The sequence below is a fragment of the Myotis yumanensis genome, unplaced genomic scaffold (assembly GCF_028538775.1).
Source record: "Myotis yumanensis isolate MYYU_CA2020_CCGP unplaced genomic scaffold, mMyoYum1.0.hap1 SCAF_5, whole genome shotgun sequence".
Lineage (NCBI taxonomy): Eukaryota > Metazoa > Chordata > Mammalia > Chiroptera > Vespertilionidae > Myotis > Myotis yumanensis.
The window spans coordinates 96,655,264-96,943,621 of NW_027223756.1; the positions used below are offsets into that span (position 1 = coordinate 96,655,264).

Consider the following 288,358-nt stretch of genomic DNA (forward strand, 5'->3'; position numbering starts at 1 on the left):
TTTAATGGCCCTTTCTTCTTTTTTTGTTAATTCTCACTGGAGGATATTTTTCCATTGATTTGTAGAGAGCATGGAAGCGGGTGGGGAGGGGAGGGTGGGAAGAGAGAGAAACATTGATATGAGAGAGCCACATAGATTGGCCTATGCTCTAACCCAGTGATGGCGAACCTTTTGAGCTCAGCGTGTCAGCATTTTGAAAAACCCTAACTTAACTCTGATGCCGTGTCACATATAGAAATTTTTTGATATTTGCAACCGTAGTAGAACAAAGACATATTTTTGATATTTATTTTATATATTTAAATGCCATTTAACAAAGAAAAATCAACCAAAAAAAATGAGTTCGCGTGTCACCTTTGACACACGTCATAGGTTCGCGCATCACTGCTCTAACCAGCCAGGGCCAATAAGTTAATGAGCTACCTGGTTGGGTAGCTCAGTTGGTTAGAGCGTCATTCCAATACCCCAAGGTTGGGGGTGCCCAGTCAGGGCACATACAAGAATAAATCAGTGAATACATAAATAAGTGGAATGAATAGATGTTTCTCTCTATCTCAAATCAATTAAAAAAACAAAACAAAACAAAACTAGCCCATAGTAAGCGTTATGCTGTATTTCTTTTTCCACCCAGACCCTCAGGTTAGTCATCAATACATACTGAAGAAATATGAGCAAAAATTAGGAAGTGTTGCTATTCAAAAGCCAGACAAGGAACTCCTTTCAACATTTCACATTGTTTATTAATGCCGTATACATCAGACCCGAACTCTGTAGTTCCTAAGACTATCATGTTTCATCTTTCAGATTCTTCTGCACTGTCAGGTTATGTCTACAGAGGTACCCTTAAGTAGATGAACCACATTTTCTATAATTGTTGAAAATATACTACAGAGTGAAATGGTTTAAATATAATTTAGGCACATATTGATTATGAAAATAGATATCTCTCAATACAATACTTCTCTGTCTTGGTAAAAATAATAAAGCAAAGAAAATAATTCATTTCTGAAGTTGCTTTCCTTTACCTGTAAAGGCCTGATTTCCTCCCACTATGTGTATATCCTTTACTGTAAGGAAAGCTTTGCATATGTATATATAGAAGAATAAGCTACGTAAATATTCAAGACATGTCATCCTCCCAAAGGATACAAAGTGGGTTTTAATAATTCATTGCCTCAACTGATGAGTCTGGAGAATTCGGAATCCATTTGGATACAGCACTATTCCTGCTCTTGGGGCAGATGTAAGGACACCGTTTACTGGTGAGGAAGTACAGGCCCCGTCTCTGCTGCTGCAGAGAGATAATGACTCAAGAAAACGAGGCTAAAATTATTAAAACAAAACCAAACGAGAAAATATAAGTTAAAGAACCACAGGTGCTGACTGACTGGTATTACATTTTGGACCAGCCAAATGTTTTTAAGTTTTTTTGGTGGCTATAATCGAACAGTCAGTTTAAAATCCCCCATTCTCCACTGTATGGTTTTAGCTGCAATTCTAGCTATCTAAAAGATGACTTTGCAATACCCATTCATATTTTACAGCGTTTGATTGCAGTGGACTGAGACTTAGTATCTAGTTCTAAGCTGGCCCTGTTTAAACTATTTGGCCACTGAATTAAATATTAGTAACACACCTTGGTTTTTTGGTTTTGAAGTATCTTCCTATGTTTGTTTTGACTGTACAGGAGGAAACTAGGCTGGTAGTGTAAATAAAAGATTGCCTGATCTGCATTGAGTGGAACTTGCTTAGATTGAAATTCTGAAGAGTGCTCCTTTAGAAGTTGTTCCTATAGGTTGTTACTACAGAGTTCCACTGTGACTTCAGCTGACAATGATGTACAATGATGTCTTTCTTTCAACTCTTATCTCACCCAGTAAGAATGGAGGATTTCTTTAATTCAGCTACTATTTTGTTCTAAAAAAATAACCATTATTAAAATGAACCTTAAAAGAGAGCCTTTGGGAGTCTGATCTCACCATATTCACACGGTGTGACAGGTAAAGGGAGGCAGTCCTAAAGCTTTTTATAACCTGAACAACCTCTTGCAATTTTCATGAAGTTTAACAATTTAAATATCCATATGCATCTAGAGACTCAATAAATAACATTTCATAGGTTGTGCTTCTCATAAATGAAAATCCTCAAATGCATTTCAAACCAAGATGGTAATTCCACATCATGCCTATTTAAAGCAAATATGATAGATACCATTCCCGGTCATAAAGCCAGGCGAACCCCCCACTCCACTCTAAAGGCAGCAATCTAACCTAGCCTCCCTACAGCTGGTAAATGAGTGCTTCTCTGGTGAAACCAGAATGTGGGGAAAAGCCACTTTTCCCCTTATGCGCCACTGAGAACAAGCATAATCCTCTAAATGGTTTTGTCTTTTTAATTTCCTTACAGTGTTATGTCTTCTAGACAACTGAGTGGAGAAATAAAAGTGATAATGAAAACATTTTCATTTTGAGCATCTTCCTCCAGCCCTAAATTCTCATCTGACACTTTGTGACATATGGAGTGGTGTCAGCATCTCTTCAAATATAGCTCCCTTAACGTTGGAACCTCTCAGGTTGGCTTCTTGAAGGTCACACCCAGACAAGTCGCAGTTCTGTAAGACAAAAACAATACCTGTGTAACTAATACAGAGATTTAAGGTTTTACCTATTCCTGCCCAAAAATGATTCCTAGGCATGTTAGGAAAAGGTTGCTATATAATAAAACTTAGTTATTTCTGGAAAATTGTGGTTTTAAAAGTCAGATGTTCTGATATTTCCATTTTTCCTCTCTAGTTGATGCTCCGGCTCACTCCCCCCCCCTCCCCCCCCACAGACGTTAACAAGGAAACGTCCCATGTGATCATGTATTTTACAATCAGTCATTTAAAATCATTTAAAATTGGACTCAAATGTAGTAAATATTATCTAAACAATTTTACCACAATCTAAGAACAACAACAATGAAAGGGGGTGGGGGGAGAATTGAGACACTATTTTGAAAAATCTGAGAGAAACAGATTTTACTTAATAATTAAATTCCATTCCTCAACCCTAATATTTTTATAGCAAGGAACTGCGTTTTTTAACCCCAAAATTATGTGCACAATTCAATTAGTTTTAATAAACCTATACAACAGTGTAACTACTACCATCATTGCAAACTGCTTTTAAATTTCTCTTGTGATAATAGTGTGACAGATGAGACAAGAGATTCTGAATAAGTCCCTGGGGACGGTGGGGACCATAGTTAGAGAAGGGTGACGGCACAGAACCTTTTAGGACAGAATGTCAGCTGCTGACCCCCAGGAGTCAACCCTTAATCTTTACAATCACTTGGGACAGAAGGCGGCTTTTGCTGTTTAACCATTGACTACATGGCATCTAAAATCAAGGAAAAAAGTCATCATCTTAGGTGATGGTAACAAATAATAAAAAATTAAGTAATGGTGCTTAACTAATTTATATCTTCAGCTGTAGGCTGGCACTTTTGCCTTTAAGTTTAATAGGATCTGCTATTCTGCTGCTTAGTATTAAGAGAACAAGGCAAAACATTTAAAAAAAATCAACAGCAAATTTTGATGTACTGTTCTCTACAATCCAATCTATGCCAGATTTTCTTGTATAAGGCTGTCTAATATGATGGCAGCAGCCAAATGTGCCCCTTTACATTGAAATGAATTGAAATTAAACTTAAGAATTCATTTCCCACTTACACTTCCCACATTTGCAGTGTTCAACAGCCATGTGGGCTGATGGCTACTGCACTGAACAGACACAGAGCATGCCCAGCACTGCAGGAAGTGCTACTGGACAGCGCCAAGGCAGGCCTATCCACAGCTACTGAGCCAGCTGGCAAAACTGGCAAATCAAGACAAAATATAGAAAACAGTGCTCATGAGAAAGCTGAATTAAAATCTCACGCTGAGAATTAAAAAGAATATGATGCCAATTTAGAATAGGCTTTCCCCAACCTGATTTCAAACCTGGATATTGTTTAAATTTCTCAAGTAGTTCAAGGAATAATCTGGCTCCATTTAATTGTTTGGAATTGAAACAAGAAAAACGATAAATCAGGTCAATAAAGCACTCATCAAACTTATCTACATGAGAAAAACTCAAGGAAAAGCGAGAAATGAAATGAACTTAGAATGTCAAATGAATCTTCCCATCTGAAACTGGCATCTCTGACTTAGGCACTGATCCGGCTCTGGAATTCAGGTTTGTTTTAATAAGCACTTGAAAGGAAACACATCCCTCCAGCTGTTCTGGCTGTTACCCCAAAGTTCTTACCAGCCAACTACTTTATTGATTGATTGATGTTAGAGAGAGAGAGGAAGGGGGAGGGGGAGAAAGGGAGAAAGGGAGAGAGAGAGAGAGAGAGAGAGAGAGAGAGACAGAGAGAGAGAGAGAGAGAGATCTTGTATGTGCCCTGGGAATCAAACCTGCAACCCTGGTGTATCGAATGCTCTAACCAACTGAGGTATCCCACCAGGGCCAGGCAACTACTTTATGATTTCAATAAATTTTGTATGAGGTACTCAGTGATTTTAGATTAACAAAAACTCCCCCCCCACCCCCCCCCCAATCCTCACCTGAGGATATTCTTACTGATTTTTAGAGAGAAAGGAAGGGGGAGACAGAGAGAGAGAGAGAGAAACATCAACATGAGAGAGAAATATCGAATGGTTGCCTCCCTTAAGTATCTGAATAGGAATCGAACCTATAACCTAGGAATGTGGTATGTGCCCTGACTGGGAATGGAATATGCAACCTTTTAGTGTATGGGAGGAAGCTCCAAGCAGCTGAGCCACCTGGCCAATGCTAACAGAAACTCTTTAAAAATTGGTGACTCACCTCTAAATCAGTTCCTGCCAGAGTTGCTCCTCTGAGGTTACAATTCTTCAACTTTGCATTTTTTAAGGTAGCGACTCTCAGGTTAATGCCTGTCATTTGACTTCCTTCCATATCCACACCTTTTAGATTAGCACCTAGAGTGAACATATTTGGGGATTAGTTGAACTTGAAAATATTTATAGTCACCCACCTTCAATGAAACCACTTTAAGACTTAAATGGAGAAGAATGATGACAAGGTCCTCTAACTTTTGAAAATGATTCTGAACTATAAATCTCAGTGCCTCAATCAACTTACATATATAGAGTTCACTGTTAATGATGTGTTAGCTCATACTATGACTTAAGAATGTTTTAGTCTATATTTTTGAGGGAGCAATTCAATTCGGTCTTAGGATAATTAGCACTTTTATAATATGCCTCCGTAAGTTTCTGACAAGGGAGAAGAGTACTATGCTTTCTAAATACACAAGTAAACAAAGTGACCAGTGCACAGATACAAGAGAGCAATAAGAAATTCATAAACAAAAAATTAAATTTAAAAAATGACAAAAACTGCCTGGCTTTGTGCAAACTGAAATTCTTAATTTTGGTCAGCATAAGAATACGCTGCTCTGTTTGAAAGTTTAAGGTGTTGATATGTAATTCTCCGACTGAGGCCTCATTAAATGTCAGAGAATGGATCTCCCAGAGTTCTCAATGTTGGTTAGCCTACGACTCAGACCAAGATATGACTGATTCCTGTGCAAATTCTCCAAGCACGGTGACAGAGGAAATCTACCCAGCTATGGTTATGATTTACCTGTAACAATTACTTTGCTGGGCTTTTTACTTAATGGTATGTTTTCCCCGTAGAAAAGGTAATTATAGACAGAATCTCACCTTCTAAATTGGCTTTAATACCAGAAGGATCTTCAAAATTACACAGTTTCAGGGATGCGCCTTCTGCATTAGAACAGAGCATCTTGACTCCCTGGAGATTTGCACACTGGCAAAGAAAAGATTAAGATTCAGAATTTTGTTTGGAAAAGAAAAAATTGGCTCAAACAGTTGTTAAACAAAAAATATTTAACTTCCATGGCTTAAAGTCTTTTAATTTTATTATTATAATTTTTATTGATTTAAAGAGAGGAAGGGAGAGAGAGAGGAAAAAAACCATTGATGTGAGAAAGAAACATCAAATCGGTGACCCTGCACATGGCAACCAGGGATCAAAACCACCACCTCCTAGTGAACAGGATGACATTCCCACCAATTAAGTCACACTGGCCAGGGCCTGAAAGTCTTTTTTTTTTTTTTAAGGGTATATTAGGCCATTACTAAAAAAACCCAAACAAACAAAAACCAAACCAAAACAAAAAAAACCCCCAAGAGACTAATCTTGGGGCATAGAGTCTACTAAACCACTAATAGCAAGGTTACGTAGGAAAGACAGGACTGTGCATTGTCCTGGAGTTTTGCAAGTCTTTTTATTTATTTTTAAAATTTATTTTTTATATATATTTTTATTGATTTCAGAGAGGAAGGGAGAGGTAGAAACATCAATGATGAGAGAGAATCATTGATTGGCTGTTTCTTGCACGCCCACTACTGGAGATCAAGCCTGCAATCCGGGCATGTGCCCTTGACCGGAATCGAACCCGGGACCCCTCAGTCCACAGGCTGATGATTTATCCATTGAGCCAAATCGGCTAGGGCTTGCAAGTGTTTTTATACATAAAGTAAGGGGAGGAGGGCGGGGGAGCAAGGAAGGGGGATATAAGCCTTTCTGAAAGGATTTACATTAGCAACAGACAAAGGGGGTGGGAGGAGGTGAAGCAGGGCTAGTTCTGGGATAGGCAGCAGAGTGGAAAAAAAAAGTCTGCTCCTATAGATTAGCAGTGGGGAGTAGATTAGAGAGTTCATGTGTAAATAAACAGGGGAGGCCCCTGGGGTTCTATGGTGCCTGGCTATTCTCTCTTTTGGATAATCTCAGAAATAGCCACTGGAAATTAATCCTAAATTCTAACAGATATACAGGAATGTAAGCAGTCTTTCACCAGAGCTATTAATAGCTATCAACAGGCTAATTGCTCTGTCTCTTTCTCTCACTCTCCAGTCACTATGATTTTAATTTAGAATGTCTCAAAATTTTTATCTTGGCACAGTAAAAGAAAAAACAGAAAAAGGGGAAGAAAAGCTCACTTTATACTAACAATTATTTTCTGTTCACAATAAAGACTTTTCTAATTGAAATTAATACAAACTGAGAACTGTGTTAAAAATAATTATTAACAAAAGTCAAGTTAACAACAGCATGGCCACCTTCCATGAAACTTAAGAGTTTAGATGAAGTTGGGGAGTAAGAACTCTGATATACCTATTTCTATTTTTATAAACAGCCCTGGGAATGACAAATGACAGTAAAAATGTATGGATAAGGAAAGCATAAACTTATTAGGGGTATGGATTTTTTTCTTCCTTATTACAGTAGCAATTAATCAATGATATTCTAGATGTTCAATCATGCTATTACTAATATCATTTCAAAGGTCAGAATACTAAAATCAGTAACAAGTTGTAAATTGGGTCTTTTTTAACCAACCTTGCTACACAACATTGCCAAGCATAAACACTCAAAGCACAGTGTAAAATACAGAGTAAAAAGCTAGAAAATGGATGTTAGAATTTTAAATTATGTCAATTTATTTCAAAGGGTTCAGTGCCATCAGATCTGAACTTTGACAACTACTAGGTAAGTTAGTAAGCTGTTTATAAGGGTGACATTAACATTAGACCTTCACAAAATTATGACCATCAAAGTAGAATTTTAAAATTTTTAAAATTGGTTAAGGAAAACAGGAGACATCTGTAATACTGTCAACAATAAAATACCTAAATATATTTAATAAGGTACTATATCAATGATAATTGTAGTTGTTATAGGTAGAACAGTGAAGAAATCTAAAACCCTAAGACTGATCAAGTTATGTTATAGCCATTCCTAACAAGAAAAATCCTAGTTTCATAAGTGCAATTTTATTTACCCTATAGTCAGTTCTAGTAAAAGTATGATAAGCTACAGATTACTTAAAACCATAGATAATTGATAAATGTATGCACATTCCCATCTACACCTGCACATTAATACAAGGTAATACAGAGCTCAAACTGACTGATAATGTAATGAGCACCTAGAAGGGCCAAAATAACTAAAGCATAAGTGGATTTTTTGGTACTTAAAAATATAACAAGACGGGAAGCTGATACCTGAAAATAAATGTGTCTGGTTCTCTATGTAATGTTCCCAGGTAAAACAGACTGTAAATATGTAAGAATCGCTCCATACTCAAGCTGTACTATGAAATCTCACAAAGAAACAAATACATAAGAAATTCAGTGAAGTTTTCTGTCTTCAACCACAGAAAGTATTTCACCCTCTGTTCATCAAATGGTAAAGTAAGTCACCAACACAGGTACTTAGGTGCTATGTAAACCAGCACTTCATCTGTAAGAGTTGTACTGCCTTACTACAGCAAGGGGCAATGGCTTTTGAGGAAAGAAGTTAGGTTATTACAGTTGTTTTTAAAAGTATGAAAATGGTATTAAATTATGTTTTAAAATGGTCCTTAACTATAAGAGAGATAAATATTGAGAGGTGAAATAATGAATTGCTTTAAAATAATCTGTGGACAGGATATATGCAGGAGGTTCAAGATGGTGGCGAAGTAGGTGGATCTTGCTCAAAATGCCTCCCAGAACCAAACTTGAAGTGAATGCAAAATTGGGGAACATTCACCCTGAATTACTAACTGGAGACTATTGGAAGAGGAAACTTTTAATCAAGGACCACAGAAGCCACATCAAGATTGCACCTGTCCAACAGCTTGCATAACATGGTCCAAGTTGAGCTTCAAGGTCAGCCAGCCTGAGTTGATCCCACCCATGAATGGGCCAACAGCAATCAAGACCCAATTACAATAGGAGGGCCCACATAACCCACACCAGGGCATTGCTAGAGCATGCAGCACAGGACATCAAGGAGACTGTGCCACTGAGTCCCAGAGGACACCTACTAAAATAAGGCCACTCCACAAAGACTGAGAATCACAGCAGATCTATATAATACATAGAAACAAACAATATGAGATAGCCAAAATGGGGAAACAAAGAAACAGAACCCAAATGAAAAGAACAGGAAAAAACTACAGAAAAAGAGCTAAATGAAATGGAGGTAAGTACTTTATGAGACATAGAGTACAAAGTAACGTTTATAAGGATGCTCAAGGAACTTAGTAAGAATTACAAGGAACTTAGTGGGAACTACAAGACATGAAACAAGGAATACAAACCATGAATATAAACCAGTTAGATATGAAGAATAGCATATCTGACATAGAGAATATACTGGGAGGAATCAAAAGTAGATTGAATGAGGCAGAAGATCGAATCGGTGATTTAGAAGACAAGGTAGAAAAAACATACACAATTAGAGCAGCAAAAAGGCAAAACGATGAAAAAGCAGGAGTATAGTTTAAGAGAACTTTGGGACAACATAAAAGATAACAACATCCACATCACAGGGGTACCAGGAGGAGAAGAAAGTGAGCAAGGAACAGAGAACCTATTTAAAGAAATAATGACAGAAAACTTTCTTAACCTGGTTAACGAAAAAGTCACACAAGTTCAGGAAGCACAGAGAGTTCCAATCAAGATGAACCCAAGGAGACTCACTCCAAGACACATAATAATCAAAATGACAAACATTAAAGACAAAGAAAGAATCTCAAAGGCAGCAAGACAGAGACAGAAAGTTACCTATCAGGGAGTACCCATTAGAATGTAAGGTGATTTCTGAACAGAAACACTTCAGGCCAAAGGGATTGACATGAAGCATTCAAAGTAATGAAAAGCACTTGAAATCAAGACTACTCTATCCAACAAGGCTATCATTTAAAATTGAAGGCAAATAAAGAGCTTTCCAAATCTCCCCCCCCCCCCCCCCCAAAAAAAGAATAAAGGAGTACATTACCACCAATCCAGCATTGAAAAAAATGTTAAAGGGAGTTAAGAAGAAAACGAAATAGAAAGAAGAATATAGATAAAAAGAAAAAAAAATGGCAATGAATAAGTACCTGTCAATAATAACCTAGGGAGGAACCAAGATGGCGGCATGGGTAAATGCCTGTATTCGCCGCCTCTCACAACCACATCAAAATTACAACTAAAATACAGAACAATCCATCATTCAGAACCACCTGAAAGCTGGCTGAATGGAAGTCCTACAACTAGAGAAGTAAAGAAATAAGTACATTCAGACTGATAGGAGGGGCAGAGGCATGGACTGGGCTGGTCCGACATCCATGTGTGCCATTTTATTAACTGGGAGGGAGATCATCTCTGCGGAGGCTGCCCGTGATGAGCAAGGGGTCCCAGCTCCACCCCAGCTCCCCAGCCCAAGGGTCCAGTGAAGTTCCGCAACTAGGGGCTGTAAAATGAGTGGGTATTGTGGCTGAGTGACAAAGAGGCTGTTGGAGACCCAGGTGTTCCATTTAAAGGGCCGATGCACAAAGTTACTCAGACTTCCAGCAACAGTGGCTATTGGAAACTCAGACACATATGGGGAGAAACTAGATTGTTTGGCATCAGGGTAGGAACTCGGGGGCGGCTATCTCCCACACAGGGGTGCTCACAGGGGTCATTATTCCTGTGCTGGGACCTCCCTTGTTGCAGGGCTGACTGGCAGCTATAGCTGAGTCTCCATCAGTCTGGAGCACACTGTTTGCCCCACCCTGCAAATAAATCCCCTGGGGATTCCTTAAGACTCCACCCCATCCAATTTGAAGCCCCATCCCAGCTATTTGCAGCAGCTTTTCCATATGAATGACTTATCCTGGCTCAGGTTTCAGACTTTGCTAAAATCTCTCAAATAAGCTGCAGCTGGTGACAACATGCCACAAACCTATCAATAAAAGGCCCAAGACCCAGCACTAGCACCACCTTCCCTTGCTTCACAGCTGGGGCTTGCCTAGGCACTTCCAAGCCCAATACAAATAGAAAAATAGCAGCCATGTGCAGATCCTTCTATAGCTCCTGCAGGGTGGCCCCAGGCAGTGGTTGACTTTGCACCCCCCTGGAGGCAGAGCCAGTGCAGTCAGTGGACAGCTTTAGATCATAGCAGATTACAACTCTACATATCTCCAAGTGACACACTCAAGAGGCAGACTCAATGAGAACCAAAGCCCCACTGAAGCAAGTCCTGCTCCATAGGGGTGTTTCCACAGCAGCTCTCCCACTGTAGTTGCAACTGGTCCTCAAAGCACACTGGCCTGGAGGTCAACCCCTTCCACTGACACCAACAGCAATTGAGGCTCAACTATAAGACTGCACACAGACCACACAGAGGCACACCTAGAGTTCCAACCTCAGGTGACTGAGGAGGCTGAGCCACTGGTCCCTACACGACACCTATAATACAAGGCCACTCTACCAATTCTAGGAAACGTAGCAGCTCTTCCTAATACATAGAAACAAACACAGGGAAGGAGCCAAAATGTGGAGACAAAAAAAAACATGTCACAAATAAAAGAAATGGAAAAAAGCAAACTACTGGATACAAAATTCAAAACTATGGTTAAAAGTTTACTCAAGGATCTTCACAAGACTTTCAAGGATCTTAGTGAGAATGTCAAAGACACGAAAGAGGACCAGGCAGAAATTAATCATACACCGACTGAAAAAAATAATAATTTATAGAAATTCATTAGTAGAGGAGAGTATTCCAAGAATCAAATAAACAATTTGGATTGTGAGAAAGCAAAAACCACCCAATCAGAAGAGCAAAAAGTAAAAGGAATCCAAAAATATGAAGATAGTGTAAGGAACCTCTGGGTGAACTTCAAGGGTACTAACATTTACATTATGAGGGTGCCAGAAGAAGAAGAGATAAGGCAAGATATTGAAAACCTATTTGAAGAAATAATGACAAAAACCTTCCCTTACCTGGTGAAAGAAATAGACTTACAAATCCAGGAATCACAAAGAGTCCCAAACAAGAATAACCCAAAGAGGTCCACACCAAGACACATCATAATTAAAATGCCAAGAGCAAAAGACAAAGAGAGAATCTTAAAAGCAGCAAGAGAAAAGCAGTTACCTACAAGGGAGCACCCATACGACTGTCAGCTGATTTCTTAACAGAAACTATGCAGGCCAGAAGGGAGTGGCAAGAAATATTCAAAGTGATGAATAGCAAGAACCTACAACCAAGATTACTCTACCCAGCAAAGCTCTCATTTAGAATTGTGGGTTAGATAAATAGCTTCACAATCAAGGAAAAGCTAAAGGAGTTCATCACCAACAAACCAGTATTACATGAAATGTTTAAGGAAATTCTTTAATAATAATCTATATCTACACGAATAAAAGAGAAACATGGTAATTAGCGTACGACCGCTACCCTTCCCATTGGCTAATCAGCATATCCTTATGCAAATTAACTGTCAGCCAAGATGGCGGCCGGCAGCCATGCACTGAAGCGAATAGGGAGGCTTGCTTGCTCCAGTGACTGCGAACTCCAACGTTCCCCGCCTGTCTGCCGGCCTCTCAGCTGCAACTCTAAGCAACTATGTTGCAAATATAGAAGCTAAACAAAACCCTAGAAACTGGCTTTCAGTCAGCCGGGCTTCAGCCAGCCGGACTGCAACATTGTATCAAATACAGAAGGTAAAGGCCAGAAACCTGCTTTCAGAGGCCTCAGAGCTAAAGCTGGTTCAGAATAGAAAAAAAAAAAGGAAAAAAGGAGCAGTTGGGAGCTTCAGTCACCCGCCAGCCTGAAAACGGCCCTCAGCCCCTCACCCAGACTGGCCAGGCACCCCAGTGGGGACCCCCAACCTGATCCAGGACACACTTCAGGGCAAACCAGCCGGCCCCCACCCGTGCACCAGGACTCTATTCTATATAGTAAAAGGGTAATATGCCTCCTGACACCGGGATCAGCGTGACAGGGGGCAGCGACCAAACCCCCTGATCGCCCTGCAGCTCTGTGAGTGACAGGGTGCGGGGCCACAACCTCCCTATCTGACCTGCTCTGTTCGTGACAGGGGAAGGTGCCCCAACCCCCTGATCAGCCCTGCTCTGTGCCTGATAGGGGGGAGCTCCCCAACCCCCTGATCGCCCTGCGGCTCTGTGTGTGACAGGGTGCGGCCCCCTAACCCCCCTTCCCCCACGGGCCCTGCTCTTTGTGTGACGGGGTAGAGCCATAACCTCCCCATCAGCCCTGCCCTGAGTGTGAGAGTGGTGGCGCCCCAACCCCCTGATTGGCCCTACTCTGTGGGTGATAGAGGGCGGCGCCCCAACCCCCTGATCTGCCCTGCTCTGTGTGTGACAGGGGGCGGTGCCCCAATTCCCCTATCGGCCCTACTCTGTGCGTGACAGGGGGGAGCTCCCCAACCCCCTGATAGGCCCTCCTCTGTGCATGACAGGGGGGAGCTCCCCAACCCCCCTGATGGGTCCTGCTCTGTGCGTGACAGGGGGGAGCTCCCCAACCCCCTGATCGACCCTGCTCTGCGCGTGACAGGGTACGGAGCTCCAACTTCCCTGATGGGCCCTGCTCTGTGCGTGACAGGGGGCAGCGCCCCAACCCCGATTGGCCCTGCTCTGTGCGTGACGGGGGTGGCGCCGCAACCTCCCCATCGACCCTGCCTTGAGTATGACAGGGGGCGGTGCCCCAACCCCCAAATCGGCCCTACTCTGAGCGTGACTGAGGGTGGCATAGCAACCTCCCAATCTGCCCTGCTCTGTGCATGACAGGGGGCGGTGCCCCAACTCCCCAATCGGCCCTGCTCTGAGCCCAACCAGGGGCTGCACCTAGGGATTGGGCCTGCCCTCTGCCACCCGGGAGCAGGCCTAAGCCAGCAGGTCGTTATTTCCCGAGGGGTCCCAGACTGAGAGAGGGCACAGGCTGGGCTGAGGGACTCCCCCTCCCCCCCGAGTGCACAAATTTTTGTGCACCGGGCCTCTAGTATATATATAAAAAGCCAGCGACCGTAATGGCCATAATGACCGTAACAATCGGTCGCTATGATGCCCACTGGGGCCAGTGAACCAGCCAGATCAACCTCACAGCCAACCGCGCAGCCCCTCCCCCCTACTGGCCTGCCCCTGATTGGACTCTCCCACTCCGATCAAGAGTGGGGTTGACAGGCCAAATGCCGCCCCCACCCTGGTCAGCCCCACCCCTGATCAGCCCACCACACCATGATAGGCCCGCAGCCTCTCCCCGCACCAGCCAGCCCATGATCGTACCCCCTGCCCCAATAGGGGGCAGGGCTGGCCAGCCAACCTCCTGCAACCCCTCTCCCTGGCCAGCTACGCCCCCAATGGGCCCCCACCACCCTGATCGCCCCCCAACCTCAACAGGGGGCGGGGCCATCTGGCCAACCTCCCACACCCCCTCCCCCCATCAGGGCCAGGGCCAGCTAGCCAACCACCCATGGCTCTTCCCCCAGGCTGCTGGTCCCCGGTCAACACCCCCCACCCTATTCGAGGGCGCAGCTGACTGGCCCACTGCCCACAGCCCCTCCCCATGGCCGGCCCAACCCCAAATTGGCCCCCTAACCCCAATCGGGGGCAAGACCCACTGGCCACTCACCTGCGGCCCCTCCCCTCAACCAGCCTGGCCCTTATTGGGCAGGCAGGCCGGCCAGCCAACCTCCCACCATCTCCTCCTCCCAACAGGCCCAGCCCTGATCTGCCCCGATTGGGGACGGGCCGGCCGGTCCCCACCCATGCACAAATTTGTGCACTGGCCCTCTAGTAATAATAATAATAAGAAGAAGAGATAAAAAATATGAAAAATAAAATGGCAACAAATACATATCTATCAACAATTGAATCTAAAAATCAAAATAATGAACAAGAAACCTAATGAACAAGATAAACTGGTGAATAAAATAGAGTAGGCATGGAAACATGAAACAGACTGATGAATTTCAGAGGGAAGGAGGGTGTGGGGGGGGCAAAAGAGATTAACCAAAGAGCTTACCTATGGGCACAGACAGTAGGGTGGTAAAGGCCTGGGGTGGGGCAGGAACCAAGTGGAGAGGGGCAATGGGGGAAAAAGAGGGATATCTGTAATACTCCCAATAATAAAGATATTAAAAAATAATGATAACCTTAAATGTAAATGGATTAAGTGCTCCAATCAAAAAACATATGACAGCTAAATGGATAAGAAAACATTACATATATAAACGCTGTCCTCAAGAGACCCACCTCATAAAAAGATTCAAACAGACTAACAGTGAAGAGATGAAAAAAATATTCCATGCAAATGGAAACAAACAAAAAACAAAAAAGCTGCGTTAACAATATTATATTTGACAAAATAGATTTTAAGACAAAGGTCACTACATAATACTAAAGGGATTGATCAGACAGGAGAACATAACACTGGTAAAAATATATGCACCCAATATAGGAGCACCATAAAAAAACAACAACAAAAACTCTTGGTGTATTATGAGGAAGAGAATGAAGGCAAAGCAGTCATAGTAGGGGAATTGAATAGCCCACTGTTAACATTGGATACATCTTCCAAACAAAAAATAAACAAGGAAATAGCGACCTGAAATGACATACTAGATCATATGAATTTAATTGATATTTACAGGACATTTCATCCCAAAGCTGTAGAATATACATTCTTTTCAAGTGCACCTGGAACATTCTCAAAGATAGATCGCATATTAGGACACAAAATGAGTCTTAATAAATTCAAGGAAGATTGAAATCACATCAAGCATTTTCTCAGATCACAATGGCATGAAACTAGAAATCAACTACAATATAAACACTCAAAAATATTCAAACACATGGAGGCTAAATAGCATGTTATTAAACACAGAATGGGTTACCAATGAGATCAAGAAAGAAATAAAAGAACTTCCTAGAAACAAACGAAAATGAACACAAAACAATCCAAAATCTATGGGACATAGTAAAAGCAGTCCTGAGAAGGATATTCACAGCATTACAGGCCTACCTCAAGAAGCAAGAAAAACCTCAAACTATCTAACCCTGCACCTAAACTAACTAGAAAAAGAATAACAAAGCCCAGAGTAAATAGAAGAAAGGAAATAATAAAGATCAGAGCAGAAATAAAGGACACGGAGGCAAAAAAAAGAAAAAAAAGAAAGAAAGATCAATGAAACCAACAGCTGGTTTTTTTGAAAAGATAAACACGATTGATAAACCTGCCCTAGCCAGTTTGGCTTAGTGGATAGAGCGTTGGCCTGGGACCAAAGGGTCCCGCGTTTGATATTGGTCAAGGCTTGTACTTCAGTTGCAGGATACTCCCTGGCCTGAGCCCTGGTCAGGGTACATGCAGGAGGCAACCAATAGTGTGTTTCTCTCACATCGATATTTCTCTCTGTCTTTCCCTCTCTCTTCCACTCTCTCTAAAAAAATCAATGGGAAAATATCCTTGGGTGAGGATTAAAAAAAAGAAAAAGAAAAAGATTGATGGACCGTTAGCCAGACTCATCAAGGAACAGAGAGAGGACAGAAACAAAATCAGAAATGAAAAAGGAGACGTAACAACTGACATCACAGAAATACAAAGGATAGGAAGAAAATACTATGAACAACTATATGTGAACAAATTGGACAAATTCCCAGAAACATACGATCTTCCGAAACTCAATCAGAAAGAATCAGAAAACACTGAAAGGCCGGTAACAACTAATGAAATCGAAGTAGTAATTTAAAAAACTCCCAGCAAACAAAAGTCCTGGACCAGATGGCTTCACAGGCAAATTTTACCCAACATTCAAAGAAAAACCAACACTTACCCTCCTCAAGCTATTCTAAAAAGTTCAAGAGGAGGGAAAACTTCCAAAACTTTTCATGAGGCCAGCATTACCCTACTTCCAAAGCCAGATAAAGACACTACAAAGAAAGAAAATTATAGGCCAATATCCCTGATAAGCAAAGATGTTAAGATCCTCAACAAAATATTAGCAAATCAAATCCAGCAATACATTATACGGATCATACACCATGACCAAACGGGTTTTATTCCGGGATAAAAAGGTTGGTACAATATTCACAAATCAATAAATGTGACATATAACAAACAAAATGAACGATAAAAATCATATGATTATATTAATAGATACAGAAAATGCATTAGATAAAATCCAGTACCCATATATGATAAAACTCTCAATAAGGTGGGAATAGAGGGATCATACCTCAAAGTAAGAAAGGCATATATGACAAATCTATAGCCAACATCAGACTCAGTGGGAAAAAACTAAAAGCGTTTCCCTTCACCACTCTATTCAACATAGTACTGGAAATTCTAGTCTCAGTGATCAGACCTGAGGAAGAAATAAAAGGCATCCAAATTGGAAAGGAGGCAGTAAAGCTCCATTATTCGCAGATGACATGATATTGTACACAGAAAACTCTAAAGACTCCACCAAAAAACTACTAGATTTAATATATGAATTCGGCAAGGTAGCAGGTTACAAAATTAACACCCAGAAATCTATGGCATTTTTATACACCAATAATGAGTTCTCAGAAAGAGAAACTACACAAACAATCCCATTTACCATTGCAACAAAAAAATAAGATACTTAGGAAAAAACTTAACCAAGGAGGTAAAAGACCTGTACTCAGAAAACTACAGAACATCAAAAAAGAGGTAGAGGAAGGTATAAACAAGAGGAAGACTATACTGTGGTTCATGGGTTGGAAGAATTAACATCATGCTTTTGAGTCTACTTCCAAAATTATAAAATTTGAGACACATTTATTCAATGATTACAAAAAGCAAGTACTATATTAGGTGCTGTTAATTCAAAAGACATATAGACATATGCAGACATGGGTTTTGGTATTAAGAAACTTAAAAGCTAGAAGTTAGTAAATTTCACTATTGGTTCTACATGTACTATCTAACCTCAAATTAACACAGGTAATTTTTCTATACATACATGCATATATACATATGTGCGCACACACACAAATCTACTCGTACTACATGTAAACACATATACAAATATATGTAGAGAGAGAGAGAGAGCCAAAGTTACAAAACCAACCCATTTCACTTTCAAAGCCTTCAGTTTTATCAGTTTAAGTAAATGTTCCAGTAAGAGACAGATGTAATTTCTGCTTTTTGAGCATGCTCAATAGACTAACAATTTAATTTTCTCTTGTAACCAAAAATGATTCTTACGTCAAGCACTGATCCAGAGAGATCAGCTCGTTCAAGATTTGCACAGCAGAGATTAGCATGTGCAAGATTGCAGCGGCTTAAATTGGCCATCTTGAAGTTAATGTATCGAAGGTCCAAACGAGAAAGATCAGCACCACTAAAGTTTAAACCCTGAAATTAAAAAACACAAATTGTCACCATATTGAAACCATTTGTTGCATTACATTTAATTACTATACCTAACCACCAAGTTTTTTAGAAGCAATTGGTGGTTCAATCATTTGGAATTTATTACAAAACACAATCAAATGGAAGTTAGATATATAAAATCAGTGTCCTGACTGGGTTCTAGTAAAATAAACTGTTTACAATTAACATTAGAATGCAGTCTGGCTATACCGCAGTTATGTGCAGAATTTTCTAAAGAGAGATCTCTGTTAGCCACTACCTGCTGACTAGTATTATTTTTGTTAAATCTAATTATATTTAAACTAGAGGCCTGGTGCATGGATTCATGCACCGGTGGGGTCCCTCAGCCTGGCCTGCACCCTCTTGCAATCCGGGACCCCTTGGGGGATGTCATAATGCCAGTTTCTGCCTGGCCTGCAGGGATTGGGCAGAAACCAGCAGTCCGACATCCTAACGGATGTAGTAGTGCGTGAAGCAGCAGGCAGCCAGGGAGGAGCTTGAGCCGCACCGCTCCTGCTCATCCTAGCCCCATTGTGCCTGCTGCTGCTGCTCAGTAGTGTTGCCATGGAGAGGGGAGAGGCTTGCGCTGCTGTAGCAGTGCTCACCAGCCATGAGCCCAATGTCTGGCGCCTGCATTGAGCGTCATAGTGACCAGTCAAATGGTCGACCGGTTGAACGGTCGACCGATTGCTTAGGGTTTTATATATATAGATAATTTTTTAATTAAACAATTCAAGATAGTTTCTTTTTGAAAAGCAAATATTGTGGTTTTCAAAAACTTTAATGCTATACACATAAATGTAAAAGTATCTGCCACTGACTAGTCATGCATAACTGTACAAACAATTGATGTTTTATTTTAATTGCTGAAATTTCTATGCACTACTCAAAGACTTCTATGTGAAGTATAACTGGAATAACTGGACAATAAAAGAAGTTATTACATATCTCTTTTTTTGCTAACCATTTTGGGATTACATCAATGCTATGATCCATAATTACATTATATCTTGCATAAAAAAAGAAAATGAAGCAAAAAAAAAATCCTACAAGAACGTAAAACATTACTCACAGGTTTGCTGACATTACTCATGTAAATGTCTGTTTTAATTACCTGGCAACGCAATTCTGATTTGGTTGGCGTGGCTAGCAGAAATCGGACAAATTCCTTTCGCGATATTGGTGAATGATCCTCTGGTGGTTGAGAATTCTTGAAAAGAGATATTAAGAAATTACTGAAGCATTTTGGGAGATAGACACCACAAATGTAATATTGGCTAGTGTAGAAAGAGCCTTACCTTTATTGCCACTTCTAGGTGTTCAATCAATGAATCAATACCAAAAAATCTGGCTTCTTCCAACACCCCTATGATAATAAAAACGATGTGACTTTTACAGAAAACTTCATTTTAATATTTATATAATTCTTTATGTAAAATTCTCACAAAAGAAGTGAAATTCAACAGGCAGATTATCAATCAATATTGAAGAAAAATAACTCTTGTTTAGAACAAAATAGAATATTTTAAAATATTTGTAAAACAAAGTAGGTAATTTACATTTATCAAAAGAAAAAATGTGAAAAACTAGTGAAATAGAATGAAAGGCTTCCATATTTCAAAATCACTTATAAAAATTACTATAAAGAAGCTATAAGCAAAAAATCCTAATACCACACATTCCTCAAATAATTGATATAGTGGTTTGATTGTGAATCCAATAAAAATAGTTTATCTAATCTTAACATTTCATTGACCCTTTCCAGTGGAACAGATCTAAATAGGTTTGTCCCAAATATTTTAGTCTTACTGAATTAGGAAATTATAGAAATAAATAAAAGTAAAACTTCAAAGCAAAAGTCAAAAGTATAATTTAGAAACCATTTTTATAAAAGAATCAATTTAAAAAAATATTTCTAAAAGATAAAAGGGGTTTGAATCTATCATTTACTTTTCTTAGTTTGGTAAAGAAAATCTGTGCATTGTCTTGGTGACTTATTACATATACATTCTCACATCTGTCAATAAACATTTTCATTAGAGTATCCTATATAATAAAAGCCTAATATGTTAAGTGTCCGGTCATCCAGTTGGCCATTCAACCAATCAAAGCATAATATGCTAATGATATGCTAAGGCCGCTCAACCACTTGCTATGACGTGCACTGACCACCAGGAGGCAGACACTCCAACTGGTAGGTTAACTTGCTGCTGGGGTCTGGCTGATCAGGACTGAGCGAGATGGGTTGGACAGGCCTTGGAGCCCTCCAACGGTCCCTCCCTGGCTGGCCAACCTCCCACACTCCTCCCTGGCCCCAATTGTGCACCAGTGGGGTCCCTCGACCTGGCCTGCACCCTCTTGCAATCGAGGGTGAGGTACCCCCCGCCCGAGTGCATGAATTTCGTACACTGGGTCTCTAGTCTACACTAATAAAAGACAAAGATGCTAATTGACCGTACCTTCGCTACGCCCATCAGCCAATCAGAAGAGTATGCAAATTAACCCAACAAAGATGGCCGTTAAATTTGCATGCTGCAGGCGGGGCGGCACAGCGCGAGCCACCACCCGCCCGGATGGGCCTCCCGTGTGTGGCCTGGGGCGGCAGGGCGGGACAGCGCAATCCGCCGCCAGCCCCGCTGCCATCCGGGCCTGCCATCTGCAACCCAGCGCAGGATCCGGGCCTGCCATCTGCGACTCGGGGAGGTGGGGCAGGCACCGCGGGATCAGGCCTGCCATCTGCCACCCGGGGGAGTGGGCCTAAGCCAGCAGATGGTTATCTCCCGAGGGGTCCCAGACTGTGAGAGGGCACAGGTTGGGCTGAGGGAGCCCCCCCACAGCCAGTGCACAAATTTTTGTGTACCGGGCCTCTAGTCTATAATAATAGAAGTGTAATATGCAAATAGACCGAATGGCTGTCCGGATGTCCTTCCTGACAACCTTCCGTTTAAAGCCGGGGCTGCAGCCACAGGATCGAGGTAGCCGCCGCAGCTGCGAGGGAGGGATCAAGGCAGCTGCAGCAGCTGCGAAGGACTACTCTTGCACGAATTTCATGCATCGGGCCTCTAGTGTGGGAATAAATTGGGATCCATTTTCTTTAAAATGAAGACTTCAGTTATTCAGTAGACTGAGTTTACTCTTTTAAAAAGGACTGAGAAATTACAAAAATAGTAAAAGGTGTAATCTCTCCCTTCAAATGTTTCCAAGATAAGGGTAACTATAATTAGATATAGAAAACCACAGCAGTTATCTGGGAAAAAGATTACAATCTTTTCTGGGGAAACCCAATGCCACCTCCAATACTCCAATTGCAAAACAAAGGCCATCTAAGGACCAGCACACCACTCAGGTAGCCGCTCTGGGATAACATCTTCTGTCCACACCAGAGTGGCTTCCTATCTGGATTTCTCAGGAAGGGGCAGCCACACTGAGTATCTGTCCCTGGTAGAAACCCAGCAAAACAAGATTCTGGGGGCCTCACTCTCAGTTTGCCAAGTTTTTATGAGTAAATCAGAACCTCCCAGGGAGTGTGGTAAGAATGTTTGTCCAATTCTAGGCTCAGGCCGAAACTGGTTTGGCTCAGTGGATAGAGCGTCGGCCTGCAGACTGAAGGGTCCTGGGTTCGATTCCGGTCAAGGGCATGTACCTGGGTTGCAGGCACATCCCCAGTGGGAGATGTGCAGGAGGCAGCTGATCGATGTTTCTCTCTCATCGATGTTTCTAGCTCTCTATCTCTCTCCCTTCCTCTCTGTAAAAAATCAATAAAATATATTTTTTAAAAAAATTCTAGGCTCAGAACTAAACCTTAAAAACTTCCAGGAAAGCCTTATAAATGCAACTGCCCACTGAGGGACAGTTTAGGAAAGGATGTGATATTCAGTGTATTTTCTGTTAGCACCAGTAAGATCTGGATTTGATCCCAGCTCGGATTTTGACTTGAAGAAGCTACGATCTTTCTCTTAACTAAAGCCTCCACATTTGTGAAATGGGGACATTTTTACCATGCAAACAAAGTTGTCAGAAATATTAAAAGAGATAATGCGTATTTATTATCTGGTATAATATTTGGCACCTACTTGGTAGGTCCTCCATAAATCATTAATATTAAATTATATGTTTTAAATTACAGGTTTTCTAATATTTAAGACCATTCTTTTTTTTCTGTATCAAACTGGGTTTCAGAAAATTCATGTTAGCTTCAGGGAAATAGGTACTGAAATACTAGAAAAGTTCTCAAGGTAGTAGACTAATTGAATTGAGGTGAGATTAAGCTGAAAAATATAGAAAAGATTATTTAAGTCAAAGAAAGAATGTTTTGAAGACAAATGAAAGCAAGAGAAAGGAAGACATGACTCACTGGAAAAAGTGAAGGCCATTAAAGGCAGGAACAGAAGGAAATGATGAGGGTAAACAAAAAAAAACATACTGATGAGGGCACAAATTAAGAGCAAGAACCAAGGTTATTTAAGTACGTGGGAAGAAGATAAATAAATCACTGTAGACTATTTTAAAACATGTAATTACGTGGGGCAATTTATAGCCAATGTAAAGAGTTTGGACAGAAACTGTACTCATTCAAAACAACACTACATAAAGTGAAACAGGAGAGAGCTCTGTTTGCTGAAAAACTAAATGTAAAAGAGCAATGGCAGAGAAACATGAACAGCTTGTTAATAGCCTGCATTGCTGAAGTCAGAGATAGCAGGAGGGATATGAAATGCTATCAACGACAGGAGAAATGAAAAGGGGAAGCCTAAAAAGAGCCCATAGAACGCCTATAGCTGAGTCTTAAAATGTAATCAGGAGAGGGTGGCCATTAGAGGTTCAATTGCTGAAGGGAAAAGGTTCTATAAAAAAGTGGATCACTGGTTATTTTTATAATAATATTTGTAGACGGCTAAAATAAAAACATTTTACAACACAAATTATAAGCTCGCACCCCTCCCCACCCTAAGCTGATTCTGATGGGTTTTCAAAATCAGATTTCAAATAAAATTTTAGATTTCCAGGTTTTCTTTAAAAAAAATCAAGTCTCTGGCACCCTAGGCCCACACACATGGCCGTAATTTGGCAGATGAGTAGGCATGTACACTCCAGATCACCACGCTCCCCACCACTCCTTAAGTCAAACCAAATTCAGTCACTTGGAGGCCTATAAACTCTGACTGTGCAACCACAGCTGTGTGGGAGAGGGCTGGAAAAAGGACAATGGCATCTGCCTGAACTTCTGTCCGGGAGAGAGCTGGCCAGATATCATAGTGGCATCTCTTCCCTTGCTCCTCAGGAGGACCTTGGTAGGACAGATATCCCTACCAATTCTAACTGCCACACATGGTGTGGGAAGAGACCATTTCACATGTCCTCTCCTCCTACCAGTCTTGACATGATTTCTTCTTCATATCATAGTCACAGACATTCTGTTCAGCAAGTCTTCAAGTGGTTTCAAGGGTGGTTATTCTATAATTGACTTGTAATTTTGATGTGGTTGTGTTAGGGGCAGAAATAGAATATTGGGGACCAGCTACAATAAGAAATATTAATCATGCTCTGTTAACCATGCTTGTTTTGTTCTGATTAAAGAAAGGACATTCTAACCTGCCTGGGAGTTGTACGCCCTGGGACGTGGGAGCTAACATCAGAATGCAGTCCATCCTCCTATCCCAAGAACTGCCTATCATTTGGAAAGATTTACAACCTCTTGGCTGAAACAATCTAGTCCCAGAGGCACCTGCTCTTTACAACCCTGCTCTTTGTAATCTGGTCCCAGCATGCCCGCCTGGAGGCATCCGCCCTCTGCCACACTCCCCAGCACCCACGGCTTGTAACCTGTAATGATTTTACCTTGCCTACTTTCCCTTGCCTTTACATGTAATCTTTGTCCTTCTACCCAATATAAGCAGTTTGCTCATGGGGAGAAGCAGAGCAGATTGTTGTGGATGACCTGCTGCTCTCCCACACTGCCAGCATTATTGGAATAAATGCTCATATATAATTCAACCCTGTCTCTGCTTAATTGGCTCAAGCAGTGACAGGCAGCACAGACCCCTTGGTTGTCTAGTTACAGTTGTGAGAGGAGGTGACCACAGCATTTACCTACTCCTCAATCTTGACTGGAAGTTTCAATGAGTGTTATTTTTAACACTCAAAGGGGACTTGGAGAGACTTTCCACAAGACTATCTACCTGTGCCTATGTCCATTTCTATACCAATTTATCAGTGATTTTCAACCCGTGTGCTGTGTCATCCAGGTGTTCCACAAGAGGCACACTGGTATGCTGCTAGAAATTTAAAACATGCACTACCTGACTTCTTTTCTCTTAGATTGTCAAATAAAAAATATGACATCAGCCAACACAACAATAGCTGCCAGGTGTGAATGAATCAAAATTATACCTACTTTTTTTCAGATTGGCAAAAAACATTTTTTTGGTGTGCTGCAGAATTTTAGTAATTAGTTTATGTGTATCATGAGATGAAAAGATTGAAAATTGCTGCTATATACACTCATATACAGTTGAGCTTTGAACAATGGAGATTAGGGATGTCAACTCCCATACAGTCAAAAATCTGCATATAATTTTAGACTCCCCCATAAGTTCAGTTGTTCTTGGTATCTGTGGGAAACTGGTTTCAGGACCCCAACAAATAGCAAAATCTATTGATGCTCAAGTCCCTTATAAAAAATGGCACAGAACAATACATCCAGTTGGCCTTCTGCATCTGGGTATTCTCAACTGCACATCAAAGATATTGTTGATGCCCTGGCAGTGTGCTCACTGGTTAGAGCATCGGCCAGCACACCAAACGGTGATGGGCTTGATTCCCAGCCAAGGGCAGGTACCTGGACTGTGGGTTCGTTCTTCAGTCCATTTGGGGTGTGTACTGGAGGCAACCAATTGATGTGCCTCTCTTACATCAATGTTTCTCTCTCTCTTCTCCTCTCCCCTTCCACTCTCTCCTTCCCATTCTATCTAAAAGCAATGGAAAAAATATCCTCAGGTGAGATTTAGAAAAAAAAATGTTGATGTAAAACCTGCAGATAGGGAGGGCTAACTGTATGCTATTTATTAAAAAAAAAAGAATCCATGTATAAGAGGAGCAGGCGGCTCAAACAATTGTTATTTAAGGGTCAATTGCACAAGTAAAACTTAGATATACCTTCACTTTATGAAAATATACTAACTTACTAAGAGAGTGAAAACAATAAAAATTAATAAACTTACAAAAGAGTGAAGAATTATACTGAAAACTCACCCAGTAAATTAATGCCATCATTTACAATGAGTTGTCCATGACGCAAGTAGTTCAAAATAGGTTCAAAGTACTCAGGACTTCGGTCAATTAAGAAAGCTCCTCTGTGATCTTGCTTATTACCCCAGACACCTGTGTCACCATTAAAATGAAGGAAGTCCCCCATAATGAAAAACACAGTTAGAAATTTATGGAAGAAAAATTGTGGAACATAACAGTAAGTTTTTTCTTGTGTAAAAATATTGCTATTATTAAAAAGTAAAGAAGGACAAAAGATATAAAGTCAATACAAATAGATCACACAAAATGTAAAAATCCTATGTTGCACTCACCTTTGTCCTTAAACATGTGGGCCAGCATACTGTCGGGTTCTTTGTTCACTAAAGTGCTCCTAAGAATTCAGGGAAAAAAATTGATTTCTCCATTTGTCTTTATAAACAAACATATTTAAGTCAAGAGTTTACTCGATCCCAGCTGTTCTCTCAAAAAGATGCATGCTATACCTGGGAGGAGTGATGCTGGGAAACAAAAACGTGCAGTAAGTTGCCATTTATTAAAATCTCTTCTACTCTGGCACTTCCTTTGACTTATATATTGTTTTAGTTTCCTTTTTTTAAAAAAATGATTCTATCCATCTTGCAAACTATTATATCACAATATTCTTGATCTAAACTTATATTTTTCTATGCCTTTAATATAAGCACTTGTAGTCTCTATGAATTTTAGTATTATTAATTTTTACTTGCAATGCATATGTATTACTGAATCTCTAAAAAGCATGTTCTACAATACTAATCATGTTTTCTCTGGAATGATCTGTGAATCATTTTTCTTCTCTTTTCTTTAAAATAAGCTTTCTAAAAAATAGTTTCCAATAACACAGTATATTTAAGCAGCATTTCAATATCTTCTAAGGAAATCAGTGAACTGAAGAACAAATGATACATAGTGCCCCCCCTGACACACAGCTACACACATGCACACGCACCTACCGTGTAGTTGTAAAGTACCGCCCTCCAACATTTAATGTAAGCCAGTCTGTGTGAGATCCTGACAACCCTTCTGGTAGTTTAGAATCTGTCTGAGGATCTAGAGAGAACAAGTAGAAAATAATAAATTTAATTGGTATTTGGGGAGATGGCAATAGCATGATTTTTAAAACTAAAAACACACATAAAAGTGTACCAGAGCTATCAGGACAACAAAACCCATACCTATAGACAACATCTAAATCAAAACTAGATAATAAGGTATTCCCATCAACACTGATAGGAAGAGAGCAGCATGTTATTAGCATCTGTGCTGGAAGAAGCTGAGAGAAACAACAGAGTACCCGATGAATGTAAGAATCCAAAGGAATCTACAAATATTCACTTCAAAGCTCAGCAAGTCCGTTTAAGAAATACAGACTGAAAGTGGGAGAGGTATGCCCACTCCTACCATCAGTGATACAAGTAGTTTGCAGTAAGATCTGAAGAGGCTGGAATGAACTCTCAGAACCTACTGGCCAAAACTCCCTTTCAGGACGAAGTCCCATACTGCAGATGAGATGTTGGGAAAAGCATCCAAGTTGAATGGAATAGAGGCAAAAAAAAAAAAAAAGGATTACAGATAAAAGTCATAGAGGTTCTACATTCTAAAGAACCAGAACATATAAGAAGGTGAGTTCCATTTTTTTAACACTTCACACAGAAACACAGAAAAGGGAACTCTAGAGCCATGAAATGAGAAAAACTTTCCTAAGTCAGCCCTCCCTTCACAAGTTAAAGAAAACTAACTTCACATAAAACTGAGCAACAAAAAAGAACTGAGCTAAAATTCCATATAAAATTTTTAAGAGAATAAGAATTACATTCTTATAGACAATGAAAGTGTCAGAAAGAAATGCTTACAAAACAGATTAAAAACTATAACCTAACATTCCAAAACATGCTAAAAGAAGTGAATAATACAAGATATAAAATAATAACATAAATCAGAATTATAAAATTCAGAAATGAAGTGTGAGAACTCAGAAGACAAGTGGAAATAAAAAGAAAAATTTTGGAAATGAAGATTAAACTAGAAGACACACAGGGGTAAATAAACACAAAAGACAATGTCTTAAGGGAAATAAAAGATACAAAAGGGAAAAGCTTTAGAAATAAAAAAGAAATAAAGAAATGAAAAGGACTTAATAGAAAATTTCAAATATATTAGATAAATGTTCAAGATGCAACATACATACAATAGGAGTCCTGGAAGATTAGGCAGGGAATAAAATAAATATGTAATATAAACTTCAAAAAAATGTTATGAAATTAAAAAGATTTGAAACTACATATTAAAAGGGCTCACCATGTATCTGAAAGAATCAATCCAGAACAACCCAGAACATCCACAAAAAGTCTACTATAATCAATGTAATTTAAAGGAAGAGACTAAACATTCGAGTGACTTAGGAAAAATAATCACTTATGAAAGATCAGATTTTTTTTTTGACACAAATATTTTAAGCCAGAATAAAATGGAGTAACATATTTCAGATATTTAAAGGAAGAAAATGTGTGGACCAAGTATTTTTTACCTGCTTCACTGAGTTATAATCGATATACAATAAACTACCCATTATTAAAATTTACCATTTAACTTTTGACATATGATAATATATCCAGTCAAACTAAATTTGAAAATTTTATTTATTTATTGACTTTTAGAGAGAGATAGAAATAGGGGAGAGAGAGAGAAACAAAAACATCCACTTGTTGTTCCATTTATTTATGCATTCATTAGTTGATTCTTGTATGTGCCCGACCGGAGATTGAACCTGCAACCTTGGTGTATCAAGATGACACTCTAACAAACTGAGTTACTGGCCAGGGCCCAACTGACTTGAAAGTGTAGAAGCCAAAATACTTACTATCATGCAAGATGTCATAGAACATTGTTCTCACAATTTGTTTGTAAGGAATTTACTGGAGAATAAGTTTCAGACAACCATTGGAGGCATCAACATAAGGAATGGAGGTAAAAATTAAATACACTTGAGGAGTAAAACTAAGAGATAGTTTGAAAGGAGAGCATATAGTATATAATAGCTATATATTTTGACAATGTAGAAAAAATAATTATTTTTTAAGTACGGGGAGAAAGGAATGAATATTTGCAAAAAATGTTTAACTGTCTTTAGAATTCATATTGGTAATGAAAGTATTGGGATTTTTACTGACACTTTTATGTGTTTTATGTGGGATGAAGTAAATGAGTGACATTATTATTCTACTAGAGGCCCGGTGCATGAAAATTCATGCACTGGAAGGGAGAATCCCTCAGCCTGGCCTGCCCCCTCTCACAGTCTGGGAGCCCTCATGGGTGGGAGGCGACCTGGTGATCAGGGGAAGGCGATGCCCCATCACACCTCTGCTGCTGCCACTGCCAGCAGTGCAAGCCTCGGCCGGGCCTGATTACCTGTGCCTCGGGCCAGCCCTGGGTGGCTGGGGGGCTGAGGGAACTGGGGGGCTCTGGAGGCAGGCTCACAGAGCAGCTGGGCCCGCCTGGGTGGGCCTGGTCTTGCCACGCGCCTGCTGCCCTGGCAGGGCTGAGGGGACTGGGCGCTGCCATCTTTGAGGGCGGGCAGTCAATGAGTATATTCCCTCCTTATTGGCTGTGGGTGCCACCATCTTTGCAACAGCATGAGGGTCAATTAGCATATTCCCTCTTTATTAGATAGGATCACTCCCAATGTCCCTGAAAAATCAAGATTACTGATATGGAAGAAAGGAGATATAAAAGTTAAATAAAAATCTTATTATCCTGATTATAAACTGGAAGTATTAGCATAAATCCATGAGGTAACCTCTCTATATGTTATGTTATATGTAAAGCTTTATATCATAAAAGGTACTGTATATTATATATAAATTTTATCTCTGGTTAGCTATGTATTTCCAACTCTGTCTACCAAAAACCCTAGTAACAGTGATTAACCCAATAACAATGAGCCTCCCTAGTACCCAGATTGTGTCTTGAGATGATATTTCTCACTAAAAGAAATCAAGGCCCTAGCTGGTTTGGCTCGGTGTATAGAGCGTCGGCCTGTGGACTAAAGGGTCCCGGGTTTGATTCTGGTCAAGGGCGCATGTCGGGTTGTAGGCTCCATCCCAAGTACAGGTGTGTAGGAGGCAGCCCATCAATCATTTTCTCTCATCATTAATGTTTCTATCTCTCTCTCCCTCTCCTTTCTTCTCTGAAACCTATATATATATATATATATATATATATATATATATATATATATATGGCTAATATGCAAAGTGTCCCCTTGGGAGTTCAATGGGGAGAACGGGAGTTCAATCACTCCCTATGATGTACGCTCACCATCAGGGGGCAGTGTGGAATATGGCAGGTGACCAGCAGTGGTGGTGGGGCACTGAGGGAGCGAGGGAAGGAGGACCAAGGAGGTGGGGAAACTGCGCAGTGGCGGTGTACGGGAGGCAAGGGAAGGAGGAGGCGGGGAACCTGATCAGCCCTGATCTTGGGCCAGGCCTAGGGACCCTACCTGTGCATGAATTTTGTGCACTGGGCCTCTAGTATTAAAAAGAAAAGAAAAGAAAAGGAAAGAAAAGAAAAGACATCAAGGCTTCTGAGAAAAAACATTGATCAGGATCTAGGACAGGAGAAGTGTAAGATGAACACCTTGTTATTCCAGATAGTAAGGAGCTATAAAAGACTAATGAGGTTGCATTAAAAGGATTTGAAGAGGTATCCACTGGCCCAAAGTAGGATAATCCAGATATTAATTAATGCAGAGGATGAAAATAAATATACCAAATATTTTTAAATCCAACGATTCATAAGGATGAAATAAAAATAAAGACTAATTGATCACTTTTTATTTTGTTTGTATGTATGCAATGAACCAATTACATGATGCTTGCCTGCCAATCACTCTGTTAGGCTAATGGATAATAGAAGATCAGAAAAAATTTTTTGCTGCCAAGTGGAGACGGAGAAGAGTATACACTTACTTCTAAGTGGGCAACTACCAGTACCATGATCCTGAGATCTACCTCCACTCACCAAGTACAATTACTGTGATGGCTTAAAAAACATACTTAAATTTTCAGGGTTTAATTGAGTGGAGCTAAATATATCAACTATTTGCTAAGAACATTTACTGTATTTAAGCCTTATACAACTGTAGAAGCTTTCTTCTGAATCAAAGGGTAATGTGTACATGTGCAAGTGTATGACACCAAGCAATTTTTGACTGATCTTATTTGACCACTATGAAGGATTGTCAAACATTAATTATGCAGCAATACATGCTTAAAAATATGTAATATAAAACTTATAGAAATTGTAACAACTACTATGAAAGAGAAAATTTCAAGACAATTATAATTTCTAAAATCAAAAGTACCCTATAATGTCATATTTAATGAATGTGTACACATCCAGAGCATTTTAAAGGCACGTAAAAGATAAGGTACCTATACTAAATATGATCATACAATTCAAATTAAACATTTACTTAACACACATACCCAATGCAGAATCAAAACAGGTATGAAGATTTGAATCCTACCACAAAATATTTTTTAATGTTAAGCCATGTTAAACATGTAATTTCATCTTTTTTATTTTGACAGACAAAATTGGCTTTTAAGGAAGTCACTTACCAATGAATGGCTCTCCTTCACACACAAACAAAACATCATCATCCCTAAGGGAAATAAAAATTTGAAAAGGTACCATCAAAATCCAGAAATCACATGAATTACCTGTTTAATACAGGAACTGTTCCTTAGAATTATGTAGAAGACAGGTTTGCAAATTGGACTATGTAAATTTTCAGTGCTTTCTTTGTTAAACACCCTCTACACACACACTTAACTATTCTTGGATTTAAACTCAAGTAAGATCCAGCACATGAAAGTACTTTTGAAATGGAAAACAAGTTAACAAAACAAAACTCACTACATAGATTATTAAAATTAAGTTTTCTTATCAATTGAAGAATGTACTGTTATGTTCAAAGGATATGATTAAAGCCCTTGCCAATTCTTCTTTTTTTACTTTAATTCTGTAATACTAAATAAATTACTGGGGTTTTCACCCATATCATCAGCTGCTTTGTGCTTTGGAAAGGAAAATAAATTTTTGTATTAAATTTAGGAAGAATATATGAAAGTAACTGCTGTAAACACTCACCTACTATACACCCACCACACCCCCAAATGTAAATGACTGCACATAATCTGAAGTCCTGGATTATCAGTGATATCCTCCTCTCCTGCCCCAACCCATCCCACCATTACTATAATAAGTAAGTTACCAGATTGTTCTGTGACCCACAAATTATTAAACAGGTATATCTTTTAAAGTTCGGAAGGCTTATGACCCTCTATGTTGCAGAAATTTTTATTTTCTATAAAACATCACAGGAACACACTGAATTTTTCTTATAAATGAAGTCTTTTTAAGAAATCATTCAACAGTTTGACTCATTTATGCATAAAAACGGAAAGAATATGGAAGATAGATATTGAAAAACTAAAAAATTCTCCTATTTTATTTGGATTTTAAATACATATCTTTTAAATTTATAATTATTTCTACTTGTCACAAGGCCAGTTAACTTTTTAAGACTAGTATGAAAATTTGTTTTCTTCTCTTAACAAAAATCAGCTATCAACTGCATGGCCTGGATAGTTATTTTCTCAGATGTTTAGTTTTTTAATTTATAAAATGAAGGGACTAGAAGTTATGAACTTCAAAGGCAGTATATTATATTGAAAAGTCATTATGACCTAAATTTAAATGAAAATTAAGCCTTGTATACTATTATAATGTAGAGCATATTCTTTTAACTCCATCAATTTTCTTTGAATCTTCACCCACGGATATGAGGATATGCTTACTGACTTTAGAGAAACGGGAAGAGAGAGAGAGAGAGAGAGAGAGAGACATCAATGTGACAGAGAACATCAATTGGGTGCCTTCCATATGTGCCCTGGCTGGGGATTAAACCCAAAACCTAGGTATGTGCCCAGACCAGGAATTGAACCCGCAACCTTTTAGTGTCTGGGACAATGCTCCACACTGGCCGGGGCTCACTCCATCAATTTTTTTAAAAAACCCCATGCTTTGCCAGTGAAATGAGATAAAGTGGGCAAAGCAAATACAACATAAACGGCACATTGTCAGTAATCTGTGTTCCCTTTCCGTATTTGTTAAGCCTCAAAATTCTATGATCCTATGAGGATGGATGAGGTAAACTAGATACTTGTTTTAAAGAGATAATTCTGCCTGGGATATTTAAAAAACTGAACCAAGCCCTAGCTGGTTTGGCTCAGTGGATAGAGCATCGGTCTGTGGACTGAAGGGTCCCAGGTTTGATTCTGTCAAGGGCACATGCCTGGGTTGCAGACTCGATCCCCAGTGTGGGGTGTGCAGAAGGCAGCCGATCAATGATTCTCTCTCATCATTGATGTTTCTCTCCCCCAGCCTTTCTCCCTTCCTCTCTGAAATCAATAAAAATATATTTAATAAAAAGAAAAAAAACCTGAACCCCAAAACAAACCACTATTGTGACAGATCATTGATGAGTTAACTCTGCTTAGCAAGTTTCCACCAAAGTAGTGAGTATTTATAATCCTATATAATAAAAGCCTAATATGCTAAGTGTCTGGTTGTCTGGTCATCCATTCAACCAATCAAAGCGTAATATGCTAATGATATGCTAATGATATGCTAAGGTCGGTTAAATGCTCACTATGATGTGCACTGACCATCAGGGGGCAGACAGTCAACCGGTCGACCAGTCGCTATGATGTGCACTGACCACCAGGGGGCAGACACTCTGACCAGTAGGTTAGCTTGCTTCTGGGGTCCGGCCAATCGGGACTGAGCAAGATGGGCTGGACACACCCTGGAGCCCTTCCTCGATCCCTCTCTGGCCCTGATCATGCACCAGTGGGGTCCCTTGGCCTGCAATCCTGGACCCCTCAGGGGATGTCGGAGAGCCAGTTTTGGCCCAATCCCACAGGCCAGGCCAAGGAACCCCACTGGTGCACGAATTCATACACCAGGCTTCTAGTTTATAAATATTTGTAATATTTATGAAATTCAAAGCATTCTTAGGAAATCAATTGAACAATAAGCAGAGGCACATAAAATTAAAGAGATCAATTAGATTTCTTTTTTACTTTAATATGTTTTTTTATTGATTATAAAGAGGAAGAGAGTGGGATAAAAACATCAATGATGAGAATCATTGATTGGCTGCCACCTGCATGCCTCCTACTGGGGATGGAGCCTGCAATCCAGGCATGTGACCATGACTGGAATCGAACCCTGGACCCTTCAGACCGCAGGCTGATACTCTATCCACTAAGCCAAACCAGCTAGGGCAGATTTCTAACATTAAAAAATACATGTCTTATTGAGTCATTTCTAGAAATAAAGAAATTCCTCATAACCATATATGAACTATGCAGAGAGACTATTAATATATTGGAATGTACTGAGGATTTTCTATCTGATCAATACACCTTAAGTTCAAATGATTTAAATTCCAAAGAGCAAATAGTAGGCAATCACTTGCCAAAATCATACTCTTTAACAGTGATTAAACCATTGTGTCAGGGAACTAGCATAGCACCAAGAAGCGAAGAGCTCAGAGTGGAAAGTTTATGAAAAGTGAAATTTACCTGATCAAAGCAATATCATCAATCAGTCCACCTTTCCCATTATACACACTAGTGGCTTTTATGCCAAGTTTACTGCTGGCCACAGAGAGTAAATCAGATAAAGTTCCATATACAGCAACCACCTGTAAAACACACCAGATTAATTTGAACAATTTGCATAATGAATTTCATCACTCATAAATCATAAATTATCACACCATAAACTGGACTAAAATGAGATTATCATGTAAAAGAAGATTTTGAAAGGTTCTTGAGTGTTCCTTTTTCTTCTATGACAAATATTTACTGAGTGCCTAATATGGCTGAAATCTAAAACTAGAGAATCAGAAACTGTCTGACTAAAAGCAAACTACAATCTTAAGGTACATTAAATAGTGCTCCAGTTATGCTGCTTGTCGACTTGAGACAAATTATTTAACCTCTTTATGCTTCTGTTGCTTTACCTAGAAAAGAAAATTGTCGCACCTACATCAGAAGGTTGAAATGAGCTAATGCACAGTTAAGAGCTCAGAAAAGTGCTTAGACCTATTAAATCTTTATAGTGTTTTTACATTATTCTTTTGCTATAGGAATGGTTTATTTAAAAAACTAGAGGCCCAATGCACGAAATTTGTGCAAGGGGCTCTGAGGGCCCAGGCGGCTGCCGCCTCGCCCCAGAGCCCTCGCAGCCCTGGCTTTGTCCAGAAGATTGTCAGGAATGTCATCCAGAATGTTGTTCAGCCATCTGGTCTAATTAGCATATTACCCTTTTATTATTATAGATAGGAATGATTTATTGCTGTTTATTATAACATTTATTACATCAATTACCATATGAAAGGTAACAACTTCCCACCTCATTTAATTCCTCAATAACTACTTATTTTATAAAAGCCAGACTTTAGCGAACATTCTAAATACAGCAAGCAGCTGGGTTTGATCTATCCAGCTGAACTGATCTGTCCTGTGTTCAATCAGGCAGTCTGATGTATGTGTGAGGTATATGCAATTGCTTAGGTAGGGGGTTGAAAATCTCTACATGAAGTGAATTTCTTGCTCCAGTCCTAATTGTAACTATGGATTCCCAACAGCTGAGTTGTACAGTTGTACCCTTATCAGTTAGGATTTCTGAATGGTATGAATAAAAAGTAGGCAAGGAGCTGAACATGAAGCATTTATAGCCAATTGACTTCCCACAGGATGTTGGCTAAACATGCCATATGAAATGAGAACTGGGCTGGGCCTTTGCTCGCCAGTGACTGGAGTATAGTAGACACCGAATTTTTAGTTAAATAAGTGAAGTTAATAGCTGGGTATGGAGGGAGTTGTTTGCTAATCTAGCAGCATGCAATCTTTCAATAGCAGAGTACTCAGATTCCAACTGTTTCCTCTTGTATCATAAGGATAAAAAACCAGATAATTGTTCCAAGTATTTGGGGGAAGGGTTGTAGGCAAGCACAATTTAAAGGGGACTAAGTGAATTATTAAAATAATGCACAACCCAAGTGTCCATAAACAGGTGAATGGATAAATAGCATGTGGTATATACATACAGTGGAGTATTATTCAGCCATACAAATAATACTACAACATGGGTGAATCTGCAAACATTATGCTAAGTGAAATAAACCAGACAATAAAAGGACAAACATTGTGTGATTCCACTTATATGAGGTAATTAGAACAGGCAAATTCATAGAGACAAAGTAGAATAAAGGTTACCAGGGCAGAGTGGGAAATGGAGAGTCACTGCTTAATCAATACAGAGTTTCTGTTTGGGATGATGAAAAAGATTTGGAAATATAGAGTGGCGAGGTTACATACATTGTGAATGTACATAATACTAATGAATTGTACACTTAAAAATGGCCAAAATGTTAACTTTAGTATTCTACTTTTTCCACAATAAAAAATAATAATCCAAAACACTTGCACAGAGCAGACACACCATAAATGAAAGCTTGAATAAAATGTGTCCCTCACATTTCCTATAATTTTTCACATCTGTAACAGAGCCTAGAAATCTCACCTTTATGGCAGATACATGTTCCTGGGAGAAAAGGAAGAGAAATAAACTGCATAAGGCATGTGTACAGGGTGTGAAGAGAGAAAACAGAAAAAAGAATTTAAAAATGCAAAGGAGCAAGAGATTGACCAAAGGAAATGCAAACCAACTTTTACAGTATGGAAAGTGCTATGGGTGGCAAGTAAGAAAACCCTCCTTTTCAACATTAACATCCTTGTCTCGCTGCTATACTAAGAATTTTCTAGATAGGTCTTTCTCCTTTTCCACTTTTTACCACTGCTTCTTGTACATCTCTACATGGCTTTATTTAGCCTGACACTATCCCCTCCTAACCCTAACATCAACTTTCTCTTCAAGCATTTCTTTTCCCTTCTCTCTCAATTGGTCATATCATAAAGTGGATGCAAATTTCATGCATCTGTGTATATAAAGCACTGTATTTAATTTAAATAGAACCTACATTTTATATGACTTTTTAAAAAATACAAAATTAAATTGTTTTCTACTTCCATATGATTTATTTATTTTTTTCCTGTGGGTCAGTTGTCTCCTAATGAAAATAAAGGCCACCCACCTGCTCTAAAAATTTAGAAGCCACTAGTTACAAGAAGCTATTTAAATTTCAACCTATTAAAATTAATTAAAAGTTAAAAGTCAGTTCATCTGTCACACTAGCCCTTCCTTCCCAAGAAACTCCAATTCCTTTCCCTCTCTCGCCTCTCCTCACCCGATTCCTTTTGGTTTTTAATATTTAAATGTTTTCATTCATTTCTGTATTTCTGTGATCAAAAGCCACATTAGCTAGTGGTTACCATGTTGAATAGCATGGGTATGGAATATTTCCACCATCACAGTTGGATAGTGCTGTTCCAAAGAGCAGAGGAAAATTAAGAACAAAGAAATATCTATTTTAATTCTGTTAGGCTTGACCATGCCATAGCAATGCATAGCAACAAAGTGATAGAACCTGTTTATATTGGAGGGCTGAGGAGCTGCCTTCTTTCCTTTCTTCCCCATTGAAGTCAAATTTGATTATAAGACAGGAAAAAACCATGTATAGAGTTATGCAATTCTCGGGGCAATCAAAGCACAATAGGAGTTTCCTTGTAGGTTGCAAAAATAATATACTACAACATGGGTGAATCTGGAAAACATTATGCTAAGTGAAATAAACCAGACAATAAAAGGACAAACATTGTATGATTTCAATCCAGTTTAACTTTTACTTCATTATCACTTAAATCAACCCTCAGATACTTTAAACACAATTTATCATTTGACTAACATATTTTCTGATCTGACTTTCTAGACTGTCAAGGTTTGACTAAAAAGTTTTTATGCATTCTTTGAATACAGGTAACCAACTATCCCCTGCTGATGAGCAGCACTCAAGTTTAGCCAAAGTGCTACCCTCCTCTTTGAAGCCAGAAAAATAACCACAGCCAGTTTAAAAAGAAGGATCCACTAGATTAAATGTTACACTACCAGGCCTATAGTAAGCCTTTGACATATACTTAAATGGTGGATGAAGTTTTCATTGCTTTCAGAGTGTTGAACTGGGACATGCCTGTTTTGTGTCAGTTATATCCATTTGTCTTTTCCACTGACATTAAATTGAAACACAAAGTATATAGTATAAATGCAATTTTAAAGTGATATTCATAAAATTACTGAAAGTGGCTGTCTTTGGATAATGGAATTATGGTAGACTTATTTTCTTATGAACTTTTGCTTTGTTTTCTAGATTTGTTACAATGAACTTGTGTTACTGATTTAATAAAGGGCAAAAGTTATAATTTATTTGAGGTTGCCATTGCTCTAGATCAGGGGTGGGGGACCTTTTTTCTGCCAAGGGCTATGTGGATATTTATAACATCATTCTTGGGCCATACAAAATTATTAACTTAAATATTAGCCTGCTATATTTGGTCAAACATTTAATTAACTCACCCCTAATGCCTTGGCTGGATCAGATCAAATGATTTCGAGGGACCTGAGGGCCAGACGTTCCCTACCTTGCACTTGCTTTAGAAATAAAAATTATTTTTTGCAGTTGACAATCTAGCAATTGACAATTTCCTTTAAATAAAATTTAATTTTATGCATATTAATATTCTTTATTATATTCTTTTATATAATGCAAATAATAATTCTGTAAATTTGAAAATGCCCCTTAAATTGGACTAATATACCTGTTTTTCACTTGGAGGGGATTTTGGGCTTTTTTTTTTTTTTTTAACTAGTTCACTTTAGTTTGACTTTTTTTTTTCTAATACTTTTATTGATTTCAGAGAGGAAGGGAGCGGAATAGAAAGATAAAAACTTCAATGATGAGAATCATTGATTGGCTGCCTCCTGCACGCCCCCATTGGGGATTGAGCCTGCAACCTGGCATGTGCCTTGACCAGGAATCAAACTGTGACCTCCTGTTTTATAGGTCGGTGCTCAAACCACTGAGCCATGCTGGCTGGGCTAGTGTGACTCTTGAGCATACTAACACTAACAAATTATATTGAATTTTATAAAACTAATATTCTAAAGCTCTTTTATATAAACGAATCAGAATATCAGATTTAAAAATAGTCTGTTTAAAAAAGACTCAAACAGACTAGTACATCTTTCTTTATATAACAACTGTGTTAGAAAAAAGCAGCAATGGAAATCTTGTATATATCATGGATATGTGTTCTAATTGTTATATACTAAGTTTACTTTGGTCCTCATACAGCGGCTGAGCATTTGTAAAATGGTCATGATCATAATGGTTATTTGCTTCATGTGCATTATACTCCCCAGTGTGGACCTGAAATTTCCACGTCACTTTACTAACTTAGGCACTATACTATACCTAGAATGAAAGCACTCTATGGAGTAAATTGAGAAACACATCTGTTAAAGTTTATGACCACTATAATATACTGCTATTTAACTTAATCGCTTCTAAATTTCAGGTCCTATGATAAGTGAAAGCAATCTATCAATTGAGAAAATAAATGGTGTATTATGTACAGCAGGACTTTTCAGTTTAATGTAAGTTTTAAATTTGCCTTTAAATACCATTTTCAAATTGTAACCTATATTAGTAAAATTCAAAAATTAAAACCTGCACATGTATTTAAAACATTTTTTATATCCCCCACAATATCTATTACATAATACACAATCGATAAATACTTGTTTAATTTATGCAGGCCAATTTAAATTACTGCAAATAATCAATTACAAAGACTAACTTAATGTAGAACTCAACTTACTCTACTTACACTTTTAGTTGAATACATTTAAAAAATTAAAATGAATTTATTCCTAAAAAAGATGACATTAATTCTAGACCAAAAAGGCAAATACTAAAATATTAAAAATTAAAAAGTCTGAAAACACCAAGTGTTGAGAGGATGTGGATCAATGGGAAGGTTTATTCAATGCTGGTGGGACATAAATTAATGCAATGACATTGAAAAATAATTTGGCACTATTTTGTAAAATTAAAACATTCACACACCCTAACACCCAATAATTACAACTTAAATATATAGAAGCCATGGTTCTCAAATGTATAGACAGGCAGCTGGAACTAAGGGAATATGTTAACAACTCAAATCCTAGTCCCACCCCAGACCTACTAACACTGAAACTTTGGGGGTGGGATCCAGCAATGTGTTTTCTCAATTGCTCCAGGTAATTCCAATGCATGCTATAAAGTCTGTGAACCATGGCCCTAGAAAAATGCTTGCATGTGTATCAAGATACATACATATGTGTGCATATATATATATATATATATATATATATATATAAATATATATATATATGCATATTCATGGAGCACTGTTAATTTAATAACAAACTATAAAGAAAATAAACAATTCAAATGTCCATTGATAGGATAATGGATAAACTGTGGTAGTATATTTAAATATTTATATTTATACAAAGAAGTAAGAATGAATAAACTACCACTATGTGGGACACTATTGATGGAATCTTAGAAATATTATATTAATAGCCAAGTCCAAAAAGACTACATGCAATGAGATACCAAATTCGGATATATTTCACAAAAATGACAAAGAATATATAGTTTAGTTATATATACATAAGTGACAAAACTACTATTAAAAAAGCATGGAAAAGAGAAATACAAAATTCATGAAAATGGGATAGGCAGGGGGAAAGGAAAGTGGATGAACACATTAAGTTATTGGTAATAAGCTATTTCTTGGTTGTGTGGCAAGCTTACTGAAATTTCTTATACTAATGGCTTTTTAATTTTATGCATATTAATATTATTATATTCTTTTGTATGTACCAAGTATATTTTAAAACTGTTTAACTTGAAGAGCAAGCCCTCACAAGGTTCTTATTAGATATTCAGATTTCAATAAGCAAAAGTTCACGTAGATTTTCACCTGCCTTCAACTCTAACAATATAATGGGTTCAAATCTGGATATATAATATCAACAACATATTTCTGACTAATAGCAAAGCCAGAAGAAAACAGTTACTTCCTGGACCAAGACTATAAACATCAATAGAGAATTAAGTTTTATTTCATATCCCACTAAGTCTGCAGCCTGGCAAGGTGCCTCAATACAAAGACGGCACTCTTTAGTGTCGGCTGAATGAATAAGGTATCCAAAAGGCCTATGCTTTGCACAGCTCATGACTGAATATTCTGAACTTATGTTCAAGAGATACAGAAACTGAATTGACACCAGGTTGCTCAGAAGGCACTTGCTATGCTCAGGTATCTGAGTCCTCATTTCAATTTTCTTAACGACAGCTGTTAGATGGAATAATAAAAAGAGAACAATGGGAATTCTGAGCATATGGAGAAAAGATGAAAGGCAAATTTAAAAAATTCAAATTCAAAGAATATGATTTTCTAAACAACATGAGGACTTTTATTGACTGCAGTAAATATCTCCTAAATATTTATCAATAAATTTAGTGAAATATTGCCAAATACCAAATTGACTTTAAACATGAAAAAAAGAAGTTAAAGAAAAAAATTCTGAAATGGTTTATTTTCATGTCCTGGCAAATATTTTTAAATGTCTTGCTAATTGGGATGATCTCATCCTATCATTGGCTAACATTTCAAAGAAAAATCGTACAAATTAAGGAAGCACTTATTGTTAATAGCAGTTATTAAATAAAATTTCAAACAGACTTCTTTAAAATTTGGCACTTTTTGACTTCTCAGATCCAAAGAGATCCACCATTAAAAAAATCTCATAATTTATATTAGGAGAAGGGGCAGCACTACCATTTTCTCATTATTTGTTCTTGCAGGATTATACTGTCTTCAACCCGCCGATTCTTTGAAGAAATCTTTTAAAGCCACTTGGCATTGTGGTGAGGGTTAATTTAGAGACAAAAATGGATAACATGAATCTTAACCTGGTACTTGGTAGCTTCCATACATCACAACATGCCAAAGAGAACCAACCCAGTGAAGAAGCTGCCCACCTGGACATACTCCCTTCTCTCAGAAGACTTGGGATCAACAGATACATTGGGTGGTGGAAAGCATCTGTGTCTTTCCAGAATGGGAAAAAAAAAGTTGTAACATTATTTTATGTTTTTAAGTAAAAACCATAAATCTTAAACTCTACTGGATCCTCTTGTGCAGCCTGTGGTGCGGCATCTCACTGCGGAAAGCACTGTTTTAGAGAATACACAGTCCACCCTTCCACATCAAAATGTTCACTAGTTACACTTTATTGTTTATTCACTAACTAGAGGCCCGATGCACGAAATTCGTGCAAGGGACTCGGCCCTCGCAGCCGTGGCTTCCTCCGGAAGGTCATCCGGAAGGATGTTGGGAACTGTCTGGTCTAATTAGCATATTATGCTTTTATTATTATAGATTACACAGAAAAGTCATGATGACCATATTTTGTCCCCTGCAGTGACTCTATACCTTCCAACCCCAGGCTTCATAGCCCTGTCTGGCAAATGCTGAATAAGCTTCATAGGATATTAATTTATTTGAAAAAACAGCAACACTGACATTCTGATGAGCAGGAAACAAAAATACAAGCTACAAATAAAAAGATAATGGAAGTGACACAGATGTTCCAACTGGTGGATGGGAAAATCAAACTCTATTTTGTAGTAATGTTTTTTCCCCCAGCATGTTCTTTATGAACATCATGTCATTATTATACCATCCTGGCTAAATACAGTCACTTTATATATGCAAAAATGCAGGCTGTTATGTATTATTCTGCTCTTTTGTCAAATAAAAGAATTCTAATACATTTATTTTTAATCAGCTGAAGGGAGACGAGAGGAAACACTGACAACTTTGGCATAGAATGTTTCCCAGTTGAGTAGTAAGGATTATGGCATGACATTTTAAATATTGACTCATACTAGTATTTTTCAATTTGTTTTTTTATGATCTTTTTAAACATAAACATTGATCTTTAGTTATTTGAGATGTGTTTTTCCAATCTTCTGAGATTCTCTAGCAAAATATTTTTAAAGCAAATAAAATTTAAATCCAAAAATCTAACAGAGTCAAATCTGGACAGCTTAAAAAATGTATTAAAGGTAATATGGCAAGACTAACACAAGAAATTTACAGCGTAAATACTTGTGCTTGGTCTAAACATCTTGTCTTTCACAGACTAACACAGCAGAGAGACTGGATGAAAAGGTGCATCAGAGGCCGTTTTGAGGACATATTACGATTGTAACTTTGGAAATACTAAAGCCTCCTTCTAGTAATATAAGTTTTAGATTGTGAATGTAGTTAACAACAGACAAAACAGGTTGAGAAAAAAGTTAATAATGGTCAGTAATAATGTAAATCTTGGGAAGCATCTTTTAAGGCAGCATTTATGAAAATTCAGAAACTTGAATTTATGCCAGTTCTGCTGTATATGGGTATTAAATCTCTAAGACCAGAACACAAAATCACAGTCAACAAACTACAATGTGGTTCACATTTTTAGAGCATGTTTGAAACTGCAGAATAAGTTGGAAAATCATTTTTTTTTTTGACACCGTGGCACAATTACACTAATTAGAAATTTACAATGTCTCCAAATGATGCAGGAGACAAAGTGTTCTGGCCAGGAATACAGTGAGGCCAATTTACGTTTACCTTCGACTCTCAGGCTTAGTTAGTTCTAAATGTCATTTAGCCGCACCATAATGTCTGACTTGAACAGTCACATTTTCCAAAGCAGCCGGACAACTTTCCTGGGTGGGGCAAGAGCTGAGAAGGAAAAGGCTTCATTTTGGATTGCTCTGGCGCTGGAAAATATTTAGCACCACACCCTCCACAGAGGCCTAACCCAGAAAGGAGTGGCTAAAGTCAGTCCCTGGGGCCTGGCACAGCCCCCAACCCAAACACGGTGGGATCAGAGCACACAAGTTTGGCGGCGGCGGGGCTTGGGGCCCCTGAGAGTGAAGGAACCGTCAGGAAAATGTCCCTCCTTTTCGAGCCTTTATTAGACCTAGAATGCGAGAGCATCTCATGCATTCACTGATGGAGCTTTATTTTTTTACCCGATCAAGCCCGCATGCCACCACCGGGGCGGACCATTAGTCAGCACCAAGGTGGAAACGAGCGCCCGCGGGCCGGGTGCGGGCAGCGGGGTCTTCCGGGAGGAGGTGGGAAGGGGAGCATCGGCGCCCAGCGCCTGGGTGACAGCAGCCTCCGCGCCCTCGGCCCTCCCCGCCGCACACCGGGACGTGGGAACGATTAGGCACCGGCTGACCTGCGCGGGTCCCTAGGGCGGCAGGGGAGCCGAAGGGCAGGCTCGAGGTAGGAATCTGGGGGCTGGGAGGAGGCTGCGGGGACCCGATCTTCACCGCCCAGACACCCGCCGCCCCGCTCACGCCCACCTCCCAGCCTCTCTCCCCAACTTCAGCCCTCTGCCCCGCGAGCCCGCGCCGCGCTCTGCCGCCCTGGCCCCCCGCAGCCCGGCGCGCCTCGCCGCCTCCGACTCCCTTACCTTTCCATTCCTGGGGCTGCCGTTAAGGAACAGGGTCACCCGCCTCATCGCGCTGACCCCGCTGGGTCCTGAGTGAGTCGCCACCCTCCCACCTGGCTCTCTCCCCACCTTTTTCTTCTCCCGCCCTTCCCCACCCTCCACCCACTCGGACTCTCCCCCCTTCGCCACTTTCCTTCTCTTATAGACACACACGCACGCACTCTCCGTCCCACACCCCCGGGTTGGCGGGTCCTCCTGCCCACCCCGCCTCTGGGCGCTTCAGCCAGCCTGGGGCCCTTCCCCCAACCTTCCCCAGAGTGACTCTAAGCTCGACCAATCAACCGGCGGCGCCAGTCAGAACTCCGCCAATCATCACCTTGTACTGGGTGGGCTCATACTAACTCCGCCCCGGTGGAGGGAAGAGAGCGCGGCTGCGGTCTGGCAGGGAAGGGCTCCCAGCCAATCAGAGCAGAACTTGGAGCCGGACGGCGGCTCCAAGCGTTAAGGAGCAGGCGCAAACCCAACACCAGGTAGACCTCATCTGCATACGGAGGTGGGGTTTGAGGGAAGTGGAGCGCTAAGAAGTGACTCGCAGGCACCGACGCCGGCGGCTGTAACCCCGCCCTTCGCTCAACCCGCGGAGGAAACGGCTGCCGTCGGAGCTGGCTGATTGGGTTAGAACCACCCCATCGTTCTGTCAGGATTGGTCCAATGATTCTTTTCGAAGTTTGCAGCATCCAATCGATAGAGAGGAGGGGCGGACCGAAGAGCTAACCGTAGGGTTCCTCCGCGAGACTCTCACGGTAAGTAGTCCCCACGGACACGGGGTAACAGGTGTTCCTTCTGCTCAGTGAGTCCCCCGCAGCTAGCGGTCGCTTCTCCCCGAAATCACGAACCCCCTCGTGTTCCCGGGACGGGGAAGTAGAGGCCAGGGAGGTTTCGGGGCGCGCGCGGACACTGCGGGTGGCGGCGGCGCAGAGGTTCCTGGAGTAACGTCGGTGAGCCGCGGGGGCGGGGCGGGCGATTTGAATCCGGAGGCGGGCGGTGGCCGCGCGGAGCTGAAGGCTAGATTCCGCGGGCGACGGGTCGCGGTGATCGGTGGCCCGGGACGCGGCAGTCGTCCAGGCTGCTGGCTCTTGAGCGAGCCCTGCAGGACGGAAGAGCCGAGGTTTAGAAGGCAAGGCCGCCACGTCCCTCTCGTGCTGCGGCGCGTCCACGGTAACCCCGGACGAGAGGACGGCCCGGCTGCGGGGCCAGAGGTAGGGTCTGGCTTTCAGGTGTCTCACACGGCGGTGCTGTGTCTCAGGAGTGTCTTCTCCTTACCCTGCCCCACGGAGACAGTGGTTCTCCTGCGACCGGGGCTGGTTCAACCCGCGTGCTTTTCAAAATGCAGATTTCTGGGGCCCAGCCCGACCCCCTGAATTAGAATTTCCGGGATTCCACGAAGCTGGGCCCTTAGCAGGGGACGCAGATGACTCAGATGTTCTCTAAGATCGAGAAGCCAGGGCCTATAGCAGCGATTGTCAAGATTTTTTTTTTTTAATCTCATGGCACACATAAACTAATCACCAAAATTCTGTTGCATACAAAAAATATGTATTTTTTGCCAATCTGACAAAATAATAGGTGTGATTTGGATTCATTCACACCAGACGGCTATTGTGTTGACTGTTGTCCCTTTTTAAATTCACAATCCGATTGTGGTTCTCAACCTTCTGGCCCTTTAAATACAGTTCCTCATGTTGTGGTGACCCCCAACCATAAAATTATTTTCGTTGCTATTTCATAACTGTAATGTTGCTACTGTTATGAATTGTAATGTAAATATCTGATATACAAGATGTCTTAGGCGACCCCCGTGAAAGGGTCGTTCGACAGAAAAAGGGGTTGCGACCCACAGGTTGAGAACCGCTGAAAGGGAAAAAGAGGTCAGGGCCCCTGACGAAACAGCCAGGTAGTGCAGGTTTTTAAACATTCTTGCAGCACATTGGTTGGAAATTGCTGGCTTATAGTTTGGGGCTTGCTTTTTTCTTTTTCCAAACAGCAGTTTCCTCCATTTCCCTCTAATTTGTGTTCCAAAAGTACTCTCCACATTTAATTTTATGCCAATGTAGATTGTATTCGAGTTCAGTCTTGAATGAGGATCTTCATTAAATCACATTAATCTGAGGAATGGGGTTCTTTTTTCTCTTCTCTTTTTTTAGATGGACACCAATTCAAAAGACAGCGAGCCCTTTGAAACCAAGGAGCCTGCTGTTAATGCTGGTATGTAGTGATCCGTGGCCTCCTTGTGAAATTTAAGATTCAGATATTTTCCTTGGTAATGATGCTTAATTAGCCCCCTCAACATCTTGTCTGTTTCAGAAAAGGCCTCTTTCCCTTTGGGAAATGGAAATCTTGTAACATCCCAGAAGCCTGCAGCTGAAGTGATTCCTAATCCTGGCACACCAGATAATTTCAAATCCCCTTTGGACTTCTCCACAGTAACTATACAGCAATTGGGAATTACGCCTGAAAGCTTTGTAAAGAACTCTGCAGGTAAGAAGAGTATTTCAGTGCTTTTGAAGTTTAAAAATAACTGCAATGTAACTCAATTTGTTCCCCTATCCTGTGTACCTTACTACTTTACGTATCTAAATTGATTGACTCTGAAAACTTGTTTGATCAGAAAGACTTCTGTGGACATGCACAGTTCGTCCAGCTTAGCAGGAGACCAGGGTCTGGGCCACCCAGCATGATTATGTTCCTAAGTCAGAGTTGTCCTTCCTGCGCAAACTGGAAAAGATTGTGTGTGTAAGTCGTGTTTTGACCCAACACATGTGATAGAGGAGTGTGTATACTATAAATAGTAAGACATTTTATGGTCACATATGACAAAAATAAGAAATTTGAAGAGCAAGTAAGAAAATATTACATTGAATGATTGGAGTTTGCTTCTTTCAAAATCACAAACAGACAATTGGCTCAAACTAATCTTCAAGGAGTAGAAGGAAAATTCCACTGTGAAGTCTGACTTAGATGAAGGAGAAATATGGGAGAGGAATTAGATTTGAGAATAGCATTTAGAAATGGAAGGTAATGGGGGAGTTGAAAGTCAAAGGGCACTAGACTAATACCTGCTTGAGACAAGACTGAAGTGGCAATCCATTCCTTGCTTGCTTCTCAAGAACATCACTCTTAGACCTGTAAAAATCTACATTTATTTTCTGTGCTTATGCATATGGCCAGAATTCAGGGTAGTGTGCCAAAAGAAGATAGATAGCTAAGAGAAACACCTTACCTTGAAGATTTGAGAACAGGAAAGTGCATGTGCCTAGGTGGAGATTGTTCCTTTCAGTCCATGGGGATTAGACTGGCTAATTCAGAAAGAGAGTTTTGGTCCAAAGCAAGTCATTACTGTGTGCTAAAATATGAAACAAAAGTGAGAACTATTAATTATAAATATAGTCATACATTCGTTCCACACAACTCTGTGTGTGTGTGTGTGTGTGTGTGTGTATGTGTATCCTATATAATAAAAGGCTAATATGCAAATTGACTGAACGACAGAATGACCTGTTGCTATGATGCGTACTGACCACCAGGGGGCAGACAGTCGATGCAGCAGCTGCCCCGTGGTGGTCAGTGCACTTCCACAGGGGGAGCGCTGCTCAGCCACAAGCCGGGCTGACTGGCTGGCAAGGGCAGCGGTGGTGGCGGGGGCTTCTCCCACCTCTGCGGCATAGCTAAGGATGTCCGACTGGGGAGCGGGCCTAAGTCATCAGTCGGACATCCCCCGAGGGCTCCTGGACTGCTAAAGGGTGCAGGGCGCATGCCAGGCTGAGGGGACACCCCCCCTTCCCCTCCCCAGTGCAGGAATTCATGCACAGGTGGGGTCCCTTGGGGTAGCCTGTGGGGATTGGGCCAAAACCGGCAGTTCAACACCGCCTGCCGCATCCATCCCATTGACGTTCATACTGGTTGTTGGGAGCCACCTGGCGGCCGCTTTTATATCGTTTCTTCCTTGTGGAGCATCTAGGGAGGGGAAGTGGCCGCAGTGCCCAAGGCCAACTTCCAGGAGGCTGGTGGCACTGCTGGGTTCATGCTGGTGCCACCGGTCCGTCGGTGCCTGGCCTGTTCTCCGGAGATTGGACCTGCAGGACTACTGAGGGAGTGAGTGGCTGCTGTCGGGCTGGTGTGCCACCGGGACGGGTCGGTCAGCTGAGTGGCGCTCTCGCTGTGGGAGCGCACTGACCACCAGGGGGCAGCTCCTGCATTGAGCGTCTGCCCCCTGGTGGTCAATGCGCGTCATAGCGACTGGTTGACTGGTCGTTCAGTCACTTAGGCTTTTATATATATAGATATGCATACATAATTTTTCTTTTTTTAAATTGTCACCCGAGGATATTTTTCCATTAATTTTTAGAGAGAGAGTGGAAGTGAAGGGGAGAGACAGAGAGAAAAACATCCATGTGAGAGAGACACATGGATTGGTTGCTTTTCGCACATGTCCAGATATGGGGCCAGGGATTGAGCCTGCAACTGTGGTACGTGACTGGAATCCAATCTGGGACTCTTCAATCCATGGGCTGGCGCTCTATCCACTGAACCAAACTGACTAGGGATCCATCCAACTATATTTAATAAATACCTCTGTGTACCTGGCAGTGTTCCAGGAACATGGAATAAATCAGAAGTCCTTAAACTTTTTAAACAGGGGGTCAGTTCCCTGTCCCTCAGACCGTTGGAGGGCCAGACTATATAGTTTAAAAAAAAAACTATGAACAAATTCCTATGCACACTGCACATATCTTATTTTGAAGTAAAAAAACAAAACGGAAACAAATACAATATTTGTATTTGCATGTGGCCCGCGGGCCGTAGTTTGAGGACCCCTGGAATAAATCAATGGACAAAGCTTTTTATCCATTTGATCATTTGTGAACAATTTTGCCTATACTCTATTTAGATTTCTGTACCACTTGTTTATCATGTTGTCTCTCAGACTGGTATATCACAGATCTTCAGGACATGAATACTGAGGATTGCTTTGTTTTGTTTCAATTTAAAAGAGTTTTCGTTGTAGGAAAGTCATCATCCTGCCTTAAAAAATCCAGACGACGTTCTACAGTTGGTGTTCGGGGCTCTCCTGAAACAAACAATCTGATTCGTTTCATTGCTCAGCAGCGGAATTTAAAGAATGCAGAGAAGTCTCCTTTGACACAGGATTTCCCTTTTCTGGTATGATTTTCTTTAATTTCTGTCATGAATTCTAGGGAGAATGTTTTGCTTTTGTAAAGTGTTTCTACCTTCCTGTTTTGGATCTGGAGAGATGATAATCCTCTGTCTTATTGGAAGTGTGCATTTAATGTAAATGATGTTGAGCATGTAAATAGGTTTACAGTTGTTCATGTGGAAAATAATACAGTAATATAAATAATAAAAGAATAAATTGTTTTGCAACTATAAACTTACTTTTGCCAACCCCTATATTAAATGTTACAAGATTCTGGATAGAAATGGCTTTCTAGAGGAGTTTTCTTTTGCAAATTTTTTTCTAGTTAATATCTTTTTCTATAGTGAGGTGAAGCATTGTTTTCCAACCTTTTTCTTTAGATATCTTATCTCTTAACTGTGTAACTTTTTTGTGACTACTATATGTTGGCATATAGGGCAAGAGTTTTTAGGACAAAATGTATTTGGGATAACCTGTGGAAGGGAGCAAATTATTTGCCTGCTGATGGGGAACTATTGAGATATTTTTACAGGTTTTTAGTAGAATAACCAAAGTCAAATAGTAGTACAAGTCTTCCTATGAATGACACAGTCCCCAGTTTATCCTTCTTAAAGGACAATTGCTTTTGCCTCTTGTGCTATTGGCCTTCCTATTTTAAAATGTACTTACATTGCCCACTTCTTTATTTTTAGACAGTATGTGTGCGTAGGCCATGTAGTGCAGTGCAGTAGTTCTCAAAGTTTATCTGCAGATCCCTGGGGATCCTGGAGTTCCCTTCAAGATGTCAGAACTATTTTTTGTATATGTCCTAAGATGCTATTTGCCTTTTTCACTGTGTTGATGTTTACAACCATGCTGCAAAAGCAGTGCCGAGTAAAACTGATGGCACCAAGTTGTTATTTTATTCATCACTGACAAGCATTCACAAGAAATAGTAATAATGTCAGTTTCACTTAATATCCTGATGAAGCAATAAAAATTACACATTTTATTCATTCTCGGCCCTTGAATATTAGGTGTGATGAAATGGGAAGCACGCATCAAGTACTTCCAAAGTACATACAGAAGTGTGGATGTTTTGAGGAAAATTAAGTTATTTGAGCTCTGAGCTGGACTAAACACTTTTTTCATGGAACATAATTTTTACCTTAACGAATGACTGATAGACATCATGGTCAGTCAGACTTGGGGATGTGGCTGACATTTTCTCAAAAATGTATGTGCCATTTAAAGGAAAAACTGAGATACTTCTTACCAATGAAAAAATTTTAAGTTTTCAAGAGGAAATTGGAATCTTGGAAAAAATTCACCACCATTAGCTTGATAACTTCCCAGTAGTTAGAGTTTTCTGATAGATCAGTGGGTTTATTGAGTGTGATGTTTTGATATTGCATAGTAAAATGTGTCAACATTGGAAATCTGCATAGATGAGTGAAGCCATATTTTCCAAATGACAGTGTATGCAAAATATACCCTCAAATTGCAAGATAGACCCATAGATTATTTTTTAAAAATTTTCATTTTTAGAAAGAGAGGAAGGGGGGGAGACAGAGAGAGAGTGGGAGAGAAATGAAAATTTTGCTTTCTCACATCTAGCCATAGTTTTCCCAGCACTCTCCCTTTCTCATTTCTTCCAATACCGTCTATCAATTCTTTTCCTTTTTCCTAGTGCCTTCTGTCTTCTTCCTGTTGGCTTGGTTGTCACTAGTTTTGTTGGATAGCTGTTATTTTGTGACTTTTTTTCACCATCCATGGTAATTCTCTTTTCCTCTCCAATTTGAATTCCCTATTTCCTTGATTGAATATCTTTCTCTTGTCTTGCTTTACTACCTTATTTTTCTGGAATTTCTGCACAGCTGACAAAGATTATTCTACCAGCATATTGAGTTATAGGTTGTTTTAGTATAACAGAAATCTGGGTTGGACATATATTTTCCATCAATATTTTGAAGACATTGTTCCATTGTATTTTAGCTTACAGAACTAAAGAATCCTGTTCATTTATTCAGTCAACACATTTTTATTTCCTATCCTTTAAATGGCCTGCTTTTTAAAAAATTTAAAAAATAGTTAAAATAAGTACTATATTTATTTCAGGTTTACAACCTAGTTAATCAATTTTTATTTACCTACGGATGTAATAGTCTAACACCATACAAAATTATTGTGTTGTTATTGACTACTAGAGGCCCAGTGCATGAAATTCGTACACTGGTAGGGTCCCTAGCAGCTGCTGGCTGCCAGCCAGGGCCTCCCTCCCTCCCCATGCTGGCCTGCCCCCTGGTCGAACTCCCGGACAAACTCCCAGTCGAGCGGACAATTTGCATACTATGCTTTTATTATATAGGATATCCCCTATTCTGTACATTAAATCTCTGTGACTTAGAACTGGAAATTTGGAACTCTTAACTCTTCTTTACCTTTTTTGCTCGTCCCCCAAACTCCTTCCCCTCTGGCAGCCATCAGTTTGATCTCTGTTTCCATGAGTCTGTTTTGTTTGTTTGCTTTGTTTTTTTAATTCTACATATAAGTGAAATCATATGGTATTTGTTCTTCTCCATCTTACTTCATTTAGTATAATACTCCCTAGGTCAGTGATGGCGAACCTTTTGAGCTTGGTGTGTCAGCATTTTGAAAAACCCTAACTTAACTCTGGTGCTGTGTCACATAGAAATTTTTTGATATTTGCAACCATAGTAAAACAAAGACTTTTATTTTTGATATTTATTTTTTATATTTAAATGCCATTTAACAAAGAAAAATCAACCAAAAAAATAAGTTTGTGTGTCATAGATTCGCCATCACTGCCCTAGGTCCATCCATGTTGTCCCAAATGGCAAGGTTTCATTCTTATGGCTGAGTAACATTCCACTGTGTGTGTGTGTGTGTAGGCTGTTTCCATATTCGGCTATCTATCCTATATAATAAAAGCCTAATATGCAAATCAACCAAATGGCAGAATGACCGGTCAGTAGGGGGCGGCAGCGCCAGGTCAGCCAAGGCAGGTGCCAGAGGGCAGAGGGAGGGGGTGGCAGTGACCAAGCCTCTAGTTGAATTTAATAAAAGAGAAACATGCAAATTGACCATACCTCCACTATACCCACCAGCCAATCAGGAGCGAATATGCAAATAAACCCAGCTAAGATGGTGGCAGCCACGGGGCTGGAGCCAGCAGGAGGCTTGGGTTGCCCCTGGCAATGGAGGAAGCCAAGCTTCCTGCCTGCCCTGCCGGCCCTGAGCTCCACTCAAGGCTACAAAGTTTCAATTATAGGAGATAAATAAATCCTAGATATCTGCTTCCAGCCGCCATGGCCTCTGCTCAAGGAGGGGCTGCTTCCAGCCCGACCAAGGCTACAAAGTTTCAATTATAGAAGATAAATAAATCCCAGATACTTGCTTCCAGCCTGTGGCCATGGCCAGCCTGCAAACAGCCATCAGCCCCTCACCTGGGCTGGCCAGGCACCCCAGCAGGGACCTCCACCCTGAAGGGGGTGTGGCCAGCCAGAAAACAGCCGTCAGCCTCTCACCCAGGCTGGCGGGGCACCCCAGTGGGGACCCCTAGCCTGAAGGGGCTGTGGCCAGCCTGCAAACCGCCATCATCCCCTCACCCAGGCTGGCCAGGCACCCCAGCAGGACCCCCACCCTGATCCGGGACACCCTTCAGGGCAAACCAGCTGGCCCCCACCCGTGCACCAGGCCTTTATCCTATATAATAAAAGGGTATATAATATGCAAATTGACCCTAACAGCAGAACGACTGGGAATGACTGGTCACTATGATACATACTGACCACCAGGGGGCAGATGCTCAATGCAGGAGCTGCCCCTGGTGGTCATTGCGCTCCCACAGGGGCAGCTCTGCTCAGCCACAAGCCAGGCTGGTGGCTGCCAGTACAGCAGTGGTGGCGAGAGCCTCTCGCCTCCTCAGCAGCGCTAAGGATGTTCGACTGCAGCCTAGGCCTGCTCCCCGCTGGCAAGTGGGCATCCCCCGAGAGCTCCCGGGCTGCCTGAGGGATGTCTGACTGCCAGCCTAGGCCTGTTCCCCCAGGGAGCGGGCCTAAGCTAGCAGGTGGTCATCCCCTGAGGGGTCCCAGACTGCGAGAGGGCACAGGCTGGGCTGAGGGACTCCCCCGAGTGCACAGATTTTTGTGCACTGGGCCTCTAGTCTATATATTAAAGCCTAAGTGATCGGCCAACCGTCCAACGTGCTGGTAGCTATGATGTGCAATGACCACTAGGGGGTAAACGCTCAGTGCAGGAGCTGCCGAGATGCGGTGTCTTGGCAGCTGCGGTTCTTGGGTGATGCACCCGGAACCAGAGAGGAGGGAGCCCGATTCTGGGGTGCGTCACCCAAGAACTGCCCTCTTGCAATCTGGGACCTCTCGGAGGATGTCAGAGAGCCAGTTTTGGCCCAATCCCTGCAAGCCAGGCCAAGGGACCCCACCAGTGCACAAATCCATGCACCTGGCCTCTAGTTGTAAATAATGCTGCAGTGAACATGGGGTATATTTATCTTTTTGAGTAAGTGTTTTTGTTTTCTTTGTATAAACCCAAATGTGACTTGCTGGGTCATATGGTAGCTCTGTTTTTAATTTTTTGAGGAAACTCCATAGTTTTTCCATAATGGCTGTACCAATATACCTTTTCACCAATAGTACATGATGATTATTCCCTTTTCTCTACATTCTTGCCAACACTTATTGTCTTTGATGATAGACTGATAGGTGTGAGATGATATCTCATTGTGTTTTTGATTGGCATTTCCCTGATGATGAGTGATGTTGAGCACCGTTTTGTGTATCTGTTTATTTGGAAAAACATGTATTGAGATCTTCTGCCTATTTTTTAATTGTATTGTTTATTCTTTTCCAATTGAGTTGTATGAGTTCTTTATATATTTTGGATCTTACCTCCTTATCACATATAGAATTTGCAAATATTTCCTCCTATTTGGTAGGTTGCCTTTTCATTTCATTCTTTTGAGATTTTTTTTTTTTTGCTATGTGAATCCTTTTTAGTTTGATGTAGTCCCACTTGTTTACTTTTTATGTTGTTGCCAAATCAGAAAGTCTGCCAAGACTAATGTCAAGGAGCTCATTGTCTATATTTTCTTCTAGGAGTTTAATGGTTTCAGATTTTACTTGCAAGTCTTTAATCCATTTTGAGTTAATTTTTGTGTATGGTGGAAATTAGTGGTCCATTTTCATTCTTTTGTATGTGGCTGTTCATTTTTCCCAGCATCATTTATTGAAGAGACCCTTTGTTCTTTGTATATTCTTTGCTTCATTGTCATAAATAGACCATCGATAGGTAGGTTTGGTTCTGGGCTCTCTATTCTTGTTTCATTGATTTTGTGTCTTTTTATGCCAATATCATACTGTTTAATTACTATAGTTTTGTAATATAGTTTGAAGTCAGAGAGTATGATGCCTCCAGCTTTGTTCTCTCTCAAGATTACTTTGACTATTTGGGGTCTTTTGTAGTTTCATACAAATTTTATGATTGCTCTATTGCTATAGTGAATGTAATTGGAATATTTATGGGGATTATATTGAATCTATAGATTGCTTTGGATACTATGGACATTTTAGTAGTACTAATTCTTTCAATCCATGGGCACAAAATATCTTTCCACTTATTTGTGTTTTCATTAATATCTTAAAATTTTCAGTATACAGATCTTTCACGTCCTTGGTTAAATTTGTTCCTAGGTATTTTTTTTAATGCAAATGCAATTGTTAATTTCTCTTTCAGATTGTTATATAGAAGTGCAACAGATTTTTGTATGTTAATTTTGTATTCTGCAGATTTACTGAATTCTGTTAATTCCAACAGTTTTTTGGTGTGGAGTCTTTGGTTTTTATATATATATATATATATATATATATATATATACACACACACACACACACACACACACACACACATATATAAAATATACAAATAGTGACAGTTTTATTTCTTCCTTTCCAATTGGGATGCCTTTTATTTCTCTTTCTTGCCTAATTGCTACTTCTTAATCTTTCAGTGTTGAGGTTTTAGCTATTGATCCTTCCCACTACCAATGATGGAAATCTAGCCCTCTTTCTTCCTCATACCTATTATCATACATACTAGAGGCCCAGTGCACAAAATTGTGCATGGGTACGGTCCCTAGGCCTAGACTGTGATCAGGGCCATTTTCCCCAGCAGCCTGCCCTGACCCCTGCCTCCACCCACCCGGGTTCCCTGTTCGCCATCCAGCGATGGGGGCCTGACGGCTGGGGGAGGGACCAAGAGTTCGGATGTTCCCACCCACTTGCCAGCCCCACCACTGCTCTGTGTGTGGGGCGACCTACTGGCGGGAGGGGGGGGGGGCGGCCTTGGCCTGGCGCCACCTTCATCCCCTGCCACCCAACCCGGGTCCCTGTTCGCCATTGGTGGCAATTGGAACCTGTGGGCCAGGGGTAGGGACCAAGAGATTGGCCCATTTGCCGCCCGCTCACCAGTCCCGCCCCCCGCTGCCACTCTCCCGGGTTCTGGTTCCCCATCCGGAGATGGGAGCCTGATAGCAGGGGGAGGGATCGAGAGGTCAGCTGTTAACGCCTGCTCACCGCCCCACCCCTGCCGCAGGTCACTCTCTGGGTGTGGGACGACCAAGCAGGACAGGGGCCTTGGTCTGGCGATGCCCACATCCCCCGCCACCCACCCCAGATCCCCGTTTGCCATCAACCATCAATCGGAGCCTGCCGGGCCGGGGAAAGAGACCAAAAGGCGGTCACTGCACCTCATAGTGACTCGTCAAGCAGTCGTTCTGTTTGTTCTGCTGTTATGGTCACTGGGTTTTTATTATATAGGGTATTCCTGTCCTCTACAACTTCCCAATAGATTGGTTACATCAGTATTCAAATGTTTACTTTCTTCTTTCCTATTCTCTCCACTACTTCTAGCTACTCCAATTAGACCACTCCATTGAGAATACTTTCATCATCATTCATCCCAAATGACCAAGACAAAGATAAAATCTAAATTTGCATCTTACTCAACCATCCTTTTTTTTTTCTTTCCTCAGTTTTTGATATGTTCGACCACTGCCTCTTTGAAAAGCTTTCTTCACTTGGTTTCTGGACTGCCACCTGGTTTTCTTCCTGTGTCACTGTCGTTCTTTCTGTGCTTAATTTGCTGATTCCACGCTTTTATTATTTTTCCCCTGTAAAAATATTAATTGTCCCAGGGTTTTCCTCTGCCCCCTTTTCTTTGCTTTCCTTATGCAGTCTAATTTTTTTTCCATGAGCAACTGGATATCCAGTTGCTATTCAACATCTCTATTTGGGTTTTATAAATAAGCATTTCAAGCATTGTATGGTCCCAACCAAATTATAGATTTCTTTTATCAGATCCTCTAATCACATCCCCATGTCACTACATCCATCATTATCCAGTTGCTCAGTACAATTATCTATCAGTATTTCTTCCTCATCTTTCATATCCAACCCATCACATATCAAAACCTATCTAGTTCCTCATGTCCCCACAGTTCACTTGCTAATGTGATTCCTGCCTACATCTCCAACTACTTGCCTAATTGCTAATTTCACTCCAACTGATCTTTCTACTTCCCTCTTTCCTTAATTCATTCACCATTTCACAGACTAATCAAAGAGATACATTTAAAGTATAAATCAAATCATTCCCTCTGCTACTTTAAAACCTTCCCATGGCTTTCTGTTATGACTTGACTTAAAAACCAAACACCTCCTGAAGCTTTCATCACATCACACCTCGCTCATCTGAGCCTTGTCTACCACAAGCCTCATCTCCCCATCTCCTTTCATCCCTGGGCACTCTTGGCCTTTCTGCTACATCTTATTTCCATCAAGGCCTCTGCTTTTGTTCTACCTTGTTCTTGTAGAATGTCTCTCCTTAACTACCCCTTTCTCATTGTTTTGGTTTCAACTCAAATATTTTTAGATCGAATATTGTTCGATACAAGCTAGGAAGCCCTTTTCGTTACTGAATCACCATTCCTTTTTCATCTTCCTAATAGCACCTCTTGTACCTAAAACTGTATAAATGTGTTTTCAGAATTTCACTCTAGAACATAATTTCCTCCCTTCATTCTAAGTCCGTGGAACAGTTTCTGGCACATGGAAGAATGTTGTTGACTGACACAGTTCATAAGACAAAAGCATCAAAAAAAGCAGTACATTTTAAGTGTTTTATTTACTTTGTATATTGTTATTCCTCATCAGAAATAAACAGTTTTGACTCAGAGAACCTAAAATTTGTTTTAAGCAGCATTTCAAAGTGCTCAAATTCCTAGGATACTGAACTTACCTCTGCCATGCTCAAATATGAGTACCAAAAAAGAATATTCGAGGTAAATTTGGGATAACCCCTTTCTTTCTCTATATCTCATATACATTAGAGTTGATCACCAGCTTTTAATGAATGTTATATGCTGTTTATGTCATAAAAGTTTACATCATTAATCATATTGGAATTTTTAAATGTTCTGTTATTATGCAACAGTTTGCTTTCTGAATGTATTTAACTGGGAATAGAATCAAGTGCATGAGCAGATTCACCATCAAACATGGCTTCAAGATTTTAACTGATTTTCCTCCATACAATATCTTAAAGGGAGGTATTTTTTTACTTTAACTTTTGCCACTTTGTGTAATTTTGTTAATTGCCACAAACTCCAAAGCAATGGAAATATGTTGGTAGTCTAAATAATAAAGGGGTAGGGGAGGAGATCCTGGATAGAGAATGTAGTCAGTAGTTTGTTTTATGGGTAAACAGAACTCAAACTGTGCATTGCTTGCATTTATCGGGCATTTCTATCCCTGCTTGTATCAGTTCCATTTTGTGCATCTTTGGCTGAAACCCTGTTAGAGTTTGCAGAGAGCTCCTGTGCTTATACCATCTTACTACTTGGTTCCGTATTTCAAGTGAATGGCTGGCTTTCAGCTCTAAGGAGGTAGGGTCCCATGAAATGAAGAAAAGTTAGCTGGAGAAGCCAAAGAAGAGGGTAAATGTGAGAGTGGGTATCTGAGCTACTAGGGAACATCTATGTGTTCTGGCCTCCTAGAGAGAGGGTGTGTATGAAGGAACATGAGTAATGAGACTAGCTTGGTTTGAACCAGGTACCCTGAGACTTGCATGAAGCAAAGGCATCATGCAGATGATTTTCTGTGAATATTTTAAAGAGTTATTTAGCCCTCAAATAATTGGGGGTATGTTTTGTCTGGGTGCCTCTTTAAAGTGTTTTCCACCTACTCCAGATTTTTCTTGTCTAGTCTATAGACTTACTAATGTCATTATTGACCAACCCATAGCTACACATGTATATTACATATCACACAGCTAAACACTGGAGGAGGAGCAGAGGGAGAAGCTAAGATGTTGGCAGCACACTGAATATTCAAACTGAAAATGTGTGATTTAAGGGAGAAGAGGCTTTGCTACACTAATTTATTATCGCTGGTCTTCCAAAAACCTTTGTATTTAGTTTTAGATTCAATAGTTTTAGGCCAAGAATATAGAAACTATGTTTGACTTGATTTATAATACCCTTTATGTCTCTGTATTTTAACAGGGCAGCCCTGTATTATATCGAAATGTTACTTCTTTAAAAGAGCGCATATCTGCCTTCCAGTCGGCTTTTCACTCCGTACAGGAAAAGGAAAAAATTACTGACTGTCCTGAGTTCTCAGAGGCAGAGGGGTTCCAAACAACAGGCTTGAGTGAGTAGAAAAAATTTCAGTCAGTTTGGACTTCTGTGGAATTCAGACAAGCCTCTGAGATATAAAAAAAGATTTAGTTCACAGTGCAAGAGCAGTCTTTCTGAGCAGAGTTGTATTTTTAAATGGAGTCTAACATTCAAGATTTGGGACATTTCATGTAAAAACCTTGATTTCTGGTTCTCTTGGGAAAAAAAACCGAATGTCAAGCATTTCTGAGCCTCCACTTCCACATGGTCACAGTTAAGTTTTAGATGTAAAACTGTCAGAGCTGATTAGCTCATTTCATCTTTATAATAGCCCATGTGACAAATTTGAGTGTGCAAACTTGATTTTTAGAGGATTATTAAGTTTGGCAAGCATTTACATGAATACCAAACACCCATCCCCGATATTATAAACTGATCTATCCAATCTGACATCTTTATAGCCTGCCATATTCTTTATAATAACTTTTAGATTATAATTCATTTGGTTATTTTTTTTGTCACCTTTGATTTTCCAATCACAAAACATTTCAATTACTAGAATTAGATGAATCTTGGCCTTATCCATAATCGTCAAAATCATACCTCTACTGCTCTGCACCCTAAGTAAGGTTCCACATGATTTTGTTTTGGTGTCTTGAACCATCTTCAAGTAATTTCAACACCTCCTTGTGTGCAGTGCACTTCAACTCAAGACAAGTTTAATTCATCTGCCTGTTAGTGCGTGACCACTCTCATGTACTCATTTTTATTTGTAGTTTGTAACTTACCTATTTTTCTTTTACCTGGGTTTTAAAATATGTTATTAACATGATTATTATAATTCTGCAAAGAATAACATTCTTTTTTGTAGCTAAGAACTGGGGCACATTGTGGCTGTATTTTCATAAACTCATACACAAAGCAGAACCAATATTAGAACATAACCACATCCTTTGAAATGTTCAAAAGAATAAGTTTCAATATAAATGTAAAAACAGAATGAGATACTGTATCACCAATGCCAATGTATTTTAGCATATCTTTCTGCATTTTATAGTCTGAAAAAACTTAATTATAATTAAATATGTTTTTCTAAGTAAATTTGTGTTAATCTTTTTAGTAGTCATGTTCACTTGTCTTTCCATTATATTTCCTTTTTTGAATTAAAAATTTTACTAGATTTTCCTATTCATTTCTGAAGTCTTTAGACTCAAGCATTAAATCATACTAAAATTATGATGTACAAAATTGTAAAAGAAAATACTCATGCCTATTTTGTTTTTATTTTGTTTTGTGTTTACAGCCAAAAAGGAAAGTCTTGGTGAATGTCAGCAGTCTGCGTTCCTTGCACAGTTATCCAAACGTCGGAGAATATCTTCTCAGAGCAATTCTGATGAAAATCTAACTAATGCAGTTGGTCCCCAGATGTTTGTTGTTGCTATTCCTCCCAGTACAGACAGAACATGCGCTTTTCAAACTTCTCTTGTAGATCTTTCTGAGGTAACTCACTTATTGGAAACATAGGAAAATAAAGCTTTGCTTTCCTGGAGAGGTAGTTTTTTTAAAAAAAAATATATTTTATTGATTTTTTACAGAGAGGAAGGGAGAAGGATAGAGAGTTAGAAACATTGATGAGAGAGAAACATCGATCAGCTGCCTCCTGCACACCCCCTACTGGGGATGTGCCCTCAACTAAGGTACATGCCCTTGACTGGAATCGAACCTGGGACCCTTCAGTCCGCAGGCTGACGCTCTGTCCACTGAGCCAAACCGGTTAGGGCCTGGCGAGGTAGTTTTAAAGATCCTTTTTTCAGTTAGAGTACCTTGTACTGCTATATTGTAGCTGGGTTTCAGATTACATGAGTGTGTGTATTTCCTACTAATTAATTTTTATTGTTAGTTGGCTTATTGGTTTTTAGAGACAGTTTTGATTAAACGCTGTCTGAAAAAGTTTTTATGAAAAGATTAAGCAGTTTGAGGTATTGTTGCAATAAATGCTGATGGTACAACAGAAAGTCACAGTCCTGTCCTGGAGTAGCTTTTTGTCTGCCAAAGGAGGCTGACATGAGTATTTTATTTACACATTACTGGTAAATTAGAAAATTATACTGTACTCCTCAGGCCTGTGCGTCTTGGCACTTCTGCCTTGGTACCTCTATGTTTGTTTTGCAAGGATTGATTTTATTTATTTTTAAATTGAATTTATTGGGGTGATATTGGTGTTACCAGAAATGGGACCTGACCCTGAGCGGGTCTGCCTAGGACCTGTGGGTAGTATGTGGGTTCTTGACCTTGTGCAGGGAAGATTTCACAGTACCAGTCCAGGGGATTTTGAGAGGACGTTTATTAAAGCTGGGTTCAGAGAAACAAGGAAGGGACTAGGACAGAAGCAGCAACAGGTGAGAGACTAGGTGGGGAAATGAGCCCAGGCTGGGCTGCTTTGGCTCACTAAGGCGTCAGAGAAAAGGGGGCCTTGGTCACAGGGTCAGGGGGTTAGTCCTGGATGCTGCCCATTGCTCCCTGGTTGCAAGTTGCTTGGAGTCCCTTAGAGTTTAGGAATGAGTGCTCGTGGGGGAAGAAGAGGCTGAAGGGAAAGGTGCAGGGCGTGCTCCTGGCAGGGAGAGTACACGCTCTGATTGGTTTAATAATTGCTATTTAGCAATTGCTCCTTTGCTCTGCTCACTTGCCTCAAGGAACTAAGGATTTTTGTTGCTGATAACTTAAGCCTGTCAAGATTATCAAAAGACCAACCTGAATGAAATATTATTGATCTTTACTCAAATGTAAACAGGGAGCTAGTTCTCTCATGCCTTCCTTTTTCATACTGTTACTTTTGGTTTGAACAGCAGGTTCCCATTTCTTCAGTGAGAAGAGACACCTAACCATTAGAATTGAAACCTTTTTTCTGTACCTTCTCTGTCACATTGATATAGTACATGTCCTAATGATTTTGTTTAGACTGGTCTAAGTTTTTGATAGTCAGTTAAAGATTCTTCAGGGTCCAATAGGTTTCGTTTAGAGTTGCTTAGAATCTCTACTCCCTCTACCTTATTCTAGCTAATAAGAAATCATCATTTGACAGAATGGATAATAATTGTTTCTTATCAAAACTTTGATTGTTTGGACATATACCATGATTAAGAAATGGTTTCCACATTAATATGTTTTCTATCCTAGCCATTAATGCTTTTCCTATCATAGCTATTGATACTTTTTTTGTTTGATTAGTAATTATATAACATTTTCTGTTGTTTGGAGAATTTCTTCTTTAATGAATTTAGTTAGCATAATTTCTAGACTTCGAATAAGGTAACAAAATGCCTAGGGAATACATTTAGAATGAATATTCTGTTTTTAGTTAGATTCTCCTTCCTATAGTTTTGAGATCAGATAATGAAGGTGATAAAATTGCCTCATTGATTGGTTTGACATTATATTTCTAGGTAATCTGCAATGCTTACTCAAACCTTTAAAAAGATACCAGTAATTCTGTAATTAATAAGATTTGGTACTTTTTTTGTGTGCACTTTTTTTCCCCCAAAGAAACTTTCTGAACGTGGTTTAACACAGTCTGGATGTTTAGTTGAAGAATCTATTTCACTTCCTGAGCTCACAGAGGCTTCAGCTGGTAAGTATTTAATTTTTCCTTAGTATGTGTGCCAGTTCACCCATTGAAATATCTGTTCAGTAGACATCTATACTTGGTGTACCTACGTGCTGAAATTTGGGAAAACTAAAACAGTTCCCTACATTTTAATGTTTCTTGATCTATTAGAAATGTTTCAGAATTCTTCTTACTTGAGAGAGGGAATTGTTTTCTTTGAATAAGAATTAAGTGAAATATTTCCAACCTGATAAAATGTATTGTAAAGACTAGGATCTCTGAACATATTAACGGGTACGTTTTGTTAGAAAAAACACTACACATGATTTTGTTTTGTTTTGTTTTGTTTAAGGTTGTGGGAAAAGGGACCAGGATTCAAATTTCAGTCTTTTCCAAAATCAGTGTACTTATATTGAATGAAAGTCACCAGTAAAGTATTAGGTTTATTTTCAACGTACCTGTGTCTCTCTTTAAAGTAAAACTCTTGTATTGTGTTTTCTTTAATCCATCTGAGATTCTTCTTTTAATTGGATTATTTCGTTCATTAACCTTTCAAGTCAGTAGTGATATGGTTTGATTTAAATCTACCATTTTAGCATACATTTTCTGTTTATTCTCTTAATCTTTTTTCCCTTTGTTTCCCTCTTTGTGTCTTTTTTATGTTTATTTGAAAAAAAATTTTTAAGTAAATTATTGTTACCTTTTATTTATTTTTTATTATTATTTTTAAAAATATATATTTTATTGATTTTTACAGAGAAGAAGAAAGAGGGATAGAGAGTTAGAAACATCGATGAGAGAGAAACATCGATCAGCTGCCTCCTCCACACTCCCTACTGGGTATGTGCCCACAACCAAGGTACATGCCCTTGACCAGAATCGAACCTGGGACGCTTGAGTCTGCAGGCCGACGCTCTATCCACTGAGCCAAACTGGTTAGGGCTATTTTTTATTTTTTTGAATGTAAATTTTTTTATTGTTTTTTTTTTTTAAATTAAATTTTTATTGTTCAGATTACATTTGTTCCTCTTTCCCCCCCCATAACTCCCCTCCTTCCAGTTCCCGCCCCACCCTCCGCCCTCACTCCCCACCCACTGTCCTCATCCATAGGTGCACGATTTTTGTCCAGTCTCTTCCCGAATCTCCCATTCCCCTTTCCCCCCCAAGAATAGTCAGTCCATTCCCTTTCTATGTCCCTGATTCATTATAATCACCAGTTCATTCTGTACATCAGATTATTTATTCACTTGATTCTTAGATTCACTTGTTGATAGATGCATGTTTGTTGTTCACAGTTTGTATCTTTACCTTTTTCTTCTTCCTCTTCTTAAAGGATACCTTTCAGTCTTTCGTGTAATACTGGTTTGGTGGTGATGAACTCCTTTAGCTTTTCCTTATCTGTGAAGCTCTTTATCTGACCTTCAATTCTGAATGATAGCTTTGCTGGATAAAGTAATCTTGGTTGTAGGTTCTTGGTATTCAGCACTTTGAATATTTCTTGCCATTCCCTTCTGGCCTGCAAAGTTTCTGTTGAGAAATCAGCTGACAGTCGTATGGGTATTCCCTTGTAGGTAATTGAGTCTCTTTCTCTTGCTGCTCTTTGTCTTTTGCTCTTGGCATTTTAATGATGATGTGTCTTGGTGTGGTCCTCTTTGGATTCCTTTTGTTTGGGGTTCTCTGCGCTTCTTGGACCTGTAAGTCCATTTCTTTCACCAGGTGGGGGAAGTTTTCTGCCATTATTTCTTCAAATAGGTTTTCAATATCTTGCTGTCTCTCATCTTCTGGCACCCCAATAATTCTGATATTATTCCGCTTGAAACTGTCCCAGAGGCTCCTTACACTATCTTCACACTTTCGGATTCTTTTTTCATTTTGCTTTTCCAGTTGGGTGTTTTTTGTCAAATCTTTGGTTTGATTCTTGTGCTCCTCTGGTCTGCTATTGGGTATAATATTCTTTATTTCAGTCCGTGTATGCTTACTTTCTAATTTCTTTATCGTAGCATCGAGGGTCTCATTAGTTTTCATGAGGCTCTGCTCAAGTTTATAGCAAGCCCTCAAAATTGCGATTTTTAGCTCCATATCCTCCATCTCTGTCATGTTTTTTTGTCTCCGCATCTTTTATGCTTTCTTGGTGCACCCCCTTGTGGTCTTTGTGCGCACTCTTGTTCTAGCCAAGCCTTAATTGTTGTAGTTAACACTAGAGGGATTTGACCACCAGGCCGACTGGCTGTAGGAATCAGCTGTGTGGAAAACTTCAGTCCTCTGGGGAGGCGCTAATCCAGCCTTTGCCTGAGGCGATCGGCAAATGGCTCTGCGCAGGGCTTGGGCGGGGCGGGATCAACAGGGCGCAGGGAGGGAGCAGCTATGCCTGCTCTCAGTCCGTCCCCATGGGCTCTGCCTCTCTGTCCCGGCAACCGCTGCAAACCTTGGAGGGACCGTAGCCAGACAGTCCCGCTTCTCCTGTTTGAGTCTGGGTCCCTAGAGACTCGCCCGGATCTGTAGCCCAGAGTCTGAGACTCCCTCCGGATTGAAAACGACAACCGCGCCCTCAGCCACTAGCCCGCTTTGCGCGCGCACCACCGTACCTTTAAATTTTCCACACTGCGCCTCTTCTGAGCCTCGTAATGCTGTTGTTTTTCCTTCTAGTTGAAGAGTCTCTCCTCAGCCAGCCTTCCTGTGGTTCTGGTTGATGTCCGTTCTGTCTTTTAGTTGTATTTTTGAAGTGGTTGTTTATGGCGGCAGTCTCCGGTGTTTACCTATGCCGCCATCTTCGATTCTCCCAATTTTTTTATTGTTGATAGTATTATAGATATCTCCCATTCCCCCCCTTTACTCCTCCCCTCCCAGTCCCTACCTCTCCTCCCCCACCCCCACCCCCGGGGTCTTCACTATCCTATTGCCTGGTCCATGGGCTATGCATATCCTATATAATAAAGAGCTAATATGCCAGTTAGACCGGATGGCGGAATGACCTTCTGGAAGGACCAGTGGGTGTTGGGGTCAGCGAGCCTGCGCCACCAGGCTTCTGGTTGAGCGGTGCTCCCCACCTTCGCTCAGCCAGAAGCGCTAAGAATGTCCGACTGCCGGCTTAGGCCGCCCCAGCCTAAGCTGGCAGTTGGACATCCCCTGAGGGCTCCTGGACTGCGAGAGGGTGCAGGCTGGGCTGAGGGACCCCCCTCCCCCAAGTGTATGAATTTCGTGCACCGGGCCTCTAGTAAGTATAAAAGTTCTTTGGTTTATCCCTTCTTCATCCCCCACCCCCCCCCGCCCCGCCCCACACACACACACACACACACACATCGAGGTATGTCAGTTTGTTCCATGTCTCCAGCTTCAAGTCTTATTTTGTTGGTCAGTTCATTAGATTCCACAAATAAGTGAGATCATGTGATATTTCTTTCTCAGATGAACTTATTTCACTTACATAATAGTCTCCATGTCCATCCATGCTGTCCCAAAGGGTAAGAGATCCTTCTTTTTTACAGCTGCATTGTATTCCATTGTGTAAATGTCCACAGCTGGTTTATTCATTCATCTATTGATGGGCACTTGGGCTGTTTCTAAATCTTAGCTATTATAAACAATGCTGCTATGAACATAGGGGTGCATATATTCTTTCTGATTGGTGTTTTGGGGTTTTTGGGTTATATTCCAAGAAGTGCAATCTCTGGGTCAAACAGAAGTTCCATTTTTAAGTTTTTGAGGAAATTCCCTACTATTTTTCATAGTGGCTGCACCATCTGCATTCCCACCAGCAGTGAACTAGTGTTCTTTTCTCCATGTCCTCACCAGCATTTGTTGTTACTGATTTTTTTATTATAGCCATTTTGACCAGGTGTGAGGTGATATCTCATTGTGGTTTTAATTTGCATGTGTCTGTTAATTAGTGACTTTGAGCATCTTTTCATATGTTGCTTGGCCATTTGTATGTCTTTGGAGAAATGTCTATTCAGGTCCTCTGCCCGTTTTTTAATGGGATTGTTTGTCTTCTTTTTTGGGGGGTTGTATGAGTACTTCATGTGTTTAGGATATTGACCCCTTATTAGATGTATCTTTGGCAAATATGTTCTCCCATACGATGGGTTCCCTTTTCATTTTTATTTTCTTTTGCTGTGCAGAAGCTTTTTATTTTGGTGTAGTCCCATTTGTTTATTTTTTCCTTTGTTTCTCTTGCCCTAGGAGATGTATTGGCAAAAATTCTGTTATGTGAGATGTCTGAGATTTTACTGCCTGTTTTTTTTTCTAATATTTTTATGGTTTCATGCCTTACATTTAAGTCTTTTACCCATTTTGGTTTTGGAATTAGGGTAATACTGGCTTTATAAAAAGAGCTTGGAAGTATTCAAGCTTGAATTTTTTGGAATAGTTTGAGGAGGATAGGTATTAGTTATTCATTGAATGTTTGGTAAAATTCTCCTGTAAATCCATCCGGGCCAGGACTTTTGTTTGTTGCGAGTTTTTTTTTTTAAATATATTTTATTGATTTTTTTACAGAGAGGAAGGGAGAGAGATAGAGAGTTAGAAACATCGATCAGCTGCCTCCTGCACACCTCCTACTGGGGATGTGCCCGCAATCCAGGTACATGCCCCTGACCGGAATCGAACCTGGGACCTTTTAGTCTGCAGGCCGACACTCTATCCACTGAGCCAAACCGGTTCCGGCTGTTGCGAGTTTTTTAATGACTGCTTCAATTTCATCAGTTGTTATTGGCCTACTCAGATTTTCTGATTCTTCCCGGTTGAGTTTTGGAAGATTGTATGTTTCTAGGAATTTGTCCATTTTGCCCAGGTTGTCCCGTTTGTTGGCATATAGTTGTTCATAGTATTTGCTTACAATCTTTTGTATTTCTGTGGTGTCTGTTTTTATATTGCCTCTCTCATTTCTGATTTTATTTTGTTTCTTGATTTTATTTTGATTCTTGATGAGTCTGGATTCATCAATCCTGTTTATCTTTTCAAAGAACCAGCACTTGGATTCATTGATCTTTTGTATTGTTCTTTTTAGTTTCTATATCATTTCTTCTCTGATCATTCTTCTGCTTCCTCTGGGCTTTTCTTGCTGTTGTCTTTCTAATTCATTTAGTTGTAGGGTTAGATAGCTTATTTGTGCTTTTTCTTATTTCTTGAGGTAGGTCTGTAATGCTATGAACTTCCCTCTTATGACTGGTTTCACTGTGTTCCATCGTATTGGTTGGTTGGTTGTTCATTTTCATTTGTTTCCAGGAAGTTTATTTTTTTAAAAATATATTTTATTGATTTTTTTTACAGAGAGGAAGGGAGAGGGATAGAGCGTTAGAAACATCAATGAGAGAGAAACATCAATCAGCTGCCTCCTACACACCCCCTACTGAGGATGTGCCCACAACCAAGGTATATGCCCTTGACCGGAATTGAACCTGGGACTCTTCAGTCCACAGGCCGACGCTCTATCCACTGAACCAAACCGGTTACGGCTCCAGGAAGTTTTTAATTTTTTGCTTGATCTCATTGGTAACCCATTCATTGTTTAGTAACATGCTCTTTGGTCTCTATGTATTTCTGTGTTTTTGAGTTGTTGTTTTTAATATAGTTGATTTCTAACTTCATGCCATTGTGATCTGAGAAGATGCTTGGTACTGTGTCAATCTTCTTGAATTTGTATAGTCTTGTTTTGTATCCTTACATGTAGTCTGTTTTTTGAGAATGTTCCATGTGTACTTGAGAAGAATGTATATCCTCTTGCTTTAGAATGAAATGTTCTGTAAATATCAGTTAGATCCATCTGATGTAGGGTGCCTCTGTTTCCTTGTTGATTTTTTTGTCTGGGAGATCTATCCAGTGATGTCAATGGGGTGTTAAAGTCCCCTACTATCACTGCATTGCTGTCCATCTCTCCCTTAAAGTCCATCAAGAAGTTGTTTTTTTAAAAAATATATTTTGGTGCTCCTATATTGGGTATGTTTGTGTTTACAAGGGTTATATTTTCTTGGTGAATCATTTCCTTTAATGTTATGTAGTTATGGCCTTTGTTTTGAAGTCTATTTTGTCTGATACGAGTACCTCAGCTTTTTTTCCTTTGCCATTTGCATGGAATATTTTTGTCCATCCCTTCACTCTTAGTCTGTATCTTTTGTTCTGAGGTGGGTCTCTTGTAGGCAGCATATATGTGGGTCATGTTTTCTTATCTGTTCAGTCAGCCTATGTCTTTTGACTGGAGCATTTAATCCACTTACATTTAAGGTTATTGTTGATAGGTATTTATTGCCATTTTTATTTTCTTTATGCCTAGATCCCTTCTCTCTCTCCTTTTCTTCTTAAAGCAGTCCTTTTTAAAAAAAAAAAAAATATTTCTTGCATTGCTGGTTTGGTGGTAAAGTACTTCTTAAACCAATTTTTTGTTTCAAAAGCTTTTTATTTCACCTTCAATTTTGCTGGATACAGTATTCTTAGATTTAGGCCCTTGCTTTTCATTACTTTGAATACTTCATATCACCCCCTTCTATTGAGAAGTAAGCTGACATTCTAATGGGAACTCCTTTGTAGGTAATTTTCTGTCTCTCTCTTGCTGTCTATAAGATTCTTTCTTTGTCTTTAACATTTGCCATTTTAATTACAATGTGTCTAGGTGTGGGTCTCTTTGGCTTCATCTTGATTGGGACTCTGTGCCTCCTGAACTTTTCCCTTTACCAGGTTGGGGAAATTTTCTGTCATTATTTCTTGAAACATGTTCTCTGTTCTTTGCTCATCTTCTCCCCCTTCTGGTATTCCTGTAATAGATATTCCTCTAATTTGGTATTTATTTCTACCTTGTCTTCCAAATTACTGATTGGATCTTTGGCTTCATCCAATCTTCTTTTAATTCCTTTCAGTATATCCATGATGCCAGATATGTTATTCTCCATTTCTGTCTGGTTCTGGTTTATAGTTTCTACTAGAGGCCCGGTGCACGAAATTTGTGAACTGGAGGGGGTGTGTGTCCCTCAGCCCAGCCTGCATCCTCTCCAATCTGGGACCCCTGTGGAATCGGGCCTAAACCGGCAGTTGGACATCCCTCTCACAATCCGGGACTGCTGGCTCCCAACTGCTCGCCTGCCTGCCTGCCTGCCTGAATGCCCCTAATCGCTTCTGCTTGCCAGTCTGATCACCCCCGAACCACTCCCCTGCCAGCCTGATCGATGCCTTACTGCTCCCCTGCCGGCCTGATTGCCCCCAACTGCCCTCTTCTGCTGGCCCGATCACCTCCAACTGCTCTCCCCTGCCGGCCTGGTCGCCCCCAGCTGCCCTCCCCTGCTGGCCCGGTTGTCCTTAACTGCCCTCCCCTGCTGGCCTGGTACCCCCCAACTGCCCTCTCCTGCAGCCCGGTCGCCCCTAACTGCCCTCCCCTGCAGGCCTGGTCACCCCCAACTGCCCTCCCCTGCAGGCCTGGTCGCCCACAACTGCCCTCCCCTGCCGGCCATCTTGTGGTGGCCATCTTGTGACCACACAGGGGCGGCCATCTCATGCGAGGGTGTGATGGTCCATTTGCATATTACCTCTTTATTATATAGGATTTCCTCTTTCATGCTGCTATAGTTCCCACCAAGTTCCTTGTAATTTGCACTAAGCTCCTTAAGCATCTTTATAACCATTATTTTGAACTCTCTGTTTGCTTGCCTAAATTTTTTTTAGTTCTTTTTCTGGAGATTCCTTCTTTTTCTTCATTTGGGGGTTGTTTCTTTGCCTTCCCATTTTATCTGTCTCTTTGTATTCGTTTCTATGTATTAGGTAGAACTGTTATGTGTCCCAGTCATTGTGGGATGGCCTCATGTAGAAAGTGTTTTAAGGGGTCCAATGGTGCAGTCTCTTTGTTGTCCTGAGACGGATGCTCTAGGAATGCCCCTTTGTGTGCATTATTTTGGGCTCTCCTGTTATAATTGGGACTTATCTGTTGATGTCCCATTCATTGGAGGGATCTCCCCTCCGACTTGCTGACAGGCCCAACCCCAACCTTGTTGTGCCAGCAGTTATACCTGCTGACAGAACAGAACAAGACACAACAGGACCAAACCAAAAACACCATGAAAATTAAGGTATGCAAAGTAACAATTAACAGGAAAGACTAAGAAGGAAAAATAAGAGAAAGCAAAGAAAAAATAAAAAGAATACTAGAAGACATGTGGCCAAAGGCTTAGAGGGGATATAAAGAAAAAGGGAGAAAGAAGAAGGTAAAAAAAAATGGCTATATGGGAGCAAGGAGGAAGCTAAAAGAAGGAGTATAGGAGGCAAAAAGAAAAGGAAACAGAAAAGAAATGAAATAATAATGAATTTAAAATGTAGTAATAATGGATATATTAAGGTATAGATAGAAAAAGTAAAATGGAAAAAAAGGATAAAACATAAAATGAAAAATTAATAAGAAGAGACAAAAGGAGAACAGAATCAAAGAAAAGAGAAATTAGAGATATGCAAGAAAAAAAGAAGAAAGATAAAAGGGAAAAAGAAAAGCACAAAAAGCCACTCGTGCACACATACGCATACACACACACCAAAAAACAAAGCCACATACACTCAAAAATCTTTAGGTCCATTATTTGTGGAGCTTGCTGGATTTTGCTCTGATGTTGAATCTGGTCCCTTGGTGTGTCTATCCTGGACCTCCTGGGAGTTCTCTGGTGCAGCCCAATGTGATTCACTGTCCCTTTCTGGCCCTGGGCAACCTGTCCGATAGGTTGAAGCCACTGGTAGTCCAGCGGGCGGGAACTCCTTAGCTCAGAGGCTGGTCTGCCTCGAGTCTTATGCCTTGATTGTCCCTGTTCTGAGCTGTTCACCCTTTCCCCACACAGCTGGGCTCTGTGGGAGTATCCTGATCTTGGCTGGGATAGTTTGATCATCTTGTGTTGGGGGTAGTGCCAGTAGCTTGTAGGAGAGGTGGCTGAGTCCTTCTTCTAATGCCTCATCAGCTCTTCCTGGTTTGCTGGCACCTCCTCTCTGCCACCTGGATGGGAACACATTTTCTGCCCCTTGCCTCAGGTCACTGCAGGTTGGGTCAGAAGCAGCTGTTTTGCTGGGAAAGGGAACCTCCCCTGTGTTCCAGGTGGACAGGGCTGATCTCCTTCCTGGACCTACTGTCCAGCCCCCTTTCTGCTCACCAGCACAAATTCCTCCAAGAAATAGACAGCTCTCCTAGATCCAATGTTGGGTGTGTCCTTCAGACCCCTCCAGTGTAGGCTGGCCCTAAGCTCTACTGCATGGCCCTTCTCGGGTCATGGCCCTTCTCGGGTCACGGATGAGGAGGAGCTTCCCAGGCTGCACTGTGGTGGGGTGCTAGCACTACTCTATCCAGGGACTTCAGCCCCAGGCTTCCACTGCTGCACCCACTCCACAGTCTCCACAGCCAGTGCCCTCAGGGCCTCTTCTCAGTCCCAGCACTCCCTTCTCACCTACAGATCTGCAGCCTCTTCATTCTCCTTAGGACTCAGCGGTTCTCAACCTGTGGGTCGTGACCCCTTTGGCAGTCGAACGACCCTTTCACAGGGGTCGCCTAAGACCGTCCTGCATATCAGATATTTACATTACGATTCATAACAGTAGCAACATTACAGTTATGAAGTAGCAACGAAAATAATTTTATGGTTGGGTCACAACTTGAGGAACTGTATTTAAAGGGCCAGAAGGTCGAGAACCACTGCCTTAGGTCCTCAGTTCTAATAGGTCCAAGTCAGGGGCGGCTTCACCCACCTTCCAGCCTTCAGCACAGTTCTGTCCCCTAGCCCTGATGGTGGAGCCGAGCAGCTGGACTCTTGGGTGGTGATGTCAGCACAGTAGAGGTGGCGGTGGGTGAATGCACAGCAGGGGCGAGAGTCCTGCAGGGTTAGTGGCAGTCGCACAGTGGTGGCATAGAGTCCAGATTGTGTAGCTGTCAGGTGCTCGAGGTCTGGCTGGTTGTATGCCAGGAGCGCTGATGTCCACCAGTTTCCATTGCAGGTCCAGGGGTCCTACCGTTGTCCGCTGTATGCACGCAGAGTCTGGGTTGTGACCTCACCTGGGTCCTGGGCAGGGTGCACGTGCATTCAGGCCCAGGATGCTGTGAGTGTGGGTGATGGCGATCCTTGGTGCCTAGCCACTGCCGCTTCCCGCAGCCTCACAAGGGGGACTTTGGAAACCCTTCAAGATGGAGCTCTTTCCAAGCTGGAGCTGTGCCCAGGGAGTGGCTGTGGCAATATCAGAGGCTCCTTGTGGTGGTAATGCAGGGAGTGCTGTAGGTTTCCTCTGAAGGCGCGCTGGGCCTCGCCGCTGTCCGCTTAGTCTGGGGTGGGGTACTTGGGTTCCGCCTGGGTGGGGGCCAGACTGGGCGCCTAGCTGGTGCCGCTCCCTGCAGCCGCCTTTCAAGGAGAACCTTGGAAACCCTTCAAGGTGGCATGGTCTCCACGCCGAAGTCGCGTCTGGGAGTGGCTGTGATGGTAGCAGGGGCTCCTTGAAGGAGAGCCCAAACAGCCCGCCCTTGAGACTCCCTGCGCGCTCCCCCACACCCACAACCACACCCACCCACCCACACATGCGAGCACACACCGGCACACTCACCCTTACTCACACTCTCTCTCACTTAGGTCATGCCGGCCACCATGTTGAAATCTCCTCTTGTTACCTTTTAAACTATACTTTATTGCATCTTTTTTATAACTTTACTCTAGGGATTGCGACATACATCCTTAACTTTCCACAACATCCTTGGAGTTAATACACAATTTGATGAAATATAGAAATTTTGCAAACTGCATAGATCTATTTTCTGTGTACCTGCTCATGTTTTTTTTTATGGTCCTTTACACTGTTGATGTCATTTGTATTACATTTCTATTCATTTTAAACCCCACAAGATATTTTTTTTTCCTTCAAGCAATCGTGTATTTGGGGGGGAAATAGTCTTTTATAGTTAGCCACCCGGACACAATTTCTGGTACTCTTCATTCCTTCCTGAACTTCTAAGTTTCCTTCTAATACTGTTTCCCTTCAGCCTGAAAAAGAACTTTCTTTAGCATTTTTTATAGCACACATCTGCTCTAACTTCTTTTTTTAAAAAATTAATTAATTAACTAATTAATTAATTTTTATTAAATCTTTATTGTTCAGATTACATTTGTTCCTTCCCCCCCCCCATAACTCCCCTCCTCCCAGTTCCCACCCCACCCTCCGCCCTCACTCCCCACCCACTGTCCTCATCCTGCTCTAACTTCTTAATTTTAATCATATGATGGATGGGTGAGACATAGAGCTGGGTTATATGTGCTTGTTAACTTGGTGAAATAAGATGCTGTTGCCTTCAGCATTTCATACCAATATTCTTGCTTTACTCTCATAGGACTTTGTCTTAGGATAAAATGTAAGAGGTGTGGGTGGTCATTAAAAACCGTCATCATACCAGATATCTCCCTGTACAACAGGAGCCAACATATCCCATTTTAACACCTCACTAGGCCCTAAACAGAAATATTGTACAAGACAGAGAAAGAAATCAACCACAGATGTGGGGCCTCGATTAAAAGAGCTTACTGCTGATGGCAGTGTTTTAAACTGGTTATTTGGTGGCACCCAAGAGGTTATTATATTTCAGACAATACAGCTTTAGGAAGAGTAAAGAGATCTTGTAAAGTGAGTTAAAATATACTTAGTTCAGGGAGAGGTCGAAGAGGAGAGAGCCCTCAAGATACCTCCATTATCTCCCTTGCCCTTTTTACCTTGTCCTTTTTACCCCTCTAGCCAGAAGTCCAGCCTGCCTACTCTGTTCCTCACAGATAGATCTGTGCAAGTTAAATCACAGGCCATTTTCCATAAAAGGAGTTGACCAGTGGTCTACCAGTTTGATTTGCACAAAGCACACTGGGGCTAGAAAAAAAGACCCTGGCCAGCAGGTAGCTCAGTTGGTTAGAGTGTGGTCCCAGTACGTCAAGGTAGTGGGTTTGATGGGTCAGGGTACATACAAGAAACAGCCAATGAATGCATACATAAGTGGAACAACGAAGTAATGTTTCTCTCTCTCTAAAAAATCAATCAATAAAAATTTTGTTTAAAAAAAAAAATGAAGTGGCTTTTGGTTCCGTAATCAGCTCCTTGACCAAGAATGCCTCGATCTTTGGTGTGGATAGATGAAGGACCACTGTGTGCAGATTATCTTCTGACTACATTCAACCAAATGCCAGAATCCAAGGCAGAGGGAGGTTTTTATAAAGTACAAAGCAAATGAAAGCAGCCTCACTGCTTTCTGTAGACAAGAGGTAATTCTACATTGTGACTCTAGTGCAGCAAGAAGTTATAACAAAGGAAAATGAGGGGTGATGAGACAGATGCACCTTACAGTATTTTGGGGGTAAAACCATTCATTTGGTTGCAGCATTGGTTAGGTGATGTCAGCTTCTAATACATCTGAAGACATCAGTCAGAGTCACATATATTGGCAACATAAAAGCCAGGAAGCCATGTAAAAATAGAAAGAATGATAAAGTTGTGAGACCTCAGGATTCATCCAGTTGAGCAAACCAGAACTATATGAACAAGTGTCAGTTCCACAATCTAGCTCCTGAGTGGAAGAGCTGGGTAGCTCATAAATTCCTTTCTTTTTGATGTGCTTTGACCCTTAATCTATTTTTACCCTCTGGCCACTGGCTTTGGTAAGACCCATTACAATTATATGGTGTTTTAGCACTTCCAGTTAAGTGTTCAGAGCCAATGATTTACTTAGTCCTAAATAATAATATCTTCATGTAGAATTGTTTATTCAGAAACCAGTGATGCTCACCAGTCCATGGGTGAAGCAATCCTATATAATAAAAGCGTAGTATGCAAATTATCCCCTTGACTGGGAGTTCATCCGGGAGTTTGACCAGGGGGTGGGGCTGGCTGGGGGAAGGGAGGGAGGCCCCAGTGGTGGCAGGTGGCCGGGGGGGAAAGGAGGGTACCTGGCTGGCAGCTGCTAGGGACCCTACCACTGCATGAATTTTGTGCACTGGGCCTCTAGTATTTGAATTAATGGTCTATGTAGTATCCACAGATAAAGATAAAATGATAGATTTTTTAAAATGTAGTGAATCAGTATCTGCCCACTGAGACATTTAACTTCTTGATATTGTCGACACAAGGAACATCCAAACCATTTAAGTTTAGGAATCTCCTTATTCATGTTGCTGTATAAGCTCTATCGGAAGAATATGCCTGTCTTCCTACCGGTCAGCTTCTAGCACAGTGCCTCTGGAGCCTTCAACAGTGCATCTGTGGTTAACATTCCCCTTCCTTTTGCTCCTGTGACAATGATGTCCTCTGTTGTTTTTTTCACTCATGACTAATTGGGTTTTTCCCCCCAGTTTAATTCCATTTTCTTTATTTCATAAAAATTTGGTTTTAGATCACCAGGTTATTATAAAAGGATATAAGTCAGGAACAGCATACGGAGAAGGGCTTGGAGCTTCCATGACCTCTCCAAGTGCTCCACTCTTTCTCAGTCTCCACTGTTCACCAACCCAAAGCTCCTCATCCCATTCTTTCTTGATCCAGCTCCAAACAGAACTTTGTAACCAATAGCCTTCTCATTGCTATCCCAGATGTCATTCTCAATATACTCCTTTCCTTGAGGTCTCACAGGCATTACAGGCAGAGCTGGCCTGCCCTCCCGTGAGAAGTGGTTCCTTCATTGGGCATTAAGACATCATCCTCTCGTGTTTTCCACTATTTTGCGGATCATTTCTTTATGTATTTTTCTTGTTTCTCCTCTTTCATTTAAATGCCAGTGCTTGGATTTTTTTCTCTCTAAACTCACTCCTTAGGTGATTGCAGACATTCTCATAACATTAAATGCATTTAGGCTGCTCCTTCAAAATTTAACTATCTGTCCTTGGTCTCTTCCCATAACACTAAAGTTAAGTGCCCAACTGCCTTACCTGATCTCTACATGGATGTCTAATAAACATCTCAGACTTAATGTACTTAAATAGGTCTTGATTGTTTTTTCTTCCTCCAGCCTGCTCATCTCTATTTTCTTCATCTCAGTAAACAATACTACCATTCACCCAATTGCTTGTGCCAAAAACTTTGACATTTCCCTTTTTCAAGTTCAACTTCCAGCCCCACTAACAAATGCTGTTTGACCTTCAACATATTTGTAATGTCTAGCCACTTCTCACCTCCTAACTGCTATTATTTCATATCAAGCTACCATCTCCTCTTGCCTGGAAATCTTAATTTCCTTGTTTCTATCATCGTCCCATCCTTTTCTTAGAGTCTTCTACACAGTAGCCAGGGTGCTCCTTTTAAAATGCAAGCCACACTAAGTCATTCCCATTTCTTAAAATCTTTAATTGGCTTCCCAACATACTTAGAATAGTTTCTAGTATCCTTTCTCTTAAAACTTACCTGACCTAGTCCTTAGCTTCACTCTGAGCTTATTTCTTAGCTCTTCTTGTTCACTCTGTTCCAGTCATACTGGGCTTGCCCCTCCCTGTAATGTGCCAAATACATTCCTATCTCAGGTCTTTGCACTTGGCTTTGAGCATGTATTGCTTCTCCCTAGGTCTGTGCAGGGCTCACTTTCACTTTATTCACATGCCTGCCCAGGAAGCTGTCCCTGAACACCCCAAAACAGCAACACCCTCCTCCCACCTTATCACACCCTATCCCATATCTCAACATTATTTTCCTTAATGCATGTGTTACTACTTATTATATATACTCTTTAACTTTTTCCTTTGAGGTAACTATAGAGTCACATGCACTTACAAGAAATAATCTAAAGATATACATTCTCATAACATTAAATGCGTTTAGGCTGCTCTTTCAAAATTTAACTGTCCTTGGCCTCTTCCCAGAACACTAAAGTTAAGTGCCCAACTGCCTTACCTGATCTCCACATGGATGCCTCTTACCCTTACCCTCCCTTACCCTCCCTCCCCCCCAGAAGCACATCTACATAGCTGTGATGCAATGGCACAAACAAGAAATTGACACTGATACAATTCACTGATTTTTTTTTCAGATTTCACCAGTTTTACATGCATTCCTTTGTATGTATATTCAGTTCCATGTAATTTTGTCATGTGTAGACTCATGACCATACTACAGTCAGTATATAAAACAGATTAATCACAGGGATCCCTCATGTTACACTTTATAGGCATGGCTACCTGCTTCCTTCCACCCCTCTGTTATTGTATTTTATTTTTGTCCGTTTGACCTTTGAAGGTATGGGGGCATTGTATGTTTTGTTCTTCACTGCCTCTAGAGTGTCTGTCCTATCAGAAATGCATAATACGTATTTGTTAAATGTTGATCATAAGGCAGTGCTTTCTTGTGAGAAAGAATTTGCAGTGGTGAGCTTTGCTTTGTTTGAGGGCACATATAGTATGTTAGTTGTTTTTACTTTATAATCTTTCTCCTCAGCATTCCGTCCTCTCCCTCCTACCAGACTTACATGCTGAAATGCCTCTGGCTTCAGCAGTAAAATTGTCTATTATTCATGGTTTAGCTCAGGTTAGTTTTATGGTACAGGACATAGGTGTCATGAGTAGAGGCACTAACAGTTAATAGCTGGTTCGTGGATACCTGCTTAGATTTCCATGGGAGCCAAAACTCCTTATTACCTTTACCCTCAATAGTTAGATTGGAATTAAAAGCTGTGACTAGTGCCACTTCTCTGTCTTCTTTTTCTGTTTTCAAATGATATCCCAGATATTAATCCCTAAGCAGGATCTATTGGAGTTAAATTTTTTCATAGCATGCAAAATGCATATTTTTGGTGTAGAACAAAAAGGACCCAGGTATCTTCCACCTCTCATGCTTACATGTTTACTTTGAAGGAATCAAGGTTGCTGACCGAATGGAGGACCAAGGATCAGGTGATGCTGTTTCACTTGACAAATTAACAGGCACAGCTCCCGAAGTGGGGCCACTGGTTACTCCACTGTGCAAGAGGGACATCCCGCCCTCCGAGACTTCTGCACTCCGTTCTGTGCTGAAGAAACCTTCTGTGAAGCTGTGTGTAGAAAGCCTGCAGGTGAGTGTAGAGCTGCATTTCCTAAAGCAAATGGAATGAAAAGTCATTTAGGTCAAAGCAATACCTCTGAAATGCTAACTGTTATACTGGTTGAAGGGAAAGGTCTTGCCCTGTTTACCCCCCTCCTTTTAATCACTTAGAGCACTGGGCAGTTTATTTGTTTTTGTTCTTAAAAGGACTCATATGGAATATAGCATATAGAATTTAATATAGGTAGACTGTATTTTATAAGAGTTTCATAGTTCTTAATGTGGGAGTTTATTATTTCCATCCAAACTATTTGGTCTTAGAGATACCTCTTTTACAGGCATGCACCTTTCTCAGCCCAGTATGCGCGAGAAAAGAATAGGTTGAAGGGAACTAGCTGGCATTTATTGAGTACTTTCTAGACTTCTGGCATGTATCATGTACATGTAACCTCAGTCCTCTAAGAAAAGTTTTAGCCCCATTTTACATAAACTGAGGCTTGAGGTTAAATGAACCCAGATGAACGTGCTGTTGGCATCCATGATGGACTGTCCGTGCTGTGAGAGGATGAGAGGATTGGTCTGGAGTCAAAGTGTCTCATGTCAAATCCAGACTCGGGGGTTTCAGAGCTGGGTAAATTACTTAGCCTTTTTGTACTCAGGTGTTTTACCTATAAAAAGGATAATATTAGAAACTACCTTACAGGATAAACTGAGCATTAAGTGGGATAATAATGTAAAATTAGCACTAGTGCCTGGCAAATGAGAGGTACAGTTTTGTGTTATTTTTCCAACCTGTAGGCATTTTAACATACAGTTATGTCTACAAACTGTTTCTATAGCTAAAATGAACTAGATTACCTTCTATCTACATGGATAGATGTTCAATAATCATTTAAAATGTTTTAACAATTTTCCTGGTTAAGAGCTGATTTAGGTCTCTGTATAGCACTGCTCATTCATATTTTGTTTGTTGTATCCTCAAAGAGACTTACTATCTTAATTGTTTGTATAACTTTTATTGGTTAACAGTGTTACATAGCAAACATCAAGCTGCCCAAAATTGGGAGGTTTCTACAGTTGAAGTTTTTTGCTAACTTTTATGGTTTTAGTGAAAAGTAAGTCTAAAAGTTAACATGAACTTTGTTTTATGAGTTCCCTTAATTCACAAATATTGATCTGGGCATTTTCCTGGTTAGAAAATGAAATGACTTAGGAGACAGTGGTCAAGGAGGCTTGTTTGGGGCAGGATCGTTTTTTAGAGGTGGTGCTGCTGTTGGAACGGGTGTGCTGGAGAAAAAGACTAGTTGCAGAGGACAAGGGCTGGTCGGGTTTGGGTGAGACTGGACAAGCAGATGGTGATTTGGATGACGATTACCCAGCCCCCAGCTCTGGCTCTCCTGCTCTGCTCCAGGGCCCTCCCTGTGCTTAGACTTGTCCCGTCTTGTTCTTTAGCATTCATACTGTCCTGTCCTCACCCACTTGCCTGCTCTATAATCTTCCTTTGGAAAAGCACATTGGGACAAATACTGTCCTCTTTCCTTATTTCTAACTCAAGAAGATACTAATGCAGATAGGAGATTTATACACTTACAGAAGGTGTGGATCCCATGTTTAAAAGACAGAATACCCTAGTATATCACTTACCATTCCTTCTTTTCCTGATTTAGTGCAATTCTTATACCTCAGGCCATTAAGTCTGCCTCATCTGATACACTGTCAAATCTGGTCACTCACAGTTTGCTTAACTTCGCTTGCCAGATCAAAAATGAAGGAATGAATTTAGTCCAAGTTACAGATTTCCATTCTTTGATTTTGGCCTAAAATACTATTTACTAAAGTTATATCTAGGCAACCTATTTTTTCTTTGTGGCTAATATTATGATGGGTTAGCCAGAACAATTACGAAAGTAAAGGTGGTCTGCAATACTATAGTTTCTACTCTTGGCAGCAAAAAATTCAGTTGTTATTTTGAATGACTGTGTGTATGTAAAACTGATGTTCATTTGTTTAGGAACACTGTGACAACCTCTGTGATAATGGGACTCATCCAAACTTAATCTCAACTCTTGCAAACTGTTTCAAAGAACAAAAAGCAGGTAAGAAATTTATGTTTATTTTGAAGCCCAAGGATATCATTGTCTGTTATAAAAAATCTGATAGAAGGTATGGTATTATGAAGGACCTGCTAATGCGCCTTGTTGCTTCTGAAATGATATGGAACTGAAGGACAGTTGGGAGAGATGGAATCTCTTTGGAGGGTCTAAGAATTGATCCATCCATTTCATCGATCCATTTTTGCTTGATGGTGAAACTTGATATTCCAATTTTGTAAAGTCCTAAGATATTCATGCAAAATTTACTTTAAAATCTATTTCTGTAATTTAATTAGAAATACTGCTTATCTTTTTCATTTTGAAATTTTTCTCTACAAATTGTTATACAAAGAATAACAGAATCTAAGATTATAGGATACACCTTTTAGATAAGAAAATAAACTTACTTTTTTAATACATTTCTATTTATTATTTATAGAAGGTCAAGAAAACTATAAGGTACCAGCCTCTATAAATATGAGGAAGAGGAAGAGAGTTACTTTTGGAGAGGACCTAAGCCCTGAAGTATTTGACGAATCTTTGCCAGCAAATACTCCATTGCGTAAAGGCGAAACACCTGTTCGTAAAAAGGATTTAAGTACTGTCAGTCCCTTGCCACTTGAGCAATCATCAGTTCCCTCGCAGTTGCCTCAACCAAATTTTGATGACAAAGGGGAAAATCTTGTAAGTGTGAAAAATGTGGAACAAAGTTGTTTATATTTTCATCAGGCCTCACCTATTTTGCATGAGCAGTAATTATGCTTTGAAATCATGAAATGGACTAAATGATGTGTCATAGTATAAATTAATATATTTTTCTAGGTAGGTTATTACCAGATTTTTCCTATTAAAGGCAGTACTTCTGTGACTCATTGTACATTGCATATTTAATAGAACCTAAGTACTATGGATTATATGATATTTTATGTGTCATTAAGAAAAAATGCTGAAAGTTAAACTGTGACACACCATCATCTGTATGATGTGCAGTGGTCCCCTACCCCCAAACTGTGGTTTCAGTAACCCATGGGCAACTACAGTCTGAAATGTTAAATGGAAAATTCCAGATTTCAACAATTCATAAGTTTAAATTGCATGCCATTCTGAGTACCTCATTTCATCTCATCACATAGGCATTGCATCATCTCTCATCATTACGGGAAGAGAGAGGGGTGAGTACAGTACAGTAAGATATTTTGAGAGAGACCACATTTATGTAACTTTTATTGCAGTGTATTATAGCTGTCATATTATTAGTTATTATTATTAATCTCTCACTATGCCTAATTTATAAATTAAACTTTAACATAGTATATATAGTGTTCAGTATTACCCTGTGGTTTCAGGCATCCAGTGGGGGTCTTTGAACCTATTCCTCTGTGGACAAGAGGGACTATTATACTCACATTTCAGAGGTGTTAAAATGTGAAAGAGCAACAGACTTAGAATTGGTATATTGTAAAGATAAGCTATTCTTCTCCTAAGGTGAATATTTACAGGTGGAATTACTGGACTAAAGAAAATGAATGTTTGCACAGCTGGCATGGCTCAGTGGTTGAGCGTCAACCTATGAACCAGGAGTTCATGGTTTGATTCCCAATCAGGGCACATGACCGGGTTGCGGGCTTGATCCCCAGTGTGGAAGTGCAGGAGGCAGCCAATCGATGATTATCTCTCATTGATGTTTCTATCTCTCCCTCTCCCTTTCTCTCTGAAACCAATAAAAATATTTTTTTTAAAACATGAATGTTTATGAACTTTTTGATGAATATTGATAAATTTCCATCAGAAAGTATGTACAAATTTGGATTCATTGCAAGATAAATACATACCTTTGTAAATCCTGAATATTAATTATACTTATGTAAAACAGCTTAATAGGAAAAAAAGTTGACTTGAAATTTTTAGTTTATTAGTGAGATTGTAACATTTTTCACATGTGTATAGGCACTTTGAATTTTTTCTCTGAGAACTGCCTATTAATCTTCCTTACCTATGTTTTTATTTTTAAAAATTTATTTTAACTTTATTGATTTTTTTTTTTTTTTAGAGGAAGGAAGGGACAGAGACAGAGAGAAACATTGATGTAAGAGATACGTTGATCCATTGCTTTCTTTTCACGCCTGACCAGGGATCCAACCTGCAGTCTTCTGGTGCATGGTGTGATGCTCCAACCAACTGAGCCACACCAGCCAGGGCTCCTTACCTATTTTTATATTGGGACTATCATTCATTCTTTCTCCTGCTATTAATACCTTGGTATATTTTGCTTTTACCTAGGAGTAGAGGGACCTAATTTTACTTCCATGAGAAACAACTAAAAAACTGGAGACAATACAGCTGGCATGGCTCAGTGGTTGAGCGTCAACTTATGAACCAGGAGTTCATGGTTCAGTGGTTCTCAGAAATTTAACATCAGGCAGCACAGGATGGTGATCTCTGAGAGGGGAGTAACAAAGGAGATGAGCTTATGAGAAGCCCAACTCCTGCCTGGACTGAATTTCTAAGCAGCATCATAGGGTGGGTTTGCCTCACTGGGACCTGGCTGTCTCATGACTTGAGAAGGTGGAGTTGGGGCCTGGGAAAGTGAAGGAAGCTGGAGTTCACAGGGCAAAGTAGCAGAGCCGAGAGAGTGGCGTAGAGAGCTCTGGAGATCTGCAAATGATCCCATTTGAGTCTTCTGCTCAGTGGTGGTCAACACATGCTGTGAGAAAACTGCTAGAGGCCAGGAAAGAACTACCCAAATGGCTGGAGCTCACACACACAGAGACAGGAACAGTGTTCCCACCAACCTGGGTAGAAACGTCTTGTAATTCAAGAGGGTTATGGCCACTCCAGAGAGTGGCACGTTATTAGTGGAGCAGAGTTAGACTAAAAATCAGACAACACTTAAAAGCACGCCATGAAAAGATCCAACATGTATCCAAGTACTTAACTGCATTGAATAACAAAGCTCAAGAATAACATGCAAAAAAATGGAACTAGACCACCAACTTAGATCCATACACAAAAATAAACTCAAAATGGATAAAGGACTCAAACGTAAGACAGGAAACCCTAAAAATCTTAGAAGAATCCATAGGCAGCAAAATATCAGACATGTAGCAATAGCTTTATGGATATATCTCCTAGGGCAATACAAACTAAGGAGAAAATAAACAAATGTGACTACATCAAAATAAAAAGCTGCACAGCAAAAGAAACCATCAACAAAACAACAAGAAAGCCCACTGCATGGGAGAACATACTTGCCAATGTTATATCCGATAAGGTTCTAATCTCCAAAATTTATAGGGAACTCATACATCTTAACAAACGGAAGATAAACAATCCAATAAAAAACTGGGCAAAGGACTTACATAGACACTTTTTGAAAGAGGACATACAGAAGGCCAAGAGACATGAAAACATGCTGAAAGTCACTAATCATCTGAGAGACGCAAATCAAAATGACAATGAGAAACCATCTCACACCTGTCAGAATGGTTATCATCAACAAATCAACAAAGGACAAGTGCTGAAGAGGATGTGGAGGAAAAGGAACCGTCGTGCACTGTTGGTGGGAGTGCAGACTGGTGTGGCCACTGTGGAGAACAGTATGGAATTGCCTCAAAAAATTAAAAATGGAACTCCCATTTGACCCAGTGATCCCACTTCTAGGACTATATTCCAAGAAATTAGAAACACCAATCAAAAGTGACATATGCACCCCTATGTTCATAGCAGCACAATTTACAATAGCTAAGATTTTTCTGTTCCTGCTGATCTCTCCTCTCCATTGGGGTGTCTGATTGCACACATATGCCACCTGAAGTTTTCCCAGCTCACAAGCTCACAAATTGCCTGCTCCTTGTTCAGTCTTTTTTTTTCTGTTTCATTGTGAATAATTTCTATGGCTATGTCTTCAATTTCACTAATCTTTTATTTATTTATTTATTTATTTTTAAAAATATATTTTTATTGATTTTTTTTACAGAGAGGAAGGGAGAGAGATAGAGTTAGAAACATCGATGAGAGAGAAACATTGATCAGCTGCAACCCAGGTACATGCCCTTGACCGGAATCGAACCTGGGACCTTTCAGTCCGCAGGCCGACACTCTATCCGACACTCTATCCACTGAGCCAAACCGGTTTCGGCAGTTTCACTAATCTTTTAAACAGCCCAAGTGCTCATCAGTAGATGAGTGGATTAGAAAACTGTGGTACATCTACACAATGGAGTACTACGCTGTAAAAAAGAAGGAACTCTTACCATTCGAAACAGCATGGATGGACATAGCGAGCATTATGTTAAGCAAAATAAGCCAGTCAGAGAAATATCACATGATCTCACTCATCTGTGGAATATAATGAACAACATAAACTGATGAACAAAAATAGATGGAGAGACAGAGAAGCATTGAACAGACCATCCAACTTCAGAGGGAAGGTAAGGGAGAGGTGAGGGGAGTAAGAGATCAACCAAAGGACTTGTATGCATGCATATAAGCATAACCAATGGACACTGACACTAGGGGGGTGAGGGCATGTGCTTGAGGTGGGGGTGGCCGGGGAGAGGTCAATGAGGGAAAAAAGAGACATATGTAAAACTTTAAGCAATAAAGAATTTTAACAAATTTAAAAAAAACGCAACAATGCTATGCAGTATCAAATGACATTAAATTCAAAGTGTCTGACATTCATTTACAAATTGATAGATATGTAGGAAAAGATGCTCCATAATGAGGAGAAAAGATTAGTGAAATTGAAGATATAGCCATAGAAATTATTCACACTGAAACAGAAAAAAAAAAAAAAACTGAACAAGGAGCAGGCAATCTGCGAGCTGGGAAAACTTTAGGTGGCATAATATGTGTGCAATTAGACACCCCAAAGGAGAGGAGAGATCAGCAGGAACAGAAAAATATATTTGAAAGATAATGGCTGGAAAACTTCCCAATGTGATAAAATGATAAACCTATAAAGTTCAACCAATTTTCAGCATGTGAAATATAAAGTACACCATGGCTTAAGATCAGCATAAATGGCCTAAAAAATAGTTTGGGAAAACAGACACATGACATAAAGAAGAACAAATGGAAAACATTGCAACGTGTGTACTCAGAAGAGGAAAAAAAAAATCCTGTCACCTAGAATCTATATCCAGTGAAACTTATCTTTCATCAATACAAAGGTGAATTACCTTTTGCCGATTTCTCAGTGGTTAGAGCATCATCCTGTGCACCAAAGGGTTGTGGGTTCAATTCCCAGTCAGGCCACATAACCAGTTAGGGTATTCGATCCTTCATTAGGGTGCAAGCATGAGGCAACTGATTGATCTTTCTCTTTCTCCCTTCCCTTTATCCCTCTCTCAAATGAATGAAAAACATCCTTGGGTGAGAATTTTAAAAAAGCAAAAAAAAGTAAAGGCTTTTTCAGACATGTGGAGGCTGTAATAATTTATTACTATAGCATGTTAGCATTGTAAGAAATATTCAAGGAGGTCACTTAGTCAAAAGGAAACCGGTTCCAGATGGAAATCTGCACTTATCAAAGCAGTGAAGAGCACTGAGAATGCTAAATATGTAGGCAACAGACTGTTGCCTCTTCTTAATCTCTAAAAGGTAATCATTCAGATTAAGAGTAACAACAGTCTATTGTTTGCTTTATAACCTATGTAAATAAAATATACAATAAAAATAACATGGCATAAAGACTGGAAGGAGTTCTTAGGCTATGCACAAAGTGGTGTAAGTTAAAGATGCATACTATAAATCATAAACTACTTTTAAAGGACAGCACAAATGTGTGGAATGCTGCTAAAGCAGTGCTTAGAAGAAATTTTTAAAAATTAAACCTGTAAAAAAAAAATTAAACCTGTATTTCAAAATAAGAGATGTCTCATTAATCTCAACTTTTTTTTTAAGAAATTAGAAAAAGAAAAATCGAAATGAGAAGAAAGGCAATGCAGAAATTAGTGGAATAGAAAATACAAACAATAGAGAAAAATTATAGCAATCAAAAGATAGTGCTTTAAAAAAAGAGTGTTAGTAAACTTCTAATCAGACTCTTCAGGGAAAAGAGAGACTACTCAAATTACCAGTGTAAGGAATGTGAGAGGTATTATAACTATATATGCTAACATATTAAAAGGATAATAACGGATATTCCGGACAACTTTATGCCAATAAATTCAACAACTAAGATAAACTAGACACATTTCTTGAAAAACACTGTATCAACTAAAGACATTTAAGTTATAGTTAAACCTCACAAAGAAAACTATGTCCAGATGATTTTACTAATGAATTCTATCAAACATATATGGAAAATATAGTACTAATTCTACATATACTCTTCCAAACACCTTCAGGAGGTGGAAATACTTCCCAATTCATTAATGTCAGCATTATGAGATACCATAATCAGACATTATAAGAAAAATATAGTCTGATATCTTCATAAACATAAGAATATATAAAAAGAATACATGATTAAATGAGATGTAACCTACGATAGAAGATGGTTTAATATTTTAAAAACAGTGTAATTCACCATTTTAACACAGTAAGACTGAAAAGTCTTATGTTCATCTCAGTAGAAAAACCATTTGACAATATCCAGGGTTCATTTCTGATAAGACCTCTGAGCAAACTAGTGAAAATAAATTTTTTTCAACCTGACAAATTTTATCTGAAAAATCAAATTTACTATTAAAATGGCAATTACATTGGAAAGAAAAGATTTGACTATTACATTGCCATTTTACCTGAAGTTCCCCTGAGTAATACTGTAATGTTAGGTTGTGTTTATTGATCAATTATATATTTTAAAGGAATTAGGACATAAGATTTTAAATAAACCAAAAAGTAACTTATTAGTGGATCATTATGATCACTTCCACTTAAAGGGTTTTTGTTTTGTTTTTTGGTGGATTGTAGTTAGTAAACATGGTTTCATTCAAGATAATTGGTAAATATTATAAAATATATTTTATTTTTATATGCAATATCTTTTGTTTTGCCTTGACTTTTTTTTCAACCTTTTATTGATTTCCCATCTTTATGCAGACTATAATTTCACCTACAAAAATAAATTCATTATTTGGGGGGCCTATTGCTTACATGTCCACTGAATTTAAGGATGTCTAATTTCTACTTTTTTTTCTTTGTTTAGGAAAACATAGAACCTCTTCAGGTATCATTTGCTGTTTCGAGCCCTCTTAGTAAGTCTTCAATCTCTGAGACTCTCTCAGGTAGTAAAATTTGTTTATCTTATATTCATAAATGTTATTTGCAATGTCTGTGTATATGAAATTTAATTTCCTTATTTTCTTTTTAAAATTTCATTTTTATTAGAACAATGCATACTTGGCATAAAAAAACAAATAGTGTAGAAAAGCTTATAAGAAGCCTCTTACCCATCCATTTTGATTGCAAGTCCCACTTCATAATCATCCACATTTAACTTCCTTTGATGGGAGCTACTTTTCCCAGTTAGCAAAGTGGAAATGACATGAATTGTAAGGGTCATTCTGAAATATCCAAAATTGTTCATCAATATTAACATGGCATGTTGGGCACATGTACTTTCCAAGGTCTCTGGCTTTTTTATGATTGTGACAAGGTGACAAGGCAACAAATATCGCTGCCCTTTCCTGACAGACCGGAACTTGGCTGGCAAGCATGTCATGGGAAAAAACACCTAGGATGGGAATCATTATTCATCTTTTAATGGCTTTTCGTTTGCTATGGGACACGAACAGAGCTCATTAGCACAGAATCCAACACGTGCATTGTCAAAGTAGCTAAAATTTGAAGCATTAGTCTATCAGGTTCAAAAGCATATGCTCTTCATACTGCCTTTCATTTATATCATGAAAAGTAATCAAAATTTTCCTGAACTTTGTAAAATCAGATATTTTTATTATCATCTTAATGCCCTTTATTACAATTTCATTGTACAAAATGTAGCTTGGAATAAATGGAATGAGTGAAAACATGAATATTTATAATATGATTTAATCTGTTATCTGAACAAGATAGCACGCATTTTCCATGGAAAGTGTTAAAAGTTTCTGAGTATTCAGTAAACTTAAAGTTTTAATATTTTTGAGTCTCAAAATGTATTCCTAATGATAATTATGTTTAGATACGATAATATAGTTAAAGCAAAGGTGGGTATTCAAAAACATATGCAGTATCTGAGAAATGGTGGATCTTAAACTGTTTTGTTAACTACCCTAATTTTGCTTGTGTTATGTTCTTCAGGCATGGATACATCTGCAAATAACCACGAGAAAATACCTTCCTGTAAAGACGGTAGGAGAACACGGACCTCTAACAGAAGAAGCGTAAGTGTTTGTATTTGGTACAATATATTTTTTTATTTTTTTATTTTGCATTAGATTTTTTCTTTTTTCGTGAGTAAGTGATGATGGGTAAAATCTTGGCTTGAATGGTATTATTAAGAGCTAATACATTATCCTACCTAGCATGTCACCCAGGTAAAGATATTTCCTGTTTTGGTTTTAATTAATTCTATTAGAAGAAAAATCCAGTAAAACAAGAAGCTTTCAGAGTTTGTGTTAATGTGGAAGATAATCTTTTTGAAAAGCTTTTTTGAAATCTACGTTGTTTTATGGAATTTGTTGAGGTACAAGGTGGAGGAGAGTAGCATATAATAAGCAGAGCCAGAAAATGGCATAAATATGATCTTTTTTTAAAACTATACTTTGTTTTGTGTTGTTTTTTAACACAGGGTTTCAATTATTTTCAGTATGAGCCTAATTTTCATTGAGTGCATATCTTTTGGTATTTTATTAAATTACATAAAATTGGATTTTTGTCGATAGCATCATAGTGCATAAATAAATGCACTATGTTATATGTACAGGGTTTTTAGCTGATATTGTTAGATGATATACCCAGAATTCAAACTTAGATAATCTAATAGTTCATGGTTGTTTTTCATATAGCTCAACTGCAAGCAGTTAAGTGCTAACTTCTGGATGTTCAGTAAATATTTGGTGAATGACTAAATTAACTAATACTTAAAGTTTTTTTTCTTCCTTATAATAATTGGGCAAAGTGCGTATGCTTCTGAGTCCATGTTTGATAGATCAGAAATTAGTAATTACTTTTTCCCTCAGGTGAGGTTAAGTTGGTTAAAATATATCTAATGGAATTTGTGAATTTAGAGGAAAATATAAGAATAGTAGAAGAGAATGGGAAAGAAAATAAATGTGAGAGAACATGCATTAAAATGTAACTTCTTGCATTGTATGGTATGCCTACTTTAAATTTTCTTTATAGCAATTGATCAGTTTTGCAGGAGATAGTGTTTGCAACTTACTTAATACAGAAGCTCAGCCTTGCCAAGAAAAGAAAATCAAGAGGAGGAAATCTCAAGAAAGCAAGTGCACAGACAGAGTACGTCCGAAAAAGAATCCGGTGAGTGTGTGTCCGAGATTTATTACAGAGCAGAAGTGGTGCATTTCTTTGTTGTGTGGTTGGGGAAATATGGAAACAAAATTTTTGGTTTTTTAGTTAACATCAGACCAAGAGTATTAAAATCATCTTATCGTAGAATAGTAAGGGCCATAAGAGATTATATACTCAATTCTTTATTACCCGAGGGCCTCTTTGAACCTTCTTTTTTGTGTTGGGTAAATCCAGCACAGTAAGTCATTGCCCTCAAATGTTACGTCAGTTCTTATCTCTGAATCTAATCTAACCTGATCCTATTTGGGGAGTCCTCTAACGTTCTGGACAGGGATGAGTGCACCCTCTGCACTGGTTTGACCTGGTTTCTGCCAGTGGCTGGATCGCTTCCCCACATTTAAGGAAGAGTTTAGAAACTAGCTCTCAGTCAGTGTGTCAAGGCCTATCCTGACTCAGACGCCTTCACCCTCTTCCAGTGGTCGGCAAACTCATTAGTCAACAGAGCCAAATATCAACAGTACAACGGTGGAAATTTCTTTTGAGAGCCAAATTTTTTAAACTTAAAACTATATAGGTAGGTACATTGTTATTAACTTAATTAGAGTACTCCTAAGGCTTAGGAAGAGCCACACTCAAGGGGCCAAAGAGCCGCATGTGGCTCGTGAGCCGCAGTTTGCCGACCACGGGATAACCGATCCTAGCACCTTAACCCAGTTCCTTGTCCCTCTCCCCTTCACTGACCTAGATCTTCCTCTGCCATACCCTCAAGCTTGTTAATACCCAAGCTCCTCTCACCTTTAATAATAGACATTTATATGTCTTACTCTCCAATCCCAGCCTTATATCCATTCTCGTTCAGACTCCCTTACTCATATCCCTCTGCTGGTACTAATAATTTTCTGGCCCCTCTGTTTACTCTTAACCTTTCAGCTGCCCCTTAATTTCCCATGTTACCTTATTTATTCTAAACCATGTGAGCTGTTTTTAACCACTCTTGTTAGTAACTTCAGCTCTGCATCCCTTTCATTCCACGTCCACTCTGGACTAATCTAGCCAGGATCCCCTCTCCCACCTAACATCGCTCCTGGAGAGACACACAGATGCTTCTGCAAATCCAGCCCCACACAGTATCTGACGTTTGGTCTTATTCTCCACCACTTCGCCACTTCACTGTATTTTTCCAGAGTATCCGTTGAGGTCTTGTTCTCACCATCTCAGCAACATTGAACATCATTGAGAACATTCTTACAGTCTATGTTAAAGGTTTATTTTCTTCCACCTATCCTTAGATGTTTCTGTTCCCCGGAGTTCTACTCTTTGCCCTTCCAAATTTTGTATTTTCTGGGTGATTTCATATGCAGCATGGATGGTTGATAACTCCCAAATCTTTCTGATCTATAAACATTAAGTTCAACTGCCTACTGGACATCTCTTCTCTTTTTTTTTTTGGAACGCTTCACGAATTTGCATGTCATCCTTGCGCAGGGGCCATGCTAATCTTCTCTGTATGGTTCCAATTTTAGTATATGTGCTGCCGAAGCAAGCACTGGACATCTCTTCTTAAACCATCCTGCAAACACCTAAAAAAATCAACATTTCAAAACTAATAAATTCTTCAAATTTCACCTCAGCACACACCTACCTAAAACAGTCAGTAAACTTTTATGCTTCATAAAACAAAAACTTCCTCCTTTCTTGGTTTAAACATGGCACAGTCACCCCCAAGTCAGCAAAACCAGAAGAAACTGAATGTTTTCCTGGTTCAGTCCCTTTTTTAGGTCATGAACTCCTTTGAAAGATCCCTTTGCTGAAAAAAAATACACATACTTTTTTTTTTTAATAATATGAGAGAAACACATCGATTGGTTGCCTTCTGCAACCAAGACATGGAGGAGCCTGTAACTGAGGTACATGCCCTTGACCAGAATCGAACCTAGGACCCTTGTGTTCCGCAGGCCTATGCTCTATCCACTGAGCCAAACCGGCTAGGGCAGTGGTCGGCAAACTCATTAGTCAACAGAGCCAAATATCAACAATACTATTTCAAAATAGACTCGCCCAGGCTGAAAACTGACTTCTGCGCATGAGCCACGAAGTTTCAATCGCACTGTACATGCGCGCCCGCACATGGTATTTTGTGGAAGAGCCACGCTCAAGGGGCCAAAGAGCCGCATGTGGCTCTCGAGCTGCAGTTTGCCGACCACTGGCTAGGGCAATACACAAAAGTTTAAAAATAGCATTCATCTTATTGCATTAGATATTAGTATTCCTCATACTCTTTAAAAAAACTGTTTCAAAGAAGGTATACCTATTTCTTTAATAAAATCAATAGCCAGAAAGTTCAGGAAGGGTTGAGCATTAAGTTTTGTTCCAAGGACTCCACTGCATCAAAAAATAATGTAATAGGAGGGATAGGTTTAGAACAACACTGAAAAGAGGAAGGAAATGAGGAGGGGTATTAAGCAACAGATGACAGCCTTCAATGAATTTCTGGAGGACAAAGCAGATGGGAGCATGTTGACAGATAAAAGGTGGAAAGATTTACAGCCCAGAATGTGCTAGGAAGGAGCTAGAGAGGCGCTGGGAATCCCAAGAGACTGGGCCCAGTATTGGCAGGTACAATGGATGGTGAGAAGTGGTAGTGAAAAACAGATTAATTGAAGTCCTTTATGTGAAACAATTTGCACCAGTTGGCACCCCACCCCCATCTCCCACCCTGAAGCTCATAACAGATGTTATCTAGGTTAAAGCCTTCATTCTGACATTTGGAAAAGCCTGTAGTCGACACTCCTCATTCTCCCTGTCCCACACAGAGTTCCTAGTGGAATTACCATACAGGAAAGAGACTGAGCTGGAAAGCAGAGGAAACCCATACCAATTTCCAGTCTTCTCCTATGCAAGAATCAGACAACTAAATAGAACCAAGAATATGAAAGACCAATATTAAAAAACTGAAAACTGACCCCAGAAAGAAATGCTATTCAGAGAATGGAAGGAAATATTATTTAAAAAGTAAATGTTCTAATATACTCACATTTAAGAAAGTATATACTCAAATTTAAGAAAGTATAAAACTATGAAGGGGGATGCTATGAAAAAGGAGCAGAGAAAAAGTATTTGCAGAAATACGAAATTTAGTAGTTGGAGTAGAGAATAAAATTAAGGAAAGTCTCCCAGAAGGTAGAGCAAAGGAGAGATAGACTAGTAATGAGATGGAAGACCAGTCTAGGAGACTTCATGGGAATCTCAGAACAAGAATGTAGCCTGGAAGAAATTGTCAAAATAAAAGAAGAATATTTCTTTAAACTGAAGAAAGGAATGAAAAAAAAAAGGTCAGCACTTCAACAAATCCTTGTGAAATTGAACAATAAAAATAAGAGGAAAGAAAAGTGGACTTTTCCTACCACGAAACAATAATCAGAGTGGTACCAAGTTTCACTGTACTATGAATTCTGAGAAATAATTCAACAGGACATTTAAAGCTGGGAAATAAACTTAATTTCAGCCCAATATTCTAAACCCAGCCAAATTAATTGTGAAAGAAAAAATACATTTGACATTTCAAGGACTTTGGAAGTTTTTCTTTGGGTATTTCTGGAGGTGCTACTTAGTAAAATGAAGTGAGCTTGAAACTTCTGGACTTAGTGGATCTAATAATACAGGAGAGCCATGGAAGGAAAATCTCTGATTTAGCCTTTCAGCCAGCCTAGGAGAGCAGCCAGTCCAAATTTGTGCCAGAGAAAAAGGTGCTTTAGAAAGTAGGTCTCTGGAGGGAAAACAAAGGACCTGTGATTGAGAAAATGGAAAGTGTGCCATATGATAAAAAGAAAGGTAGTTTTATGTCATTTCAAATAAAAGCTTGTGTACAAAAGTTTTGGAGCAAATATGATTTCAATCAATAAGGAAGTGTGAGGAAAAGTATATTTGATAGTGCTTGAAATCATCTACAGGGGGCACCAGAGGAAAGGAATATGATCTCTGTCCTTGGCAGAACAGTGGAAAATGTTTATACAGTCGTAACAATGCAGATGCAGTTTCTTTTCAACTAAGGGCAAAGTTTTAACAACTTGATTGTGTACAAGATGATCTAAGTGTAGGTAAGAGCAGAAGGTGGAAGTAGGTAGAAAGGATGGAGGTGAGGGTATTAACACTAATGGTGTGGTGGTTAATAGTGCAGGTTCTAGACTAGAGCCAGATAACCTGGGTTCTGAATCCTGCCGCTTTCTAGCACTGGCACTGTGGGCAAGATTCTTGATTCCTCTATTGGTTTTAAATGGAGGTATTGTACTTATTTTATAAGCTTACTAGTGGCCTGGTGCTCGAAATTCGTGCGGGGGAGGGGGGTGTCCCTCAGCCCATCTGCACCCTCTCCAGTCTGGGACCTATTGGGGGATCGGGTCTAAACCGGCAGTCAGACATCCCTCTCGCAATCCAGGACCGCTGGCTCTTAACCGCTCACTTGCCTGCCAGCCTGCTTGTCCCCAACTGTCCCCCCCCCCCCACAGCCTGCTTGCCCCCTACTGCCCCCCCTGCTGGCCTGCTTGTCCCCAACTGCCCCCATGCCGGCCTGATTGCTCCCAACTGTCCCCCCTTGCCATCCTGCTTGCCCCCAACTGGCCCCCCCTGCCAGCCTGCTCATCCCCTACTGCCCCCCTCTCCGCCGGCCTGCTTGCCCTCAACTCCCCCCGCCCCGCCAGCCTGCTCGCCCCCAACTGCCCCTCCCCTGCCGGCGTGCTTGCCCCCAGCTGCCCTCCCCCCCCCCTCGCCAGCCTGATCACCCCCAACTGCCCTCCCCTCCTGGGCTGATCACTTCTAACCACCTCTGCCTCAGCCCCGCCACCATGGCTTTGTCTGGAGGGACTTCTGGAAAGTCTCCCGGTCTAATTAGCATATTACCTTTTTATTAGTGTAGATGGTGAATAGTAAATGAGTTAATACATGTAAAACACTTAGCACAATGCCTGGCCATACAAAAGGGTCGTGACCCACAGGTTGAGAACCGCTGTCTTACACACACACACATAAAAGTGGTAACTGCTAACTATGTGAGGGGATGGATGTGTTTATTAACTCAATTGTGGTAATCATGATCTTCAATTTATATCAAACATAAAGGATTAAGATCACTAATATTAAAAAAGCTTCTAAATTGAGTAAAAAATTAGAGAAAAATGTCCAAGATATTCTTTCTTTGACTCCCCATTTTTGCTGTTTCTTTGTAATTGTTTCTATGTATTAGGTCAAACTGTTCGGCAATCCAGATTTTTTAAATTGATCTTATGTAGTAGATGTTTTGTAGGGCCCAGTGGTGCAGTCTCTCAGGTCTTCTGGGCTGGGTGTTCTAGGGACATTTGGGTTCTCCTGATGTAGCTGGGTCTTAAGTGTTATTGTCCTGTTTGTGGATGGAGTCTCCTCTCAGGGTGTCTGATTATGTGGCTTGTGACCTGCCAACCATTGTTAAGGCGCTGACTAAACAGCACAGAATACAACACAACAAGACAGGACACAGGAGAAACAGAACACGAATGTATACAAGACACCTGTAATCACAATAAAAGTGACCGCAAGAATGATAGCAAGAAAAAAAAAAAAAAGAAAGAATGTGGGGAGAAAACACAATAAAACAAACAAATAAACCAAATAGCACAAACAAAAATAGAAAAAGGGGGGGGGGATGGGCAGAATCTATAGATGCAGAGCTTAAATAGAGAAAATAAGGTTAAGGAATTGGATGAATGGGTGAAGGACCATGGTTTAGAATAGAGGAGGGAGAAAAGAAATGAGAAGCAGAAAAAATAAAAAATAATTTTTTGAAAAGGGAATTAGAGGAAAGAGCAGAGAGGCCCAGATTTAGGAAGTGAAACAAGGTAAAAAATTAGGAGAAGAACAAGAGAAGAGAAAAAAAATTGAGTAGTGAAGAAAAAGAAAAGAGAAGGGGAAGTAGAGTAGGAGCAGGGAAGAAGAAATTAGATATATGAATAAACCAACAGACTAAAATAATAACACATTAATAAAGCAGATAAAGAAGATCCATTTTTGAAAAGGGGAAAAAAGAAGGAAAAGAAAAACTAGGACGGAAAGGCAAAGAAAAATGGGAGGAAGAAAAACATGCAAAAAAATAAGTTAAAAAAATTAAAAAATTTAAAATAATAATTAAAAAGTGAATCATCGTTTGCTTCAGCCAAATTGTAATGCCCCATGGGAGCTGGTTTAGGACCCCACTCTTCTGTGCTGTCTGCCAATTCTGGGCTCCCTGTTAGGTACTTAGGTGCTGACCACTGTGAGGTATTGTCCTTTGGCTTTTAGCACCCTGCTTGAAACTCCCAGGGATCCACCAGTCCTCTGCTAATGATTATCTCTGCAGGCCTTCGCAGCAAGCAGGTGGGGCCAATCTGCCCTCTTTGCCTTAATCACTCAAGCGTCTGTTTCTGACAGGGCTTTAGGTGGGTTGGTCCTGTTTTGCTTTCAGGGAATAAGATGGGTGTTTTTTTCCTGACCCAGAGCTACTCCTCCACTAGTGGCCCACAGTATTCTGCCCTTGGTTGGTCAGAGATCCTTGTATGGAGAGCAAGGGGGTTGGCTGGCAACCTGGAGTTTTTATCCCTCTGTTTCCAAGAATTGGATGGCCCCTCTTCCAATCCAGTCACTGAGGGCACTTTACCCGTAAGCTTGGCCTCTGCCTCCATAAAGCTCAAACTGCAGGGTGTGGCAGGCTGTGTCACCTGCCCTGAGGCTACTGGGAGGGGCTAGCTCTTCTGGGGAGAAAGGGCCCCTTTGGTTTGGAAGCTTAAGAACGTCCTAATGCAGGACTCCTGGCCACGTCTCCCTGCCCTGCTTCCTCTCAGCCTCTCCTCAGGCACCTCAAGTCTGTGCCTCTCTCCCTGCGCCAAAGCCTCGGGTGAGTGAGTGCAATTGAAAAGTCATGTGTTCTGGGTTTAGAGAATAAAAGCAAAGACAAAACAAAACAAAAACAATAAGGAAACTGCGGGTTTCTCTCCCCCCAGCTCCGTGCTACTTCTTGCTGGGGCTGCTACTTGGCTGTGGTCTTGAGTCCAGATTCGGCAGCTGGGCAGCCAGCAGCCCTGTGGCTTTTCCTTTTCACAGTTGGATGTTATGCCTGTCACCAAGGGACGAGGCTTCCTCCTCACCCTCTCTGCCCTCTGCTCCTCTCAAGCCCACATCCCTGTTCCTACCACTCTCCAGGTGTCCTCTGCTCTTGTAAATTGTCTCCTCAGCTGTGACTAATTCGTTAATTCCGGGTGGATGTTCTCCGGTTTAGTTGTATTTCCAGTCTGGCCCCAGACTAGGTGCCTATTCGGCTGCTATTTCTTTCTCTCCAAGAGATATTCTTTAAAGTTTACAAAATTGAAATGAAAATGGTCCTTTAACGTGAGAAATATGTTTGGAGTTTTTCACCACAAGGAGAACTACATTGAGATGCCATTTCTTACCAAAGATGAGGGGAACTCCAAATGTTTGACAGCACACTCTGTTGGTAAGGTTAGTTGGTTAAACAGGCACGCTCATACCTTTTCTGGTAATGCATCTCTGTTGAGGGCCATTTGGCAGTATCAAGCCAAATTAAATATTCATTTGCCTTTTGACCCAGTAATCCCATTTCTAGAAATTCATCACAAAGACCCAGTGACAAATAAGCATTGTACAAAGTTATTTATTGCAGCACTCTGTAATGCCAAAGACTGAAAACGAACCAAACATCTGTCAGTATAAGACTGGTGAGGATTCAGTGGTGTGTTCACAAAGTGAGGATTTTGTAAGCTACAGAAAGTAGTGAAGAAAAATTCCAAATACTGCAATGGAATGATGCCAGGAATTATTTACTCTCCAGTGGAATAAGTTGTAAAATGATGGTGTATCGTAAGCTACCTATTAAGGGGTGAACTATGTTCCCTCAGAATTCTTAGGTAGAAGCCCTAACCCCCACTACCTCAGAATGTGACTGTTTGGAAATAGAGCCTTTAAAGGGGTAATTAGGTAAAAATGAAGCCCATAGTATGGTCCCTACTCCATTCTGACTGTTGTCCCTTTAAGAAGACATAAAAGACACCAGGTGCAGGCAGACAGGTAGAAGACCATATGAAGGGATAGCAGGAGGGCAACCATTTGTTCACTAATAAGAGGCCTCAGAGGAAACCAACCCAACCAGCACCTTGATCTTGGACTTTGAGCTTCCAGAACTGTGAGAAATAACATTGGTTAAGCCAGTGGTCACCAACATGGACCACTGTTGGTCCGTGAGGTCCGAAACGTTGGCTACTGCTGGTTTAAGCCACCCAGTCTGGTATTTTGTTATGGTACTTATTATGGCAAACTAATATACTACCTTTTTTTTATCTAAGAGGGAACATTAAAAAATAATATAAGTATGTGTATTACATGAACACATAAAATCTTTTAATTAAAAAAGTTAGAGAATAAGGCAAAAACAACTGGTGACGTATAGGGAGAGGAGACTGGAGGGGGGAATAGGAAGAAATGAGGCTAGATTTCCTTGAATGTTTTACCTTTTGACATTGAACCATGTAAGTGTTATAACTATCAAACAAAATTAAATCAAATTTAGGAAAAAGAACATTGCCTAAAATTTGAAAACAAAATGAAACAAATTAACTGTAAATGTCAAGTTGGTGGCTTAATCTTACAAAGAATTTTTTTAAACTTAGAAATTTGACAAATCCTGTGGGATAGATCCTAAATACAAAAATAACTGCAAAGAAGGCTTAAACAGTAGGAAGCACTCATTTTGACAGGGGAATTAAATCTAGAATAAAAAAAATAAGCAGCTCTTTAACTGTCATTAGGTATCAAGACTTTTCACTATGAGACAAAAACATTTCAAAACCTTGCTAGACAAAATTTGAGTGGGAAATACCAGTATGAACTGATGTATTTTCCTTTAAAATTATGAGAAAATTCTTTTTTTTTTCTTTTTTAATGTATTGGTTTCGGGTATACAGCTTAGTGGTTAGACAGTCATATACTTTACATAGCCTTCCCCTCTATATTTCCAGTACCCCAACTGGCACCATTTTCTTTCTCTATTGATGAAGCTTAGGAGTGAGCATCTCTGGTACCTAGATTGCTATCTCTAAATACCATTTTCACAGAATTCCTTTGTGAAACAACTGCTTTCAGATTTACAACAGCAGATACAGGAAATGAACTCAGCTCTGTCCCAGTGTGCAAGCAAGGAAGCTTAAACTGCTGGGACCTTGTTAGAGGCCACAAAACCAGCAAGAACGGGTGACCACTGACCAAAAGTGGGGCAGTCTGACCATCAGAAATAGTGATTGTAATAGATTGAAACACAAACATCAAATAATGAAAAAATAGTTAAGTTCATAATAATTAAAAATATAACAGAACTTGAAGGCCACTTTAGCTGTCTCAGACATCAACTAATTTTCTAAAAATTAGAAAATAGAGTTTGAGCTCTATTTCAAGTAAATAATTGATGAGGCATTCCCACTAATAAGTAAAAAAGACATACTCATGAAAGCTGTTGGATGTTAGGTGGAAGGTAATAGGGAAGCAGGATGGATGGATGAGACTGAACACCTGAGCCCTGGTTGTTCATCATGCCACAGAAGGAGTAAAAGTGGTCTCCTGTTGCAGTAAGGAAGTATACAGTCATCTCTGAAATGCTCTTTCCAAAAAAAAATAAAAAAGAATTTGGCTTATGCTGAGCATAGATGCCTCAGTTTATTCACCAAATAAATGGCAAGAGGAAAAAAAGTTAAGGAACCAAAGATTTAAAGAGATCTAGCAACCGAATGGAATGTGTGGAGACCTTATTGGTGTCCTGCTTTGAATAATTCTAAAAAGACGTTTATGGACCAATTGGATACTTTGAACTCTGACAAAATATTAGGGAAAGTTGCTGTCATGGTTTTTGTATGGTTAAGTGTTACGTTTTAAGATAATTTTAGAAATGCATGGTGTTGTAAGAAGAATTAGAAAGATCCCAAGTACCCTCTACCTAGTTTTTCCCAATGGTACGGTGTTGACATCTTGCAGAACTGTTGTACAGTATCACAGTAGTACATTATCAAAATACAGTCAAGATAAGGACATTTTGTTGCGCCAAAGCTCTCTTCTTCTTGTCCTTTTGTAGCTATATTCACTTCCCATTTCCAACCCCCTCCCCCAGCAACCACTAATCTGTTATCCATATTTTTTTTTTAATATATTTTATTGATTTTTTACAGAGAGGAAGGGAGAGAGATAGAGAGTTAGAAACATTGATGAGAGAGAAACATCGATCAGCTGCCTCCTGCACATCTCCTACTGGGGATGTGCCCGCAACCCAGGTACATGCCCTTGACCGGAATCGAACCTGGGACCTTTCAGCCCACAGGCCGACGCTCTATCCACTGAGCCAAACCGGTTTCGGCTGTTATCCATATTTTTAATTTTGTCATTTTAAGAAGGTTATGTAGCCCTAACTGGTTTGGCTCAGTGGATAGTGTCGGCCTGTGGACTCAAGGGTCCCAGGTTCGATTCTGGTCAAGGGCATGTACCTTGGTTGTGAGCATATCACTAGTAGCGGGCGTGCAGGAGGCAGCTGATCGATGTTTCTCTCTCATCGATGTTTCTAACTCTCTATCCCTCTTCCTTCCTCTCTGTAAAAAAATCAATAAAATATATTTTTTAAAAGAAGCTTATGTAAATGAAATCACACATTATGTAACCTTTTGGGACTGGCTTTTTTCACTCAGCATAATTCACTGGAAATTGGTCCAGGTTTTTGGGTGTGTTGTTATTTTTAAAAAGAGATATACTAGTGTGTATAGATATAGATATAGATATATCAGTGAAGATATATATAAATAAATGTAAAGATGTGTGTGTGTATATAAATAAAACAAGTGATTACATTGTATGACTTAAACTTACATGATGTTATATGTCATATCAAGAAAACATGGAAAAAATTAAACTTCATAGTAAAAGGAAAAAAAATCAATAGAATACAATGTCAGGTAATAAAATGTTTTATTTTATTGTGAAAAAAGGGAGCCCTTACCTCTTAGAGATATATAGGATTTTCAGATAAAATGATTTGCTTTAAAATAATCGGGGGTGGGGGAGTGTTTATAAATGAATTTTGATTTCTATACATTATAGTGATTGTTGACAATAGTTGATGCCTACATGGGGGTCAATATACTATTCTGTTTTTTGTGTGTTCAACATTTTCCTTTATAAAAAGTTAAAAATGTAACAATATGAGCCCCTTAGTTAAGGGATGGAGCTACCTACAGAACTAAAAATGAACTAGTAAGCAAACAGCAAGGGTAGGGAAGTGTATGCTTTTATCATAAGCTTTCCTATACAATTTGATTTGTTGCCAAATCTTAATGGTGCAAATAAAAGTCTTAATGGTGCAAATAAAAGATAAGCATTTACTTCTGGTGCATGACCTCCTTCACTGTATGAGAAGAAATAGTGGTGATTCTGGAGGAAATAGAATCACTTTAGGGATAATACTTTCGGTTGTCCTTTGCTCCAAGTCATGAACCACTTCTCGATCACATGGCTTCCTTAGGATTCCAATTACAAGTGGCTTTTTGTTTTTCACAGTATAAGCAAGGCTTTTTTGTATTGGCTTTAACTCAAATTTTGTTAAAGTTCTAACCTTTGCAGATGAAACCTCCTTAAGGATAATATAGATGTATTTTCATGGCAGACCACAGTGGCTTTCATCTTTGCTTTTTGGTTGGTGTACTTCTATTAGCCGTGACCATGAAAAAACAGAATACTCGTCTTTCACCATGTTTGGCAAATTTTATGAATGAAACAAAGGTTTTCAAAATTCTGCTGAAAATGGATTTTCTCTCCATATGAATCAGAAACTATTCTAGAAGTTACAACATTGACCATAGTATATTAGCTGAACATGTAGGGATTGTGTCACACAGTAATCCTAAGAGCATGATTTTTAAAAAACATATATTTTTATTGATTTCAGAGAGAAAGGGTGAGGGAGAGAGATAGAAACATCAATGATGAGTGAGACACAAGGATTGGTTGCCTCTTGCACACACCCCGACCAGGGCCAGGGATCCAGCCTGCAACTTAGGTACGTGCCCTTGACTGGAATCGAACCTGGGACCCTTCAGTCCGCAGGTTGATGCTCTATCCACTAAGCCAAACTGGATAGGGCAAGAGCATAGTTTTTGATGTTAAAAATATTTCCCCCATATCAACCTAAGTAAACTTATTTAATACTAGTGCTATTGTGATTTCCATTTTTGCAGATGAGTTCAAAATGAGGTACAGAGAGGTGAGGTAACTAGCCTAAGGTTATAAAGTAGAGTCAGAATTTGAACAGAAGGCTTCTGGCACCAGAGGCCAAATACTTTCTTTTGCAGCTCATCGGTGGAGCCCACATCCATTGACTAAGCCAGTGGTCGGCAAACCACGGCTCGCCAGCCACATGCGGCTCTTTGGTCCCTTGAGTGTGGCTCTTCCACAAAGTACCACGTGCGGGCGCGCACGTACAGTGCGATTGAAACTTCGTGGCCCCTGCGCAGAAGTCGGTTTTCAGCCTGGGCGAGTCTATTTTGAAGAAGTGGCGTTAGAAGAAGTGGGGGTACGTTCGCTGAGGTTGACTCCTCAAATTGAGGACGTTTTTAGCAAAGGCCAGCTTAGGAGTACCCTAATTAAGTTAATAACAGTGTACCTACCTATATAGTTTAAGTTTAAAAAATTTGGCTCTCAAAATAAATTTCAATCGTACTCTTGATATTTGGCTCTGTTGACTAATGAGTTTGCCGACCACTGGACTAAGCTATCATTTCCCCAACTGTCCCATGGAAGTGAACAGAAATTCCCTGAAAATAAAAAGTGTCATAAAAACATATTTAATCCAGCATTTTCCTAATGTATGTAGATGTTATCTATTCTGAGGATTTCTCAGAAAATATAATGTTAAATGTATATTGTAAATCACCAAGAGGAACATTTATCTTCCGTAATTATTTTTCCATGGAATGTTTTGTTTTACAGGCTATCAGTAGATATCTCAAGGAACATACATAAGTTCTTGGCCACTTATGTACTCTTGAAAATCATTCACTATTTCCCAACATTCATTTACATGATCTTTCTTAAATGTAACTTCAGATGTTGTTTACTCCCTGAATCACCATGCAATGAGACCTTGTTGCTCTCAGTGTGAACAAGGGCCCTGCTTGCTTAGCTTCATCTGCCATCTCTACGTGGGCCCACCCACAGTACACTGCTGCTTGCAGCTCTTCATCTGTGCTGCCTCACATGGTGCTCTTGTGAATGCCTTTCTCTTCCCTTTGTTTCTTTTTTTGTTTTTAATCTTTTAAAAAAATACATATTTTTATTGATTTCAGAGAGAGGAAGGGAGAGGGAGGGAGAGGCAGAAACAGCCTCCCATCCACCCCACACTGGGGATCAACCCAAGCATGTGCCCCAGCCGGGAATCAAACCGTGACCCTGGGTCAACACCCAACCATTGAGCCATGCCAGCTGAGTGCCCTTCTCTTCTTTTTGAAAAGTCCTTCTGCACCATTCCCAAAACAATTCTTGCTTAAGATTTAACTTAGACATTACCTTTTCTGGGGAGCCTGCCTCAAACACCTCCCTTAGGCCAGGTACCCATCTTCTTGGCCTATGCAGAGTGTGTCATGATCATACGTATTACTACTACTTGTCGTTAGACCCTGAGCTTCCTAAAGACCACATCCAGCCCAACAGGCATGGCTCAGTGGTTGAGCATCAACCTGTGAACCAGTTTGATTCCTGGTCTGGGTATATACACGGGTTGCAGCCTCTATCCCCAGTGTGGGGCGTGCAGGAGGCAGCCGATCAATGATTCTCTCTCATCATTGATGTTTCTATCTCTCTCTCCCTTCCTCTCTGAAATCAATAATAATCCTATATAATAAAGAGGTAATATGCTAATTGACCATCATGCCCTCACAAGATGGCTGCCTACAACCAGGCTGTCAAGGGGGTTAGTGAGAGACTACCAAACAACTGAACAGCAGGTTGCGTGGGGCAACCAGGCCAGCCGGGGGGTTAGTGAGGGACGACCAAAAGACTGAATAGCAGGCTGCGTGAGGTGACCAGGCCGGCGGGGGGGGTGGGGTGGGGCGTGAGGGGCAATCAGGCTGGCAGGGGGGGCAGTTAGGGGTGACCAGGCTGGCAAGTGGGGGCAGTTAGGAGTGACCAGGCCAGCAGGGAGGGGGCAGTTGGGGGCGACCTGGCTGGCAGTGGGGGGCAGTTAGGGGTGATCAGGCTGGCACAAAGAGGCAGTGAGGGGCGATCAGGCCGACAGGGGGAGGGGGGCAGGTAGGGGCGACCAGGCAGGCAGGCAGGTGAGTGATTAGTAGCCAGCGGTCCAGGATTGTGAGAGGGATGTCTGACTGCCGGTTTAGGCCCGATCCTGGATTGGAGAGGGTGCAGGCTGGGCTGAGGGGACCCCCCATCCCGTGCATGAATTTCGTGCACCGGGCCCCTAGTAATTTTATATATATATATATATTAGAGGCCCGGTGCACAAAAATTTGTGCACTCGGTGGGGGGGGGGGGTCCCCAGCCCGGCCTGTGCCCTCTCGCAGTCTGGGACCCCTCGGGAGATAACGACCTGCTGACTTAGGCCTGCTCCTGGGTGGCAGAGGGCAGGCCCAATCCCTAGGTGCAGCCCCTGGTCGGGCTCAGAGCAGGGCCAATTGGGGAGTTGGAGCGCCGCCCCGTCATGCACAGAGCAGGGTGGATCGGGAGGTTGCGATGCCACCCTCAGTCACGCTCAGGGTAGGGCTGATTGGGGGGTTGGGGCACCGCCCCCTGTCACACTCAAGGCAGGGTCGATGGGGAGGTTGCGGCGCCACCCCCTGTCATGCACAGACCACGGCCGATCAGGGGGTTGGGGCGCTGCCCCCTGTCACTCACAGAGCAGGGCCCATCAGGGGGTTGGGGCGCTGCCCCTGTCACTCACAGAGCAGGGCCCATCAGGGGGGTTGGGGCTCCGTACCCTGTTACACACAGAGCAGGTCGATCAGGGGGTTGGGGAGCTCCCCGCTGTCACTCACAGAGTAGGGCCGATAGGGGAGCTGGGGCACCACCCCCTGTCACACACAGAGCAGGGCGGATCAGGGGGTTGGGGTGCTGTACCCTGACATACTCAGGGCAGGGCCAATGGGGAGGTTATGGCTCTACCCTGTCACACACAGAGCAAGGCCCGTGGAGGGGGGTTGGGGCGCCACCCTCTATCACCCACAGAGCAGGGTTGATCAGGGGGTTGGGGCGCCGCCACTGTCACACTCAGGGCAGGGCCGATGGAGAGGTTATGGCTCTACCCTGTCACACACAGAGCAGGGCCCGTGGGGGAGGGGGGTTGGGGTGCCGCACCCTGTCACACACAGAGCAGGGCCGATCAGGGGGTTGGTGCGCCGCACCCTGTCAAACACAGAGCCGCAGGGCAATCGGGATTGGGGAGCTCCCCCCTATCAGGCACAGAGCAGGGCTGATCAGGGGGTTGGGGCGCCTTCCCCTGTCACGAACAGAGCAGGGCAGATAGGGAGGTTGTGGCCCCGCCCCCTGTCACACACAGAGCCACAGGGCGATCAGGGGATTGGGGTGCTCCCCCCTATCAGGCACAGAGCAGGGCTGATCAGGAGGTTTGGCCGCTGCCCCTTGTCATGCTGATCCCGGTGCCGGGAGCCTCGCTGCTCTGCTGATCCCGGTGCTGGGAGGCATATTACCCTTTTACTATATAGGATAGAGGCCTGGTGCATGGGTAGGGGCTGGCTGGTTTGCCCTGAAGGGTGTCCTGGATCAGGGTGGGGGTCCCCACTGGGGTTCCTGGCCAGTCTGGGTGAGGGGTTGAGGGCTGTTTTCTGGAAGCGGGTGACTGAAGCTCCCAACCCCTCCTTTTTTTCTTTTTTTCTTTTTTTTATTCTGGGCCAGCTTTAGTTCTGAGGCCTCGCTGCTGAAAACATCGATACAATGTTGCGGTCCGGCTGGCTGAACCTGGCTGAATGAAAGCCGGTTTCTGGGGTTTTGTTTAGCTTCTTATTTGCAACATAGTACATAGTTGCTTAGAGTTGCAGCTGAGAGGCCGGCAAGTGAGGCGGGGAACGTTGGAGTTCGCCGTCACTGGAGCAAGCAAGCCTCCCTGCTCGCTTCAGTGCATGGCTGCCAGCCGCCATCTTGGCTGACAGTTAATTTGCATAAGGATATGCTGATTAGCCAATGGGAAGGGTAGCGGTCGTACACTAATTACCATGTTTCTCTTTTATTAATGTAAATATATATCCATATCCAGTGTGTTTTGTCTCATACCTTGGAAGGTATTACCTGCACATAGCAGTATCTCCATGAATGTTTCTGTGAATTCCATTTTCTAAGAAGCATTGTTAAAAACATGTTTCTTATGTTGACCTGATCTGGTTCTCATATGGTATCACACTGAGTATATTTCTTTTTACTCATAATCTATTATTTCAATACAGTGTTTAACTTTCCCTCAAGTCTTTTCCTTATGAAACTTCTTAACATAGGACATTAGTTCCCAGTTACTGAAATGGCAGTCAGAATTAAATTTAATACTGCATTGCAGATATTAGTAAGCAGTTTTTTTATTTTTATAGAACCCATATGTTTTTTATCAATTATTCCCAATCTTTGCTTCTCATCTACTTGTGCTTGTTAAAGATCCATTTTATTTTGACCTATGCATTTTAATCTTGAACAAATCTTGTTTGCATCAGCTCAGCCAGCTGTGTGTTCTCTTCAAACTTGATGTACACACCTCTTGTTTCTTCATCCAGATCTGGGGGAGAAAACTCGCCCCCTCCCCCACATGGCTTGCAGTAGGTAACTCCTGAAATTAATGCTGAGTCATCCTAACTACAGGGTGGTTACAAATACCCAATGTCTTAAGTCTGTCCAGTCTCTCTAATCTATGTTTTACTTATCCTGAGTTTATTTTGGCAATGCTTTATGGCAATACAAAACGTTTTTGCTACAATTTGTTCATTGAGTTCTGCTTTATATTTTATTTGACTTTGTGTAAGGAACCTCACCCCCTACCCCAAATCAGATTTCTGAAATTTTAAATGAGATGAATGGTTTTAAGTGTTTCAATCGAAATTAAAGGGTCAAAATTGTATATGGTGCTATATCTTTCTCAGTTACTGTGTTTTAATACATTTTCTCAGGTTTTAAAAAGTTGCCGAAAGAAGAAAGGAAGAAGAAAGAAAGGCGTTGAGAAGACTCTGTATGGGGAAAGAGACATTGCGTCTAAGAAGCCGCTTCTAAGTCCTATTCCTGAGCTGCCTGAACTCTATGAGATGTCGCCTTCAGTTCCAAGTGTCCGCAGGAAGTTTTCAGGTCTCTTCTCTTCACCTTCTTTGTTGCTATTTCTCTTTATTTTTTCCCTTTTTCCCATTCACCATGTAAATTGTAAATAAAGAAAAAAAAACAACTTTTCATCTTACCACAGGCATGTTAAGGAAGCAGCAGTGTGCAACTTTTACGTCACCTAGACCCTTTCAGACTTTGATGGCAGCTCTGGATCTTCCCCCCAAAGAAACTCATAAAGTTTTAGGAGAAATATTTTTTTCATCCTGTTTCTTTTTCCTTTTGAAAGCATTTTGTTAAAGTAAAATGAATTCTGTTTGGAGGTATAGCCCATCATTAAAAGTGAATGAGGTGATGTCTCGACACTAGATACATCTAATATGAATTAAGGACAACAGTTAAAAATATACTTCCCTGCATTTCAGTAGAGTTTTCCCTATTAAGCATCTTCTATAAATGCCTTTTGTAAATTGAGCTTGATCACCTTGACAGCTTTGTTTAAAAGCAAAGACGGAGTTGCTAAATATTCTAGTTAGATAAAAATTGAAGTTGCACCTGCTTTATAATGCCGGGATTTTAAATTAACAAAACTTGCTACACATAATAAGAGTATGTGTTCATTTGGTGTGTTAATTTTGTATAGAATCATTTTTAAAATACCTACCTTTGTCAGTCATCCAATATTTTTAACCTGCATTCCTTTTGCAACATACCGTATAGGATTTATAACAGATTCAAGGATGAATATGGTACATGCCACTTTAAACTCTTGGCTTCTGCCTCCTTTTTAATTTCGGGAAAGGACAAAAGTTTAAACACAGGACCCATCCAGTCACACCAGGCTCCTCCAGCCCCAGGCAGCTCCTCCAGTCCTGGGCACCTGCAGAGCAGCGCTCTCCTGTCCCAGCCTTTCAGGTGGTTTATCTTGGGACGGGGTGGCCGAATGCTGCTCTCCTTACGATTTAGTTTAGCTGAGCTGGCTGCCTTTCCAGGAAAACTGTTCACATTACTGTTTCCCATCTGGTTTATAGTGATCTGTCTGCCTCCATTCCCTGCAAATTGTGGTCCCCTTGAGACTGGAAATGAAGTCTTATCCCCAATTCCAAAGCAGTGTTTTTCTTTAAAGATTTTTAAATAATAGTATTTTTTTTTTCTGTCTTGCATCTTATTAGAAAATTTGGTTTCTTTTTAATACCTAAAGCAAATTTTAAAAATCTATATATAACCAACTGTTACAAGGGTTTAAAGCAGTTCCCTTCCTTCTTTTCTTCCTTCCTGTCTTCCTTCCTTCCTTCCTTCCTTCCTTCCTTCCTCCCTCCCTCCCTCCCTCCCTCCCTTCCTTCCTTCCTTCCTTCTTTCCTTTCCTCTCCATGTTTCTCTCTCTCTCTCTCTCTTTCTCTCTCATTCTCTCCCTCTCTGTCTGCCTCCATTTCTCTCGCCTACTTTTTTCTTGAGTATTTAATTTCATGAACAATACATGAATATCCATTTTTGAAGTTGTATAAAGAGCCCAAGGGACATATTAATGGGTGGCACTGAGTGGATCCTGCCCTTTGTTAATCTCTAGCTTTACATGACATGATTTGAAGTACCCCAAACATCCTATGTAATAAAAGACTAATATACAAATCGACCAAATGGCGGAACGACCAGTCGCTATGACACACACTGACCACTGGGGGAAGATGCTCAATGCAGGAGCTGCCCCCTAGTGGTCAGTGTGCTCCCGGAGAGGGAGTGCTGCTCATGGCTGGCGAGCGCAGCGGTGGTGGCGGGAGCCTTTCCCGCCTCCGCGGCAGTGCTAAGGATGTCCAACTGCTGGCTTAGGCCTGCTCCCTGTGGGCTCCTGGACTGCAAGAGGGCGCAGGCCGGGCTGAAGGACCCCCCCGCCTCCCAAGTGCATGAATTTCGTGCAGTGGGCTTCTAGTGCATATATATGCCCTTCAAACAGAAAATTTTTTGTAGGTTTTTTTTTCCAGCTTGTTATATATGTCTACCAGTTTGATTTTGTTTAGAACATTTTTTATACTCATTTGACTGATGAATTAAAACATTATATGAGATAACAAGAGAGATGGTATTTAATAGTATTGAGTTTTAGAACAAATAAGGCCTGAACTCATTTATGCTGTGTTACATAACTTGAGAACCATAACGAGGTGTTCTCACCCTTGATTTTTTCCCCCTGTGATGTCACACAGTGTGCTGAGAACACAGGACAGGCTCCATATGGCGCGAGTTTTCTGGAGGAGGAATTTTAGTCAGCAATTGAGGCAGAAGAGATTTTTAGAATATTGAAATAAAAATGGCTCTACATGAGAGTACAATTCAGTTTATGTTAATTTTTTAACACAGGGCATAAGACCTGAGAGTCTTCAGGGAGTACCCTTTTAGTGAAGCCAGTAAGTCCCCCAGAATTCCAAGTTTTCTTTCCTCAAAGTGATCCTCAGTTTCTTCTGCTAAAAGGTAGATTGTTTTAAAAAATTCTTTTAGCTTTACACGCAAACTATTCAGGAGAAACATTGATAGAAGATTTCAAAAGCAGGACATTGACCATTTTCAGTAATTCATTTTTAGGGAAATGGGAAATATAGCTAATTGACCTTATAGTGTGGCAAGTACATTAGAATGGAAGCAATTTAAGATACAGTTTCATTTTCCTGGTCTGAGGTTTTGTGCTTTATTAATTCAAATATTAACTACATGTTTTCTTAACCTGTGGCCTGGGGAAGAACTAAAAGAGAAAGGATGATGACAGATAGGACGGGTACAATGTAATATTTTATACATCTTGTGATTTTTTGGAAGTTTAAAACAGACTACAATATGGCACCCATTTGATTGTTAAAGTTTATTTTTATGGTTACTTTTTAATTAGATTCAAACTTATTTACATGCCCATAGATGATTTCAACTCAAATGGTGAACTGGAAGAAAGGAAGCCTCCAGAAAGAAAGAACCGTCTCCCTCAGCACTCAGACTTGAATCCAGAATTTAATAAGCGTGGTGTGTCTGAATTCTGCAGCTCTCACATAAAAAGTTCCTTGTTGCTTATTAATTCCACTTGTGATCAAGATTCAAGTATAAATACTGTAGGAATCTGTACAAGTAAAATTATTCCAAAAGCAGAAATTAGGTGGGAAAGTGAAAATGACCTAAAAACTGGGACGGAGAATGAAAACAGTCATGTTTCTTGTGCTTCTGTGGCTGAAAAACCCATTGTATCAGATGGTCCACAGTCAGCTTTTCTCATGCAGCCCCAAGAATTTTCTGCTGCTGATCAAAATGTGGAAAACCATTTTCACATGAAAGTTCCAGGTGATATACAGTGTGAACAACAGGATGACTTCTTAAGAGCTACTGAAGGAAAACTGCAGGCCAAGTATTTACTATCTGGCTCATCAAAAGAATGTGGTTATTCAGAGGGTGTCTTAACTGACAATAGAAAAGAAAAGAAAAGTCAAAGTCGGGATGTACGAAGAAAGTCAGCAGCAAGTGGCAGTGGTGGGAGCTGTGAACAGAAACGTAGAAGACGACGCTCTGTGTGTTATCCTGATGGTCAAAGTTTACACTTAGAAACTGATGGAAGTCACAAACCTTCCTACAGTGTGGGCAGCTCTGTCGAAATTAGTTTGGAAAATTCTGAACTGTATAAAGATTTATCTGACTCCCTAGAGCAAACCTTTCAGAGAACCAATCGGGAAACAAAAGTCAGACGTAGCACAAGGCTACAGAAAGATTTGGAAAATGAAGGACTTGTATGGATTTCACTTCCACTTCCTTCCACTTCCTGCCCTTCCCAAAGAACCAAAAGGAGAACAATGCATACATTTGACAGCAGAGGACTGGAAATGTCCCCCAGAAGAAAAGCTGTGTCCCGACAACCACCATGTCCACTCTACTCCACATCAGATCAAGAAAACAGTGAGGGCTTAGCAGCGAATTCTTCCACTTTCCCTCAGAGAAGGAGGAAGAGCTTTTGTACATCTGCACTTGCAAACACAGAATACTAAGTCAGAATGCTGAACAGGAAGAACCTTCTCAGCCAGAAGGAAGAAAGCTCTCTAAAGGACGTCGAGAGCATTAGCCATATCGGAGAACTGCGGAATAACTGACATCTGTGGAACCTTTGGCCAGAGAGAAGGTAACTGTCCGTGCTTAAAAGATTCTTCCTGGCTCCTGGTATCTGTGCGATTTCAGTGTTTCCAAAGTTTCAAATAAAATCACTTGAGTTGAACCTACTTTTAAGTAGAAACAAGTGAATTGCTTTATCATTCAAAAAGAAAACATTCTATTAAATATGGCCTTCTTTCCCCACATGGTAAATGCTTTATTAGTATTTTGCAAAAAAGGATTGTTTATAGAGCCGATAATATGTCTCTTAAGTTTCATTTTACATTAGTACATATTTACCACCTCATTGCATCTGGATGAGAAGAGGGTTTTTTTTTGAAAAAGCAAAACAAAACCATATTGATATAATTAATGTAACGATGAAAATTGGAGGTTAATACAAGGTGGAAAGGTGTTAAAGTGTTTTTATTTTAAAAATACTGAAAAAAAACTGGTTAAAAAGTTTAACAATTAGAGTAGATGAATTATAAAACTTGTTTCTTGAGTTAAAGTTAAGAGAAGCTTAAATGACTTGCTTTATCTGTCTCAAATTAAATTTTTAATACTTATATTAAAATCAAATTTCAAACATGGAATTTTGGAAATCTTTTAATGACCCGAATACAAGGTGGGGCAAAAGTAGGTTTACAGTTGTTCATATAGAAAATGATACAATAATTCATAAATATTATTACAAGAATAAACTGTTTTGTGTACTCACAACTGTAAACCTGCTTTTGTCCCACCCTGTATGGTAAATCTATCATTATAAAATGAAAATATAATTTATAAATAACGAATGCTAAAGCATTTTGTAACTCAAACAGTATTCTTACATGCTTTGTTGGGTGAGGTGGCTGTAGCAGTTTAGTTGAAGACTCATTTCCCAGATTATTCAAATTAGTCACAGGTAATTTGGGATTTGTTTTGTGGTTCTCCTTAAAGAAATTTTTTTTAAATCCAAAAAACTTATTCAAAGCGGCAGTAGGTCGATAATTTCTTTTTTAACAAGGCCTTTTCCAGCCTTGCTATCTTTATTTCAGTATGTCAAGTACTGTCACTTGTCTCGGGTTTTCTAGTTATGCCTCAGCCATATGGCAGTATATCTCTATCCTGTATCCTGTCGCCACTTTGGCAATAGCAGTTTGAAAATCTAAAGCCTATATATCTGGAATTTGTGAATGTGCATAAATCATTGTATCATTACACAATTGTCTTTGGAATCCTTTAAATCATTAAACTCTCCCTCTCCAATATAGCAGAAACCTGTTAACAAATAGGGCTCTCTATAAATAACACAACAGGGAAGAAGGCGCCTGCTGAGCGCCCATTTCCCCTCCTCCGAGAGAGACTATTTGTTACCTTCTTGGCACCAATAGGTCTGGAACTCCTGCTGCTAAAGACTAATGTATTTTACATTAACACTCAAAGTGATCCCCAATTTCTTCTGCTAAAGGGTGGATTGTTTAAAAAATTCTTTTATCTTCACACGTAAATTATTTATGGACTTTCCCCCTCTTTTATAGTTTAGTGTGGTTGGCAAATGGATACCACTGAAAACAAACCACAGAAAAAGAAAAACTAACTTCTTAGGAAGCTTTTTGGTTTTGGTAATTAAAAAAGAAAAAAACTTTCAGAAATATAAGATGTTAGAGGGTTTTGTTTTCTGTTAAATATTTGTATTTCTCCTTTGTTTAACATGAGGCTTAAAAAAAAAAGATTGTTATTTTCTCCCCTTTTAATTGTATGGTGATCTATAATATCAGTTGTCTTTGACTTTTTAAAATTTCACATGCTTTGTTTTATTCCTCAAAAGTGTTCATGAGGATGAGGAAAACATTTTTGTGTGTGATTTTTTTTCTCTCTTGAATTTTCAAATACAAAGTTGTTCTCATTTTCTAGCATCTACATTTAAAAATACAAAAACATTTTACAAGTTGTGTTGGTTTCAGTGTTTCAATGTGAATATTTTGTTGCTATTTCTAAAGAACAAATTCATTTTTCCTAAAAAGATCAGCTCTGAAAAATTCAAGAAACTTAGGTACAGTTTTATCTTTTATGTCTCATTTGAATCATAAAACTTGCAAAAAGTTAAAGATTTCTGTATTTGCCATGCTTTCTTTTTTTAATGGTTTTCACTTGTGGTTTAATCAAAAACTTGGCTCCAAAATCATTTTTTTCTGACCTTTTTTACTGCTGTAACCGTTGACATTTAGCCTTAGAACAACCTCTTCTCATCTTTTCCCACTTCTGTAAATTCTTGTTTGTTCCAGAAGATGGCAGCATGACATCTGGAGTTTCTCCTGCACCCCTATCTAGAGCCAGGGCCTCTTGCTGCTGCTGCTGAGGGAACCTCCCTTTAACTCATTTTTACTCATTTTTATTACAAAAGTAACATGTGGCTATTGAAAAAAGTAGATGATTTTACAAGATTAAAAACTGTTTTCTCCTACCCGTGCAAGCGTCGTACAGCTTTCTTAAATGTAAACCCTGTTAACAGCCCGTACAGCTTCCAGACCTTCCCTGTGTAAACACGACTATGGGCTTGTTTTCTGATGGGATCACTGTACGTGCCATTCTGCAACCTGGTTTTTTATTCAACAAAATACTGAGTATCCTCAGTCTTAACATGGGGAGCCCTAGTGCTCTTCGGGATTTTAAGCCCTTTTTGTAGAATTATGTAACTTTGGTATTTATAATGTAGTCATTTCCTTCCTAATGCATGCTACTTGTCTTTTTTTGTTGTTATTGAAAATTAAGCCACACTGGGTTTGTGTGAAAATATAAGATAAATTCCCTGAAATTAAAATGGTTATTAAGTTCTCTTTTATAAATCATACCTGACAAAGCCCCTTTATAAAGAATTTGGCATCTTTGCCTTCTTTCTGTCTCTCATATTGTCCTGCCACTTGGCTTCCATTTTCTCCTACTGTTCCCACAGGCACTTAAGTCATAGAATTAAGGGTCAGATTTAGATTTGGCCTAAGAAGAAAAAATGATTAATAATACCTGATTCATGCTTTATATTAAAAGGGCTTTTTCTTTTTTTACACCAGGTTTCTTGAGGAATAATTAACCTACAATAAAGTTCACCCCTTTTGAACTTACAGTTTGAATTTTGGCAAATTCATCAAGTCCTGTAACCACTACCACAGCCAAGTAATAGAACATATTCATCACCCCAAAGGTTCTCTCCTACCTCCTTGCTGTCAGTCCCTTCTCCCTCAACCTGGCCCCTCACAGCCCCTCCCTCGCTGATAGCTATCCTTATAGTTTTGCCTTTTCCATAATATCATATAAATGGGATCATATAGTATATATGTCTTTTTTAAATCTAGCATAAAGCTTTTGAGATTCATCAATGTCGCATGTCATAAGTAGTTGATTTCTGTTTATTGCTAAGTAGTATTCCATTTTATGGGTGTACCAATTTGTTTATTCACCAATTGATGGCTATTTGGGTTGTTTCTGTTCTGTTTTGTTGTTGTTGTTTTTTGGTTGTTCCAAATAAAGCTCCTATACACAGTCACATAAGGATATTTTTTATAGACACGTGTTTTCATTTATCTTGGGGTAAATGCTTAGGAGTGGGATTCCTGGGAGGTGCTATTGGGATATGTTTTAACTGTTTAGCTACGAAACCACCAAGCTTTATGAAGGGCTGCACCATTTTGCATTCTTACCTGCAGCAAAGTTGTCCCAGTAGCTTCACATTTTCACCAGCACCTGGTACTGTCAGTCCCTTTCATTATAGGCATTCTAGTAGGTATGCGGTGCAATAGTATCTCATTGTGGTTTTGATGTATATTTTCCTAATAAACATCTTTTTCTATTTTGTTTGCCATCCTTATATCCTTTTTATTGAAGTGTCAATTCCACTGCTCATGGTTGTTGTTTATTTTTTGTCTCATTGAATTGAAAGAGCTCTGTGTATATTTGGATACAAGGCCTTTATTAGATATATCTCTACAAATATTTTTTCCCAGTCAGTGGCTAGTCTTTTTATTTTCTTAGCAGTGTCTTTTGAAGAGCAGACATAAATTTTGTTATAATCTAATTTATCCATTTTATTCTTTAATGGTTCGTGCTTTTGTGTCTTATCCAAGAAATCTTCGCATGACTCAAGGGCACTGAGATTTTCTCCTATGTTTTCTTGTACAGGTGTTCGGTCTACGTTGAGTTAATTTTTGTATTTTGTGTAAGGCAAGGGCTTTTTTTTTTTTTAATGGAAATCATTTGTTGAAAAGATTATGCATTTCTCATTGAATGACAATGGCACCTTTGTTGCAATCAGTTGGCATATGTGTAGGTCTATTTCTGGACTTGTATTCTGTTCCATTGATCTGTGTGTCTCTGTAACCACCACCACACCATCTTGATTCTAAATTTTTACTGTGAATCTGGATCATAGTAAATGTTTAAAGTTCTTTAAAAAAACAAACAACAACAACAACAAAAAAACAGCCCTACCTGGTTTGGCTCAGTGGATAGAGTGTTGGCCCGAGGACTGAGGGTTGCGGGTTCGATTCCAGTCAAGGGCACATGCCCGGGTTACGGGCCAGTGCTCTATCCACCGTGCCAACCCGGCTACCGTTAAAGTTCTTTTTGTGAGGGAAGAGGACAGTAGAAGCTTGACCAACCAATTCTATCTGGAGCCTACAATTGTACCAGATCTGTATTGCCATTTAGGGCAAAAAGTCAGTAAATACTATGCTATTAGAAATATGGTAAGGAGATCAACTTCCTTGGGGTACTTACACATTCAACCTCATCTTCTGGTAAACTGGTTTGCTAAAGTTCATAATTTAAAATCACCCCTAGTTACTTTAAGATTAGTTATTGAGAAAGAATTCTCTTTTTTAACATTGTGCAATATTTTATCAGTAAGAGAATGAAGGGAGTTAAAATAAGATTCAAAATTGAGTTTGCTAAAAAAATTAAGTTATCTAATAAGTGATTCATTTCTCAGAAATTAAGGTTTTATTATAGTTTGGTTTGGTATTAAAATTGTCACACACAAAAATGTCAGAAAGTGGCCTTAGCATTTGAGAATGATTTCTTAACATGGGAAAATGTTACCAGGTCTCCCTAGGCAGGCAGATTGTGGATTCATTCATCTGTGTTCCAGGCACAACTTCTAAGTGTGATCACTGCCTTCAGGAGGCTCAGTACTCTAAGGGGCAGAATTACTAGTAAAACACAGGGTCTGATTATAAAGAAATGCCCTGGACCTCTCAGCCCTGGTGGCATCAGCTTCTGATCAGTTCAAGCTTCTTTTATATTTTCTGGAAGAAGTGATGAAGTGATACTTAAAGTTCACTGATACGAGTTTTAGAAGAATGGGGATCCAAAGGCACGTTCTACTTCAAACATCCTTTCAAGTTTCCTTACTGAGACCAGACAATGTAAGTTGGATTCATCTCATACACATACTTGTTTTTAAGTATTTTTCTTAATTTCCCATTATATTCTAACCTATGAATACATCTGGACGAATCTCTCCTCTTGAATGCTGGTGCATTTCTGTGTTGTACTACCAGGTTTTGTATGTCTGCACGGCCTAATCTGGGCTTGGAGTCCTAGATCAAATGAGCAGTACTGGGATGAAATTAAGTTACAATAAGTCATAGCACATACAAAAAAGTGTTTTTTGTCTTAAATTTATTTGAAGATTATTTCATATCTTTGACTTGGCTCTAGAATGGACTAGTTTACTAATGTACTGTGGCCTAACAATTTCAAGTGGTCTAATATTGTGCTGCTTTGTTCATTCTTATACATTCTTTGATGCTTGTCTGCTTTTTGTGAAATGGTGATACAGACTACAAGTAACAATAGCTTTAGTGAGAAGATTAATAACTACTGCCACTCTCCTGGTCCATACTTCTGCCCCCCAGCTTCAACCAAGATTATCCTTAGCCTGCTGTGACCTTAATTTTAAGATTTATGAGAAAGGTTTTAGAGAATTTTAGGATGTTTGGAAGCAGGATTGTCTGAAACTGCTTCTATATCACTTATATGAAAAGAAAAATAAATGAGCAAGCACATTAAAGAAAAATACAAGTTTGCATTTTCTAAGGGGTAGGTCAGCATTTCCAAAATTTCCAAAGACTAGTGGAGACCAGCTTTTCTTAAGTCTTCCCTTTTCTCAGTTGTTCATGGCACACACATTGTCTGATTCAGTGGTTTAATTTATATTCTCGATGATGAAAGTGACCTGCGGGGGTGCCAACTGCAGGCATTTTGGATTTAGATGTAAAGCATGAAATTCAAGTTATGTCATTTTTTAAAGTTTCAAATTCCTACAAGTGTAGTTTATGTGTGAGTTTTAAAGTGCTGAAATGTAAAGGTAACTGTTACATTTTTTTATTACATCTAATGTTCTATTCTTGTGCGTGGCCTTATTCACCCACTTAAAGTTTGCTTTATAAATAGTTACATGTGGTGTTTTGTTAGTGGCATTTCTATTTCTGCCATTTAAAAACAACCTGCATTTCCAGTGTTCTGATATTCATGGTGCTCATGGGTGAACACGAAATAAATGTCATTGTTTTCTCTACAGAGGCTATCAAATAGCTGCTAAGTAGCATCAGGTGCTGGCAAAAATAGATTCTTCCAAATGTATGGTCCAACCAGTGAAGTACATTTTTTTTTTCCAGTATAAAATTGGTGTCAAACTGTTTAATCTTCATAGAGAAAGTGAGTAAAAGGACTTTTCAAATCATGTAAGTTTAGATGCCAGGCACTAGGAGGTCAAGCGTGTGATTTTATGCCTAAAATAGGAACATGAACAATGTTCATTTTCTAATTGTTCAAAACGGAGCTATACTCCACCATGACCAGTCTTTTCTTGTTTTAAGTACACGTTGGGAATGAAGATTTCAGAAGTATTCCCTAACTCAGACCTGAAAAACCTGGTGTTAGTCTTGGGTGATTTCCAGTGACCCTGTGACTCCCTTCTTCCTGCCCCCTGTGTAGATTTGGAACGGGGCAGCCATTTTTGTTTTTGGAAGGGAAAGGAGACAGATATAATGAATGACTTTTATTGTGCAATATTTCAAACTCTCTTGAATGCATTCGAATGGGATGGAAACTGTTCTGCCCTGTGTCACAGCCAAAACAAACAAAACATATTCCCTAAACCTGCATGTGTGTTTCTCTCAAACTGGCAGTAGTTAGAGCTCAGCTCTCAAACAAGAATTTGGTTTGACAATTGTTAGCCCTTGTTCAACTGAATATTAGGATAGGTCACAGCCAAAGCAAATACTGTGGGGAAAATTAATACACATATTTACAGCTTACAGGTGGCATTTTAAAAAACACAGATATTTGTCTTAAGGAATTGCATTTGTGGTAATACTTTTAAATTGTCTATTTTTTTGCGCTGATATTTTTAAAGTGAACTCTTCGATAATAGTAACTCCAAATGTAAATAATTCTACAGAGGTCCCAGAAGAGTAATAAATGCTTGAATTTAAGTATTTAAACACTTAGAAAGACCACTAAGAATCTGTGAATTCTAGGACTATCAGACCCTGCAAATATGCAATAAAACCCCCTTGATGGTAGCCTGCTAGGGCCCCAAAGAATCCATCAGTGACATGTCTTTATGATGTGACTCCAACGTTGGTTACGGACTCCAGCCACCCCCTGAGGTGATTAAGTATCCCACTCTTTGGACCCGTGGGGAGACAGGACTCTGCACAATCAAGATAATTCATTTTGTAATGCGCCACTGCGCTTCACGGCCCTAGAAAATATATTTTTCAAATTGGTCACAATCATAACTTAAAATTTGTGGCCACCTATGACCAATAGGTGCCTTAAACAAGAAACACTGGAAACATACGTTTTTAAGCGCAGCAATCAGCCTCTAAAAGTGGTAGCACAGACTTAATCTCCCTTTGAAATATAAAATTCTAATTTTCATTGAATGTTTTGGTGTGTGACTGACTGGAAATAAGCCATTGGATCATTTAATTGTTAACTTTGCATATAGTAAACACTACAGATTAAGCAGTGCCTGCATCTTGCATTTCAGTTAGAAACACTGTGGATTGACACAAAGATTTCTACAGAGTCCAACTGTATGCCCATCAACTGGCCCGACCCGCCTATTCTCAACATAAGTCATTTGAAGGAGTGGGTGCTTAGTTCTTTGCAGCGTGCCTGGAAGGTGGGAAGTAGACCTCCATGGATGGGTAGGTGGGTCTTGTGAGATCCATGGCTCCCAGGCTGTTGAGAGGTGAGTGTGAGTGTAAGTAAGATTCGAGAAGGGAGGGGTGGGGAGCAGAATACAAACTTCTTGGTGAAAGGCTGGCTCTTATTTTCTATTTTAAGTGTTCCTTTCAGTTCTTAGTCTTCACATTTAAATGGGGTTCTTTCATTGGGTAGGGTAGGAATAATTGGACACTCTGGTTTATCTAAGTTCTACTTTTTTTAACCTTGTGAGAGCTGAAGGGTTCCTTGTTTGCCAAGTAAACTTATTTTTAGATTGAAAGTAATAGCCCAGCTGGTGTGGCTCAGTGGTTGAGTGTCAACCTATGAACCAGAGGTCACGGTTTAATTCCTGTCAGAGCACATGCCCAGGTTTAGGGCTGGATTCCCATGGGGGGCATGCAGGAGGCAGCCGATTAATGAATCTCTTACATCATTGATGTTTCTATCTATTTCTCCCTCTCCTTTCCTCTCTGAAATCAATAAAAAAGTAATATACCTTTTGCAACCAAATTGGAGCCTTTTAATTCCCATTGTGGCTTCCTTTCCCCTTAGAAACGATGCAGCTTTCCTTTAAGTAGCTAACCTAGGCTCACCCACCTCATCTCAGAACCCCTCCTCATCTAGGCTTTGACCTTCAACCTTTTAATTTTTTGGCAAACCACAATACATATTTTGTATAGTAAGACCTACAAAACACCCTCTAACGTATTGGCATGTGCTCTGTCTCTGGGAGTACAGAACGAGACGTACTGTTGTTCCCATCTTGGAAGAGGAACCAAAGGGGAGTGCTTCTCTCTAGGGCAGCGAGCAGTGATAGAGCCTGGGGAGAGATGGATCGGAGGCCACCTCCTAGCCGGCTGCTGTTTATACCCGTTTCAACTGCCGCCTCCATCCTCCAGCACCCGGTGCTTAGGAAACCAGGCCATTAGGGTACTTGTTGGCTGTTTTTGTAAAAGTTTAGTTGGAGGAGCCCTTGGAATGAATAGCTACAGTGGGGCTTGAAGCCATCCAGAACCTGTCACAAATAACCAGAGTTGCATCTGTTTTCCTTAAGTGAATGATGAGTGTTGATTTACCTTTTCTTCCCTAATATTTTTTGGGAGAGAGGGAATTGGGGGCAGGAAAGAAGCCAGAAGAAACACTGTTTAAACTAGAAGTCAAGACCGAATCTGCACTTAGATGCCGACACTGAGCCGGCAGCATCGCCAGCTCGGTCCCTGCAGGACGTGCCCATGTCCTGCAGCTGTCCCGTAAATGTCCGAGTGGATTTACGCCTGTATTTCTCCAAGAGACGAAAACCATTGTAGGCCCATCCCAAACACTTGGGAGGTGTGTGTCCTCTGACGTCTCACAGCCTTCCTGGCTCTCGCTCTGCCATCTCTGCAAGTCAAGAGCTGTTACCACCAGGCCAACAGTATTAAGATGTTTTCCTCAACCTTGTCCCCAGAAAGATACTCTGTTTCCAGAAGATTGTTCTCCCCTGGGCATTACATCATGACTTGATTCAGTTCTTGGAGGAAGAAATTGGACAAAATATAATAGATTACCTCCTGGGGAAACATACTTAAGTTGTTAAGTATTCCCACCAGAAAACTAAGAAACCGCGTATATATTACTACTCTGTCCACATTTAACCTTTCACCTTATTGCAGCTGAGCAGGGTGCTATTTTCACTAAAGGCTTTTGTTGTACTGGGGTCAGAGAGAACATTTCTCCTTTGTTTTTTAAAGGAATACAAGTATTCTTTGTTGCCATTGCCCAGACTTCCTCAGTTTCATGAGCCAGGGTGTGCCACCGGACGTGGACCAGGTTAGGAGGCAGCAGCCACAAAACGGTGGCCTTCCAGTGTAGGCATTGTCTCCCAGGAGCCGTGAGGAAAGGGGGGCAGCCGGAGTGGGGTTGCTGCTTCATACTTTAATTTTCCTGAAGGGCTTTTTGGCCTGCGGGCATCATGGCCAAGAGAAAAGAAGCCACAGTTGTCAAGCATTTGGGAGTCTTCCCCACGGTTGTCAGGATAGTGTGGCCCTGCAAGCAATATCCGAGCCAAAGGAAAAGGCCAAGTTTCCCATTTCCTGGGAACCTCTTCTCGAAGACGGATGTTAATGATAGATGAAATAACTCCCCTCTAATAAATACTGTGGTAAGAAATGTGGAAGCGATTTTCTTTCCCAAGTTCACAAGTTGGATAGGGAAGGGGTGGGTAGAATTGGCCATATATGTCTGCTGGCTTCAGATAGTGTGAACTTGGAATGGTGAACAGAATGGAGGGAAGAGCTGATGAACCAGAGGGACTGGTAATAAAACAGCAAGCCTTTCATCACCAAATGCCCAGCTGGAAGCCGGTCGGTATCCAGAGCCTAGTTAACACATTAGAGGACCATGTACTGAGTTGGCAGGACCAGTGACAAGTGGATTCGTAGGGCAGAAGCATTCTAACCCGCCAGTGAACCTCAATTATTATCTTGTCTCATAAGTCTGCTCTCAGAACATTAGGACAGCGTCCCCAGGCACTGAAATCGATTCCTTTATCCCAATAAAAGCCCTGCAGTGGTCCCGATGGTGCCCCGACTGTCAACCTCAGGTTCGGCTCCATTTCTGAAGGTGCACCTGAGGAAACTGCATAGCCCCTGTGGGGCCGCGGTTAGGTAAGATGTAAGCAAGGGGAAAGTTGGGGGAAGGGGACACGGGACTTCTCTACTATTTTTGCAACTTCCTATGATTCCATAATTATTTCAAATGAAAATTTCAAGAAGTAAAGTGCTGTCTACCTCCATACCACCCCGAACACGCCCGATCTCGTCTGATTTCAGAAACTCAGCAAGGTCGGGCCCGGTCAGTACGTGGATGGGAGACCGCCTGGCAATGCGAGATCCTATAGGCTTTTGCCTCCCTCTCCTTTTGCCACCGCCCTAGTGAGGCTACACACAGGAAATCACACAAGCATGCACACATTAATAAAAAAGTAAACTGCTTAGGAAACAACAAAAGTCTGTTAGTTTCAGTTACCCTGCCTGTAAAATGGGAATATTAGTGGTACCTACTTTATGAGGCTGCTGTGGAAATCAAATGATACAGATGTGGTGCCTCTTGATTTCCTCAGCACAGCACTCTGCACCTTCTTGTTGCAGAAGCTCATTCCCCGTGTATTGTTTATCCACAGTGTAGTCACTAGATGTCTTCCCCGCATGCGCCCTCATTATTAAGCCCATTTGACAGATAAGGAAACAGACTTCAAGAGGTTAGTATGACATGATCCCAAAGCTAGCAGAGTGGTGGAGCTGGAATTAGGAGTCTATTTACATCTCCAGTCTCTGATGAAGATGCTATCACTAGAGAGGCAAGCATTCGGGGGCTGTGAAAGGAGGAGAGTTATGCAAGGAAGATGAGAATTTCCTCTGTGCCGGACTTGCTATGTGATCAGAAATGCTCTTGATGAAAAGCTGCTGCCTTCAGCCCCGTAATTTCAGACCCAACAGCCCCTTTGCTCCATTTTGGAGGCATCTTCCACATCTAGTCTTTCATGTTCTTAGCCCAGAGCTGCATCCTACAAAAGGAGATCAGTCCCATTGGCACACAAATCTCAACCACTGCACTCCTCACTCCTAGTTTAGATTTTTCTGTATTAAATTTTTTTGGGGGGTGGGGAGGTTATGTGTAATCAGCAAGGTGGTTGGTTGTATAATCCTGTACTGAATGCACTAGCTTTTGCTAAACCTTTTACGCAACTTACTCAAAATTCTTAGCCCGCTCTAGCCATGGAAATCGAGTACATGGATATTTTCACCACCCACCACCTCTGGTTTCCCACTGGGGTCAGGTGTGCGTTTTAGCCAAGGACCGAAGAAGCTTGCCAGAGCTTTTTGCTAGAGACTGGTGAAAGAACAGGGTTTCCATCAGGGGGTCTTGCTCATCCTAAATCAGTTCTGTGGTGATTCAAGTTACATGGACACCCCTCCATTCTGCGGGACACTTGAACCCCAGGAAGAAATCTATCTGAGCTGTGGGCAGCTGCTGCCATGTCTGTCCAGAAGTCCAGGAGGAGGAACTGGCACAGGTCGTGTGTTGAAGGTTTGGGGCAGCAAATGCCAAAAGGAATGTTTATTAAATGATAATAACCAGCCAGCGAGCCGGGCGTGTAAATTTAGTGGCATGCTCGCTTTAAGCTGAGATGACTAAAGTTAAGAGGTCCCTGCAGCTCCTTGTTCTAGTTAAGACAGTGGTACTAAGAAACTTACAGGTGAGAAAGGAAGCTCCTTTCTAACGGAGTTAGCCTCCAATTGGGGAGCAGCTAGCCCACTTTCTCCAACAGCTTCTGCCAAGGGCATTGGGACTCCATCCTTTAAACAGTGGTTCTCAACCTTCTGGCCCTTTAAATACAGTTCCTCATGTTGTGACCCAACCATAAAATTATTTTCGTTGCTACTTCATAACTGTAATGTTGCTACTGTTATGAATCATAATGTAAATATCTGGTATGCAGAATGGTCTTAGGCGACCCCTGTGAAAGGGTCGTTCAACCACCAAAGGGGTCGAGACTCACAGGTTGAGAACCGCTGCCTTAAAAAACTGTATCTTATATTTCCTGATGACTCTATTTCACCTGTAACATGTCCCTATGTCGTGGACATTGACATCAAAAATGTTGATTGTAAATTTCAGGATTTATTATTTTGTGCTTGTAGTTTATGATATCCAGCTCTATAAACATTTTTCTAAAATCATAAAATGACAGAGATGAAGAATTCAGGGACTATTTTACTTTGCAGGTGAGGAAACTGACAGCCACATAGTTGGAGTAACTTGCCAAGGCCACACAACTGCTGATGGCAGGCCCAGACATGGAGCCTTCCACAGTTTCTTCCTTCCTGACCCACATTCAGACCATGACCCAACCAACTTTTACTGAGCACATATTATGTCCAGACATGTGCTGGATGCCTTGAAAAATATTCCATGGAATTCTTTCAACAGCATTGTCAAGCAGACATCATTCACCACATTTTGCAGATCATAGCAACTAAGGAGACTCAGGGAGTTAGTAGGTTGCCCGGTTGGTAACTAAGACTCAAGATGGTTAGTAAGTTGCCCAAAGGACCTTAGTAAGTGGTAGAACTGGGATTTGAACCAGTTCTTGGGTTCAAATCCCAGTTCTTCCAAAACAACACTCTTAACAAAAATGGTATTCTTGCCTGGCTGTTGTGGCTCAGTGGTTCAGAGTCAACCTATGAACCATGGTTTGATTCCCAGTCAGGGTGCATGCCCAGGTTGCCAGCTCATGCTTGGGTTGTGGGCTTGATCTTCAGTAGGGGGTGTGCAGGAGGCAGCCAATCAATTATTCTCTTCATTGATGTTTCTAGCTCTCTCTGTCCCTCTCCCTTCCTCTCTGAAATCAATTAAAAAATATTATTTTTAAAAAAGCTATTCTTTGGCCCTGGCTAGTGTTCTCAGTGGTTAGAGCATTGGCCTGTGCACTGAACGAAGGGTTGTGGGTTCAATCCCCAGCCCCAGTTGGGGCACATGCGGGAGAAAACCAATGATGTGTCTTTCATCGATATTTCTCTCTCCCCCTCCCTTTACCCCTTCCTCTCTTTCTAAAAATCAATGGAAAATTTTTCCTCAGGTGAGGATTAACAACAACAAAAAGGTATTCTTTGTTTTAGATTGATTACCACATTCTACTATAAAAATGAGAAAAGTAAAGAAAACAAGAAGTGACTTTACTGGGGTCCCTCAGGTCAGTGTTTGCTAATCTCCACTGAACTGAGCTTCTGTGGCTCCAACATAGGGGTCTTGTTTTCCCAGCACTTTCTAATTCTGATAAGCTCACCAGAACTTTAATTCAAAATAAGTGTAATCCTTTTGCACAGCTTTGTTTGGAAACTAGCTCTTTTATCTTTGGACACCTTTAGTCAGGTTTTTGAAATGAAGATTTATTTTCCCAGGAGTGCTTCGATGGTTAACATTTTGGGTGGTTAGGACTTGAGAAACTGGAGATGTCATCTATCAGCATGCCTTTGGCTCTGGTCAGAGACTCTAGGAGCAATGGAGAGCTGTTCATTTGTTCTTTTAAAAAAATTATCGTTGAAAGTATTATAGATGTTCCCACTCCCATCCCCTCCCCAGGCCTTCACCACACAATTGTCTGTGTCCATGGGTTATTATAACGACCTGTCGCTATGACGCGCCCTGTGGCAGGCCAATCGGCTGGCCAACCTCCCACAGCCCTTTCCCCCACTGGTCTGGCCCCAATCAGCAGATCGGGTAAGCCGGCCAGACCCCACCCATGCACGAATTCGTGTACTGGGCCTCTAGTATGCATATAGGTTCTTTGGTTGTTCTCTTTCTCCCCCACCTCCCACCCCACCCCATTTCCTTTGAGGATTTCCCAGCTAACTGTAGCTGATTGACCTGGCGCCGTCTGCTTATGGCTAAACATGGAGAACAACCTTGTTTGTTGGGATGACATCGCCTTTGGAAAATTTTAGTACAGAGGAATTCCAGCAGGACCCCGTTGGTACCAGCATTAATTCCACTTAAAATAAAATCCTGTGTTTTAATCAACAGCCCTGACTCTCAATTGCATTAAAAGTTCAATGGGAAAAGAATCTTAATTCACAGACCATGAGCTTTAATAGATAAAGAACTCTAAGTAGCTTGGGAACCACCTTTTAACCATTATTTGGCCAAGTTGGGAAAGAGCATCAGGAATATTTGGGGTCCCTGTCTATAGAGCTTAGAAATGGGAAACAGTTCTCTCATGAGGTCGAGAACTCAGACTCTAGAGTCTGATTGACCTGGATTCAGATGCCAGCTTCTCCATTTAGCTGCGTGGCCCTGAGCAGGTTGATCTCAAATTCATTGTCTAAAATAATGGCAATGTCTACCTTTCAAGTGTTTTTGTGATACTTAATATACACAAAACACCCCTTAGAAAATCCTCAAAAATGGTGGTTAATTATAATAGCAAAAATGAATTTTTTCTGTTTTTTCTTTTGTCGTTGCTCCTTCTTTCTCCCTTCTTGTTTTTCCCTTTCTTCCCACACCATCCTTACCACCACCCTCCCTAGTCCTATTCTGGGTGATCTGAAGGAAGACATTAATTATTAAAGGACATCCGATTCTTGGCATTCTATGCAGGAGAAATCAATGACTTGAGGACCCTAAAGAGAATCACTGATTTTGTAAAGCCTAATAAAAAGTCAACAATAAAACGAAAGCTTTTTCCCCTCTGCATCATTACATTCTGTTGTTTCTGAACATCTGGACAGAGGGGAAGGCTGCTTTCACTCAGCCTCCTCAGAACACGGCTTCGTGGGCTGCAGCTAGGTCCATGTTTATGCCTCATTTGGAGCACAAGTCATCATTCCAGGCTTCTCTTTCTGGAGCTGCCACTAACTGTGGGGGTGAATTCTTTTCCAACTTTGAACTTCAGTTTTTAAAATGGAGCAAGTCAGGCAAGACTTGCTATAATTGATGAAAGTCAGTGAAAACACACTCAGAATTAATGCTGAATCTTGAACTCTGATGGCGTTTCCTGGGTATCCGCCTGGTCCTGACAGCGAGCTCTTCAAGCAGGGGACAGTGTCACCCTTCATAGGAGAGAGCATACGATTGGGAAGTAGAGGCCCTGGGTTCGAGCCCCAGCCCTGTTACCTGCTAGCCCCTGTGACCTTCGGTGAGTTGCCGTATCTCTGCCATCCGTGATACCCTCCCTTATAAAATGTGGCTGATGTGCCTAAAACAAAGGATTATTGTGATGACGGAATAAAATAATTAATGCAGCACTTGGTAAAAAATTTGTAAATGTTCATTACTGTTAATTGTATTGTTTAATGCCATCTGATTTAAAAACAAGGCTAAGACTTTTGCTATTATTGATTTCATATACTAGTAATTATAACCTGATTTCACTTCCAATGCAAAATTTTAAACCAAAAAACTATACTTTCAAAACCAGTAAAGGCTTTTGAGTAATGTTATGTAAATAACATTGAAGTTAATACTTTCTAGGTGCCTTAAGATTTATGTGGTAAGAATAAATATCAAAATTAAACCTAAAATGAAACACAAATGCTCTCTCAGTGGGATTAATCCGTTAGGCTGTCTTTGCATAAGTACATAGTTCTTCCTAAATTTGCATAGATGAATTTTAAAAGTTATTTTCTAATTACAGAAATAATATTGTAGAAGCTAGTAAAAGTATAAATGCAAAACTAGTTGTATTTGTGTCCTCCAGAGAAACAGAACTAATAAGATATATTAAGGAATTGGCTCATGCAATTCTGGAGGCTGAGAAGTCCCACGATCTGTAGCTGGCAAGCTGGAGACCCAGGAGAGCTGAGGGTGTAGCTCAGTCCAAGTCTCTGTCCGAAGGCTGGGGAAGACTGATGTCCCAGCTCAAAGACAGTTATGGAGGGGTTCTCTCTCACCAGCCTTGTTATTCTATTCAGGTTTTCAAGAGATTAAACAAGGCCCACCCACATTGGGGAGGGCAATCTGCTTTCTCAGTCTCCTGATTCAAATGCTCGTCTCATCCAAAACACCTTCACAGAAACACCCAGAATAATTTTTGACCAAATATCTGGCCACCCCTTGGTGCATCACTGTGACCCAGTCACACTGATGCGTAAAATTAACCATCATACTAGTATTACAGAATATTGGGGAAATACAGGAAAGAAAAAATGACACCCCCCAAATTTTGCCACCCAAAGATAATCATTTTAGAGTTCTGACACTTTTTCCCAATCTTTTAAAAACATACCACAGATTAGTTTTTAATCCCCTGTTCTACTTGACTAGAGATTTCATGTTGTCTTAAGGAAAGTATCTAAAATGTCCATTATGCCTTTGATTTTGTGCTTATAAAACAATTATTATTAGCCCTGCCCAGTTTGACTCAGTGGTTGGAGCATCGGCCCTCAGACTGAAAGGTCTGGGGTTCGATTCTGGTCAAGGGCATGCACGTACCTCGGTGGAGGCTCTATCCATGGCTCGGTCGGGGCACATGTGGGAAGCAAGCAATGATGTCTCTCTCTCACATCAATGTTTCTCTCTCTCTGTCTCTCCCCCTCCCTTCCACTCTAAAAATCAATGGAAAAAATATCCTCGGGTGAGAATTAACAAAACAAAACAAAAATTATTATTAGAAAGCCTGCCTCAATATATAAAAGGCACCGGATAACCAAATAAAGTGAGCATGGCCCACAAGCTCATGTCTCACCCCAAGGAGAGAGAAGTGACACCTGAGTTAAGGGGACAGGGTGGCGTGGGGAGACACACTAGAGAATTCCACCTGCCCTCTCCAAGCTGATGCCCATCTCAGGAGCCACCTCAGCATCCCCAGATGTCCAGCCTATTGCTCCCCCACCACTTCAGCACTGAAGGTGTTAAAGGCCCATCTCACCCTCCCTGTGTCCCAAGGCTGGGGTGTGAGTGACTAGGGAAGCCCCCAATAAATTAGGGGTGGCAGCCTCTCTGAGGAGGGAGAGGTGGCTTGTTCAGCATTTTAAGCTGTTTAGCCAGTGTCCTTTATCATTGATTGATTTATTGGATATTTGGGCAGTGGGCAGGGGGATTTGAAATATAACATAAGCACTTCCTGAGATGTCAGTACTCTAGTGTTAGTGGTCTGAACAAGGATGTAATTCATATCTGCAGGTGCTTACTCTAGTATCAAATACTTCAATAACCTCATGCCTGTGGAATCCACTGTTCCCAAGTGCCCTATTTGTATTCTGATATGCCCATGTCTTTTCCTATGTGTGTTTTCCTTTCTTAAGGGGCTCTCATTTCCTTCAATAGGATATGTTTTATTTCATCCCTTTTCCTGCATTTACTCATATTAATGTCACCGCATTCACTGGTAATAGCCAGGCCTGGAAATAGCCCGCATAGCCCGTAAATACTAGCCTGAAACGCAACGCCTGGGATGCATTATCGTGGAAGAATGGACTGGAACGGAGTGGAAGTAACAGTTTCTTTTGGAGTTCTACCTAAATGCTGGCCAGTGAGAGGACACCTGAGGGAACTCGGCCAGAGAACGCGGTGGCCTCCCCTTGGAGCTGGCTGGGTTGGGAGCCAGGCAGGAAAATTTAGGGTTGTGGATACTTCATTTCCACCTAGGAAGTTCTTGGTTGATTGATGGAAGCAAAGCAGAGTCAAAATGTCCCGTTGGGTGTTGCATTGCTTTTATTCCTCTGTCTTGGTGCAATACGGAATGTTTGCAATTGGCCAAAGCAAAAGACTTCTGAAAACTAAGGCGCCTAGGCCTGCAGGGCTCAACTATGGTGATAAAATGCTGTCTTTTGGGCAAGGTTCACTTTTCGTATTTCTCTGTTTTTCTGGTTCTTCACTTATGTATCTGGGAGATTGGTTTGTGCTGGCAAGAAGTCTTGCTTAGTAGAAGGTATCTGACCTGGCCTGCAGGCAAATTTGTTTGGTTTTATCTGCTCTCTAGGCTCCAAATCTTCCATCTCTAACCAGGAGCTAGCAAGTTGCCTGCTATTTATCTCACAGGAAGGTATAGAGAGAAAACATGTTGTGGGGGATGTTACAGGATGTAGTATGATATAAGCATGATAAAGGGACAAAGGTTGCTTGTTTAGAACACAGCATGAGTTTTCTTCCAGAAACTATTTCGCAATGTGGGATGCAGAGAATCACTGCCCTCCCCTAGTATTAGCATGCTGGTAGATATACAGGTGTTTTCATTCCAACACTGGTTCCCTCTTCCCTCTCTGTTAAATTCCTATTGTATCCACTAGTATAAGCATAGGGTAAAGGGACCCTGTCTCACTGCTAAGAACAGAGACCCTGGAGGCAAGTCTTACAGGGACAGGAGACAGGCAGAGGCAGCAATTCATAGGCATGGCTGTTGGAGGTCAGCAAACATGATACTTCGTGTGTCATGTTATGTTATATATGATCTGTGATGTGTGCATATCGTATTATATTAGATGTGTGCCTGTGTGTCCTATAATAAGTACAGCCTGGGATCCCTGGGGTCTGCTGTGGGTGGCCAGCCGGGCTGCTGGTTTAGAAATATGCCCTTCTTGCATGAACTGCTGGGGTGTCAGTTGGGAACAAAAACAAGTACAACAATCGTGAACTTGAGCCCTGCCAAAGAATTAGTCCTGAGATCTTGGAAATTTGGGGAATAAAATACATTTAAAAGATGGGTTCTTGAGGAACTTTAGGACAAATATGTATTGGTTGTGGAAAGACCAGCTCAGTGGAACCTTGGTTTTTCAAACTTAAAGATCCTCCCCCCTTCTTGGAAAGGATAGATTTCAAATAAACTAGAGTTTCTAAGAAGAATAAGCTGGCCCAGTCGGTGTGGGTCAGTGGTTGAGTGTCGACCTATAAACCAGGAAGTCACGGTTAGATTCTCAGTCAGGGCACATGCCTGGTTGCAGGTTCAATCCCCAGTAGAGGGCATGTGGGAGACAGTCAATCAATGATTCTCTCTCACCATTGATGTTTCTATCTCTCTCACCCTCTCCCTTCTTCTCTGAAATCAATAAAAATATTTTTGAAAAGAAGAATCAGAAGCTGTTCTGCAGAATAATGTAAAAGGTTGTCTTTGAAATCCACAGATTTTCTTTTTTTCAGAAAATTCCCCCTTCTATATGGATTTAGAAAGCCCTCTTGCTAAAAATAGTTGTTGGTTCTTGATGAAGCCATCCCTCAGACAGGAGAGCAGGGACAATACCTTCCAGGTACCACTGATGGAGGGACCCTGAGATGAGGTGAGGCTACATTGGAGGCTTGAACTCCATGTGTGAAGGCACACGGGGTTGTTCTTCCAAGCTAAATAGAATGGTCCCAAGCAGTAAGCTGATGGTGGATTACTGGGCACTGACGGATGGGAGATTTAGGGTAAGCCACCTTGAGCCCAGGGGGCTGAATTTTCCCTGAGAGTGAAAATCCCTATGGTCAATCACCCTGTAAGGGATGGAAAAGGAAGACGGATAGTTTTGGGGTGAGAGGAGATGGGGTATTGAAGACATGGGTTTTCATGGAAATGGTGGGAGAGGACTCCAAAGGAGGTGGGGCCTCGGGGCAGGCTTTAGGCTGGGGACAAAAGGTAGAGTGTGGGGAAGAGTAAGACCTACATAGCACCTGTTTTCGCTAACAGAAAGAAATCCAAAGAGGATTTCGCCTTTATGAAGAAAAGGTGAAAAGGGCAAACAGCATTCAGCAAACAGCGTTTGTTTAGCAACAGCCATTCCAGAGGCAGCGGCAGTGGCATCAGAACAGCGAGAGTGGCCCTGCTATCTCAGCACCAAGCCCTGTAGCCCTGAACTATGTCCCTGAGCATCTGTGTTTCATCTCAGTTGATTTTGTGCATCCATTAACAAGATGTGGCCTAAGAGAGCTCAAAAGGGTCTTACAATGAGAGTGAAACTGTACATAATTAGGCGTTTTCATCCTGATGAATGAAATAAAGACATGCATGCATTGGATTTGGGGTCTGGGAATACTCAAAAGTTTTTTTCATATAAATTCATGGTAGTTGCTTCTTATCTTTACCCAATTTTGGCTTGCTAAAGGTTTCATGGGGGGGGGGGGGGGGGTGGAGCCTGTAGGGGGCAGTGGGGGCGTTGAGAGAGAGAATTTGTCCAGGGGAGATGTTTGCTGTGAATTGAGTTGGTCTTTGGGTATATTCTGAGAGTTGTTTTCAGTGTGCAAGTATTATATCTGTCGTTAGGTTTATCCCTAAGTATTCCAGATTTTTTTGTTGCTATTATAAATGACATTTTAAATTTTATTTTCTGACTGTTTCTTGCTACTATATAGATATACAATTGGTTTTTACATATTAATTTTTTATCCTGAAATCTTGCCAAAAATCACTTATTAGTTCTAGTGGTTTTGTATTTATTCTAACAACTTTCTTGCTTCAGTTCTTTTTAAGTATCTTTTATGTCTCTAGTTAGCTTTTTTCTATTGATGTCATTTCTGGGTCAGTCTCAGTTGATACTTTCTTCTCAATATCAAGTGTATAATTCTTCTTCTTTATGTGCCTGGCAATTTTTGTCGGATGCCAGACATTGTGAATTTACATTATTTGGTGCTGGATATGTTTGTATTCCAACTAACAGTCTTAAGTTTTGTACTGGGATGCAGTTAAGTTGCTTAAAAATGGCTTGATCCCTTTGGATCTTGCCTTTAAGCCTTTTTAGGTGAGGTCAGTGTTTATCCTAAGATCAATCTCTCCCCAGAAGGGAGGCAGGACTCGTTAGCGCTCCCACGCCTCATAGTCTCCGAGACTTTCACTGTGGCCACTTGGGCAGGCACTGTCCCTGGCCCCGTGTGTGCTCTGGACAGTGCTCCCTCTAATCCTTTCGTGTGGTTCTTTTGCTGCCCTCAGGCAGTTTACTCACACGCGTGTGCTGAGTAATATTCAACTGAATACTCAATGGAGACCTCTATGGAGCTCCAAAGTTCTCTCTGTGTGGTTCTCTCTGCTACCAGTACTCAGGCCTGTGAACTCAAGTTGCCTGGGCTTCCCCTGACTCCCAGCTCCGTTTCCTCAATTCAGGGACACCGCAGGGCTCTGCCTCAATTTCTCCTCCCTGTGCTCAGACAAGAAACTTTTTCCAGGCAACACGTTTGGACAATCATTGGGGCTTACCTCATTTGTTTCTGGTCACTCGGGGACACTGATGCCTTATGTCTTGAGAACCATTGCTTTACATATATTGTCCAGTGTTTTAGGTAAATCTAGTCCCTGGCACTCGATTTTAGCCAGAAGTCGGATTGCGTGCCACTCCTAAAAGCCTCCACCGACACAACTGCATCAGCTTTTTAAAAAAATTATAAAGACAGTTTTATTATAAAGGATATAAGTCAGGACCACCCAAGTGAAGACACCTATGGGATGAGGGCTAGGAGGGCCCTGGACACAGGGATCCAATGTCCTCTCCCCATGGACTCAGGACTTCATGTCACCCACCTGCCTGGCATATGATGTATTCATCAGCCAGGAAGCTCCTCTGAGCTGTGGTGTCAGAGTTTATACTGGAGGTTCATTACTTAGGTGTGATTGAGTGAGTCATGGGCCACGTGACTGAACTTCATCTCCAGCCCCCTCTCCTCTCCAGAGGTCAGGCTGGCTGACTCACCCGCTTGCTCTTCTGGTGACAGCCTCCATGCTGAGTCATCTCACCTCTTAGCATAAACTCAGGTGTGTTCCAAGAGGCTCATCAATAACAAAGACACTCCTATTACTCGGGATATCTACTAGGAAGGATATGGAGAGTCTCTCAAGAATCAGGGACATTGTGTCCATTGACTCTCTATTGGTGACAACTAGTCATGTACTCCACTTGGATACAGCGGAGGTGGGGAATGTACTTTCTGGCTGAATGATTGCTTCCCAGCAATGACTGCACAGGGGAGGGGAAGCACGGCTTGGCCAGCCAGGTTTGTCCACCGCACTGCTCTTATCCTCATCTTACAGATGAGCAAACAGAGGCACAGTAGAATGAAAGCTTCAAGGGAAATTAGAGTGGTGGCATGGGCCTGGTGGGGTTGGCATTGCAGCTCCTACAGGCTTCTGTGTCCCAAATGTGGTTTGTGCTCAGGGGATTCTGAAAGCCATAAAATCAGCTGACCTTCCAAACCAGCTGATCTCACAAACAAGCTGACCTCACAAACCAGCTGATCTCCCAAACCAGCTGACCTCACAAACCAGCTGACCTCACAAACCAGCTGACCTCCCAAACCAGCTGACCTCACAAACCAGCTGATCTCCCAAACCAGCTGACCTCACAAACCAGCTGACCTCACAAACCAGCTGATCTCCCAAACCAGCTGATCTCCCAAACCAGCTGACCTCCCAAACCAGCTGACCTCACAAACCAGCTGACCTCCCAAACCAGCTGACCTCACAAACCAGCTGGCCTCTAAACCAGCAGTGCCAACTGGAGGAGTGATGGTGAGAACAATTCTCTTGGTCTTCAAAGTGGGATTGCCTATGAGGTGAAAGAAATCTTTACAGCAAAATGGCAAAATGGAGTTCAATTTCTAGGGAGCCTCGATTTGTTTTCTTTGTTCGACTAAAACCTCACGTAAGAGAAGGGAATGCAGTGGGAATAATTAGCCGCAGCGGGTGGTATGAATCCAAAGAGAAAAATAATTCATCAACTTTGAAGCAACTCATTTAAAATTGCGAGTGTGGTTTATTTGACCTGCATTTGGGAGCAAATATTAATGAAGAAATAAAGGCAGCTTATGGCTTTTTCAGTTCTTTCATTTCCCACTAGATGTCTTTGATAGAAACTAATTATCAATGCTCTTGATTTAATTTGGAAAAAATTGGATGAAGGTTTTTCTTAAGTCCCATGTCAATGTTCATAACCCAGGAGAACTGAAATTAACCCCGACCCTTCCTCAGTAACTGCTGTAGTCAGTGGGGTCCAAGGCGCTCACTTTGGAAAACAAGAAAAATTATTATTATTATGGTGATTATTATTTTTTAAATAAAAATTTCTTGTGGGAATGCAGGAAGGCCAGAGGAAAATTTTTCAGTGCTAAAGTTGCTTTTATTAGGCCACCAGGCAGATATCACAAAACTTTCATTAATTGAAAACCAACTAACTTGAATTCATTTTCCCCCCTCTCCATTCACTTTCAAGAAAAGAGTCAAAGGCATGAAAATGAGGTATTGCCAAGAACCTATTTTAAGATCAACTTTTAATATCATATTTAAGATCAATGACATAAGTATCTTAACCATGTACACTTTCTCCATTTTCCTTGCAATACTTTCTTAACTATTGATATTCTCGAGGGTTATGTCTTCAGTTCTCTCTCTCTCTCTCTCTCTCTCTCTCTCTTTCTCTCTCTTTGTAGTGTAAGATTTGGATTAAGAGTATGGGTTCTCGGTTTGAATCCTGGTGTAATTAATATAAGTATTGTGACATCATCTGTAGAATGGGAAAGGTATTAATACCCACTCATAAGGTTGTTTAGATGATTAACTGAGTTAATACATGTCATGTGCTAGAGTAGTGGTTGGTGTGGGGGAAGTGCTCAGTAATGTTTGCTAATATTATTATTATAGTTATTATTATCATCATCGTCATCATCAATGATATCCCTAGATGACACTTTTCCTCCTCTATAGCCACAATTTCAACTTTCATTTATGTGCTTATCGTGATAGCAATCAAAGAGCAGTATAAACATGTACGTGTGTATTTATAACTATGGTTCTTTGTCCCATGGTCAAACTGTCTGCTGGGCTGTTCTTTCCATTGACCTTCACCTTTGAGCGATTCACAATATCACTTTCGAGGAGTCAGTCATATGTAGATAGGTTCTGCCTCTTCTTAAATTCCACCCTGCAGCACAGTAGAATGCTGCCCACCACAGTCTTTTTGCAATGGGGCCAGATCCACTCGTCCAACAGCAGGCCTCCCTTGTTTGTGGAATCCATCCAGGCCAGGATGACTAAGGGTCTAAGTGTCCCTCTCCTCAGCCACCAGGAGGCTGCTGGGACTTACTCTTTTGGAAAACTCACCACCAGTAAATCCATCATGCCTTCTCTCTCTGTTACTCTTGGTCGCCGTCCAAGATCCTCTGACTTTCTCTCATTTTTATAGTTCTCTGCTTCCTCTCCCTCCTACCTTCTTACTGCTCTCCTTTCCAAGCCGTCCATGGTCCTACAGTGAACAATTCCCTGCATGCTCAACCTTTTCACTGAAGATTCCCTCTACTTACAGACCTTAACTGCAGCCAGGCTGGCTCCTTAGGGCACTGCTTTTGTTGGTAGTGATCTCAAATGGATAGTTCTCATTTTTGCCCTCCACATATGCCTCGGGATGCAAGAAAAGCCCTGCTTTCTTCCAGCCTTTGCCTTAGGACTGACCCCTCTGGTTATATCACTATCTGTGCTCCTGACAAGCACCCTTCATTCAGTGAAGACACTGGCAAAAGGCTCATCCTGCAAATTTCCCCTCCAAGTCCTGCTCATCTCCATGACTTAATTTGATTTCTCATCAGTCACCCTGTCCACAAACACAGGTGCACCTTGTCATAGCCCATCACTGTTCCATCCAGAAAGGATATGTGTGGATGCAACCAGGGCCTCTTGAGTGTCCAGCTGTCTCATGCAGTACTTCCTACTCCAAATGTTCCTTGATCGTGTGGTCTGTTGTTACTATTGTCCTTGTCCTCCTCTGATGCCTCGAAGCCCAGCTCTTTCCCTATCCAGTGTTCACTTACCTCCCACCCAGCTTAGATGTCATGGCTTGTTGTTTCCATGTTTCTCTTGTCAATTAACTTCCTTACCCACATTTCCTTTTACTGCTATGTCTATTTTTTAAAATCCCTTGTTCAATTCAAGTATCTGGCTTCACCTTGCCTAAACTTGGACTGCTGACTGCTAGAGGAAATAACTTTATTATAGAGTTTGGTACACTCTACATTTATGTTTTTCAGCCTTAAAACTGGGCCCTCTGATTCTCTGAAGTAATAGTTCCAAAACTTGATTCTTTCAATGGCCTACATTTCAGGCCCTCCATTCTCTCTCTAACATTACCTCTTACTACTTTTTGCTTACTCACATCTGTTTAGCCACATGGCCGCCTGCTGAATCTTGAACATGTCTGCGATGGTCAGTTTATGGGCCAGCTTGACTAAGCTATAGTAGTCTGTTAGTCAATCAAACATTAATCTAGGTGGCCCTGACTTAGTTGGTTGAAACATAGTCCCTGACACCAAAAGTTGCTGGTTTGATTCCTGGTCAGGGCACATACTTAGGTTGCATGGGGGTGCATACTGGAGGCAACCAATTGATCTCTCTCTCTCTCTCTCTCTTTCTCTAAAAAAAAAAATCAACTCCTCAGGTGAGAATAAAAAAAACAAACTAACTAAAAAAAACCCCATTAATCTAGGTGTTTCTGTGAAGGTGTTTTATAGATGTGATGAAAGCCTAAGGGATACTATGCTAGATACTCTGGGTGGCTTTACATGGATGCTGTAATGGATTGAGGCTTTTAGATATATTGGGATGGAAGTGAATGGATTTCACATATCGGATGGATGTTAATCTTTGGGGGCCAGAGGGTGGACTGTGGTAAGCTGGAGAATGGACCCCAAATACATCCAGGTCCTAATCCTTGCAACATTTGACTATTACCTTACATAGCAAAAGGGATTTGCAGATGTCATTGGCCAGATCTTCATCTTGAGATAGGCAGATGATTCTGAATTATCCTGCAGGACACCACCTGTCATCACAAGCATCCTTATAAGAGGGAGGCGGAGGTAGAGTTGACTGTGAAGGGGAAGTAGGAAGTGTGAGCATGGAAACAAGAGGCTGGAGTGATGGAAGAGGTCATAGGGAAAGAAATGCAGGCAGCCTCTAGAACTTAGAAAAGGCAAGGACATAGATCTTTCCCTACATACTCCAGAAGAAATTGGCCCTGCTGACATCTTGACCCTGTGACTGATTTTGGATTTCTGCTTCCAGAACTGTAAGAGAACACATTTGTGTTGTTTTAAATCATAAGTTTTATGGTGACTTGTTACAGCAGCAGTAGGAAACTCATACGGCGTCTAATATGCTCCCACCTTATACCTATTGCACTGGTTATTCCTTCCTCTTCAAATACCATTCTCCCAGAATCCATCTGACTCCCTATTCATGTTTAAATACTAGCTACACGTTCTATACCTCTCTAGCTTTACCTCTCTATTTGACACTGCACAAGAGTCTCTACCTCCCCCTACACAACACTCTTCATCTCCCTTGCCCTGTTCTATTTTCTCATAGTATTTATATAATTTTCTAACACACTGTATAACTTATTTAGCATGTTCATTGTTTATTATTAATTTCACAATGGCAGGAATCTTGTTTTGTTCATTAATAGATTTCTAGTACCCAAAACAGTGCCTGGCACATAGTAGGTGCCCAACAAATCTTTGTTAAGTGAATAAATAAAATGCCCTACCTGACCACTTCACCCTCATCCTCAGCAGATTACCTCACCTCCAATTTCACAGAAAAGATGAAAACCAGCAGAGAAGGTACTGTCCATTTCTCGCTGTCATACCTATTTACTGTCCCCACCCCCACTCCCCTTCCTACTATTCACAGTAGACTAGGCTCTTCTCTGCCTGTTCAAGGTAAAACCCTCCACCAGGGTTCCGGTTTGCACCCATTCCCATCTGTTCAGAAATATTAAAGCTAAATTATTCCCTTTCTTACATTATCATTCTTTTTTTCTTAATATATTCTATTGATTTAAGAGAGGAAGAGGAGGGAGAGAGAGAGAGAGAGAGAGAGAGAGAGAGAGAGAGAGAGAGAAAGAGAGAGAGAGAGAGAGAGAGAGAGAGAGAGAAAGAGAAACATCAATGATGAGAGAGAATCATGGATCGGCTGCCTCCTGCATGCCCCCTACTGGGGATCGAACCCTAATTCCGGGCATGTGCCCTTGCCCAGAATTGAACCCGGGACCCTCTGGTCCGCCGGCTGACGTTCTACACAGTGAGCCAAACTAGCCAGGGCATATTATCATTCTTTATCTCTCTCTTTTTCTTGGCTTTCTCCTATCAATATTTAAGCATGCTAATGTCTCTCCCACTCTAAAAACAATATTCTCTTGAATCTTTTACTTCTCTAGACATATCTTTATGTTGCTTCTTCTTCCCTGCCAAACATCTTGCGTAGTCATTATTGTTATCTCTACCTCCATACTACCCATTCATTCCTCAACCCACTGCCATCTGGCTTCCACCCACCATTCTTCACTGAGTCTGCTGATGCTAAAGTAGAGGATGACATCTGTTGCTAAATTCATGAGACGCTCTGTGGTCCTTATTAGATGAGCTCTTGGCAGCACTAGGCAATGATTGCCCCACCCTCCCTCTTGAAAATCTCTTCCTTTGCTTTTTGCAAGAACTACTTTTCAGATTCTCTCGGCTTCTTTGTACTTTATCAGTTAGCCCTTTTTAAAAAAAGTTCTCACCTGAGGATATGTTTTTACTGATTTTAGAAGGAGAAGAAGGGAGAGATAGAGAGAGAAAGAGAAACATTGATATGAGAAACATGGATCTGTTGCCTCCCGTACACGCCTGACTGGGCATCAAATCCACAACCTAGTTATGTGCCCTGACCCACAACCTTTTGGTGTCTGGGACAACACTGCAACCAACTAAGCCACCCAACCAGGGCAGCTCTTTTTCTTTTTTAATAGGATTTAATTTCTTAAAGCAGTTTTTAGGTGCACAGCAAAATGAAGCAGAAGGTACAGAGAGAGTGCCCATATATTCCCTACCCCCAGTCACACACATCCTCCCTCATCACCAACATACCCCCAGAGTGGTACCTTTGTTACAACTGGTGAACCTACATTGTACATCATTATCATCTAAAGGCCATAGTTTACATTAGGGTTCACTGTTAGTGTTGTACATTCTATGGGTTTGGATAAATGTATCCACCGTCGTCGTATCATATAGAGTAGTTTCATTCTGCCCTAAATATCCTTTGTGCTCTGCCTATTCATCCCTCCTAATCCTTTTACTGTCTCCACTAATCCTTTTACTATTTCCACACTTTTGCATTTTCCAGAATGCCCTATAACTGCAATCATACAATCAAAGTATGTAGCCTTTTCATATTGGCTTCTTTAACTAGTATTATGGGTTAAGTTTCCACATATTTTCATGGCTTAATAGCTCATTTCTTTTCAGCACTGAATACTATTCTATTGTCTGGATGTACCACAGTTTGTTTACCCATTCATTTATCAAGGACATTTTGGTTGCTTCCCTAGTTTCGGCTACAAATACCTGTGTGCAATTCTTGTGTGGACATACAGTTTTAACTCCTTTGGGTAAATACCAAGGAGTGCAATTGCTGGGTCATATCGTGAGAGTATATATCGTTTTGTAAGAGACTTCCAAACTCTCTTCCCAAGCGGCTATTCTATTTTGCATTTCCATGGGCAGTGAATGAGGGCTCCTAGTTGTGAGCTCCACATTCTCGCCACCATTTGTATTTCAGTTACCTTTGTAGATTCCTCTTTATTTGCTCCTTCGATGTTGTTGTTTCCCAGAGTTTACCCTAGGCCTGCTTTTCTTTTCGTACCACACATCCTTTAAGCCCGTGGCTCAAGGGCCATCTAGAAACCCACTATCCCAAATGTATTACTTCATTAAATGTGTGCCGCTGCTGTGCTAGGTGTGGTAGGATGATGCATAAGATTGGCACAGTGCATAGAGGTTCCACCTGGGGTCTGAAGACTAAAGTCAAGAAAAAGTCTAAAAGTTAAGCAAGATCATTTAGAATAATAGTTGTGCTACTAAAATGAATTCAGGGTAATAGTAGAAAAGATAAGTGGGCAAGTGCAAGGCTGCCTGGCTGCTTTGGATAGAGCGTCAGGGAAGGTCTCTTTGAGGAGATGGCCTTTGAGCTGAGCAGGGCTGGGCTGCGTGAAGCATGAGCACAGAACTGAACACAGAATTTAAGGGGGCACCAAGATCTGAGTAATCAAAATAAATACAATTTTTTGTACAATATTATTAAAAAGCAAAAGCAAAGTAAAAAAATGAATGAAATATCAAAATTTTAATTAGAAAGTATCAATAAGCTGAAGCTAATTAAAAATTATTTAAGATCATCACTTGGTCAAGAGATGTCAAATATGACCATTCTCTCCACTGAAAATGAGATAAGCAAAGAAGTAGATTTAAAATATATTATTGATTGAGTTTGCTTCTGTTGAAGCTAGGAACCTAAAATACAAGTTTTCAGTATTTCTTCAACTGCTTTAATGTTCTGTAAAAATATTAAACATTTAAAAATAAAAGAAAACATAGAGAGAGGAACATATTTTCCCTCTTTCCTCAGGCTCCTCTATGGTTTTGTGCAGCGCTGGGTGACAAGCAGCCAGTCACCTGGTTGTGTTTGGAAGCATGTTCTAGGCAAGGGAGCCCTGTGATGGCCCTGATGACAGCAAGAGCTCCGTATGGACAAGGAGCTCACAGAAGACCTGGGTGGAAGGGCAGGAAAAGATGTAGGGGATATGATCAGATACAGGCAAGGACCAGATTATTTATTTATTTTAAAAATATATTTTTATTGATTTCAGAGAGGAAGAAAGGGATAGAAACATCAATGATGAGAGAGAATCGTGGATTGACTGCCTACTGCACTCAATCTCACTGGGGAATCAAGCCCACAACTTAGACATGTGCCCTGACTGAGAATCAAAGGGTGACCTCCTGGTTCATAGATCAACACTCAACCACTGTGCCAGGGTAGCCGGGCTTGTGGGTCCTATGGACTTTTTTTATTTACTAGTACATTAGGGAGTTAAAAAGGTTTTAAGTAGGAGACTTAAAACCTTTGGATAGAGCATCAGGGAAGGTCTCACCTTCCACCTAATTTAATTGAAATATAATTGACATATAATACTATATTAGTTTTTGGTGTACACATAATTCCATATATGTATATATTACAAAATGATCACCACAATAAGTCTAGTTAACATTTATCAACACACAGTTACAAATTTTTTTATTGTGATGAGAACTTTTAAAATCTATTCTCTTAGCAACTTTCAACTGTACAATACACTATTATTAACTACTAGAGGCCTGATGCATGAAGATTCGTGCAAGAATGGGCCTTCCTTCCCCTGGCTGCCGGCACCGCCTTTGTCTGGATGGAGCCGCCTTTCTGCCTTCCCATGCTGCCCAGAGGCTTGGAGCAGCTGGGGCGGTGCGGAATGCCTGCGTTGTCGCCATGGCGACGACTCAAGCATCCTGCCCCGCCCCCGGCCGCTCAGCAGCTGTGTATGCAAATTAACCCACCATCTTTGTTGGGTTAATTATCATACTCACTCATGATTGGCTGGTGGGTGTTGCGAAGGTATGGTCAATTTGCATCTTTCTCTTTTATTAGTGTAGATAGTCATCATTCTGTACATTACACCCAGGACTTATGACTGAAGCTGGTACCTTTAGACCACCTTCATCTACTTCACCATCTCCCAACCCCCCACCCCTGCCTCTGGCAATTACCAATCCATCCTCTGTATCTATGAGTTCAGTTTTTTGTTTTTGTTATCTGTTTGCTTTTTAAGATTCCATGTATAAGTGTGATCATATGGTATTTGTCTTTGTCTTATTTCACTTAGCATAATGCCCTCCAGATCCATCAATGTTGTTACAAATGGTAGGACTTCCTTCTTTTTATGACTGGATAATATTCACATATACACACACATCACATTATTTTTATTTATTCATCTATTGATGGACACGTCGGTTGTTTTCATGTCTTGGCTATTGTGAATAATGCTGCAATGAACATGGGGAGGCATATATATTTTCAAGTTAGTGTTTTTGGATTTTTTTCAGATAAATACCCAGAAACCTCCATACTGTTTTCCATAGTGATTGCACAAATTTACTTCCTCACTTATAGTGCACAAGTGTTCCCTTTTCTCCACTTCCTTGTCAAGACTTGTTATTTCTTATCTTTTTGATAATAGCGATTCTAGCAAGTGTGAGGTGTTATCTCATTGTCTTTTGATTTGCATTTCCCATGATTAGTGATGCTAGGCAGCCTTTTAGATGTTCTGCTTGTCTTTACCTCATTGCATGCTATCACCTCCCACCTAATTGTGAGTCTGGAAATCTTATTCTTGATGACACCTCCTGGGCTTCATAACTTGTTTGGAATCCAGCTCCTAATTTCAGCCACCTAGCCTTCTCTTTTTCCAGGCCCAGTGCCATCTCTTTAATTCAAGTCACTACTATCTCTCTTCCCTATAGCTGCACAAATTGTGCTCCCTGACTCCATATTTACTTCTCTCTTATCTGTTTTCTATTCTCCAATTTAAATAGTCCTTCTAAAAATAAATTTAATTACACCTCTTTTCTGCTTGAAACTCTTCAGTCGTTCTTTTCCCCCTTAGTACAAAGACGAGACTCCTTAATGGTGTTTATAAAGCTTTCACGTCCCTCTAACCCCATTTCCCCTGCACATTTGATGTATTGTAATTTTACATTATTGGACTCAACAGCTCTCTCTTGATGTTGGTCCAACCCTCACATGGGTTGTTCTGCCTTCTCTCCTCTTTTCTCATCATTCAATTCATATTCTAGGTTTCGGCTTAGATATTTTCCCCTTGACAACCTTTCCAAAACTCAAATCTAGCTTAGCACCCTCTCTTCACTTATCTCAGCCCATATCACACAAGTTCACAGCAGTTACAGTAAGAGCATTTTCTTGCTGCAAAACCACTCCTCTTTATGCTCCAAAAGGACAGAGAGTATTCTTACATGGTATGTATCTCAAACACACTGGCTGAATTTCTCCATATTTTCCTTCTCAAATTCTTATGGGAAAGGAAGATTGACCTGATAATTAACTGTGGGGTAGATTGTTCTATGCCAGACCACCTTACTGATCAGCCTATGGGTTCACTAGCCTTGGATTGGGTGCCCATTTCTGGTTCAGTTAAAGGCGGTCCCTTGCTCAAAGAGCATCTTCCACCACTTGAGGACTATGGGTGCTGAAGTCTCCTTAATAATGGCTGGTGAGCTTGTTAAGCATTCTGATGACATAGTCAGTCTAAACAGCAGCTAGAAGTTCAATTAGAAGTTCTAATTGAAAATCACAGAGTCCAAATCTAAATTTGATTTCTTTCCCCCCAATTTTTATTGTGCTAAAATACATATAACTTAAAATTTACCATCTTAATTATGTTTAAGTGCACAGTTCAGTGGCAGTAAGTACATTCACATGCTTGGGCAGCCATCACCACCATCTATCTGCAGAACTCTTTCATCTTCTTAATTTGAACAATAATTCCCTACCTGCAAATGATATAATATTAAATGTCAACTGAAATTGAAAATAATTAAAAATTGAAAAACATAAAAGAACTCCCCATGACTTCCTTCCTTCAGCCCCTGGCTACTACCATTCTACTTTCTTTTCCTTCCTTTTTTTTAAAAAAATTTTAGATTTCAAAAGATCCCTTATTGTTGTCTGGTTACACCACATTATTATAGGTTCTCTCCAGAGCATGGTCTGAGACTAGTAAATTATTCAGTATTATTTATCTGTTCCAGGAAGTACCTTCCAGCATTGACATTGTAAGGTTTTAGGAAATAGGGATGAAGCAAGAACAATTAAAATAATCATACCTTCCCTCTCTGAAGGCAATTATCTGAACTGATGAAATATGTGTGGTTTGGACAGAGATCACTAATAATGCAGACAGGATGCTCTTCTGGGAAGGGTAACCCAAAGCCATGGGAGAGAAGCAGGGAGTCACCTTGAGGCTGTATAGCCAGAGAGACAAGCCCAGGGATGGAAGGAGGCCCAGAAGTGGAATGGCCATGGGCTGACGCAGGAAGATGGATGAGCCTAGTCAGCATCGTCCTCGTTATCATTCCCTCCTTTCTCTGTTCCCCTTCTCATCTTGGAATAGGAAGCAGCCAGTCAGGTTGTTGTGTGGGTTCAGTGCCTGAGTAACCAAGGCCCCTCCACCACGCTTGGCCACAGTGTCCTGGAGTGGGTCCCATCTGTGAAGAGGAAGGCTTGGGAGGGAAACTGATGCGTTGTCCAGAGTCTGATAACAGGACGGGACTGAAATCATAGCTCAAAAGACCCAAAGGAGTCAGGATAAGGGGAAAGATTGATACAAATGATTATGCAAATTTTGGAAACCCCAGCAGATATTTACCAGCTCTATCTTCAAAGAAGGATTAATCTTGGGCTTCCCCAATTTTCCTCTGCCGCCTTAAAAACTTAAAAAGACAGGCCATATATCTTCTCCAGAATATATTCTTGGAATAGTAGACAAGGAGAGTTAGGAAAAAAATAGCCCAAGTTAAATCAGCATATATTCGTAGTTATAAAATTATAAACCTAGCGTGTAAAGAGCCTTAAAGACTTTCTAGTTAACTACAGACTGGCTCATGCATTCTAACTGTGACATTACAGATCACACATTCCCTCCTTTTGAGCACGTCTAGCAACATGGAATTCAGAAAATCCTAAGGGAACCCAGGACAGTCTCAGACAGTTCTAATTGTTAGAGATTATTATGAGAAACTTGATTTTCTGTAGTTTTCACCTATTGACACTTGCTTTGTCTAGTAAAATAACTCCAACCTTTCTTTACATGCCAGATCTAAAATCTGTGGCCAGCTATTATGGTTTCTTCAGATGAACATTCCAAGCTTTCAACTTTTCTGTTATGTAGTTGACTTCAAGTCAACTTGATGCTACTCCATGTGGTCTCTGGCATGGTCTAATCCTCACAGGGAGGAGCAATATAATCACTTCCCTTATAACCAGTGGTTCTCAACCTTCCTAATGCCACGACCCTTTAATACAGTTCCTCATGGTGTGGTGACCCCCAATTTCATTGTTACAAATTGAACATAATTAAAGCATAGTGATTAATCACAAAAACAATATGTAATTATATATGTGTTTTCCAATGGTCTTAGGTGACCCCTGTGAAAGGGTCGTTTGACCCCCAAAGGGGTCGCGACCCACAGGTTGAGAACCGCTGCTTATAATGGATTCATGATCTCTGACAGAAGAGCTCAGGATCACACTGGCTTTTGGGTTCAGAATCAACTGAACACAAGCTGCTGCTGCCCAGTGCTTGTGTTCCTGGTTGTTTTTTTTTTTTTTAACGTAACCACCTTCCATTGTCTGTCATGGCACAGGGGCCTTCTCCCAAAGTGTTAAGAGGCTTTTATTGCCTGAGGCTTTTATTTTTTTACTGCTCTTGTTAGCATGTGCTTTTGGGGAAATCATTACCCTCAATAGTTATTCCAACTGTCATCTTTCTTAAAAATTATTTATTTCTAAGAAAAACAGATCCATTGAGTATCTTCCTTATTTTCTTAAATTTATCTTTATTGTTGAAAGTATTATTGATGTCCCCTTTGTTTGTTTGTGTTTTGTTTTTCCTCACTATTGTCTTCCTCACCCCACACCTACCCTCCCAGGCCTTCACCACTCTATTGTCTGTGTCCATGGGTTATACATATATGCATATAAGTTCCCCAGTTAATCGCTCTCCCCCGCCCCACCTTCCCTCTGAAATTCGTCAGTATGTTCCATGCTTCTATGTCTCTGTTGCCTGAGGCTTTTAGATGACATCACAGATCAAGCAGAGCCTGCTGAACAGAACTCCACACAAGCCCAGGATGGTCACCCAGGACAGAAGCTTTCTTCAGCCCCATCACAAAGCAAATAGCAAGAATTGGTTTTGAGAGTTCCTCACCAGGAAGGGAAGAAAGCACTGTGAGCTGTAACTGTAGGCTGAACCTTGAAACTTCTTCCTGGGGAGCAGGGCGCCAAGACAAGAGACTGAGGAGTCATCCTGGGGGTCAGTCCTAACAAGAGCCAATGGATGAGATGAGATACTGTACGTATTCTACTGACCACAAAATAAAATAGGTCAAGAGGCTGGAAGGCAAATTGTTTCTAGTGAACTGATCATGGAAAATGGTGGAAGCTGGGTTTTAATTACTCAGGCAAAGTTTTCCTGGCTTCACCCCATCTGGTCTTTCAAGGAGCTAAAGGGGGTGTTTGTCAATGTGGATGAGGGCAGATCTTCACACTGAAAATTTATTAAAATTGGTCCATTGTCTCAGACTGAGAAGATTTGGGGCCTGAAATCTATTATCTATCCCTCCTAGTTTCCTGTCATCCGCTGATTTAATAAACATACCATCACTGTCCTCATCTAAGTCATGCAAATTTTCAGCAGAGCAGGCCAAGGACAAATCGTTCTATGGCATGATATAAAAACCTCCCTTCAGGTTGACAGTCATCTATTAATCACAGCTCTTTGAGGAAAGCCATCCAGTGCTTACTAATGGTACCAGCATTCGGCTCAAATTACTAAATCTTGTCCACAAAGATGGTCTCTAATGAGAGACCCTGTTAAACACTATGATGTGGTGTAATTTATAGGTTGCCATCCTCTGTGCCAAAGCAGGATGGAGGGTAAACTGGCATGATTTATTCTTAGTGAACCTATTCTGACTCTTGGTGATCACTGCTTTCTTTTCAAAGTGTGTCCACAAGCCCCTTTCTTTAAAACCCACTTTGATTGTTCGATAGATTATCATCAAGCCTATTGATCTTTATTTATAGGATGTTTATTATACCCTTTCTTGAAAACTGGGAAAATGTTCAATCCTCTCTAGCCTGCTGGGCCTTCTCTCATTCTCCATAATTGTTCAGAATGTATCCATAGCATTTCAGCTTTCATTATTTCTACAAAACCCTGGTGGTATAATTTGTGTAGACCTGGAGACTTGAATGTGCTGAGAGCAATGGCATCTATACTAATAAAAGGGTAATATGCTAATTAGACCGGGTTGACCAGACATCTTCCAGTCATCTTCCAAATGTCTGATTTTCTTCTGGACAAAGCCATGGTGGCGGGGGCCGAGGCAGAGGTGGTTAGGGGTGATCAGGCTGGCAGGTGAGCAGTTATGGGGAGACCAGGCCAGAAGGGGGGCAGTTAGGGGGCAACCAGGCCGGAAAGCAGAGGCAGTTAGGGGTGATCAGGGAGGCAGGTAGAGTGGTTAGGGGTGATCAGGCAGCCAGGCAGGCGAGAGTTTAGGAGCCAGCGGTCCTGGATTGCTAGAGGGATGTCCGACTGCGGATTAGGCCTCCTCCCACAGTCAGACATCCCCTGAGGGGTCCTGGATTAGAGAGGGTGCAGACCAGGCTGAGGGATCCTCCCCGCCCATGCACAAATTTTGTGCACCAGGCCTCTAGTGTATTATAAACAGCTTTGGCTTCTCTCTTACAGTGTTTGCATGATCTTTTCTCTTATGGAAATTGATCTCCTTAAGGTAAAATAGGAGGAAACAAAATAACTGGAGCCAAATAGTCCTTTTTCTATCTGTAATCAATTAATATCAACTTCTGCCCCAAGCATGAAGATGCCCTTAGTCTTCTTGCCCTTGATATACTCTTTAAAATCCCTTTAATAATAATTTTATCTTTGGTATTATCATGGCTAAAATCCAGAAAAGTGCTTATACAGTTTGTACCAGTATCTGACATATTATTTTAAAACAATTATTGAAATTTATTCCAGATCCATCTAACCACCATGAGATTTAGCTCTATTTAGCTATTGGTTTTGGAGGTCCGAAGGATCCTCACCCCTGTCTAGAACAAGTACAGCTTCTCCACAACTACTGCCACCATTGCTTAAGCTAATGTGGACAAGTCTCTGTTCTTCATAATGAACAAGTACCCTAGCCAGACCAGTAGCAACCATGCATCATCTAATGAAGTTCTGGAGAGCTGCTACAAGCCAGGGAAATCTGAAACTGTCTAAGAGTAAGATCCTACTCTTTTCCTTGTTTTGGCATTTTCCCTCATGATTCAGGATTTGATCACCCTCAACATCCTCATTGTCTTATACCATGTACCTGACTTCCATTTTATGTAAGTTGCTCTAGACTGTCTAGGATTCCTATTGCTTAATCTGTAGTGTTTACTATATCTGCACTGCCCCGTGTGGTAGCCACTAGCCACATGTGACTATTTAAAGTTAAATAATTAAGATAGGATAAAACTAAAAGTGTAGTTCCTCAGTCACACTAGTGACATTTCCAGTGCTCAATAGCCATTTTGCCATTGGCCTCCATGGTAAACAGCGCAGAGAGAGGACATTTCCATAACTGCACAAAGTTCTATTGGGCAGGGCTGGTGTAGCTATTCCTCAAGCCCTTTGAAGCTCTTCTCAAGCAGGAGAGCTGGATGCATTCAACACGTACAGAGCTGGCACTTGCCGACTGTCCTTGAAGGCCATGGGGATCACGTCTGTCCGGAGGCTTTCTTACAGGGCACTCCTGCAACCGCCACTTTTAAGGTAGGCCGGGTGCTTGGTCCAGGCCCTTCTTGTTGAGGCAGGAGATTGCAGTGTGCATCAGCTCCTTTGTTCCCCGAGGAACCACCATTTACAAACCAAGGTGAGCAAATATTTCCCAGATCCCACTGGTGGCCATTGTAATTACCAGGTCTAACAAAATGCTGGCACTTGCAGACACTCTAAATGTTTGCCTGGATGAGGACATGAATTGAGAAAGGTCTCTTTATTCCCTGAAATGCTCTCTTGAAAAGCCAAAGAAAATTACCAAAGAAAAAGCCAAAGAAGGTTAGGAAGCAAAGGAAAGAAGAAAGGAGGGAGGGAGGAAGGAAAGAAGATTGATTTTAAGAAAGGAAGATCCCACACACCTACGAATTTCTCTCCTCTCCATCTTTATTTCTCTGCTTCCATGTCCGAGAGACGTAGAGGTGGGCTGAAATGCAGGTGACAGAGGAACGAAGGAGAGAATGAAGGGAGAAATGAGAAAGAAAGGGAAAAGGGCATCATTGCAGTGGGAGAGTCCCAGCATTTTAAACCTAGAAAGGACTGCAAACTCCATTTGGCCTAGCTCTTCATGTCACTGATGAAATATGAACATTTCATTTGGCATTTAAGACAAATCTGCTGAAAAAAAAAATGAAGCAATTGAGGTCGAAAGACATAGGTTAAGCGACTTGTCTAGAGTTACAAAGCTAGTGAGTGTCGGAGCGCAGGCTAGAAGCCAGCCCACCTATTCAGTCAGCTCCCACCCCCTGCTGGCTCTCTCTCCCACCCCGGGGTGGCTGAGGAAGGAGGGAGAAGAAAGGGAGCGAGGGCAAAGAAGGGGAATGTGGGGGGAGGGGGAGGCGAGCTGAGGGGAAGGAGAAAGTAAATTTGTATGTCAGCTGTCTGCCTCCCTTGTGACTTTCTTTTCTCTAAGCAGAAGAAAGGTTCGCAGCCACTTCACCTACTCAATCTGAACTTCACGGTTTCCCCATCCCAACAGAGATTTCTGGTTGGCAGGAGACCTTGCCTACACTGCACTGGGCCACGACGAGCTACGTGATCTGGGCAAGGTACCGCTTGCCGGACTAACCTACACGAACAGGCTGCTTTTAGCTTAGTAACGGCTTGCCCTGCGTAAGCTTGGTCCAGATTCTGATTTCTGAAGCAGTTTGGCGCTCCTAAAGTTTCACTGACACTAGAACATAAGAACACGTTGGAACAGAATTTGACAAGGATTTTAAACAGAACTCTCAAGTGACTTTATCACATTCCCTCCCTCGTTGATCCTAGACAAGCAAGACCTGGAGCAGGTTTTAAAAAATGTTTCACGTTCCCTTTACTTCTCATCTCTACTCTCGAGGTCAAGAACTTTGGCACCAGAGTATGGAGCTGGAGGTCACACAGATCTGGTTTCAAATGCAGGCTGTCACACGGTTGTGTTACCATGCCAAGGGAACTTACTCTCTCTGATACAATTTAGACAGTAACAGCAACATATTCTGTGGGACCGCAGTGCGTAGGAAACATCTCCTGACGGACACATGTTGATTACGTGTGTGGCTCAGGGTGATGAGGCCTGGGTTGGAATCCTGGCACCCTGGCTTTCCAGCAGTGTGACCTTGGGGCAAGTAACTTGATTTCTTTCCATCTTAATTTTCTTATCTGGGTTACTAATGCTGACCTCCTAGATGTGAGGACAAATTGAGAAATGCATGTAGAACGCTTCACACAGATCTGAGCACATGATGCACATTAGCTACTGTTATTATTTCCGAATGTAGTATGATTTTGTTATGTACACTTCATTGTCCTTGGGGACGTCAGGCAGGCTGGCTTAAAATCCTCGCTCAAAAACATCTGCCAAGTGGCAGCGTTCACACCACACTTGTGATAAATGTCCTAACTCCAACGCGGCTTCGGCCGGGCTCAGTGAGGCAAGCATCAGGTTTTATGGGTCTGACGAAGATGTTTGAAATATTGTAGGAGACTGTCAGAGAATACTTAGACCCACTCCGCAAAAGGGCCGTTCTTAATTTTCATCTTTCCTGCTAGTCAGAAAGATATATACTCTCCAAATAATGGCAGTTTCCTCATCCTGAAGTTATGGCAGCTTGCTGATACAATAAACAGCACCCTGTCATAAGGACTGCATAAAACACGGCCTGACATTTCTTTAAAAGTAAAAAGAAACACGGCTGCAGCAGATGACCTTTCTTTCAAGGGCACAGCTGTTTTGTGTGGTTAGAGGGACCCGTGGTTTCAGACTTAGGGGCTACGATATATGACTGGCTTTTCGCAAAGTGTTTCCATGAGGAATCGCAGTATGTTCTAAGAGGGAATGCCAATTCTGCTGTGTTCACATCAGGCGGGAGGACTTTCCCCCCTCTTGATGTTTTCCAAATGATATCGTGCCGAATTCTTGTGATTAGAAACTTCTTTAGTATGTAACGTGCGAGCGCAGTCAGGAACACGGAGGTGTCTTCTGTTTCCTGGGGGATTTTAACTGTGGGTCTTTGGTCGAGATGGTGGGCCAGTGGCTTTGAGGGCCTCTGCGTTTAGGAGGACTGGATGTCTAGGGGGGAAATGTAAAATAGTCGCTTTATTAGAGATGGTAGGCGATTTTTGCTTTCTTTAAAAATGTTGATGCCTCCTGTAAAATGTTATTTGTACAATGCATTAAAATGGTAATGAAAAGTGAGTCTAAAATTTCTAATCGTGCCTGTGTTGTGTTGGTTAGAATGGGTGTTTTCTTTCTTTCCTGATTTTCCAAATTTAACATGTTTGATTTCCTTCATAATGAAGTGGAAAAAGAAGGATTATATTGCTATTTAATTTTTTGAGTTACCCTAGCATCATCGGTTACTGAAAACATTCCTGTTGAAGCGCCAGAATCCACCTCTTCCCACCTCACCGCATCTCTATCCTCTGAATTCGAGGAAATCCTTTGAGCCCGGAGCCTGGCAGCCCCTCTGTGGGTTGGGGTGGAGTACACCCCAGTCACCGATAGCTGCCGAGCCAATATAAAATGTGCTCTCCTTGCCCATACGCAAACCCTGCTACGGCCCTGCCAACGGCAGGGCATGGGTGCGCGTCCAGTCTGGTGGGAAACTTGTTCTTATTTATCTCTGCTCTCTCACCTGTCCCCTGTGGGACCAAAGCTGGGTATAGGCAACATGGCTGGCTTGGCTTAGAAGTCCAAGATGAGGCCCTGAAACCATTGAGTTTGTGGTAATTAGGACACACTGGCATTGAACCCGTGACCTCAGCCTCATTAGGGCTCCATTCGGGCCAACTGGGTTGACCAGAAACAGATTCAAGACAGTGAGTGATGGAGGTCTCTAGTGCGGGGTCAAAGGCCTTTACACCACCCAATGTCATGAGTGGATTCTTACTCTGCCATGTTAAAGGAGGAGCAAGAGACAAGAACGGCCACGTGGACAGGTCACTGCTCCCTGCCTCATAATGTGGACTGGATAGCATTGCTCTCTGTCCAACTCTCACCTCTCCATGTAGTTCAGTAAAGGGAGAGACAAGTGTTTTGAGAGGACTTTTTTTTTTCTCTTTCAGCTGCTAATGGCTAATAGTGACAAAAACACCAGGATTGAAGTCTATTACTTTAGGAATACTTTTCTTTAAAACGACACTCTTCTATTTAAAATATCTAAGGCAAATCATTATTTTCACTCTGCTTTTCAAGGAGATCTAAAAACAGATCTAAAAACTTTTTGTGTAGAAAAAGAAATCTTTTCCCCACTGGTAGAGCAGAATAAAGGGAAAAAGACACAAAAATGAGGACAGATCCTGTGTGCTAAACAAATGAAATGGAATAGAAATTGACTTGAAATATAAAAGAATTTTTAATGTGATAATAATGGCATTTCAACTCAGTGGGAAGAGAATGAATTACCTAATAATGAAGAGTTATTTAATCAAGGTAGATTTCTGCTTCAGACCATACCCAAAATGAAAATTTAAATGTGAAAATAAAACTACAGTTGTAAAAAATAAGAAAGTAATTTTTAAAAATAATCTTTCTAAGTGTGTATGAAAGTACAAAAATCATTAAAAATATGGACTAATATGACTCCATACAATTTATCATAAAAAACTTATGTATATTGAATACTAAATAATATTAAAGGCAAACTAGGAGATATTTTGGGTATCTATGGAAGAGTTAATCATAAGATATTTATGGTGCATATGAGTGATTTAACAAAAAGTATTTTCAGCCTGGATGGGTGGATCAGTTGGTTGGAGCGTCGTCCCCTACACCAAAAGGTTGTGGGTTCGATTACCCGTCAGGGCACATACTTAGGTTGAAGGTTAGATCCCCAGTCAGGGCATGTTCGGGAGGCAAATGATGGAAGTTTCTCTCTCACATTAGTCTCTCTCTCTCTCTCTCTCCGAAAAATCAATAAAAAAACATGTCCTGGGGTGACAATTTTATTAAAAAGCATTTCTAAATCAACAAGAAAAAGAGGAGCAAGTTTATAGAAGAGACAAAAAAGTGAACATCACTTTACATAAGAAGAGAAGTAAATGGCCAGTAAACCTATGAAAAAAAAATTAACCTAATGATAATTGTCAAAAATTGCACATTTTAAACAATTGAAAGTTATTTTTTCTTCCAAACAATCAGCAAAGATAAAAATACCAGCAGTGTTGCAGGGAAATTAGTCCTGTTTTATACTGCCTGTGGCCATAAAAATGGATATTGCTTTTCTATATGGGTATTTGGCAATACAGAAGAAAAGTCTTAAAGTTTTCATGTGCTATGCAGGAATCAATCGAAAGAAATAATCATGGTTATGTACAAAGACTTTGCTATTAGAATATTGATCAAAGCATACAATAATTAAAAATTAGAAATGGCTTAATTCATTAACAACAGGGAAGCTGCTAAATATATCATGGTGTACAATATATAATGGAATTTTATGTAACCTTAACATGTTATAAAAATTTTATCTTTGTGTTTAAAATTTTATGTATTGATTGATTTTTAGAAAGAGAGAGAGAGTGAGAAACATTGATTTGTTGTTCCATTTATTTATACATTCATTGGCTGCATCTTGTAGGTGCCCTGACTTGAGATCGAACCTGCAACCTTGGTGTAACGGGAAAAAAATTATGTTTTATGTCCTAGAAAAATATTCACTATTATCTCATGCAGGAAAAGGTAGCTCTAAAATTGTAATAGTATAAATTATATGTTATATGTGCACAGAAAACATGGGAGAATAATATATACCACATTTATCAGAATGTTAAAATACTTTTCTCTAGGCACAGGAATTATAGGTGATTGTTAAATGTCTCTTTTTATCAGATTTTTTTCCTTTTAGAGTGAGCATTTACTACTTGGAGAACAAAAGATAAAACAGTATATTTTGTTCCAAATATCATAGCTGGCTGCTTGATCATGGTGATTAAACAGAATAATGTATAAGAAAGTCCCGAACACAGGAGTAGGAAGATAAGGGGGCCTGGTACCTAAGGTCTGAATTTGGATCTAAAACGTTACCATGTGGTCCAGGAACTTGTAGCACTCTATTAAAGATTGACTTTCCTGGTTGGTGGGTTGCCTGAGTCCCAACCCACTATCTCTTTATTTTGCTTTGCAGCTAGACTTTCTTATTTAATGTCCACATATATATCTCCATAAAATGGCTGGCAAGGAACAGGGAAAAATTAAATTCTAGTCTGTCATTTTAAGATGATTCCTATCGCATTGATCTTCTTCACTACACTGTGAAGAACAGTAGAGTGTGAGCCCCTTCTTCAAGGAAGATGAGGCAAGGAGTCTTCCTTGTTAAGTCTGACTGGATTGAGTAGCAATTGCTTTATTATCTATTATGCCATGCAGAATAGAAATTGTGTGCATGCAACCCAAACATCAAAGTAAAGCACAAGGCTTGTGACCTACGGATGGATTATGAACCCAGGGACATTTTGATGACAGGGAGGGGAGGCGTGTTTGGCAGGTGGAGGTGCTGGACTGGAGGGCAGCGTTGGGGTTGTTGTGGGGACTGGTTTCCCACTAGTACCATGGAGTCACATCCGGGTCCATGGGAAATATGAGAAGGAGCTACATATGGGAGTGGAAAAGAGTGCTCTGTCCAAAGGACCCCTTTACAATTTGGGGTGTAACATCCCTTCTTTGAGATCAATGTGACATCTTATGAGATCAATGTGACAGATCTTTTTAGTAAGGGATGTGTGTGTGTGTGTGTGTGTGTGTGTGTGTTTTCACAAGGTGCAATGCTAGTGGTCAGTGGTTCCTGTCGGTGGATGTTAGGAGTTAGAGAAAGATTTTTCCTTACTTCCGTGGAGTGTGGTGTTGGTGCATTGGGACATCTGAAGGACATAATGGCAGTCCTTTTTGGAGACAGACCTTAGGCAGAAGAGAGGATGGAAAGGAGAATGGAGGTGGACTCCCTACTGCAGCTATCAGGGCTTGTTTTTGTGCATTGTAAAATCCCCTCAGAGGCCCCAAGATGTAATTTTAGGGAACTTGTTGGGGAATGGATATTCCGTTATAGCAAGCAGGGTAGAAAAATGCAGCAAAATATGGATTGCTACTATTAATGTAACTTCGCTTTAAGCCCAGAGCTTAAGTGCCCTGGGAAAATGTGTGTTACATAGACAAGGGCTCGTTTCTATGATTAATTCATCTGGCTAGAGCTTAGTTCTAATGAGACCAAGGCCAAGGCTATGGGCTCTATCCCCTTAGGAGTCGTTAGTGACTCGGCTCCAAAACCGAGGTGACACCCTTCACCCTTGCACATAGTGGGGATTGGGTGAGAGAGTACAATGTCTGACTCCATTTTGCATGCTTCCCAACACCCATGCCTTCCCCTCTAACACAATGCCGCTGCTCTGAGTTCACTTGGCGTTGGAATTTTGTAACACGACAATCTAATCAATGACATTGTCTCCAGAGCCACCTTACGCTTACACAGCAGAGGCTGCCCACCTCGGGGACAGCACAGGTTGCTCCTGGGCCTTTCAGTGGATACAGGCTGCTCTAACAATTGGTCTCAATGGACAAATACAGCTTGAAAGAAACCCTGCCAGGGATACCCTGAGAGTTTGACAAGGATCTTGCATAAAACTAACCTCTGTTCTTCCTCCACCTTCTAAGAACCAGTTGGCAATCTGCAACCATGTACATCTGGACAGGGATCAAGTTGGATATTTCACCTCAGGTCCCTGGATCCTGTGCCTTGAACTGTTCCATCACTCTAGTCCAAAGCCTTTTGTTTTGTTCTCCATCCTATAGGGCTTGTTCTAATTACCTCCACATCCTCTCAATCTCTTGTATTTATAAGGATTGTTTGAGTGGCGAGTAAATGAAACTCAAGTCAGACCAGCTTTATTTGTGGACTCATACCTGGAAGGGTCCTTGGTTTGCTCACAGACACTAAAGCACTGCAAGATCAGTCTTAGAAATTGGACCGGGGATGCATCCTACCAGAGCCCTCTCCCTCTTTCTCTCCCGGTCCTTGTTTTGGCTTCATTCTGCAGCCAGGATCTGTCCATATGGTAGCCAGCATTCCCAAATGCATTTCTCCGGGCTTAGCAATCAGCTGGAAAACTACCTTCTCCAGAATCTTTACAGTCATCCAAGAGAAGGGCTCTCCTTTGTTCATTTCTCAGACCAGTCATTGTAACTGAGGGTTAAAGTCCAGCTGACCCTCGAACAGCACAGGTTTGCACTGCACGGGCCACTTATACACAGGCTATTTTCAATAAATGCTGTAAATGTATTTTATCTTCCTCATAACATTTTCTTTTCTGTAGCTTGCTTTATTGTAAGACTATAGATATAATACATGTAACATATAAAAGTATGTGTTAATCAACTGTTTATGTCATTGGTAAAGCTTCTGGTCAACTGTAGGCTATTAGTAGTTATGTGTTTTAGACTGCAGGGAGCTGGGGACTCCTAACCCCATATTATTCAAGGGTCAATTGCAATAAGTAATCATGTATTCACTCCTGTAGCTTATGTGTTGGTGTCTGGGGTGGGAGAAGCAGGAAAATTGTGTGAAAAAAAATAGTTATTGCACTTCTATTTTACTTTCCTGAGGACTTAACTGGTTAATCCCACTGCTTAGAGCCCAGTGTAAAAATGGAATCTGCTGAAGGATCCTAGAGTAATACAAATGCAAATCAGAGGAGGAAAGAAGACAAATAAACTTGGAACTCAGTTTTCATGTTGTCATAAGGGAGTTCACCCAGTTCCTTCTTTAACAGGTAATGACTCTGGTGCACAGATCATTGAACTGAATAGCCCAAGACAAGTTGCCAAATTGGTGGGTGAACAAAAACCCAAATATCCTACACCCAAGTTTACAGATGTGTTATCAAACTCATTCCTGACTTTCATGGTGGGAATTTCCAGCAGTGGGTGAAGGTCAGCCTTCATGGTCTTCAAATCCCACAGCTAAGAATCCTCTTCTCTTACTCTTTTGGTCAATAGGCATATCAGGTAGGTGCTTTCTCAGGTCAGTGAAATCTGTGGGGCCAGTCAGCTATAGACCTAGCACTCAAAGGACAAACCCAGGCCGCCTTGTCTTGGTTATGTGGACTTTCTGGGGCCTGTGTTATAGAATCTGGTCAGAAGGAAAGGAAGAGAGAGATCAGAATTCAAACCCAGTGTGGGGTTCCACTTCCACTTAAGATGTGGAAAGCCGCCCTAACCAGTTTGGCTCAGTGGATAGAGCATCGGCCTGCGGACTCAAGGGTCCCAGGTTCGATTCCTGTCAAGGGCATGTACCTTGGTTGTGGGCACATCCCCAGTAGGGGGTGTGCAGGAGGCAGCTGATCAATGTTTCTCTCATTGATATTTCTAACTCTCTGTCCCTCTTCCTTCCTCTCTGTAAAAAATCAATAAAATATATTTAAAAAAAAAAAAAAAGATGTGGAAAGCCACAGGAGAATACTGCTTCTACCCTTACAATGAGCAAAAGCTAGATAGTCAGTAAAATCATAACATTTTTTTTAAACACATTAGAGAGCTGAGGTCACAAGGCAACCAAACTGAATTCCATGTAGGAAGGGTAGTGAGTCCTTCCCAGGAGATATGGGACACATGAATTGCGATGAGTTTTTCAGAGCCTGAGAAGAAGAGAAAGCAGCCATGAGCAAGTAAAATTTTAGCAAGTTCTTAAAGGCCAAGTGTGGGCTGATGTTTCTCGTTAATTATTTGATCCTCGACAGTGTGTTGGGTACTGAGCAGAGTAGGACCCTTTTCAAAGCAGTCAGCCTGATTTTGACCCTTTACCTTTTAGAGTCCTAGCAGGTGGGTATATTGGTTATTTATTGCTGTGTAATAAATTGCTCCCTTAAATTACTCCTTTTAGAAGCTTGAAACACCAAACATTTATTATCTCACAGTTTCTGTGAGTCAGGAATCCTAGAGAGGCCTACCTGCGGATCCCAGGCTCAGGGTCCCTCAGAAGGCTGCGGTGAGGTGTCCGTCGTGGCTGTGGTCATGTGGAGGCTTGACTGGGGAGGGATCATGCACATGCTCAGTCCTCCGTGGCTGCTGGCCTGAGGCAGAAGTTCCTTACCACCAACTTTCCACAGGGCCCCTCTCAGCGTGGCAGCTCGCTTCCCTCAGAGAGACAGGAGAGGATGCCCACGAGGAAAGATACAGGCTTTTTGAGTCTCAGAAGTGACATTCCATCATTTCTGCCGTAGTCTGTTCATTTGGTTCATCTAAAACTCAAGGGAAGGGAATTATAGGAGGACATGAGTACCAGGAGGCAGGGATTGTTGGCGGCCTGCCTGCCACACAGGGGAAGACTGTAGTTGGGGCCTCAAAGCTAAGGACTGCGTCCTCGGGGTAGAGGTGCTAAGTAGGAGTATAGAGTGTCCCTGTGCCAAGTTTTGCAAGGACTGGAGCCTTGACAGGAAACATGGAGCCAGTAAGCATCAAGGATTTCAGACTCAGTTAGGTTAGAATGGAAGGGCACCGCACCCTAAGAATGACTGTAGAAGGAAAGAAACAAATACATGTGCCACATGTTTTTGTAATGTAATCAAATTCTCAGAACAAACACATGTAAAAGGTGTTAGCTTCCTTTTACAGATGAAGAAATTGAGGTCCAAAGAGGATAAGTATCTTTCTTAAGATCACACAAGTATTGATGTGATGATTAAAAAACTCTGTAAATATACTAAAAATCATTGAATTTTACACTTAAAACAGACACATACCATGATATATAAATTATATTTCAACTAGAGGCCCAATGCACGAAATTCATGTAAGGGCAGGCCTTCCTTCCCCTGGCTGCTGGCTTTTGCAGCCCCAGCCCCGCCTCCTGCCCGCACCCGCCTTGGCCTGGCGCTGCCCACATCTGCCGCCACCCACCCCCCCAGTTCCTCGGCTCCGTGGAGTCCCATATCGATCGCCCTGCTGGCTGGTGGCCTGGGCCTCCCTCTGCGGGGTGATCATGGGGCGATGGCAGGGGCCCCCGACCAATAGCATCGCACCTGCCTTGGCTGGCCTGGCGCCAGTGCATGTCATAGGGTGGTCGTCCGGAGGGTCATTCTGCTGTTTGGTCTTTTGGTCGATTTGCATATTACCCTTTTATTATTATAGATAAACTATTAAAAAAAAAAAAGACCATGCAGGTAGTCTGCAGCAGAATAGGAAATGTCAGGCCTATTTGTTTTTGACCTGTATTGGTCAGCTCAGGCTACCATACAGAACAGCACACACTGAGTGGCTTACAGAACAGATATTTATTTTCTCACAGTTCTGGAGGTTTAGAAGTCTGAGATCAAGGTGTTGGCAGATTGGGTTTCTCCTGAGGCCTCTCTCTTGGGGCCTCTCTCCTGGGCTTGCAAGTGGCCTCCTCCACTTTGTCCTCAGTTTCTCATGTGTGTGCACATGCCCCTGGAGTCTCTCTGTGAGTCCAAATTCCCTCTCCTGATAAGGACACCAGTCGGACTGGGTTAGGGGCCACCTTAATGCTTCATTTGAACATAATCACCTCTTTAATGGCTTTATTTCCAAATATGGTTATATTGTAAGCCCCTGGATATTATGATTTCAACATGTCAATTTTGGGACGTCAACATTTAGGACTTCAACCTATCAATATGCAGCCTATAACAGACTCCGAAGCTTATACTTTTTAAATATACACTTTTTCAGACAATAGAAGTCTATAGCTGTATTTGCCAATGAAATTTGCTGATAAACATTATCCTGGCTTTGTTAGTACAGTATTTGTTTTGTGTGGGTAGAACAGTATTGTGAAAATTCTAATTCATGCAGATAAGTATTTGCAAATGGCAACAGTTTAAATTAGCTCATATTGCACTCTCTAGACACTCTTCAAATAAATTGATGCAAAGCCCAAAAGAGGAATAGTTGGATTCTTAAAAATAATTTAACTTGAATTATTTCCAGTATTTAACATCTGTTAATATCATTCATCACAAAGACAAGTTAAATAAAAAGCATCCAAAGTGTACAATAAGTACTAAAGTGATTTGTAACGTGATGTTCTCAGGAGTCTTGCATCTCTTTACTGGTTGCTATACAACGGATGCTATGCTGGGACAGCAGAGCCTCAGAGGAGCGCGCTTGCCCCTGCGCCCGCCTGCCTGCCTGTGGCCCGAACACAGCCAGGGCGCACCCAGAGGACACACACGGACAATATTGCACGAGGAGACATGTATAGACCTAGATTTTTAAAAAGTGTAGACACACAAATTAACTTATTGGTGTCCTGATGTGTTAAAATTGGATGTGTAAGACATTCCGTAGTGCATTGTACGTTTTAAAAGAATAAAACAATTTCTAAAGATAATTGAGCCAAACATTGGTGGGATCCCAGTGCAACCTAGGGTTCAGGGGTACGCAGTTTGAACCTACCTGCAATATGTGCCGAGGTTTCTGATGCCTCCCGGGCTGTTGACAACATACCTGGGGACCTGCTGGTGCAGACCCCGGGGACAGCTGGCCTGGCTCCTGAGCGCATACAGCTGCGTCAGAGCATGAGCCAGAGGATGGGAGACTGCTGAGGGGCAAGCCAGGCATGTTCTTGAGGCAGAAATTCCAGCACAATCTGAACAAGACACTTCATTTTGGGTTAATTAACCCTGGTCTTAAAACGTGGCCGGGGATCCCTTTTATCTGCTCTGCAGATCAGCCACAGCCTTTAGCATCCTCAGGAAGAATCAGAAGTCACTTGAAACGGCCTGTTTTTGTCTGCTTCCTCCCTCAATTGGCGGAGCCTCTGTAGCACCAACACCAAATGAGTCCATAAAAAGGGCCCATTCACCGTTTGGCGCTCAGATGAGGCGAGGTCCCCCTCTCCCTGGTTCTCACTGACGCACCACTTCCCTCTCCCCGTCTCTCAACCCAATGAAAGGAGCTGCAGGTCTGGTTCAAGTGCCACAGAAGCTGCTTTTTGTTGTTTAGTATTGAGTTTTTCAGTCAGCAAGGAGGGGCTAGCCAAGACCCCTTTATCTCAAAGACAGACAAAGGCAGGATTGAGGGAGATGTGAGGAGAGAGGGAAGCAGAGGGGACATTCTGGAATCTTCAGTGATTCTTTGGAGGAAATAATGTGATTTTACGCAGCGAATCCTTTCAGGGCCCAGTCTGGCCACCATGCAGCCCTTTCCCACTGGATGGCAACAGAGAGCCGTTTATGCCTCTGTCCCTCAGTTGCTGAAGTCTAACCCCCCTCTGGTTTTTGAATGGCAATATACCAAGAATGTTGCTTAAGAGATGTCTAATCCTTAGCTCTTTCCACCCTACCCTACCTCCACCTTTTGCCCTATATCTTCAAGTCCGACAGTAGCTGTGTATGTATTTTTCATTGTTAGAAACATAGATTTGGTTATATTCTGTCACTCCTGTTTTAGCCTCTTGGGGAAACTGCCAAGCAACATTTTCCTCTTTTAAAAAAATTTTTCACCTGAGGATACGTTTAATGGTTTTAGAAAGAGGAAGGGGGGGGGCGAGAGAGAGAGAGAGAGAGAGAGAGAGAGACATGGATGGGTTGCCTCCCCTATACACCCCACCCTGAACCCATAGCCTAGGTATGTGCCTTGACCGGGAATTGAACCATGACCTTTCCGTGTATGGGACAGTGCTCCAAACAACCGAGCCACCTGGCCAGGGCCTTCTTTCTCCTTTACACAAGGGGCTTTGTTGCTCTTTGAAAATATTTTTGTTGTTGTTTCTGGCTGGTTTTAAATTGAACTAAGTAGCTTGCCTTGCTGTGTATGAAATCGCTTGCTTCTACCTGCAGACAACAGTGTGACCGGAGTCCTGTCAGACTCCAGGCCAAGGTCTCCTGCCTTGGGAAAGGCCCTGCCTCCTGGCGTGGTCTGACCACCGAGGGGGCGATGTGAGGTTTTGTGGGAGGTGCGAGAAGGGCAAGGAAGGTCAAGTGGCGGAGCACCAAGGCCTGTGGGCCTGATGCTCTCCTGGAACTTAATTGATGGTGTTGTCCTAAAAGCAAAAATTGCTATGGAGCTGTTGGATCAAGGTGGGGAGAGAGAGAAAACAGGGCTTCTTGTAGCCATTTTGCAAGTGTGAGAGAGCCAGAGACCTCTGGTTCTGAGTGCGATGGCAAGTGCAGGTGCCACTGGCTTGGCTATCACTCAGGGAAGGAGAGGGGGGAAAAGAGAGGTAGAGAAGAAAGAGTAGACAAGAGAGGAGAGGGAGAAAGAATGAATAGAAGAGTGCTAGAATGTTCTTATGATGTAGGTCCCGATGCTTTTCAGACAACCCTCTCTGGAACCCCAGAGCCTCTGCCCTGGGGTCAGCAGCTGCCCTCCTGGCTCTCTGTCCAGGTTGTGTGTAGGGCACATCAATAGCCAGATTCTGACCACTGGGAAGTCAGGATGGCCGATGGCTGGCTAAGGGACCCAAATGGCTGATGGATGAGCAGCTTGAGAATCCACAGCCTGAGGCTCAGAGTGGGAATCCAGACAACATCTACAAGCAGAGTCCGTGCCCCTGAGAACTGGAGCAGGACTATGCAGGACCTGAAACCATCTTGAGCAGTGCCAGCCACTGATTGTCCCTTTACCTGGAGCTCTGAGGGAAGGGAGGTCCAAGGAGGGGCAGGTGGCAGAAGAGGCATGAATGAATCACAAGGTTAAAGAGAAGCCCTCTCTGGTATGGAGCACTTGATTGACCACCATCCTGTGCACTGAAAGTCACGGGTTTCATTCCCGGTCAGGGCACATGCCCGGTTGCAAGTTCAATCCCTGGTCAGGGTGCCTGTGGGAGGCAGCTGATGATGTTTTTCTCTCACATTGATGTTTCTCTCTCTCTCTCTCTCTCTCTCTCTCTCTCTCTCTCTCCCCTCTAAAAATCAATACAAATATATTTTTTTAAAAAGTAAAGGAGAAAGGAGAGTCTGAATAAGGCTGTAGAAATGCTAGAGTGCAAATATCCAGGAGACTCTTAGGTGGGGAGGCCCAGATTGCTCAAGACTGACTTCTCAGCGGACAGCTGTTGAATCGAATTGCATATAATCTCATACTGAATCAAATAACGCTACTTTGTATTTGTATAACCATATAAACCTTATACAGACTGGGCAAAAGTAGGTTTACAGTTGTGTGTACTCAAAACACAGTATATTCCTGTATTATTACTTACTATTGTATTATTTTCCTTACGAACAACTGTGGTTGGCAATGCAAAAGCTATAGACTGATTCCATCTCCTAAGCTCTGGAGTAAGCCCCTGACATCCACAGTCCCGGCCAGGACCTGGCTTTCCTCCTGCTCCGACCGTTGTTTCATTGATCTCAGACACAGCTTTTGTGCATCATGAGAGGATTAGACAGTAAACTGAAAGAACTCTGCTTTAGCAAAGGAATCTGATTCTAAAAGCCAGAGGTTTTTACCTGATGATTAGAGGAGGAAGTCTTTTTTTTTTTTTATAGGTGAACACATATAAGGTATTACTATCCTGAAGGATTCTTTGAAAATGCCTTGGTAATTTTCAATGTAATGAGTTCAGGAACTCTCTGAAGCCATAGAGCTACATTGGCAGGTGGTAAATGGTTTTAAAGCTCTTCTTCAAGTCAGCCACTCTTCGGTTGCTCTCCTAATTCTAAATCTCCCAGCTATCCCGGGAGTGAGCCCGGCCCTGATGGAGCCCCCTCGCAGCAAGACTTCATTAGACTGCCTCTCATTTAATCTTCTCGTGTAAGATATTCTTAACACTGAGTCCCTTGGCAAACACCCTAAAGAAGTTTCATTTCAATAATATTGCTTTGTATTTAGATAACTTCCCTATGTGAGGAGCTTAAAAACACTTATGGCCTGTGCTTCATTACTTAGTTTAACCAAAGAGAAAGTCAACCCATTTCATATTAACAAATTTAAGCTCTCCCCTTGGAGAGAGGTAATAATAATAATAATAATAACACTTTGTCTGTATGACACATTTTTCTTCCAAGGAGCCCAAAGTAATTTGAACAACTGAACTGCTAGAGAAAATAAAGAACAGATAAGGCAGGTGCTTGGTCTAGGCCAGTGATGGCGAACCTGACACGTGTGTCAGAGGTGACACGCGAACTCATTTTTTTTTGGTTGATTTTTCTTTGTTAAATGGCATTTAAATATATAAAATAAATATCAAAAATATAAGTCTTTGTTTTACTATGGTTGCAAATATCAAAAAATTTCTATATGTGACAAGGCACCAGAGTTAAGTTAGGGTTTTTCAAAATGCTGACACGCCGAGCTCAAAAGGTTCGCCATCAGTGGTCTAGGTAGTGGTTCCCAATCTTTTTTTGGCCATGCCCCACCTAAGCATCATTAAAATCCTGATCCCCCCCCCGTGACATATAATTCTTATTATTCAAAAAGTGAACTCCTATTCACATGGAGGACGCCTAAAAGGCCATTAACTTGGTCTAAACAAGCTTCCAAAGAACATGGCATCCATAAAAGAGAAAAATAAAAGAATGAAAAGACTGTTGAAGTACCGAGGAAGAAATCACTAAGAAACTGTTAAAAAAAATAATATGAAGTGATATGAAAAAATAGCAAATAAAGTTTCAATCATACAATAGAGAACTGAAATGCATAAATATGTCACAATATATATTTATATACTGTATATGAGGCCCCTAGAACCATAAAAAATGCAAAAAAGTCACTGTTAATAACTCATTCTTAAATTGCCGCCCTTAAAAATCAAATTGGCCCCCTGTGGGGACGGTGCCCATGTTGGGAACCACTGGTCTAAGGCGACCCAGTAAAATGAGGGCAGGGTACAAACTGGAGACAGAACTTCAGAGCCTCCTGTCACCCTTCCATTAACACTGGGTACAAGTATGATGACGGTCCATTTTTTAAAAAGTGGAAGGTGACCTCCTTTTGTTGTACCTTGTTACAAATCTGTGCAGTGTCTTCCTTTCTTTCTCTTTCTCTCTCTCTTTCTCTCTCTTTATTCCTCCCTCCCTCCCTCCCTCCCTCCCTTCCTCCCTCCCTTCCTTCCTTGACTAAAAAGGAAAAGGCTCTAAATCCTGCCTCTGGTTGTGGATGTTAGTTTGAATTCCTTATCTTTACATCGGGATACTTCTCTGAAAATGTTAGCAGAGACAGTGCAGAATGCCATGTGAAGTCCCAATGAACGCAGTACTCAGGAGCGAGGCATTTGAGTTTTTTTGAACCAAGTAGTAAAATGAATGTTATATAATAAAACCTTCTTCTTTCAATGCATGTTATTTGTCTGTCCAAAGTTTGGAGTCTTGGCTGAATTTCCCCTTGATGGTTAGTTCCCCTGGCTCTTCACTGTCAGACCTGCTGAGGTACCAACCACGAGAAACTGTTAGATAGGACAAGGGTCCCAAGGTCTGGGCAGTTCTTACTAAGTGCTACCTTGCTAAATGTGAAATGTGGCACAGTATGCAGACCATCTGTGAGCAGGGTGAGCTGCAGAGGAACCCACCCCAATCAGTGCAGCCGACTGCAATCAACGTGTTATTGACCAAATAGTGCCCCGAAGGAGTAGCTGGGCCTCCCCTCCAGGAGGCAGAGCTTTCTGCATGAATCCCATCTCATTTACTTGCTGCACATAAATAAAACCACCTTGCAGCAACCATGGCTGGTTTTTGAATAGAACACCTCAAGTGGTGAGCCCCTTGAGTTCAGTGACAAAATGGGAATGCCTATGTTTTGATCTCTAGGTGTACCCCAAACACTGAGGAGCCTCTGTGCTTCTGACATTCACCTCCACGCCTCTTCTCCTTTCTCTGGAATCCAGTTCTTCCAAAGGGCTGGCTGGGCGGCTTCATTCTACAAAGCTTCGCCACAGTGAAAGTGCACGCAGGGTGGGGACTGTGCCGTGGGCACTGCAAGTGGCCACTCTGGGATTTCTGTCCTTCTACCTCAGCACTTGGTTCTTCCTTTGGGAAATGCAAGTTGGGAAAGGCAGACCGCATTGCTCTTGCTTTCTCCATGTTGTATTCTTTAAACTGAAATATATTTGACATATAACATTGTGTAAGTTCAGGGGGTACAACATGTTGATTTGATATATTTACATATTGCAATATGGTTGCCATTGTAGCACCTCTATCACCTCTATTATGTCACATAATTATTTCTTTTTTGTGGTGGGAACAATTAAGATCTATCTCTTAGCAAGTTTTTAATTTATATACATATTATTTATTGATTTTAGAGAGAGAAGAAGGGGGAGAGAGAGAGAGAGAGAGAGAGACATCAATTTGTTGTTCCACTTATTTATGCATTCATTGGTTGATTCTTGTATGTGCCCTGACCAGGGATTGAACCCACAACCTTGGTGTATCTGGATGATGCTCTAGCCAACTGAGCTACCTGGCCAGGGCTTTAGTAAGTTTGATGTTTATATCCATATAGTATTTTTTAAACTGCCCCCAAAGCCTGATTTTGTAACCTGTACCACATAGAAACACAATTCCTGTATTTGTATATATTTTCAGTGTCCTACAAAGAACATTTCAGTGCCCCCTGGGAGAAATCTATCTTCCCAGTTCCCTTTAACAACATGAGCTGGTACCTCAAATACAGCCCAGCCGGGAACTCCTTCAGGCCAGCACAGTGTCACTGCCACTCCTGTGCTCTTAGGGTGGGTTTGCCGGCTCCCAAAGAAGTCTGATTTAAGCTAAAGGGTAATAGAAGCTGAGGGATCAATTGCCTAGAGACTCCAGGCTTCTTGGAGCAAGTGTTCCATAGCAGAGACCTCTGGACTGCTTGGCATAGACATGGCAACCTGAACTTGGCCCCGTCTCAGAGCGCATATGGTGTTCCAAGTCAGGATCACACACAGCAGCATACCATACTGCGCATGGGGAAAATATTTATGGGATAATAAATGTGAGCAAAGCATGTTTGTGCTCTGTGCATAATTGGCAGTAGAATATGTAGATGAACTGGTTTCTTATTTTCCCCTTTAAGGAGCTGTGGCCAGATGCCCTCTTAGATGAGCCTGGGAACATAGGCCAGGGCAAGGGATGAGGCCAGCGCAGGACTAATGCTTGTGAAGGACACAGGACTTCCCTCTGTGTTCTGGCTGAACCAGGGACACAGAATGTTTTCTCTCCCAAAATGCATTATATATTTTTTATATGTAGAGAGTGGATCAACACTGTGAAACGGGCCTCAAGAGTACACCGTTGCAAGCACAAAGAAGAAGGTTAATGTGCTATGGCCATTGTCTTGGCAAATATGACAAAAATCCAGGAAAAAATGCCCTAAGTCAGATACTCTGTGAGGTGCAAATCTCCTTGTTCAGGGATTTTTAGACAAAGAATTCAGAAAGAACATTTTCAACCACACAACTGCATCAGTTCCTATGTGCTATGCCAACATTGCTGCAATGTTATTGAATAGTTATTGTGCTTTTAATTTTAAAGACCCATAGGTAGAACAATAAAAAGTCTCAAAAAACAAATTCCAAAGGTTAGACTTTTAAGAATTCCACTTTTAGGAGCCACTGCACAAGTCTATTAGCAGAGGGGGCAGGCTTATGGGAGAAAAGAAATGTTAGCATGCAAGTACAGTTTGTGCAATAGTCATGTATATTTTAAAATAAAATTTAAAACCGCGGTTGCATTTCTTTTTGGGAAAGAAATCTCTTGCAGTTTTCCTGCCCACTTGCTATTGTCATGTAGTGGGTAGGTTTCTCTTCACATTCTTTTCGCATTATTGTAACAGACAAGTCTAAGACACTGTCTAATGTTAATTCTACACGCTGCTGCCAATTACAATCAGAGCTAGTCAAAATAAACAAATTAAACAAATAAACATGTCAAAACATCTCGAAGTTAGCGAAAATAAGCCAAGTCTGAACTCTCCCAGTGTTTCGGCATAAATGATGGGCTGTGGGCTGTAAAACTCTCCATAACATTTTTTCACCTTTGCGAGGGGGAAGGTGGGTCAGTTTAGAATTACAGCGCAGCTCCACTTTGAGAAAGGGGCCTGCGACCGAAACCAAATCAAACCCAAATGTTGCTGGCCTCACCTAGGCTCGTAATGATCTGCCGCGTGCTCCGAATGCTTTAAACAAGAAAGAAGGGAAAAGGGGAAAAGCAGTTGATTCTTTGCGACGTGATGCCAGAACCCCTAAATCACTGCACAGGCTGAACACAACGCAGGTGAAAATGTACCAAAGGCGGATGCACGTTTCAATAGGAAACATGCCGTCACTGTGACATTTCCCAATCAGCACATTTAAAATACTAGGCAATTAGGTTAGAAAGCTCTGTGGGCTTCAGGAAGGAATATAAAACATGAATCTGCTCCCCAAGTAGGATGTCTTGGCCAGAGCTTGCAATAATCAGAGGGGTATGCAGTAGAAGGGGTGTGTGCATGTGCGTGCGTGTGTGCGTGTGTGTGTGTGTGCGTGTGTGGTGCTGTGTTAACCTATAAAAATATGGAGAGAGGTTAGGGGAGAAGGCTGTCACTCTGGCAGGTGGTTCTCGTAAAAAGGTGATCTCTTGAAGTTTAAGAAATTTATAAATATCTACACCCATTCCTGGGCAGCATGCCGCAAAGCAGGTGATTCGTGCAAATCTCACAGTGATTTTCAATCAAGGATACTGAGCTAACACCAACTCTACACGAGGTGCTCAGTTCATGCCTCTGAGGAACATCACTTGGTTCTGACTGAGAAGTTGAAATGTTGGGTTTCAGAGGGAAGAAGATGGGCCTCAAGGAAGAGCGAGGGAGACCACGCTTGGACGTCTCTGGCTGATCCAGTTTCACCTTCCACTTGTCAGGGAAAAGGACTGGGGTCAGCTTATACTCCAAGGAGGGGGGCTTTGCAAAGTCGTGAGGAGTGACATTCGCTACCGCCATGGGATGGAGGGCTTGATTGCTTCTCCCCGTTTCCCACGGCTTTTATTTTTAATGTGCCCTGTGTTTGGAGGGGAAGGGGCTGGGGGGTGGAAATCATTGTGCCTTTGAAATGTTGTTTTCTGAGGATAGTATATAGAATCTTGATTATTAACAACCTCTCACAAGACAGTTATTTTTGGAGTGGCCTCTTAGGAGGCAACCTCTTGGAAGTGAACTCATTTATTTTGCGTCTCACTGTCCTGCCATTTCCTGCAGAGAGAGGGGAAAAGTGAAACCACATGTTTTGAGGAGCGAATGGAGGAAATCCCTTCGAAGACAAATGACGACTCCTCTCCCCTGGCAATTAGTCAAACCTGGGCTTCGGGCCAGCCCAGGTGTTCCCGACTGTGTATAAATTTGCCAAAGAACAATGAAAATAGCAGCTGATTGTGCTGACAGATTCTTCTGGTAATTTCCTGTTGTTTGGCATCTTCAGGTTACTTTCCCACAATTACGGCTGCTGATGAAGTCCCGGGCCCTTCGAAGGCATTTTCTAACTCTCTCCTTGCCCCTTTCTGTCATCCCACCAGTGAGCAGCCTCTTATCCACAACCTGACAGGAACGAAACAACCTGAAACCGAGTTAAAAAATATTTCGAGAGTTGTGGATACTCCCTCCCCTCTCCCAGATGTTTGAATTTAATCCCCTTGCAAAATACATATTTTAATGAGTCTGAATTTAAAAGAGGGGGAAAATGATTTGCACCTGCATCATATAGAGTTTCTTGGCAACTGTGAGCTGGGATTTCGGTTCCTTCTGATTCTCCAGCGTCCAAGTTGGAAGGTTTCCTTGTGTTGTCCACGAATCACTAATCTCAGTGAGGCTGGGTCAGCGGGTGCTGCTGCTGGAAGAGCCCGGACTCCACTGGACACCGACCGAAGGGGCCGCCCCAGCAGACTTGGTGCCATTCCGATGCCCCGGCCTGAACCGGTGCCTCTTCTCCACCACAGCTCCCCGTTCCCACTCGGCAGCCCGAGGAAGTGAAACGACTGCTATTGTGTGTGGGTGGAAGTGGCACTTGCACCCACAGCATTTGGGGGTGAAATGAAAATAAAGGGAATTGCACAATTTTCTCAAATCTCCGCACGATCCAGTCTGTCAGGAAACTATGCATATTTTCTCGGTTAGAGCAGCCCTGAGAGGACTTTTTCTGAAGGGGCTGGGGAGCTGCAGCTACAGTTGAGAAGCTGCCAAGACGCTGGTTTCTTTCTCTTCACTTCTCCCTTTCCTGGCCCCTCAGCCCCCAGAGGAGAGAGTAAATGTGCACGCACAGTGCGGGTTTGCAGAGCTGCAGAGGGCATATTAGACTAGAGCATAATGTATTGAATTTTTCTAAACAGGGCTCTGCGTCCCTATTAATCAGGACTTCTAGTCAGGAAAATTGCAAACCAAATAAAAAAGTCCAGGATAATCCACTGCATTTGAGAAGAGAGTAAATCTCAGAGCCCATCACATCTGAAAAATGTTTTGAGATCGGCATTGGAATAACTGTCAGTCTACTCTGTTCTGAATATACTTTTGGTAGACTGACTGCATTTCTTTTTGTGTGAAGGTGAGGACTATGGAAAAAACCTCATTTTATCATTTTATATATTTTTAAAGTCCACAGCCACTGGAGGACATTTTTCTAGATTCTTGAATATCGTAAAAATAATAACAAAACATCCAGGTGGAAGTAGGGTTGGAGGATGTCAGAAATGACCTGGGACATGGGAAATATGGGCTATTTGTTAACTCTTGATAACTCTTCCACTGCCGTCCACGCATTTATTACCATGTGTTTGGGGTGCTGATAAAGGGCACAAGTTATGTTTTTAGAAAAATGCCTTTAATTCATGTTATTATTCCTTTCATCACGAAAGCCATTCACTTACCCATTATTTTTATTAGTCTATTTGTTTATTAGTTTACAGCTAGTTGAACACCTTTCATGTGTTGGATATAGTTCAAACTATTTCATCTACACTATTGGCCATACTTTAATCTCTCTTTTTGAAATCCTACCCACCCTAAAGGTTCAAGTCAAACCACACCTCCTTCAGGCAGTCATCCTTCCTTTTGGTGAGGAATGTGAACTGTATCTAGAGGTGGAGCTGTTGAAATGCACCATTAGTTTTGTGTGTATGTGTTGTGTGTTTTTATTGTTGTTGTTAATCTTCATCTGAGGATATTTTTTTCCGTTTATTTTAAGAGAGAGTGGAAAGGAAGGGGGAGGAGAAGAAAGAGAAAGAGAAGAGAAAGATTGATCCATGTGAGAGAGACACATCCATTGATTGCCTCTTGCTCTTACCCCAACCAGAGCCAGGGGAAGAACCTGGTGTCTGAAAGGCCCTGGAGGTAACGATGGCTGGTTAACTCCCCTCTGCTTCCCTGGAAAAGTGGCTCCCTCCACCACCCACCAGGCACATTCCTCAACATCCCTGGGGAATCTGACCCCGTTAGCACTGAGTATTTATGACCAACATTTGCCAGTGATTATATTAACAGTCAAATGATTATAACTCTAACTGCAAGTGTGTGTGTGTGTGTGTGTGTGTGTGTGTTGCGCGCACGCACGTGCACACGTGTGTCAGGGGGAGTTTGGTTAGGGAAGAGCTGGTATTCTTGAAGCAAATATATTGTCTCTTTTAAATTGTGCCCGGTTACCAAACTGGAAATGTTGGTGATATACATAGTAAAGGATGCAGAACCAAAGAAAGGAGTAATCGGGAGGGATGTTTCACAGGCGAGGATGTTGAGGCCCAGAAAGAGAGCTTGTCTTGGGCCACACAGTTAGAGACAGAGTAGTTGGAACTCAAACCAGGTCTCTTGGCTCCCAATTCAATGGCCTCTCCACGGTCTGAGGGCTTTCCTTGATGTATTTATTACCCTCACGCAGTGCTGGGCTGAATTGGGCTTTTATACTTGTCCAGGCGTCCCATCCTCCTCCCACTTCCTTGCTATCTCTTCTGGCACCTAGGCTGCTGTCTCCCAGAGAGGACCGTAGGGAATGCTCACCTTTCCTGTGTCCTGTGGTTGTCCCTCCTGTAACTGCCTGACTAGGAGCTCAGACCCAGCAGCCCAAATCGAGGTCACGGAGTGCTAGAGCATTTGTTTCCTTCACTAATCCTCCAAGCTTTCCTGACTCGTCCCTCTCTCTCTGGCTCCTGGAGTCCCTGTGTTAACTTCTGTGTGTGTTCACAGGCTGTGAGCCCTGGTTCCTAATCTTCATTCACTAATTTTCCACTTTTATGATTTTTGCAATAGCTGTACACAGACTGTGAGCAATATTTATCTTTAGATCAGCTAATTAAAAACATTTTATAAATGTTTTTATTGCTTTTTAGAGAGAGAGGAAGGGAGAGGGAGAAGGGAGAGATAGAAATATCAATGAGAGAATCACATCATCCATCGGCTGCCTTGTACACACCCACTACTGGGCATCGAGCCCTGACACTGACCTCTTGGCGCATGGGACGACGCTCAACCTCTGAGCCACACTGGCCGGACTCAAATAAATTTTTTAAACTTAAATACATTTACTTAAAACTTTATAGCACTACCATAGTTGATAAACAATATCACTGCCCAATAAAGAAGGTAACTATAAAACAATGAAAGAGAATGATGTTATTAAATTCCAGCTGGATTCTCTTGCCTACTGAGGGCTCTGAAGTTGAGTCCTACTCTCTTTTTGTTAAAAAAAAAGGGCGGGGGGTGATTAATGAGGGCTAAAAAGTTTGTAAAACTTTCCTTTTGGTTTAATTAGAATCATTAAAAGGCAACTGAGATGAAGATTTTCCTACCTTGTGAATCTGTGTTTTTCTTTTTTAACAATTGTTGACACTATTACAGATGAATCCCATTTCCCCCACTCTTTGCCCACCTCTATCTAGCCCTGCCGCCCCTCCCCTGGCCTTCACCACTCTGTTGTCTCTGTCCATGGGGCTATGTATAAATGTTCTTTGGCTACTCTCTTCAAGAATCTATGTTTGTCAAGTGCTGCCTAAAATCTTCTCACTGGTAGTCCCACACTGGGGCTCACCTGACCCACAGAGGCACAGGGTGTCTGGGGGAAACCATGAGCCCCTTGGTTATGTTCAGAGGCTTTGGCCAGGCGTGTGACATGCTCTCTCTTCCTGTGTCCCCACTGCGGGGCACGCTGGCAAGCCCTGCAGACCACTGTAGGCTGTATGGCTGTGATCCTGATGGAAAGCTATCAGTTGTACTGCTACTAAGATGATGACCTATTTAGATAGCTTTGAAGTGAGTAAAAATAGATTCGTGATCAAGCATTCCTGATCAGGGTAGTTTATATCTAATCACAGGAGAAACATTCAAGGCTATAAACACTCCCCATCACAGGTCAAACTCATTTTTTTTTTTTTTTTTGGTATAGAAAAAATGAGAAATAGGAATGACACAGACATTCTCTTTTCTTTTTGTATGGGACATTTTCACCAAATGTGTTTTGTGTGCAGAGCATCCTATCTAATAATAGACAAACATGGTAATTGACCATACCTTCGCTACGCCTCCCATTGGCTAATCAGCAAGATATGCAAATTAACCCAACCAAGATGGCGGCCGGCAGCCACGCAGCTGAAGCGAGCAGGAGGTTTGCTTGCTCCAGTGATGGAGGAAGCCAAGGTTCCCCACCTGCCGAGGCCCGGCTCTGCGCTCCGAGAGCAACAAAGTTTCAATTATAGAAGCGAAACAAACCCCAGATACCTGCTTTCAGCAGGCCGTGGCCACAGAGCTGGAGCGAGCAGGAGCTGGCTCTCAGCTCCTGTGGCAGCAACAAAGTTTCAATTATAGAAGGTAAATAAATCCCAGAATAAAAAAGAAAAAGATAAAAAGGAGAGGCTGGGAGCTTCAGTCACCAGCCAGCCTGAAAACAGCCCTCAGCCCCTCACCCAGACTGGCCAGGCACCCCAGTGGGGAGACCCACCCTAAAGGGGGTGTGGCCAGCCTGAAAACAGCCATCAGCCCCTCATCCAGGCTGGCCAGGCATCCCAGTGGGGACCCCCACCCTGAAGGGGGTGTGACTAGCTGCAAACAGCCATCAGCCCCTCACCCAGGCTGGCCAGGCACCCAAGCAGGACCCCCACCCTGATCCGGGACACCGTTCAGGGCAAACCAGCCGGCCCCCACCAATGCACCAGGCCTCTATCCTGTATAGTAAAAGGGTAATATGCAAACTGACCCTAACAGCAGAACAACTGGGAATGACTGGTCACTATGACACACACTGACCACCAGGGGGCAGACACTCAATGCAGGAGCTGCCCTCTGGTGGTCAGTGCGCTCCCACATGGGGGAGCTCTGCTCAGCCACAAGCCAGGCTGATGGCTGCTAGTACAGTGGTGGTGGTGGGAGCCTCTCCTGCCTCCTCAGCAGCACTAAGGATATCCGATTGCAGCTTAGGTCTGCTGCCCGCTGGCAAGTGGACATCCCCCGAGGGCTGCCAGGCTGCCAGAGGGATGTCTGATTGCCTGCTTAGGCCCAATCCCCCTGGGGAGCAGGCCTAAGCCAGCAGGTGGTCATCCCCTGAGGGGTTCCAGACTGCGAGAGGGCACAGGCCGGGCTGAGGGACCCCCCTCTCCCTCCCGAGTGCACAAATTTTTGTGCACCAGGCCTCTAGTTGAAATATAAAAGATATACAGTTGACCCTTGAAAAAATGGGTTTGAACTTTGAGGGCCCACTTATACATGGATTTATTTCAATAAATACAGTAATTGTATTTTCTCTTCCTTATGATTTTCTTACTAATATTTCTTTTCTCTAGGTTACTTTATTGTAAGAATATAGTATGTAATACATATACAAAATATGTATTGATTGTTTTTGTTATCAGTTAAAGCTTCTGGCCACCTGCAGACTACTAGCACAGCAGGCCAACTGTAGTTAAGTTTTGGGGAGTCAAAAGTTATCATAGAGTTTTAATTGTGTGGGGGTTGGTGCCCCAACCCTCCGTGTTGTTCAAGGGTCAACTGCATGTAACATCCCGCTTACTCCCAGGAGTCTGAATGTTCCTATTTGGGAGGGAGATGAGACTGGCTGGAGTGCACTGAAGAGAGCTTGGGAAATGGTTCTGGTTTGAAATAGCAAGAGGCAAATGGCTCTGTGTAGTTCTAGCAGGTTCTTTTGCATTGTGGTCTTTGGGAAAGGCGCCCCCTAGGGTTGTGCAGGGCATGGCCAGTGTGGTTGTATGCTCTGGTCCTGGAAGGTAAAGTGGGCATGCTGAAGTCTTCTAGTGGAGGCCTGGGAATGCCTTTATTCAAATTCAATGTGCCAATTGCCCACTTGGCACGCCTTCATTCTCAGTGCTATTCTAGGAAGTATGGGGAAGCACATTTGGTGGAAGATGTTCCCTTGGCCCTTGAGAGGCCTGCATGCACTTTGGTAACAAGCACCACGGAATGATGAAGAGTATGTGCTCTGGAATCAGACTGTCTGGGTCCAGATATTATCTGTGCCACCATTAATGGTGTGACATTGGACAAGCTACTTAACCTTTTTTGGGACTCAGTCCTTACCCTTAAAACAAGGATAATAGTAGTACCAATTTAGAGGACTTCTGTGAAGATTAAATGATAAAGTGAAGCCTGGCAGGGTGAGTACCCAATCAATGTTAACTCTTACTACTGTTACTAGAAAATTACAAGGTGCAAGGAGAGCCATTTCCAGGTGTTTGATAGACGATGGCATACAGAAGGCAAACCCAGTGCTAAAGGAATTCAAACCAAGGAAAAGCTCACCAGGGACTGGTATTAGTCAGGAAGAAATCGTGAAAATGTCCTTGCATGCTAGCATGCCTTATTTCCCCTCAGTTTGTGAAATTATATTCCACTTATGGTTTGGGGAACTATGAGCAGAATTCATCACCAGAAGAAGAAAAAGTCGGAAGAATACTAGCATCTCCATCTCATTGAATTATTTATCGTTTCTTGCTGAGGAGCAGACTGATTGCTTCTTGCCCTGCCGTGGAAGGATTGGATTTGACTCTGTCCCCATGCAGTCTGCTGAGCTTATTTTAATAAAAACAACTTAATATTGCAACCACACAGCGAAGCTGTCGCGTCCCTCTAGGACATTCTGTACCACGTACTCTGAGCTAGCACGGCTCTTCTGATTATTTCGGAAGGGGAAACTAAGTTATCCTCCCTGGGAGGGCTTATGTGAATAATCTGAGAATTGACATTTAAATTCAATTGACTTTTTTTTTTGCATTTGTCAAGTGCCAAACCCTGTGTCCATTGGATACCTTTATGCCCATTATTGCATTGAGTCCCAAAATAATCTTATGAGGTGGGAATTATTATTATAATAAACCTATTTAAAAGGTAAGAAACTTGAAGAGAGGGTAAGTTGCCCAAGGTCAGCAAGGTAGCTTATGTTAGGAAACAAGATTTCCAGCTCTGTTTTCAGACTCCATAAGCATTTCTAGCCGGCTACATTGCACAACACTGCACTGCCTGGCAGGCACCTTCCTCCCTCCCTCCCTCCTTCCCTCCCTCCCTCCCTCCCTCTCTCCCTTTCTTCCTCCCTTCCTTCCTTCCTTCCTTCCTTCCTTCCTTCCTTCCTTCCTTCCTTCCTCCTTTTCTTTTGTCCTCCCTTCTTTATTTTCTCCCTCTTCTTCTCCTCTCTCAATCACTCTCTCTCTCTCAATCACCCTCCCCCTGACTCGCTCCCTTTCTGCCCTCCTTCCTTTTTTGTAATTTTATTTTTTTGTAGAATATTGTTTCTTAGCCATTAGTAACAGCTACAGGGTAAAGTAACAGAGACACTGGATAAAGTTAATCAAGTTTGATTATTCAGTGAAACGTGGAAAATACAAAGGAACTCTGAGTCCCTGTCCCGGGCCAGGCGAACAGAGACACTGGATAAAGTTAATCAAGTTTGATTATTCAGTGAAACGTGGAAAATACAAAGGAACTCTGAGTCCCTGTCCCGGGCCAGGCGTGTGGCAGCCACTCTACACATCCTTTCCAGCCCTTATTCCACAGCGTCAGTCTCCGCCCGGCACCATCGCCCCCAAGGCCGAGGGGAGTGAGTCTTCTGGAGCTCCCGAGACTTGCCCTCTCGCTGTACCTCTCCAGCAAGTGGAGGAGTCAGAATTTCATTCAGGTCTGCCTGACTCCAGATCCTAACTTTTCTTGGTTGCATTACTTGGTTCCTAATTAAGCATTAGCCTTCATCAGCATGTGGACTGTAGGACATAGCATTTAAGAAGAGGCATAGGGATGTGTGCTGGTGGCAAAAATGAGGGACGCTTAAAGCGTTGGGGTCTGAGCAGTTCCTCCCTCAGTGGTTCCAGGAGATGAACTAGATGATGGAGACAGACCAGAGGCCCAGACTGGTCCTCCTGCCTGGTGCTGAGAGCCATTGCACTCAGCCGCCTCCCGCTGGCCGGTTCACTACTGTGGTGTGCTGCTCTGCTGACCTCCCGTCTCCCCTGATGCCAACAGGGTGCTGTTTACTTTCCATGCGGAATGATTGTGGTTCTGTGAGCTGTTAAGAAGCCAACATGCTCCAGGCTCCCATGTTAATGGTGTGGGGATTAAAACTGAACAAAGCCAGCGAGCATTTGACAGTAAATGAGTCTATTGGAAGTGAGTCATGAGTGCAGAAGGGAGTGTGTGTTTCTTGCTTGTTTATTGACTCTGGTATTTTGGACGAGTCTTTAAACCTTAGTTTGCCTCTGTTGTGCTCACTATAAAATGGGAGATAACGGCAGCACGCGTCTCTTCACACTCAGAGGTGGTGAGAGGTTAATTACTTAACGCCGCAAGAATTCTTCAGGCTCCGTGGCCAGGTCCAGAAATTGGAAAACTTTTCTTCCCAAACTTTTATTAGCGTTCACTCCCATTCCCTGAGGCTCAACTGTGAGAGAGGAGTTGGAAGAGGAGTAGAAGAAGAAATGAAAAAGCAGAGTGAAAAAGAAAAAGAATGGGGAAGCGAGGCGGTACTTCAGGAGTTCGCATTCCCTTTCAGTGGTTCTCAGCCTTCCTAATGCCGCGACCCTTAAATAAATACAGTTCCTCATGTTGTGGTGACCCCCAATTTCATTGTTACAAATTGAACATAATTAAAGCATAGTGATTAATCACAAAAACAAAATGTAATTATATATGTGTTTTCTGATGGTAGTAGGCGACCCCTGGGGGTCGCGACCCACAGGTTGAGAACTGCTGCTAAAGAGAAGAATCCAAAAGAAGATGCAAGGAGTCCGCTCACTCTTATTTTGCAAACTTCTGCACTGAGGTTACTGCTCTTTGGTGAGAAATAGGTAAATTGTGTTGATTTCCACCATCTGGAGTGAACAGTGGATTTATTTCTGCAAATCTGTGAGTCTTCACATTAGACCCTGGTGCTTCCCTGGCATCTCCTCCCCTCCTGCTTCCCTGATGCGGGCTATATGGTGGGGTGTGGTGTGTGGACCAGAGTGACAATATAGGGCCACACCTGAAAGTAGAACATCTTCAGTCCACTGGGCAAATGCTTGGGTTCAAGGGGGAGAATCATACCTTCTTCTGTGTGACAGTGTTTCCCTTTAAGACCAAGTCCAATACCCTGTTCCCAGACTCCTGAAGCCACGGCGGCTCTGCATGTCCCCACCCCCAGCACAGGACTGTGGAAAGTTCCGATTTTCCCCCCTTTTAATCTCTTTTATATAAGGAGCCGAATCAGTCCTTGCTTTATAATAGGATACCAGACAACACAGCAAGGACACTTAGGTGCTTTTCCTCACGGACACTTTACCCAGGTGGTAAATGTCTTATGGATTAAGGGAGTATTGACAAAATAATTTTGTTTTCATTATTTGTTTCATATGGAAACTGGAGTTTTCACGTGGCCAGATTTCCCATCTGATGGAGAGCATTTGTCTATGACATGACCCTCTGTGCCTTAGGGGGTGGGCCAGTGCCTTAGAGGGGTGGGCCAGTGCGGTGTGTGGAGGAGTGCGGTGTGTGGGCCAGTGCAGTGTGTGGGCCAGTGCGGTTTCATGGGCCAGTGCGGTGTGTGGAGGAGTGCGGTGTGTGGGCCAGTGCGGTGTGTGGGCCAGTGCGGTTTCATGGGCCAGTGCGGTGTGTGGAGGAGTGCGGTGTGTGGGCCAGTGCGGTGTGTGGACCAGTGCAGTGTGTGGGCCAGTGCGGTTTCATGGGCCAGTGCGGTGTGTGGAGGAGTGCGGTGTGTGGGCCAGTGCGGTGTGTGGAGGAGTGCGGTGTGTGGAGGAGTGCGGTGTGTGGGCCAGTGCGGTGTGTGCACCAGTGTAGTGTGTGGACCAGTGTAGTGTGTGGACCAGTGCGGTGTGTGGACCAGTGTAGTGTGTGGACCAGTGCGGTGTGTGGGCCAGTGCGGTGTGTGGACCAGTGTAGTGTGTGGAGCGGTGAGGATGGGGTTCTGTGGGCTGACCCGGGAGAACATTTCCGGGTTCCTCTTGTGCTACTTGAAGTAAGCCTTCCTTCTGACAGCTGCAGAGTGAGAGGGTGTCTCCCTGGCAGAGTAGGTTCATTAACTGCCTTAAAGAAAAAGTAACATAGAAACCTTCTTAGAACTCCCCTTGGGAAGCCAGACACGGCGGCTTACAGAGCCACCTCAGGAGAGGCTTCCGTCCGAAGCCTGGTGGGCAAATGCTGGCCGGGGCGTCTGTGCCCGGCTGCCAGGGAAAGACGCACTTGACCTCTGGTGCCTGTTTTGCAACTAACAAAGAAGCAGAGGGAACTTTCTGAGCTGTTTGCTTTAGGGGGCAGTGATGAAACCACTGTTGGCTTCTCTCAGAAAATCCGTTACATCTGACAGGAGAAAAATATCTCCTCTTGATTATAAAACAAAACTTTCATAAAGTCACACATAGGCAAGGTCACTTGCAGGAATAGCCACTCCCCTGGCAGGCGTGGCCAGTCAGTCCAGTCCTGACTCCCAGACAAACCAGACTTTCCCCACAGCCAGGCCGGGTGGGGGTGGGCAGAGGACAGCTCGACAGAAGCGATCTTACACCCAGTAGGGCTTTATGGTAAATGGGCCTGATACATTTCTTTCCTACAAATGACTCATTAGAAGAGAATGCTTCATAGTAAGACAGCAAATAAGCTTTTTAAGGGAGCCTGAAGATAAATTAAGGCTAGATTGAATCACCAAGGATGGCTCAGGAACAGTGAGAAAGGACCCAGATTATACCCAGGTGGTTACTACTTTATGCATTTGGCCTGTTTAACACAGCCTGTTCCTTGGTGTGGCTGCATTGAGGAGCTCTAGGGATAGGTGAGAAGCAGGCCTCTCACAGGATGTGCCTGCTAATATTTCCATGTTGGGTGGAACATGCTTAAAGTAAGTCCACTTTTCAGATTATGGGGTAACAACAGGAACCCCCACTAACTTGATGGCATGTACCCTAATTTCAGGCAATACGTGGAGAAGGAAATAAAAGGTTTCTTTACTTCCAAACCCAACTGAGCATAGAGAGCAATGTCACAGACCCACATAATGCTTATTGCCCTGCTCAAGGCCAGCGATGCGTCTAGATTCAGAGCAGTAATGTACCTGGGCATTGCTCAGGTGGCAGCTGGGCCCGGTGTCTACCCGAGGGTCCGAGTGTCTGCAGAGCTGTTGTGGCCTTGGTGGCCTGAGGATGGGGTGAGCAGAGGCAGCCACACCTCCCTGGAAATGCTCCTTAAGCTGATGTGCGGCCTGAGCGCCAGGACCCCCGCCAAGGAAGGAAGGGTGAAATAATTAGAAATGTGGCATTGTCCCGGATGCATCCAGGGAACTGGCTGTTTTCACCTTGGGACATAGGTTAATGCATTTTCCAACCAGCTGCACAGTGCACCCCGCACCCTGGCCTTGTAAGTACTCAGCGCTCATAGACAATAGATCTCGGCATCTCGGGAAATACCTCGAGGTAATAGACCTCATTTAGGAAAAAAATTGAGAGAACATCTAACTCTCTCTGAAGTGATGATGTGGAAATCCCAATGTAATGTTTTAGGACTTTTTATGCCTGATTCCTATTTGGATAGATTCCAGTGACAGGCAGCAAGAGTACAGCCCTACTTTACGTTCCGTGGAGACTTCAGGAGCCCTGAAGACAAACAGTCCCTACTTGGGGACGGTGTCTTTTGGGCACCCCACTGGATTGAGGTCAGTTGTCATGAAGGAGACCAGAGAGGCAGGGGGGGATGCCTGGCTCCTTGGGAGTGAAGTGATTTACTCTGTTGCCCTGTACAATTGTGCGTTCTTGTTTCTGGGTCTCTGTGTATGTATTTATGATTTTATGCTCATCTCTTTAGTTTAGGAAAACAGTGAATGCAACTTGAGATAGGAAGTCCCCAAACCTCAGGTTCCGTTGCTAACTCTCTTTGACTTTATAGAATGAGCTTGTGTTGGACATTGACCCGCTGGTTGCCGGCTGCTCAGGTATGTTATGACAAAATCTAATAAAGCATCACCACAACATCTTAAAAACGTCGAGTTGCTGCCCCTTGGGCCTCCCATAACTGTTCTCATCTGCAAAATGGAGCTGGTAACTCTGCACCCTGCCTGCCCTGCACAGATGTTGGGAAGTTCGGCTCAAGAACATCTGTAAAGCAATTTTAGCTTTGGGAACAGGGGAACAATAAATGACCACAGCAGCTATTCATCATGGGAGAGGAGATGACGATATATTCCATATTTCAAGTCCCACTTCTCTCAGATACTTGGAAATAGTTCTGCTAGGGATGGAGACCATTAGTTGAGGAGGAATAAGGGTTTGCCATTCAGAGTAAGGGAGGGGATTATGACCTAAAACAGTGCCATCCTGGTGAAAAGAAAGTCTGAAAGAACGTGGAAGTGTGTACTAGTATTCGTGAGCCGAAAGTACCAATGTGGCTTATAAAGAAGAAAGGCCTGGCCGGTGTGGCTCAGTGGTTGAGTGTCATCAAGAGGTCCTGGATTTGATGCCCAGTTAGGACACATGCCCAGGTTTCAGGCTCAGTCCCCAGGAGGGGGCAGGCAGGAGGCAGCCGATCAATGTCTCTCTCTGATCGACGTTTCTATCTCTCTATCCCTCTCCCTTCCTCTCTCTTTAAAATAAATAAAAAAATATGTAAAATGTTTAAAAGAAGAAGCACTACCATCCTCACAATTGTGTTCCTTAAAAAAAAATAAAGAAGAAAAGAATGCTATTGCTCCTGGTGCAGGGTAACTGAGCAGTGGCAGGTGCAAGAGCCTGGGCCTCGTCCAGGCAGTGACCGAGGCGTCCAAGCGGGCTCTGCTCCGGGTCAGGCTGACTCAGCAGGGCAGTCGGAAGAAGATGAAAAACACGCCTTGGGTAAGCATCACAGAATCCAACAAAGGTTAGATCCTAGAGGATCATGGAAAATACCTATGTACACCAACCGTCTAATCTTTTGATGAAACACGTTTTCTGTTGGTGTTCATTCAAGAAAAAGCAAAGGTATCACTTTCAAGCAGGTGAACAACATTTGGGGAGACTCCCGGCTGGAAATGGTTACATCATTTGTTTCAACTCTCTGGGGTTCATGGACTCATTTATATAGACCTCAAATATATGTAAAGTAAAAATATTTACATTCAATGGCCTCAACTCAGTGCCTTGTCGCACCCAAGGACCACGATGAAACTGGTGTCCTCAAGAAGCTTGCCACTTAGTAGGGATTTAAGACTCTTCCATAATCTTTTAATTTCTCTATTTAAAGTAATATTGTCTCCTTCCCTTTCTCCCAACCCCACCAACTTGGCCAGCAGTCCAGTATCACCCTCTCCAGCGTCCCTCCCACATCCCCAGAACCACCTAAAACTTCTCCCAGGCAGGAGGCCCTCTGATGTCCACTGGGGCACAGCTGGGAACCCAGGCCTGTCCCTGAGCTGCCACGGTCCCTGCTCCTGCCATAGCTCCTCACGGCCACATGGTGCCACTGTTGAGTGCTGCCATGGGCCAGAGTGGCTTTTTCGGAGGGTAATTTCCAGCTGATCCCACTTCTGTCATGTCCTGTGGCCTGTTCTCCTCGCCAGGTTTCTGGATGATGGGCCTTAATGCCCCGTCCTCTGGGTTATTCAACCACCTTGTTGAAGTTTCTCCAGCCCTTCTTCCCATAGTCCTACCCCAGGAAAGTTCAGGAGTCAGCCCACTGCTGAGCTAACAGATCCTCCATTTCCCAATCCTGGGAACTCATCCAGAAGGTGGTTGCTATGCCTTTCAACCCCAGAAACACGAGGCATTCTTAACAGCCTCTCCACCCACTCATTGCCTCCATTTAGCGGACTCCTTGCCTCTAAGGTGTTTCTAGACCTCAGAACCACAACACGATTGCTTTCCGTCACATAAGGGAAATGCCTTCTTTCTCAGGATGAGTCATCCTCCAAAGAATGAGCAGGAATAACCCCCAGATCCCCTCTTGTTAAAGCAGTGAAAACAAAGCAGGGGTTATGTCTGCAGTAGGACACTCTGCAACATGCATAAATAAATAAATAAATAAATAAACAAGGCAGAATGCAATAATTGATGGGAGAGTTACAAAGAAAAAGATTATGGAACATTGGTGTTAATCTGGAGTAATCCCGGAAGACCAGATGGGGAGGCAACTTTTTGCTGGCCCTCTATAGGCAGTAAGGTTTGGCCAGGTGCATGTGGCAGGGGAGGTTTTGCAAGTAGAGAGGGTAGCATAGGCTAACAATGCACAGAGGCAGAGAAAGTGTGTGTCATGGTGACCATGGGCGGGTGGTGGTGGTGGGCAGCTTTGTGTGTTGCAGTGCGGGGGCCACAAAGGGGATACGGAAGGTTGATGTGTAGGGGTTGGAATGCCCTCCTACAATACAACCCTGGCCATCTCTCTAATTTCACTTCACATCGCCATATCTGTTGATCAGTTCAAGTCATTTGCCAATCAAAAAATAAACAGGAACTAGAACACCAAAAATAACAGTTGAAATTGAGTTGTCTTGATGTAGCCAAATCATACATTTTTAATAAAAACAGCAATAAAATTCCCAAAGAATAAAGTTAAATTTGTAGACTTAGGTAAGGTGACAGAATGTTTGGGGAATTTCAATCAGCGATTGAATTAATGTCTCCTCTTTTTCATTTTCAAACCATTTTTGAGCTGTGTAAACAGTCAATACTGTTATGTCCTTGAACTGAGTCCTTTAGTTTTCAAAAAGAGACATTTAGAGAAAAATGACACAAAAATTTCTTCCTCAAACCACCTTGTTGAAGTTTCTCCAGGGACCAAAGTAGATGACTTGTAAATTCCTTTACTCTTAAAATAAAAGGCATTTTTATAAAAGGAAAGGTGATGGGCACATCAACACCTACTCAGGAGGGAAAATAGTCTCAGGTAAAATGTCATTTATTTTCTTCTTCACGGTGCAAAACTACATTCAAAAACATCCTAAGAGGAAGATGGCATCCATGAGGAAAAGGAAAAGCCCTTTTATAGCATTTTTAAGTGTTATAGGAATCAAGAATTTCATAAGGATAATGGCACCAACCTATAGTTGTATAGCTGAATAAACTTTTCTTATTCAGGATGCTTTCCCACCCAGCACTCACTTGCTCCTCATCACAGTCTCACGGAAGGAGGCAGGGCACGGAGTCTCAACTCTCTCTCACCGTGGACAAACCAAGGCCTCGAGTGCTAACAGTACTGGACCAGTGTTTCTCAGTGAGTGGAGTGGAGATCAGATCTCTTCAAGCTCACCTGGGCACACCCTCTACTCCCCGGCTGTCTCATGAGATTGTTGCCCTAGTGGACCAAAAATTTCCTTGAGTTTACCACCACTCTATTTTCCTTGAGGTTGGAGACTGTGTCTTAACCATCTTTTTATTCTTCCACAGTGCCCTGAACATAATAGATGCTCAATAAGTGGAAATTAAATACGTGCTCTAAATCCTGAAATCTAAATGCTCTAAATTAGATTTTCAAAGCTTTCTGTGCCCTCATACATTTTTATAAAAAAACAGAAAAATCTTTGAATTCTTAATGTGGCAATTAAGAAAGAGACTACTCGTTCATTTTGTTCCTTGGGATATTCAGAAACAGATATTGAGGGCTTCAAGGAGGCTGAGGGTTGGTGGTAGGATAAACAGCAGTAATGAATAGATCTAGAATACAATTCAGTCTCTTGTTTATATGGGTCTGTGCCTCTGGCTCATGGGCTTTAAAGTGACCTTTCCTAGCAAGATCTGGAAATGAATAGTCTTTTCTTTTTTCCCACCAGTTCCTGTATTTCCTAAAGTCAGTTACCATGTGTCCTTTGACAAATGAGTTGCAGGAGTGTTGACCTTACCTTGAAGAACACTTTCTCCTGTATTTTTCACTCTCACCCATGTGACACTTTTTCGCCTTTGCAGAGTTGGATGTAAGTAAGACCCATCTCCTGAGTAACTGTGAAGCGGGTAGTTTCTGCAGGATGTATTTTCCGTTTCTTTGAGTGGTTGTGGGTAAGGGGAGAGGGGATTTGGTGAGGAAGGAGCTTGTCCCTGTGGACGAGATAAGCTGTCTGGGCGGCAAGACACCAGGAGCCTAGCAACAGTGGTGGGCGTTGCAAAGCTGTCACTGTTTGAGACCATAACTAGCATCACCCTTTTTACAGCTGCCCTTAAACCAAGCATCAGGAAAGTTTCTACAAGTTCCATATTTGTTTATTTTTAAATAGAATTTATCATGCCCATTATAGAAGATTTAGAGAAAGCAGAATGAAGAAAACATTTGTCCCAACCTCACCACCCAAAACTACCATCTGCAAACACTCTTTGTTCTCATTCTTTCCCTTGGCATAGCTATTGAAGGATTTCATTCAAGGTTGTATCATACTGTGTGAATCATTTAGTTAATTGCTGCGAGAGACCTGCATCTGGGGACAGAGTCCCACACCATATAAAGTCCTTGCCCTCCCTGCTCTGAGTGCGTAGATGTAGTTGCTCCTCTTGGAATAGATTTCTAGGAAACTTGAAGTTCTGGGTATGTCTTAAGGGGAGATAAATTTAAGCTAGGGTGCAGAAGGAAGATATATTTTTTACCCTCCTACCCTCCACTTAGTTTGTCAATTAATTTGCATATTTTATTTTGGTAAACCACCATGCAGTGGACACCAATGGAAAGCCCGGGGAGCAGTTGGTAGCAGGGTTGATTCCCACCAGAGGAGCCGCAGGCCTGCAGAGCTGAATTGGAGTTGATTCTTTCTGGAATCTCCGCTTGCCCTAGTCAGGAGTGCAGGTGAGATGACAGGTGCCCAGGCAGCCCTGGATGTCAGGGTTCGATTTGAGATTTAAAATATCTGATCTTGGGAACCCTTCCTCATAAAGAAGCCCAGTGTCACTCCTTTTGTTACTTTGGTTTGGGCAGACACATGCCACCAAGAGAACCCGATTCCCTCAGCTCCTTCACGCCATAGTCAACCAAGGACTTATTCTCTTTGTCTCTGTTCTTGTAGAGCTTATTGTCTGGTTGGGAAACCATATCTGAAATAATCACAAGCAAATAAAAAATATAATTCTCTAAGCTGTTATTACAGTGTAGTTGTTAGAGAGGAAAAGTGCAGGGTGACCTGAAACATAGAATAAGGAATCTTCACTTAGCTTGGGGTGGAGTGGGCTGGAAAGGTTACCCAAGGAAGTTACCATTGACTGTATTCTAAGAATGGGGAGGAATTAGTGGGGGAAGGTGGTGTGGGAAGGAGGGTGTAGAGATGTTCCAGGAACCTCCTGTGTCCCATGTAAACTGGGGTGGTTGGTCACCTTGAAAGTACCTTCTGCCTAAAGCCAGCAAAGCTCCGAGTGACGAGGCGGTTTGGTTCAGCATTGTCCTGCTCTGTCTGGGCCTTTAGCAGGATGTAAATACTTTTGGAAAAAGGCAATGCAGTTATAGACACTTTTTAGTATTAAAAAATAGCTTAAAGTCTAAATTCTGTGCCAGTTAGTCTCTGGCCAGAGAAGTTACCCTGAGGGGAACTTCTGGAAGGGAATGAGAACACAGAAGAAGATGTTTTTAACACCAGAGGAAAAATAAGGAAGCAATGAAGACATGTGTGACCCAAGTCATTCCTTTAGCTGTGACTAGGTTACTTTAGGTCTGTATTTGCTGTGCCTCCACTCTTATCTGTGAAATGGGAATAACAATAATTCTTGTTTAGACAAGAAATTATGAAAGTGATGAGCCCATGGCACTTTTGGTTAATGCAATATGGCAGCAAAAACATTTATTTTCTGTTTATAACTCCAGGGAAAGTCTCTTATCAAATGTATTTTGAGGTCTTCTTGTGAGAAGCAAGTCACCGGTAAAACAGGGGCAGTGAGAGTCTTCCTGTATTTTTCAGAAACCTGTGGACTAAGCTCACACTAAGCTTCAAGGAGTAGAGTACAAAGGGCTTGTTTCAGCACAGGACTCATAAAACACTGGCACACATACTCTCCTTTTAGAAGTCTATAAAAATTCAAGGAAAAATGATAGCCGACATCTACATGGCACTTAATTTCTGACAAATTCTGCCCTAAGTGCTTGAACTGAACCGTGTCTTTTAAGCCTCACGATTATCCAGCGAGGCAGGTATTCTTACATGTGAGAGAGCTAAGGCTGACATTGCGTAACCCATCCCAGGTCATGCTGCTCTTACATTCGGGAGCTGAATCCAGTCCCTTTGCTGCTGAAGCAGCGACAGCTGGGGGAGGGTATTGTGCCCAGTCCCATTTGACAGTAGCGGGACCTGGGGCTCCCTTTATGTGGGGCCTATGGAACCCTTGGTGTTATAGAGCCCAGACCTCAGGAACCTCAGGGCTCCTTCTTTTAGCTGATTTCCCCACCAGCTTTACATACAGGGTGCCCTTTTTTTTGGTGTGTATGTGTGTGTGTTTTATATGTATTTTAAAATTGATTTTTAAAGAGAGAGAAAAAGGGAGAGATAGAGAGATGGAAACATCGATGGGTTTGGTTCTGACAAACATAGCTCCCCTTCTTCCCCTTGGTTGATCAACGGACAAGGGAGCGGCCTCGGTAGACCTGCGTCAGGAAGGAGCTGAATTCTGGAATCGGGACTCCATGAGCACCTTGAGTGACTCTGTTCCTGAGTTTGGCAAGACCTGACCCTGCAAATCTGGTGGGTCAGTTGCAGGCCATTCCCCACCCAATGAAATCCCTCTGGCAACTCACTGTGCAGCCTAGCTTCCCTCACAGCAAAGCCCTCTGCCACCCTCCCAGCCTGGAGCTCGGTGCCTGCCCGGACTGAGAATCTTTAACATTGGCCCACCTAAATGGAACCAGGAAGATAAACCTTGAGAAAGATGTTCTGGGATGAAGTCTATAATATACAGGGTATAATTTGAAGGCTTTGCATGATCCAGACCATTTCTAGGGAACATGGAGAGTTGGGTGTGTAGCCATTTAGGAAGTCCTGACAGATAAATATTTGGGTTGCTTTCCATGGCTATCTTCTGGCTTCTGACCCTCATTAAAAGATATCAGAGTGAATGAATGCCTAAGCTCTGCCCGATTTATTCATTAGTGGATGGATATTACAGTGCTCTGTTTTCAGGTGGATACAGTCCCTGCCCCCATGGAGCTAACTTATTTGTCCAAAGTGAACTCTCAGAAGCATAATAAAAGGCTGCGCTGCAGGTTTACAGACTCCGGGTCCGAGGACTCACAGAGCGTTTGATTGCCGCCCAGAGACGCCTACTAAGAGTTCCCCAAATGTTCTCTCTCGGAGGAAATGCCTCGTCATTTGGGGCGGTGGGAGGGGGGTGCCTCATCAGACCCTTTGCCCTCTGCTCCTTTCATTCGTTTTCTTTGCTTTCTTTCTGGAAAAGAAGCTGATGAAGTTTTCACATTCCTCCGCAGTGTTGCGGACCTGCACGCTAGTGGGCAAGAAGGCGAGCGAGGCGGCGGAAACTTAAGTGGAAACAAATGTGAAGGTGACCCAGCTGGTGCCGCGAATGGAATCCAGGAGGCAGACAGGCGGCCCGTCCAGGGACTGCGGAATCCGTTGAGAAGCGGCATTAACTCTGACATTTGGGTAAAGAATTGTCAGGATTTGCTTCTCTAATTTTTTACCCGTCTGCCAGAATTGTGCCCTTTAATTTCTAAACACCTACTGTGTGCAACGCAGTGTGGAGTTCCAGGCTCTGCAGGGGACCTTGTTTCTACCCAGCAGAAACGTTAGCATATTCCAGGCTTTTATTTTCGCGTTTTAAAACAGTGTTGTGTGGTCCTGAGACAGAGCAAGTAGTTCCGCTAATAAATTCCTGAGACCCTTCAGCACAGAGGTGAGGGCTCCATCACTCACGTGTGACTCCAACTCTTGACCTGCGTAGCCCTTTGCCACACTGTAGCAGAGCCTCTTCATATTAATACCAATTTATCATTATTCCATTTAAATGCTTGGTTGTGTGTTTTTTTTTTTAGGTCCAAGAGAAAGAGACAGAAAACATCTGCATATGGAGTAATATTAGCTACAGTTGGTGTCTCAAGTGAGAATCCGCCTGACAGCCCCATTTATTATATCTGGGTAGGCTTTATTACAGAGACGCTCCCATTTGAACTTTCCCTCTGCAAGGTACAAACAAGTCTCTGATGTATTCATATCTTGCCTTAAAAACAACATTTTGAAATACAGGGGAGATTGCAGCTATAGATAACATTTCAGTTATAATAAGAGAGGCCAAATGTGAGCCAGATTTAAAACAATAACAGCAATAAAGACACTGAGAAGTGTGGTTAGTTATTAAGCCATATGGTTCATGTTCCTGCAATGTTCTTTTGTTTCCTGCCTGTGTTGTCAGCATTCGTGTGATTGTTGTGATTTGTCGTGTCTAGTGCATCGCTGTTTCAATATATTAGGCTAATAATTCTGGTCCTTTTAAGAACACTGTCACGATCTGTTTCCCTTTGGGTAGGGCTGGCCACCGATGTTAAAACATGTCATTGTTAAAACAAGCTAAATTACTACCACCAACATCCCTCCCCACCTCCTCCCAAAACTCCTTTTTTTCCTATTAGAAATCAGCCATTTGAGGCTTAGGAAGGTACCGTCGGGTAGTTATGGGAAATATTCAAAGAATGACTATCCGTGAACTTTGTTTATTGTACGTTAATGAGGAATTAAATTGTTACAAATCAGAGGTGTTCATGTTGGTGTGTGCGTTACATGTGTGTGTCTTCAACAGCAGTGACATTTAGTAACTATTGTTCCTACATATCGATTTCGTTGATAAAAGTTTCAGTGGAGTTAGTTTTCCTCTAACTCCACTGAATCAGGCGCCTCTGGAGGTGTTCTCTGTCACCCTGAGTCCTGGGAGACAAGCCCTCAACTCAGTCCTGACAGGCAAGCAAGGGCACCTGGGTGTTTTCTCCTTGCCTTCCCTCCTCACTTGTACTTTCTTAAACGGGTCCCAGGACTCAACACCAGGAACTAAAACAGGGCTCCTGCTCAGTGGACTGGTGGTCAGCATGCAGTTGTTTATGTAAATCTGTGAAAGGCCAATATGTTTATTTTTTCATGTCAATGTGTCTTAACATTTCCTGTGTGAGAAAAAATTTCAAGCAAACTATTTGCATGCTATAAACTTGATTTTTTTAAGACATTCTAGAGCAGTAGGCCCATATTTCCCTATCAACTAAAATAAAAATGATGTGTAGAGAGCATTTATGAGCATTCCAATACCCACGGGCCTCTGTTAGTTACAAACTAAGATGATGCTTTTTCCTGCTCCTTTGTGGATTTCTGCCAGATTTCTCCAGGTTTTCAATCACCTTCCCTTAGCTCCCTCTGAGTTACCCATTCTCAATCACCAGCTCCTTTATTCTTTTGTTTATGTTCTTTCTGTGTCTGGAGCACCTACTTTCCCCCAATCCACTACCATTCTTGACTTTTGTTATTTGAAGACCTTTCACTTTGTTAATTTTGATTCTTTTTTTCCCCCACTTGAAACACACCAACACACACTCTTTAGGATACCCCTTAATCTAGAGAGATTCAATACATGTCAAAGATAACCATAAGGCACCTGTGATAAGTAATGTGGAAAGATCAAAACCATATGCTATGGGGTGTAAAGTGGAGAGACACCTGTTTAATGAGGAAAGGCTTCTTTTAGAAAATATAATACTTTATTCTTACTATAAATGTAGTACACATTTAGAGTGATGTCAGCAAGATGGCTGAGTAAGAAGCTTTAGGTCTTCGTTCTCCTGCAGACACCCACTTATCAACAGCACATGGACCAGAATACTTTTTTGAGAATTCTAGAGACCAACACTCACATCAGCATAAAACCAAGGAGGATTCTAGTGACAGTGGTAGGAAAGGTCGCGGTATTTTGTAGTCACCTGTGCCCCCCTTCTTTCTGACCTAGTGTGGTGCAATGGGAAGGCAGTCTTGTTTGGAATCTGCAGGTAACAGATAGTGTTACCACAGCACATTAGAGCTGCAGTTCTGCAGACAGACACCAGGGGGAGAAAGAGATTATGGACTTCTGAGAAGAAGCAGGGATAAGCTGTTTAGGGAATTTGAGAGGACTAAAAGCACATGCACATACCCAGTGGATGTTACATCCTCAGAAAAGGTTTGCGGGATCCTAGAATCTCTAAGTGGGCTTCTTGGTAAGGTCTTCTGCATAAAGCCAGTCTAAAAAGTTTCAAAGAGATAGTTGTTTCTTCAAATGCCCTAGTCTCAATAAAAAGCCCAAGTCACACAAAGATACAAGGAAATAGAGCCAAATCAAAGAATCAAAGCAGAACCCAAGAAATAATCCTAAAGAAGCACAAATCTCTGAGATACCTGACAAAGAATTTTAAATAACTGTCATAAAGATGCTCAATTAGCTAAATGATAACACAAATAGATAATTAAAAAATCAGGTAAATGAGGCATGAACAAAATGAGAATACCAACAAAGATAAAAACTATTAGAAAGAACCAAACAAATTCTAGAGGTGAAAAATAAAATAACTGAACTAAAAAATTTATTAGAGGGGTTCAACAGCTGACCTAAACAGGCAGAAGAAAGAATCAGTGAATTTGAAGACAAGTAATTTGAAATCATTGAATCAGAGGAGCAAAAAGAAAAAAAGAATAAAGAAAAATGATGATAGCCTAAGGAAATTAGAGAATACTATCAGAATTTCAATATATGCATTATGGGAATTCCAGAAGGCAAAGTCAAAAGAGAGCTTATTTGAAAAAATAATGGCCAAAACTTCACAAATTGGAAGGGGAAATGCACATACAAATTCAAGAAGCTAAAGCCTCTAATGAGGATAAATCCAACAAGGCCCACATCAGGATACATTATATATCCTTCTCATGCTGCAGAGGACAGACCCCTTCACCTCTCACATGGAGTCTGAAATACTCAAAGCTGATGGTGTACCTGAGGGTCATTGATGTATACTATTAACCAGAACAAAGGAATGTTAATAGTGCTAGAAACAAGGAAAGATATTCTCACACAAGTTGACAAGCCTTGAATAGACTGTGTGGGCTTTTTATTTCTTGGTAAAGAAGTGTTCCAGGTGCATGACCCATTCTTATATGGCTGATTGAGAGTTGAATAACTATGCATGAGACTGCCTTTCCCAACAACATATACAGATGTAAATTGTGACATCAATAACATAAAGTGGAGACAGGAGAATATAGGAGTAAAGTTCTCATGTGATTGCAATTAAGTTGTGGTCAGTTTAAAATAGAATGTTATAACTTAAAGAAGTCTTTTGTAATTGAAATGGTATCCACAAAGAAAACATCTATAGAATATACACAAAAGAAAATGAGAAGAGAATAAAAATATGTCATCACACACACATATACACACAAAATCAATAAAACACAAAGGAAAGCAGTAAGGGAGAAAAGGAGGGACAAAAAGCTACAAGACATAAGAAAATGATTAACAAAATGGAAATAGTAAGTTTTTCCATATAAATAATACTTTACATGTAAATGAATTAAATGCCCAAATAAAAAGACATACATTGGCTGAATGGATTAATAAGAAAAGGATCCAACTATTTGCTATCTACAAGAAATTTATTTTAGATTTAAGGACATACACAGGCTGAAAGTGAAATGATGGGGAAAATATTTCCCTGCAAATGGCAATCAAAATAAAGCTGAAGTGGTTATACTAGTATTAGAAAAAATAGACTTTAAGTCAAAAACTGTTGCAAGACACAAAGAAGGACATTATAAAATATTGAAAGGGTAAACTCACCAAGAAGATAAAACAATTATAAAAATATATGCAACAGACATCAGAGCTTCTAAATATATGAAGTGAACACTGGCAGAATTGAAGGAAGAAACAGCTGTACAATAATGCTAGGAGACTTAAATATACCACTATCATTAATGGATAGAACAACCAGACCGAAGATCAGTAAAGGAACAGGGGAATTGAACAAACCTATGTACCAATTAGACATAACAGATATATATATATATATATATATATATATAGTACTAGAGGCCTGTTGCATGATATTCATAAACTGGGGGGTGAGGGTGAGATCCCTCAGCTCTGCTTGTGCCCTTTCACAGTCAGGGAGCCCTCAGGGGATGTCCGACTGACAGCTTAGGCCAGCTCCTAATGGAAATCAAACAAAGTATCTTTTCCAGAATATGAGATACAAACTTCCAGTTACAAAATAAATAAGTCACAGAGAACTACTGTACAACATAAGAAAAAGAGTCAATGATTTTGTAATAACTTTGTATGATGATGGATGATTACTAGACTTATTACGGTGATCACATTGTAGGGTATATAAATGTTGGGTCAGTATGTTGTACACTGAAACTAATATAATGGTGTATGTCAGCTATAATAAATAAAAAAGTATCTTTTCCAATCGTAATGGAGTAAAACTAGAAATCAATAGCAAAAAGAAACTGAAAAATTTACAAAAACTGTGGAAATTAAACAATAATTCTTAAACAACCAATGGTTTGAAAAAGAAATCTCTTGGGAAATTAGAAATTATCTTGAGATACATATGAAAATAAAACTTATCAACACTTATGGTATGAAGTAGAGCAGTGTTAAGAGGAAAATTTATAGCTGTAAATGCTTACATTAATAAAGAGGAAAGACCTCAAATGACCATGTAACATTATACCTCAAGGAACTAGAAAAAGAACAAACTAAACTTAAAATTAACAGAAATAAGGAAATAATAAAGATTAGATCAGTGATTAATAAAATAGAAAATATAAAAACAGTAGAAAAAATAAACTAATCCAGGAGTTGCTTTTTAAAAAGATAAAGTTGACAAACCATTAGTTATATTAACTTGAAAAGAAGAGAAAACTCAAATAAATAAAATCTTATATGAAATAGAGGATATTGCAACCATTGCTGCAGAAATAAAAAGGATTATAAGAGATTATTATGAACAATGTATGACAACAAATATGATGACTTAGAAGAAATGGGTAAATTTCTAAAAACATACAACTTACCATGACTAAATCATGAAGAAATAGAAAATCTGAAGATATCAATAACTGTAGGGAGATTAAATCAGCAATCAAAACCTCCCAATAAGAAAAAGCCCAGGACCAGGTGGCTACTGTGGAGATCTCCACCTGTGCAAAGAAAAATTAATACCAATCTTCTTCAAACAGTACCAAAAAAATGGAATAGGAGGGAATATATACAACCCCATTCTGTGAGGCCAGCATTATCCTGATATCAGGCAAAGATAGTCTAAGTAAAGAAACCTACAAACTAATATCCCTGGTGAATATTGATGAAAAAAATCCTCAACACAATACTAGAAAACTGCATTCAACAATACATTAAAAGAATTATACACTGTGACCAGGTGGGATTTATTCCCAGAATGCAATGATATGACAACATACAAAAATCAATCAATGTGATACACTACACTAACAGAATAAAGGACAAAAACCACATTATTATCTCAACTGATGAAGAAAAAGCATTTAACAATATTCAATACCCTTTTAAGATAAAAACACTTAATGAACTTGGAAGAGAAGGAAATTACCTCAACAAAATAAAGGCCATATTTGAAAAGTCCACATCTAAATTTATACAAAATAGTTAAGACTGAAAGCTTTTCCTGTAAGATGAGGGACAAAGCAAGAATGTCTGTTCTTGCCACTTCTATTCAATATAATATTGGAAGGCCTATCCAGAGCAATTTGGCAAGAAAAATGAATAAAAGGCATCTAAATTGGAAAGAAAGAAGTAAAATCTCTGTTTGGAGATGACATGATTTTATATATAGAAAACCCCAAAGATACCATACAATAAAACCAGTTAGAGCCAATAAATTCAAAAAAATTGCAGGATATAAAAATCAATGTAAAAAGTCAGTTGTGTTTCTATACATTAACAATGAATTTCCTGAAAAAGAAATTAAGGAAGCAATCCCATGCATACTAGTATTAAAAAACCCCCAAATACTTAGGAATAAACCCAACCAACGAGATGAAAGATTTGTACACTGAAAACTAGAAAACAGTGCTGATATAACTTTGTCTGCATAAAGAATATACAGACAAATAAAAAGCCATCCCATGTTGATGGATCAAAAAACTTTATATATTTTAAATATATTGTTTATATTGTCAATACCATCCAAAAATATCCAAGATTCAACCCATCCCTATCAATATCCCAGTGGTGTTTTATTGGAAGAAATATAAAAAATATTATCCTAAAATTTATAAATAATCTCAAGGGACTTTGAATAGCCAAGACAAGTTTTACAAAGAAGAACGAAGTTGGAGGAGTCACATTTCCTGACTTCAAAACATATTATAAAGCTACAATAATCAAAACAGTATGGTACTGCCCAGCTGGTGTGGCTCAGTGAATTGAGTGTTGTCTCATGGACCAAGAGGTCGCTGGTTCAATACCTGGGCAGGACATATGCTCAGGTTGTGGGTTTGATCCCCAGTAAGGGGTGTGCAGGAAGAAGCTGATTGATGTTTTTCTATCTTTTTCCCTCTCCTTTCCTTTCTCATAAAAAGCAAAACATATTTAAAACACATACACATAAAAAGAGTATGGTACTGGTACAAGAAAGATATACAGACCAATGGAATAGAGAGTCCAGAAATAAGCCCTAGTATACATGGTCAAATGATTTTTGAACGGTTGCTCAGACCACTCATTGATGAAAAGACAATATTTTCAACAAATGGTATTGGGAACATAAGATATCCAAATGCAAAAGAATGAAGTTGGACCCTTATCTCTACACTATATTTAAAAAATTAATTCAAAATGAATTATCAACCTAAATGTAAAACCACAAACTATAAAACTCTTAGGAAAAACAGGGTAGAAGCTTCACAATATTGGATTTTGCCACAATTTCTTGGATATGACACCAAAGCACAGGCAACAAAAGAAAAAATAGACAAATGAGATGATATCAGAGTTAAAACTTTTGTTCATCAAAGGACAAAATCAACAGAACAAAAAGACATCCTATGGATTGGGAGAAAATATATGCAAAACATACATCTGAGAGTGGTTAATATCTAGAATATATAAATAATTGCTACACATCAACAAAAAAATCAAATAACATGATTAAAAGTGGGCAAAGGACTTGATTATAAATCTTTCCAAAGATGAAACACAAATGGAAAATTAGCATATGAAAAGATGCTTAACATCAATAATCACCAGAAAAATGCAAATCAGAAATACAATGAAATATCACCTCATACATATTAAGATGACTATTAAAAATACCAGGAAAGAACAAGTGTTGGGATGTGAAGTTGGAACCCTTGTTCACTGTTGGTGGAATTGTAAAATGGTGCAACTGCAATGAGAAACAATATGGCACTTGCTCAAAAAAATTGAATTACCATCTAATCCAGCAATCCCACCTCTGGCATATGTACAGAAGTATTGAAACCAGGATCTCAAAGAGATATGTTCATTCCCATGTTTATTAGCAGCATATTCAAAATACCAAGAAGTGGTAGCACCCAAATGTCTTTTGATGGGTGAATGCATAATGATAATGTTTTATATCTATAACTAGAGGTCCGGTGCACAAAAATTTGTGCACTCGGGAGGGGAGGGGGTCCCCCAGCCCGGCCTGTGCCCTCTCGCAGTCTGGGACCCCTCGGGAGATAACGACCTGCTGGCTTAGGCCTGCTCCGGGGTGGCAGAGGGCAGGCCCAATCCCTAGGTGCAGCCCCTGGTCAGGATCAGAGCAGGGCCGATTGGGGAGTTAGGGCGCCACCCCCTGTCATGCACAAAGCAGGGCGGATCAGGAGGTTGCGATGCCACCCTCAGTCATGCTCAGGGTAGGGCCGATTGGGGGGTTGGGGCACCGCCCCCTGTCACACTCAAGGCAGGGTCGATGGGAAGGTTGTGGTGCCACCCCCTGTCATGCACAGAGCAGGGCAGATAAGGGGGTTGGGGTGCTGCCCCCTGTCACTCACAGAGCAGGGCCGATAAGGGGGTTGGGGCGCTGCCCCCTGTCACACACAGAGCAGGGTCGATCAGGGGGTTGGGGCGCCGCACCCTGTCACACACAGAGCAGAGCTGATCAGGGGGTTGGGGCGCCGCACCCTGTCACACACAGAGCCGTAGGGTGATCAGGGGGTTGGGGAGCTCCCCCCTGTCACACACAGAGCCGCAGGGCGATCAGGGGGTTGGGGAGCTCCCCCCTATCAGGCACAGAGCAGGGCTGATCAGGGGGTTGGGGCGCCTTCCTCTGTCATGAACAGAGCAGGGCAGATCAGGGGATTGGGGAGCTCCCCCCTATCAGGCACAGAGCAGGGCTGATCAGGGGGTTGGGGCGCCTTCCCCTGTCATGAACAGAGCAGGGCGGATAGGGAGGTTGTGGCCCCGCCCCCTGTCACTCACAGAGCCACAGGGCGATCAGGGGGTTGGGGCGCTGCCCCCTGTCATGCTGATCCCAGTGCCAGGAGGCCTCGCGGCTCTGCTGATCCCGGTGCTTTGAGGCATATTACCCTTTTACTATATAGAATAGAGGCCTGGTGCACGGGTGGGGGCTGGCTGGTTTGGCCTGAAGGGTGTCCTGGATCAGGGTGGGGGTCCCCACTGGGGTGCCTGGCCAGTCTGGGTGAGGGGCTGAGGGCTGTTTTCCGGCTGGCTGGTGACTAAAGCTCCCAACAGCTCCTTTTTTTCTTTTTTCTTTTTTATTCTGGGCCAGCTTTAGCTCTGAGGCCTCGGCTGCTGAAAGCAGGTTTCTGGCCTTTGTTTACCTTCTGTATTTGATACAATGTTGCGGTCCGGCTGGCTGAACCTGGCTGACTGAAAGCTGATTTCTGGGGTTTTGTTTAGCTTCTTATTTGCAACATAGAACATAGTTGCTTAGAGTTGCAGCTGAGAGGCCGGCAACTCAGGCGGGGAAAGTTAGAGTCAGCCGTCACTGGAGCAAGCAAGCCTCCCTGTTCGCTTCAGTGCATGGCTGCTGGCTGCCATCTTGGCTGACAGTTAATTTGCATAAGGATATGCTGATTAGCCAATGGGAAGGGTAGCGGTTGTACGCTAATTACCATGTTTCTTTTTTATCAGTGTAGATAATAAAAGCATAATATGCTAATTAGACCAGATGACCTTCTGGATGAAGCCAGGGCTGTGAGGGAAGCCCAGGTCCTGGGTGCCAGAGGGAAGCGGGAGCCGGCAGTCGGGGGAGGGAAGGTCTACTCTTGCATGAATTTCGTGCATCAGGCCTCTAGTGTATACATATACATATACATATACATATACATATACATATACATCATATACATATACATATACATATACATATACATATACATCATATACATATACATATACATATACATATACATATACATATACATACAATTACAATTGAGTGTTGTTCTGCCTAAAAAGGAAGGAATTCTTGGATGAATCCTGGAATAATTCTAAGTGAAATAAACCAGTCACAAAAGACAAACACTGTATGATTCCACTTATATGAGATATGTTAAGTAGTCAAAATATTAGAGAAAGATAGTAGAATGGTGGTTACCAGGAGCTGATGGTTGTGGGGAGAAAATGGGGCAAAAAGGAATTACTGTTTAATGGATATAGAATTTCAATTCTGCAAGATCTGTTTTACAACAATGTAAATACACTTAACACTACTGAACTGTACACTTGAAAATGGTTATGATGGTGCATTTTATAGTTTCTGTTTCTTTCCACAATAAAAAATTAATTCAAAAACACATTCATTGTAAATATCTTTGAAAGTACAGAGAACATGAAAAACAAATAACCAGTTTTTCTACAACTCAGGTGTTAGCATTTTTGGCAAATATCCTTTTGGTCTTTTTAACTTGTTTATGTGCATTTTTTAAGTTGTAAAAATTCCATTTATAAGTTGATAGTGTGGTTTATGTCTCTAAAATTTGACATGTTAATTTACCTTTTTTTTTTTTAAAGATTCTCTTTTTGGTGAGGGTGAACAAGGTGGGTTCTTTGAGATTTTTGTCTGCCAAATATTACATTTTGTACTTGGGGAAAACTAATGTTTACTTCAATGCAGGTACTTCCATATGACATGTTAACTCTAATGGTTTGTGCATGTGGAGAGTTTTAAGAATTGATCATTTTGTGAGTTATTAAAAGTAAGCTAGATTATTCTACAGTAATTTTTTCTCCCCGATTATTGTAGTCCTATGTAATAAAGATACAGTTTAGCTTTCACTCCATAGACAATGAAGTTTGGCCAGAGTCTGCTTCAAATAATCACTCAGGAACCCAGTCAACTGAGGTGCCGCCATCTAGAATGTTTATTCTCTGTGGCAAGGGAAGGGGACCAGAGAGTGGAAAGAGACTTGTGGCTGCGGCAACCTAGAAGAGACATGTGCCATTTCCATACATTTAATTGGCCAGAATGAGTCACGTGGCCCCATTGGACTGCCAGGGGGCGGGAAACTGAGGCTCCTTTTATGCCCAGGAAGGAAAGGAGAACTGAATATTGGTGATCAGTGGTAATAGCTACCATATTTTGTTTACAATACAGAGTACCATATCGGAAAGATTATTACTTGTTCCTACATGCACTGAGCATCTACTAGGTGTCAGTAAATTTACTAGCTCTGATTCTTCTAACAATCATGTAAAATATGTTTTTTTTTATTGCTAAAAGTATTACAAAGGGTATTACATATGTGTCCTTCCCCCCCACCCCGCCCTTGACAATCCCCTGGCCTACCTTAACCCCCAGTGTCTTATGTCCATTAGTTATGCTTATATGCATGCATACAAGTCCTTCGGTTGATCTCCTTTTTATTTATTTATTTATTTATTTATTTATATTTATTTATTTATTGCTTAAAGCATTACAAAGGGTATTACATATGTGTCCTTTTTTTTTTTTTTTTTCCCTGCCCTTGACAATACCCCGGCTTCCCCTACCCCCCAGTGTCTTATGTCCATTGGTTATGCTCATATGCATGCATACAAGTCCTTCGGTTGATCTCTTACCCCCCTCCCTTCTGCCCCCCAACCCTCCCTGGCCTTCCCACTGCAGTTTGACAATCAGTTTGAGGCAGCTCTGCCTCTGTATCTATTATTGTTCAAAAGTTTGTAATGGTCTTTATTATCCATGAATGAGTGAGATCATGTGGTATTTTTCCTTCATTGACTGGCTTGTTTCACTTAGCATAATGCTCTCCAGTTCCATCCATGCTGTTGCAAATGGTAAGAGTTCCTTCTTTTTTACAGCAGCATAGTATTCCATCGTGTAGATGTACCACTGTTTTCTAATCCATTCATCTACAGATGGGCACTTAGGCTGTTTCCAGATCTTAGCTATGGTGGATTGTGCTGCTATGAACATATGGGTGCACATATCCTTTCTGATTGGTTTTTCTGGTTTCTTGGGATATATTCCTAGAAGTGGGATCACAGGGTCAAATGGGAGTTCCATTTCCAGCTTTTTGAGGAAACTCCATACTGTCTTCCATAGTGGCCACACCAGTCTGCATTCCCACCAGCAGTGCACAAGTGTTCCTTTTTCTCCACATCCTCTCCAGCACTTGTCGTTTGTTGATTTGTTGATGATAGCCAGTCTGACAGGTGTGAGATGGTACCTCATTGTTGTTTTGATTTGCATCTCTCGGATGATTAGTGACTTTGAGCATGTTTTCATACGTCTCTTGGCTTTCTGAATGTCCTCTTTTGAAAGGTGTCTATTTAGATCCTTTGCCCATTTTTTGATTGGATTGTTTATCTTCTTTTTGTTAAGTTGTATGAGTTCCCTATAAATTTTGGAGATTAGGCCCTTATCAGATATGACGTTGGCAAATATGTTTTCCCACGCAGTGGGTTTTCTTGTTGTTTTGTTGATGGTTTCTTTTGCTGTGCAGAAGCTTTTTATTTTGATGTAGTCCCATTTGTTCATTTTCTCTTTAGTTTCAACTGCCCTAGGAGCTGTATCCTTGAAGAAATTGCTTCGGCATATGTCTGAGATTTTGCTGCCTTTGTATTCTTCTAGAATTTTTATGGTTTCCTGTCGTACATTTAAGTCTTTTATCCATTTTGAGTTTATTCTTGTGTATGGTGTAAGTTGGTGGTCTAGTTTCATTTTCTTGCATATATCTGTCCAATTTTCCCAACACCATTTATTGAAGAGACTATCTTGGCTCCATTGTATGTTCTTGCCTCCTTTGTCAAATATTAATTGAGCATATTGGTTCGGGCTAATTTCTGGACTCTCTATTCTATTCCATTGATCTATATGTCTGTTCTTGTGCCAGTACCAGGCAGTTTTGAGAACAGTGGCTTTGTAATACAGCTTGATATCTGGCATTGAGATCCCACCTACTTTGTTCTTTCTCAGGATCGCTGCAGCTATTCGGGGTCTTTTTTTATTCCAGATGAATTTTTGGAGCGTTCATTCTAGATCTTTGAAGTAGGCCATTGGTATTTTAATGGGAAGTGCGTTGAATTTATAGATTGCTTTGGGTAGTATGGACATTTTAATGATGTTGATTCTACCAATCCAAGAACATGGTATGTTCTTCCATTTCTTTATGTCTTCCTCTATCTCTTTTTTCAATGTCCTGTAGTTTTCTGAGTAGAGGTCTTTAACCTCTTTAGTTAAGTTTATTCCTAGGTAGCTTAATTTTTTTGGTGTGATGGTAAATAAAATATGTTGTTATTCTACTTTACTGATAATGAAAGCAAGGCTAAGACATATTAAGTAAATTACCCAAACAGCAAGTGCTGGCAAGGATGTGAAGAAAAGGGAACTCTTGTGCACTGTTGGTGGGAATGCAGACTGGTGCAGCAACTGTGGAAAACAGTATAGAGTTTCCTCAAAAAATTAAAAATGGAACTGCCTTATGACCCAGTGATTCTACTTCTGGGAATACATCCAAAACACTAATTCAAAAGACTATATGCACCCCTATGTTCATTGCAACATTATTACAATAGCCAAGATTTGGAAGCAGCATCAGTAGATGAGTGTATAAAGAAGCTGATATTCATTTACACATGGAATACTATTTGGCCATAAAAAATAAGGAAACCTTTTGTGACAGCCTGGATGGACCTAGAGAGTATTATGGTAAGTGAAATAAGCCAGATAGAGAAAGACAAATACAATATTATTTCACTTGTATATGGAATCTAATGAACAAAATAAACTAACAAAGTGCAGATAGACTCATAGATACAGAAAACAGACCGACAGCTGTCAGACGGATAGGGCCTGGGGCCTGGGTGAAAAAGGTGAAGGGATTAAGCAAAGAAAAAAAAACCACCTCATAGACACAGACAACAGTATGGTCGTTACCAGTGGGAAAAGAGGGTGGGGAGAGGTAGAGGAGTGTAAAGGCGGATAAATGGTGAGGGAAAGAGACTTGACTTGGGGTGGTGAACACACAATACAATATACAGATGATGTATTGTAGAACTGTACGTCTGCAATCCATATAATTTTATTAACCAATGTCATTCCCATAAATTCAATTAAAAAAGAAGTAAAAGAAGTAAATTACCCAAGTTCTCAGTTTGTGGTATAACTGGGATTTGAACAGACTTCTTCTAGTCTCCAAAGTCTACAGACTTCACAAAACATTTTGCTTCCTTCCTCTGTCCTACCTCAGGACTTAACTTAGAGACCAAGGGGACAGCTTCTCTACTAAAAGGAGGCTTGCTGATATTGACTTTCTTTAACATCAGCAAAAGCATTATGATTGAGTGGGCTCACATAGTGGATATAGTGAATATATCCACTGTAAATATATATCTGCTGTAAACACAGCCACAGATTTACAATTGTACTGTCATGTAGGTTGGGAGTCTGAGTGGGTCTCACTGGGCTAACATTAGTGTCAACGGGGCCATGTTCTCTCTGGAGGCTCCAAGGGAGGGTCCACCCCCTTGCCTTTTCCAGCTTCTAGAGGCTGCATTCCTTGGTTTGTGACCGCTTCTTCCACCTTCACACCAGCAACGTCAGGTTAAGCCCTCACTTTGCATTGCTCTGACCTCTTCTGTAGTCACATCTCCCTCTCTGACCCTCCCTTCTGTCTCCCTCTCCCACTTTTAAAGACCCCTGTGACGACATCTGCCCCACTCAGATAATCCAGGATAATATTTCATTTTAAGGTCAGTCTTCTTTCCATCTGCAGTCTTAATTTCCCTTTGCCATGTAACCTAACCTATTCACAGGTTCTGGGGATCAGGACATGGACATCTTTGGAGGACTGTAATTCTGTACACTATAGTAGATTATGGATGCAGATCCAAAATTAAATTGGACCTAGACTTTAGTCTTAATTTACTATGGGATTATAGTGAGCCCATTTCGTTTTCTCTCGTGCTTCAGTATTAATGTTTTAAATAATATGATAGTGACAGGTGACATTGAAAAAAAAGGTAGATGGTTTTCAAAGCAGCTCAATAGCAAACGCAAGGAAAAAGAGCATGTTTATCTTGCCCACGGGCACGGTAATGTGAGAATTGAAAGTGTGAACTTTGGGACCAGGGTAGTTGAATGATTCCTGCTCATTATGCAAAATCTTGGGAAAGTTCCTTAGCCTCAAGGTGTCTCATGTGCAAAATGGAAATAATAAAGATAGCACCCAAGTTTTTAGGAGGATCAAACATATTGATTCTGGTCACATAATGAGTCCTAAGTGTTAGCTGTTGGTACAGAGAGATGCATGATTTATTAGGAAAAAAAATTGGAGGTTACAGTTCAGGGGTTGGCATTTGTTTGAAATGAGAAGTCAAAGATGGCAAAATGAAAATTGCAAAAGGCTTTAGGAGTCCTACACAGGAGACTTCTGGGCTTGAACTGAGTATACCAGGTAAGTGGCTGTGGGCTGCAGGGTTTCTCAGTGAAAAGTGGGCTCCTTGGTGACACGCATGGGCCACCGTTGCCTGCCTCTCCATTTCTGGAGCAATCTCGTGGGAACTCCTCCCCTCAAACCCGGCCTGGGCTTTCCCTGTTCTGAGCCTTTGTTCAAGTCATCCTTCGGCTCCTTGACTGCCTCCTCCCATCTCTGCCTGTTGAAAGTCTGCATCTCAAAGAACATCTACTCCATGAAGCCAATATGATGTCTCCAGCCAGAAAGGACATCCCATTTTTCTGAATTGCTGTGAGACTTCCCCTGCACAGCCTTTATATTGTGATTAACTCTGTGTGTCTTTTCTTCTCCACTAGAGGTAGTTGCCTGATGTCCTGGTGCAGTGTGTGTTTTATGGCATGTGACATGTGCTCAGTAAAGTTCTGTTGAGAAAATGGTAAGTGAGTGAGGGAGTGAGAGTGTACCATGTCCGAAGAAGGATGTCTCAGGGCTTTTTGGGTGAGGAATTAAGTGGTGATATTCATATCATTCTTCATCTTAAAGGTCTCTCTTCTCTGATTAAGTGCACTTCCCTTGCTCTGTTGCTGGTCCCCAACCCAGAGTGTGAATGAGAAATCTTTTCTGAAACATAAAAAGTTTACAGAAGTCTTGGAACTATCCCTGAGATTCCAAATCAGAGGTGGGGCTCAGACATACGTATTTATTTAAGCTTCAACTTTGGTTCTAAAGTAAGTCCAGGAAAGGTAATTGTTATAATTGGAACTGCAAAGAATTTCAGATATTGGCTAATGGATGCTTCCTGAACTATCCGTACATTAGCGATGAGGTTGAGGCTTGGGCAAAGTGAGTCAGGAGGAGAAATGAGTAGGTATGTGACAATAATGTAGCTGTGGATGAGGGAAGGGTGGGAAGGTGCTGGAGAGAAACTTTGTTTTTGCCAACATAAAAATTGCACTGAGCTTTTTTTCTATCTTTTGTTTACCCTTAGCATAGTGAGAACATGGAATAGCATTAAGAAGTCATGGGAAAGAACACACACACACACACACACACACACACACACACACTTCTAAGTGACAAAGCCAAATGTGAAACATAAGTCTGCATGGGCTCAACTGAGTAATTTGAATAAGAATTCAACAAGAGATAAGGTAAACCAGGCCAGACTTAGGTAAAGAAAAGGACAGGGAAGCGATCTGGATTTCGAATTTAAGAGATATCTGTGATACTATCAATAATAAAAAAATATTTAAAATACTAATAATAAAAATTTTAAAAATATAAAAGATGAGATTTTTCTAGAAATTGGATTTTGAATTCACTTTGCCCAAGTGAATGAAGCCTCAAAGGTTGTACTGTGAGTGACAACCTCTGCATATTACCTATTAGCTAAAGGGGACCCAAATGGTCACGCAGTGCCCTGTCAGTCAAGAGCTTAGCTGGGTAGAAGGTGCAGGTTAGACAACAAAGGGAGAATAAGAAGAATAGCTGAAGGGCTCAGAATCTGGGGTTGGTTTTACTCACAGATGGTACTCCCAGTCTTGCTGTTTTCTTGATAAAATTTAATGCTGTTGTGGAAGAAATAGAACCACACCATTTGACAGTGTGTCCTTAGATTGGATTTAATCAAATATGTGAGGAGCTATGCTGCCTTCCAGTCATTTTACAGTTGGAGAACCCAAGGCCAGAAATGGGAGAGTGACGTAGTGATGTGCACAGTAAGGGCCAGGGATACCTACAGAACCAAAGCTCTGCGTTTCACAGCCCTCCCTATTGGCCCGTTGGGAGGGTGGCCTCTGCAGGGAGGGAGTGGCTTTGCCAGGGCCACGAGGTGGGTTTGGAAGCCAAGTTCAAGAGCAGCATTTTACTCTCCACGTGTAACTGGTATTTACTACCATTTGCTTACAACGAGAAACATTAAACAATTTCCCCACATTTCCTCTAAATGAATGGGACTCCGCAGGAAAACCCTAAAGGGAAGTGTTTGAGAAATTGGTGGCAGAGGAATTTCACTACGAGGAGAATGTGTTTGCTTATTAATAGGTTCTATGTTGCCAGCTCCAGGGGGACTGGCCTGAATAGCTGGCGGGGAAAAGCATTCAAGGGCCCGGCTTGATGGAAACAGGGGAAAATGTGAGGGGAAGGAAGGGAAATAACTTCAAAAAAGATCAAGAGCTTGTCCTCTGCGGCTGCTTAGGGCTGAGTCGTGGAGAAACGTGGAGCCTCGCTTCTTTTGTGCCTCATTTGCAGTTTATACGCAGTGTCTATGACATCTCATTCTGTGAGAGGAGGCTGCCTTTAATTTCAAAAAACAACCTGCTATCGCTGGCGTGTATATAGCCTGGATAGAGAGGTTGTTGACCCTGACGGTGGGTTAATGAATATGTGAGAGGTATGTGTTTGCCTTTGTGAGGAATTATCTAGATACAATTTACAGCAATGTCACTCTCCTGCAGGAACTTTCGCTTGGTCCTCTGGTCCGTAAGTGTTTATCATGCCTGAGCCAGGCCCTGTGCTGTGCTGGGGGGTGCCGCACACTGAGCTATGTGCCCAGCTCACAGAGAGGCTGGCGGGGAAGAGTGAAAAGAAATAGACAATCACAGCACAAAGTGAGATAAACGCAGGGTGCAGATTTGTACTGGGTCTTAACGAAGGGGTGCCTATTTCAGCTGGGTAGGATGGAGAGCGCAGGAAACAGCGAAAGCTGCCTGGAGGAAGAGGCATCTGAAGGAGATTTAAGAATTAGTTGGCAAGGTCTGAATTTTCAATACTCCGGGACCCACTGGAATTGCCTGCAAATTCTTTTGTTTGTTATGTGCATTTGCCTTTCTTCAGAGGGTGACTTTCATCACATTCTTAGAAGCCTAAGACCTTCTGTTTCTCCAGCTAATTATTTTGATGAACATAGCAGTACTTTTGAATATTATGTCCAACTAATAGATGTTCTATTTCCCCATGCATATGTGTGCGTTTATGTGTATATGCGCATGTATATAGGAAACTATAGCAAGCACCAGTATGGTTAAATTTGTGTGCATACACATGAGCATTTTCCTGGACTGAAGTCTCAGAGGAGTGACTGCTTCAACCAAGCATGTGAGGGTTTGAAAAATGTTTGCTACATATTGTCAGAATTTCCCCTTCACGTTGTAGTTTTATACGGTTATTAGTAGAAGGGGAATGCCATTTTCCTGAAATCTTGCCAATGCTATTTTTATTGCCTTTTAATTAAGAAAAATATCAAACATAAAATGGTACAAAAGATAGACACCTATGAATTTATTTGCCAGATATAATAGAAGTAACAATTTTCCATCATGTTATGAAGAAATAGAGTGTGATAGAATACAGCAGAAGCCCATGGCCCCATTTCTGCACCCCATTTACCTCCTTCCCTCTCCGAATATGTTTTATTATTAAATCTATGGGGGTAATATTGCTGAATAACATTATATGATTTTCAGATGTACAACATTATAATTTAATGTCTGTGTACTCTATTGTGTGCTCACTACCTGCAGTCTAGTTTCCTTCCGTTGCCATATATTAGATCCCCTTGACCCACTTTGCTGTCCCCACTCCGCTGTCCCTCTGGGAACCACCATCCTATTGTGTAGCTATGAGATATATCCAATGGCATGCTACTCAGCCATAAAAAAGATGAAATATTGCCACTTGAGACAACAAGGATGAATCTTGAGAGTATTATGCCAAGTGAAATAAGTCAGATGGAAAAGGACCAAAAAAGAACATTATCATTAATATTATCAGTCATCCTCCCCTCCTCCCCCGCTGCCCTTGTCAACCACTAATCTATTTTCTCTCTCTAGGGTTTGCCTATTCTGGACATTTCATATAAATGGAATCATACAATATGTGGTCTTTTGTAATTGACTTCTTTCACTTGACATAATGTTTTTAAGGTTCTTCCATGTTGTACCATGTATCAGGACTTCATTCCTTTTTATGGCTGAATTAGAGGCCCGGTGCATGAAAATTCATGCACTGGAGGGAAGATCCCTAGCCTGGCCTGTCCCCTCTCACAGTCCGGGAGCCTTCAGGGGCGGGAGGCAGCCTGGCGATCAGGGGAAGGCGATGCCCCATCACACCTCTGCTGCTGCCACTGCTGGCAGTGCAAGCCTCAGCCGGCCCTGATCACCTGAGACTTGGCTGGCCCTGGGTGGCTGGGCAGCCGCCATCCAAGGCTTGCCTGTGCCTCGGACCAGCCCTGGGTGGCTGGGGGGCTGAGGGGACTGGGGAAATCCAGAGGCAGGTTCGTGGAGCAGCCAGGCCCACCTGGGGGCGGACTTGGCCTTGCTGCACACCTACTGCCCTGGTGGGCCTGAGGGGACTGGGCACCACCATCTTGTGGCTGTGGGCGCCGCCATCTTTGAGGACAGGGAAGTCAATTAGCATATTCCCTCCTTATTGGCTGTGGGTACTGCCATCTTTGAGGGCATGGCAGTCATTTAGCATATTCCCTCCTTATTGGCTGTGGGTGCTGTCATCTTTGAGGGTGGGGCATTCAACTAGCATATTCCCTTCTTATTGGCTGAGGGTGCTGCCATCTTTGAGGGTGGAGCAGCCAATTAGCATATTCCCTCCTTATTGGTTGTGGGCGCTGCCATCTTTGAGGGTGGGGCAGTCAATTAGCATATTCCCTCCTTATTGGTTGTGGGCGCTGCCATCTTTGAGGGTGGGGCAGTCAATTAGCATATTCCCTCCTTACCGGCTGTGGGCACTGCCCTCTTTGAGGGTGGGGCAGTCAACTAGCATATTCCTTCCTTATTGGCTGTGGGCGCTGCCATCTTTGAGGGTGGGGCAGTCAACTAGGATATTCCCTCCTTATTGGCTGTGGGTGCTGCCATCTTTGAGGGTGGGGCAGTCAATTAGCATATTCCCTCCTTATTGGTTGTGGGTGCTGCCATCTTTGAGGGTGGGGCAGTCAACTAGCATATTCCCTCCTTATTGTCTGTGGGCACCACCATCTTTGAGGGCGGTGCAGTCAATTAGCAAATTCCCTCTTTATTAGAGAGGATAATAATCCAGTATGTGCATAAGCTATGTCTATTTATCCATTTATTAGTTGGTAAGCATTTGTGTTGTTTTCACTTTTTGGTGATTATGAATAATGATGCTGAGCATTCATGTACAAGTTCTTCTGTGGACACATGTTTTCAATTACTCTGGGCATATACCTAGGAATAAAATTTCTGTGTCATATGCTAAGTCAATGTTTAACATTTTCAGTGGAATGGCCAAATTGTTTTCCAAAGTGATTGTGCCATTTTACATTTGCACTGGTGATGTTTGCGGGTTCCAGTTTCTCCACATCCTCCCTAACACTTGTGATAATATTTTTTTCTCTTTTAAATAACCATCCTAGGAAGTGTGAAATGATATAGCGTTGTGGTTTTAAGTTGCATTTCCCCTAATGGCTAATGATGTTGAGCATCTTTTCATGTAAATAATTAAGATCTAGCCTCTTCACAAGTTGGATATCTGTAACGCACTGTTGTCTGTAGTCACTGTACTGAGCCTTAGGTCTCCAGGACTTATTTATATACCAGTTGCAACTTTGCACCCTCTTGGTGACCTCTTGGTTCAAGGTCGATGCTCAACCACCAAGCCATGCCAGCTGGGCTTTTACTTTCTTGATATAATTTGTATCTTGAAAATTTTTAATTTTGGTGAAGTTCAATTTTCACCAACATTTTTCCTGTTTCCCTATCCCTTGTCCCTTGTAACCTCCATTTTACTGTTTTTATGGGTTTGCCTTTTTAAAATTCTACTTATGAGTGAGATCATACTTGCCTTTCTCTTTCTGACTTATCTCACTTAGTATAATGTCCTCAAGGTCCAACCATATTGTTGTAAATGGTAGGATTTCCTTCTTTTTTGTGGCTGAGTAATATTCCATTGTATGTATGTGTATGTACACCATATCTTCTTCTTCCATTCACCCATGGACAGACACTTGGGTTGTTTCCCTCTTATTTATTATGAATAATGCTGCAATGAATATGGAAATGCAGATGTCTCTTCAATATCCTATTTTCATGTCCTTCAGATATATGCCTAGAAGTGCAATTTCTGGATCATATGGTAGTTCTATTTCTGTTTGTTTGGAGGAAACTTTATATTGTTTTCCATAGTGGCTGAATCAATTTGCCATCCCACCAATAGTGTGCAAGGATTCCCCTTCCTCTACATTCTACATTTATCTATTGTCTTTTCTTTGATAGCCATTCTAACAGGTGTGAGGTGATCAGATAAGGGGTTAATATGCAAAATATATAGAGAACTCATACTATTTAATAACAAAACACCAAAAAATCTGATTTAAAAATGGGCAGAGGAACTAAATAGCTATTTTTTCTCAAAGAAGACTTTCAAGTGGCCAACAGATGCATGAAAAGATGCTCAACGTCACTAATCATCAGAAAAATGCAAATCAACAAGATATCACTACCTTCTCTTTTATTACTTTGGGCTCAGGCTGCCCTTCCACTCATACACTGGATGTCCTTTCTTCTTGCCTCCTCACAGGCACCCTTCCAGCAACCCTACCCAATCTCCTACATATCCACTCTCATCTCTCTACTGAACTTTTCTATCACATCAGTATGATTTTATTTTCCCATCTTGAAAATGAGCTCCTTTATTTCACTTTCCCTCCAGCTGGCACCCCATCCTCCTCTCTTCTTTCTCAGCAAAACCCCTTGAAAGTCTTGTTCTTCACTTCATGACAGTAACAGTGGCCTCCTTGCTCCTCCCCAAGCACACCAGGCCTGCTGCTGACTCAGAGCCTTTGCACTTGCTGTTCCTCTGCCTGGCACATTCTTCCCCAAGATATCCATGTGGTCCACCCCCTGACATCTTTCAGGTCTTAAACACATATTACTTTTATGGTGCCCTCCCTAAGTTGCCTATTTAAAATTGCAATCTTCCTAATAATTCCTATCTACTGTGGGAAAGCACGGGACTTGGTTAGAAAGTCTGTAAGGAGGAATCTCCGAAAGGTCAGGGGCCTTTACAGGGACCGTGCCGAAGGCGACAGACCCTGCCTTGACTTTTCCAAACAAGTCTGAGCCCCAGGGTGTTTACTGGAATCTTTATGTTTAGTCTTTAGACGTCCTTGCTTAAAGGACACTACAGACGCAGTGTCTTCTCAAGGATGCTTACGCTGCTGATAGTATCTAATAGTTATTTTAGTTCAAGCTGTTGTTACAATAAAAGCCTAAGGAGGCAGGCAAACGGGGCTGTTTGGTTCTCTAGCCAGGCAGTCCCTTAGCCCTCTCTTTCACAGAAACGTGTGGCAGAGTAATCATTCATCTGTTGCTCAGGGTCTGCGGGTCAGCCCCGGCAATCTATTTTTTCTGTTTCGGTTTTCTCTATAGTAATTACCTCCACTGAACATATTATGGTAGCTTATATTTTTGTTCACAATAATTTATTCCATCCCCTGCAATAGGATTATGTGTACCCACCCTTGCCAGGCTCATCTTAGGTGCAGTAAACTTCCTCATACCATTGTCAGGTTTCGGTATGTGATTTGTGTTTACCAACAGAATGTGAGGGAACATGACATATGCCGCTGCTAAGCAGAAGCTTTATATATAACAGCATGATTGGCTTGGTATTTTATATTTTTGCCCTTTGCCACTATCAGAGCATTTCCCAGAGAGGGGATCTTCATTCAGCCTATGTCCTGGCATGGATTAGATCTATAGTCAACTCAGAGCCTAGAGCAGAGCTGCAGGCAACCTGCAATCTTCTTATAACATTAGTGACATATAAATTTCATTATAAACGATGGTGATTATGGATAGTTTGTTACCCCCAGCAAAAGCTTAATATACATGCTATATTATTTTTGTTGTTGTTTGTTTTTATATTTTTATTTATTTTAGAGAGAGGACAGGAGAAGGAGAGAGAGAAATATCAATGATGAGAGAGAGTCATTGGTTGGCTGCCTCCTGCATGCCCCCTACGGGGATCGAACCCACAACCCGGCATGTGCCCTGACTAGGAATCGAACCATGACCTATTGGTTCATGGATCGACCGACACTCAATCACTGAGCCACACTGGCCAGGCAACACATGCTATATATTGTATTGAACAAAAATGATCTCTCTTTTCCTCTTGAAAGTATATGCCATGAAAGCAAGGGGTTTTGTCTGTTTCATTCATTGCTCTCTCCCCAGTACCTAAAAGAGTATCTGGCGCATGGTAGAGCTTCATAAATATATAAGTAGAATGAATTAATGCATGCTGGGAAATTCTCAGCCATTTTTTCCTTAAATATTGCCTCTTCCCATTCTCCCTATTTTCTTTTCCTGGAATTCCTCTTTAAATGTATGTTGGGTGTTCTTATTCTGTCTTTCATATCTCCTAATCACTCATTTATGTTTTTCATTTCTTACATCTTCATGCTGCATTCCGGGTAATTATTTCAGAACTCCCTTCCAACTCTTTAATACTCTATTTATCTGGGACTCACCTGCTGCCTAATTTATTCTTTGAAACTTTAGTCTAATGGCAATATTTTTTCTTTAAGTTCTATTTTCTTCTTTTTTCAAATCTATCCTGTTTTCATCCCTTTTCTTTCAATATGGTTTTTATACCTGCTTTAATCATTTTAATAATTTAATAAATATTTACTTTATATTCTCCCATTGAAAAAAAACTTCTGTTATCTGAAGTTTTTTTTTTTTTTGCGGGGGGAGGGGGTGGTAAATGTCCACCATTTCTGAGTCACGACCTTGCTCATGGAAGATTATTTCTTCTTTCAGTTTCTGATATTTTTGGAAGCTCATATCCAGTGAGCATTAAAAAAAATTCTTATGAGAGCCATATATGCTCTTAAAAATCATGGGTATGGTAAAAAATTATTTTTTACCAAAAAGTTAGCATTCCTTTGTACTCCACACCTGCATATGACATAGACTTGGGTTTTCACTTTCTTCCTGGAGATTTGTTTTATTGCTCCCCAAACCCTAGGCAGATGCTTTTTCTCCACTGAGCTGCTGGGTAGAGTTTTTAAGCCCCTCCTGATGGAGGGACAGCCTCTTCAGGACCCCTGGTATGTGCGGGATCTTCATCAGTGTGTGGCTCCCCTTGCAGTTCTGAGAGCCATATCCTTGTCTGAGAACCCATCCCAGCTCTGAAGAATCAGCTTTTAAGCTTCCTGTTCTATCTTTCAGTTTTCTGTTTTTCAGAAAATATGTAGAAAGGTCTTTCTTGTCCTGCTATCTCTTAAAATATCCACCTGTATTTTTTACAGAAAAACATTTAGCTCATATGAAATTTCTTTTGGTGTATGGTGTAAGAAAGATATCCAAATTCTCTCCAAATGGTAAACAAATTGTCTAAACTTAGCTTATTAAAAGTTCTTTTTAACCATGTTTTTACCTTTATCATAAATTCTTATGTATTAGGGATGAATTTCAGAGCTTTTAACTTCACTTTAATAATGTGTCTGTCATTTGCTGCACTATTCTCATATTGTTTCAAGTAGTGTATCTTTCTAATACATTTTAATACTGGGCAATTCAAGCCCCTTTGTAGCCTTATTTTTTGGGGGGTCTAGTGATAGATGTTTATTTTTTTCAATGAACTGTATAATTTATTTAGTCACCAACTATATGTATGAGATATGATGGGAATGAATCATATTTATAAACTAATTAATTAATTTATTTTTTGTTAATCCTCACCTGAGGGTATTTTTTCATTGATTCTTTTTGTTTTTAAGAGTAGAAGAGAGAGGCAAAGACAGAGAGAAACATTGATGTGAAAGAAACACATTGATTGGTTGCCTCCTGCATGAGCCCCGACGAGGGCCCGGGCCAGGGAGGAGCCTGCAACCAACTTACTAAGGTACTGCCCTTGACCGGAATCGAACCCAGGACTCTTTGGTCAACAGGACGACACTCTATCCACTGAGCCAAACCGGCTTGGGCTATTTGTAAATTAATTTACAGATAATAGATATTTATAATGTTGAACCAACTCATAAAGTAACAGTTCATCTTCCCATTCAATAATTTTTTCTCTTGTGTAATTCAATAAATATTTCAAATATTCCTCATATAACATTTCTTGTATAATTTGTTATGAGTATTATTTTAAAATTTTAATTGTGGTAGTGTCACCTTAATCATTTTTTTTAACCATCTTAACCATTTTCCATCTTAACCATTTTCCATCTTAACCATTTTTAAGTGTACAGTTCAGTAGTGTTAAATACATTTGCATTGTCATAAACCAATCTTCAGAACTCTGTTCATCTTGCTGAACAGAAATGCTGTACCAATTAAACAGCTCTCCCCGCCCATCAACCCCTGGCAACCAGTAGTCTACTTTCTGTTTCTATGAATTTGGCAACTCTAGGTACTCATGCAAATGAAATCATGCAGTTTTGTCTGGTTTGTTTCACTTAGCATGAAGTCTTCAAGTTTCATCCATGTGGTAGCATATATCATAATTTCCTTCATTTAAAAGTCTGGACAATATTTCATTTTATGTATAGACCACATTCTGTTTATCCATTCATCCACTGATGGACACTTGGGTTCCTTCCACCTTTTTAATATTTTGAGTAATGCTGTTATGAACATGGGTGTACAAATATCTCCTTAGACTTTGCTTTCAATTCTTTTGGTATAGATCTAGAAGTGGTTGCTGGGTCATATGGTAATTTTATTATTATAAATATTTTATATTGTTGTTATTAGTAAGGTTTTTGTTGCATTATATTCTGTAATCAGTTCTTGATGGCATAACGAAAAATCTATTGGATTTTGTATATTTCTTATGTTTGTACCAGTGGCTCTCAAGCTTGGATTTTCATTAGAGTCATCTGGGGAGCTTTTTAAACATACACAGAGCCAGACCTCACTCAAGAAGAATTAAATCAGAATTTCTGGGGTGAGTCATTCATAGTTCTTAAGAGCTTTCCAGGTGATTCTAAAGTGGAGCAAAGGTTGAGAAACACTGGTCTAAACCAACTTACTGAAGTCTTACTAGATTTAATTATTTTAATTGATCACATGGATATTTGAATAGACAATAATTTCACCTGCAAAGAAAGATAATTTTCTATTATTTTCTATATTACACCTCTTTTTATGTATTTTTGACTTATTAAATTGACCAAAACTTCCTTAACAATGTTAAATGCAAAGTTGTTTTAGTTCCTGATTTTAAAATAATGTGTTTGCTTTATATAATACTGGTGCCCTGATGCACAGATTTGTGCACATTGAAAGGAAATTAATTAGAAGGTGGCAGGTGCTGCAGGACTGGGCAAGAAGAGCTGGACACGCCCTGGAGCCAACCTCCTGAAGTCCCTCCCTGGCCACCTGCACCTGGGGCAACGCTGCGGCTAGAAGGTCGTCTGTGGAGTGGGAGGGGTCCCTCCAGCAGGTGAGGTCTCTCGGTCTGGCCTGCGGGGATTGGGCCGAAACTGGCTCTCTAATATCCCCTGAGGAATCCTGGATTGCAAGAGGGTGATTCTCGGGTGACGCACCCCAGAATTGGGTTCCCTCCTCTCTGGTTCCAGGTGCGTCACCTGAGGACTGAATCTGCCAAGTCACCACAGCTTGGCAGCTCCTGCGTTGAGTGTCTGCCCCCTGGTGGTCATTGAGCGTCATAGCTACTAGTCGAACTGTCAGATGGTCACTTTTATATATACAGATTAGATGCTATTTTCAAAGAGATATTGTTTTCTTCTTCATGAGCATTTCTTTTTTTAAAATATATTTTATTGATTTTTTACAGAGAGGAAGGGAGAGGGATAGAGAGTTAGAAACATCGATGAGAGAGAAACATCGATCAGCTGCCTCCTGCACACTCCCCACTGGGGATGTGCCCACAACCAAGGTACATGCCCTTGACCGGAATCGAACCTGGGACCCTTGAGTCCGCAGGCTAACGCTCTATCCACTGAGCCAAACCGGTCAGGGCTTCAGGGCTTCATGAGCATTCCTTGAGTAAGATATAAAAGTAAGATATGAAGAGTTTTCATCCATGCCTGTATCTTTTGAAATTTCAGTATATATTTTCCTGAAGTAAGCACAGATGATTTTAAAAAAAGAAATCAAATTATGAATGTATTTTCTATTCATTTTACTAATAAGTTTTTTTTAATCTGCACCCTAGGATATTTTTCCATTGATTTTAGAGAGTGTGAGAGAGAGAGGAAAAGACAGAAAGCAACATTGATGTGAGAGAAGCACATCGATTGATTGCCTCCTGCATGTGCCCTGACCAGAGTCTGGGTTGGGGAGGAGCCTGCAACTGAGGTACATGCCCTTGACTGGAATCAAACCCTTAGGTTCGCAGGCCCATGCTCTATCCATTGAGCCAAACTGGCTAGGGCTTACTAATAAGTTTTACTAAAAATGTATTTTGACTGATCTATATATGATATTATTTATATATACCTATATATATGACTTTCCCTTCCTTCCTTCCTTCCTTCCTTCCTTCCTTCCTTCCTTCCTTCCTTCCTTCCTTCCTTCCTTCCTCCTTTCCTTCCTTCTTTTGTTACTGTGATATTTGTCACAGGTTTATCTTATTTGACCAAGTAATATTTGGGAACATATTAATGGAGGTGCTAGTATTGAAGCCATGGGTGAGGGCTGCTGTGTAAAGGTGCTGTCTTCCTTTCCCCCACTTGGATCTAAAGAACCTCCACAGCAATGGCCCCACAGCTGCTCTGCTCTGAAAAGTCATGGCTACCTTATTTCTTCCTACCTTGGCTCTGACCCACAGGGCCTTATTGCTGGAAAGTGCTCTTCTAGGATGCACTATGTTTCCACCTTCTCCATATTTCCTTTCCAGATGTTTTCTGGGAGTTGTTATATCGGAATTGTTGTAAAACAAATGCTGGATGAGAGTATGTGACAGAGTTGAACAGAACTCTGCCAAGACTAAAAGGCAACACCCACCTGTTTTGGGGGTCCTACAACTTCTGAATCCCTGAGTCAGGAGGCAATGGTGAGGGAGGGCTGACCTGCCTTCCTTCCTCTCTTTTCCTCCTTTCTTTCCTCCCTCCCTCTTTTCTCCTTCCTTCCTTCCTTCCTTCCTTCCTTCCTTCCTTCCTTCCTTCCTTCCTTCCTTCCTTCCTTCCTTCCTTTCCTTCTTTCCTTCTTTCTTTCTTTCCTCTAAATGGTCTCCTTTTTATGAGGCCAAGATTGCAATTCATGAGGCAGATTTTATTTAACAAAACTCTATTTGTCTGTAATTTTGAGGATTCCCTCTGCTTTGACATTCTTTTGTCTGGCAGATTTTTGTTTCTTCTGGTTGTGAGTTTTCATTCCCTCCCCACCCCCTGAAGAAATTGAGGAATAAAATATTATTAAAATATTACCTTAAAACAGAAGTCTAATATAATTTCATCTTTTTTGTGCATTTTAATCGGGAGAGTAATGGGCAGATTTGGGTTAAAGGGGAGACAAGAGAGGAAGCACAGAGGCTAGTAAGGAAGCATGACGGCACATTAAAATGTTTGAGGACACGTTAATGCAACATAAAACAAGGTAGCGATCTGAATGTGGCTGCCTGTAACCAACCTCATGTAGTAAAAAGGTCACTGGAGTGGATATCAGGAGATCCAGCTTAGTCTGAGTTCTAACTCATCCTAACTACCTGTTAGACTTAAAGAACTCTCATAAAGTCTTTAAGGTTCAGTTTCCTTACGTGAGAAGATCAAAGTAAGATTCTTGGCACTGTCCCAACATTTTTAAGTTTTTGCCCTTGCACCTGTAGAAATAAATGTGGTAGATGCCGAGTGCGGTGAAAGATAGGCTGGGAGCAGACGGGGCAGGTGATGGGCTTGGAAGAAGGTCCGGTTTGGACAGGAGGGTAGTCGGCGTGGGGAGGGCCCCCACTGGGTGTTGTGTGTGCCATTTCTGGGTCAGATGCTAAGGTTGACAAACTGATTTGTTTACAGAGGAGGGACGAAGGGAGGGGACATATTAGAGGGAATTTTTAAATTTTGGTCTGAGGTATTATTATCTGTGTGGAGAGTCTTCACAATAATTCTTTGGAACTTTCTACATAATGGGCAGTACCAGCACTTTGCATATGTTACCTCATGCAATCTTCCCAGGAAGATAGACACATATGCCTCCTCTGCGCAGTTACATACTACAAACAAGCCACGTAGTTTGTGAATGGACAGACTGCGGATTCTTCATCTGTAGGGCTCCAAAGCCTGTGGTTTTCCCATTAAGCTGAGCTGCCTTAACTCTCGGGTCCTGTAGATGTGGTTGTCTTGTTGATGGGAGAACCAAGGAAATGTGATCCGTTTTGTGGGCTGGAAACCGTGAGCTCCTTAGGTCAGTGACTGTGTTTTATCAACTTTCTAAACCCAATGACTAGCACAATTACCAGACATATAGTAGACACGCAATAAATACAGTTAAGTGGAGTTGAATTACACATGCTATCAAACGGGGATCTGAACATGCTCACTCTGTCTTTCTGGATGCTCTGTCTGAATTTGTCTTGGAATCTTGGCCTGTGTTTCTTCCTCCAGGTGCTTGTCAGCCAAGGAAGGGCAGGGACTTGAAGTATTTGCTTATGCGTTAATTTGGAGATCAGCAAGACTGAGTCTCCACACTGAGGGGAGGACAGTGCTGCCTTCAGGCTGTCCTTTTGAAACCAAACAACTAAGTTCATTACCAGTAATGGAACTGAAGATGAGCAGCAGGGAAAAGCACGAGTATAAAATGAGCAACAACTCCCCCTCACCCTCTCTCGCCTCCTCTCTCTCTCCCTCTCCTCTCAAAGTGAAAGTGGCTGACCCTCTGGGCTTTGTTTACCCTTGTGAACTGTGAAACTACTGCGTTCCTGAATAATAGCGACTAATCATGGGGAAAAGACTGTTTTAAACAGGCCTAATTTAAAGCAGCTTGGCACAGAAAGGCAGACTTTGCATTTTAAAAATATAAATGGATCAATGCAGACTAAGATCTCTGAGGACCAGTACCAAATCCGTGTGTGTGTGTGTGTGTGTGTGTGTGTGTGTGTGTGTGTTTCCAGTGCCGTGCAACATTTGGCACAGAACAGGTGTCCAGGTTATGTCTGTTGAATTGCACTGAAGAAACAAGCCTTGAGCTGCAGTGTGAACTGACCCTGTGTTGGAGCTCCCATTCTGCTCACTGTTGTCAGCTTGAGTTGGCTTGGCCGATGGAGGGCTGGACAAAAAGCGTCCCATGTCTCTCAATCAAAATAAACCCACAGGAGGCTCCTCAGCAAAGCAAGCAAAGGGCCATGGACAGGACCAGAAGGGTGAGTGTGTGTGTGTGTGTGTGTGTGTGTGTGTGTGTGTGTTGGGGGGGGGGGGTGCGGGGGAGGGGGGATGCAAGAGGAAGGAAAGACAGTCCGGTATGGCTGGGGCGTGCTGCACCGTGCTTCTAAATAGGCAAAATAAAATTGTAGTCACCCCTGTAAAGACTTCTGCTGCAATTTATTAATCAGGGTCTGGGGAGATCGATGACACTGAATGATTATGTAGCATTAGGCCAACCCCCTGGCTTTTGGCAGAGCTGTTCTCTGGATGGGGTACAGATGCTCACATCTGCTTTTGTTAGAGACCCAAACCCCTGCGTCCTGGTGGGAAGTTAATGAAGGTCCCTATTCCCCACATTCCTTTAGCAAAGTACTAGTAAACCCTATCTGGCCAACCTGGAAATGCAATGAGTTAATTAAGGGAGAATTGTCTCTGATTTCCTTTTACATTAGAACTGCCCCCTCAACCCTTACCCACCCCCACATGGACCTGGTCCCCCTCCTCCCTGCAAACCTAAGCAGTGAAACTGCCTCTTGCCCCATGTGCCAGAATGATTAATGGCGAGACTACAATGAGGTCAATTAGGCAGGTCGGCTTGAAGCTGAAAGGTGGAGTGTGTTTCTTTATTGAACACTGCATTCACACTCCAAACAGTGACCCGCGCTGTGGTGATTTATTACAAGGGCAGTCCTCTGATCACTTACCTTCGGTGCTTGTACCTCGGCTTGGAAAACCCGGCTTTCACTGTCAATTAACGCCAGACAAGGAGATCCATTCAAAATCTGAAATGCATACCTAATACGGAGTGGGGGAAGGGAGGCGGCTGGGACAGTGGCTCTGCCCCCTGCAGGACACCCAAGCTGTGAGGGGCTGGGCAAGTCTGGTTGGGCTTTCATAGGGGACAGAAATGCTTTGGGTTCGAAAGCAGGTTAGCCTGTCTAGCAACAGACTATCAACAGGCTAGCTCCGTCAGCCCCAGAGCGCATGCACTTCCACTCAGTTTTGTAGACATCAGCTAGCTGCAGGGAAAACTTAGCCGTGTCTGTGTATTTTTCAAGTAATGTTTATTTTTTGTATGGGTCTTTGAAATGGGACTCCAATGTGAGTCATTTGTATTTGTGGGACTTTCAAATAAGGACTGTTAGCTTTTTCGCTAATTCATGGGATGATATCTGTTTTACAAATGCTAGGGCAAGCAAAAAACTTTCCAGGGATGGTCTAGGACAGTGGTCGGCAAACTCATTAGTCAACAGAGCCAAATATCAACAGTACAACGATTGAAATTTCTTTTGAGAGCCAAATTTTTTAAACTTAAACTATATAGGTAGGTACATTGTTATTAACTTAATTAGGGTACTCCTAAGGCTTAGGAAGAGCCACACTCAAGGGGCCAAAGAGCCGCATGTGGCTCGCGAGCCGCAGTTTGCCGACTCTAGGCTTATTAATGGGCAAACTGCATTTCTTCCTACTACGCTCTGCATCTTCAGAACACTCAGCAGTGTGGACTCACCGTGGGACTGTCCCAGGACAACGAGTGCATTGGGAAGAGCTGAGTCAGCAGCGCTGCCCAGAAGGCTCTCCTCTAACATCAGCACAGATCACCCCCCTTCACCTGAACGTGACAAGTGTGACACCTTCTTAGGAAGACCTTTCCTGACCACTTATTGAACTTGCAACTCTTTCTCCCATTTCCTGCTGCTTTTCTTCTACCATTGGTCACCCTCTGATTTTCACAAATGCACTTATTTTATTTTCTGTGGGCATGTCAAGAATGTAAGCTCTATAAAGGGCAGAGAGTTTGGGGCCAATTATGTTCATTATTGGACCCCAGTGCCGAGTATAAAAGAATGAATGCAGGAAAACTCTGTAATATTTCCCCACAGCCCGTGTTTCATTGGCTCTCCAGACTGGTTCCATTTATGTTTGAAAACTATGTTTTATTTTCAATTCATAATTTTTAGACCTTTGTGTAGCTGACAGTGTTAATAATGGTGCTGCTGCTGCTAATCACAAAGTAGCCATGTCTTTTATATTTAACTAGAGGTTTGGTGCACGAAATTCGTGCACTCGGGGGGGGGGGGGGCGGGATGGGTCCCTCAGCCCAGCCTGCACCCTCTCACAGTCCAGGAGCCCTTGGGGGATGTCTGACTGATGGCTTAGGCCTGCTTCCTGTGGAAGAGGACCTAAGCTTCAGTTGGACATCCTTAGCACTGCCGCTGTGCTCGCCAGCCATGAGCCCAGCTTCTGGTTGAGCAGCACTCCCCCTGTGGGAGCGCACTGACCACCAGGGGGCAGCTCCTGCATTGAGTGTCTGCCTCCTGGTGGTCAGTGTGCATCATTGCGAGCGGTAGTTCAGATGTTCAGTTGATTTGCATATTAGCCTTTTATTATATAGGATTACAGCTCCCTATACCTGTCAAAGCACTTTTGCATGCCCGTTTCCTTCCCCAGCCTTAGTTTCACTCTGTAGAATAGGCATAATGACCCCTCTCTGGTAGCACTTTTGTGTGGATTAACTGAAATGACGTCTGTTTTGCACCTAGCTCAGAGTACGTTCCTAATAACACCAGCTCTTATTACTTTGCATCTGAGCATCAGAGCAATCCTCCTCACAACATCCACAGAGGGGATGGCCAATTACTCACATCTTGTAGGTGAAATTCCTATGGTTAGAGGCAGGAAATGACTCTCACAAAGTCACCCTATGAAACTGTGTAGGAAGTGGGTCTAAACCATCACCTTTATGCCTTTCCATTTCTTGGCTAGAAATAGAAACTCTTGGGTGTTTTTGTTGTTGTTGTTATTTAGAAATAAAGAAGTTACACTAAAAAATAAATTATATTCAGTCCTGGAGAACTAAGGAGAGGCTGCTGTGGTATTGGGGAAAGAGGTACTTTAAGACTATGTAGGCCTCAAATGTTTTCCCATCTGGCTAGAAGTGATATATTTACATTTCCAACACTGTCCCATGGGCAAAGCTATTAGCTGCTTACATGTCATTGACCTTTACTTCATTCTGTTTTGTCCTACTCTCAAAAGGCTATTAGAGTGAGAATGATGGGGAAATTTTGGATTTTCTCTGATGTACAGGAAAAATTATTTGCAAACTTTAGTGTACATTAACAGAAACAAATTATTGTTTCCATGCACCATGAGGGACTAACCTTCTCTCCTTTTTCTGGGATTATTTCAAAGGAGTGTGGCTCTTCCTCTCCTTGAATTTCCTCTCAGAAACTGACATGTGGCGGGGCAGCACAGAGGTGAACAGGTTTCTGTACGGGCAATGAACAGTGGTCTCTCCCCACTGACTCAGAACTATACAACTTTTGTAATGAGGAAATGAGACCAACCTTTCCCCAAATCTGTCCTGGTTTCTCCACCCTCTCCCCCAGGAGAAACTTAATGGCAGACATGTGAGCTTAGAAAGACCACTTTGGTTGTTTCTTTCTTTCCCAATTACAGATTTGTTCCTGTGGAGTGTTTCTGGGAGCTTTATCCCAGCCCACTTTAAATGCACGGATCAGTGGGCCCCCCTGGGTTTCTCCTGGGAGGCCATTCTGCCAGCTTGGAAGTCTCTCATGATCAGCAGACAGGAGCTCCTCTGCTTAGAATTAGCTTAGAAATAGGAAACGTGCGTGGGATGGCATGCTGTACCCAGGATGTATGTGTTTGGCACATGGGAACCCCGGCCTACCAGGCCCTATCGCTGGCAGTTTTCTCACTGCCTCCAGCTTAGCATCACGGAGCCAGCACGGCGAGTGGAGTCAGGGCTTGACTGACAGTTCCACACTAACCACCACTGCGTCCCTGGACACCTTACGTTTCGGTTTCCTTGTCTGTACAGTGGGATTAGTAAAACCTACTTTGCAGGAGTGTTTTGAGGAGTGAGGTGTCTATGTAAAGCAGTGGTTCTCAACCTTCCTAATGCTGCGACCCTTTAATATAGTTCCTCATGTTGTGGTGACCCCCAACCATACAATGATTTTCATTGCTACTTCATAACTGTAATTTTGCTACTGTTATGAATCGTAATGTAAATATCTGATATACAGGATGTATTTTCATTGTTCGCGACCCACAGGTTGAGAACCGCTGAATTTAAGTATCTTGATCTTGCTGTGGGACATCAGAAATGGTTTGGAGGAGAGGGTCTACCCATCTCTACCACATATGAACCCCACAAAGCCACCTGTGCCTTGTGAACCTCCAGATACAGGTGAATCTGTAGCAGAGAAACAAGAGGGTCCTGGTGAAGGAATGGGGCTGCAGGGGGCTGCTGAAACCAGCATGTGCTGGGTCCTGGGCTCAGATGACAGCTCCTGGCTCCACCTGTGCATGGACAAGGGAAGTGGTTGCAGACAAAAGATAAGGATTCATTGTCTCTTGTTGCCCTGTCAGCAGCCACTGTGGAGCAATGGAAGGTGAGGGAAAGTAGCCCAGGGTTGTGAAGTCCCAGCCTATGTTTGAGACCTTCCTTCAGAAGGCCAAGTAGGATCCAAGTTAGGGGAAAGTGAGTTTGACTTTGTAGTTATATAAAATTGGCCAAACAGTATGGTCAGACAATGTAGTAGCAGGCTGGGCCCATGCCAGGAGGGGCCAGGGACCCTGAGAGTGGGGGTAAGATCAGCCTATGTCTACCAGGTGGTGTACAGAGGAAACAGATTCTGCCTCCAAGAAAGGGGGGCCCAGAAAGGTCTGCGGCATCAAGTCCCAGCAAGTAGTCTGAGAGAAGATGCAAAAGGAAGGGCCAGACAAGGCAGAGAGAGTATGGCTTTCAGGCAGAGGGTGAGGAGTTTGTTGGTGGCAAGAAATGGGATTCAGGGCAACCCTTGAAACAGTGCACAAGGAGAGAAGAGGCCTTGAAGGCCATTGGCTGGCTCACAGGACTAACAAGATTAGAAGCAGATTAGATGGGTATATTTCTCTTCCTCTGACCACTTTCCTCCCACCTCTCTCTTCTTTCTCTCTTCCATCATGCAGATGCAGCAACTTAGGTCTAGGGGCAACTTCTGTTGGCAAAATGCCCTTTAGAAAACCAAGTGACAACAACGATGAGGTCAGTTTTTCTCTATTCGTGTCCATAGAATGTTAAGTGAAAAAGGTTATGCATTCAAATAAGTTGGAGCAATGCCGGATTACACAAAGTCAGGCACATTTCTTTATGGGTGGATTTTGCAGAATCTTATAGTTACAGCGTTGAAGACTATTGTATGAGCTTTCTGCTTGAGGGCCTTGGTCATATTTTCTATGTAGACTAGTTCCTGACATCAAGCAGGAGACTAAATAATATTTATTGAATAAATGAAAAAAATTAAAGGGAGCTCTGGCCAGTGTAGCTCAGTTGGTTTGGTATCTTCTTGTGCATCAAAAGCTTGCGGGTTCGATTCCTGGTCAGGGCACATGCCCAGGTTCCAGGCTTGATCCCCGATAGAGGGCATGCAGGAGGCAGCTAAGAGATGTTTCCCTCTGACATCTGTGTCTCTCTCTTTCCCCCTCTCTTCCTCTCTCTGTCTAAAAAAAATCAATAAAAATATTAAAAACAATTAAATGGAAAAAATTAATTTTCCCAAACTTACTTGATCACAAAAAGCATTTTCCAGTTAAATTTCACAGAACGAATGCTTCACAGAACATCTTTCAGTAAACAGCTGGCCTGATGGAATGGGACACATGGAGTCCTTCTTTAAAGTCTATCTCTAATCTGACTCCAATGGAGCCTTTCAGGCTCCAAATGAGTCCAGTTCACTGTGCCAGAATAGGAGGAGCTTGAGGTTAAAACCCATAGCTCTTAACAACTGAACATGTGGTGAGTAAACCTTGTATATTTCTGGAAAAGAAGCTAAGCAGGCAGCCACCATGAAAAGCACCTGATTGAGGGTTTGGAGTTACTGATCCTATTGGCCAATGACTGAGGGCTTTAATTATCTTTTTGTGTTTCTCAGTTTATACTGGATTTGGTGTAAGATATTGTCAGAGACCCTTATACAAATCTATCTAGAGATGACCTAACTCACAAATATATTTCTGCTGAAATTCACTCTTAAGCAGGCTTTCCTGATCTTTTCTGGCAGAATAAGAATAAAGCCAAGGCAGAGACCTGTTTCTGAATGTCGAGTGTGTCAGGGGCCAGATGGCAGGCCTGTCATGTGCTGGGCATTGATGTCACCCACAGTCTCCCTGTCTGTGCTCCATGGAGGCCTAGGCAACGGGCTGCTCCAAAAGAAGACAGTGTGTGTTCAAATATCTATTTTCACAAATGGGACTTCTGAACCTAAAAGGATTCCATGAACTAGGCAAGCAGCAAGTCCCACTGTCACTTAGCAGTGAGGGAAGCTGAGGCTCTGAGGATCAGTAACTCCAAACCCTCAATCAGTTACTCAAACTCACTCAGCTGGTAAAAGTGACAAAGCTGGGACCCAAAGACAGACCTGGAGGCTGTGGATCAGTGAACTGTCCAGGACACTGTCTAGCCACAGCTGGGTCTTCACCCAGGTGCACAAGGTGAAGATGCAGGTGAGCACATATGTCTATAGTCCATCTTTCTAAAGTCATGGAAACATGAAAACTTTAATACGAGTGATCATAGAGAGAGAAACGGCCTATACCGCTATTTAAAAGCAATCCTGTTCACATTTGGAACAAATTCTCTACCCAATTTTATAAAACGAAAGAGAGTGATCACAGACAAAAAGTGAACTTGTCTCAGAATCAAAGTCCAATGCAGCTGAGAGGGGAAAACCCGCCGCTCGTCATGGGACCGGTCGTAGATTGCTTCTTTCCTAATTTAAACCTAACTCTTAAAAGTTAAAAACGAGAAGTATGTGGAGGGACGAGAAGTGGATTAAGAGTCAAGAGACCTGCGTTTCCATCGTAGCTCTATGGCTAATTAGCTGTGACCTCATCAAGTGATTTAATGTCTCTGGATCTCCATTTTCTCATTTGTAAAAAGAAGGGGTATGGCAGGCAATCTCTAAGGTCCTCCTCAGTCCTAAAGGCTGCAAGTTTCATAACTAAATGAGCTCTTTAGGAGAACTTGATGGGCATCTACTGTACTTGGATCTTTACTGTTACCATAAGCACCTAGCAAGGGCCTATTTGCATATTAGGGCATACACTTTAGCATATACACATCCTTGGGAGGCTTGCTGTCCTTAGGCAGGCCTTGTACTCCTTCCTGGCTCCAGTAACTCCTTGCTTTTGCTAACTTCTTCCTCTCTTTGGCCTGGAGTCTAGCCCAGAACCTCAGGCCTTCAGTGAGGGGGCCCATTCCCTCCAGCACCGCATGCCTGGAACTCCAGGTCCTGTTGCTCCCTGGTTCCCTGTGCCCATGCTTTTCCTGGCTATGGCTCTATTGGTCACATTCTCTGCTTGCCTGATAGATGCCTGTCCTTTCAGAGCCCCTGTGCCCTCACTCTTCTTGTCCTGTCCATCTAAATAGCTTCCCTGAGTATTTAATTTGTTACTACTGTGACAATGTGATATGGGGTGAAGGACTGAAATCAATAGGACCCCTTTGTCTTGCTGTTGTCAAGAAATAGGACTAGTCCAGTGCTCATGGGATCCCGGTAAACTATTAGGATTTATCAGGACTTGTGCTTTACTGCCTTTGGATTCTACTTGCACAGTGCTTCCATCAAGAATGCCTTCTATACTCCTCCCCTTTCTACATCTACCCATCCTCCAAGATCCACCTCAAATCTCATCTCAGACTTCTAGGACCATAAGACTAGATGATCTCCCCTCTTCTGACATTGTATGGAACCTGTTACTTCTAGCCCCTCCCCTTCCCAAACTCTCTACAGAGATGATTTAACTCCTGCTTCTTCAGATCTAAGCTGAAAAGTGATTCTTCCTGTAGGAAGTCCTCCCTGACCACCCAGACAGATGAGATCTCTTACTATATATGCTTAAGGCTCCCTGTGCTTATCCCACTTAGCAGGTTGATAATTATGTGTTTGTTTGAGAGAAGACTTGATTCCCAAACTCTCTCCCATGAGGATAGTATATTCTCCAACGTCCAGCTGAGTGCCACCCATATACACACTGTGACCTTGCATGCTGTCTTGAATTTTTCTATAAATCCTAATTAATTAAGGTCTTCTCTATTCAGCTAGTCTGTGACCACCTTGAAGGCAGGAACTGTCCTGTCTTTCTGTTGTAACTTCAAAGTCTCCATCATTGCTCTTCATAAATATGTATTGATTTGATGTTTCAGCTTTCAGAGACATGATTTGAACATTAGTCTGAGTTCATATCATATGAACTGTGAAAGGAGCTTCTTGAGCTCCATGTGCAGGAGAGAAGTCATCATGGGAGGTCAGAGTTGTAGATCAATGTGGCAGGTGACATAAAAGGGAAACAAATTAACCCTGATGTAAGGCTATAGGAGATCCTTGAAACAGGACCCTTGACTGGAGGCAGAGTTGGGGTGAAGGGGCAGGTGGAAGAAAGTTTGGTCTTGGATTGTGAGGCTCAATTATACACTGATGATATTCCATGGAGAGTTGCTCAATCTCCCCAAACTTTTTAGTCCTTTTCCATTTATTTATTTATTTATTTATTTATTTATTTTTAAATTTATTTTTTGTTGTATTATTTTACATTGTAGTAAGATAGCATAATATAAACTTTACCATCTTAACCATTTTTAAGTGTACAGTTTGGAAGTGTTAAGTGCATTCATGTTGTACAACCATCACCACCACCATCCATCTCCAGAGCTCTTTTCATCCTGCTAAAAGGAAACTCTATACCCATTGAACAGTAATGCTACACTTCCACAGCTCCTGGCAATCATCCTTCTACTCTCTGTCTCTATGAACTTTACTCTAGATACAGAAGTGGAATCATGCAGTATCTGTCCTTTGTTGTCTGGCTTATTTCACTTACCATGATGTCCTCAAGGATCATCCATGTCGCAGCATGTGTCAATGCTTCCTTCCTTTTTTTAAAAATATATTTTATTGATTTTTTACAGAGAGGAAGGGAGAGGGATAGAGAGTTAGAAACATTGATGAGAGAGAAACATTGATCAGCTGCCTCCTGCACATCCCCCACTGGGGATGTGCCCGCCACCAAGATACATGCCCCTGACCGGAATTGAACCCAGGACCCTTGAATCCGCAGGCCGACGCTCCATCCACTGAGCCAAACCAGTCAGGGTTCTTCCTTCCTTTTAAAGGCTGCATCATATTCCATTGTGTGAAGATACCACATTGTGTTTATCCATTCACCTGTCCATGAACACTTGGGTTGCTTCCATCGTTTGGCTATTATGAATGCTGCTGCTATGAACATGAATGTACAAATAGCTCTTGAGACTCTGCTTTCAATTCTTTGAAGTACAGAACTGGAACCGTGAAATCATATGGTAGTTTTAGTTTTAATTTTTTGAGGAACAGCATAATATTTTCCACAGTGACTGCACCATTTTACAGTTCCACCAACAAAGCGCACAAGGGTTCCAATTTTCCACATGCTCACCAACACTTTATTTCCTGTGTTTTTGTTGTTGTTTGTTTGTTTTACAGTAGCCATCTAGCAGATGTGAGTCCCGTTCCTGTAATGTGATGTGGTGGATGTGATAGTGCCTGGAGAACTGTGGAACAGTAGACACAGGTAGAAGGTGACCCTTTCTGAGGAGTCACATGATATTCAGCACTTCCCAGGGTTCTGGACTCAGACTTCCATTCCTTTTGTGGATTTTGATCAAGTAGCTAAATCTCTTTTTCTCTCTCTCTCTTTTTTTTTTTTTTCTGAAAAGATGGTGGTGGGGCGGGAGCAGATGTGAATAAAAATAGCTGTCTTCTCTCCACAGGGTTGGTGAAGCATCTACTGGGATAATATATGTGAAAACACTATAAATGAAAACATCTATTTAAATCCAATAGGTTGTTGTTTACAGTCTTAAAGTGATCTGCCCTGCTCTGCTGCCTACCTTTAGCACATATTCCACAGGAACTGTGGGGACAAGAACACCACAGAATGTGATGATTAAATTCAGAAACGCAATCTGACTGGATCTGTTTGGGTTGGCAGTCTCCCGGTGCACTTGGGGTTGAAGAAGCTTTATAGATGGCCTGTGAGCAGGAAGTCTGTTAGAGGCTGGTGGCAGGCTGTGCCTTTGGAGAGGGAAGCTTAGCTTTTGTTAAGCCTGTTGACTGATTCCTTGTCAGTTTGAGATGATTTAAGGGCCTTGCACTTGCACTGCCCCCAACCAAATATCAATCTGGGACTGTGTGGGAGAGAAACAGTAAATATATTTTGTGGGATGGAAGAGAGCAGGACAGACAAGAAGAGAAATGTCCACCAAAGGCCATGGGCTCATTCTTAAGCATCTTTATCGGTGTATCTTATGGGAAGCTCTAAGCATAAGAGTTAAATGTGGACTTTGGAGTCAGACAGATTTGAGTTCAAATCCTAGTTCTGCCCAAGAACCTGCACAAGTTGCTTTTCCTCTCTATACGTCACTTTCCTCATCTGCATGAGGATAACCTCCAATGATCAGTGGAAGGATCAAATGAAACATATAAGTGTTCACTAAGTGTTAGGTATCATTACTCATATTATGAGGCACACAATATTTCCTATATCAGCCAGCTCTTAGTTACTTGAAATTACTGAACTTTCTAATCTCCGTGTTCTCAGAAGCAGCAGGGTAAAATGGGAGCAGGTCATGAAAGTTGGCCAGGAACCGGAGGATTCTGGTGATCTGTCACTGAACAGCTCTGTGACCTTGGACAAAGTCACTTTCTCCTCTGGCTTTGCTTTCCTGATCTATAAAATGAGGTTGCATGATCTCATGCAAAAAAGTTATTAATAACTTTTATCCCACTTTATTGGACACTCAGTATGTTCAAGATGCTTAGATGATACAGAGAAGTGTCAGCTGAGATGTGGGGAGCCAATGTGGGGGAGGGGGACTGGTGGGGAGACTGGCAGAAGTCGGGACTCCCTGTGTGTGTGAAACCCTAGTGAAGGGCAGGATGGTGAGGCAGGATGGAAGGCTGTGGGCAGCTTCTTCAAGGTGTAGAAAGAGATGCAGGATGCAATGTAATAGCAGTTGTTGAAAGATCTGTTGAATGAATGAACACCTGAACGGCGAGTCCATGATAAAATAGATGTCTCGGCCCAAGTGGGTTCTGTGGATGGTTCCAGGCTGAAGGAGGACACAAAGGTCACATCCCCTTCACCCCTTGAATCCTCCAGCATCTGCAGCTCCAGGAAGCGATACAGAGAGGGAGAGAAGACTGGGCAGCAGCTGCGCAGTGAATGGGGAATCCCAGGACCCACAGATCCTGTGTATTGGGGGTCATCCCTGCTCACTCACAATGGGAATGCACAAGCCCAGGTTGGAGGGTCATCCGCACCGCTTGCTGATTAGCAGGCTGGTGGGCCAGGTTCTGGGGACTCTGGATCCCACCACACAGGGCTCCCTAGGCACCGCAGGTGGTTGGTGATTCCCAGGCTAATTTCCTCAGCAGAGAGCTGATACTGATGGGACTCAACCTCACACTGAGAAATGCCAGAGACTTGAATTTCTGGCCTGGAATAAGCAGTTAGACAATGCTTCCCACAAACTTGAGATGGTGCTGGGGATGCTGCCCGCCCCCCCTTATGGCCACCCTTCTCCCTGTCTTTTTTACTCCCACGTTCCTCTCACTGGCCATCCCCCGGCTTTTTAGCCATCTTTTACCCTTTGTTTTCACCCCATTCCCTCCCTGCCAAATACATCCTTATTTTTAAAGAGGATTTCTCTTAGCTTGAAACCCTGGCATGAAGAGGCAGCATTTGACCTTCCCTGATTACCACACTGTTGATTCTGCTGGTGTGTGTGTGTGTGGGGGGGGGGCGGGGGGCAAGATGTCTCTCTCACACTCCTGTCTCTTAAAAAATATTACCCACCTCCCCTTTCAAATTAAGAGAGAGAGAGAGAGAAAGAGAGAGCTAGAGACAGGGAGCGAGAGAGAATTTGACATTATTGTATAATTTAAAATTGCACAGCCTAGAGCCCACAAAACCAAGCATGTAATTACACACTTACTAGAGGTAACAGCAGTGCTGATAATTATTCTTTACACAGGAGAGCCCCTGCTGATATCCCACAGTCAGAAAGTGGGAACTACAATATCTTTAATACCATCCTCAGAGACCCTCATAAGCAGAAGAGAAGTATGAGAAGGCTCACAGGGTCCAGAGCAATATCTTCATCGCGCCAGAATGTCAGGGGCTTTAGCACAACAGAAATCAATAGTTTCTAGTACATTTTTTGGTACAATTTTTTTTATGACCCAACCTGAGAAAGTACAGGGAAGGCAGCGGTACTGAACAGTATGAAACAAAACCTTCTTATCACAGCGCCTGTCTTTTAGACATGTCATGCAACATCAGTTTATGAGACACATGGTCTTTATCAGCAAAGAAAAAAACAACAAAAAATCCAAACAAACAAACAAACAAACAAAACCCCAGAGCAGCTAGAGCAAGGCACTCATCCTGGAATATTTTCAGTCATAAGTATTTAAATTATAAACTGTTCCCTCTCCCCTTGTTCCCTAATTAAGGAAAAAAATCTTTGCTTATTATTGGCTATGAAGTTATACATATTAAATCTCAAAAGAGCCCTGGCTGGTTTGGCTCAGTGGGTAGAGCGTCGGTCTGTGGACTGAAAGGTCCCAGGTTTGATTCCGGTCAAGGGCATGTACCTTGGTTGCAGGCACATCCCCAGTAGGAGGTGTGCAGGAGGCAGCTGATCGATGTTTCTCTCTCATCGATATTTCTAACTCTCTATCCCTCTCCCTTCCTCTCTGTAAAAAAAAAAAAAAAATCAATAAAATATATTTTTTTAAAAATCTGAAAAGAAAGGAGATAAATGTATGGTACTTGTTTGTAGGCACTTGACCCTTTCTTCCCCTTTGTACAGGAAATGAGTTAGTTGCATTTTAAAAATAAGGAAATACCAAGCATGGGATGAAACACTGAGAAGGTTTAAAGCAATGGAGCGCTCAACAGAGTGCGGTGAAAGGTTTCCAGGTAGAGAAATCAAAGTAGAAAAATAATACTGTCCTTGTTTTCAAAGGAAAGCGTTTTGATTTTAGCATCTCCACACTAACCACAGGAGCTGTGACAGTGGTTACCTGTCTCTACTGTATGATCATAGCCAAGGTCCCAAGTATGTAGTTTGATCTTTAAAATATATATGCTTAACCCATGGACACAGGCAATAATGTGGTGAAGGCCTGGGGTGGGGCAGTGGCTGGGTGGAGGAGGTAAAGAGGGCGGAAATGGGAGACATAGGTAATACTGTCAACAACAACACAACAAACAGTTTTCCCAAAACTAAACTAAACAAAACCCGCCGCTTTGGTTGTTTGCAGGTTGTGCTGACATTCTGACTTGATAATGTATGGGATTTCAGCTGGGTGAATAACCTGTTTAATTGGGTCCATTGTTCGGTAGGAATGACAGCTAATTTTTGCTTGAGGCGTAAGGAAGAACCCTCTGTCTGACTGGTCCCTACTGTGTGCCAGGTGCTGAGTTAGATGCATGTTTTGCATTTCTGATTTAAGACTCACACTTTGTGGACTACATAGTGTCCATTTTAAAGGTGAAAAAAAGTAATACTTAAACAAATTACTTGGCCAAGGGAACACACCTAATAAAGATCGAAGAGCTAAGACTCAACTAAATCTATTGACTGCTTGGTCGCGGTGAGGGGGGGGGGGGGGGTATTATGCCATTTTCATTTATAATTTAACTAGAGGCCCGGTGCACAAAAATTTGTGCACTTGGGGGGGGGGGGGAAGAGGGGTCCCCCAGCCCAGCCTGTGCCCTCTCGCAGTCTGGGACCCCTCGGGAAATAATGACCTGCTGGCTTAGGCCTGCTCCCGGGTGAGAGAGGGCACGCCCAATCCCTAGGTGCAGCCCCTGGTCAGGCTCAGAGCAGGGCTGATTGGGGAGTTGGGGCCCTGCCCCGTCATGCACAGAGCAGGGTGGATCGGGAGGTTGCAATGCCACCCTCAGTCACGCTCAGGGTAGGGCTGATTGGGGGGTTGGGGCACCGCCCCTTGTCACACTCAAGGCAGGGTCGATGGGGAGGTTGCGGCGCCACCCCCTGTCACACACAGAGCAGGGCCGATCAGGGGGTTGGGGCGCTGCCCCCTGTCACTCACAGAGCAGGGCCCACCAGGGGGGTTGGGGCTCCATACCCTGTCACACACAGAGCAGGGTCGATCAGGGGTTCGGGGAGCTCCCCCCTGTCACGCACAGAGTAGGGCCGATAGGGGAGTTGGGGCACCGCCCCCTGTCACACACAGAGCAGGGTGGATCAGGGGGTTGGGGCGCTGCACCCTGTCACACTCAGGGAAGGGCCAATGGGGAGGTTATGGCTCTACCCTGTCACACACAGAGCAGGGCCCATGGTGGGGGGTTTTGGGGAGCCGCACCCTGTCACACACAGAGCAGGGCCGATCAGGGGGTTGGTGCGCTGCACCCTGTCAAACACAGAGCCACAGGGCGATCAGGGGATTGGGGAGCTCCCCCCTATCAGGCACAGAGCAGGGCTGATCAGGGGGTTGGGGCGCCTTCCCCTGTCACGAACAGTGCAGGGTGGATAGGGAGGTTGTGGCCCCACCCCCTGTCACACACAGAGCCGCAGGGCGATCAGGGGGTTTGGGCGCTGCCCACTGTCACGCTGATCCTGGTGCCGGGAGCCTCGCTGCTCCGCTGATCCCGGTGCTGGGAGGCATATTACCTTTTTACTATATAGAATAGAGGCCTGGTGCACTGGTGGGGGCCGGCTGGTTTGCCCTGAAGGGTGTCCTGGATCAGGGTGGGGTCCCCACTGGGGTGCCTGGCCAGTCTGGGTGAGGGGCTGAGGGCCGTTTTCAGGTTGGCTGGTGACTGAAGCTCCCAACTGCTCCTTTTTTTCTTTTTTCTTTTTCTATTCTGGGCCAGCTTTAGCTCTGAGGCCTCGCTGCTGAAAGCAGGTTTCTGGCCTTTACCTTCTGTATTTGATACAATGTTGCGGTCCGGCTGGCTGAAGCCCGGCTGACTGAAAGCTGGTTTCTAGGGTTTTGTTTAGCTTCTATATTTGCAACATAGTTGCTTAGAGTTGCAGCTGAGAGGCCAGCAAGTCAGGCGGGGAACGTTGGAGTTCGCCATCACTGGAGCAAGCAAGCCTCCCTGTTCGCTTCAGTGTATGGCCGCCGGCCGCCATCTTGACTGACAGTTAATTTGCATAAGGATATGCTGATTAGCCAATGGGAAGGGTAGTGGTCGTATGTTAATTACCATGTTTCTCTTTTATTAGTGTAGATAATTCAGGTGATAATGGCCATTGAGTTGAAAGAGGTGTGCCGCTCAGGTGAGCTCCTTGCAGATGCCTTTATAAGATGACATTTTAGTGAGGACCGCACAGCAAACAACAAAGAAACACAGTGGTCTGAGACCCTTTGTTAACTTCCCCTGGAAACAGATTCTGGGGGAGGCCGACTCCAGGCTGCCTTGCACTTGGACCCCAAAGAAAGTAGCAGCTAAGCGTTGCGTGTCTCAGGGGGCGCTAGAAGACAGGCAGATGTTTATGCTAGGTCAATAAAAAGAAAGATGTTGGCATGAGAAGCACAAAGCTGAAGTCCAAGGATCTGAGGCATGAGCTGGGTTGCATCCACTGGAGGTTCAGGTGTTGGATACATAGGACCATTCCAGACATTTCCTCAGACCAGTTGGCAAGCTAGTCAGCTGTGTTTACTGGCTTTTTGGTAAGATTCAAGTAGGGGTGGGGTCCCTGTTGCTGCTAAATCAAAGGGGCTATATTGGCAGACTCAGGGGAAAAGACCCACAGGTATGCGAAGGCCTTACCAGTGGCAACCACAGACCGTTGGCCTGTGCCTCCCACGTGACTAGCTCTGGATTCTCTGAAACTGCTGCTGTCATGAGAGGGGAGTGGGGATGCTGATTAGGGCAGGAGCTGAAACCTCAAAGGAGAGTAATGAGCAAACCCCCGCTGAGCATGCTTGTGAGGAAGTCAGAATTTTTCTTTTGGTTGGTATTTCTGCTTTCAGCCGCTTTAGCGATCCCAGCTCCATCCTGGTGAACCAAGAGCCTGGATGAGAAACCTAAGGTGCCATCCATGTCACAGCTGTATTTTTACTGGGAAAAAGGACCCGGACACTGCCCAAAGCGTCTCATTTCAATCCTGTGGCAAGATGAGAGGACATGGTAGGCAGCGTGATCGATACTTCAGGGGTTTGGCCAGCATCCTCTCCACTCAGTGTTGGCGTAGGTTGCCCAGTTGGCCCTTTGTAAATTCACTTGTCTGTGCTTCGCCTGCACAGGGTTCTGGAGAAGAAATTCCAGAGGGTTGCCTGGTTGCTAAGGAGGGAGCATACGTTAGGGCCTGGATGTCTATGAGGTAAGAATTCTGGACGATTGTTTACCTCCTGGACGGGATAAGTCAATCCCACCTGGGTCCCTGTTAGCTAAAGGTCTGGGGCCCCACCAGACCAGTAAAACAGGAAGCTTAACTTTTGCAAACAGCACAATCTGGATGTCGATGATTTGCAGACCCAGACAAACAGGGTCTTAACTTTTCCAATGTTCTGCCCAACTAGGCAGTGGCCTCGGAGCTGGGATGACAGGAGTTGAAGGAAGGAAGCAGGATGAGTTCCTGTTGGAGACCCATGCCAGGAATTTCTTCAGGTTTCTGTGGGAGACAGCTAACTGGGGACAAGGGGACCCCCAATTTAGGCTACTGACTTAAATACACACAGATCCTTTCTCTTAAACCATATTCATGAGTATCTATGAGAATTATCAGATCAAAATCACAAGCTTGGAGTCAGACAGATCTGGCTTTGAGTTCCAGCTGGGTGATTTATCAGCCCTGTGATTTGGGGCAAGTTAGTTTCTCCGGACCTCAGTTTCTTTACCTGTAAAATGGGAATAAAATGTTCTCCTTCAGAGTTGCTATTGGGATTAAATAAAATGTGTCGTTGCACCTAGCACAGTTACTCAGACATAGTAGAGATTCAATAACAGTTAGTTCCTTTTCCCACTTTTTTCTTGTCTATTTCCCATTCTCCCCCTTTCCCTCCCCAAATTTTGAAGCATCAAAAATTCAGGGGAAAGAATAGGTGGAGGTGAAATGACAACACCCTGTGAAATTCTACTTGGGGATAAGTCTAAACATCGGAGCACCCTGGACGATTGCTTACCTCATGGACGGGATAAGTCAATCCCACTGGAGTCCCTGTTAGCATGCCTGTCTTATTTCCAAACCTGTAGGCAAATTGAAGTCATCGTGAATGTGCGAAGACAATGTGGGAAGTTAACATGCATTCAAAGAATAAAAACTAATACTGCTTTGCCATCTCCAAGATAGAGAAGGCATATGGGGAGGAGGGCAGGGAGAGGGGTTATCTTAGAATCATTCATCGTTTTTGTTGTTGGTGTTGGTGCCTAAGTCTTTAGAGTATCTGAAGCTGCAAGACACTCATTCTGCACAAAGTGGAGGGAATGAAAGTTATTAATAATCAGAATTACCCTGGATTGGAGGGCTCCCTTTTCTCATTCAGAGTTCAAGAAAGTAGAGCTTCTGCCAGGCTCCTTTCTGCCCTCTGCTGCTTCCCCATGGCAGTGGGCAGGCCAGAGAACATTGTAAAACACTTGACTTTGCTGGGCCTCAGGTCTTTCATGCTCAGTCCACCTCCTGCCCCTCCCCCCTCCAAACCTCCCCTCCTTTGTGCGAATCTGTTTTCACCACAGGAGCACATGCTGCCTCTTCTAGCTACAACACTACTTGCTAATTCAACGATTCATCTTTAATGAGGCCCCCTGCCAATGTTTAAATAGCATTCGGAACAAAGGAAAGACAGTATTTCCAAAACAGCTGCTTCTACTGCATCCTGTAGCTCATCTTTTCAGACAAATCAAAACAAATACATTCATAGAGATAGAGGATGGAAACATATAATAATAGGTAGAGATATCTATATACTATAGATGGATATAGATAGAAATAAAATACTTGCCCCTGAAAAGTTTGGTTAGCCTCAGTACTGCTCTAGGCAGATTTTTCTTATATTGATTTATTGATTCTTTTTCAGAATTGTTTGGGAAATATGTCACAGTGGATAAAGTATGGAATTTGGAATTAGATAAACATAGGCTTACCCTTTGCTCTGTCACTTACTAGCTGTGTAAGTGGGTACATCACAGAAGCGTCTCACCCATGTATTGTTTTATGGTAAAATAAAAATATATGTCCTCTCTGGATATATATGAAGGTGACTAGTACAATGTTGGGCAAGTAGTAGACACGTGATAAATATTAGTGTCATTTTTTGTTTAAATTCAAGTCCTCGAGAACCTTAAGGCGTGGACAGAGTCTGAGGGCTCTGTTTCCAGAAGTGCCGCTTTAGTGTCCGCCAGTCAATGTCTTTACAACACCTGCCACTCACATGTACCGCTTCAGCCCCATCAGAATCATTCTGGGGATAAGAGACTGGGAGATGGAGTATCAGCTGAAAAATGGTAGAAGTTCTCAGGCATCGTTAAAAAAAATAAGGATAGAAAGTGACTGAAAATAGAAAAAGAACAACAAAATGAACCCAAGAAAACTAGAAAGAATGAATACATTTTAATAAGTTAATGAACTCTAAAACAGAAAAATAGTATAATTTATTTAAAGCAAACCCAAGAAATGGTTCTTTGAATTGAGGAAGCAAGGCAAAGCTTTGTTTTATTAGAAACAATAAACAAATACAGTAAAGTTGCAGGATACAAAAATCAATGTACAAAATCCACCGCTTTCCTAAATACTAACAATGAAATTTCAGAAGAAGAAATGAAAAAAATTCCTTTTGCAATTGCAATCAAAAGAACAAAATACCTAGGAATACTTAACAAAGAATGTGAAGAATCATAATAAACTATGAAGCATTATTGAAAGAGATTGAAAAAGACACAATGAAATGGAAAGATATTTCATGTTCATGGGTTGGAAGAATTAACATAGTAAAAATGGCTATGTTACCCAAAACAATATATAAACTTCATGCAATCCTCATTAAACTCCCAATGTCATTTTTTAAAGAAATAGAACAAAAAAAAATCATCAAATTTGAATGGAACCAAAAAGACCCTGAATAGCCAAAGCAATCCTGAGAAAAAAGGAAGCTGGAGGTATCACACTACCTGACTTCAAATTATACTACAGAGCTATGATAATCAAACAGCATGGTATTGGCAACAAAACAGACACAAAGACCAATGGAACAGAATTGAGAGCCCAGAAATAAAACCACAGGTATATGGGCAAATAATTTTTGACAAAGGAGCCAAAAACATACAATGGAGAAAAGAAAGTCTCTTCAATAAATGGTGCTGGTAAAATTGAAATGCCACAGGCAAAAAAATGAAACTACATTAGTTTGTCCCATGTACAAAAATTAACTCCAAATGGTACACAGACCTAAATATAAGATCTAAAATAATAAATAACATAGAAGAAAACATACTTACTAAACTTATGAACCTTGCTTATAGAGAACATTTTATGAATTTTACCCCAAAGGCACAGGAAGTTGAGGCAAAAATAAATGAATAGGACGACATCAAATTAAAAAGCTTCTACACAGCAAAAGAAACTACCCACAAAACGAAAAGACAACCAACTGAATAGGAAATGATATTTGCAAACAACAGCTCCGATAAGGGTCTAATAACCAAAATGTATAAAGAACGCATACAACTCAACACCAAACAAACAATCCAATTAAAAATGGGCAGAAGACCTGAACAGACATTTCTCCCAAGAAGACACATATATGAAAAGATGCTCAACTCCACTAGCTATTAGGGAAATGCAAATCAAAACTACAATGAGATACCACTTCACACCTGTTAGAATGACTATTATCCATAAGACAAAATAACAAGTGTTGGAGAGGTTGTGGAGGAAAGAAACCCTCATTCACTGCTAGTGGGAATGTACACTGGTACAGCCACTATGGAAAATAGTATGGCAGTTCCTCAAAAAATCAAGAATTCCCAGCAATCGCTCTTCTGGGTATCTACTCGAAAAACTAAAAAACATTTATTCACAAAGACACGTGAACCTCTGTGTTCATTGCAGCATTACTTACGGTGGAGACAACCAAAATGTCCTTTGATAGATGACTGGATAAAGAAGATATGGCACATATATCTACACTAGTAAAAGAGAAACATGGTAATTAGCGTACGACCGCTACCCTTCCCATTGGCTAATCAGTGAGTATATGCAAATTAACTGTCAGCCAAGATGGCGGCCGGCAGCCAGGCACTGAAGCGAGCATGAGGCTTACTTGCTGCGGACTCCAACGTTCCCCGCCTCACTTGCCGGCCTCTCAACTGCAACTCTAAGCAACTATGTACTATGTTGCAAATAAGAAGGTAAACAAAACACCAGAAACCGGCCGGACTGAAAGCCAGGCGGACCGAAACATTGTATCCATGTTTTCAGCAGCCAGGCCTCAGAGCTAAACCTGGCCCAGAATAAAAAAAAGAAAACAAGGACAGGTTGGGAGCTTCAGTCACTCGCTTCAGGAAAACAGCCCTTAGCCCCTCACCCAGACTGGCCAGGCACCCCAGTGGGGACCCCCACCCTGATCCAGGACACCCTTCAGGGCAAACCAGCCGGCTCCCACCCGTGCACCAGGCCTCTATTCTATGTAATAAAAGGGTAATATGCCTCCTGGCACCGGGATCAGCGGAGCAGCGAGGCTCCCGGCACCAGGATCAGCGTGACAGGGGCCAGCGCCCAAACCCCCTGATCGCCCTGCGGCTCTGTGTGTGACGGGGCGGGGGGGTGGGGGGGGACACAACCTCCTGATCTGCCCTGCTCTGTGCATGACAGGGGCCAGTGCCCCAACTCCCCAATCGGCCCTGCTCTGAGCCCGACCAGGGGCTGCACCTAGGGACTGGGCCTGCCCTCTGCCACCCAGGAGCAGGCCTAAGCCAGCAGGTCGTTATCTCCCGAGGGGTCCCAGACTGCGAGAGGGCACAGGCCGGGCTGGGGGACCCCCCTACCTCCCTCCGAGTGCACAAATTTTTGTGCACTGGGCCTCTAGTATATATATATATATATATATATATATATATATATATATATATATATTATGGAGTACTACCAAGCCATAATAAAAGATGAAATATTGCCATTTTTGACAACATAGATGGACCTTGAGAATCTCATGCTAAGCGAAATAAGTCAGTCAGAAAAAGCTAAGAACCACATGATTTCACTCATATGTGGGATATAAAACTGAAACGTAATACACAGTCAACAGTATGGTGGTTACGAGAGGGAAGGGGGTAGGGGAATAGTAAAGGATAAAGGGGTCAAATATATGGTGACGGAAGATGATTTGACTTTGGGTGGTGGGTACACACACACATAAAAAGAAAAACAATCAAATTAAGAGAGAAATGTTCAGCATTAGGCTAGGAGTTATAAACTTAAGTAGTTATTAGTGAAGAATGGAACAGATGTTTAGAGAGATGTGGTGGAAAACCCAAGAAAGCAAGGACGGGAGTGGGAAGGAGGAGGAAGCCAGGCCCTGTGTCCCCCACACTGGCTGCCTGTATGTGAAAATCTCCCCTGAATCCCATCTGATGCTGACTTTTCCCTTTTTGCCTTAGCTGTTTTGAAGCTGATTTTGGGGACTTGCAATTAACAGAGCATTACTAACATAATTGTAAAAATAGCAAGCAACAAAGTAGTTTGTGTAGTGTGATCCCATCTTTGTTAAGTAAAATACATGTAAATGTCTATAAAATAGATCCTGGAAATATATACCCTAAACATGATAATAATGGATATATTTGGGGAATGGGATTATGGGTACATTTCATTTTCTGCTTATATAATTAATGATACATGTGCTACCCAGAAAAGAGGGCTATTCTGCCTTCAATAAAAGATTCGTCTGGTCTAGCCAATCCAATTAGCTAGATATCTGTTAATTCCTTGGGAGTTCAGAGCTTGGCCCTCAAGGGAGGGGACACAGGGCAATGATGCTTCAACAGCAGGAAGATACTATGGCTGCAGGAAGGACCAGAGTGATGTCAATGGAGACCATGAGTGACGTGAATGGGACAAGATGTTAAGGAGCAAAGAGGAGGAGCTGAACAGGTGAACCAGTGTCACTAAGAAATCCTGCGAGCGCAAGGCCATTTATAATAATAAAAGCATAATATGCCAATTAGATTGGACAGCCGAACGCCCTTCCAGACATCATTCTAGACATCCTTCCGGATGACCTTCCAGATGAAGCCACGGCAGCAGGGACGAGGCCGAGGCAGTTAGGGGCGATCAGGCAGGCAGGCAGAGTGGTTAGGGGCAATCAGGCAGGTGGGAGAGTGGTTAGGGGTGATCAGGCAGGCAAGTGAGCAGTTAGGGGCAATCAGGCAGGCAGGCAGAGGGGTTAGGGTGATCAGGCAGGCAGGCAGAGTGGTTAGGGGCAATCAGGCAGGCAAGTGAGCAGTTAGGGGCAATAAGGCAGGCAGGCAGAGGGGTTAGGGTGATCAGGCAGGCAAGTGAGCAGTTAGGGGCAATAAGGCAGGCAGGCGAGCAGTTAGGAGCCAGCAGTCCCAGATTTCGAGAGGGTTGTCTGACTGCCAGTTTAGGCCCAATTCCTGTGGGATCTGGCCTAAACTGATAGCTGGACATCTTCCGAGGGGACCTGGATTGCGAGAGGGTGAAGGCTGGGCTGAGGGACCCTCCTCCCCTTGTCCCATGCACAAATTTCATGCACCAGGCCTCTAGTTATGTATGGTTGCCAAGAAATGGGGGATGCTGAGGCAGCTGGTGTAATTGGGAATCACTTGGTTGCAAGGAACAGAAATTCCTCCACATTTAAAGTTTAAAGGGTTTCATATTGACCCCTAACTGCTTAACTACAGCCTGCTGTTCTCTTTAAGTCTCTCTCTCTCCGAGTCTATAGGCTTCTCCTCACTTCTCACTCCTCTTCTGCCCACAGCCCTGAAGCCACTGCAAGCTTTGGAGCCACCTCTTGGTTAAATCAAACAGCCAGCCCCTCCCATTCTGAGCCCCTCCCATTCTGAGCTTCCAGAGCATGCTACATTGTGCTGCACTTTTCTGCATTTGTTGTTTGCATCTCTCTGAGTTCATTGACAGTAGGAATGAACTCTCTTTTCCTTTCCCTTTTGTCCATCACCGAAAGCTGCTCCACAGATAAACTTTTGCTTGAGTAAAAAATATGACAGTGTGAGTGGAAGTACTTTGTAAACTGAAGCATCACATAATTATAAGCTATTCTGCTGTGTTCCTTGAGGGCAGCCTTTAATGCATTCTTATGCTAGGCCTTTCCTAGTAGGATGTTCAGGCAGACCAGTAGCAGAACTAAAATTAATTTTACCAACTGATTTCCTGGCTCAGAAATCAGATGGACTGAGTTATTTGAAAGTGCCTATCATCATATCTGCCACATAGTAGCCTCTTAAATTTTGTTAAATCCCTGAAGAAGGGTCTGTTCTCTCAAAAGGGCCCGGGGAGAATGCACAGAAGAAAAGGAGGGGCTCACAGGGTCTTCCTGTTGCTCCAGAGTTCACCAATGAAGAGCCTCTTCCAGCAGCTGGACACATTAAGGAGCCTCAGTGCTGACATAAGGCTCCATCACATGGTTTCATTGTATTTACTTGACCTCTGTCATCTTTTCCCATGATCGCATCTCATGTGCAGAAACTACAGCTTTAAATATCCTGCTCCAATGCTTGACCTTCCACTTGCAGGGCTCAGATTCTGTTTTTTGACACTAGCTTGCAACATGCTTGCACTTCTCCCTCCCTGCTCTTAGATGATTCTGCTTTGTTATTAGAGAAGAGAAGAAGTAAGTTCTAAGTAGAGGAGATAATGCATCCAAATACATGTGGATGGTGTGTCTGAGGAACGATGAATAGTCTATTAGAGTAGAAGCGTGGGGAAATGATGTCAGGGTACCTGAGCATGAGGCTGGAAAGAGATGTTTAGAGTTTGAAGAAGTGGAAACATTTTGAAAGTTTTTCCAGGTGAATAGTAGCCAATCAAGGCTTGAGAAAGAAAACTAGACATTGCATTAAGCAGGGAAGGAGGGAGGGATCTGTATTTAATAAGTACCAGCAACTTGACAGTGCTACCTTCTTTAAATTTATAAACTAGTTTTCTTCTTACAATAAGCCAAGCAGCAGATGTAGTCCCCATTTTATAGCTGAATAAAGACAGACCAGTCAGGTAGCTAGCTAAGGGAATAATTGGGGGCTTGGACCAGGGCAGGAGCAAAAGGAATGGGGAAGAAGAGATGGTTGTGAGAGGTAGTCCAGGGAAAGAGCCAATAACAGAGAGTTGATGGGACATACAAGTGGCACAGTGAGGACAGTAAGAGATGGACACGAGAAACATTCAGTGATAGCGTCAACAGGACAGATGGTTTATAGATATAACCCATAGGACCTGGCGAGAACGAACAGGATGTGAATCAGTCAGACTGGTCCCGGTTGTCATATGTTGCAACTGGTCAAGGAAAAACAGGACTGATGGGAATTTAATGAAGACATCAGGGGACTTTCTCTAATAGTGAAGGCAGAAGTTCAATAAAATGTTATGAAGAATGAATAGGAGATAAGAATGGGGACTAGATATATGTGTAGTCTTGTTCTCAGAAATTTGGTGGTCAACAAAAAAGAGATTTTGTGGAAAATTAAGTGGGGGGTGGGCATTAAGGTTGAAGAAAGGTCCTTTGAAGGATGGGAGATTTGAGCTGTTCAAAAGCTACAGGGAAGGCGAGGGAGGAAGAGAGACCTTAGGGACAAGAGGGAAGACAGAGTGATGATCCCACTCTTTTGCAGAGCATTTTACAAGGTATTCAGTGTGTTGTATTGAGTATCTCATGTGGGGTAGCTAGGACCAGCATCACCATCTATTTGATAGATGGATAAACTGAGGCTCAGAGAGATCTTTAGTAAAGAGGCAAGAACTAGGATTGATCTCAGTACACCTGAAACTGGTTTGGTATTTGTTTTTTATTTCTGTTTTTATTCTTTGCCTGCCATATGAGGGAAAATATGAATTTAAAAGTAATCTATAGCCCTAGCCAGTTTTGCTCAGTGGATAGACCGATGGCCTGAGGACCAAATGGTTTCTGGGTCGATTCCTGTCAAGGGCACGTACCTTTGTTGCAGTATCTTCCCCAGCCCAGGCCCTGGTCGGGGCTCATGCAGGAGGCAACCAATCAATGTGTTTCCCTCACATTGATGTTTCTCTCTGTCTTTCCCTCTCTCTTCCACTCTCTCTAAAAATCAATGAAAAAATATCCTCCAGTGAGGATTAACAAACAAAACAGAACAAACAAACAAAAAGTAATCTTTAAAGAGTAGCAATTTTTTTGTGTGGTTTCCATTCACTGCCTAATTTAAATTAACCACCACAATAACCCCGTGAGGTTCACTGAACTCATGTTTTTCTCATTACACTGACAAACATACTGAGCACCAGCGAGGCCAAGTGACTTCCATAGGTTGCATAGCTAAGAAATGGTTGAGAAGGACCTCAAACCCTTGTCTCTTGACTCCTGGTCCAGTGCTCTCTTTTTTAAAAAACAACTTTAAAGTCATTTTTCAATTGCAGTTGACAATCAGTATTATTTGTATTAGTTTCAGGTTAGGCAATCCTATGCTTTACAAAGTGCTCCCCCGATATTGCCAGTAGCCACCTGGCACCATGCATAGTCATCACAATATTATTCACTATATTTCCTATGCTGTACTTTACATTTTTGTGACTATTTTGTAACTACCTTCACCTCTTTCACCCAGTCCTCCAACCCCCTCTCCTCTGGCAACCATTAGTCTGTACTCTGTATCTATGAGTCTGTTTCAATTTTCCCTCTTTATTTTGTTCTTTAGATTGCACATATAAGTGAAATCATATGGTACTTGTCTTTTTCTGTCCGACTTATTTCACTTAGCATACTGTCTTTTAGATTCATCCATGCTGTTGCAAATTTAAGATTTTTTTTCATGGCTGAGTAATATTTCATTATATATATATCTACCACAGCTTTTTTTATCCACTCGTTTATTGATGGGCACTTGAGTTGCTTCCATATCTTGGCTATTGTAAATAATGCAGCAATAAAAATACAGTCATCTGAATTAGTGTTTTGGATTTCTCTGGATCAGTGCTATGTTCACTGAGCTTTTTTGTTGACAATCTACTTCCTCCTGCAATTGTGGGTAAGAAAGCTCATGAGGGCTATGGAAGATACACATATTTCTGATTCACCACTCCTTTCTGGAACATGGGCAGATGGTACATTCCATCTCCTTGAAGTAGCCAAAAGCATAACTTGTTTTGGACAACTTGATATGAGCTAGTTCTCTCTTCCACTGCTTTGGCAATCTTGGAAGACAGAGAGGGCTGTAAGATAGAAGCTGCACAAATGCTGAGTCCATACCTGTTGGCTAGCTGTCTGGAGAATCCCCTGACTTTAAGTGAGAAATAAACCTACGTGCCTTAGATGAGGACCTGGGGATATAGAGTGGCATAATCTAGTCTATGCATTTGAGGACCAACAAAATCTTCCCAATGGAAAAAAAATATCTTGGTGTCCCCTAGACAGCCCTATCCTAAAGAGACAAAAGGCATGCTTTTTTTTTCTCTTAAAATAACTAGGAAATAAACATCACTAAGCCCCTCTAGTAGTTAAAATGCCATCAGGACTTTCTTTTTTAAGGCTCTACTGGATGGTGAGTTTTTATTATGAGGTTCAGTTGTAGGCTTGAGGAGAAATTGTTTTTACAGATGTTCTGGGTGTGTTATGAGGAAATGGCCTTTTACAGGGGTTCAGATTGATGGGGTCTCAAGGGACCTCCTCTGACTACATGCACAGAGGAAGTAGGGAGGGATGTGAACAGGCGCAAACGACACAATGAAGTTTGAGGAAGACCATGAAAAGGAGGCAGCTGGGTCCATGAAATAGAACAAGATTTGGAGTCACACAGACTTGGGTTTGAGTCCTGGTCCTGCCCTTAATTAGTCAAGTTTTAGTTAACCTCTCTGAGTCTTAGAATGATGGTCTATAAAATGAGACTAATGACACTTATAGAGTTATAATAAATCTAGGTTCAATACATCACAATTATTGTCATTATTTTGTTGTTATTGGTACTCCCTTAACAATGGGGATCTAATGGTTCAGCTCTTTTCTCCAGAAGCTTCATTTTAGAAGTTGTATTTGAGTCTTACAAGCGAAGAAGAAGAGCCAGAGTGAGGCTTAAGGGGAGGAGCAGATTGCTGGCTGCTTAGAGCTGGCTCCAGGATAATGGTTCTAAGTGGGAAGACAAAGAAGCCTTTCAAGGGACTGGCCTGTGACACTGTCCAGCCTAGCTGGCCAGGAGAAGTGATCCAGGGTAGGATCCTGGTCAACTCAATGAGCTGAGCTTCCTAGTTGAGATAGCTCTTGGGAACCTCAGCAAAGTGCCGGGCAGTGGTGCTAGGCACTATCTAATAGAGGCCATGGGAACACCCCGCCCCCCGCCGCTCCGCCACCCACACACTGATGGGCCTCAATGGAGAATGTATGTGGTAGCCCCACCTTGCACCCTTGTCATGTCAAGAATTATTTCCTCCTTGCTTGGAAAGTTATCCAGTCCTGAGAGAGGACACTGGAAGCTTTCCTTTAACTCATTTCCCAAACTTTATTTATTCTTATACAATTTTCATTTTTTTTGGGTCATATCTATGACAAACTTTCCCGGTTGTTTACTTAATAGTTCCTTAAAGTTGACTCACGTTTTATTTAAATGCTTACTTAATGTTTATGCCAGGCAATAATATCCATGAAATCATAGTTTTTGTAAGTTCTCTTTTCTAACACAGATTACAATAAATATGTAACTCAACATTTTAAAGGAATGTTCATCTATGCCCCACTTCAAATCATCTTGTGAACCACTGGCAGTGCATGGGGCACACTTTGGGATACTGGCTTCAGAAAAGAGGAAGCAAGGGGTGCCTACCCCCAGGGGTGGGCGGGAGGGGCATTTGCATAGAGCAGCGGATGTTCTCTCTGCCCAGCCCCCGGGCAGCCTCCATCTTGGTGTAGGCGCTGCCATCTGCTCTGACTGAGCAGCCTTTTGTGAAAAGCTGTGGGAGGATCAGCCTGGCTGATTGGCTGGAGCCGTGCCCAGAGTGCCCAGATGTACATGGGCCCCAAAAGAGGGGGCACAGCTGGGGTTCACTGCCTCCCTCGAGGTTTGGTTTTTCTGGTGAAGCTCAGCTCTGCCTCCCACCTCCCTGTGGTGCATTCTGCTCCACTTGGTGGCGAGGGAGAAGGCCCACTGTGGCATTGCGAGCTCCCTCACCGCGTCCGCCTGCCATTTGCTGCCACTTGGGACATGCAATTGCTTCCATGGAAACAGAACCAGGGATTGTTTTCCCAGAAATGTCTCAATCTAATTTGTGTGGAACTGGGCTGTGTGTGTGTGTGTGTTGTGTTTTAGTTACAGAAGAGAGGTGAGAAGAGAGAAAGGAGAATTTGTATAGAACCCTTGATTTTCCTGGACTTCTAGGAAGTTAATTATTTCAGGTGAGTGTTGGAAGTCATGGAGACTGAGTCGATGAAGGGGTGGTGTTGCTATTATATTTGACTAGGGTATTCAGAAATACCTGAATTCTGTTTGGTCTACATAGTTCTCCTTCTTGGGAGGTTTCCCTCAAAGGAGGGAGGTGCACAAGGGAGGCAAAGTAAGGAAGAATGTATCTGCTTAGCATTTCCACACAAACCCTGCTGTAGGACTCCAGTAATTGGGCTGATCTTCTTCATGGGTTCTTTTTCCTATATCAGGCAGGGCAACATAGCCTCAAGTTTTGTGAACTCCTCTATTTTTTTTCAACATCCAAATATGAGTCTTAGATCTTATTCAATGGGAAAACACGTTGACTCCAAGCAAGAGGGAGTCAAAGAGAATAGGTTACCTCAGTAATGTGAGTAGAGTCGGCCTATACTGCCCTCCTAGCTAAGAGAGAGAGAGAGAGAGAGAGAGAGAGAGAGAGAGAGAGAGACTCAGGGCTTCTCATACTCAAGCTTAGAGGAAAGAAATGAGAGAAGAAGAAAGGAGGCAAGAGCCTTGCACTCAGGTCACCTCACATCACTGCTGCACTGGTGTCCTGTGACTTTTTGTTTCATTAGATGCTCCACTCAGTAGAACAGTGTTCCAATAAAATGTTCTGAAATTTAAACAATCCAGACAAGAACCTCTTCATCTTGGAGATGGATTGTCTTGCCTCTTCCAGAGAGAAGAGAGAGGTCTTAACTAGCCTCCCCCTAAGGGGAGGACTTCTACCATAGAGAGGCGTGGCTTATGCCTAATGTCTCTTCTTATGACAATGACATTGAATTTGGCTAGTATGTAAAGGTTAGTATTGGTGCATCTGAGCTACCATGGGAACTAATACAAATAACTTCAGTTGACTAATATAAGGTGCCAGGCAACTTCCCCATAGCCCTTGCTCTACATTTAGGAGAACAGTGTCTGCACACAGTTGGACTCCAAAGTGGTTAGGTAGGTGCCTCAGTCTATAGTTCCCGGTCACCCATTAAGGGACTGGAATCTTACTTTTTTCTGATATATCTTCTCAGGCAAGGGAATCAAAATAAAAAATAAACAAATGGGACTACATCAAACTGCAAAGCTTTTGCACAGCAAAGGGAACCATCGATAAAATGAAAAAACAATCCACTAATAGGGGGAAGATATTTTCCAATGATATATCTGATAAGGGGTTAATACCCAAATTTATAAAGTACTCATACAACTCAATACCAGCCCCCCCAAACAATCCAATTAAAAAATGGGCAAAGTATCTGAATAGATAGTTCCCCAAAGAGGACACGCATGGTCAATAGACATATGAAAAAATGCTTAATGTCACTAATCATGAGAAAAATGCAAATTAAAACCATAGTGAGATATCACTTCATACCTGTTATAATGGCTATCATCAAGAAATCAACAAACAAGTGTTGGCAAGGGTGTGGAGAAAAGGGAACCTTGTGCACTCTTAGTGGGAATGTAGATTGATGCAACCAGTATGGAAAACAGTATGGAGTTTCCTCAAAACATTAAAAGTGAATCTGCCTAAGACCCGTGATTCCACTTCTGGGTAAAATTCCAAAGAAACAATAACAACAAAAAACTAATTGAAAGAATATATGCCCCTCTATGTTCATTGTAGCATTATTCACAATAACTAAGCTATGGAAGCAACCCAAGTGCCTATCAATAGATGAGTGAATAAAAAGTGGTGGTGTGCATATACAATAGAATATTACTCAGCCTCAAAAAAGAATAAAGTCTTACCATTTGTGAAAGCATGGAGGGACTAGAAAGTATTATGCTAAGTGAAATAAGTCAGAGAAAGACAAATGCAATATGATTTCACCTATACATGGACTCTAAAAAATAAAATTGAAGCAGATTTATAGACACAGAGAACAAACTGATGGTTGCTAGAGAGGAGGGGAGTTGAGGAACTTGGTGAAAAAGGTAAATGGATTAAAAAGAATAGTTTGGTAGTTACAAATAGTCATGGGGATGTAAAGTACAGCATAGGAAATATAGTCAATAATATTTTAAAAACTCTATATGGTGCCAAATGGGTACTGAAAATATTGAGGGGGACCACTTTGTAAAGGATATGACTGTCTAACTACTAGACTGTATACCTGAAACTAATACAAAATTATATTGTATGTCAACTGCAATTGGAAAAAAGAGAGAGAGACTGGGATCTGGCTCCATGTTTCGGCAGGAGCTCTTAGCAATGTTCAAGACCAGTGGATGCGCCTTGGGGTACTTGGCCCAAAGCAAGCAAGCAAATAATTGTTAAATGACCAAAAAGTTACATTTTCTTATGATATTATAGGATTAGAATTCATTTAGGAACAAAAATATGTGAACAACAACTTTACAGTGCCAACCTTTGAAATTCTAGATTATCACAATATCTTCACAGAAAAATAAATCATGAATAGTCTTCATACCATTTAACAGATCCAGTCTACCCTTTCTCATCTCTGTACCTTGTTCTATCTGCCCTCTTCACATGGAATGTTCTTCTTCCTCTTCACCCTTCAAAGTTTTCTTTTAAGACCCCCTCCCCCATCTCCACACCAACTTGTGCATCTCTTCCTGTCCACTGAGGTCCTGATTGGCCTCTCTTTATCCATATTCATACAGCTCTTCTTTTCTGCCCTACCCACTTGGCACTTAACAATTGCTGGATTATATTACCTTTTCCTTTCTGAATGTTGCTTATATAAGACTAGAGGCCTGGTGCACTAAATTCATGCAGGGGCGGGGGTGTCCTTCAGCTCAGCCTGCGCCCTCTCCAATCTGGGACCCCTTAGGGGATGTCCGACTACCGATGTTGTAGTGGGATCAGGCCTAAACCAGCAGTCGGAGATCCCTCTCACAATCCAGGACTGCTGGCTCCCAACTGCTCACCTGCCTGCCTGCCTGATTGCCCCTAACCACTCCCCTGCTGGTCTGGTCAATACCTAACTGCTCCCCTGCTGGCCCGATTGCCCCCAACTCCCCCCCCCCCCCCCCCGCTAGCCTGGTCACCCCCAACTGCCTTTCCCTGCCAACCTGGTCGCCCCCAACTGCCCTCCCCTGCTGGCCATCTTTCTGGTGGTCATCTTGTGATGAATGGGGGCAGCCATCTTGTGATGACATGGGTGTGGCCATCTTGTGACCACATGGGGGCGGCCATCTTGTGGGAGGGCATGACGGTCAATTTGCATATTACCTCTTTATTATATAGGATTATAACTTGGGGCTGAGTCTTAAAGTTCTTTACATTGTTCTTCATGTTTTAGATGAGTGCTTTACATAGAGTAGGGCTCAACTTATATTTTGAGATTGATTTTTTTCCCTCCCAAGTAAAATGAGGGCCATACTAAAATCTGTTTCCAAATGGTACTATGAGGACTAGATGAGATGAAGTGTTAGAGCACCTGCATGCTGGCACATAGCAGCTCCTCAATAAGTGTTATTCTTTTCCCTGTCCTTCTGGGCAAGGAGTTCAGCTTTGACTTATAAATGATTGTAAGCAAGCCGTTTGTTAACACTTGTAAAAGGAAAAAATGGTATTCCTTTCCTCATTTTACTGTGGTTTTGGAGAGACTAAAAAAGACCTGTGTTTTGTTTTATAATCTCTTTACATTAAATTTCCCATCTCTTTTGATCTATACTTTTTTATACTGTATTTTTTGTGTTCCTCACCCCACACCCAAAGCTGTATGGCATGCGTTTACTTTGAAAATGAAGCACATTTCAATTTTGCTTCAAGAATTTCAGCATATCCCCACGCATCTCTGGAGACCTAGAGGGTGGCTCCTAGCCCCAAATTGCTGCTCTCACTGGGTAGCATCAAACATCATTCAATTCCAGCTCCACGGAGCTGCCTGTTTGCATCCAGTCTGCCCTCCCCATTGACACTGCCCGCCTGGCACCCAGCCAATCTGGTCTGACACTTGCAGCTAAGGACGGGGAGGGGACCCAGGCAGGCTTCCAGTTCTTTCATGAGCTGGGTGCTGTTTGCAGCCAGCAAACTGCAAAGACCTGTTCTAAAGGCTTCAGAGGTCCCCAGCCTGGAGGAGCGGGGCACTGAGCCACGGGAAGTGTGTAAGCAGAGAGACCTAGGAAGGTAAATTAGCTCCTGGCATTGAGTCCTGCTGATAGGAGCTCTTGATTTTTTTCACCCCTCAAGTACCACTTAAGTCCCTCTGCTAGCTTCCCCACAGACAATGAAGCCGAATGTTCATTTGTTTGCTTGGACTGGGTTGGGCTCCCCCACCCCCACCTCACTTCCAGGCTTGAAGTGCTCAGCTGTCCTCTTTCCAGAAGCCTGCCCCCTTGGCTTTAGTGTCTTCTGTGTTTAATTGCAAATTATTGATTTGAAGGGAATTAATTTTTAGCTCTTGCCAGATTCAGTCACTCCTGGATTGGACTCCCCAGCAGGCCACCCCAGGGATCTGAGCTGGGGGAGGGGCTGGGACTTCGGATCATCTGAAGCTGCACTGGGCGGGAGGCCACAGCCTCCACTCACAGGCTGACCCTAAGCCCTGGCCGACATTGTCTCACCAGCGAGGAAACTGAGGCCCAGGGATTGCCAACACTTTTGTAGCCAGGAAGAGTGGGAATGTCTACAGCAGTCCCAGACTCATTTAATCCACACCCAAAGACCCAGAGGTGGGGATCTTGTTCTAATGCAGATTTGATTTAGTCAATCTGGAGTGCTGCCCAAGATTTTTATTTCTAACAAGCAGTTCCCAGGAGATGCTGACATTGCCTGTCCCGGACCACACTCTGAGAAGTGAGGATCGACTACAGCACCGGGTCCTAACCTTGGCAGCTGGTCAGAATTACCTGGGAGGTAAAAAAATTCCTGAGGTTTGGGTCCCACCCCCAGGAATTCTGATGAGTTGTGGAGTGCCTGCCCCTGACAATGGGAGTCTCAAAACTTCCCAGCTGCTGCTTGCCCCGCACACCAGTTTCATTAGGGAACACCTTCCAGCTGAAGCACCCCCCCCCCCACCTTCCTAAATTGTGTACAAATATGGATTTCATTTGCATAGAGGTTTCCGAATACATACACATGTGTGTGCAGGCATGTCACACCATCAGAGACCTTAGGACACAAAGAATACAATAATAATCACAAGGATATGATGTTTTTTTCCTCCAAAGCACTTGCTTGTCTCCTGACATTTTACATGCTTCACTCATTTATGTACCACAAAAGCCCTACAGAAAGGCGATGCTCTAATCCCCAAGAAGGGGCAGCTGATTCTGGTCTCCAGTCAGGGTTGGTGCAGTCGTGCCCATTCCATTCAAGAGGCATCTGAGATGCAAAGGTCATCATTCCCATGTGTCACGTGGGGCCATTGCAGGCCAGGCCAGGTGAGGAGGTGCTGAGTTTATTTTGTGATTCGCAAGATGGGGCAGGAGCAGGGGCTGAACCATCTAGGAGAGAGTGGGAGCAGCAGCAAATATAGGAAGTGGAAAGCAGTAAGCAAGTCATGGGCTGGTTTGGTTGATCTGATCTGTGGGTATGAATTTCACAGTCCCAAACTCAGTTGTGCAAAATAGAACCCTTTTCTCTATAATTGAGCTGAAGTTAGCTCTTAAGCTCTCTCTTGTGTCCTTAGCAAAAACTCACCTAATTACTTTTGGATCAATGCAGTCCCTTCCTGATTTTTCCGCAGTGTCTTTGGTGTAAATGCTCCATTGATCCAGGCTCCTTCTCCTCCCCTTTCCTTCCCTTTCACAAATGTGGGTTGGGAAGTGGGTGGGCTTGTTGTCTTGGCATTGTGTGTGTGTGTGTGTGTGTGTGTGTGTGCGCGCGCGCGCGCGCATGCGCGCACCTTGGTCCTATGTTTTGTCCCCAGCAGTTCCTTCCTACCCCTTACAGTTCACTGTGGCTCTGCATCATTGTTCTCTCATCTACAAGCCCCCCAGCCACTCCAAAGCAAATATGCACATAGGTAGCATTTCCCACGCGCCGGGTTCATTATGAATGCTTTACATGTATGAACTTAGGTAGCTCTCATGAAAAACCTAAGAGGCAGGTTTTCTTTTCTTTTTTAAAAAATATATTTTATTGATTTTTTACAGAGAGGAAGGGAGAGGGATAGAGGGTTAGAAACATCGATGAGAGAGAAACATCGATCAGCTGCCTCCTGCACACCTCCTACTGGGGATGTGCCCGCAACCAAGGTGCATGCCCTTGACCGGAATCGAACCTGGGACCTTTCAGTCTGCAGGCCGACACTCTATCCACTGAGCCAAACCAGTTAGGGCAAGGCAGGTTTTCTTATCCCCATTTTACTGAGGGCACTGAGACACAGAGAGGTTAAGTAACTTGCCCAAAGTCACACGGTGGAGCCATGATCTGGAGCTTGCTGATCTTCTGAATTTGAAATTTTGAGTGTCCAAGAGGATTACTGCACTGGTGAAGGGATTTGATTAGATGATTTTTAAATAATTTTCAACTCCAACTCTGTCTCCTAGCACCCGTAGATTAATAGTGCCGCAGATAAATCGTCCACCCTCCATGATCTGTTGCAAACACTGTACTTCTTTGTTTCTTGCACCTGGGGCCATGGATCTGTCCATACCCATGACACATGCCTGTCTTCCCCTCGTTACATCTTCTGTGAGGACAGACCATTGTATTCCACTTCGTAGGTCTCCAGTGCCTGAAATGTTGTAGCTGCTGAGCAAGGTTTCAGGAATCAGAATGACACTGAGCTGAAGAGCAGGCCAAAGACTAAGTTTTCTTGATGGAAAGAAAGGGAGAAGGAGGAAAAATGGAAGGGAGATGACAGGCTGCACAGAAGACAATTCCAGGATCAAGTTCAGTGTTTTTCTTAAATTTGATTCATGCCCTGGCTGGTTTGGTTCAGTGGATAGAGTGTCAGCCTGCGGTTCAATTCTGGTCAGGGGCACACGCCTGGGTTGTGGGCTCGATCCTCAGTAAGGGGCGTGCAGGAGACAGCCGATCAATGATTCTCTCTCATCGTTGATGTTTCTATCTCTCTCTCCCTCTCCCTTCTGCTCTGAAAGCAATAAAAAATATATTCAAAAAATTTTATTCATATTAACCTTCCGATCTGTGGTTCTTTGGAAGCCGATTGCCAAAGGAGTGTACTTTAAGTTTCTCTGAGAGCTAGAGTTCCCAAACCACCACCCGGAGACCTGCTCTTTTCCTTTCAGTTTCCCAAAGCAAGTATAAGAGGCTCTGTCCCAACGTAGGGCTCTCCACAGTCCCTCCCTGTCACAATCAACACCTCGGGGAGGGGACTTAAAGTCAAGTCCTTCTTTTTCAATTGCCACTTGGAAAACTGTGCAATAAAACACCGCAACAAGCCTGTTTGCTCTTTTTGAAAGTCTAATTAATTCATTTGCTGAGGTTGTGTCTTGCCTGGCACTGTGTCACTTGCTCATTTAAAAAGGTGCTAAGGCTTGGAATCTGGGGTTTGCCACTTGAACAAATCCATTTTCACATCCTGTGTTTGGAGGCTTACAGAAGAGCAGGAGAGGCTGAGATAGCTGAGGGACAACATGAATATCCCAGGGCAGGACAGGAAAGCCTGCTTTTGGTTTCTCAGAGAATCAACTGCTGCCAACCTCACCCTCCACCCGCAGAGGCAGGAGGCCACTGAATGGTTTTGTGACCTTCAGCAGTCACCCCTTCCTTAAATTAATCAATAATTGACATAGAATATTATATTAGTTTTAGGTGTACAACATAATGATTCAGTATTTGAATATATTGCAAAATGATCCATCGCCACACATATCACGATGTTTTTTTCTTATGATGAGGACTTTTAAGATCTACTCTCTTGGCAACTTTCAAATCCACAATACAGTACTATTAGCCACAGTCTGATGCTTCCCCTTCGGTTTTTGAGCCTCAGTTTTTTCACCTGCAAACGTTCTCCCTAACTCTAATATTCTAAGTCAGATCCATGTCTAGCTGTCATTTTGCTCACCAACTCTACTGTTATCTTTAGCTGATTAATCTAAAACCAGTTGGATTCAATGCATTTCATTTATAATGTGCTTCCTTGGTAAATTTTTGGTGAAAGAATTTGTAGGAAGACGAAGATTAAAAGAACTGAATTCGTTCACAAAATTGTCTCGGTCCCATCCCCAAAATAGTGTGTTGACAGAACGTTAGCCCACAAGTGATCTATTGTTCAATCCCACACAACATGACTAATTGTATTAGAATAATATTTTGAACTATTAAATGATGATTTCTAATTCTCTCTAAATCAACTTATTCCCTCAGCCCCTCTACTATTAAAAAGACATCACTAAGAAAAGTAGACTTCATTAAACAGAATCAAATTCCTGGCCTTTGTCATGTAAAATGTAATTTTTTATTGCAAGAAGCATGCTTTTTGAGATAAATTAAGGTTATTGTGTCCAAACAGGCTAAAATCCCAAAGGACTAAGCATAAAATTTATCCATAACAGCAAATTTTTAAACTGTTTGTTTTTACAATCCCTTTATGCTCATAAAAATTATTGAGGACCTTAAGGTTTTTTTTGGGGGGGGGTAGAGGTAGATTATATATTTATTAGCAATTTATTATATTAGATATTTATTTTATTAAAAATTTAAACAAATAAATTTAAAATATAAAAGTGCAAAGTAAGACAACAAAATATACTTTCTTCTGCCCTGGCTGGTGCTGCTAAGTGGTTAGGCATTGGACTGCAGACCAAAGGGTCTCAGGTTCTGTTCCCAGTCGAGGGAACATACCTAGGTTGCAGATGTGCTTCCTACCCCTCTCCCCCCAAATCCTGTAAGGGCATGTGTGGGAGGCAGCCAAACAATGTGTCTCTCTCACATGGATGTTTCTCTCTCTCTCCCCCTCCCTCCCTTCCATTCTTTCTGAAAAATCAATGAAAAAACTAACCTTAGGTGAGGATTAACAATAACAAATATATATGTTTCTTTTTAATTATATACTAGAGGCCCAGTGCACCGAATTTGTGCACGGGGGAGGGGGGGATGTCCCTCAGCCCAGCCTGCACCCTCTCCAATATGGGACCCCTCAGGGGATGTCTGACTGCTGATATTGTAGTGGGATCGGCCTAAACCGGCAGTCAGACATCCCTCTCACAATCTGGGACTGCTGGCTCCCAACTGCTCACTTGCCTGCCTGCCTGATTGCCCCTAACTGCTTCTGCCTGCCAGCCTGATCACCCCCAACGACTCCCCTGCCAGCCTGATTGATGCCTAACTGCTTCCCTGCTGGCCCAATTGTCCCCAACTGCCTTCCCCTGCAGGCCTAGTCCCCCCCCAACTGCCCTCCCCTGATGGCTGGTTGCCCCTAACTGCCCTCCCCTGCCAGCCTGGTCCCCCCGCCCCAACTACCCTCCCTCCCCTGCAGGCCTGGTCACCCCAACTGCCCTCCCCTGCTGACCTGGTCACCCCTAACTGCCCTCTCCTGCAGGCCTGGTCGCCTCTAACTGCCTTCCCCTGCTGGCCATCTTGTGGAGGCCATCTTGTGCCCACATGGGGGTGCCATCTTGTGTGATGGCATGATGGTAAATTTGCATATTACCTCTTTATTATATAGAATTTAAGCATAAGGACAATTTTGGAATTTCAAAATAATGATTTCTTGGATAATAATAAAATTACAGAGATTATAGCAGATATAACAAGGTAGCTTGTAAATATTCAGTAAAACCCTGAGGAAAAAAATCTCTGAAATGTACATGTTCATGCCACAAATCTTTGGAAAATTCTGAAAAACTAAAGAATGCAAAAGTATATATATATTTTAGCTATCAGAGCAATAACAACATATATCATGTGTCCTCTGGAAAAATTTATTGTACACTCATGAGAAAATGAAAAAGGAAAAGGCAAACATTAGCTTTCTATTATTAAAAAATAGTTTTGACTTCATGGACCTCCTGAGAGAGTCTCAGGAAGCCCCAGAGGTCGCTGGGCTGCCCTTTGAGAACTGCTGACTTATAAATAGGGTGAACCTATGTCCCATTTGCCTAGACTAGTCCCAGCTTATGCTTGTTGTCCCTGTTAATACAGTTATTACAAGCACCCCTCCTTACTCTTAAAAGTTTGAATAAAATCTATGTGGACACTATCTACAAGCAACAAGAGCATCTCTAGGCAGTTTTCCTTCATGGATCTTAAGGAGGAGATTTTTCTTGAGAAGATCTGAGTCTAGACTGAATTCCTGATGTGTTTTCTAGGGAGAAAAAGCCAATGGCCTATCTCTGGGTTGAGTTCCGTTAAGGTGGGAGAGAGATGATTAAAAATGCACATTGTTTAATGAGTACAGGGTTTCATTTTGGGATGATGAAAAGGTCTAGAGATGAATGAAGGTGATGGTTGTACAACAATGTGAGTGCACTTCATGCCACTCAATTGTACACTTAAAAATGGCCACAATGTACATTTTATGTGTATTTTGCCACAATAAAAAATGCACTTAAGTTTAGGGTGTTGGTCCAGGAAACCGCGGGTCTTATAAAGAACCCTGATGGAATACTACGCTGCGATAAAAAAGAAGGAACTTTTACCATTTGCAACAGCCTGGATGGAACTGGAGAGCATTATGCTAAGTGAAATAAGCCAGTTGGAGAAAGATAAATATCACATGATCTCACTCATATGTGGGATATAATGATGAACATAATTTGATGAACAAGAATAGATCCAGAGACAAATGGCAGGGGAGGGGGAGTTAGAGAGCAATCGAAGGACTTGTATGCATGCATATTAGCATAACCAATGGACACAGACACTGGGGGCTTGCCCGGGGTGGGAATGGCTGGGTGGGGGGCGGGTGTCAATTGGTGGAAAAGAAGACATATGTAAAACTTTAGACAATAAAAGAAAATCATAAAAATAAGATATATGGGGGGAAAAAAAGCCCTGAGTCCACCACAGTAAGAGAACAAAAGACCATCAATTACTGAGAAAGGCAGATGGGCCTTAGATGGATGGAGGACGAGCAGAGGCTCTCATCTCATCAAGAGGATCTTGCCGGTGTTCACACGTGGAGTGTGTCAGCTGAAAGTCTTGCTGGGGGTATGACCTCAGTTGGATGCAGTGGGTCTTGAGGATGCTCAAGAAAGACCAGGTGGGATGAAGCCATCTTCATGGACACTACAGGAAGACAGAGGACAGCCTGTACAGGCTGAGCCCCTCACTCCGAATGCCATGCATGTTCAGCCCACCTGGAGTTGGCCTTTGAGAGAAGGGAAGAGCAGACTCTTAAGTTGGCTAACAAAGCCCTGAATTGACCAGAAAAATGCTAACCAATAGAAACACAATGCAAGGCACATATGGACTTTTACATCTTTTAATAGTCCGATTACATAAAGTAAAAAGAAACAGTAAAGTTAAATTTAATAATACATTTTATTTATCCCACTGTATCTAAAATATTATCATTTCATCCTGTAATCAATATTAAAAATGATTAATGAGGTAATTTTGCATTCTTCTTTGTACTAAGTCTTAGAGAAGTCAGTGTGTAATTTGTACTTCTAGCCTATTTTAATTTGCACTGGCCACATGCAGCTAGTGACTGATGGATCAGACAGTGCAGGAGTAGAGTTTAAGTGGGAAATAGCCAGACCAATATGACAAGATTTACTTGGAAATGATTTGATTACAATTTAGATCAGTTAAATGGAAGCGGAAGTGATGTCTACTTTTGCTAAGAGTGGAAGTGTTTAATTGCCAGTGTAATGGGCTCTAGCTCTCTCAGTCACCCATGTGGTGAGTGTGGAAGCACAGGCCTCCTCAAATTGAGTCCTGAACTGACGAAGATCAGCAGAGCCTCCTGGCTCCCCATGCTGGACAGGAAACAAGAGCAAGAAATAAGCATCTGAGATTTAGGAGGTTTTTGTTACTGTAGCATAATTTAGCTTATTCTGACTAATACATGTGAATATATAGCATTTTGACTAATTAAACTTCTAAATATAAGTTTGTAGCAAAAGTACACATCTTCCATTTCTAGGTTATCCAGTTAAAGGATATAGGAAATATGTCACTTATTAATGTCCCATGAACCCATTTACCTGGATATATTAATGAAGAATTGTATGAAGAGAGATATTACACAAACAAGGAGAATAAATATAATTTAAAAAAGAATTTTATCCATCAGTGTCTAATTCAGGGATATAGGCAGGCAAACAACAGTTTAACCCTGCAATAGCAATGCCAATAAATTATTTTTTTTACTTCAAGTATTAATTGTGACCTAGTAAAGAAAACTCCTGGCATTGATGAATGATTTTCTCTACAGAGTTTGAAACATTTCCCACTAATTTGGAAAGTGATGCCTTCAACATAAGATGTTCTAGAATTGTGAACAAGCTGAAGGTTCTACCCATTCTTTTTTTTTTTAACTCAAAAAATTTTAATTCTTAACAGATGCATTTTATTTTACTTGACTAAATATGCCAGGTTAAAGCTTACAAAAAATAAAAGAATTCATAGGGCCCGTTTTAATAGAGCTTCATTCTTTAATACATTGTGTTTTTAACTTGTGTACCTGCAGTACTAACAGTATATTAGTGGTCACTTTTTCTGCACACATTTTTATGTATTCTGAGTGTTCACTAAGGTATTAATATAAAAGCTCAAATATTTTTATTTATTTATTTTTATTTTTTTTAATTTAATATATTTTTACTGAATTCTTACAGAGAGGGAGAGGGATAGAGAGCGAGAAACATCGATGAGAGAGAAACATTGATCAGCTGCCTCCTGCACACTCCCTACTGGGTATGTGCCCACAACCAATGTACATGCCCTTGACCGGAATCGAACCTGGGACCCTTGAGTCTGCAGGCCAACGTTCTATCCACTGAGCCAAACTGGTCAGGGCAAAGCTCAAATATTTTTAATTACCAATAATAAAGTGACTATATTTAGAACCTGGAAGAATTTCTGCCATCATTTCTGTACCTTAGTAATTTTGGTCTAGCCACCCATTAGAATGATGTCTTAATCTATAAAATATCTATTGTATGACATTGTAATAGGCTTTCTCCAAAAACAAACAAACAAAAACCACAAAAAAACCCAGCTACCAATTAATAGATCAGCATTCAGTTTTCAAATGTTCTACCCATTCTTAAATATTGAAAACAATAAAGTTCAGTCTTTACCAACTTCCTCAGAATTTGTACTTTTCAGCACTAGTCTTTTGTGGAACATATATCAACTCATGTGTATTTATTTAATGTGTTTTGAAATTATACATAGAGCCTTAATATTGCAAGGCCTTGTCACTATGAAACACAATTAGAATTTTACATAATGAGTATTAAAACAACACTCAACCCCTAAACCTTCCTTCCACAGCCCAGAATTTTAAATTATCAATCTCATTTTCTTTGAAACTTCTTTTGCGTAAGTACACTTCTTCTAGGGCAGGAATTACCTTTAGCTGTTTCTGAATTTTCAGGTAGATACTAAGAAATTAGTGACTTCCTGAAAATTTTACTTTCTCTACACTGAGTGTCATTTTCCAGTAAGTTTGGGGGTAAATTCAATTTATTGAGTATTTTTTAAAGATTTAGTTTGTATATAATATTGTGCTTGGTGCTGGGAAGAAATAATGTAAGTAGAGGATTTATTCCTTAGCTTGAAAGAACCTCTAGTCTTGCTGATGAAACACACAGGCACATGGACAAAAAGTGACCAAATGACTTGTAAGGTAGCAAAAGAAGGAATGGTGGGGATTGGGAGACAGGCTGGTGTGGAAAGTAAACAGTGGCTGGAAGCCCCGGAACTTGAGTTTTAACCCTCATGCTCCCCATGTAATAATAGTACCTTTGTATGTAATAGTACACTTCATAAGGTGCTTTTACGCATTAACTTATTTAATCCTCATAATAACATTAAGAAGTTGCTCTCATTGTAATCTTCATTCAACACAGGAGGAAACACTGATATTCCAAATGTCTTGTGGTTAACTGACATTAGAACACCTAGTTAAAAGGCAGAAATAGTCCTCAGGTTTTAGCTCCAAGCTTAGATCTCTTTCTCTTTCACCACCATTGCTGTGTGGCCTTAGACAAGTCACTAGATTTATCTGGAACTTGGTAACTTAATCTATTAAATGAAGGGTTTGGCCTACATCAGCATTTTCCAATGTTGATTACCAGCAATACTTACTAGTTGTAAGTGACAAATCAGTGACAAATATGTTTAAAAAATACCAATTTAAGCAACGTTTTAACCATTTCTTACTAATTAAGATTTTATTAATTAATTTTATGGGTACATGAATGTATTTTATAAATATATAGGGGTGGCAAAAGTAGATTTGCAGTTGTGAGTACATGAAACAGTTTATTCTTGTATTATTTATTAGTTATTGTATTATTTTTATTTTATTAATTATTGCAATATTTTTATTACTACTGTAAACCTACTTTTGTCCACTTTATATATTTATATATTATAATTTATATAATTTGCATATTTATTATTAATTTCTTACTTATAATAATTTTATCAAAACCTCTCAGAGAATTTAGTTTGCTAATGAACATTGTGAATAGCAATAGAGATGAGAAAACACATGCAGGGTTTCTGACCACTTTTCCTACCTCTTAGGTTTGCAGGAGTGGGGGTACAAAGCATTTTAAAGGATTGGTATGTCCTCCCTTTAGGAGATTCCACACTAAGTTACTTTTAGGGTCCTTGAATATCTTACATTTCATGAGTCTATATTAGTAAGTTTGGTGGTAGAGGAAAAGTAACGTCAAAGGGGGAAAGTGATAGAAGAGAGGCTTAAAAGGACGGTAGGGTTTGGCCTGGATGAAAGGCCAAAAGAAGACATTCTGGGTGGGAGAAACCAACATAAGCCATGTCGGAGATAGATGCCTGTCTACAGAAGAAGGCCCTAATTGATGAGTGGGAGACCAGTAGGAGACTGGATAGTTAGGTTGGAAAAAGAGCATAAAAGACTTTGAATGCCAAGGATTTTGGACATTGTGGTTAAGTCCCCAGTGTGCTTTCTCTAATTGGATGGCAGTCAAACTTCTTGGGCACTGACCTCAACTCAAGGGGTGTGCCTTGGTGTAAGCAAAATCACTACCCATTTGCAGCTGACGGGATTAGGCTGAAGAAGTTGTGGTACATCTATTATTATGCACAGTATTTGCTGTGCCCTTCCTTGGAAGGCAAAATATATTGCCTTCCACTGATGTTAGTCTTGGTCATGAGGCTCACAATGACCAATAAAAGTGAGGCCAGCTGTGGTTCTGGCAATGCCCCTGGTAAGAGCTACTCCTTCAATCTGGATTCCACAACAAAGATGACAGGAGGCAGAAGTGCAGCCAACCCATATTGGACATGTACAATGAGCACGAAATAAAGCTGTATTGTAAGCCATAGCAAATTTAGCTTGATAACAAGATGAAAGGAAAGGTTTAATGAAAAGGTCTTTTTGGAAAAGTTTTTCTTTGCTCTTAAAAAAAACCTCCTACTGAATTTTTGAGGGAGCATGTAGTCCCTGATGTCACCACTAGGCAACTGAATTATGAAGAGAGGTGAGGCTTGGCATGAAACCAGTGCTGGAGAGCTGGAAAAGAAGCTAGATCCTTAAAATTAAAATTCTGAGCCATTGGATTCTACTTTTTTTAAAAGTTGATTTGAGAGAGAGAGAGTGGTGGAAGGAGAGAGAGAGAGAGAGAGAGAGAGAGAGAGAGACATCAATTTGTTGTTCTACTTATTTATGCATTCACTGGTTGATACTTGTGCTCTGACTATGGATTATACCTGCAACCTTATTGGGATGATGCTCTAATCAACTGAGCTACCTGGCCAGGGCCTGGATTCTACTTCTGAACTCTGGATTTCCTTGTTTAGACCAGTACAAGTTGGGTTTTACTTGTAGTTCGAAGCATCCCAAATGACTCATACAATGAGCCACTGAATGATTTTAAGAAGACAATGATGAGAGAAAGACATATTAAAAATATTCATCTGGCATTGGTGAAGAAATGTTCAAAATGGATTAAAAGATAGAAGGAAGCAAGAATACCAGTTCTGGCAAAATTACAATAACCCACAGATAGAGTAATGGGAGCCAGGACGATAAAGAAAAGGCGAGAGTAAGAGGCATTTTTTTGAGACTTGGAGAAGCAGGTGTCAGTTTGCAGCATTGTAAGAATGGTGAAGTCTTTTATGGAATAGGGAAGAGGAAAGGGAGAGCTAGGTAACGATGGAGATGATGATGATTTGACTTGGGATATAAGAGTTTGAGGTGGAAGCAGGAAAATAATGCAGCTAAGCACACTTGTGGGGAGTCAACTCTACCAAACACGAAAGACACTGAGGAAGATAAGGTCTAGTCCGTATCCTGTGGGACCCCAGCCCAGAAGGGAAGTAGTGACAAACATGAATTGCAGGTAAGAACTGCAAGGTTCAGAGGTAGCACACGGGCGGATGCTCTTCCAGAGATCAGAAGGGAGCTTGTGAGATGTCAGAACTGTCAGAACACATGTAGGTATCATTTGCAGTGAGGCAATAGATTCCGTCATACAGAGGACGCGGAGTGAGTACAGGCAGATTGGGTTGGTGAACTGATTCTGCAATGCTGACTACATGAACTTGGGCTACTTAGTTTCCATCCTGGTTAAAGGGCAATGATAAGGGTGGCTGCCTCATTGCTTTGTGATGCAAATTAAATGATATAACTCTTGTGAAGTACTTTGCATTAAATACTCACAGGATGTTGCCTTTATTTTTTTTTTCCCTTCCCTTCCCTTCTCTTCCCTTCCCTTCCCTTCCCTTTCCTTCCCTTCTCTTCCTACCTGAGGATATTTTTCCATTGATTTTCAGAGTGAGTGGAAGAGAGAAGGAAAGACAGACAGAAATATCGATGTGAGAGAAACACATCAATTGATTGCTTCCTGCCCACACCAGGGCCCGGGCTGGGGAGGACCCTGCAACCTAGGTACGTGCCCTTGACCAGAATTGAACCTGGAACTCTTTAGTCTGCAGGCCGATGCTCTATCCACTGAGCCAAACCAGCTAGGGCACCTTTATTATTTTCTTTATCATTATTGATATTAGTATTTATTGCTACATGACAAACTGCCTCAATGAAAACATTCCTTTATTCATGAGTCTGCAGTTTGGTCAGGGTTGGTTGACTCATCTCTGCTCCATTTGATGTCAGCTGGAATGGCTGAAATGGGGCCGGAAGGCCTCCTTCCAAGACAGTGCACTCTCATGGCCAGCAATTCAGGGGTGGATTTGGATGGGTGCTCATCTGGGGGCTCTGTTCCTCTTCATCTGGTTGCCTTCAAAATGCTGGCTGTTTTGTCTTCCTCACAGCATGATGGTTGAGTACTTGGAAGACAGGAAGTGGAAGCTGCCATATTCTTTTTTTTTTTTAAAAATATATTTTATTGATTTCTTACAGAGAGGAAGGGAGAGGGATAGAGAGTTAGAAACATCGATGAGAGAGAAACATCGATCAGCTGCCTCCTGCACATCTCCCACTGGGGATGTGTCCGCAACCCAGGTACATGCCCTTGACCGGAATCGAACCTGGGACCCTTCAGTCCACAGGCTGACGCTCTATCCACTGAGCCAAACCGGTTTCGGCAAAGCTGCCATATTCTTAAGGCCAAGACCCAGAAACCAGCCCAGCATTGCTTCTGCCATATTCTATTGGCCAAACAGTTACAAGATCAGCCAGGTCCAAGGAGAGAAGGCATAGACTCCACTTCTCATTAAGGAGGATTTGTGGGTGTCTCACCCACCACATAATAGAATCAATAGGACAACTTAGGGAAACAGAGTTGAAGATATATTTCTTTGAAAAAAGGTTTGAAGCATTATTAAACCAAGTTTTTATAACATACACTTAAAAGGAACTCTGCTATGACATACTAATAAAGTTCAAATTTAATCAAAAGTTGAACCAGATAACTACTATCTTTTAAGTTTAACAAAAGAGCTAAAGGACTGGAAAACCAATAACTTCAAATTATAGAAGCAGAGAACTTTAGAACTGAAAGGACCTTAGGGACCTTCTAATCAGGCCTTTGTGTCTGTGTGGGTTGCAGAACACACTATTGGGAGAAAGATCTGCAGCTGGAGTATGGGCAATGTTTCCAGTTGGGCGTTTGTGTAGACGCTGACGTATTGTCACATACATTAGCATAACAGTCATTCTCGGGTCATCCTCTCATGCTTGTTTTGGAGTGAGAGGGACTAAGTGAGAAGTATTTCCTCAAACGAAGACATCGGCTACAGTTTAATTTATCCAAACCTAGCAGCCTAAAATGTCACTCTGTTCTTTTCTTCACTAAATACTAGTACTCCTTTGTGTGAAACACAATATTTCAAAAACGGCGTTGTTCTGATGTAGAGCTGCACTTTTTTGAGCTGGTTTGTTGAATTCCCAGTATTTTGCAGCCAGATGATACTAGTATATAATTCTGTCCTATTGCTCAGATCTGGCTTTCTAGCCCAGTGAAAAAAAGAAGTTGGATTTTTGGTGAGCCTTGACTAGGGCACTGGGGGACCAAGGTTCTGATTCAAGGCTCAGCCCCTGAGATGCTGTGTCTTTGGTGTGGCTGCTTTACCTCTCTGCATCACCATGCCCTCATCAGCAGGACAGTCTTCTATAAATATTCTGTAAGGTTCTTTCCAATTGTTCAGGTCAAGGATTGTGCGATCGAGGTTGGTGGGAGAAGGTGAGGAATCACACAAGGGAAGCGCATTTATTGAAACACGAGTTGCTATGGGTTCCTGAATTTCCATAAAGCTCTCCTGAGGACAGTAGATGGGAAACAAGTTCCTTGATTTTAATGATGCCACGACCAAGTGTAACACATCATCATTCATGTAATGAAAGGCATCTCTGCTTCTCCTCAGGCGGTCGGGGTCCTTGTTTGTTATTTTTCAAATAATGATGTGCTGCTGACTCATGTTTGCCTTGTGCCTTGCTGTGACCCCTCGATATTCAGGGCTCTAATCACACTCCTCCTTATTATTAATAACCAGGGCCTATGAAATTATACTACACTCTGGATAGAAGTATGCAAATAGATTCATCAGCCAGTTCCCAGGCTTATAGTAAAACCTTGAGTGGAAGTTTCAGGATGGTGGAAGCATTTGCCTTGGCGCTCACTTGTCTCCTCCAATCAAGCCTGAGGTGTGTTTTCCTCCTAACTTTTAATTGCATGACCTCTGAGAACCTAATTTCCAGAAAACCCATTTATTATTTTAATGCTCATTTGGCATTATTATTTTCCCAAAGCAATCTTTTTGTCTTTGAATCTCTTAGGAGAGTCGAGAAGCAAGCCAAGAAAAGCGTCATTTTCTCCTCCTGGCCCTCCAAGGAAGCAGAAATGAAACATTGAAAATCTTAGTTTCTAGCTGATGGGAGGAGGGAGCAATGAAGGAAGGGGAAGGGGGAGAAAGCTATTGGAAGGCACTTGCGATGGTCCCAGATGGAAAGCAATCCAGCAAATTGCCTCTAAACAGCAGTGTCCCTGCAAATAGGGCACTCTAGCTGTTTGGTGTCACTTGAAAGCATCTTGTTGATATTTTTATAGATTTTATGATACATCCTAAAGCCTGCGTCAGGAGCAGCCACTTGGAGTCCTGGCAGTAATGAATGTCGCTTCACTGGCAGTCTGAGTGTCTTTGCTTCAAAGGGAGGCGTTGATCTGATCTTTCATCTTCTCAGCTGTCGCTTACCAGCTTCCTTAGATACTGTTTGAACTAAAAACCCCACATTTCCTGGTTTGAGTGAGCAATTCCCCTGACACTTCTAATCCTCTCACTTGGAAGCTACTAAACTGTGATTGAATGATGCCATTAACAAGAAGGAGGTAAATACATTTAAACATACAGCCTTAAACTTTACTCAAATGATAACTGTCTTAATGTTTTTGGGAGTCTTGTGTTTATCAAAACAGGGGACATGGGGAGGGAGAAAGAAAACTTAAATGATGAATGAATGAATGAGTAAATGGATGAATATTGTAAGCAGGCTGTTGAGTTTTGTGGTATTAAAAAGGCTTCTTGCACTACTCCAAGTAGAAAGACAAGAAGAAATGGTGAACTGGATTTTCCACAAGGTAAATAATGTCTTTGGTTAACTTGATTTCTGGCTACTTTCTATTAAGAGCCATTTACTTGAGCCAGGCCAAATTGCTCACTGATTCCTGAACATTACTCATTTTCTCCCACTGAAAGTTGTTCCTACCATGTGGTTATTTAAATATAAATTAATTCAAATTAATACAACTGGATATTTGTTCCTCAGTTGCACTAGCCACATTTCAGGTACCTGATGTAGGTTAGTGGCTATTGCATTGGAGCACAGATACAGAACACTCCCATCATCTCAGAGCTCTGTGGGCAGAGCTGCTCCAGAGACCTACAAAGTACTCTTTGTATTTTTGTAATTATAATTAAATTGACCAACCATAATTAAATTCATGGCACATTCTTATCATTGATCTATGCATGGCACAATGTTTGTTTTAATTCTGTAATAAATATCCATGAAACCACAACTCAAAATTAAAGTCAACCCCTTGAAAATAACCTACATATAACCATGTGTGTCCCTCTACATACCATTCTGTTGTCTCCTCCATCTGAGATTACCATCTGTCTAGTTTTTGTGTTGATTCATGTCCTTGCTTTCTTTTTCATGTGTTTTCTTTTCATACATTCATAACATATGCATGTGTATGTGTGTTTATATGTGTGTATACATATACATTTTTATAGTTTTTGTTGGTTTTCAACTTTATAAATGCAATTTTGGAGGACTTAAAACTTAGCATAATATTATTGTGTATTGCAGTATTTTTTAAATATATATTTTATTAATTTTTTACAGGGAGGAAGGGAGAGAGATAGAGAGAGTTAGAAACATCGATAAGAGAGAGACATCCATCAGCTGCCTCCTGCACATCTCCTACTGGGGATGTGCCCGCAACCCAGGTACATGCCCTTGACCGGAATCGAACCTGGGACCTTTCAGTCCACAGGCCAACGCTCTATCCACTGAGCCAAACCGGTTTTGGCATGTTGCAGTACTTTTTTTCTGACATAATATCCCAGTCATGATGTGACTATAACACAGTTTTTTCATTTACTCTCCTGTTGATGGGTTTTGGGTTACTGCAACTTTTGCTCCAGTGAACAGTCCTCCTAAGAAATTCTTTTTTTTTAATTGATTTCAGAGAGGAAGGGAGTGGGAGAGAGAGAGAAATATCAATGATGAAAGAGAATCATTGATTGACTGCCTCCTGCACACTCCCTACTGGGGATCAAGCCTGCAACCCAGGCATGTGTCCTTGACTGGAATTGAACCCAGGACCCTTCAGTCCACAGGCTGATGCTCTATCCACTGAGCCAAACCAGCTAGGGCTCCTATGAATATTCTTATAGACATTTCCTGTTGTCAATGTGTAGGAGCCTCTCTTGGGTATATACCAGTGTAAAATTATTGCTCATCCTATATAATAAAAGCCTAATATGCTAAGTGTCAAGTTGTCTGGTTGGCCGTTCAACCAATCAAAGCATAATATGCTAATGATATGCTAAAGCCACTCAACCGCTCACTATGATGTTCACTGACCACCAGGGGGCAGACAGTGACCAGTCAATCAGTTGCTATGACATGCACTGACCACCAGGGGGAAGACACTCCAACTGGTATTTGAGCTTGTTCTGGGATCGGGTCTATTGGGACTGAGCAAGATGGGCCAGACATGCCCTGGAGCCCTCCAGCAGTCCCTCCCTGGCTGGCCAACCTCCTGCATCTCTCCTTGGCCCTGATCATACACTGGTGGGGTCCCTCGGCCTGGCCTGCACCCTCTCACAATCCGGGACTTGTGGGGGAATGTTGGAGAGCTGGTTTCAGCCTGATCCCACAGGCCAAGTGTAAAATTAGTATATATATATGAATATTTGACTTCAGGAGATAATGATAAACTGTTCTCCAAGGTGGTTTTACCATTTTACTCCTACGAGCAATGTAAAGGAGATCCTCCAAATTCACACCCTTTACAGCATTTGATATTGTCACTTTTAGCCAATTAAGTGAATGTAAAATGGTGGCTCATTGTGGCCTAGATTTTGCATTTCCTACATTGCTTAAGGTGTTCAACATATCTCCAAGTGTGTATTGGTTACATGGGCTTCCTATTGTCAAATGCCTGTTCATGTCTTATGCCCATTTTTATACTGAATAGCTTGTGCTTTTTAAATGATTTATAAGACTTCTATTTTACAGTCTTAATACAAAATCCTTTGTCAGTTGTGTGACTTGTAAAATCTTTTTCCAGTTTTCAAGTTGTCATTTCACTCTCCTTATGATATTTTTATATAAACAAAAGTTCTTAATTTTAATAGAGTAAAATTTACTGGTCATTTTCTTCTTTGATGTCTTGTCTAAAAATATTTTTTTCACCCTAAGATTTAAAAGGTATGCCTTATTATTTTTTTGCCAAGAATTTTGAAGTTTTTTTTTTTTGCATTTATTTTCTTGGTTTGCATTTATGTTCCTGGATTGACATTTGACCATGAAATGAGAATAGGGTTTCATTTGTACCTTTTTTCCCATGTAGACAAGTCCTTTTTTCTAGTTTCATTTATTGAACAATCTTTAGTTTTCTTCACTAATCAGACATTCCACCTTTGTTCTATCCAAAGTTCCATATATTCTTGGATCTATTTATGGTCTTTGTAGTCTATTCCATTAGTTAATTTGCCTATCTCTGCACCAATACATATTTTTTATTACTATTTTTCATAATATGTCCTGATGTCTAAATAGAATATGTGCCTACTTCTTATACGAGACTACTACTTATTTAGAAGTGTCCTGGCTATCTGTGGCCTTCTACTTTTTATTATACATTTTATAATGTTATTAAATTATACATAACAAAATAACAACCCTGTTGGCATTTTAATTGCATTAGATCTTAGTTCAATTTGGGAGTAATCATTTTTATAGTTGGCCTTCCTATCTAAGAACATGCTCTATTTCTCCATTTATTTAAGTATTTTGTAATATCTCTCATATTACGTCTATATATTGTTAGTGTTATTCCTTAATTCTTGATATCCTCTGAGACTATTGGAAATACTACTTTCTCATTATTTATATTTTTAATTGTTTACTACTGTTGTCCAGACATGCAACTAACTTTTGAAAGGATAGTGCAAACATATATATAAACACACAAACAGTAACAACAACAAAACATAGTTATATGATAAATATATACACTGAGTGGCCAGATTATTATGACCACCTGACGTTGGTAGGCAAATTAGCTATAATTTCTTGCTGAAGTTGCTAGAGGGCCAGACCATTATAAATAGGGAAGCAGGTTGTTTACCATAACAGTAGAAGTGATTTTTTTCTGAAGATATGGGTAAACAACGTGATTTAACAGCCTTTGAACGTGGGATATATATTATTATGAGTGGCCAGATTATTATGACCACCCCATCAGTACTTCGTCGGGCCACCTTTTTCCTTCAATACTGCTGCAATTCTTCTTGGCATTGACTCCACGAGATGTTGAAAGGTGATGCAAGGAATCTGACACCATGCCTGATGAATAGCACTGTCCAGTCTGTGAGATTTGATGGTTGTGGAACCAGCTGCCTGATGGCTCTTTTAACTTTGTCCCACAAATGCTCAATTGGATTGAGATCTGGTGATTGTGGGGGCTACTTAAGCAAGGTAAAGTCTTCCCCATGTTCTTGAAACCACTCCTGCACAATACGAGCACTGTGGCATGGCGCATTGTCTTGTTGGAAGAAGCCATCTCCTTTGGGATACGCCATCAACATGATAGGATGAACTTGATCAACAATGATACTTAGATATGTTGTGCTATTCAGACTTTGTTCCACACGAATTAAAGGGCCCAAATCATGCCAGGAAAACACGCCCCAAACCATAACACTGCCCCTATCAGCTTGCAGGGTTGTACTCATGGATGTGGGGTGCATGCTTTCATGCTGTTTCTGCCAAATTCTCACTCTGCCATCTGCATGATGCAACTGGAAATGTGATTCATTGGACCACATGACTTTTTTTCCAATGCTCGACTATCCAATCCTTGTGTTCCTGTGCGAATTGGAGACATTTTATCTTGGTAACTGCAGACAGCAAAGGTGTTCGAACAGGCCTTTGGCTTCCATATCCCATACGATGCAGTGTATGGCTAATTTGCCTACAAACGTCAGGTGGTCATAATAATCTGGCTACTCAATATATATATATATATATAGGGTATCCAAAAATTCACGCAAGATTTGAATTTTGCGTGAGCATTAACAACAACAACAAAAATGAAAGCCTAATTTCACTTGGTTTATTGAATCAGATTCTAATATCTGTTGCCCTTTGATTTCAATCCCTTCAATTTGATAAGCATTACCAAGTACCAATTATGGCCCAAGAGCAGGGACAATGAAGACCAATGAAGACCATGGCTTTGCATATGTGCCAGCAAAGCCATGGAGGCCATTTACCTGATGTGCTATTCCATACACAACCCTATACTGTATACTTTATGAATCAATAAAAATGTACAATTTTAAATTATAAACCTGTGTTTTCTATCAAAATTACTTCTTGTGTGAATTTTGGGATATAGATATATATATCTCCCACATTCAAAGGTTGTTAAATTGCGTTGTTTACCCATATCTTCAGAAAAAAATCACTTCTACTGTCATGGTAAACAACCTGCTCCCCTATTTATAATGGTCTGGCCCTCTAGCAACTTCAGCATGAAATTATAGCTAATTTGCCTACCAACATCAGGTGGTCATAATAATCTGGCCACTCAGTGTATATATATTTAGAAGCCAATTTTAAGCTCTTCTGTTACTTTTTTTAAAAATATTTTTTTATTGATTTCAGAGAGGAAGGGAGAGGGAAAGAGAGAGGGAAACATCAATGATGAGAGAGAATCATTGATTGGCTGCCACCTGCACGCTCCCTACTTGGGATCAAGCCCACAAACTGGGTATGTGCCCTTGACCAGAATCAAACCCAGGACCCTTCAGTCCTCAGGCTGATGCTCTATCCACTGAGCCAAACTGGCTAGGCTCTTCTGTTACTTTAAATATTTCCTGTAAATTATTTAGAATTTTCTTTGTAAATCTACACTAATAAAAGAGAAACATGGTAATTGGCGTACAACCGCTACCTTCCCATTGGCTAATTAGCGAGATATGCAAATTAACCACCAGCCAAAATGGCGGCTAATTTGCATACTGCAGGAGGGGCCGACAGTGCCAACCGCCAGCTCCCCTCCATCCAGGGCTGGCGGCAAAGGTCCCTGCCCTCATCCGGGCCTCCCACAGGGAACCCGGGGCTGGCAGGTGGGACCACGGTGTTTGGCACCCGATCCACCCTCATCCGGGCCTCCCGCGGGGGACCTGGGGCTGGCGGGTGGGACCGAACCTGCTCTACCCTCATCCGGGCCTCCCGCAGGGAACCCGGGGCTGGCAGGTGGGACCGCGGTGTTCGGCACCCGCTCCGCCCTCATCCGGCCTCCTGTGGGGGACCTAGAGCTGGCAGGTGGGACCAGGGTGTTCGGCACCTGCTCTGCCCTCATCTGGGCCTCCCGCCGGGTCCTGGGTTTGGCGGTGGGGCCGCAGCTATCAGGTACCCGCCCGGGTATCCGCTGTGCTACGGGCCGGGCAGCAGCAGTGATCTGCCCGCTGCCCCACCACATGTGCTACCCAACTTGGGCGGGCAGGTCACGGGCATGCCTGGCAGCCTCAGTCAGTGCCTCAAGCCGCAGCAGCAGCAGCAGCAGTGGCAGTGGCAATAGCAGTGGCGGCAGTGCCCCCGACCTGCCCGCCCAAGTTTGAGTGGCCCCAAGTGGGCAGTGCTTTCCATCAGCCTATGGTTGGCGAACACGCATGCAGGTGAAATCACCAGCGCCTGCTTTCCCACAGGCCTGAGCCCCTCAGGCCTGTGGGAAAGCAGGCACCCTGAGCTGGTGATCCCAAAGGCCTGATAGCCGGGCAGTGGAGGCCGTGTTGGGACTGGGGAGTGGTGAGCAGGCAGAACATGACCCTGATTGGGCCAGTCGCTATGACGCCCACTGTAGCCAGCACACCGCCTGATCAGGGGGCCAGCAGCCAACCTTGCAGCCCCTCCCCCCTGCAGGCCTTCCCCTGATCAGACTCTCCCATCCAGGGGTGCTCAGAGCCTGGACCCTTCCTGGCAGCCCCGAGTCCCTGGGGTTAAGAATTCTGATGGCCCTGCCCAGAGAGTAGAGGTGCCTGAGGGGCAGGGACAGGGACCACAGGCCTCCAGGGAGCACCGCAGAGTTGGCAATGAGAGGAGAGGGCCTGTGAAGGGGGAGAAGGTGAAGCCAGTGGACATCAGCCCAGAATCCAGCTCTTCCCCTCCAGAGGCAGCAGGACCTCAACCCCAAACCCCAGCCAAAATTGGAAGAGCCTGGGGGAGCTTCAGGAAACTCTACGAAAAGCTGCACATTGAGAATGAGAGATTTCGTGAGGCCCTGACCCAGACCACGCTGCGGCTGGAGCAGCTCAAGGTGGAGCTGGAGCACACCATGCAGAGGCAAGAGCACTTTGCAGAGGCTGGCCATCCTGGAGCTGGCGAGATTTGAGTGCAGGGCCCTGGAGTGCAAGGCCGCTGAGCTGGAAGAGGAGCTGAAGGGCCTGTCCAATCTCCGAGCTGACAACCAGCGCCTCAAGGATGAAAATGTGGCCCTGATCTGCGTCATCAGCAAACTGTCCAAGTGACCCCGAAGGACTTGCTCCTGCACCCGCATTTATACAGCTGCTTTTGCCACATGCACCCCTTCCCTGTGTGAACATGAGTGATAGGGCTGTCGAGGAGTCTCTGAGAAGCCATAACCTTCCTTGAGATCTCCAGGTTAGGAGGGGAGGACAGAGCCTCCAGGAGCCAAGGGGGCCATCTGAGGCCAAGTAGGGGGACCAAGGCTGCAGGCAGGACCAGAAAGGAACTGGGGACCAGGAAGTGCCAAGACCAGTAGCCAGGACCAGAGTGGTCACCCAGAGGTCCCCTCTCACGTGTGCTGCCACCAGTCACCCCTCCAGGCCCTGAGCAGGGATCCTAGAATGTGCCAAGCACCCCGCCGGCCTGGGCCAGGTGAGCCTGTATATAGGGTCTGTGTGCAATAGGGAGGGATGTCTTCTATTTTTTGCTGCCCCCTCCCCATCGCTCTCCTGGGCAGGGGAAGAAGGTCTTTTTCAGACATAGCATAGGCACCACAAATTAAAATTGTGGAGTTGCCAAAAAAAAAAAAAAGAAGAGCAGGCCGGCTGGCCAAATACCCCCTCTCTTCCCACCCCTGCCCCCCCCCCCGCCAGCCACATCCTTGACCAACCTGCCCCACCACAATAGGCCCACAGCCCCTCCCCGTGGCTATCTGCCCCTGATTGCACCCCCCCACCCCAAGAGGGGGCAGGGCTGGGCGGTCAATGTCCTGCAGCCCCTCCCCAGGTTGGCCCCACCCTTGATCCCCCCACTCCAAAAGGGGGCAGGGCTGGCCAGCCAATCTCCTGCAGCCTCTCCCCTTGCCCAGCCCTACCCCAGATTGCCCCCCCACCCCCACCGCAATCAGGGGCAGGGCTGGCTGGCCAACCACCCATGGCTCTTCCCCCAGGCCACTGGCCCTGATCGCCACCCCCCAACCCATTTGGGGGGGGTGGTTGCCCAGCCCACCAACCACAGCCCCTCCCCATGGCCAGCCCCACCCCCAATCGGCCCCCCAACCCCAATCAGGCTGGTGAGGGGGGGCAGTTGGGAGCAATCAGGCTGGTGGCAGGGAGTAGTTGGGGGCAAACAGGCTGGCAGGGGAGGCAGTTGGGGGTGATCAGGCCAGCAGTTGGGGGTGATCAGGCTGGCAAACAGAGTGGTTAGGGGCAATCAGGCAGGCACGCAGGCAGGTAAGTGGTTAAGAGCCAGCGGTCCTGAGTTGCGAGAGGGATGTCCAACTGCTGGTAAAGGATCGGGCCTAAACAGGCAGTCTGACATCCCCTAAGGAGTCCCAGATTGGAGAGGGTGCAGGCCAGCTGAGGGGCCCCCTCCCCCAGTGCACGAATTTCGTGCACCGGGCCTCTAGTAATCACATAATCTGTAAATACTGACAATTTACTTCCTCTCCTTTTCAATTCTTATGACTAATTTGTTTTTCAAGTCTTAGTACAGTGGCTAAGATCACCTATTTAACATTAAATAGAAATGAGATAAACTTGCTCCTGATTGTAAAGAAATATTTCTAATGTTTTCAAATTGAGGGTGATGTTTGCCTAAAGAAGCTCACTTTTAATTCTAATTTATTACAAGTTTTTATTATGTTGTGATACTGAATTTCAAAAACACTTTTTTCAGTATCTATCATTTGACATAGTTTTATTTTATAATTTGTTAAAGTGGTGAATTGCATTCAAGAATTTTCTATTATTAAAACCATTCTTCTTTGGTGGTATAAACCTTATTTGATTATGTTGTATAATCTTTTATATATACTGTTGAATTCAGTTTGCAAATATCTTGCTTAGGATTTTTGCACCTGTATTTATGAGTGAAATAGGCATTAATATTCCTTTCACAGACATACTAATCTAATTTTGGAATAAAAGTATGTCATCATCATATAATAGTATGAGAATTGTTTTTCTTTATTATTCTTTTACTATTACAATAAGTCTGTGTACAATTGGGAGGGTCACATTCCTGGCAGTTTTGTAGAACTTTTCTATAAAATCATCTGGGCCTACAACTTTTATTGTGGGGGATTTTTAACCATCATCTAAATTTCTTTAATAAATATAGAATTTTCAAGCTTTTTATTTTATTTTTCTTGAGTCAATTTTGGCAAGATAGATTTTTCTACATGTTAATTTTATTTACGTTTCAAAATGTTGGTGCATAGTTGTTTACAGTATTTATACTATATACTAGAGGCCTGGTGCACGAATTTATGCACGGGTAGGGTCCCTTGGACTCGCCCGCGATTGGGGCCAATCGGGGTTGTCTCGCCCAGTCCCTATCTGGGTGATCAGGGCCAGCTGGTGGGGGGAGGGACTGCGGGAGGTTGTCCAGTCAGGGGGAGTGACCGCAGGAGGTTGGTCAGCCGCCCAAGGGGAGGAACCGAGGGAGGTTGGCTGGCTGTGGGAGGTTGGCTATGAGAGCACACTGACCACCAGGGGTTAGCTCCTGTGTTGAGCATCTGCCCCCTGGTGGTCAGTGTGCGTCATAGTGACTGGTTGACCAGTTGGGTTGTTGGGTTGTTCTGTTGTTCAGTGGATTAGGCTTTTATATATATATAGATGGTTATGTACTCTTTTGCAATTGATGACATTATTTGTATTCTCTCGAAAAATTTTTCTAGAGATTTGTCTAGTTTTTTTTTTTGTTTGTTTTAAAGGATCAACTTTTGGCTTTGTTATTGATGTCTATTTTACTCTTACTTAATTATCACTATTTTCTTTGAGTTTATTCTGCTGTCCACTTATATTATTTCTGAAGAAAAACATGTAGGTCATTTATTTTGAAGCTTTCTTTCCCTGCCATGCTAGTCCACAGCCATAGGTTTTATTTTAAATTCTATCTTATAGTTAGGTAGAATAAACATTGGTTTTGAAGTCACATAAACCCAGGTTAAAGCCCAGCTCTCCCACTTAATAACTCTTTCACTTTAAGCATAACAACATATGTCATTTTTCATCTTAAAAATGGAAAAGACAAAAGCTAACTCCAGGTTTTTGTGAAATTTAAATGTAAGTTAACCTATGTGAAACTATCTGACATCAGTTCTTGGCATATAAGATATTGACACTATCTTCTTTTCTTTCTTCCATTTTCCTTCCCTCACACTCTCCCCTTTCTATCTTCTTTCCTCTACTTTCCTTCCTTCTGAGGAATAGCTTTCCAGAGTTAATTTTTCCTCTGATAGACATTGAAAATAATTTCTAGATAAAAGCTGCAAACTGTAGGGGAAGTTGGCTTGGCTAGTTTTCTTTTCTCTTGGTCTTTACTTTTCTCTTGTGGATATTCTCCACTCTGTTTTCTCCTTGATGGAGAAAATTAGAGCATAGTATCTGTTCCCCCCTCTGTGGTTAGTGGTATAGATTTCTTGGTTTTGTCCATGAGACTATTTTTCTACCAATTAAGCTGCTGAACCAACTCATCAAGTTACTGGACCTGGACTCCTGCCTGTTGAAGGATCATAATCACCAATTTAGCTTTATTTTAAGCTCAAAGTTGTTGATTCCCTCTCTTAAAACAACATCTTCACACTGTCTTATCTAAGTCAATGAGGATGTATAATCCTGTCCTTAATGCATTAATTCCTTAATAGTCTCAGATCTCTCCAAGGAGCTGCCATTGATAGGGACAATCTCTAATGCCCCACAGTAGTGCAATGATTATCTCATGAATTGCAGTGTGTCATCAAATATGAGCTACATACTTCACAGTTCCAAACAAAGAAATTTCCTCCATTCTGCTTGTTATTTAACCCCTCAGCGAGGTTCCAACACCTGACCCTCATTCCTGGAAGGAAAAGTATTAGGTTAGACAACTAGAATTAAATATGGATTAATTCACAGGTGGAGAGTAACCAAATTAGTAATTTAGAAAATAACTGGCAAGATATGCCCATCAGTATCCACAGGTTCTTCTGCATTCCGTTGTTCTACTGTGAGGAGTATGTAGCAACATGAGTTGTCAATCAAGAGTCCTTAGCACAGTATGAATTGGAGTGACACATGTTCCTCTAAAGCAGCGAGTATTTATAATGTGTCGGAAATATCTCCCATAAACACTGGTGGTATTGCCTTATTGGTGAAAACACACACAGCATTTGATGCAAAATATCAACACCCAGGAATTTTCCACTTATTTCTTAAAATCTTAACATTTTATTTCTGAAGTCTTAAGATGTGCTAATAACAAAAGCTTTTGTTCAACAGACACATCAGCAAGTAAACCTGAAATTAGACTGGGGGTCTGTCAGTTCCTAGGCAAGCCTGGATTTGCTCATAGAGTTCAGGGGTGAGCTATTATACTCCACCTCTCCACATATGCTTCACTACGAGTCAGAGTCACTTCTGTAGGGTGATGGTGGAGTGCGGTTTATAGATCTGCATATGTTATAACCACAAAACTCAAAGCACAAGATCCTGCTCAAATAATAAGCCACACAGCTAACTTGAATAATGAATTAGTAAATCTTTCAAGTCGAGTAGGATACCTGCTCCAGCTCGTTGCAGCCTGAACATACCTACCCTCCGTTCTAGGACCTTTAGGAAACATCTTTGCCTTTCTTTCTGCTCACAACAAAAACGATGCCAGTTTGGGTCCTTGGTTTTCAAGATTTGCTCTGTCACACCTTATGCCAAGAATTTGCCCAGAACATTTTTTAATTTTTTTCCTGAATCTCATTGCTGCTGCTTCTCCTTCTTCCTCTTCCTGTCCTTCCTCTTCTCTCCTTCTCATCCTTGTCATCTTCCTCCGTATTTCCCATCTCTTGTCACTTTTCTTATCTTCTCTCCCTTCTGTCACAGGTAGTCCCATTCTGCATTTCTTTCTCTTTTTTCTTATATGACTTTCACACAATTTTAAAAAGAAAAGAAGGAAGGAAAGACAAGAAAAGAAGAGAAAAAAGAAAAGAAAGAGGGAAGGAAAGAAAAGTTAGGGAAGAAAACCTTTTCAAGACGTGAGTTCAGGTTTATTCCCAATAACAATCTCTTCCTTATTCCAAGATCAGAGCCCCTTAACCTCGCAGGGCCCTGGAGGCAGGCAGCAGAGACAGCACACACTCAATATCCAGAGTGTGTTGGTTCCTATAGCGGGCGGTCCTCCTGGGTTCAGGTGCCTGAGAGCAGCCACACAGATGGCGCAGGCCATTACTCACTACCCTCAGGCAGCACAGCCCGCCCCCATTGTTCACAGATATAACAAAGCACTCAGATCACGACAAAGGCATTCTCTCCGAGCACTAATTAGCCTCTGAGTAATTTCTAATCTAACTCCAATTTCAACCATATGTATATACAGATGCAGTTGACTTTATACTTTTTGTCTTCTTTTCCCCATCGTTCTCAGATCCTTTTACCCTCCCCTCTCCACCCACCCAATGCCTGCATGCTTTTAATTCTATTTATCAATTTCCCTCAAAAAATATTTTAACATTTAAATGGGATTTAAAAGCTAACAACTTTTTGGATCCTGCATTTTCTCCCACACAACTGTGTCAGAAAACTGCTGAGCAACTGATTCCTAAAATCAGTATAAGTTACACTCAGAATCCTTTTTATTCCAGAATGAAAATAGACAATTATACAATTCAATATACAATTTTTATACTCGAATATACAACTAGATGTAACTCAGGCAGGGCTTGCAGCAGCCTGCTGACTCTGTCACATTTTATCATTTACATTTTATATTTTTCTTTAATTTTATGTTTTAAAACATTTCCCCAAAGTTATCTTACAAAAAGACCACTTTGTTATTCTGAGTACCTTTTTAAAAACTAGTCAAAGTGTGCCCTCGATTTTCAGAAAGGCCTTTCCCTAATTTCTTTCTACTCTTAATATCAGAAGCCTTCTTGGGTCATGGATTTCTTTACATGACTGCACTTATCTTTCTATTTGACATTAACTATGACTACGTTGTCACAACTTCCCTTTGGGAAATTGTGTTTTTGCTTTTTTTTCCTCTGTCTTTGGCTTGATTCTTTTTCCTTCTCACCCCTACCCCCCATTTTCAAATATCTGTTTCTCAAATTGCATGACATGTACTCACCACGGCCTCCATTCTCTTACAAATTGACATCAGGATTGCAAGAAGACAGTGGCTTCTGTAGGATCTCTTTGCTTCCACATCCACTACCAATTTGTGTGAACTAAGGTCAGTGTGCTTATTAATCCTGCTAGGACATGGCCAGGACATGGCATGGTGCCATGGAAAGTGATGGCTTTGGAGACGGGTAAGTCAAAGTTGAAGTTTTAACTCTATCTCTTACTAGCTATTTAGACTACCTAGGCTTCAGTTTCCTGATTTTTATTTATTTTATTATTATTATTATTTTTTTTAAATGAGTCTTTATTGTTCAGATTATTACAGTTGTTCCTCTTTTTTCTCCCCATAGCTCCCCTCCACCCGGTTCCCACCCCACCCCATGCCCTTACCCCCCTCCATTGTCCTCGTCCATAGGTGTTCAATTTTTGTCCAGTCTCTTCCCACAACCCCCATCTCCTTCCCCCCAAGAATTGTCAGTCCACTCCCTTTCTATGCCCCTGATTCTATTATATTCACCAGTTTATTCTGTTCATCATATTTTTTATTCAATTGATTTTTAGATTCACTTGTTGATAGATATGTATTTGTTGTCACTTTGTTGTTCATAATTTTTATCTTTACCTTTTTCTTCTTCTTCCTCTTCTTAAAGAATACCCTTTAGCATTTCGTATAATACTGATTTAGTGGTGATGAACTCCTTTAGCTTTTCCTTATCTGTGAAGCTCTTTATCTGACCTTCAATTCTGAATGATAGCTTTGCTGGATAAAGTAATCTTGGTTGTAGGTTCTTGGTATTCAGCACTTTGAATATTTCTTGCCATTCCCTTCTGGCCTGCAAAGTTTCTGTTGAGAAATCAGCTGACAGTCGTATGGGTATTCCCTTGTAGGTAATTGAGTCTCTTTCTCTTGCTGCTTTTAAGATTCTCTCTTTGTCTTTTGCCCTAGACATTTTAATTATGATGTGTCTTGGTGTGGTCCTCTTTGGATTCCTCTTTGTTTGGGGTTCTCTGTGCTTCCTGGACTTGTAAATCTATTTCTTTCACCAGGTAGGGGAAGTTTTCTGTCATTATTTCTTCAAATGGGTTTTCAATATCTTGCTCTCTCTTCTTCTGGCACCCCCATAATTCAGATGTTGGTACGCTTAAAGTTGTCCCAGAGGCTCCTTACACTATCTTCATATTTTTTAATTCTATTTTCTTTTTGCTTTTCCAGTTGTGTGTTTTTTGCTTCTTCGTATTTCAAATCTTTGATTTGATTCTTGGGATCCTCTAGTCTGCTATTGGATCTCTGTATATTATTTTTTATTTCAGTCAGTGTATGCTTAATTTCTAATTGGTCCTTTTTCATATCCTTGAGGCTCTCACTATATTTCTCAGAGGTTTCTAGAAGATTCTTGAGTAACCTTATAGCCGTGGTTTTTGGAGCTCTATATCCAGTAGTTTGCTTTCCTCCATTTCTTTCATTAGTTACCTGTTTCTTTGTCTCCGCATTTTGGCTGCTTCCCTGTGTTGATAGAGTGGCTTTCTGTGCTAGGTGTCCTATAGGGCCCAGTGACTCAGCCTCCCTAGTCACCTGATGTGGATGCTCTTGGTGCACCCCTTTGTGGGCTGTGTGCACAATCTTGTTGTAGTTAAGCCTTGATTGCTGTTGGTATCACTAGGAGGAATTGACCTCCAGGTCAATTGGCTGTGAGGACCAGTTGTGCCTACAATGGGAGAACTGCTGTGCTGGAAACACCCTTATGGGGCAGGACTTGCTTCAGTGGGCCTTTGATGCTAACTGAGTCTGCCCCCTGAGTGTGTCTCTTATGGATATGAAGAGTTGTAATCTGGTGTGGTCTCACTCTGACCACTGGGTAGACTGACTCTTGGATCTCCAAGGAGGTGCAAAGTCAGCTGCTGTCTGAGGCCACCCAGCAGGAGCTATAGAGAGATCTGCAGATTCCTCCTCTTTGTTTGGGGTTTGGAGGTGCCCAGATGAGGAATAGCTGTGAAACAATGCAGGCTGCTAATGAGCCTTAGGCCTTCTTTTGGAAGCTCTGGGGTTCTTTGGCCCAGCTGCAGTTTGTTAGGTTTTAGATTGCAAAAGGCCAGGCCATTCAAATGCAAAAGCCTCTGCTCACAGCTTGGGTGGGGTTGTAAATTGGGTGGGGCGGGGTCTCAGGGAGTCACAGGGCGGTGCAAACAGCAATGGTTGCCCATCAGCCCTGCCCCGGATAGGTCCCCGGGTCTCTGTGTCCTGCGGCCCTGTGCGAGAACAATGATCACTGTGAGTACCTCTGCGAGAAAGCTGCCCTTGTGTTCCGGCCTGATGCCAGACAGTCCAGTTTCTCCCCATATGAGTCTGGGTCCCCAGAGTCTCACCCAGAACTGGAGTTCAGAGCAGTTGTGAGCTTGTATCTCCCTCCTGATTAAAAAAGACCACAGCGTACCCAGTTGCCAGCCCGTTTTGCACGCCTCTGTACCTCTGCTCTTCTGCACCTCTGCACCTCCTACCAGTCTATATGCACTTTTCTCTTTCCCTCTAGTTGTCGGACTTCCATTCAGCCAGCCTTCCTGTGGTTCTGGATGATATCCGTTTTGTCTTTTAGTTGTAGTTTTATGTGGTTGTGAGAGGCAGCAAGTTCAGGTGTTTACCTATGCCGCCATCTTGGTTCCTTCCAGTTTCCTGATTTTTAAAAAAGAGACTATCACCTACCTTGTAATATTATTGTGAACATTAGAGGTCAGTATATAAATTAACTGGCATGTAATAAGTATACTGCAATAAATGCAAGTTACTTTGATTTTGAGATAGTCAAATATGGAATTCATATCCCAGTTTTTACACTTTTTTTTTCTTTTTTTTAAGAGAGAGAGATGGGAAGGGAAATGGGGAGAGGAACATCAATGAGTGAGACATTATTCGACTGCCTCATGCATGCCTCCTCTTGGGGGTTGAGTCTGAAACCGGGGAATGTGCCCTAATTAGGAATTGAATCTGTGACCTCTTGGTCACAACTGAGCCACAATCAGCCAGGGCTCTAGGACTTTTCAAAGGAAGTTTACTTAACTACTTTTTGAACTATAATATCCTTACCTGTAAAGTGGGGACAAAGGTCCCTATCTTGTAATATTCTTAGGAAGACCGTAGCATCTGGCAGGGTAATGACATACTCTTGCCAAGAGCTCTTTCTCTTCTATCTTCTGGACAAAGACATGCACTGCTGGACATGGCTAACTTTACCTGATGTGTTGTTTTTCACAGAATAAAACTTCCAATAGGTTCTACACTCATTTGAAGGCCTCACTTTAGCTCAACTGAGTGTCTGTCTGGTACCTTGGGAGAGCAGCATCCATTTTCTCTTTAGGATCAATGGAAATATGTTTTTATAAAAACATTATTTTTTATTTTCTCTCTTTACAAGTGGGTACATCTTTTAACCCTAGAGTACCATTTGAATAAAAAGAAAGAAGTGAACCACAACTTTTTTATCCACTCATCTATTGATGGGCATAATGGGTTGCTTTCATATCTTGGCTATTGTAAATAATGTTGCAATGAACATTACTTGGCCATAAAAAGAATGAAATATTACCATTTGCGACAGCATGGATGGACGTAGAGGGTATTAAGCTCAATGCAGGAGCTTCCCCCTGGTGGTCAGTGCACTCCCACAGCGCGAGTGCTGCTCAGCCAGAAGCCGGGCTCACAGCTGGCAAGTGCAATGGCAGTGGCAGGAGCCTCTCCTGCCTCCATGGCAGCGCTAAGGATGTCCGATTGCCAGCTTAGGCCTGCTCCCCTAAGCCATCAGTCGGACATCCCCTGAGGGCTCCAGGACTGTGAGAGGGTGCAGGCCGGCCTGAGGGACCCCTCCACCAAGTACACAAATTTCATGCACTGGGCCTCTAGTAGAAATATAAGATTAAAAAAGAAATCAACTGTAAACTCTAAAGCAACTCCAAGAAGAAAAGGAAGAAAGAAAAAAAGAAAGAAAGACAGAAAGAAAGAAAGAAAGAAAGAAAGAAAGAAAGAAAGAAAGAAAGAAAGGAAAGAGAAGAGAGAGAAGAGCCACAACTTTCAGAAGGTGTTATTTTCAGATAGTATGTAAAACAGAAGACTTATAGAATATCCCATAGTAATCAGGAACATTTGTGCATTTTGATGAAATCATTTGTCACAATCAACTGGAAGGAGAAATTCTTATCTTTATTTATTTTTTAATGGTTTGGGAAATGCTAAATCAGAAAGAACCAATAAATTGGGAGAAATATTACTGACACTGGAATACAGAGATTCTTTGCTTCTCACTAGACACTGTAGAAGAAATAATCTTAAAATACAGACCGCCTCCCATCCTTTGTAATCCTGAAAAAATACTTCGATCTCTCAAACTGGAGAGTGTGGACTTTGAAATTTGACATATCTTGATTTTAATTCAAGCTCTGCCACTCACCATTGGCACTGCATTTACTTAACCTTTGCAAACCTCAGTTTCCTTAGGTTTTTAAAAAATGGGCAGCTTAGTTCTTCCCTTGTTTGGTTGCTAATAGGAACAAATAACATAATTGATGTATGCTAAAGCAATTAGCACAATGCTTTCTATAGAATAGATAATAAATGCTAGTGCCCCTTTTCTTTTTCCTGTAGATTTATCCAATAGTGTGAACTTGATAATCATAGATGATCAATACAAGTAAACAATGGGACCTGTTGGAAGAAAATATTAGTGGAATTAGTCTCATTTTCAATAGTATAAATCAATTTGAAGAAACATTTGCTCTTGAAAGGAATGGAAATGATTGAATTGTTTTTATTTTAATTTTGATGAGCAAAATAAGTATCCCATCTGTGTTATGATGATTAATTTTATCATTACTGATAAAATAAATGCTATCATTTGTTGACTTAGTATGAACCAGGCGCTAGTGCTTAAAAAAGGTAAAATACATCTTACAGGTGAGGATACTTAGGCTCAGACTCAAGAGAAAATTTTCTTAAAGTTACACAACTAATGAATAGAAGAGCCAGGATTTCAATGTGGGCCCTCCCTTTCCATGTTTTTGAACCGTATGTGACAGAGATAGACCATAGCTACAAACATGCACTTTATTTGGTGCACAATGTAAATTCTTACTTTCATATATTTTCTGCAAAAGATGAACACTCTGATGGTATGATAATTTTATTTTTTTCTAGTTTTGATGTGTAACTTTATTTTATTGGGTTTATCTAGGTGACTAGAATGTTCTACCATTGGATATAAGATATCATGTTACTAGCAAATGAGGGCAGCCTGTGGCTGAGGTGTCAATATTACATATTTACAGAGAGAGAGAGAGAGAGAGAGAGAGAGAGAGAGAGAGAGAGAGAGAGAGAGAGAGTTTTGACACTTTCAGGGGGAAGTGAAGTAACATTCAAAATCTATACTAATAAAAGCCTAGGTGGCTCTCGTGCGTGACGTCATCACAAGATGGCCACCACAAGATGGCCACATGCACAGAGGAGGCAGGGCCTGGCAGCCGCACCACACAGTAAGGCCTGGGGGTCCCGCCACGGCTCTGCACAGCGTGGAGGAGGCCGGTCCCGGAGTCTCTGCTGCCTCACAAGGAGGAGGCGGTCCCGGCAGGGGAGGCAGTTGTGGGGGATCAAGCTGGCAAGGGAGGGCAGTTGTGGGTGATCGGGCTGGCAGGGGAGGGCAGTTGGAGGTGATCGAGCCAGCAGGGGAGCAGTTAGGCGTCAATGAAGCTGGCAGGCAGAAGTAGTTAGGGGCAATCAGGCAGGCAGGCAGGCAGGCAGGTGAGCTGTTAGGAGCCAGCAGTCCCAGATTGTGAGAAAGATGTCCGACTGCCGGTTTAGGCCCGATCCCACTAAACCGGCAGTTGGACATCCCCCAAGGGGTCCCAGATTGGAGAGGATGTAGGCCTGGCTGAGGGACACACCCCACCCCCCGTGCATGAATTTTGTGCACTGGGCCACTAGTGTAGTTATAATGTGACAGGAACTTTAGGTAGGGGCATAAAATGCATCCTCTCATTTAACATGCACAACAATGTGTGAGACAAATATCATTATCTCCATCTCAGGGTTGAGAAATTGAGGCTTTGATAGGTAAAGTAACTTACATAAAGTAAGAAATATAGGTAGATTTTGAGCCCTGGAAAATGCACTTGTATTGAGTTGGTCATTTCATGATGATGCTAGCAAAT

At 41.9% G+C, this 288,358-nt stretch overlaps 2 protein-coding genes and 1 non-coding gene across 5 annotated transcripts; 1 reads left to right on the forward strand and 2 right to left on the reverse strand.

Moving 5' to 3' along the window:
* Positions 1-715: 715 nt before the first annotated feature.
* On the reverse strand, positions 716-44,297 carry KCTD9 (potassium channel tetramerization domain containing 9). The gene is made up of 12 exons (XM_070416614.1): positions 44,169-44,297; positions 34,190-34,311; positions 31,157-31,200; positions 26,489-26,585; positions 25,829-25,887; positions 25,500-25,628; positions 19,547-19,614; positions 19,363-19,458; positions 18,081-18,230; positions 5,735-5,840; positions 4,854-4,987; positions 716-2,611 (listed from the first exon to the last, which is right to left on the reverse strand). Exons 1-12 carry the CDS (start codon positions 44,214-44,216, stop codon positions 2,495-2,497), a joined length of 1,170 nt encoding a protein of 389 aa, XP_070272715.1. The 5' UTR covers positions 44,217-44,297; the 3' UTR covers positions 716-2,494.
* Positions 44,298-44,901: 604 nt separating this feature from the next.
* Positions 44,902-111,741, forward strand: CDCA2 (cell division cycle associated 2). Of its 3 annotated transcripts, none has more exons than XM_070416612.1 (16): positions 45,086-45,145; positions 46,352-46,412; positions 46,512-46,685; positions 49,213-49,367; positions 58,943-59,090; positions 60,360-60,556; positions 62,600-62,684; positions 78,458-78,654; positions 80,635-80,719; positions 81,156-81,400; positions 81,850-81,888; positions 87,873-87,951; positions 88,967-89,049; positions 90,011-90,148; positions 107,359-107,530; positions 110,405-111,741. In XM_070416612.1, exons 2-16 carry the CDS (start codon positions 46,352-46,354, stop codon positions 111,511-111,513), a joined length of 2,967 nt encoding a protein of 988 aa, XP_070272713.1. In that variant the 5' UTR covers positions 45,086-45,145; the 3' UTR covers positions 111,514-111,741. The 3 variants fall into 3 exon arrangements, with proteins under 3 accessions (XP_070272714.1, XP_070272713.1, XP_070272712.1); XM_070416611.1 differs by lacking the exon at positions 45,086-45,145 and adding an exon at positions 45,365-45,406; XM_070416613.1 differs by lacking the exons at positions 45,086-45,145; positions 81,850-81,888 and adding an exon at positions 44,902-44,950.
* Positions 91,580-91,686, reverse strand: LOC139011803 (U6 spliceosomal RNA). Its single transcript, XR_011471636.1, has one exon. It is a non-coding gene; the product is annotated as a U6 spliceosomal RNA (small nuclear RNA).
* Positions 111,742-288,358: the final 176,617 nt, after the last annotated feature.

Coding starts and splice junctions, on each gene's coding strand:
- KCTD9 (XM_070416614.1), bottom strand. CDS start 44,216: ATGAGGCGGGTGACCCTGTTCCTTAACGGCAGCCCCAGGAATGGAAAG. Junction 34,312..44,168: donor GCAGCCCCAGGAATGGAAAG/GTAAGGGAGTCG, acceptor TGTGTTTTACAG/GTGGTTGCTGTATATGGAAC. Junction 5,841..18,080: donor TCTCTGGATCAGTGCTTGAC/GTAAGAATCATT, acceptor TTTCTTTGCCAG/TGTGCAAATCTCCAGGGAGT.
- CDCA2 (XM_070416612.1), top strand. CDS start 46,352: ATGGACACCAATTCAAAAGACAGCGAGCCCTTTGAAACCAAGGAGCCT. Junction 46,413..46,511: donor GGAGCCTGCTGTTAATGCTG/GTATGTAGTGAT, acceptor TGTCTGTTTCAG/AAAAGGCCTCTTTCCCTTTG. Junction 89,050..90,010: donor GGACCTCTAACAGAAGAAGC/GTAAGTGTTTGT, acceptor TTTTCTTTATAG/CAATTGATCAGTTTTGCAGG.